The 288358-nt window shown below is 47.5% G+C and overlaps 2 protein-coding genes across 8 annotated transcripts in view; one reads left to right on the forward strand and one right to left on the reverse strand.

Moving 5' to 3' along the window:
- Positions 1 to 16525: 16525 nt before the first annotated feature.
- Crtac1 (cartilage acidic protein 1) lies at positions 16526 to 152736 on the reverse strand. 3 transcript variants are annotated; one of them, XM_042055788.1, is made up of 14 exons: positions 152537 to 152736; positions 79585 to 79781; positions 69969 to 70105; positions 64673 to 64829; positions 54963 to 55097; positions 50287 to 50432; positions 47680 to 47816; positions 44448 to 44530; positions 43557 to 43657; positions 43055 to 43223; positions 34177 to 34322; positions 33437 to 33479; positions 30631 to 30772; positions 16526 to 16661 (listed from the first exon to the last, which is right to left on the reverse strand). In XM_042055788.1, exons 1-14 carry the CDS (start codon positions 152734 to 152736, stop codon positions 16526 to 16528), a joined length of 1929 nt encoding a protein of 642 aa, XP_041911722.1. The 3 variants fall into 3 exon arrangements, with proteins under 3 accessions (XP_041911722.1, XP_038199760.1, XP_038199753.1); XM_038343832.1 differs by lacking the exon at positions 16526 to 16661 and adding an exon at positions 30105 to 30139 and having other exon boundaries at positions 30629 to 30772; XM_038343825.1 differs by lacking the exon at positions 16526 to 16661 and adding an exon at positions 30105 to 30223 and having other exon boundaries at positions 30629 to 30772.
- A 107111-nt stretch (positions 152737 to 259847) lies between these two features.
- R3hcc1l (R3H domain and coiled-coil containing 1 like) overlaps positions 259848 to 288358 on the forward strand; it is a 92529-nt gene continuing 64018 nt past the window's right edge. For 2 of the 5 annotated variants that reach the window (XM_038317764.1, XM_038317769.1), the window contains exon 1: positions 259848 to 259927. The gene's annotated coding sequence lies outside the window, so the exon portion shown is untranslated. Of the gene's footprint in view, positions 260197 to 274035; positions 274249 to 288358 lie in introns of those variants that run through there. The other 3 variants (XM_038317766.1, XM_038317765.1, XM_038317767.1) reach the window with 3 other exon arrangements.

Below are 288358 nucleotides of genomic sequence, written 5' to 3' on the forward strand. Positions count from 1 at the left end.
ACATTCCGTGGGCGTCCGCATAAATCTTTCCCCGTTTTCTTTTCAAAGGCTTGATTCGGAAGTCAGGTAAGATCTAGAGAAAGCTTCCTGTACTTAGTGGCTTCTAGTTGGAAGGGAGAATGATCACATGACTTCACAGTAAATAACAGAGCCAGAGGCTATATCCCATGCCATCTGGCTCCAGAGACACTGATTCCTACCACATACTTCCTCCCCGTCTCTGGTGCGCAATGACACTCCTAAGACTCTCCAGGCCACAGTTTCCCCTCAAGCACTCATGTGGTGGCTTTCTTTCCTCCCAGGCCCCACCTTTCCTCCCCTGCCCCGATGTTTGCCAGCGCCAAGCACTCATGTGGTGGCTTTCTTTCCTCCCAGGCCCTTTCTCCCAGGCCCCATCTTTCCTCCCCTGCCCCGATGTTTGCCAGCGCTTTCCCTGGCTCCTCTGCCATCTCCTCTGCAGGACTTTTCCTCTCATCTCTTTCCAGATCTTTCAGTTGGTTTCTCTTTCTGGCCACGCTCCTCCTTTTGGAGACTTTCCAACGCAGCCGCAGATTGGAAGATGATAACAGTGAATTAGTTAGTAGCTTGTCTTTGATGTTATTTTGTGGGTGAACTCATTAATTTATGACAAAAACATCAAAGACCCAGGCTCCTGCATGGGACTGGGCTGTCTCAAGGCATCTGGATAGTAACGATTAGTCAGATTAAATCTCAAGGCCTCTATGCCTCTAGAGTTACAGCCCAGACAACTCGGGTGTGGGAACATTCCATCCTACAGTGTCTTATCCTAGCATGATGTGATGCTCTCTTCTTGATAGGCCTTCGGTTCTGATGCCTCCAAGCCTTGAGGGCTATCGAGGCTGTTAGACCTACCCTACAGGCAAAGCAAAGAAGTGGGCTGAGGCTGGTAAGGTCTCTTCCTGCTAATAAAGTTAGATGTTGAAAGGGGCCCCCTGTGCTTGCAACCCTCAAGGCCTTGGCATCCTAGTCCTACAACATCGCTGGAAAGGACTCCTAGGAGTGAGGCAGCATCACACGTGGTGCTCGTCCAGCTCTCCATCCACCTGTAGGTCGAATGGACTTGTTGCCATAAATTGGGGCTCATCTAACTTAGTGTTCATCTTTCTTCACAGTAGACCATCTGATCAGCTTGTACCTGTGGTCACTGGCCTGGGTCCTTCGCCACCAGTGGTAGAACGCTGACTGCTCCCTACAGTCCCGCCCTCTGCATCACCCCTTCATTTCAGTCTCTGTTGGTCTGCTACGAGTTTGCTCCAGACAGGTGTAGTGGCTCATCATCATCACGTCTTTAATCTCAGCACCCTGGGGGCAGAAGCAGGATGATCTTTGTGAGTTCAAGCCAGTTTGGTCTAGGTAGAATGAGCCAGCCAGGATATATAGTGAGACCCTGTCAAAAAAAAAAAAAAGGAGAAAAGGTTTGCTGCTGAAATTCCCTGCTCTTCTCTGAGCCCTTGATGTTTGATGCTTCCCTCTCCACCTGACTTCTGGTCAGTGCGCATCAAGTTCTAGTGTCTGCATCTTCAAAAAGACCCTTCCTGGGCTTCTCTCAGACAACCATGCTACTCTCAAGTTTGTTACTTCCTCTCCTCCATTCTTCATTCCCAAATTCACTCTAAATCAAGAGCACATCCTATCCTACGGGTAGCTCTTTGCAAGGTCACCAGAGATTTCTCTGATGACAAGCCAACGGTCAGCCTCACTGCTTGTTGGTGGAAGCAACACTGGGCAGTGTGAGTAAGGCTTCCTCCCCCGCCTTCTCTGCTGGCATCCAGGGTGTCTTTCTCTCACGTCTTGGACTCAGTTGCCTCTTTTTAGTCTTTTCTGTCTTGTAGTCTAGAAGTGGTCAACTCAGGATTAGTTCTTGACAGATTTTCTGGCTATCCTTCTTCCTTAAGTGAACTTAGCTAGTCTATTGTTTTTTGAGGGGTTGTGGAGGAGGTTGAGACAAGTTTTCTCTATTATGTAACTCTGTCTGTCATGAATCTTACTATGCAGACAAGGCTGGCCTTGAACTGACAGAGGTCCTCCTGCCTCTGCCTCCCGAGTGCTGGGATTAAAGGCGTGCACCACCACCGCCCGGTAAATCTAGAAGTTTTATCTCTTAACTCTTACTCTTAAATCTTAACTCCTAAATGTTTTCTCATCCAGTCTATACTATGTACATCAAACTTCAGATCTAATTCAGCAAACACAAACTGCACCCCCTATCTTCGGGGCTTATTCGGCCCCTACTTTCCCCTCTGTTTCTTCAGCAGGTAGAAGCGCTTCTCTTCAGAACGACTCAGGTCTCCACACTGGGATGATTTTGGACTCATTCCGATCATACATTTAAAGCTCTGCACAAACAGCCACCACATGACCTTTGATTGCGTCTGGAAAGACTACTCGCTACTTCCAGTGTCCTGGGCTACCCTAAGCTGTCTCATCTATCTCTGCTCCTTGAATGAACTAATTTAATTGGTCTCAAAACTTTCAAACTTGCCTCTCCTATAACCCCAGCATCCAAAACAAAATATAAAAGACTTCAATAATGTCATGTCTTTACTTTAAACTTTATACAACTTGCTAGCTCACTCCCTTGACCATGCTTCAAAGTTCTTAGCAGGACCTTTAAAACCTAGGTACTTTCCACTTAAAAAAATTCCCATCTTCCTTTTCCTTGCTCTCTGTTCTATGGACACTAGTTTGGAGCTATTTTTAGGCACGTAGACTCACTCCTGTTCAGGGCTCGAACTCTGTCTTTTCTGCCATGTTGCTCTTTTCCTAGGTATGTGTATTCCTAGGTGTGTGTATATATATATTTCTCTCCTTTTTTCCAGACCTCTGCCCAAATTTGACCTTAGTAAGAAAGTTTCCCCTGACTGTTCCTTCAGAAATAACCTCCCTCTGTCACTAGGTCCATATCACAACTCACTTTACATTCTAGCAATGACCACAAGTGTGCACTGAACTTATTTTCTCACATGTTGCAAGTAAGAACAGCCTGTGCATTTAGTCATTGCCGTATCCCAAGTCTATACAGTCTAGTACTCAACAAAGATGCAATGAATAGATTTGTTGAATGGCTTCCTTCTAGCCACTGGGTAAACAGGATGGTTTCCAGATGATTGCCAAGTTAATATGACAGAAGTCAAGCGAGAGAGATCATGAAGACATGGACACCACAGGATGGGCTCGCTTGTTAGCAGGGACCATCATGGGATTTGCAGCTAGTCCTGATTTGTTCATTAATGCCAAAACACTTTCAGATCTATAAGGTAGTTCAGAATATCTGCATTTAGCTGCTTTTGGCATGTCACTTATCCTTAGAGATCCAATGTGCTCTTATGAAAAATTGGCAGTTGGAGATGTTGGTCCTCTGCCAGCTTATGGTCTGCAAAGGAGGCAGGGTACTTAGGGGACAGGCCACACACGGCCTCTAGAGCTTGACTGCCTTTGTCTAAATCCTTCTCCCAGGAGACCTAGGGCATCTGATTCGGTTTCTCCCTTTGCAGAGTGGAAATGGAAGATGACTATAAGGTGGAAATGGGGCTGGGGAGAGGGCTCAGTAGGTAAGGCGTTTGCTCTGCAAGCCTGAAGAACTGAGTTCAGGTCTCCAAGGTCTATGTAAAAAAAGCCAGATGTGGCATTCCCAGTGCTCATATCACTGGTGAGATGGGCTAGCTAGCCTGGTGTTTGCAATGGCAAACAAAAAACCCTCTGGAAAGTGAGGACCCTCAAGTTTGCCCTCTGATCTCCTTACAGGCTCTGTGGCATCAGTAACTTGGTACTCACAACATAAATTTACCACACACACACACACACACACACATACACACAGAGAGACAGAGAGGCAGAGAGAGACAGAGACAGAGAGACAGACAGACAGAGAGACAGAGAGAGACTTAAACATTTTTAAAAGAACATTTAACTCACAGGGGTTACAAAATAAATATGCAGTGTAGAACATATCATCTGGCACACAGTAAGTGAGCCATAAATGTTTGTTATTAAAAATAGAAAGTTCTGGAGGAATTGCTATTAATATCTCTTTTGGGCAACAAACTGTTCTAAAATAGCAGGGTTACTATGGAATTTTAAAAGAGATGATAATGATATTGTGATTAGATAGGAGGATGTTTTGTTTTTTGAGACAAGGTCTCATGTATCCCTGCCTGCCTTAGCCTCCTGAGTGCTGAGATTAAAGACATGCACCATCACACCAACACACCTAGGAAAGTAATCTTCAGCTGAGGGGTTGAATGCTGAAATACTTAAGGATAAAACTGTAGAACCTAGTCAGAATATATATATATATATATATATATATATATATATATATCTCCTTGCTTCTATTTCTATCAGTGAAGCAAACAAATCAAATATAAAAATACTATTCTGGAAGCAGATAGCACAGTTTGTGACACCCTCCCAACCTCTCCTGTATGTTTGGAAATTTTAAAATGAAAATATGAAGGAAAAAGGAAGGTCCCTTACTATAGGCTAGTGAAGGTCAATGAGTACATCCTGCAGAAAGAGGACCATAGACTCAGATGGCAAGACAGTCAGTCACTCAAGGCTGGCGGTCAGGAGAAGCCTGAACTGGAATCAGGTCTTCTGGCTGGTTCCCCCATGTGAGTGGCTGCTTCTGCTGACCTGTGGCAGCCATGTTGTAGAGAATGCTACTCAGGTTCCCTCCGAGACAGACCTGGGGGTATTATGGGTGTGTTCAAGGGCATCTATGTTGGGGCTTCCTTTCTGCTTATTAAGTAGATAAGCCATTTGATTGGAAGGCCTGAGGCCAGATCACCACTTTGGACAACGGGTATACCGGTTTGGCACTCTGCTTGTGTTTTCTGACTAGTGGTGGTAATGGGGGTAATGTTAGAATGTGTTTAAACTCTGGGACGGCAGAGTAGACAGAGATGAGTAAGGTGTGGGGCCTAGGGCCAGGAGGAGCACCAAGAAAGGCTGGCTACCATCTAGAGCTCCTTGAAAGAAGGGACTCCAGGGCAAAGCTGGGGATGAAATATGTGCATGTATTTAAAAAAAAAAAAACACCAAAACGACCCTCTGTGATCTACAGCATCTCCCTCTAGCTAATGAGGTTCTAGGAAGTGGAAAGCAGAAAAGAGAGGGGGAAATGTCCACGTAAGGCCATGTGGTGCGTGGAGAGTGCATAGAGATGAACCAGGCTAGGTAAGAGAGAAAAAAAAGAGGAGGCGGCCTGTGGTAGGGTGGGGGAGGGGTTAGAATCTGATGTTGGGGGAGTTTGGAAAGGTTGAGGCCGGTCGGGACCTCCTGCAGTCTGGAGTGTGTTGCGGCAGAGTCAACCTCTCTCCTCCGCCTCTGGAAGTCCCGGGAGGCGGTGATAGCTCGCACAGAGCTCTAGGCTGTTCTGCAGGGGGAGGGCAGGCAGGAGAGGCGGGGCGCTGGGCGGGGTCCGGACGGGGCTGGGCGGGAGAGGAGCCGGTGACCGCGGGCGGGGCTCCTCTCCGGCGGGTGCCGGAGTCTGGGGGCCGCGGCTTCCCCCTCCCCGCCCGCCGAGGCACTGGCCCCTCCTTCCCCCGCCGCCCCCGTACCCGCCACTGCTGCCGCTGTCAACCGGGCCATTGCTTGCAGGAGCCCTGGCAGCAGGCGATCCGGCGGTGAGGAGCCTAGGGCGCGGCCTCGCCTCCCCGGCCCGGCTCCCGCATCAGCACCGTGGACAGCACAGATACCCTCTCTGGGACCCTGCTGCCCGCAAGAGCACGCCTCGGGCTTCGGAGATCTCATCAGCACCGAGGACAGCACCCAGGCCCTTGCTGGCCTCGGCCAGCCCACCCGCTCTCCGAGTCAGCACCGCGGACAGCCCCTCGGGACCAGATCTCAAGTCACCTAGGAGTGGTCAGCACCCTCTGAAGATGGCCACTGAGGTAGGTTGCCAGCACCCTAGCCCGCAGGCAATGCCGCAGGGAATGATTCCCCACTAGGGGCAAACTGGGCGCAAGGAGAAGGCGGAGGCGGGTGGGGGTAGGGGGTGTTTCCTGGGTTCATGGGGGCCAGGTAGGGAGTAGCAGGGCAGAAGAGCAGGACTTTGAGTAGTGGTCCCTTCACCTCTGGCATGTCAATCTTGCCGATGCCACTCTGAGCCCTGGAGAGTCCACTTGTTACCAATAGCACCAGGTCCCAGCCTAGGCTGGGATTTCCCCTTCTGAACACAGGGTTCTGATTCCCTGGAGGGTTGGAAATCCCTGTATGCCTGTGTAAGGGGAGGGAAGGTGGCCTACTGCTATTGTTGCTATGCGGTGCAGTATTCTGCTTCTAACCCAAAATGCTTGACTAAGGAAGACAGACCTTCCTCTACATCCGCATTTCCTTAGGAGGAGGGCGTGGACAAAGGCATCCTCAGGCTCTTGTGTTTTTGTTTGTTTGTTTGTTTGTTTGTTTGTTTTTTGTTTTTTTCGAGACAGGGTTTCTCTGCAGCTTTAGAGCCTGTCCTGGAACTAGCTCTTGTAGACCAGGCTGGTCTCGAACTCACAGAGATCCGCCTGCCTCTGCCTCCCGAGTGCTGGGATTAAAGGCGTGCGCCACCACCGCCCAGCCCAAGCGGTTGGTTTTAAGAACTTCCTGCACCAGCCCCCACTTTTGAGACTCACCATGCCTTGCTTTACTTCTCTGCTCGAGTTTCTGGTCCCAGAGTGCCTACATTTGCCTGTGTTTGTAGAGGGCTACCTTCTTCACGGCGTGCCTAAGGACCAAGGGACCTGTTAGCTAAGGGCAAACTCTTGTTGCAATGCTTAAGAAATCAGGATTTTTGTCTCTGACCCTAGGGGTTATCCCTCTCCCTCATTTTGTGCTAGAGATGTGAGCTCTTTGCACATGATAAAGCTGACATATGGAAAGAAGGATTATTGGCTTGGTCCTCACACACATAGTAATAGCAGAGCTGAAAGTTTCTTTGAATTTTCGGAGTGTAACACCACACACTGGGTCTCCCTAGTTCTGCTACTGTCTTTTGTGGTGTCTCCCCATTCCCAGCCTAGCTGGAATGCTGCCAAGGAGGAAATCAAAGGCCTATGGATGATCCTGTGCAGTGCCTCTGGGCTTCCTGGTGAGTGGCAAGGCAGCCGTCTCAAGTGCTGTTGCCATTATTCTACTGAAAACCCCGCTGTTGCCTGGCTTTGTTTGCATTCTGATGTTATACAGGCTAGCTAGGAGGGACTCATGCTCTCCCAGACCCCCATGTGCAGGCAAGCCTGCCTTCTAGAGGAATGCAGAGTGCTTCCGAAGTACCATAGAGATGGAGAAGAACGTGAAGGAGCCAAGGGGCTGCTCACCTCCCAGACAGGCCTGCCAGACTGCAGCAGCAGTTGCTAGTGAGATCTGATGGATCCGGACAGGCCTGGCTCTCCTAGTGTCTCTTTCCTACAGGTCTGCCGTGGCCCACTCATTCTGCCCACAGGTTCACACCTCCTGGCTGAGGCCAGGTTTCCAGGAAGCTGTTGGTAGGCTTGATGACTCTCCCCTGGGAGAGGCTCGCTCATAATGCCTCTGTGGATACAGCACTACGGCACACAGAACGCCTTTGAGTGTTTGAGCAGCTCTGTGAAGTGGGCAAGGATGGTGTTATTATGTGCAATTAGCAGATGAGACGATTGAGGTGTGGAAGCTTGCTTCAGCCTGGAGAGGGAGTCAAAGAAGGCTTCAGCATCCCATTTTACAGATGATGTGACTGTACGTCAAGAAAATAATTCATCTTGCCGCCATGACCACTACCTTTTTTGCTTTGCAACCAGGATAGTATATCCAGTTAGCCAGTATGATGCTTGCTAGAGAAGAGGGCTGGGGCCTTGAGAAGGGGCTTTGAGTTAGGAGGGGTATGTCAGGAGGAGCTAGAGCAATGGTTCTCAACGTGTGGGTCGCGACCCCTTTAAGACCATTGGGAATAATCAGATATCTGCATCACGATTCATAACAGAAGCAAAACTACAGTTATGAAGTGACAACAAAAATAATTATATGGCTGGGGGTCACCACAGCATGAGGAACTGTATTAAAGGGTTGCAGCATTAGGAAGGTTGAGAACCACTGAGCCAGAGGCACTTAAGTTCCCTGACTGGCCTGGCTGGTCATCTTGAGGACAGAGGGACAGAAGAATATTTAGGATGAACAGGAAATGTTTTCAGTCTCACAGCTCAGTCTTGGATGGACCCTGCTAGCTGTACTGAGGAAGGAAACTCAGGCTCGGCCAAGGCACAGGTGTATGGTGTCTGGGCTAGGGTGAGTCATTCCCCCTAGGCTGTTTTTCACTATTAGGGTTGGATTGAGATTACCAGGAAAAACCTGTTGGGGAAAGAAAAACCTCACTTCAAGTTCCCGTTGTCATTTCCTCAGCATTCCGAAGAGGGAGCTGAGCTCCAGGGGAAGAGGCACAGGAAGGGGGGGGGGGGGGGGGAAGAGGAGGAGGGGAAATGGTTTTACATGGAAATGGTCTTTTTTTGCTTCCTGATTTCTGTTTAGAAGTTAGAATTAGGGGAGGGATGTGTGTGAGGGGGAGGAAGGTTCTTGAGTGAGGCCCTGACATCATTTGGAGATCTTTCCTGAGTCCATTTCCTGAGCAACAGACCTTTGTGAATGTGGGTCTGCCCAGGAAACTGTCCAAATGGCCAAGAGCAACTGGCAAGTATCTTTTGTTGGAGGGGCTTCTCGAAGTGGGTTTTGGCACATCAGAGATGTTCTAAGTGCACCCAAGTAGCATTACCCAGGCCGGGTATGTGGAGGTCTGATCTCTGAGTCACTGGCTTGAGTTTGAGTGTAGTAGGCTGAGAGGAAGGGTGGCCCTGTGCCCAGTTTCCTACCCTCAGGGCCTACCTGGCTGCCAGTGACTCCCAGCCCAGCCCAGTGTTGGAGCATCATATGGATCCCATGATTTATGAGCTCATCTCATCTGCACCTTAAGGAATGAGATGGTTTTAAGTGAGGATGGATCTGTGGACCAGCTGGGACCTCCTGTTTGTCTTGGGCATACCCAACCCAGGAGCTCATTGCTTTCCAGTGATTGCTCTGTACCAGCCCAGCCTGAAGGACTGCCAGGTGTATAGAGTCACACTACGTCACTTGCTGTCTACCATCTCTAGTACGTTCTTCAATGGCAATGGCCAGCTGGCTCTCTGACACAGGTGAAAAGCTCTCTTATTAGCCACAGGCTGGACCCAGCCCACTGTTCTGCCTTTGGAAATGTTTATGTTCACCACTCCTGATAAGGCTTCTTTGAAGTCAGAGACGGGAAGGGTGATGATTACGGGGTTCCAGTTTAGTGTCTTTGAAGAAGTGGGGGGCCAGAGAAGAGCAGACTTTTCAAGGAGCCTGTAGCCCGAGATCAGGTCTTCTGCCACTCTGCTCAGCAGACTATCTTCCATAGATGGAGAGGACCAGGAGACGCTTTCTTGCCTACAATCTTACTCTACACTGACTGTGCCAGAGCCTGCGGTATGTGCACATGTAGGACTGGCACGCCAAGGCGCTTCCATGTGAACATGTCTCATCTTTTCCTCTAGAGACTCCTTACCGCCCAACATACATTCTCCGGGGGCAGAAGCAGATGCCTGGTCACCTAGAGTCAGGACAGGCTCTCAGGTTTAGGATACTGCTGTGGCTAGGGAGGGTGCTGATCCTTCCCACCCCAAGAACTTGAGAGTGAATAAATCAGTCAAGAGGAAATAAGTCTGTATTATGTGAGACAGCACCAAATGTCTTAATGATTGAGGATTACTCCCTTCTCAGTAAAGTCCGGAATGGGAGGCTCCCAATCAAGAGGCAGATGTCCTTCAAGGGGTCATTCAAGGACCCAGGCCCTTTCCTGTTTCCAGTCTTCAATACCTGGCTCCTCTGGGGTTTTGGGAGAAGGGAGGAGTTTCAGATTTGTATGAATCAAATAGGACATTCTTAAGTTCCACTCACTTTGTGCAGCACGTGCCCACTCTAACTTGCAAGGAAGCCTTGGAAAGAATTTAATTTCGTTGTATTCCTAGGAGAAAGATGTAACAGCCAGTCACTAAGAGACACACTGTCATGGCTCATAGTATCGCCTACATCTGTGTATACACAGGTGTGTGTGTAGGCTCAGACAAAGGATGTTGCCTCTGGCAGGAAGCCAAGTCCAGGTCAGCATGGTTAAAACATTGTTTCTGCCTCCTTTCCATTCTCACCACCACCTTTTGTGGTTTAGCGCTGTTTTATTTTCACCTTGAACTACGACAAACAGAATCCCTTCTAGCCGGTCCCTTGGGCTTACCTCCTGCTACAAAAGTGTCAGAATGATCCTTGCAGGGCTGAACGAATCCATAGCTGGCTCTTGTATTCTGGCTTTGGCAGGGCAGGGAAGGCCACAGTCCTTTTCCTGTCTCATGAAAATGCATTACAGCGAAACCATAACCAGATGGAGCAGAGACATTGATGAGAGAGTTAGTTAGATTACCAAAACATGTTGATTCTTTCAAAATTATCCTAAGATCCTAGTAGATATTAAAAGGGGCACTCCCCCCACCCCCCCAAGACAGGGTTTCTCTGTGTTTAACAGCTCTGGCTGTCGTGGAACTTGCTCTGTAGACAACGCTGGCCTCGAACTCTCTAATTCACAAAGATCCACCTGCCTCTGACTCTTAAATGTTGGGATCAAAGGTGTGCACCACCATGCCCAGCTAAAAGGGAACCTTTTCAAAGAAGATCCTGGCTAGTGGAGTCAAGAAATATTAACACTGGAGGAGCACTTAGTTGCTTTTTAATTCATGCCCAAAACTTTGAGATCAAAGCTCCTGCTTGAAGCAAAGTTTACCTGACTTTAGGAGAGCCTAGGTAATGTTCTCTGGTTGCCTCATTTCTAAGACCTTGGTAGACCAACCATCCAGTCCTTCTGTCTTGTCAACCCCTCTCTACTCATCCCTCAGCTTTTAGTCCTCTCCACCTGCAGTCCTTCCTGTTGGCAGAGACCCGTCCTATTTGTGATCTCACCCTTGACTGCAGTACATCTTCATTTCCCACTGATTGTATCTATTCTGCAAACCAGCTTTGGTCTTGCTAAACACTGCCTCAAACCACTGGAGCAGATCATGATCTGCTGTCTTCATTACTCCCTTTCCCAGGGTCACCCTTTCCTCCCCTTTTGACTTCTGGTCAACCTCCCCCATAGGACACAGTGCAGTCTCCAGGAAGCCTTTGCGAATAAGCATTTCTGGGTGACTGTGACTTTGTTTTGGCCATCCATCATGGTCTAATACATTACACAGTTACTCGTCTTCCTCCCTGGAGCCCATAGACTGACTTTTGCTCAGCATCCGGAGAGCCTGGCACTAGCAGGGACTTAATAAATAAGAGGAGAGTGACTGAACGGATTCAGCTTAATTACACAGGATGAACTGGCTATTTCTTCACTCGGCCTTCAGGGCCTGGTCTCTATGTGGCTCCAGTGCTGGGCATATTTCACCAATGTGTTTATCTCCAGTGCGAGCGACTGAGGCTGGAGAGGTAGAAGAAGAAAGAGACTTTGTTCTTTGGGGGAATAGAGCTCACTCCCCTCAAGTGCTACGTCAGATTGTATGGACAGACAAAAGTCACCCCAGTCCTTCCTATCAAGGAAACCTATTACTTCAGCTTTTGGCCCCAGTTCACTTTATACTGTTATCTCTTGGGAAATAGCCATTTCTGGGCCCTTTTCTGGGGGTAAAAAAAACTAATCCGGGTGTTCCCTGACCTTTCAGAACTTGGCCTGGATCTCAGAATCCCTTGAAGTTCATGAACACATAAAGGTTTTCTCTCTTCCACATGCCCCACTCCCCAGGCTGGAAGGGCCTAAGGTTTCCATATTGCCTGGAGCTGAGTTTTCCAAGGACAGGGCTGGCTGCCATTGCGCCTTGCTAGAACTCATTTCTGTTGTGATTGATGGCTCTGAGCGTCTCATTTTGGCCCAGCTTTGCTCCTACTACTTTTGCAGACTGGTGATGACCTCAGACAGCTTCTCATGTAAACTGCACAGGGCCTGCTTCTCAAGGCCCCTCATGGAGCCTGACGTGTGCTGGGATACATCAACCCCTCCGTATCAGTACAGGGAGACAATGGTCTCCTAAGTGTGTGCATCCCGCCCATCTCCTCAGGTCCACAATCTCCAGGAGCTCCGGCGAAGCGCATCACTGGCCACGAAGGTTTTTATCCAGAGAGACTACAGCGACGGTACCACCTGTCAGTTCCAGACCAAGTTCCCCCCAGAGCTGGATAGCCGGGTAAGGACACCTTTTCTAAACACGGGCTCTACTTTCATGCTGGCACGGGGTGCTCGTCTTAGAAGGTATTTTTTTCTCTAGTCTTATGTGACACATAATACCACAAATGCATGATTTAGCCGCCGCGAATGGAAGAATGATAAATCCACTGCAGTCTTGCATCTCCACACAGAAAATTCTCTGAAAAACAAACCACAAAACCTCAGACTTGTTCCAGTCCAGCAGCTCACATTACCCTTGCATGGGAATGCTCTCGAGAACTTGTTAGACAAATGTAAATTCCCAAGTCCTAGTGGGTTAGACTGGGTGTCAACAGACTTGCTGACTCAGTTGCTGACCTGTGGCTTAGGAATCCCCACTTGTTGACAACTGTCCTTAACCTTGGCTTGCACACTAGAATTTTCTGGGGAACTGGAAAAAATCTCAGTGCACCCCAAAGCACTCAATCAGAGTCTCTGGGAGGAGGCATTGTTTTACATCTTAATTTGCAAATTAACTTTTAAGTTAACTAAAAATTATTTAAATTATAATTATTCAGACTTCAATATTTAATGAGGAATTCTCAGGTGAGCAAGAATTGAGTGGTCCCTAGATCCTGCTTGGGCAGCAGCTTGCTGTCTAGTGTGGTGTCTCTTCCCACTCTTGGCTGGATTGGGGCCACATATGAGCTTTGGGAAGTGGGGGACCAGACAAGACATCTGCTTGGGAGGAGAGGGTGACAGTAGTGCTTGCTGCTCTGACCTACCTTCTCCTTCCCAGACTGTTTCAGTCCTCACCTCTTGGGGCTGAGATTTGGGTGCAGCGTTGGCTTTAAAAACTGTCCACGTGGTATTAGCGTGCAGCCCACACCAAGCACTACCGCTAAGCCCTTGTTTCAAAATTGTGCCCTGTGGCTGACAGGGTCAGCACCATCAGGGAACTCAGACACAATGCAAGGTTCCCAGCCTACCTCAGAGCTCCCAGTACGAACGTGCTTTAACCACATCATTAGGTTGCACCATACACACAGCTTCAGAAGCAGGAGTGTCCTTCAGGGCTAGAAACAGGAAGTGACTCACCCAAGTCTTTAGAAGGTACTGGAAGAGCCAGGTGCCTGCCTTCTCTGCTTTCCCACTGGCCTCTGATGTTCATACTGACGCAAAGCATCCTTAGCAGGTGTGGATGAAAGTAGATACCATGTGGTCAGGCAAGGAAGCTTAGAGACGCAGAGGAAGAGCTGGGGGCTGCTTCCTGTCTTGTTTCCACCTGTCTTATAAAGAGTGAGGAGGGAGCCTGATGTTCCATCTTCATTTGCTGGTGGCATCTAAGGTGGCCAGCCAAAGGTTGTGATCGCCTATCTTCCTGAGGGTGTACAGTCCCTACCAAGGGCTGCCTTAGGGCTGATTTTGGGTTGGAGGAGGGCAGATACCCAGTGCTGCTCTGTGTTGTAGACAAGGCTGACTTGAGGAGGTTTAAAAAGTGGGGCACAGCTAGTCTTTGCTGACTGAATCCCCAGGACCTCTCAGAAAACCATAAGCATCCCATTCTCAAGAAATCACATCTGCCCTTTACAGGGAGTTAACAGTGGGAGGGACTGGGAGGTCGGAGGTGAGGCCTCAGGGTTCTTGTGGTCTCAGGAGCACAGAGCAATCCTCACCTGTCAGAGAGTGGGGGTGGCAAGAATGCTTTTGAGGTCATATGAGAGTTCATGAAAAGGCTGGTGCGTAGAGTTCTTAGTGTTTCCTGTTGTTACAGAGACAGCTTCCTATTTGCACACACACATGGGCACAGACACACACACAGACACACAAATACACACAGACACACACACGAGCATGCACACATACACATACACACACATACACAGACACACACACACAGACACACACACAGACACACAGATATACCCACACATACACACACAGACACAGACAGACAGACAGACACACACAGACACACACACACACACACACACACACACACGCACACACACATGCCTGCTGGTGTCTAGTAACTTCTTAGCTGGGAGGAAAAGTACTCGGGGGAGTGGCTCTCCAGAGCTCCCTCTGTCAGTCACAAGCAGCTGGAACACCTTCCAAATCTGGAGAATCTGCTTACAGGAATTTGTTGTTGAGCTCTGGCACAACAATTACAGTGGGAACTGATATCACCAGAATATGTGTCTGAGCTTCTGCATAAAACATCCATGAAAGTGGGTCTCAACCCACAGGTTTGAAACCCCTTTGTGTGTGTGTGTGGGGGGTCAGCCAATCTTTTCACAGATGTTGAAAATCAGATATCTTGCATATCAGATATTTACATTAAGATTTATAACAGTAGCAATATTGCAGTTATGAAGTAGCAACAAAAATTTTATGGTTGGAGCCGGGCGGTGGTGGCGCACGCCTTTAATCCCAGCACTCGGGAGGCAGAGGCAGGCGGATCTCTGTGAGTTCGAGGCTAGCCTGGTCTACAAGAGCTAGTTCCAGGACAGGCTCTAAAAAAGCTACAGAGAAACCCTGTCTCAAAAAACCAAAAAAAAAAAAAAATTTATGGTTGGGGGTCACCATGGCATGAGGACCGTATTAAAGGGCTGTAGAGTTTGGAAGGTTGAGAAAGAGCTGCTGATCTAAGACATTGTGAGTCTCCTGTTCCCAAGGGAGGCCAACAGTCATGCTTGTTCCCATCCTATGGATGAGGAAACACACAGCACGGGCAAGCCACTGCTGCAGGGCCCCACGTCTAGCTCAGGGATAAGTCTCGACTAGACTCCCAGTGGTCTGTTCCCTGGGCTCTGTGCGCTCTGCCTGCAGCCTCCTGGTCATGTCGGTGTGCCAGTATTTCATGCGGTACCAGTGCTCTTATCCATGGCCAGACTGGGATTGTCCCCACTTTGGGGAGGCTAATAGTCTACCTCTCTCCCTCCAGATCGAGCGGCAGCTCTTTGAAGAGACCGTGAAGACCCTCAATGGTTTTTATGCGGAGGCTGAGAAGATTGGGGGCAGCTCCTACCTGGAGGGCTGCCTGGCCTGTGCCACAGCCTACTTCATCTTCCTCTGCATGGAGACGCACTATGAGAAGGTGGCACTTCCCCATCTCCCCTCCTCCAGCTTCCTTGCCACAGACTCATTCTTACAGACGACCCCTCTTTCTGCAGGTTCTCAAGAAGATCTCCCGTTACATCCAGGAGCAGAATGAGAAGGTCTTTGCGCCTCGAGGGCTTCTGCTCACGGATCCCGTGGAACGTGGGATGAGGGTTGTATCCTTCTGGGATCTTCTGTGTGAGAGCGTGGAGCTGTCTACCCAGTGGGGCCCTTGAGGATGTTACTAGGAAATAGGAGCCTCGCTAGGGTCCTTCCAGGGTTCCACACATTACTGGTCATAGGTGCCCCTCCCCTTTCAGTTAGTGGGGCCACTTGTGAGTTTCAGGCTTTATAGTTATTGAACTGCATGCAATTAGAGCTTAATATAAGACAGCCAACGTGTGAAGGCTTTGAAAACTATAATCTCAGATGATTTTCGTCTCATGCCCAGGAGTTGGGCCCATCTTACCCTCACATCTGTACGAGGACCCTGAAGGGAAACTGGCTATCCCTTCCCCTCAAGCAGCAGAGTGTTAAGTCAGGATTCAAGCCCAGGCTCTCTTAACCTGCAAGGCTGTCTGCTTCGGTAATCTCATTTAATATTCCGTGTTGAGCCCTACCACCCCCTGAACACAGATGAGAAGAATAAATTCCAGGATGGGATGCTCTTCTAGGGTGGCTGTCTTAGTGACAGGCTGTCAGGGGCTGGATGACAGTTCTGATGACCCCATTTGGAACCGTTGTTCAGGGGAGCAGCGCCCCTTTCAGTAGCCTAGAAACACACATTTGCGCATGCTTCTTTTTCGCTGGGCCCTAGTGTTGCACTTAGCACCCAGATACTCCATTAATTTGCACAGGAGTCCCAAGGCTCTGTTCGTGTCCCCAGTTTGCAAATGTGAAGGGGCTGGCCTAACTTGGGTGGGCCAGTAGCTATCAGCAAGTGGAAGTGCTTGTGTATGACACCATTTCCTGGCGCACCTGTGACTTAGGATCCCATAATGCATTTCGAGGAAGGCCAAACTCACATGGAATCCCATTGTGCACTCAGCCCTGTGTCCTCTCAGAAAAGGTTAGTTGAGGCAGGGGTTGGGACTTCAGGTCTTCTGGTCTCTGTTATTGGGCATAGCGGGCTTCAGTTACAGGCCTCATGATGGGTCTGTACCCACCTTTCCAATTAACAGCCGGGTGCTCGCAGCTCCTTAACCATCATCCCAGATTGAGATCTCCATCTATGAGGACCGGTGCAGCAGCGGCAGCTCCAGTAGCGGCAGTAGCAGTGGCAGCGGCAGCAGCAGCGCTGGCGGTGGCGGGGCGGGGGCTCGGTGACTGGCCGAGAGTCCCCGCAGGGAGGTGTATGGCCGGAGCGAGGGGCTGGCAGATCTGCGGAGGCTGCGTTACCAGAGCACCCGCTTCTGAGTCTTTCTCTGGACCCACCCTGCCGTGTGGAGCGGAAGGGAGGATGATTACCCGGTGTCCCGTGTTCCCAGTCCTTTGCCCGTTGGCAGGATCTTCCCCTTTCTGACCCTGGACTTTACTTTCTCCCATGGGGATGGTCCGGGTCATCAGAGCCAAGCCTTCCTTGGGAAGTCTGAGGGCGGGGGAGAGGGGGAAGCCAGCTTGGATGAACCCTCTCTTCCTTGCCTTCTAACTCCACTCTAAGGAGGACCCGGAGAACCCCCCCCCCCCCACCCGCATGATCCTTCACTCTCAAAGCCCCTGTCTACCTGGATTCTGCTCCCGGGGCTCTACAGCCCAATGCCACCATGGGGCTTGTCAATGATCCCACCTCCTCTTTGGAGATCTGGGGAGATGGGTGCCCTGGGAGCTATCCAGCTTCTCCTAAGGCGGTGGCTTTCCTGTCCTTCACTCAGAGCAGAAAGTCCTCCCAGCCTTGCCAAGAAGCACCCAACTCCGAGACTTTGCACCCACCAGGAGCTGGTTATGGGTGTTCTGCCTGGGATTCTGGGGGGGGGGTTCCACTGGGGTGTGGTAGAACCCTGTGGATGAACGCAGCTGGACAGCGCCTGAACTCCCGAACTGGAGTCAATTCCTGTATTACGTGTATACTGTGTGCTCAAATGTATGTATGTGAGTTAATGGGTGGGAAAGCATATGCGCGTGTGAGTATACAAGTGTATGAATGTGAGTGTATGTGTGTGACTGCACAAGTGTGAGTGTGTGTACACGTGTGCATATGAGTGAGAATAAATGCATGTGTGTGAGTATGAATATCTAAGTGTGCGCATGTGTGTGTAAGAGAGAGCATGTGTGTGTGAGAGAGAGCATGTGTGTGTGTGTGTGTGTGTGTGTGTATTGTGTAGAGAGAGACTACTCTGTGTGTTCTCTTTGGCTGCTGGGCTAATGACTACCATGTCCTGTCCTGTCACACAATGGTCTACAGCACCTCCCTGTGGGTCCCTCCTGGTCTTCTACAAGTCGGTGTCCTAAAGCTGGGCTGCTGCTGGACTGTTGCTCCTGGCCTTTCTCCCACCTCTGTCTCTATTGTGCACATTCTGATGGAGAAGAGCTGGGATCCTAGGGGAGCAGAGCCAACGTTTGGGTGGTTTTGGTGCCCTTCTTCCAGCCCCTGTAACATAGTGGGGCCACAGATGCTGCAAATTCAGCCTGCCTAAGTGTCAGGGCCCTGAAGTCCTGCAGGTGAGGCTCCCTGGACATTCAAGACAGTGTGCCTTGCAAGGGAAGAAGGGCTGGCCAGCCATTGGTGCTGTGGCTCTCAGGGGGAGCCAATGGGTGGCATCCTGGGGCCTGAATAGGTTCAGGAAACCGGCTGCCTACCTCAGCGGGCAGGAGGTGCTAGAACTGGACAGGAGACACCAGCCACTATAGGTAGCTTTCTGGAGCAGAGAGGGTCTTGTTCTCTGCTGGCCACAGCAGCAGCGTGTGATGTCAGGAAACTATGCAGAGAGATGGAGAGGGCTGGCCAAGCCCCTGAACCCTCAGGAAGTCTGAGCCTGCGAGCCCTGGTGCAATGAATCCCCTTCTTCCCAAGCTGCAGCTCCTCCCCCCCCCCCCCGACTCCTGGCAAAAGCCTGTGCCCTCCCTCCCTGCTGTATGACCTTGGGACACTGACATTGGGAAGGTTGGGAAGTGCAAAAATGGAGACCTTTTGTTTAATTCTTTTTCCAATAAAAAGCACTTGCCAGCTTGAGGCTCCATGCTGTTTCCACTGGTCCATGGTGATGGGCTTAGTTCTGCATCCCAGCTCATGCAGAGATGCTTGGCTGGGTGTGTACAGGAGAAGAAGTAGATGACACAGGACTGATGAACTCTCTCTCTCTCTCTCTCTCTCTCTCTCTCTCTCTCTCTCTCTCGCTTGTGGGTCAGTGGGGAGGTAGACATCCCACCTTTACCACTTCTTAATCCTTGGTGGATTTGTAGCTTTGTCTGGAGACAGTAGGCTCAGATGAAAGCTAAGCCAAAAGTAATTGATTAATGAGTTAGGTAGGGCCTGTTTCTTGAGCTTTTATTCTAGGTCAGGCACAGTCTGGGTTGAATCACACGGGCCATTCGTTACTGAAGGCTAGAATGGACTGGCAGGGTGGCTTAGCTGGTAAAGTACTTGCCATGCAGGCCTGATGGCCTAGGTTTGATCCCTGGAACCCAAGTAAAGGTGGAAGGAGAGAACCAACTCCACAAAATTGTCCTCTGACCTCTACACATGTGCACCATAAACATGCACAACTTCCCATCATATGCATACAGTAATTTTAGGGAAAGATTAGACAGCAGGTAGATATTAGAAACTAGCATAGCTCTGTCTTGGAAGTCATAAAACTAAGCATTTATTAACCACCTACGGAATACCAGATACTTTACTAAAACCATATTCTAGGGACAAGAGGGATTTAAAGATTAACTGAGTCTTCTCAAAGTAATGTGTCCCTAGTCATAGAGATGGTGGGTGAGTTAAAACAGGGATTTCCTCCCAGATAGGAAGTTGTCTGGGGTTGTGGTGGGGCTGGACCACACAGATCTTCTGGCCAGGATCTGATTCAGAGAGGACCTCATTAGGTCATAGGGACCACAGCTCTGGTCCTGGGGTTGGGGCCAAAGGGGAAGTGGTCTCTGGGTGGTGTGGAATAGAGCTCCAGGTAGCTCAGAAGTGGCTGCTTCGAAGGGACACCTGGCTCTGCACCTGAGCCCTGGGGAGCCTGGACCTTTGCCTCTGCTCAGTCTTGGCATGTGAGTGAGTGGGTTGGCAGGGAGGGTGGTGCTGGAGTTCTGCCTGGGTGGGAAGTTTGCTGTAGCCTGAGGTCAGGCTTGAACCTCAGCCAAGCTATTTAGTGAAGAAGCCCCGAAGAAGACTGGGGATTTACAAATTGGCAAAAATTCACCAACACCCCACTCCCAGGACTTGCCTGGTTAAGAGGCATTCAGCTCTTCCACGTTTAAATGGCAATGGTCACGGTGATAAATGGTAACTGTGCTGGAGAGATGGCTCAGCAGTGAAGAGCACTCCTAGAGGACCTGCATTCAGTTCTCAGCACCCACATGGCTGCTCACAACTGTAACTCTATCTCCAGGGGACCCAACACATTCTGGCCTCCTCTGGCACTAGGCACACACATAGTACAGAGATATGCGTGCAGGTAAACACACACACACATGCTTAAAGAAAATCTTTTTAAAAAGAAAAACGGTAGCTAGCATATGCCTAATGTTTATTGTTTGTCGGGTCCTAACTAGGTTCAGCCACAATGTCATTTGTGCTTAGGCCTTCTAGTGAGCTTTCCATGGTGTGAACATCTATCCCCATCTTACAGATGAGGCACATGCATGGAAGTTCAACTGCCCCAGTTTACACAGGAAGTAGCAGAGCTTGGCTTTAAGAAGAAACCTGCAAACTGCAGAAAGGGTCAGGCGTACATTCAGCTTTAAAGGCCCCTCAGTTACCCAGAGACTGGAGCTGCAGATTCCCAGGGAAGGACCTGCGGCTGTTTGGGTCTGGGTTCTGAAGCAGGCCTGGCACCTCCATACCCCAGTAGCACCAGATTCTGAGTGGGCTGTGCTTACAGGCATGTGGGACCCACAGGGACAGCCCAGTGAATGGCAAGGGAGACCTGACGGTGCAGATCTCATAAAGTGTGGCTTTCTCTGCTGCCTCTTAAAGCCAAGGCTTGTTCCCTCTGGCTGGCTGCAGCCTGTCGCTATTTCCCCCTTGACAACCAGACACAAGACCCCAAAGGACAGGTTACTCCTGGTCCCTTTTGAAAGGGACAACCATCCTGGTACACCCCATGCACGCTTTCAGTACATGGTCTTTCCTTGCTGCATGCGTTGGCTTTCTTCTTTGCTTTAGTTAAAGATAGGGCCCTTGTGACAAGAGGACCACAGAGTTTATAGAAGTTCGAGGTGCCGCCAAGTGGCAGGATCATGTACTGCACCCAAGAGTCAAAAGTCTGCAGAAAAGCCACTCAGGTACGGTTAAAACTTCCTCAGCCACCCTAGCTCAGCCAGCAGCTGTTGCTTGTGGCTTCTATAGGTGTGGGTCAAGGGAGGACCCGAGACAGCCACTCTTTCCCTCCGTGGCCAGTTTCAGCTGCGTCAGGAACTGCTAGTCTGGGAACCCCTCTCACATCCCATGTGGACCCTGTAGGAAGCACCTTCACCTTGCCTTTGCCTTCTATCCCCCTCAAGGACAAGCTGCTGAAAAATGTGGCCCCAAACATGACCAACACTTTGAGCTCTGGCTTACAGGCAGACTCAGTTTCCCCGTCCATCAAATAGGAAAGCGCTTTACACGGCCGTTCAGACCTAAGCCTGACACCTGGGTTAAAAACACTGGCACCACAAAAGTAATCAGACACAGCCTGGAACAGATTAAAAAACAGACACAGTTGTCTATGAAGGAAGAACTGACGTGGCTGTTCCGCTGTTGAGGGGTGGAGGAGAGGGGTCTGGGGACTCTTGGGCTCTCATTCTTCTGCTTCGGGGCCGGAGAGCTGGTAGCATAGGGATCTTGCTTCTTAGAAATTCACTGTACTGTACACATGAGATCTATGCATGTTTCTCTGTTTTATTGAATTAACCAAAGAAGTTTATTGGCTCCAAGATAGGAAGAGAAAGCACAACACCGGGATTCATGTTTTATTGAGGATCTATTAATACGCTTCATGTCAAACCAGACAATTGCAACTCAGCATGACATATGTATACACACGTGTACATGTGTGCACAGCTCCCGTTTGCTGTGTGCTGTGGATCTAAACAAAAATATGTGTTATGCTGAGAGTGAGGCTGTCAAAAGAGAAGGTCCCTGGTGCCTAAGAAAACCTCACTATGGCCTCACTATGTAGCTCTGGCCATCTGTAGACCAGGCTGGCCTCAAACACTCAGAGATCCACCTGCCTTTGCCTCCTAAGTGCTGGGATTAAAGGTGTGCACCATTGCGCCCAGCTACCAGTCCTTAACCTTAACCTCCACCTCCAAATCCTGCACTTATGATATAATCAGTGTCTTTGTCGGGGAGACACAATCCATTGCTCTCAGCAGATTCTCAAAGTACATAGGACCAACCTCAAATGGTTAAGGATAACTGGTTTCAAAGAATCAGAAAATGGCTAGAAATACGCCTTGTGTGAAATAGGTGGTCTGTAATGTCTCTCTTCTGGCTTTCAGAGTGTGGCCTTTGAGGGTTCCCACCCGTTTCTTCTCAGGTGACTCTAGGAGGCTCTATTTTCCCAGGCAGCGCCAAGGGCAGAGTACGTCGTGCTTGCAGCTCTTCTTTCAAGAGTTCCTTCAAAGGACCTGTCATTTCAGTGTCTGCAGGATGCAGGATGCAGGATGCAGGGTATAGCATCCCGGGGTAGCACCAGGGCTTGCTTTTGAATCAGGGATCACAGAGAGGAGATGAACCATTGTGAAGGTATCAGAAGGCGGCCCCATCCAGGTTCCTCCCACCCAGACCCCCAGCCATTCCCTTAGCTTCCCTGAGTCTACGCTTGCTCCTTGGTAAATCAGCAGCAATACGAGTGCATCGTTGTGAACGGTAATTGGTTTCCTCAATGTAAGATGCGAATGTTATTATGGAAGTGTCAGTGATTCCCTAATACATGCAGGAACATTCCTGAGCCTCATTACTCCGCTTGCTTCTCTAACACTCTGGTGGGTGTTGTACTCAGGATCTGATTTTATACACGAGGAAACCGATGTTCCAGATTGTTATGGAGCTTGGCGAGAGCCCACAGCCGAAAGACTCAGAGCGAAGATTCCAATCTAAGTCCCCGACTCCAAACCCTGCTGCATTCTATCTTAGCGTGCCACGGTCAGGCATAAGACGCCATTCTACCTGGGCTGACTCGTAAAGACAGATTCCAGGCCCAGGGTAAAGCACACGGGCAAACGCAGACACAGAAAAAAATTAGTTTTGGAGCGGGATGGAGGTGCTCGTTATTTTGGAGTAATTCAAGTTATTGATTTCTGTAATGGAAAAGTGATTGGGGACCAGCTACCACCTGAGAGCAGGGTTGCTCGATGCCTGGGAAGGAGGAAATATTACACAGATCTTACAAGGCCTCATATATAGTGAAGTTCCTTCCCTGCTACCCCCAATTAGTCAGTAAACCTTTCGAGTGTGGGGATCTTGTCTGACTCATGTCTGCTTCTCCCCTCCCCGCCCCAGGTGCCTGTCACAATGCCTTGCCTCTGGCACTGAATGGGAGACACAGCCCATCACTGGCTGGCAGGAAGAAGGAGAAGATGCAGCTTGTGCAATCTGAAGGCCCCTGGGCACTGGGCTGCTGAGAAGCCGTGCAGATAGATACAATGAACTGCAAATGGCCACCAAATAACTCAATTAAAGGTAGAGGCAAGGGTCTGGCCTCTCCCGTGCTAGCAACAGCTCTCAATAAGGTCACCTGGCTGTAATCTTCTGGGAGAGAGGGAGAGGAAAAATGCATTCTGCCTCAACTCAGCCCTCACCCATACTGCCTGAATGTCAGGACTTCAAGCAGGAAAAATCCTTTTGGACTGTTATTTATTTATTTATTTTTTGGTCTGGAATTCTAGGCCTAGGTCTTAAGAGGGTACAGTACCTTGGGCGGATGGATGGACAGATGGATGGAAGGATGGCCGGAGGAAAGGTGGATTGACAGATATGTGGTTGGATACAGAGAAGGTGGCTTCAGGGAAATGACTGATGGATCAGAATGAGTGAGAGGGCTGCGGGCAGGAGATGGATGTTTGCAGACCCTGGAGAGGCAGGAGAATGGATGAGTACTGATTGGCCCTGTGCTCCCCACAGCTGTTCAAAACACAGGCCTGGACTCTTCAAAGCAAAGATTCTGTGTTTACCCCATTCCCCAATGAAGTCAGCATTTGTAACTGAGTGACGGATGGGTCTTGCTGGGAAGGAGTCTTACAGGTCTAGTGTGGCCTGGTTAATGACTTATGGAGTGTTGTAAAATCAGGGCCCGCGAGAAGTGAAACCAGGAGTTGGAGGGCTTGGGACAGATTTTATAATCAGCTCCACATCCCATCGGTCGGGTGTTGCACCCACCTGGAGGGAGCCTCGCTTCCTCAGGGCTGTTACTCCTGCCTTTGTGGATGGAGAACCGAGGCTTAGAGGGGAAATGCCTTGCTTCACTTCAGAGTGTGGAGGTGGACTGCCCGGCATGCAAACCCGAGGCTTTGATCCCAGAGTCTCTTAGTGAAGGGAGAATTTCAAGGATAGATGGATAGAAGGGTCACTGGGGTCTTATGCTAGGTCTCTAAAGAGAAACATGGCATCTGGCACATGGGAAACCTCCTGCATGGGCTGAGGTATTGTGACTTTCTAATGATTGTTTTCTGGAGACAGTCCCAAAGCCCTCTTCTCTCTCTTTCCTGTATTGCCTGGAACATCAGGGTTGAGTTGCACATATGGTTTGCACATCTGGTTTGCACGCCCGGTTTTGCCTTCTTCCATTTGGTTTGTGCCTGTTCCTTTGCCATGCAGGAGCATCCGGGAGCTAGGGTGTGTTTCTCCTTCCCCAGCAGCTCCACAGATGGAAGTCGGCTCTTAGCTTGGAGAGGCGTCCAGCCACTCTGAGGTAGGTTTCTTTGTGGTTGCTCTGGGGAGGGCCATACAGAGGGGCTATCTTTAGGGGAACAATTGGCTGCAGTTGGGTTTTCTTCTTTCCTGCAGGCTGGGGTGGCAGTATGGCACCTGGGTTCTGAGCAGGGTTTCCTAGGAAGTGATGACATTCTCCTCACTAGCTCCTTATTCTCAGTCTCACGGTGCCTCCTGGAGTGGGTACCTTTTATCTTAGGTGCTTCCAGGATGGAGTGCAAGACTTTTTTTTTTTTTGTCACTTGGTGGGAGGGCCCAGTACTACCCACTTACTACCCAAACTGTGGCCACTGAAACACTGGAGCTTTCTGGGAAAGGAAGTGGGGAGTGGCCTAGCCTGAGCTCTTCAAAAGAGCCATGGGCAGTGTGGCCCAGAGGAGGACTACCAAGCAGCAGAGTCTGTGGGCCTCGGTCTCTCTGTCTGCAAAGAACGGGGCAGGCCTAGATGACTTCTCAGGTGCCTGGGCTCTACATGCTCGAGGAGTCTGTTAGTGTTGACAGAGTATATCTAGAAGAGTCCCATAGCTCTTGGAAACCTCTGTCCTGTGTGGCCCAGCTGACCTCATGCCCGCTCTGCTTTGTTTACCTTGTCATATGACTGTTCTCTTTGGGAACGATGCTGTGTGAGCACTATGCCGAACCTGGCATACCTTAGGGCCAGGGAGGTAGGCTTTGCCCCCTCGATGGCCGTTTGTGGTCCTGCGATCTCTTTCTCACTAACCTGCAAGCATCCTGGGGCAGCCGTATCCATATCTCCTCTTGCACACCCATGGGTGTTCTAGGTGGGGAAGCATGGGAATTTTGACATCAGATAGAACCTGGCTCCATCATCAATTTTAGTATTTATTAATAATCAGATCTCTAACTTATTGGAGGCATGCCAGACACGGTGCCAAGTTTAATACAATAACTGAGGTATTGGTTAGTGCTAAAACTCAAGTTTAATAAATAACTGTCAACTTCATACCCATTTTAGAGACGAGAAACTGAGGTTCAAGAATACTCTACCTACTTTAAATCTTTTTTCAAATGCCTTTACCCCTCCCCCCGGGAGGTTGAACACTCTGGCCCACCTTACTTAAAGTAACAGCCTGCCTCTACCCAGGAACCCACGAATAGCCTTAGTGCCATTCATCTTCCCTGACACACTTGGCATTTTCTAGTGCATAAGAACTCCCTCCCCATTGCCCCCTACCCGTGTTTATGTGAACACGCCTTGCCGTATGTCAACAGGGAAGGGATGTCCCCTGTTGTGGTCACAGATGAATATCTAAGGCCACCAGAATGATGCGCAGCAGTTAGTAGGTGTGCAGCTGAATACAAGTGAACAATTGGTTATACGACTCCCTCAGGCACACATTTCCTGGAGATTGGCAGCACAAGGCTGGAGAACCCAGGCTGCGGAGTAGAGAGTCAGGGGGTCTCCTCAGCCAGCTGTGACTCTGTGTACCTTACTCCTCCTGAGCCTCAGTTTCCTTGGTAATGGAGTAGGCTAGGAGCATTTGCCTTGCGGGATGGTGTGAGGATTGATGGAGACACGCATATAAAGTTCTTGGCATATAGTGAGCATTCCATAAATGCTAGCTTCTCACCCGAGGATGTTCTTGTCTCTTCTTGCTTCTCATCCCTCCTCGGATGGCCTTCCCTCCGATCTCTTCAGTGCTCAACAGCAGTGCTTAAGAGGACAGAGCTGCTAAGGGTGAGGGACAATGGGATTATCTCTCCTGTCAACTAGCCCTAGCTATCCTTCTTCTTCCTCCTTCCAGGATGTGCTGTTGCCAAGGAGACACAGCCTCAGCCCCTGGCAGGTTTCTGACTCCCTGTGGCTTGGTCACTAGCTTCACAAAAGGAATGAGACACTGGTGACCGAGGGCAGGGAGGTAAAGGGAGAGACTTGACTGTCCTCCCGGGCTGGAAGTCTGGTACAGAGTCTGGAATCTCTGGTCCTTTGAGATAATGAAGTGCTCTTTCTCTGTCTCCATGTGGTTCTTGGAGGCTGTGATGGAGTTCTTGCTCAGTCCAGCAGCATTGGCCAGGATGTGATGCCCAAGCCCTGGGAGGGGGCCATAGCAGCCAGAGTGACTCATAATCCAACTCCTGGCCCTCAGAATGGCACCTTCCCAGAGTAGGGCCAGCGATTGTGGCGATGGAGGTGGCCTGGTATGGGATTCTCCATGTTGCACTGGAGGAAGTGGCCAGGCTGGCCTGATGAGGACGCTCTCCACATGGGTGTGGCCTGCTCTTCCTTCAGGCTGTGGTGTGACCTTGGTACGACTTCTTCAGATCTCAGCTCTCTGGGGACCCTGTTTCTCCCTTCCCACCTGGCCCTTGACTCTGGGTAACATGTGGCTTTTGCACAAACTGGTTGGCTACCTGAACCAAGTGGGTAGGCATGGCAGGTAAGCCTGGAGGTGGGAGAGTCAGAATGCCCGGGACGCCATCCCACCTTTGCCTGTCCCAGCTGTGTGAGCCTAAGGAACCACTTAACTTATCCGAGTAACTAGGATAATTATAGCACTTTCCCCTAGGGATTGCTGCAAGGATTAAGCAAGTTGGCTCTTGTAAAGAGTTTATATCCGACCCAGACACATGGAGCTAACTCATTGAAAGCTATTATTGCCATTCTGAGGGAAGACATTCCTGGAGGAGGCTGCATCAGACAGAATAAAAGTGGTATTATTATTGTAGTTATTATTTTGGGGGGTTCTCTTGAAAAGAAAATCGGGCCTGGCTTAGCTGGAGTGGATCATGAGTTATTCACTTGCCCTGAAGGTCTTTTCTATTTTTTAATTTTTAAAAATTCCACCACAAGCTGAAAAAGATATCAGGAACCTAAGTGGGCCTACGGGATGGAAGAAAAATAGATGTGTGTGTGTGTTTGTGTGTGTGTTTGTGTGTGTGTATGTGTGTGTTTGTGTGTGTATATGTGTGTGTGTTTGTGTGTGTGTATGTGTGTGTGTTTGTGTGTATTTGTGTGTGTATGTGTGTGTTTGTGTGTGTGTATGTATGTGTGTGTTTGTGTGTGTATGTGTGTTTGTGTGTTTGTGTGTGTGTTTGTGTGTGTGTATGTGTGTGTGTGTTTGTGTGTATGTGTGTGTGTTTGTGTGTATGTGTGTGTTTGTGTGTGTGTGTTTGTGTGTGTGTGTTTGTGTGTGTGTGTGTTTGCTCTCAGATGCTCAGAAGTGGACAGTGAGAATTCAGATGCCATGAGTCTGGAAGAGGAACCAGAAGGGAAGATGGGGGATGGGAGCACTGGTCTGGCCCACACATCTGTGGCTGACAATGCCCAGGCTGTGAAGGTCTGGAGCTAGAGGTACCTGGTTCAAATACCTGGATTCCTGGCAAGTGGTGGGCCCTGGGCTTGGGGGCAGGTGAAGTTAAGTTGCTTCAGAGTCTGTTTGTCTTCTGTAGAGTTTAGCTTTGTATGCTTTTTTCCTACTGAAATCATCTTGGGTGTAGAAGACTTGACCTTCTCACTGGAGGGAGCTTGTCATCGTTCTCACAAGAATACCCATGCGGGTCTCAATAAACACTTGCTGAATGAACGTGTGGATGAATGAATGGCTGGAGTTTGCGTCTGTGTGCGGTAACCCGTGAATCTAGCTAGGCTTTTAAGAAAGCCCTTATGGTCCCCCTCCCACCCTTATGCTTGGCTTTTCCATCTGGCTGGAGGGAAGGCAGTGTGTGGGGCGTATCAACCATGTTATTTTTAATCACCGCTATAAACCTAGAGCCTTGCCCAGGCCCTATTGCAGATCATGGCTTCCAACAATAGCTGCTGAATGCATGTACCCCATGGGATACCTTCTAACCCTTAACAGCTAGGGAGCCTGGGATGCCGCTTTGTGACTCATCTGACCTGCCCACAAGGTAGAGCGACCTGAAACGCAGTGTGCCAGGCAGTTCAGGCAGCCGCTGAAGTTAGCTGACACTCTGAAGCTCCTGGTGTCCTTGGCAGGCTGTCTTACTAGCTTTTCCGACCCCCACCTCCATTGCTCACGCTGTTGTGTGTGGGCAGTCAATGGAGCTTGTCATCTTGTCATTTCCTACAGTGGCTGCCTTTGCAGCCAGTCTCTGAGGCCGAGGGCCTTCCTCATCTAGATATCTTAGATCTGCTTGCTCATTTCTGAGAAGGGTGAACACGGAAACATCTAAGCAGCGAGTGCTCGCCACTCACCCTCAACAAGATGGTGGGAAAGGGCCGCAGACCTGGCTCGGGGACCAGCTGCCTCTGTGACCCTGGGCAGGGCGACCTCAATCACTTCATCTCTCTGAGGCTTATGTCTGGGCTCTTTCAGATCTTTAATTCTCTGTCGATACACAGGGATGGCACGGGTGGAAGTAGAGCGATTTTTAAGTTGTTATGTGCTTCCCGGGGAAATTGTAGCGGTTTTCATTTTAAAACTTTTCATTTAGGCTCTGGTTCCGAGTGTAAAAACAGCACTAGCTACAAGGAATTCATATTTTGTGATTTATTGGGAGTATTATTATGGTATCAGAAACGGGTAGTTTTTTTGCTAAATATGTTTTTAAAAGGCTTGCTGCATTCTTAAGCATGATTTTATTATATCTTCAAGCGACTTTTTTTCCCCCCATGAAGAATATATCTGTGATTTACAATGTGCCCTCACTACCAGAGCTGGTGGAGAGCGTGTGCTGTGGTATTACATCACCCCAAAGGGTACTCTGGCTACAGGCGCTTCCAGGCTCCTAAGCATACTGCAAAAGCTGGGTGGTTAGGTTCTTTCTGAAAACCAGGACTGTGGGAGATTAGCCACACCTATGTCCGGTGGCACAGGGAGGAGCTGGGGAGGAAAGGAGGTGAATGGATATACTGACCCAACTCTCTTGCCACTTATGAAAAGGGAATGGAGACCCAGAGCGGAGAAGAGAATGCCCCCAAGTGAACGGCCCGGCCCGGGACACTGCTCCTGGGTCTGCCCTTCGCCCACCCACAAGCCTTGCCTGGTCCTCCAAGTGCAACGCTGTTTCACACGCTGGTGCCAGGATCTGGTGCTCCCCTTAGGTCGTGGCTTGTTTTCACGTCCCTCCTGGTGGAAGCGGCCCGGCCCAGCGAATTCAGCTTTCCAACCAGCATGTTCTCGCTCAGGCGCCCCGCCCCCACTAGCTAGGCGCTAATATGCAGCAGAGAGTTTATTGGCATAGTTTCTCCAGAAAAGAGGCTGGAAGACTTGGCACGTTCAAACTTAAGCATTTTTATCAAGAGCCCCAAAGGTCCACCCTTCCCCTTCCCATCACCACCACCAACGCAATAAGGCTTTCATAATCATAGGAAATCAGGTTGTACAAAGCAGCAACAGCACAGGCCAAAGGAGCAGGCACATGATACATCACTGAATCAACTGAGCAAGCAACTGCCCGGGAGCCATCTTTGTTAAGGGCAAAATAAGCCGCTCACAACGATACAGAAATGACTGGACTGTCCTGGTTCTTCGGAAGAAACGAGGGATGGGGTAGAGGAGACACTTTCCTTTTCTGTTTTCTCAGAAAACATGCAAAGAAAGGCTTCACAAACAACTAGGGTCATGCCAGTATTTCCCAAACTTCCCTTCTCAAAGATGGCCACCCCCACTGTCCACTCGAAGGAGCACGTGGCAAAATCTATTGGGTATGGAGAGAGGTAGGCAGCAGGAGAGATATAGTTTTCCACAAAGGTTGTGAGTTTTGTTTTTTTTTTTCCTTTATTGATGGAATTTAAAGTGCATATAACTGAAGGCAAAGTCCAAGGCCTAGCGGAAGATATGAGGCTTGAGAGAGAGGCTCAGAGATTCTAAAGGCAGCCGAAGAATACCCACCTAAAAAGGCCACTTGAGCTGCAAAAAACGAAAGGGTGGGGAGGTAGAAAACGGGAAGAAAAGAGGGTTGGTTGGGAGGAAGGAGGTAAGACAAACACCAGTTCAGAAATTCTGCCAAAGGTCACTTGGAGGAGCTACTTTCCACCCCAGCTATAAGAATACCCACTGACCTCTAGGCCAGAACACTTGCCTCAGGAGATGTGAGGGGAGTGAGAACCACAGGACAGGAAACAGCACCCCGGGGGTCCTTCAGGTGGGGCAGTAGTGAGGGGGCCTCTCCAAGCCTGACATGGTCTCCCCTGGAGAACTGATGTGAGTCTAGGAGCCTCTATCAGTCCAGGGGAAGCAGGGGCTAAGGAGCATGGTCTGGAGCCCACCCAGAGAGCCCTGCTCTCCCTGGAATGTGGCCAGAGTTCCACTTACCCACACAGGCTGTGCCATCTTCATTGGGCTCATAACCCCGATTGCATCTCTTATTGGTCCGGCACCTGTAGCTCCCATAGGTGTTGACACACACGGGCTTGTCTCGAGGGCATACGAACGGGAACTGGATGCATTCGTTGGTGTCTGCAAGGGAAAGAGAAACGCTCACCAGGGAGAGGTGGGCAGTGTGTCCTGGCTTAGGATTTGTCTGCCCGCCTGCCCTGTGATCCCAGGTATGTCCCTTTTCCTTGCTGGGCCTGCCTCTCCACCTCAGCGCCCTTGGATAGCTTCTCCTGTCCTTGAACCTCGCATATTGGGAGCACTCAGGCTTCATCCTGGGTCCTTTCTATAGATCACACTTTTTCTAGATAAACTCTTTAAATGCAGATGACTGTAAACTTCCTGCCTCCAGCCACAACCTTTCCTTTGGGCTCCACGCTCGTGAATCCAATCACCAATGGCCTCCATGGCAGTTCCACCTGGATGTCTAATACACGCCTCAGACTGATCATTTCCAAAATGGAGCTCTGATTTCCCTCAGCCCCAAGCCTCTTCTGTCCCCTCTCCATCCTCCACCGTTCTGTCAATGCCACCACCAACTGCTCAGCCACGCCAGCAGAAATCAGACATTTCCCCAGCCTCCCGTTTCCTCACCCCACGGTGCAATCCACTCTGCCCTGAAGCAGGCCTCTCATCTATTCTCCTTCCTCACTGCCGCCACCCTATGCCCAGCCCCCAAGGTCTCTTGCCTGGATGTCTGCAGCGGCTGCCTTACAGGCCTCCTGGCTTCCAGGCTTCCCTTCAATCCAGCCTGCAATTCAGCAGCCAGAGTGATCTTTTCAAAATGTGAATCCCATCAGGTCACTCTCCTGCTTAGCTCCCAAGGGCCTAAGAACAAAGCCCAGACTCCTTCCGGGATGACCCTCCTTGACCTGTGCTACCCTATACCTCATTTCAACCAGAAGGGCGCCTCTGACATCTCTGTGACGAGCTCGTGCCCTTGGCCTTTGTTCTTCCTCTGCCAGGCAAGTTCTCCCCTCAGCTCCTTCTGGGGCTCCAAATCCTGTGGTCTCCTCACCAGTGGCTCTTTTTGACTTCTCTGCTCAGACAGTGCCCGGGCTGCACCTTGCTGACAGGGTCCCTAAACCACTTTCTCACACCATGGAGTCCTGTGTCTGAGGTCTGACCCCCTCCACCAGGATGCGAACCCCTCAGGTAAGGAACTAGATTACATCCCCAGAGCTGGACACGGTGCTTTAGTAGGGGACCTTCTGGGTGACAGAAAGGAAGGATTGCAGGGCCAGTGATCTCAAAGGGTCCTCTCAGCATGTAGAGAAGACTCCAAAGTTTTATGTGCCTGTGCTGTCCATTTATCATGTGACCAGAGTGGCACACAGACAGTATGGGGGAGTCATGTCTTCCCTTAGGCACCTATACTTCATCCTGCAGTCCTGTGCCCAGACAGTATCCTCCATGGGCACACTGACCCCTTTCTGTGGCTGTCCTACTCATCGTCCCCCAGGTCCCAGACTGACCTCGATTTCTCTGTCCCACCTGGGATCTACCCCAGATGATTAACACCCCCCTTTGCACCTCCCTGCGTATGCCATCCCTGGCCCCACATATATAGTCGTCAGCTGTTCATATGCAGGCCACTCTATTTACTGGCTGTGAGCTCCACAATGATGTAGGAGGGTCTTCTGTTTTGTGTTGATTTCATTGGTTAATAAAGAAACTGCCTTGGCCATTTGATAGGCTAGCCCTTAGGTGGGTGGAGTAGACAGAACAGAATGCTGGGAGGAAGAGGGAAGTGAGGCATTCGCCATGCCTCTCCTCTCTGGGACAGACGCTATGGAGCCAGCTACCAGGTCAGACATGCTGAATCTTTCCCAGTAAGCCACCACCTTGTGGTGCTACACAGATTATTAGAAATGGGTTAAGCAAGGTGTGAGAATTAGCCAGTAAGAGCTAGAGCTAATGGGCCAAGCAGTATTTAAATGAATACAATTTGTGTGTTGTTATTTCGGGTGTAAAGCTAGCCGTGTGGGATCCGGGCGGGATGAAAAACAGGCCTGCTCGTCACATCACTACAAATCACTACACCACAAGAGTGGGCTGTGTCTATTTTCTCTGGGTCTGAGGAAGAAAGAATCCACACCCTATGTCCTTGTTACAAATCAAGATGTAAGGCTTTGGGTTGGACATCTTATGGACCCTGGGCTGCTAGACGCCCCCCCCCCCTCCATAGCATAATTGGGAGACTTGAGAAAGTCATGAGACCCTCACTGCCCTGGCATCTGGAAGCTACCACCCTCCCCTGTACTGTACCCAGCTGCAGTCTCCTGTCTACACGGTGATCACAGTCCACACCCTGTTGTGCCCGAATGCCTCCTACAGTCAGCTCTGCCTCCATGGGTCTGTCAGTCTCCTGGCTGACTGCTCCTCAGTCTGGCCATAGAACGTTTCTGCTCTGCTTCTGGCAGGGTGAAGCTTATCCATCACTGTCCGAGTGTCTGTGTGGCAGTGTGTGCCATCCGCAGGTTTGTTCTCCCGCTATTCATGGCAGGCAGGGATTGCCAATGCCCAGCAGCGAAATGAGTCAGCCTGCAGTTGCTAAAGTCACTCTCACCTTGGCGAGGTATGAGGTGACTGTCTTGGCAAATGGATCGCTAAGGACCGATAGCACCTTCCTCTCCCTGTCTTTCTAGCCCCTGTCTGTGTCTCGGGCCTTGGTAGGTCAGGCTGAGAGTCCCCAGGAAGATCCATCCCAGCCTCTGCCCCGACCTCTGATGCCTATAGGTGACTCACCCATGCAATGGCCATTGTCCTGCTGGGAGAATCCTTGTCCGCACTGCAAGGTGGCAGAAGCAGAGACACTTGTGAGTTGAGAGGCCTCAGCTCAGGTCCCCTCTTTGTCACAGCCACAGAGCAGCTGTCACCCTGATTACAGTATGAGAGATGCTCTTAGCCTGAGACTGAGGGCAGCCCCTCCTTTCCTCCCTCCCTCCCTCTCTTCCTCCCTCCCTCCCTCCCTCTTATTCTGCCTTACACTAAGCATGGAGATGTTGTTGAGGCGGAGGGCAGAGCATGTCATTCAAACTCTCTCTGCATTTGAGATCTATGTACCTGACACAGACCTGAAGCTGGACCAGGACTGTGCCTTCAAGGATCCGAGTTTACAGTCTGAACCTCATCCAAGGACAACAGGAGGTCTCTTCAGGTATTCAGGAAAGACAAGGGCAGCAGGAGACTAGGGATTGGTTCTCAACCCACTGCACAACTGTAACCTTATCTGGCCTTGGCTTCACTCTCTGGGCCTCTGGTTTCCTCTCCTGTGAAATGGGTGCAAACCCCGCTGTCCTGCCAACCCTCCAGAATTCTGTGAGAAGCTGAAGAGATGTGGGTATGGCAGGTTGCAAAACTACAAATGAAGCCATCATTTCTACCATTTCAGAGAGCGAGTCTACAGATTCACCCCAAGGATAATGGGTGGTGGTGGTGCTGCCTATATATATATTTGACTCTGGGGCCCAGAGATCTTGGCCCACCTCTAGTGGGGCTGTGTCCTGAAGTTTGTCCTCATCCCGAGGGTAGAGGATCTCCAACACCGAGTTCATCTCCCCGCTGGCCACACTGCGGCTGACCATCTTGCCGTCTGGCCATGTCACCTCCACGCTGCTGGCTTCATCCCTTCCTGTTGGAGGAAGGAGAGGGGTCAGGAGCAGAGGAGAGAGGGCCTCTTGGAGTACTAGCAGAAGCATGCTAACAGAGATAATAGCTAATGCACTCCTCCCAGGGCCGTGGGGAGGAGTAAGATAGATTTGAAGAAGCTCCTCCTCGGGGCCAGACCATCCGATCGACCACTCTGCAGTGATGGAGAGACCTGGTGTCGGCCGTGTCCAGTTCACTAGCCCCTGGCCACATGCAGGATGAGAGTGACCGAAGAACTGAATTTAACATTTTACTTAATTGAAATTAATTTACAACTCAACAGTCACATGATGCTAGTGGTGGCCATATTGGAGAACTTTTATTTTAGCCAACAGGCCAGGCAGCAGGAGGCTGACTTCGGCGAGCTGTAAGGCTTGATGGTAAGCAGGCTGGCTTTAGAGCCAGGGGTTCAAATCCTGGCTGTCACTTGCTTGACAAGCTGCAAGAACACGATGAGGGCCTGGAGGCTAGGAGTCCTGGGGACAAGTCCTAGCTCTGTAGCCAACTCGCTGTGCCCTTCTGAACATGCCTCTGATATTTCTATTGATGGAGTTCTGCTAGGAGCCAAGCTTTTTTTTGGTCACCGGGAATGTCCCCTCACGGGTTTCCCTCTCCATCTGGGAGGCAAGCAAACAGACGAACAAATAAATCGTGTTAGATAGTGCCCAGCTTTGTGACAAAAAGACCCGGGGACAGGCCAAGGTCCTGTTCAGTGGTCCAGGACAAACTCCTGGGGAGGAGCACTTGAGCTGAGCTGTAAATAAAGACCCAGGAAAGATGGGGGTAGAGAAAGGCCGCTCTGCAGATCTGTGATGCTTATAGAAGATACCCAGGAAGTTCGGACAGTGTCCCTTGTGAGTTCATCACGCACATCCTGAGAGTAGCATGCTGTATCAATGGCAAAAAGTGGGCTGGGAAGATTGGTCAGGTATCCAGGCACTGTCAAGGTGTGCCCAGCTCCTGCCTAAGGAAGCAGGCTAGCCTGTGGCAAGATATGGCTAAGAGCGATGATGTGGGGTTGGGGGCTGATCGCCCTCACCTGTGGGCCGTTCTCAGGTTATCAGGGAAGGCAGGCAGTGCTTGGCAGTCGTAGGTGGAGCTCAGAGGACGGGACTTGTGCCCCCAGCCCCGCTCCTCCCATAGATCCACTGGGTGGGCCAGCCCAAGTTTCTGTCTAGTCAGAGGGGGCTCCTCAGGGGCCTGACTGCTATCCCTACTCCTAGAACAGGGGTGGGAGAGAGACTGAAGAAGGCCAAGTATAGATTTTCTGTTTTGAAGCCGAATCGTGAGGCCCACGAAACTGGTGTTTTTAGAGTGTGCAGTGCCCAAATTAAGTGGCACATGAGAAAAGCAAACATTTTCCATTAAAAAAAGGAGACAAAAGCAAGTGTTTCTCACCTGTGCAGACAGCACAGCTCCATGAATACATTTTACAGCCCGACTGAAGCCACAAATAACTCAAGGACTTGAGGAATATTCATAGACTCAAATCTGCAGCCCCCATGGGGCATGTGGCTCAGGACCAGGTTCTCTCTCCATGAATACCGGGGAGGGGCTGTGAGGTGAGTAAGCCATCCTTTCTGGGACTCAGCTTCTTTGTCTGAAACTTAGGGGTGCAGACTCAAAGCCCCACTGTCCAGAGAAGCCCAGCGTTTCTCCCCTGGAGTCTGAATACTGCCCCACTGATGACTCTTGGCCGCATCAGCTCTTAGTCAGGTCAGTAGTAACTGCGAACACTGACAGACAGCATGACCAGACCAGACCAGACCAGACCAGACCAGTCCAGACCAGACCAGACCAGACCAGTCTAGACCAGATGTTTCGTGAAAGGTGTTGCCTACATAATCTTCATTTGGAGAACACTGAGACCTGGAGAGGCTAGGGAAATCACCCAGTCACTCACCTAAGGCCTGTGTGACCCTAGAGCCCCTGTCTGCTCCGCTTTTTTGAAAGACCTAGATAAATCCGCTGGTTCAGTGACTGTGTTTCAGGAACTAGCTGAAGATAAAGTTAGATTGTAATCTTGAGAATGATCTTGAGAGGCAAGGAGTTGCCCCCTTGTGATCATCACTGGTATTTTCGGAATTTTCTACACCCTCCCTGCCCCTTTCGGATCACTGGGCTGTGGTTTCTTCCCTTAAAAGCCCCTTCTCCCGGTCACTCGGGGTCCAACTCTTCCCCTGCGTGGGTTATGAGTCTCGGCCCCAGTGCACTGGTTCCCATCTCATCTCATCGATTAAACCTCGTGTGATTGCAGCAAGGACGGTCTCTTGTGAGTTACTGCGGGGGAGGGGGGATCGTGTTATCCCGAGACTTGAGTGAGAGTCTCCCCACCTTGGGGGGGGGGTCTTTCACTGTTATACTGCTCTTCCCTTATGCAGTGACTGTCACATTGCAAATGTTGGGCAGGGATCTAGGATTCAGCATTGAATGAAAAGGACCCAAGCAAGCTGGACAGAGCTGGTTGCTATGGGATTAACGAGCAAGGTGAGACCATTAACAAGTGAGGGAGGGGTTGTGATGGGACTGGTCCACTCAGTGGGGACCGTGGGGAATGGTTTTCTGGGGCAGAGAAGAAAAGCACTCAAGGCAGGGGAGCGAGCTTGGTAAGCCCACTGGTGTGAAAGTGCAAGTTATGTTTGAAGATGCAGAAGTTCCAAGTTGGGGAAGCAGACTGGAAGGATGCTATTGGGTGGGGTGTGGGAGGCAGGAACCTAGGGGAGCCCTTTGGAGACTTTGCACCTGCAAGGTGGGCATTTCATGCCCATCCTCTGGATTTAATCACAGAGGCTTGGCAAAGTAGGAGGTGACTTGGGGACATCTGAGCTAGTGCTGAAACCCAGACTTGGGTCCTTGGATAGGTAGCTAGATTCCTTGGCTCCAGGCTGCTGGCCAGGTGTCTCCAGCATTCCCAAGGCTGTACAACTGCAGGGTCTGGCTCCTGGCCTCTGAGGTGAGGCAGCCACACTGCCAGGTTTCTGTACGGGGAGAGTTCTGTCTGGGCGGGGCCGTTACCCAGCAGAGCCCGTAGGTGTGGGTCAGGAACAGCAGGGAGTTGCCTCTGGCAGCTTTGAAAGGACAAAGGCCAGGGAGCCGCGTGGCATTGTGCTTTTCAGAATTACAAGCAAAGCAGATGGTGGGAATCCAGTTGGTGGAATATTTTTGCACTTCAATAAAGCCATTTTTATGTGGGCCACTGAATTTTCCTTCCCTAAATGAGCACCAGCCGGTTTGGAGGCAGCTCTGAGTCACTTGTAAACAATTAACTGAAGGGAAGGAGTGTGGGGGCGGGGGCGGGGTGGTATCCATGCGTAGGGTTGGGAGAGCTTGAGTGGGTGACCCCAGCGGGGGTACTGGGGGCCAAGTGGGTTAGCAGTCCTTGTTTTTACCTGCTGGGTTTGACTGTACAGTTGTTCAGCCCACTGGCACACAGGAGATGCAGCCGCAGCCCTGGGGGGCTGGGTGGGAAGTATTCAGCACCACGAACAGAAAGGGTTATTTAGGAAGCCAGCAGGTGGTCTACACCCAGGATGGGTAGGGACAAGCCAGGGCAGCTGCGCAGGAATGGCAGAATGTGGTTAGGGTTCCCCGGAGTGAGGGCAGGGTCTGCTGAGGAGGAGCAAGACCAATAAAGCCCTGCATAGCTGAGTGGGTCCTCAGAGGACCCCTGGAGAACAAGGCTAGGAAAGTTCCTGAGGTTTTTGCTTCCCGGTACAGCACAGCTCAGGTTTCTAGGGAGGGAGGCGAGGAAACACGTTAGGGTCTGACTCGCCTGCCCTTATTGCTCTTGCACCATCTTAATAAGGCCTGGGGCATTCAGAGAGGCATCTGCAGGCAGGTGTGCCTCAGCCAGTGCAGTCTGGAGGCTGATGCACCCCGTGTCGACGGGAAAGGCTGACGGGGTATGCACACCCGTGTACTCAGTGTACTCACCTCTGCGTTCACACCAGCTCCCCACACCTTGCAGCAACATCAGAGAGAAGCAGCGGGGAGTGATTCATGGAGCGAGAACCACCAGGGAGCAGGGTTGCTGAGCTTGGGCTGGAAGTGTACGCCATGAGGGATTCTTGCAACCCTCTCCCCTCCAGATCTGGGCCCTGGACACAGCCTCACCTCTTACTCTGCTTCTAGGCCTTGCAGAATCCCAGGGCAGACCTTTCTTGAACACGTGACCTAGACAGCCCCCTTCGCACCTCGAACTGCACAGACCTGGAAACAATCTAGCTGTCCATCAACAGGGGACTTGGTAAATAAATGATGAATGCTGCCACACAGCGAAATACTCTGCGGCTCTGGAGGAAAATAAGAGATGTGCACAGGCTTGGAGGGATGGCCCGGCTTTTACTGTGCAGGAGAGGAAAAGAGCAAGCGGAAGAAATGCCATCATTTTTGTTTTGTTTCTTTAAAGAAACAAAGCTAAGTAGTGTGTGCATCTTAAATGCGCCCCTGTGTGTACTGCGTGGGGTAAAGGCTGATTAGGAGCTTGGCCTCCTAGCTGGAAACTGCTGCTTGTCCCCCTTCCTCCCCACTCCTAACTCCCTTCCCCTGCTTGGCATTTTCTTTCTTTGTGGCACCTAATGCAATCTTCACATGGTCTATTTCGCCTGTCTATTCCGCTCATCATGTCTCCTGTGCTCTGTTTCCCACTAGAATACAGAGGTGCTCAAGGCAAGGCCCTTGATCCAGATACTGCCGGGCAGCTAGCAGGTGTTCAGTGAGCGTGGATTGGATGGAGTCAAATGGTGCTGGAGTGAATGAGGAAATGTTTGTTTGTTGTGTTGTTCTTTACTTAACATTCCAAGCACTGTGATGAGTTCGCGGGTGATTTTTACTTCTTTTTATGATTTGTTGTATTGTCTTGCTTTCCGATAATCAATACACATTGTTCTCACAATCAAGAGAAATGTTTGAGAAGTGTTTTAAGAGGACTCTAAGAACGTGAGCCGTGGGGCTGCTGCCCTGCACAAGCATCTTCTCCCCTCAGCTCTGGCTCTGGCTCCCCTGGACCTGCCCGGACGCCCCCTCTGTCCATCAGGCCCTGTCTAGCCTCCCTTGGAGACTTCCCGAGCTCTGACTTTCCAAGCACTGCTCCTATCCCTCCAACTGAGTACTCCCACCACTGGGCCTTGGTTCCTGCTAGCCTGGCCTCTGGAATGCTCTCAGCCCTGCCTCCCCCCTGCGCCTCCCTCCCCCTCCCACCCCTGCCCAGCCCAGTCCACCCCCATCCACCCCTGCTTCTAAGTTCCTACTATTTTGCTAGCTCTCCTCCTAGTCTCCTCCTCACTTGGCAAAGCTGTCCAGGGCAAGGATGATTTCCCTTGCTCCATCTTCTCAAGGCTCCACGTTAGTGCAGGATGCATCGGGACAGACCTGCATGAGACTTCCTGGGTTTATCTGCAGACTAGCAGCAGAATTTCTTCCTGTCTCTTTCCCCATGTCTCTGCCTCTCTTGCCTTCTGCTTCTGCCCTGTTTCTCTTCCTTTGCTCGTTTTCCTCTCAGCCATTCCCGACACCTGGTTTCCCCACTGTCTCCCTCTCTGCCCTCTTCTCTGTGCTCTGTCGTGTTGCTGCCTCCCCATAAGTCAGGAAGGACAACTAAGCTCATCCCATTCCATTAAGAACCTTCTGGGATCCTAAGGGACCCCAAAAAGTCAGGGATGGAGCTGGCCTGGCCCACTGTTTGGGTTTCTGGTCTGGTCCGTGGAGCTGCTCTGATGTCTGAGGGTCACTGCTGATCTCAGGCAACTAGCAAGGGTCTGTTCCTGAGACTAGGCGTCTTTCTAATGTCCCTCTGGAAAGGGAGCCCCAAAAAGAGGAGCCTGATAGGGGTAGGGTGGGGGCCTTTGCAGCAATTTGGTTCAAACCAATAGCAAATCCCATTGGAAGGCCGCTATCAGGGGGGTCCCCTGGCCAGATGCAGTACGTGCTGGGTGTTAGTTTACTCCTGAGCACCCTGGATCTCATCAAATGACCCTGCATACTGCCTAGTTGAGGAAGCAGGCTCTTCTCCTGGTGGTGACAGATTCTGGAGAGGAACGGACCCAGAGATGCCCCCTAATACACAAAATAGCAGAGACAGTCCACAGGATGTGAGGCCAGATGGCCTCAGCCCAGCTCTGCTGCTCTATTCTGGGAGCCTCAATTTCCTTTTCTGTTCAGCGGGGCTGATATCTAGCTTGATAAACATTTCAACTTTGAAACCACAGCGGCCACCTTGGTGCTTGAATGGCCTTTCAGGATACCCATGAGCTGAGGGGATACTCACATCAGGAAGAAAGAGACAGAGAAGCCGTGGGAGGAGTCACCAAGCCCAGCAACTCAGTTTCTAAGGAGGGTTCCAAAGCCAGCTAATCCCCACCTTCTGGAACTGTGAATTGGTCAGTGTATTTAAACACCACCTCAGCGTTCTGGTCTGTAAAGTAGAGACTGTGGTTCATAATTCATCAAGTTCCCAGGAGAACTGATGAAGAATTTGGGCAGAGCCCTGCACTCTGGACGCATGCTGTAGGTGTCAGCTACTGTTAATTTGCAAAAGGGAGAACTCCATGTTTAAAAGTCAGCTTGCACCCTTAGGGCCAGCATAGCAAATGGCTGTCCTAGGAGTGACAGATGCCCCAGGCTCAGGCTCACCCATCCAAGCCAGGGAACAGGCTCATATAACTAGGCTCTGGGTCCCCTAAATATTTATTGCTTCTTTCTCAGACTACATAAATATTATGTGTTCCCTATAAAAACCCGAATGCGCACACATATACTAGAACATATGGTAGAAAATACAAACCACATTTTCAGGCAGGCCTGAGTTTGAATCCCACCTCTGCCATTTGAGAATCATGAGCTCATGGGCAGGCTTCCCTTAACATTTGGATCCACAGTTTCCCATTTGCAAGATGGAGATAGCAATGCCCACCTGAGGGTACTCGTGAGGATGAGTTCATGAGAACTGGGTGCCCAGCACTGTGTCCACCATACGCGGAGTCCCTGTAGTAATCTCGTCACTCAGATGGGATGGTTTACGCTCTTGGCATTTCTTTCCTTAGATTTTTTTTCCTTTGTGCACATACGATGTGTGCTTAATATTAATGCTTCTAAATATTTATTGATTAGAGAACATACTGTCTAATCTTTTTATATTAAAATCATATCACCTCACAAGGCGATAGCACACAGGAAAGCATCTGGTGAAAGCTGGGCAATTTTTGGCTCAAATGCTTTGACTTGTGGCCCACCTCTTCCTCAGTGCTCCACAGTCTTTTTCCCATTAATTGTAATCCCTGCATGCTCCCTGAAGAATTTTCACATCTCCCTATAACCTCCACGTTTTTTAAAAACAGTTTGGACAGGTTGTGAAGACAGCACAGAGGGATCCATGTAGGTGGCCACCCCAGTGCCTATGGCTTGCTTCATGGTCATACCACACGGAAATCAGGGCCTTGCCATGGGAATAGGTGTGTGAACAGTTCTTTGTCATGAATCACACATTAGATTCGTGTAGCCACTGCCACTGAGACACTCACTGCCCATCGCTGTGGAAATGCCCCACCTGCCCTTCACTACCTCCAACCCGAACTGCTCATCTTCAGCTCTATGATGTGGTCATTTGGGGAAGGTGACTTTGACAATGAGACTTCTTATTGCCAAATCACATTCTGCAGCATCAACAAGGCAAGTGTCCTTTGCTTCTGTTTTTGTTTTGTTTTGCTTTGTTTGTTGATAACAGGGTTTCTCTGTGTAGCCCTGGCTATCCCAGAACTCACTCTGTAGACCAGGCTGGCCTTGCACTCAGAGATCTGCCTGCCTCGTCCCCTGAGTGCCAGGATTAAAGGCGTGCACCACCACCACTACCACACAGCACAGCTTTTCTTTTTTAAAAAAATCTACCAAGCAGTCAGGCCAGTGAGATGACTCAGCAGGTAGAGGCACTTGCCATGCAAGCCTTGTGACCTGAGTTCAATCCCTGGGACCCACATAAAGGTGGAAGAGACAACTCCACAACATGTCCTCTGACCACGACATGCATGAACGCCCACACACACACACTAAGAATAAATACACAACTAAAACTATGATTGACCATGCCATTTTCAGAATGGGAGTGTATGTCCCACAACAACGAGAGAGCCAGCTTCTCTCATGTCTGGAGGCTGCCCAGACCCTAGCATCATTCTTTTGGGGTATTCTAAGAGGTGGGTAGTATAGCTCAGGGGTGCCAGGGGCATGCTGTTGGTTTGCTTCTGGGGCGTGTGGAGACTGAAGCTTTTAGACATAAAAGCAGGTTTTTTTTTTTTTTAATCCCGTCCTCCACCAATATCCAGCCTTCACCCTTAGGGCAAATTTGTGCCCATCGAAAACTCAGGGCTCTAAGCCTTCCATCCAAGGAAGTTATTAGCACCCCAAATACTGAGCAAGCTCAATCAGGTCAGGGGGCAGCTGCTCTGGACATATTCGGTGGAGATCAGTGTGTGAACAAGACTATGGCCTGGGTAGAAGGAGAATTATGTTCTGACCCCGAGGTGAGCTAAATCCACAAAGGCCCTGGGGTGGGGACTCCTCCAGGCGAGGGCCAACCTTCCCCCCATTCCTTTCTTCTGGGCACAGACTCGCCACAGAGCACAGGCCAGTATCCACTGTGATGCCGTAGAGAAGTTGAATCTCACTGCACATGGCAAGACTTAATTGCAGAATCTGCTACTGTTCCCATGGGCCCCGACTCACCCAGGCCAAAATGTGCCACAGGCTCCATCTCACACAGGTAACCGGAGCCCCCATCAATGATCCGTAGGTGCGCCCCACTTTTCTTGGTGTAGAGTACAACCTTGGCACCCCTGGCGAAGGCCCCAAACCGGGTGCGGGGCACCACACGTAACCAGTTGTTGCTGAAGCCCTGGGGGAAGGAAGGTGGTGAGCATCAGCAGGGTGAAGAAGAGGGGGAGAGAAGAAGGAGGGGACAAGGAGGAGAGTTGGTGCAGACGAGGAAAGGGAGAGGAATGTGGGGGCAAGGTTTGAGGCCAAGAAGTTCCCGTGGCAGAAGGCAGAGGGCTGAGCAGGGGATTCTCTTGGATATGGTACTTCTGGCTGGGAACGTATGGGTTTCCGGTCCGAGGCTTTCCAGTTCCCACTTCCCATCATGCTGGCTAGAAAGCCCAGGTTCCTTGCCTTCATGGGCCACTGAGAACACGCCAGGCTGGGAGCTAAGGGCCCTGAGATGGGTGCACACCTGATTTCCCCGGAAGACAGATAGTGGCTGAGCCATTGACTCTCCATGTGACAAGATGAGGTCCAGCATCCCATCTCCATCGAAGTCGGTCACCACGCCCCCTACAAACAATGCAGATTTCACCTCTAGCCATTAGCCCAGCCACTAGACTAAGGGGAAGGAGGGGTTCCCTGGTGTGGTGACGATAACCATGAGTGTGAAAGAGAACAAACAGGCTGGGGCAGGAACAGGGCTGCAGGCCCATCTCTCTCCTGTCCGTCATCCAGCTCAAGACAGGAATTCACAGACAAGCTTTCCTTCCTTTCCCTGAATGTTCGTGGATGGGATGGGTGCAAGCTACTACCTGCTTTTCTTGTGGTTTGAATGATATACCCCTTTATTTACACAGTGGGTTTTGTTTCTGTTTTTCAGCTTCTCTAGTGTTTGTATAGGCATGGTCTATTTTTGGTTCTCTCTACAACCCAAAGATGTGAGAAAGGCAGACACTCTCATTTTGTGGAAAACAAAACCCAGAAAACAAAGTAACTACAGACCTGGGTCCTAGGATTCCCAGTCAAATGCTCTTTATCTGGCTGATTGCCAGGAGGGGAGGGGTCAGACCCAGGATGCCTGCCAGGGAACAGAGGGGATTCATCCCTCAACCTTCCCATCTCTACACAGCAAGGCATGGCCAGAGAAACAGCCACCTCCCTGCGAATCCTGCTCCCCCTAGCAGACCTGGGGACGGAAGGAGGGGTGGTCTCCTTCCCTGACTCCTGCCTTTAGGCCCATGGCTCTCCTCCATTCCCATCCCACTCTGGGATCTCCGGGTGGCAGGTACACCCTGGCTGCCTGACTTCTTGCTCCTCTCTGCCCGAGGGTATGGACTGTGCTGAGCTGGGGGGGCCTTACCTGTACCCCGGCCTTCAGGTTCTAGGGCATCACCAGGATTGAGCTCCTCGATGAGGGGATCTCCATGCTCCCTGCGGATAACACTGTAGAAAAGACAGACTTGTTCCAACAAGGCCCTGCGGGCTCCCTAGACCTACTGGCCCAGCCCCTTGGTTCTGTCACTTGAGTAGCCCCAACACTGTGCTCTGATGCCCATGGACTTTCTCACAGCCTCTGACTTCACTACGGCTGTTCCCTTCTTGCGCTTTAATTTATGTGGGTAAACATTGATTTTTCCTTCTCTAATAGATGAATTATAGACAGCCTGGGGAGGGGCAGGTGATGGATGGAGAAGGGCAGAGGTGCAGCTACCTTCAACTGATCTTCACGCTCCTCCAAAGGATGCTGGGCTCCATAGCTCCGGATGTTGCTGAGGGATTAACTCTCTGCAGGTTCTCAGCCCACTTGCCCGCTCACCCTCCACTGACTGGCTGCCCTGCTGAAAGCCATCCCTGTGCCGCTTCTGCTGTCTGTTGCTCTCCTGGCCTTTATCACTTTCTGCCCACGATAACACTGCCCAGGTCTATAAGCTTGCTGTAGGCTGGGACCTTGTATTAGCCATCTTGGCTTCTCCCACAGCACTGAACACAGGGCCTATCTCCCAAGTCAGCTCCAAGCACAAGTCTGTAGGGGAGTTGGAATGAATTCCTGAGGCAAAATGGAAGGGTCCCTTTAGGTTGAGAGCCTTTCTGTGTATTTGAAATACTCAATCTTGTCCCTGAGCACTTCTGAGACTCTCTCCATGTCTTGGAGCCTGTGATGACTGGATGCGGACCGCTGCAGACATTCAGGCACTTGCAGGGCTGTACAGATGCCCGTGATGCATCCTCCATTCACCTAGGGCATCTAGGTTGAGCACGTCCACGTGTGCACGTGGGTGGCACACAGTGCACCTGGGAAGGGTGCTGTGCACACGCACACATTGGCATACACACATGTGCTAGAGGTGAGACTCTTCAGCTTGTAGACTCACACTGTCCTGTTGACTATTTGTGGGCTACAGGCTCTGCTGCAGCTGGGTAGATGCAAAGGGTGGCAAAGGGAAGAGGGAAATGACCAGACTGGCATTTCAGCAGGTTGCTATGATGGACTAGAGACCAGGGGAGGGCTGTGGTGGGCACAGAAAGCCCCACAAGACCAGAAAGTGGTACTGGACTTGAGACCAAACCAGAGGTATTTAGATGCTTATGTGGGAGGCAGCCCATGCCCTACTAGTCTGGGAGAGTCCGTGCTTGAATGGCCATCATGGGCTCCTATCACTGGGGCTTGGATCTGGTTTGGGTGAAACGCTGCTTGGAGCATCATTAAAGGACCATGAGGCTTTGGGTCCCAGTGTCCAGGCATGTTGCAGGAGAGACAGAGCTTCAGGGACTGGCCCCTTCAGTGATGGTAACAAGCTGGCACAGTACGGGGCAAGTGAGGGTTAAACTTTCAAGCTGCCAGCTGAGCAGCCGTCCCAGCTGCAGCCCTTAAGCTGTGTGCTCAGGACCCAGCCATCTGCCTCTGGGACTTGAGGCCCAGCTGTGTACCTAGACAGTGGCTTCTGTTGCCCCTGAGTGGAAGTGAACTCTGCCCCAGGGGGTGACCATGTGGCGACTGTCCACTGACAATCCAGGGCCAGCCTTTCTTGGGCAGCATGGGAAGCTGGGAGGTTGGAACAGGCCAGGAAGGTGGACAGGCAGAAAGGTCCCTGGGTTCTTGGGCTACAGAACCAGAGCCCTAGCCAAGTCGCTGCTCAGGGCCCTGGCAAGTGACACTTTATTAGCCAGAGAAGGAAGGCAGCATCTCTGTTAACGAGCAATTGATCTTCTGCAATTAATCTAGAAGTTGTGAATAAGCTTTTTGCAAGGCACCTAATTAGTAAATCTGGTGCCTTCAGGGGGTGATTACATCCAGTCAGGATTGATGCTTGGTTAATAATTATATTTTAAAACATGCTTAGTCACAGCTTGCGCCTTTTATTAATAGTTGAGCCCCCCCCCTGAGAGAGGGACTAGGGACATGGAGGACCAAGCAGGTGACCTGACCTGTTTCCTGGCTCCAGGACCTTTGCTCCACCTTCTCTCCTCACCCAGCGTGTCTTAGCGACATCCAGGACTATGTGAGGTTTGTTCCCCGCAGTGCTTTTCAAATGTCTGTGTGTTAAGAGTGGCTGTGTGCCTGCTGTTCTTGCTAGGCACACCAAATCCTGGGCCTCCACCCTTGAGATTTGGCCTGGACGTCTGGAGTGGGCCCTAAGACTCTACACAAGCCTTGGGAGATTCCTCCAGTCCCCACAAGATGTGTCACCTTGGAAATTTGTCCCTTTCTCTTTAGAAATGAGGCTCAAGTGCTAGAGGATTCTGAGATTTTCTCTCCGTTCTCTACCTTAACCGTTGAGGAATGATCTTTTTGTACACTGTGAAGATGTGTCGCTCAGATTGGTTTAATAAAAAGCTAAATGACCTATAGCTAGGCAGGATTTTTGGGACCCAGAGGACACTGGGAAGAAGAAAGGTGGGGTTGTCAGGAGATGCAGAGGGAGCAAGACATGCTGGAGGACAGGCAAAGCCATGAGCCATGTGGCAATATGTAGATTAATAAAAATGGGTTAGTTTAAGTTGTAAGAGCTAGTTAGCAACAAACCTAACTTTTATATATTACATAATGGCCGAGCTTTTATAATTAATAAGTTTCTGTGTCATTAGTGGGAGCTAGAAGTCCCAATGAAAAAGTCCAACTACACTTAACCATCTCTTCCAGTGTTCCCCCAAAACGCTCTACAGAGCATCCAGTCTCTGAGAAACATCTCTGAAAGATGTGTCCTGGGACCAAATCTATTTGAACACTCTGACCATCTTTTGGAATGGTAAAATACTCAGCGGTTCTGTTATAGGTGCTCAGAAATCTCCAGTAAACAAGCCAGATCCCCTTTGCTTAGTTCAGATTTACCCAACAGACTTGACCCTGGAAGCCTTTCTGAGGCTGTGGGAGTTGTTCTACCTCGTGGGGATGGAGTTGGGGCCTTCTGGACCATATCCTCTCTACTCACTTTCCAGCCACAGCGAGGACTGATGGCTAACTCAGGGTTCTCTCTCTATCTTGCTTGGTTTCTGTCCTCCCCTCCGCTCTCTTTTTTAATCAAGGACTATCCTCCCCTTGGCACAGCCTCTCTGACCCTTGGACTCCAGCCCCCGTGGCCTGGATACAGTACCGGAAGAGGCGATTGGCTGCTGAGCTGCGGTAGGCGATGTTGTTGAAGAAGACTTCCAGTTCTTGGTCGTTGTCGAAGTCGGCAACAATGACAGTTCGGACTGGGGAGGGCATAGAGAACTTGGGGGAGGCAATGTCCTGGAGGAGAGAGTGCTGAGAGTCAGAAGAAAGGAGGATGGCAACAAGTCCACACCCCTCTACTGTGTGACTATGCACGGAGGAAACCCAGCACCTCTGTTATGTCCCCTCTCTTACGACCTGGAGTGGTGACCCTTGGGATGGCACAAACTTCAGACTGCCTGCAGAACACGGAAGGCGGAGTAACAGCTGCAGCTCACACCAGCTCACGCAGGGAGCTCTGAGATGGTTCCTGGTCCCAACCACACTCAGCCCTCCTGCCAGTCCCCTGAGCAGCCTGACATCAGTGGTCCACTTTACAGATGGGATAACTGAGTCTTGAAGAGGGGGGGTGATTGCTAACAATGGAGCCAGAGCTACATAACCGAAGATTCTGACCTTCCTTCTCGAGTGCTGAACCAGAAGCCGGGAAGGCCCTAGGAACCACCTGCTTTTGACTACAGCCCCAGCAATGGCTTGACCTTTGGGAGGTCACTCAACCCTTGGACTGGATCTCACTGGGGGGATGGCAGCAGCCTACACTGTGAGGCCTGCCATGTCAGGTACACATAACAGAGTGGCCATGAGACAGATCACTGGCAATCTGTGATGCCTCAACCTTGTCACCAGCCCCATGCAAAGCCAGACCTATAAGCTGTGCCCCTCATTGCTCCTACTTCCTCATTCTGATTCTTGGGAGTCTTAGGATTTTATTTGAGACATGATTTGAAGGAGTGTCATTATCATTTCTCCAGGACTTCTGGGGAGACTCTGGACCCAAGACAGCCAAGCTGGGAACCCTCCCCGCAAGCGCTGGCAGTCTTGAGAGGGCCTGGCACAGGGTCCTAGGTGTGGGATTTGCCTCTGAAATGGAAGAAGAGCTGTGCAGATGGCCTTTTGTTTCTGAGCAGAATACTCCCATTGTGTTTGGTTGTCCCTTGAAGACATTCAGTGGCTGTCCAGATTTCACTGTGTAGGTGAAGAGAGCTGGGAAGGGCTGAGCTGGTTCTCTGGGAGCCCCTGCCCTTGGACCAGGCCCTGCCCTCCTCTCCTTCTATAGCCTGCTTTGGAACCACAGAAAGGAGCTTTCTTGGCTCAGCTGCAGAGATGCTTGCTCCTGGAGTCAGGAGAGGGTGACAGTCCTCATCAGCACCGTAATGAGGTTGATTAAGAGCCTGGCTGGCTGGTCAGGGTGGGCTGAGCAGGGTCTTCAGAGCTGGGGAACATGGAGACCTGAGGATCTCTAACTCATTACTGCTCCATCGATCCTGTAAAGATGGAAACTCACACAGCCCCCCCTGGGGTTGCCCCTCTGCATGCCTGGGTTTCGAGATAATCTATGTAAAGCGCTTATCAGGGATCTTGGTACGTGGGTGGCACGTGATAAACGGGACATTTGTTATTATTGTTATTGTGCAGCTCAGGGGCCTCAGAAGGCCAGCATGTTCTCTAACCTCAGCACAGGACATCTGAAGCCTTTGTACTGTAAGCCACAAAGCTGATAATTTTATAATGGGGGCTGTCCTGTGCATTGTGCAATGTCTGCAGCAACCTTGCTGGCTTTTGTCCTTCCCTAGTCGGGACAGTTCAAAATGTTCCCAGACATTGTCAGATATCCTGGGACAGGGAGGGCAAAATCATTTCTTCTGTGAGTCTGGGCTAGAATGCGGGACAGCGAAAGAACCTGCTCAGATTCCAGGATCAGTGTCCTGAGTTCTAGGCAAGAGTCCTCTTCTCCAGATGGTCTAGAGTCTCAGCAGGGAAGGGAGCACTGAGACAACTTTGGGTGGGGCCTCTTCATGGTCATGCAGAGTGTGGGGATCCTGGATAATTCTCTGTGTTCATGGAATACCATAATCTTCCATTTTCTATTATTATTATTATTATTATTATTATTATTATTATCATTATTATTTACCAAGTCCTAGTCTGGCTTCTCGATACTGACTTCATCAAATCCATACTCTGTCATCTGTTGGGAAAACCCCAAACTCAAGCTCATCACTGCCACCCAGCAGCCCTCAGGGAGAATACTTGTTATTATATTCTGCCCGCAGCTCAGGCAGGGGAACAAGGGTGTGTGTGTGTGTGTGTGTGTGTGTGTGTGTGTGTGTGTGGTTATTCTACCCTTTGTTTGACTTTAGGGACAACCTGGAAGCTCCCTGGCCTCAACTTCTTTCCTCTCCCATCATTCTACCGTGGACCTCAGTTAGCAGCTACTGGTGGGGTGTCCCAGGAGACCCAAGGAAGAGTAGTTGCCGAAGAGTGAATTTCCCTGACAGGGTTCCTGCGGGATGCCCTGGAGACTCCTCTTTCTCTGCAGCCATTGTTCTCTGAAAGCCTGCACCTGGCTGAGGCTGGTGTCCTTGACCCTGCATGTCGCCTTTCTTGGGACCCCACCCCCAGTTCTGGAGAGGCCCATGGAGGCACAAAGCAGGTTTCTATCTCTTATGGTCTGCCCAGCCGCCATGCAGCACCTGGCTGTTCTTACCCTGAAGCGGACCTTCCCGTGAGCACTCATCTGCAGATAGAGGCGGTGTGGGCCATTCCAGTTGCCGTAGACGATGTCCACTTTGCCATCACGGTTGAAGTCTGCCAGGGCCACACCTCGCCCATGTTGGTGAGGGTCATCTACACCTGGGGAGGAGAGGCAGGAGTTCCAGGGTGCTATCCCTGGCGTATCCTGTAAATGTTCACCTCCAGCAACAAGAGGTGATCCTCTTACAGTCCCTGTTCTTCCGGGAAGATGGGGAGGCACAGCGGAATTCAGATGTTCTCATGGGAACAGGAAGTAGCACAGCCATCCCCTTGCATGCTACCCGGACTCGGCTCAGAGCATCATGGTCCAGGAGAAGGAGAGTGATGGGCATTCTGGGGACCAAAGCCTTTCCCACCACTGTCACATGGCCACAGGGAGACATTACGTTGATCTGGTCTCTCTTGGCTTAACTCTCGCAAGGGTTCACCAGCACTTTGGGTCAGGTTCAAATGTCTGCCCAGGGATGGCAGGCTCTGACTTACTGTGCCCTTATCTGTCTTTGTTGTGTTGTACTGACTCTTCACTAGCTAAGCTCTGGTTACCATAGTCTTTCTATTCTCTAAGTGAACCAAGTTCTTCCTACGTTTCAGGTCTTTGCTCCAGTGTGTCTTCTCCAGACGCCTCCCTGGCCCCTGGAAACCTAACCTCTTAGGGAGCCTTCCATGGCCTGTGCCCACAATACAAGCCAGGTTCAGGAAAACAAACACTGCATGTTTTTCTTGTTTGTTTGTTTTGAGCAGGGTTTCTGTGTAGCCCTGGCTGTTCTGGAATTCACTTTGTAGATCAGGCTGGCCTCGAACTCACAGAGATTCACCTGCCTCCGCCTCTGCCTCTCTAGTGCTGGGATTATAGGTGTGTGCCATCACCACCACCTGGCTCATGTTTTCTTGAATATGTAAACTCCAGGTTTACACACACACACACACACACACACACAGACCCACATACATATACACGGAACCTGATGTGAAAGTTGAAAGAGGCTTATGAAGGAGGAGGCCTAAAGGTGCAGAGAGAGGGATAGGAAAAGGCAATGGAATATCTGTGACATGAAAGCAGAAAGGGACATTTTGGAAGTGAGGGGACAGCAAGGATGATGATGGGGAGGCAGCGTGGAGGTGACTAAGAACAAAGCATGAATGAAGACATCGCAGTAAAACTCATCGTTTTCTATATTAACTAAAAGGATCAATAAAGAAGACAAAAATGCAGTCCCCACAGCAGCCCCTCCCACCCGCCCTCCTCTTCATCTTTCTAATCTTCCCCTTCCTGGTGCTAGCCTTTTGGGGGGGGGGGGGTTCTCCTTGCTTGGGGTCTGGCCTCTCCACCTGCCCCACTCCCCCGAGATCAGCCACGCCCCGGTGGGTCTACCTCGGTGCCTGTGGTTGCGTGGCAGCGCTCAGTAAGTACTTGCTGAATGAATGAAGAGACATAAATAATTTGACAGCAGGCAACATGGGGATGCGAGTGACAGCAGAGGAAACAGAGCAATCATGACAGAGAACCCACAGAGGACCTGCGAGCACAGGAAGGGAGGTGCCCGGCCGCTCACTCTCACCATCCACAGAGGAACCCATGCTAGGAGAAGGGAGTAGGCACAGCCTGGAGACATGGCCCCTCTTCCTGGGTGTAGAGGCAGATCTGCCCGCTCCTGGCCCAGGCGCAGAGCTAAGTAAAGGTGACACTTCCAAAGGACAGGCAGCTGCAGGTTGCCCTGGGTACAGGGTGGTAGGACAAGAGAACAGAGGCGGTGGGCAGACTGCAAACAGGGTGACCCTGGGAATGGGGGTCAGGAGAAGGCAGGGGTGGGGGCTCTGAGAGCCTTGGAAGCAAGGTGTTATCACGGCGGGTGGGGAGAGCCCCGAGGCTGAGCAGTGAAGGGAGAGGAGGCAGACACTCAGATGGAGAGAGTAGGGTTGAAGGGACTGGGGACAGTCCCCAAAGCCTAGGGCTGATAGTCCATTGCATTCTCTGCAAACTCCCTCACCTAAGCGTCGGGTCGGTGGCCTTCTGAGCTGGCCCATTTCTCTCCTATCTGTGAGGCACCTTGACAAGGAGCTGGTTCCTTTTCACGGGACTAAGCAGTGCCAGGCTGCATTTCACAGCAGCATCTGTTTGGGTGATGAATGCCCCCTTGACATGTCTTGTTAAACCCCTGCAATCACTTTGACTTTCAATTACGGGCCTCGCACCTCGCATCTCCTCCTGCCCGATACCTTCTCCCACTCCAGCTTGTTCGCTCACCTCTGCTTCCGTCTTCTTAACACCTCATCAAACGCTCTCAGTTTTCTGTGCTACCTCCTTCCCTTCATTCCGTGATTTCTCAGCTGCGAGATCGGCTGCTGCCAAGTACAACTCAAGCAGGGGATGGGTGCAGAGGGCAGAGGACCACACCCTATAATGCCAGGGAAGGAGAGACGCTGGGGCTTGGGTGCAGGATGATAGGCAACCAGCTGGAGTAGGTGGTGTTTCAGCTGGCATGGGAGGTCAGGAGTCACCCATGTGGAGACTCCTGAGCAGGGAGACACTCTTGTATCAGAGAGAAGGAATGGGCTCGTGCTTGGGGCTTAGATGCTGCTGTCTGCAGAGCTGGTGGGACATAAGATCTACGGGTTCAGATCCTCGGTCATCTTTCTTGTGCTCCAAAGAAGAGGTGCATAGAAACTGTCATTCTTTCTCAATATGGGAGGAAATGAGGGCCGAGGGAGGGGCTGAAGGGCACCCCACATCCACAACCTTTTCATAAGCTATCCATTCTGTCATCACCTGGGTGCCAAGAGAGGACCGTACAAGTCCCTGTCCCTGTAGATCACACAGACTAATCACGAGGGCAACATAGGAAACTGAGAGGCAGGCACCTGCCAGGGGGAGTGGAAGCCAGGAAAATGCTTCTCAGAGGTGACTGGGCAGGATGCTGAAGGGCACATGGAAGTTCCTCAGAGACGAAGGAGGGTGGTCCACAAAAGAAATGGTACAAGTAAAGGTCCTGAAGTTTATGGGTGACAACCATAGGCAGGAAGGGGAGCAGAGTTGGTTTGTATTTGATCCTGCTCCTTATTAGAGCTGGCCATGTAGATGTTTGTTTCCTTTCTAACTGTGGGGCGGTCTCGGCCTTACTCAGGCCAGCGTTCCTAGCTCTCAGCAGTAGTCAGACACTTAGCAAAGCTTCTTGACATGGTGGTTGGTGGTGTACACCTTTAATCCCAGCATTTGAGAGGCAGAGACAAGTGGATTTCTGAGTTCGAGACCAGCTTGGACTACAGACCAAGTCCCAGGACAGCCAGGGCTACACAGAGAAACACTATCTTGAAAAAAACCAAACCGAACTGAACTAATAACAAACAAAACAGAACAACCAACCACCCACACCAAACAAAACAAAATGAAAACAAACCAATTTTAACAATGACTGGTCTAATTTGTGGCCAATCACGAAAGCAAGCCCATTCCCAGTGCTGCCTGGATGACCATGAACCAGAGGCTGGACAGCCCAGAGATCGAGAGTAGAAAAAAATGGATAAAATGATTCCTAATGATATTCTGTTATACTCATAGATTGGTGCCTAGACCAGCTGTCATCAGAGATGCTTCCTCTAGCAGCTGATGGGAGCAGACGCAGAGACCCATAGTCAAACATTAGGTTCAGAGAGATCCCAAATTGGAGCTCTCCATCGGGTCCCTTCCCTTGGAGCTTGGTGAATCCTGTGGAAGAGGAGGCGGGTGGAAAATTGTAGGAGCCAGAGGGGTAAGGACATCAGGAGAACACAGCCCATACAACCAACTAAGCAGGGCTCAAATGGGGGCTCACAGAGACTGAAGCAGCAATCACTGAGCCTGTATGAATCTACCCTAGGTCCTCTGCAAATATGTTATGAAGGTTAGCTTGGCATTTTTTTGTGGGACTCCTAACAGTGGGAGTAGGGGTGTCTCTGACTCTTTTCCTGCCGCTGGACCCCTTGTCATCTGGGTTGCCGCACACAGCCCTGATATGAGGGTTTGTGCCTAGTCTTATTGTAACCTGTTGTGCTGTGTTTGAGTAATATCCCTGGTGGGCCTGCTCTTTTCTGACGGGGAAGAGAGGGGTAGTAGGTCTGGGGGAGAGGGGTGTGTGTGGGGGAGATGAGAAGAATGGAGGGAGGGGAAACTGCAGTCGGGATGAACTTTAAAAAAAAAAGGAAATTGTTGTTGGATTGAACTGAACGTTTATGATAAAAGATGGAGTGGGCAAAGGTGCCTACAGCCAAGACTGCTGACCCAAGTTCAAGCCCCAAGAACCACGTGGTAAAAGAACGGCTTTTGTAAGTTGTCATTAGACTTCTAATCGAGTGCCTTAGCACACACACATCCATACATGTACACACAGTTACGTAAAACGTTAAAAAAAAAAAAGGAAGATAAATGGGGAGAGGCCAAGTCAGGGAGGAAAAGCTTCAAGAATTGTGTTAGGAAACAAAAGCAGACTCAGAAGTTCACAGGCCAGTGCCATCTGGGCACAAGTAGGGCCTGCGAGGGCAGGAGTCTCCCTGCTCCATCAGCAAACACCCCTGCGGCTTGAGGGTGGCAGAGAAACCCACAGTCCCCTAGGCCCAGGGACCTCTGGGGCGCAGGAGAGGTCCGCACTTACTCACCAGCACCAGCTGCAGCGTCCACAAAGGTGCCGTTGCCTTGATTGTGGAAGAGGAAGTTGGGTCCGTTCTCGTTGTCACAGAAGATATCTGAGGCGCTGTTGCTGAGAATGGGGCCCACGCTGACACCACGGCCCGCTAGGAGAGGAGGTGCGCCCACAGTGAGTGCTGAGCGCCCAGCCCAGCCCAGCCCTGCCCCGCCGCCTGGAGGACTGGACAGCTGAGGACCCAGATAAACTGCTTTAAGGAAACAATCAGAAAAGCTGAGGGATCTGAACTTTGGGATGCTTCCCTGAGCTGGATAGAGCTCGGCTCCCAATCTCCCTAACTCTGATGGCACCGAGGCCAGAGAGGAACTTTGTGCCAAAAGCTTCATCCCATGTCCCAGGAACGCAGGGTGTGGTCACCACACATACCAGCCGAATCACAACACATCCAAACCCAGCTCTGCCCCTGAGATTACTCTCATGTCACGGGACCCTCAGCAGTGCGTCAGTACCAAATAATCCGGTCCAAACCTACGCGTGTGTTCTTGGGTTAGGAATCTGAGGAAGTCAGCCCTGCCTGCAGGCTCCAACAGGCTGTGCGTCTCAGCTGTAAGCCCAAAGATGCTTATTTGGCTTTGGCTGATACACTGAGCAGTTTTGCTCACTGGTAGTGAACTGGCTGAACGGATTATGGTGCATCCATATGGTGGACCATTACACAGCTACTGAAAGGACTGTGTAGATCCATATGCATTGACTTGGAGGAGTGCCTGCGATTGTTAAAAAAAAGTATCTTGGCAAGTAACGGTATTGTGTGATCTTACATTTATTAAAAAAGGTGGGAAATTCTTGGTATTTCAGAATATATGTGTGTCTAAGCTAGTTAGAATTTGGAGAAAAGTGGAGAAGGTCACACACTAACTAGCTGCATCAGGACCGACCAGGGAAAGGAGAGAGATGGTAGTTGGCCTTTTCTTTGACTGTGTCCCCATTGTTTGGCTAGAGGCAAGTCTCGCTTTTGCAATTTGAGAGACTATCCAATGGAATATATATATATATATATATATATATATATATATACATACATATATATATGTATATACACACACACACACATATTTGTTGTTGTTTCTCTTTTGTTTGCTTTTCAAGACAGGGTTTCTCTGTGTAGCCCTGGCTGTCCTGGAACTTGCTCTGTAGACCAGGCTGGCCTTGAACTCACAGAGATCCTCCTGCCTCTACCTCCCAAGTGCTTGGATTGAAGGTGTGTGCCACCACCTCCCTGCTTACATTTTTTAAAAAAGACACAGATCAAGCCAGCTCTACGTTAGGCTTTGAGGACTATATCAATTTTGAGCTCCCGATATGCATCCTGAAACAAAGTAACCCAAACCAGAGGACTTCAACCCGAGCCTTTGTTTGCTGATCCTCACCTGCTCCCAGGGAAAACCCTCCGCACCTGGGAAGCCTTACCAGCCACGGCCCCTGGATGCTGGAAAACTACAGCCCTACAAGGAGCGGCTGCAGGTTCTTCCAAGAGGCCAACTGTAGACAACTTGTTACCCACTGAATGTTAGTTTCCTCTTCTGTTAAGTGGGGATTTTCTGAGTTGCCCTTTTCAGTCTTTTTAAAAATCAAACAAGTGAGAAATAATGATGGATCAAAAGTGTCCAACAGGAGGGAGGGAAAATAAATCCCTATACTCTCTTGGGGGAAATATAAATTAGCATAACCGCAAAGCAGTATGGCATACCCTCAGAAAAATAAAAAAGAAATACCGCTACCATATGACCCAGCAATTTTGTGCCTGGGCGTACACCCTCCACGGGAAATAAAGTCAGTAGGCTCCGGTATTTCCCGTGTCCATTCCAGGACTATTCACGGTTGTCGATGTGAAGCCACCCTAAGTGTCCGTCAGAAGACCAAATAAAGAAGGCATGGTACGACCTCACAAGAAGTGTTACCAGCCTTATGAAAGAAGAAAATCCTCTCATTTGTGGCCACATAGACGAGCCTGGAGGACAACATGCCAAACGGAGCTGAGACACAGAAGCAGCGTTCCCTTAAGCTGTGGAGTCTAGAGAGTCAAGCTACAGAGGCAGGGGCATAGAGTGAGGTTGCAGAGGTCTGGGTGAAGGGGGAAGATGGCGAAGGGCCAACAATGGCAAAAGGGAAGGGTTGAGCAGGGGGCTAAGTCCGAGAAAGAGGCTATTGTACAACATGATGTGTACTGCTAGTACCACATGCTGCTCTTGCTGGTCAAGATGGCGGGTTTTAAGTGACCTCGCCACAAGTAGAAAGTAATGTGTCTTAGTCCAGGCCAGCTATTGCACAGGGGATTTATAGTTCAAAACATCTTGGTGTGTATGATAAATAAGAAGTTTTTGGAAGTTTATTTTAAAAACGTGAGGCAAGAGAGAAGGAGGCTTTGTGACACTTACAGTCTTGCTGTGCAACCAGGCCTGTGAACCGGCAGTTGGGCTTCTCAGAAGTGCAAAATCTCCGGCCCCACGGAGTCCTGCATGCTGACAAGACCACTGTGTGGTTTGTATGACTAAAGGACAAGACATATTGCTGCAAGGAACTGGCTATCATGACAAGAGAAAATCGGGAGCTGGAATTTTTAAGTAAACGCCAACTTTGGCAGAGCCATGTGACAATGGCCATGCCCTTGGCCACCCACCTCTGGATGGATCCAGGGGTTTGTGAAGTGACTGAGCTCATCTGAGAAGAGGAGTCTCAGGCTCCTGTGGTCCTTCATCCTGGGAGATGCTCCTTGACAAAGTACGGGGCTTTGTTCCAGGACAGAGCTGGACAGGGGCTCCGTAGCGTCTCTTTCGTTACTCTGCTAACGCCTGTTGGGCTTTTGTGTCCTGGAATTTTTCTTCCCAGGTAATCAGATTACATTTCAAAGGAAGAGTCCAGTCTTGTGAAAATGAGCAACGAAATCCCCATCACTCCTGGTGATCCTCCTCCCGGGAGGTATCACACAGCATGAAGGCCATGGAGGAGGGTGGTGACTTCCTGGTCACTTTCCACGGCCAGTAGGGTGGATGCTGAGACATGACCTAGCCATCGCCTCTGCCGGCTAAAAAGAGGAGCTGGAAGTGGCTGTCCCTGCCGTGGTCACTGCCGGACTCCAGCTCAGGGAAGGCTTCCAGGAAATTCCAGGTGGGACTCAGGACTTGCCACCATGCAGCTCAGTCCTTCTCTCTCTGTGGCGCCCTCCAGTTTCCTCTCTGCCTCTGGCTCCCAAGCTGTGACACATTCCCTTCATTTTCTACAAAGCAGGTTATTTCCCTTTTGGACAAATTTCTAAATCTTTCTAATTAACTAATTGGGTTGGGTTGAAGCCTTGCACCATTTGTAACCTGTAATTACTAGAAAATTGCCATGGTAACCACACTACTAATTAGCAGCAATTTATTGCCATAGCAACCGGACCATAACAGAGATGTTACCCACAACTCCTTCTTGGCAAGTTGGTCACACAGTTGGGGAGTAGGTGAGTCCACAGTTTAGGGAGCCAGTCTTTTGGGGCTCATCTCTAGAAGCCTTAGGATAGGGTCCAAACTGGGGTCTAAGGCAGGGCAGCCAGGTGCTGCACCCCTCGCTGATGCCACAAGGGAAACTCTTGAAACCAACGGAACCCTCCCCTTCAGACTGCCCTTCCATGCCCCCTCTGTTGTCCATGCCTCCTCTCTGGGGGGTCAGTGGCAAAGGCAGCAGCCAGTCTCCCAGGACCCGTTTCTCCTTTTCTTCCTGCTTTGTGACACCCACCCTCCCTTCCTCTCCCAAGGTTTAGCATAAACCATACCATGCAGGGCTACACAGACAGCGGCTAGGGACATTTTGTTTAGTCTTGGAGAGCAACATCATGATGGAGTCAACCCCACCCTTGTCAATGACTTCTTCGCTGTGTGAAGCCAGCACTCCCTCTCCCAGACACAGGGTCCCCCAGATGAGCCTGTAGTGGTGAAATGCCAGCCCTCAGCACGGGTGTACCGCCAAGTCCAAGGTTGAGCTAGCTATGTGACCTTGGGCATACCACTTAACCTTTCCCGGCTCCTGTGTTTCTCATCTATGAAATAAACTGGTAATAATAATAGCTCCTTCTCTGGGGTGTCATAAATATTAAGTGGGATGAATTTTGGAAGGTATCTTGGAAAATGTCAGGTGCCACATAGTCATTAGCTGGGACTATTTACCACCTGCTGAGTGACTAATATCACTTTATTTTTGCCCAGCACTTCAAGCTTCAAAGGCCCCTTTGTTATGCTGTGGGGCTTTGAATGATTCCGTCTCCCCTTCCTTCCCAAGGACACGTGCCACTCGGAAGAATCTCTCAGCGAGGCTGGGAGTTTCAGGGTTAATGGCCCTCTGAGGTCTCCACTTCCCCTTGCCACATTTCAGGCTTCCCTGTTTGCTTATTGGACCCAATCCGTATGGGGAAGCCTTGGCTATTCTCAATACCTGCTCCTCCAGACCTCTGACCCCTGGCACTTGGACAGGGCAGGCTCCAGTGTGATTCTGTACAGGGGTCCATCTCCCAGCTCTCAGGGGCTGGATGGGGAGGGAAGGGCAGAGGCTGTGGATGGATAGCACACTCCGAACTGCTCCAACTATGGACTGCTGACCCAGGGATGGAGCAGCAGACTGGGATCCAGTTTCTGAGGAAGGGCCTTTGAGTTCTTTCCTGGGCCATTGTCTCTCTCTGGCTCCAGGAACTTTGGAAGGAGACCTCTAGGTACCAGTCCCTGGCATTGCAAAATGCAGGGGTGAGGGCAATGAGAAGACTCTTAAGTTTTTACTTTTCAACAAATGCATCCTCCAAACTGGACCAAAGGATAAACATATTGGAAGCAGTTTTCCATCCCATATCCCACTGCAGTGGAGGCTCAGGGGCTCCTCATTGGAAGGGTATAGATCTGTGACATTCCCCTACTGGAATCTTGCAGTGTTCTCATGGACACCAAGGCCCATAGGCTGCCAAGAACATCCAAGATATCATAAGAGTTGGTATAAGATGCTGGAAAATGTGTGAGGCAGAGGGATGAAAGGTGTGAGCTGGAGAAGAAGGCAACAGGTAGGATGGTAATGGGGTCCCCCTTTGTAAGTGTATTCCAAATGGAGGTGCTGATGCTGTGTCGGTGTGGGGGAGAGCCTGCTGATGCCGGACAAGGCTGGACTGTGAGGCTGTGGGAGCTGGTACTGTCGGACAAGGACACTCACTCAGCTCAGGTCTCTCCAGCCCATGGTTCCTTGAAGGTTTCCAAACGGGCCACCGGAGGCTATAAGAAGAAGGACCTTTCTTCCTGTGTCCACCCAGCATCGAGGGGCCAAGAAGAAGCTGCATGAGGCCAGCATGGGTAAAGGACTGGAAGGAAGAGCCCGTGGCTCTGACCTGTGTGGCTCTGATGTGTGTAGGGGCACACACGTCTCGCGTTAAGTTTCATGACACCTGGAGGTGTGTCTCCTCACCACCACTTTCTCAACTGAGAAATAATGAATCGCATATGTTTATCACATACAACATGTTTTGAAGAATGTATATGCTATGCAGTGACTAGAATGAGCTAATTAACATATGCATCACCTCGCATATTTAGTTTTTAATTCTGTGAACCTTTAGAATCTATTGTCTTGGTGTCATGCAGGAATACAATGTATTGTTATTAACCATGGTCACCATAGTGTACAGTAGAACTCTTGGACTCTTGGACGCACTTGTCCAATGGAATGAAAATGTTGTTTATTTTAGCTAATACCTCTGCAATGTCCCCAATTCCCTCCATTTTCCAGGTGAGGAAACTGAGGCTTACATAGGAGCAACCACAGTTGGCAGGTATTAGGGTCCCAACTCAAACCCTTATGCTATCTCCTCAGCTTGATTCTGATACTTCTCAGCCCCCCCCCCTTTCAACAGAGAGGAGATTGCACTGGCACCTTGGGGGGTGTAGCCAGGTGCAGCTGTCTCTTGAGACAGTTGAGAAAAATGTGTGTAAAAATTAAAGTTTTAGTTTATCACACATCTGTTCACTTCAAAACAAGGACAGACCTCTCTGACCTCCATCAAACGCACCTGACACCCTAGGAATGGCCTTCCTATACCCTGAACGTTGGGAACTCCTCTGGGGACCCCTCCGGAGCTCCTGGACCTGGCCGTCATTCTAGCCTTGCCTGGTCCTAGCTGCTAGATCTGGCTGAGCTACTGCTGGAAGGGCTGCCACCCACCTGGGACCCAGGGAGGCTCCTCAGCCCCCACCCGGAGGCACCAGTCATGCTACTGATGGGAATCTGCCAGAAGGGCTCAGCTGGGCTTTGGGCCTCTCCGTCTCCTCCAATAATGACTTCCTATAAATCAGATCTGCCCTCCGCTTTGTTCCACACTGCTCCCAGCCAACGGCAGAACTCTCCACCCAACATCATAAATCCCCCTTCATTTTCTTTCCAAATTTCCTTTAAGGCTTCTTTAATCACCACCTTGCAGCCTAGGCAGATGCTCCCTCAAAGGGTGAGGTCCTGGAGAAAGGGTAGGGCCTGGGCGAGCCTGTGTTCAGAGGAAAGGGGGTTGGAAAGCTGGATTCGATTCGGGGAGGGGGTGAAGATGCCTACGTGGCTTCCAAACCTGAGGACATAGCCTTCAGGCCTCCATGTCAGGTGGGCTGGCTGTCTCAGCTCCATTCCTGAGTTTAGCTTGAGATGCTCAGGAGATGTCCAGCAGAGGACCCTGGTGCCACTGTCAGAGCCACAGGGCAGGTGTGGGTCTGTGTGACATGTCTGCAGGCATTCCCCACGTTTTTTTTTTTTTTTTTTATTCTCCAAAACACAGTGAAGGTGGAATCTGTGTTGGGAGAGGTCATGGTTTCCTGTGGCTCCCTAGGCAGGCAGGATGGTGCAGGTGGGTGCTGCAAATGGCAACCTGCTCCCTTTAGCCCCTCTGCTAGCTGGCTGGGTCAAGGTGCCTGGAGACATACTACGGGACTTCATGACTTCTCCCTCTCTCCTATGCTAAGCCCTCTGCAGGATGGAAGCCACTTCTCAGGGTCCCCACACACCTCAGCTCCCGGCACTTTCTGGACCCAAGAGGTCTGTGGTGGTTGGAGAGGTTGGGGCTTGGAGTGTTCAGAGAGTCACTAAGGGACTGCAGGCTCTCTACTGCTGTTACTCTGTCCTGGCAGCCCCTGGTTCAGATGCCCTCCAGGGGCCCTCAGTCCCCTGAGAGTAGGCATTTCAGCCGCTAGATGGCACTGTGACCCAGCAGAGTGGCAGTGGGTGCCAGAATGAATGGTGTCTGGAGAGAGCGCCCCTCCCCCTCCTGCACAGCATAACAACCTGTGCATGGTTTGTGTGCCATTGGCCCCCGTCACTACAGCCTGCTGTCCTGAGCACCCCAGGCCAGACAGCTGCTTCAGCCTGACAACCTGGGTACACAGTTCAGGGCCTGTCTGCCAATGCATGCCCAGTGGGTGAGGGGCCTTCCCTTTACCAGCTTGGAGCAGGATGCTCAAGTTGGAGGTCATTAAAAAGGCCAGCTGCTTGTGGCTGGGTTGAGCATCAGGAGACAGGGCTTCAAGTGCTGCTTTTCTATAAATCTCTTAAGTGACCTTGGGTGAGTCCTTTCTGTTCTTTGGACCTAGTTTGATCCCTTGGCAAATGGGAGGACCTCCCAGGCCACATGGTTGCTCCAGAAAATGGGGGTTGTGTGGCTTGGCTGCAGAGGCCCTGGATCCCTGAAGCACATCTGGCCCCTGCTTGCTTCTCTCCAGCCTGCTTAGGCCTTGCTGATTCCTCCTGGCTTCTCAGACCCCTTCCACTGTTCTGGCGAGGAGCACTGGCCACCTGCCCAGAGTCTCAGCCATTGGGCTGGGCTCAGCATAGTAGCCCTTACATTTGGGGTTCATTCTTAAGGCTCCAGGGAGCACTCAGGGGCCATTTTCCAGCCAGATGTCCATGTGTCATTAACCGAGTGACAAGTGGGGGTTGAAGGATAGTGTTGGGGGGCTGAGGAAGGCGGGCAGACAGAACTGTAACTTGGTGGGCCAAATTGGTTCTTGCCAGCCAAATGGCTTTCTGGAAGTCTGTAGAACTGCTCTTATGTGTCCTCTGGGCATGCCAGCTGCCCTGGCCTCCTCCATGCCTCCACAGAAGCTGCTGCCCATGCCTTGGGTTGCCCTATCCTTCCAGCATGGCCGGCACAGTTGGCTGGGGCTCTCGTTGCATCTCTGTTCCTCAGCTGTCTTTGCTTGCCCCCCCCCCCCCTTCCTGGGTTCTGTGCCAGCCCAGCCAGCGTGAACAATGCCCCCTTCATGCTCCAGCCTCCTGAATTCTTCCATTCTGTGTGGAATGCACTCTCCCAGTCCTTGCCATCCTTCCGTCTCATCATTTTCAAGTGTTTCATCCCCCAGCCCACACCCCTCCCTCTCCTGCAAGATCAAGGCACTTAATTGCCAAGCCAGCCCAGTACACAGAACTGGGAGCTTCCTCAGAAAAATTGACTGTACCAATCTAGGCTGAAGCGCCTCATGTTTATTCTCCTTCCCAGGGAAACATGGTTTATTACTGACACTCAGCCTTTCTGAGGCGCATTCATGCCCAGGGCTCTCAGGCACTTTGACGGGGCTTGAGCCACGCAGACTACTTTATTGTCTAGTCATCTGTCCCCACAAACTTTGTCAGATAAATCAGTATTAATCTCTGTCTTTCACGGAGGTGGCAAGTTGGCTGGGTAAGGGCACCATCAACTCCTAGCAGGTCAGGACAACCTTTCCTGGGTGGAGCTTTGAGATCTGCTACCAGCCAAGTGTCTGGAGGAAGGGTGATGCCCACACGATGCCCCATGCCCACTTTCCATCTCCATGCTTCCAGCTCAGCCTGGCTGCAGCTTGGGTAGTGTCTGGAGTATAACTTGGAGCAGATGTATGGGGAAGGCTAGCTAACAGGAGAATTTCTACACCCAACTGCAGGGCGGGTGTGAAGGAGGGTGAGTTGTTATGCACAGCCCTGGCTTCCTGATTTTTTGGCACTGAAAACAGGAACTGGATGGCTCTGCCATCAACAGCCTATTGGCAGATTATCAGAGTTTAGTCAGCAGCCCTGCTGGAATTAGAAAAACAGCCTTCCCTAGAAAGAGCTCCTGTCAGAAGCTCTGACAATAACCCCCATCCAGAAACTGGAGGGGGGAGCACACCTTCCATAAAAAGTGCTGGAGAGGGTTTGGAACAAGAACACAATTCTTTGAACTCAGTTATCCGAGACGGGACCCAGCCGAAGCTTAGGGACTTAGCACTCAATTCCTGGCCGCTTATGTGTAAGTAAATAATTTCATCTGCTGTTGGGCAATAAAGAAAGCTTTAAATCTCGGTTCTTGTGATCTGTCAGTTTTCTCCAACGCAATCTGCTCACTCATAGCCGGGGTTAGAGCAGGGGAGGGGGCAAGAGGTTGCGGGGACAGGATGGCATGGTGTTCTTTTCTTTTCAGGTGTTGGCAAGCCCCTCTGCTTGATGTACGGGGGCCCCCCAGCTCCCCAAGCTCACACTTGTCAGGCATCTCACCTCCCCTTGGAGGAGCAGCATATGTGGTGGGAGGGGATGACGGCTTCACCCCTGCTCAGTGATTATAAACTTTCTTTGTCCTGGTTGCTGATAAATTAGACACAGCTCTGCAGGACCCTGGACCCTCAGCCCCAGCCCCTCCACTCCACAGCATCCATAAAGTCGGCATACCTGTGTACTTGCTGACCCCTGCCTCAGCCGCCACATCCCTGAGTGCCAGGATTCCCTGGGACAGGTCACTGGCCTCAGGGTCCATTTCAATGAGCGCATCGGGTCCCACATCACCATAGGCATAGTTAGCGATATAGATAGAGTATCGTCCGGAGCCCTGAGGAGGAATGGAAGGGAGGAGGGTGAGAAGCCCCATCTTTGCCCTGGCTTCCCCGCCAGCTGTCCCTGCCGTAGGGACCATAGCTTTGTCAGTGGGTTGAAGTCTGTGTGGGCTACAACCCCCAAGAGGTGCTCATGACAAAGGCTGTGTTGTGAATTGGTGCTCACTTCCTGAGCCAGACAACAAAGCAGCCTTGCTTGTTCTATCCTGTTCCAGAAGAACACACCTCTCCCTCTCCCCCACAACCACCTTTTTATAGACAATTTTCTAATGTGCCTCCCTCCAGCTGAGCTCGCTCCAGCTGCCAGCCAGGGTAGCTGCTCAATAAATATTTGCTGATTGATTGATCTACCAGTTCCCATTATTCTCTGTCTCTCTCTCTCCCATTCAAGCCCACTCCAGCCGAGATGACAAGCAAATTCCTGAGCCTGCTCCTCCTCCTCCTTGCAGGAAAGGTGCAGATCCATGAGGTCTTCCATCCTCCTTCCATTCCTGTCTCCCCGTATTTCTAGGAAGAGATAGTTCACTGGTGCGGCCTTTATAATCCTACCCCCTTTCTTTTTCTTTGTATCTCAGAGAAGCCCCAGGCACTGGCGTCTCCTTCAGCGGCCATTCTCTTCAGCGGCCTGCTGATAAAAGATTCCTTTCTGCCCGTTATTAGAATGGCGTTATTTCTCCGGTGGATGTCTCCTCCTTCCCAGGAGATACACACAGTTTCCAAATCCCAGCCTCCATATTATCTTTTCTTCATCACCTCCCTCCGGAAGTTATTCCTCAAGTTCTCACTGTTTACGAAGTGTTCTTTGATAAATTCTGAGCTCCCGGTCCCTGTCCTTAGGTGGCTTAGAGTCTAGTGTGGGCGGCCAGCCAGAGAGAAAAGAGAAGCAGCAGAGCCTGAGGTGACAAGAGGATGCTGTCATTTTATTGACCTCTGCTTGTTTATTCTCCTATCCTGAGGCATAGTGACCAGGACCATTCTGATCACTCACTTCACACCTACTTTTGGACCATTTTCTTTGGTGGTGGGGAAGCTGACCCAGAGACACTCAAGCATGGGTGACTTGGTAGGTGGGGACATGGAAGGAGCTTAGAGTCTCCAGGGGACACAGAGGTGTCAAAAGCACACAGGCGCATGTCAGACGCAGGTATAGGGTTTCCTGGCCGCTCAGAAGAGAAGCTCGCAGTCTGGAAGCGGGAGGTCACTATGCGAACTTTAGAAAAGATTTTCTAAGAGGGGTCCCAGCCAGTGAGGCGGAGGGAAAGACCCTTGTGGGCAGAGACGGGAAAATGGTGCATGCACACAAAGCATGGCTGCTGGTCCGGTGTTGCCAGAGGTAAAACAAAGTAGGAAGTAGTAGGGGATGAAGTTGGAGACTTCACCTTTGGCGTCCCTTCTCTTTGGGTTATCTGCGTCTCTACCTGTTATCTGTCAATCAGTGCTTTATAGGTCCCATCACTCAGAGTGGTCCCTAGGTCAGCACCCCAATACCATTTGGGAGCTAGTGTCAGAACTGTGGAATCTTAGGGTCCACCCACCCCGGACCTGTTTAACAAGAACCCGTAGTTCAGTAAGACCCCCCACAGCACACTTAGGCAAAGCCGAAGTGTGGGGTGCTTTACACCCCACTGGCGTCTCGGTAGCGGAACCTGTGAAGGTTCTCACTCTCATCCATCCCAGGAGCTCCATATGTGTTTTTGTGCAGGGTCTGGACGAAGCGAGAAAGAAAAGGGCCAAACGGAAAAGTGCACCATGGTGAACCATTCCTGACCCCACCAGCTGCTAGCACGCTCATCAATAAATGGGCAATTAAGCCCACATGGGCTCAAATGCACTCTGCCACAAATTAGAAGATTTATAAAATTCAGTTATACCTAGATCCTTACTTCAATTTACCTGGGTGATAAGACAGATAAACATAGACAGGCATGTTATAGGTGTAGATGATTGTGGAAATTTACATGTGAGTCTGATCACAGTAATTCTAAGAGGGGAGATGACACCAGGCATGGGAGGTGTTTCTGGATGCTGGGTCTACACCAGGGCACAGGAGGTGTCTCTAGATGCTGGGTCTATACTAGGGCACAGGAGGTGTTTCTGGATGCTGGATCTAGTGCAGGGCACAGGAGAGGGGGTGTTTCTGGTTGTTGGGTCTACACTAGAACACATGGATGCTGGATCCAGCGCTAACATCAGAATCACCTGGAAAGCTTGTTGCCACAGACTCCGGGCCCCATTCCCGGAGATTCTGACCAAGATGTATGGAATGAACCTGGAGGATGTGCACGTCTAACAGACTTCCGGGTGATGCAGAGGCTGTTGCTCAGTGGTCCAGTGGTTGCCCAGCATGAATAAGGCCCTCGGTTCAAAGCCCAGAACAGCCAGAAAAAAGGCGAGAGAAACAGATTCCCAGGCTATGTTGCTGCTGCTGACTAGTGACTCCCGACTGTAAAACACACCAGTCAGAGGCTATTAGCCAAGTCTGGTCTAGCCTCAGGCCCTGGATGACTCTTCAGTCTTGGGCACACCCATCAAGGGCTGTAGGCTGCCTCTTGCGTGTGCTAAATGGGGATCAGACTCCCCCTGCTTCCTGGCAGGGTGGTTGAGAAGATGAAATGAGACCACGTCTTTGAGAAGATAAAAATGCTATGTAAACATGAGGCATAACCGTTATTGACCAGGGGATGCTTCTTGTAAGAGGTCAGCATTGAGCTCCATCCAGGAAGGTGAATGTCTGCGGTGAGGCAGCTGGGGCTAAAGGGCAGGATGGTGCTCCAGGTTTGGAACTGGCATGAGTAAGGAAGGGGTATGTGGCTGGGCCGGTGACATACTCACCTCAGCACACATCACAACCTCCCGTAGGTCCCCCTGAACTGAACCGTGTCTCTTCTGACTGAGGTGGTCTGGAGGCTAGAACAGGCAGGGTCTGTTTCTGCCAGCGCACGCAGAGTCCAGAGGAGGAAGTCGTGTGTCCTGTTCTATCACTGCCCACCATAGTCTCCTGAGACAGGAGCTAGGCTGGTGGCCGGCAAGTCCCGCAGATCCTCCTGTCTCTAACCCCACAGCGCCAGGATTACAAGTGCTTGCAGAACCATGCCTGGGTTTCTTCATGACTTCTGGGGATTTGAACTCAGGTCCTAATGCTTGGGCAGCAAGCACTCTTACCTGCCAAGTTATCTCTGAACCTTCCTTCCTAACAGTGGGTATGCCAACAATAGTCTGGGGACCACACTTTCAGAACCACTGACCCGCCAGGGCAAACACCCCCCAGGTGCGGACTGTGGGGCCAAGCGGAGCTTCCAAAAGCCCATGGTTACTGTCTATTATCACTGTACCCAGAGCCAGGGTAGCGGAGGGATGAAGAGGTGTGTGCTGTTTCCAGGCAGGCAGAGTTCAATTCCCAGTTGTTCTTGCCATTTATTGTGTGACCAAGGTCAAGTTATTTAATTACTTCAAGCCTTCATTTCCATATCTGGAGAAGGTGATAATGGTAGCTTATTGTAAAGATTCTGGACGAGGAGTCCGGTGCACGGGACTCCAGGCGTGGTTAGTTGCCCGAGCGTTAGCTGCTTTTGTCCTTTGTCCTTTGCCATTGCTCTTGTGTTTTCTCTGCCACGTGCATTCCTGTCTTCTGGTTTCCATTCTGGCCTTGACCTCTCTCAGCTCGCTCCACACAAGGTGGTGGCTGGACTCAGAAAACACCGTTCCCCCGGTGGTGACCCACCGAAAGACGTTTTGTCCAGTTCTCCCAGGCCTGGGAGGATGGAGTGAGGCCGGGTGGGGAGCAGGCAGCTTCTGAACATCACCCACTGTGCTGAGGTGCTGGCCCCTTTCCCTTCGCCTCCCACACAGCACTTGGTCCTGTGGTTAAAGCCATTGTGTGGATGACCTTGCTGGGACATAACAGCTCTGTGATTGACCTCCAGCTCCTCCCTCCAGTTCTGGGGGAACTTCCTACTTAGGCCAGTGTGGGAGGCTTAGTCCTGACCAGGGAGGTGGGAAGCAGGAGGCGGGTAGACAAGATCCCCAGCTGTGACCAGACCTGACACTCAGGGTCCTGTATGCTCTCGGGGCTGTTCAGACTCACCTCATTGTCTCCTCCCACTAGGCAGGAGTCCAGGTGGCAGGGATTCAGGTCAGGGCTAAATGTGGCTTCACAGCCCAGCTTGTTAAGAAATAAATATTTATACCTGGCACCTGCCTTCTCCCCAGGCCTGGAGGCCCCTGCTGCGAACATTCACACTGAATCCCCAAAGCCTCTGTGCCATCTCAATCTGAAGTTGGAACCCACCCCTTCAGCCCCAGAACTGGGGCCAAAGATGCTCTGTGGAACAGAGCAGCAGCTGGGACGCTGGTGATGGTTGTTCTAGAGCCAAGAAGGTAGGTGGCAGGGGAGCAGGTGACAGGAGGGACAAATCCCCTCCTCAGACGCCTCTGTCTCACAGGGACTCATAGCTCTGGCTCAGGTCACAGCCGGCCGCTCCTCTCCCAACTTCTATTCAGCCAAGCCTCCCCATGTTTGGGACTGGACACCTCTGGGTAGGATGTACGAGGAAGGTGTTGGTGGAACCACTGGTTGAACTACAGTTCTAGAACATTCAGTTAACCCTGCCTTGACCACTTCTGCACTCGCCTGTTGTACCTTCAACATCCCATAAATATGTCCAGGAGGTCACGTGACTCAGGGCCTGCCTCACCGAGGCATTGCATGTTAGTTGAATGAATGAGTGAGCACCCCATTTAGTACTGGACCTTGTTCTATGTCCTGGACATGTCACTAATCTATTCTGGGTCCCCAGCTAAGCCGTTGCTCCAAGCTGAGCCTCAGCCTTCCCCTGAGAATCCGATATTCATGCTACTGCTGCCCCGTGTTGTTTACACACAGGTCACTGGGAGGGTTGCACAAGAGAAGGATGTGAAAGGTATTTTTCACTCACCCCACAAGCCTGGGCTCCTAGTAATTTGCTTCCACTGTGTGGGACATTGGGAGCTACTAAGGTGGTACAGCCCTGGGCTCTGTCCTCAAGGTGGCCGTCACTATTCTGGGGCAGGGGCGTCTACCTGATGAGTCCTCTCCTGGCTCTCACATCCAGGGTTCCTCTGCTTCCTCCCAGGCCCTCATGTGCCCCTGCACTCACCGTCCTGTCCACACAGGCCACGGAGCGTCCGGCAAAGAGGCTGGCCACCCCACGGGCCACATTGACGTCGTCACTTAGGACGTCCTCCCACCGGTTATTACGGAACTTGAACAACTTGTCTGTGTATGTGGCCACACCTGGAGAGAGGAAGAGAGAGTGGTGGGTGGACAGTGGGCAGGGACCAGGAGTCTCTGGTTCCGTCTCCTGGCATTACCATAAGGTGGCTGGGGCCAGAGGTCAGGTGGTTAGATGCACGGAGGCCCTCTGCTGGCAAGGTTCCTTTCTGCTTCCAGTTGTGAACTTGACTCTGGCTGGCCCCAGAAGAGAGCCTCAGGCTGGGGGAAGACAGTGTGGAGCGGTGATTATAAGCCTGAGGCTTAGAGTCAGTGAGCAAAAGTTCCAATCTCAGACCTAGATTCTAGACTTTGGGCAGGTTCTCAGCATCTCTAAACCTCACTTTTCTTATCTGTAAAATGGGGATTACAGTAACCACATTCAGGCTCCCTATGAGGAACAACAGAGATGCTGTACATTAAAAGCTTGGCACAGTGTCCCCTAAAGGTAGCTACTGTTAGGCAGAAATTATTTCCGTTTTAGAGATGAGCTACTTGCCGAGATCCACACTTCACAGGCTTGGTGGTCAGTGATTCTGGGAGTGAGGACGTGAAAGCAAGTGTGTTGGCGTGAGCGTGTGAATTCACTGCAAGCATGAGAATGGGCAAGTGTGCAAGACTGGGGTGTACAAGTGAGAGTGAAAGTGGGCGAATGAGTGAAAGCGGGTGTTCAGGGTGAGCGTGAGAGCGTGTGCAGCTGAGTGTGTGAGGATGCACAGGAGCAAGTGTGCCCCGGTGGGAGACTGAGAATGGATGGCGTGAGTCCACAGACTAGTGTATGAGGGGGTGGGGGGGGGAGTGTAGGTGCATGTGTGAACACGTGCAGGTGGAACACTGTGTACACAGCCCAACAGGTGGCTCCCAGAACACCCACGTGAGGGACCAGGGATGTTCACTAATAGATGTGCAGTGTTTTCAGGTGGGGGCTTCTGAAGAGCCACGGACGCAGGCCTGCACAAAGCTGTTGTGTCTTGGGAGGGACGCTGGTGTGTGTTGTGTATGTGTGTTGTGTGTGTATGTATGTGTGTTGTGTTTGTATGTGTGTGTATGTTCTGTGTGTGTTGTGTTGTGTATGTGTGTGTTGTGTATGTGTGTGTTGTGTATGTGTGTGTTGTGTGTGCATGTTGTGTATGTGTGTGTGGTGTGTGTATGCTCTCTGTGTGTATGTGTGTGTTTATTGTGTATGTGTGTGTGCACGTGTGTTATGTGTGTATATTCTGTGTATGTGTGTGCTGTATGTATGTTCTGTGTGTGTTGTGTGTGTATGTTGTGTATGTGTGTATGTGTGTGTTTTGTGCATGTTCTCTGTGTGTGTTGTGTGTATGTTGTGTTTGTGTGTGTTACATATGTGTGTGTATGTATGTACATGTGTGAGCATGCATGCATGCGTGTGAAGTCTAAGGTTCCTTTCCGGGCCTCACTTTCCTCATCTGAGAACGACAGGTGACAGCTGTCGTCACTCACAGCGTCACTGTGGCACTAGTGAGAAGACACACGTGCGGTCAGGTCACAGATCAGACAGGATGAGAGAGCACAGTGACAGCTTCACACCCCTGCAGGGACAGAGCCCTCACTGAACTCCCGGGGGAGCCCAGTGTGTTTAGAAACCTCGATTCTGACTTCATCTTCTAAGAAGGAAACATGGTACGAACACTGTTGATTACATAACACCCCCAGCAGGGACTGGGGGAGGCACCCCATAATTAAACACATTAATATTTCTGCAGTGAAACATGAATATTCACATTAAGGGGGATAAATAAGGCTTATAAATAGCTCACATCAGCTCAGGACAGGTTTTGTTATCTAGTGAATTTTCCACAAACTTAAAAAGAGGTGCTGGAGGCTTCCAGAGTGTTCTGGATTTCAGATCGAGGGAAAATGACTTAGACTGTGGCTGCCATCACTGTGGCTATGTGAGGCAGCAGGAAGCTTGCCATTGTTTCTAGATGCTCAGGGTCTCTAAAGGTGGCCCCTGCAGGTCTCCGGCCTTCCTTAGCAGAGAGCAGCCCTTGTCCATCTCATTCCCACTGGGCCCACTTAACTTCCCTACCCACTTCCTGAAATGATACCACACATGTTCCACCAAAGCTTGGGCAGGGCAAGCCTGGTTTGCAGGGCAGCCTGGAGCAAGAATTCCATGAGCCTCCATGTTTGGGAAAGATTGTATACTTGCCCAACCTTGGAAGCCTATTAGCAGATATCAACTAATTAAAACTTCAAAATGATTGCAAAAAATTGTCTGCTTAATTTTATTGAGCCTAGTGTCTCCCAGATGTCCTTGGCCTTGGAACCCTTCTTTGGAGACTGCCCAGGAGCTAAACTGGCTCTGGCTTCACAGGTCACCATCTAGGGTGCTCAAGTCTGAGCAGGCTTTAGGCTTGTAGTCAGGAGTTTGGATATCTTGTATTGTTGGTCTGTCCCTCTCACTGGTCCCGCGTGGCTTCTGGGCTCACCAGAGAGGCCCAGAAGAATAAACTAATTAAGGTAAAATGTGCAACAGCGATGTGGAGCCTTGTAGATCATAAAGGGGAACGGCAAAATCAATGGCAGCCCCTCTGCAGGCAGAGGCCTGGAGGCCTGGGCGACAGGAGGGTTGGGAGCCCCGTGATTTAGGAAGAGCAAACGCGCTGGCAGCTGCAACCTGGGTAATTAGGTGTGTCAGGAAGACAGATAAACAGCAAGCTGTGTGGGTCGATGGCACAGGCAATAAACACCCAGCACTGGCCCCTGGCCCAGGTCGGTGCTGAAGTGGGCCTTACCTCCTGGCTCCTTGTAGCTGCACTTTGCCCCAGGGCCCCACACCAAAGCGGGCTAGTACTCAGAAAGAGGAGGGCTTGTCAGATGTGTGGGAAGACAAAAGATGTTCTCCTGAGTCCCTAGAGGAGAACAGAAAGGGTGGGGCCCTGGAGAAGGACATCCAGGGGCAGGGAGAGGTCTCTGGAGGTCACCGTCATAGAGGTAAGTCTGGGAACTCTTAGGCAGAAAGGTCACCACCAAACAACTGGTGGCCTTGTGACAGCCAGCAGCATCTTGGCGAGCCGTGCACTTGTCCTTCTCTTAGCTATGAAATGGGAGAATGGGAATGGCTACCTCTCCATCGGGCTCTTCTGAGCATATGTCTGCCAAGTGCTTCCAATAATACCAGATACAGATAAGTTCCATACACAGTAAGATCATCTCTGTCCAGTGCTTCCCTGTCCTCCTGGGAATTATAGCATATGACCAGGTCAGTCCTCAACAAACCACATCCCAGGAGTCAACCGTGACAGTAGATTTCAAATGCCTCTCAAGACTCAGTCAATGGAGAGCCAGCAGAGCAGCGATGGCCCCAGGGGAGAGAGAACTAGTTCAGACATAGGATGCGTTTAAAAAGAATGAACTCAGGCTCACAGGGTCCCTGGTAGAATTCCTGACCTCTTCTTCCTCCCTCTACCCCAGAATGAAGAGGAAAACTCTGCAGGGCTCCTCTGCCAGCATCCTTTGCCTCCTCCAGCATCTCCCCAAGAAGATTCAGGACACACAGACAAATTGGGGCTCGGGAATCAGCTCCTTTGCCTGAAGTTGCACAGCTGCTGCCAGATGGCAATGCCCAGCTCCAAACCGGTACAAAGTGGCACAGCCCTCTCACCCAGTGTTACAAGGCTAGCGGAAGAGGCTCCAGGTCCTTAGCTAAGACCATGGTGTTGAACTCCGGAATCCAAGATCCGTGTGCGTTTGTGTGTGTGTGGTGCACGTGTGGGTCAGAGGACAACCGGGTGTCAGTCCTCAGGGGCTGTTCACCTTGTGTTCCTTTTCCTCTTGAGATAGGGTTTCTTTCTGGCTTGGAGCATGCCTAGTGAGCTAGGCTGTCTGTCCAGCGAGCCAGCCCCAGGGATCTGCTTGTCTCTGCTTTCCTGGTGTTGGGATTAGAAGTGTGCTACGGAGCCTGACGTATTTATGTGGTTTCTGGGGATTGAACTCAGAAGCACTCTACTGATTCATCTCCCCAGTCCCCAATTTTTGTTTTTGAAAACACTGTCTCATAGAGCCCAGGCTATCTTCAAAATTCACTGTGTAGCTAAGGATGGCCCAGAACTCTTGATCTTGCCTCCTCAGTGCTGAGACCACAGGCAGGTGTCACAACACCTGGATTTCCCACTCTCTATGGTGCTGCCCTGGCAGCCTCTCTCCAGGCATGCTGCTCACTGGCCACATGGGATGAGGCACAATACAGGCTGGCCAGGGAGCGGACAGTTTCTGAACTCATCTTTGAAATGGGGCCAAGCTGGGACAGCTGAGAATCAGGACTCTGAATCTAAGGGAAAATAGGCTGGGGATCCAGAGAATCCATTTCAGGGTCTGAGAAAAGGGTGGAGAGTCAGAAATAAATGAGATGACATCCATTAAACTACACCCTGGGCTTTAGAGGGCACAGGGAGCTCCTGGAGATGGCAGTGCGGGTTCTGGGCTAGCAGGTGTGGGGTAAAGCTTGCGAGAACTTGTACTTTTTTTTCTGAGTTTCCAGCTGGTTCCAAAGCTGCCATGCCAGCGTCACACCCTGGGGAGTGAGGTGCAGGGTCTCCGGGTGCAGCTGCAGTCAGCCTGGCTGAAGGAGCTGCTGGGCAGGGCTGCATCTCTGGAGAGCAGATGGTCCATCTGCTGTGTAGGCAGGGGAGGCTGGGAGTGCAGCCGGCCCAGATCTCCTTCCTTCCCTCCAGTGTGGTAACTGACACCTTGTCTCCTCTCCGGGAGGTTACGAGTGTCCCTGTAAAAGGCTCCTCTAGGTATGACACAGCTTACGAACTGCCAAGTCAGAATCCCAATCTGCAAAAGTGAAAGTTTTCTCCATTACAAAACCCACTATGAACAAAGACAAAAGAAAAATGACAAACCGAGGACTCAAATGTAACGTGAGTCTCAGACGAAGGGCTAATTTTCCTAATTTATAAAGAGGTGTTCCAAATCAATAAGAAAAAGACCAATAGTCAATAGGAAAAAAAATGGGCAAAGGCTAGGAGAGGACAAGAGAGTCAAATATATAAAAATATTCTCAGCCTCACTCATTTAAGAAAAATGAAAATTAAAACTACACTTGGAAATCAATTTTTTCCTATCAGATTGGCAAATACGGAAAACAAAATTGATAAAACACAGTGTTGGTAAGCTCGGCAAGTGTGCGCTCACTGGACACGATAGCAGTGTGGCAAGCGCTGCCCCCAGGGAAGGCAATCTCGCACTCTGAGCTCCACGTGTATATTCCTTTGACACAGTCAGTGTGTTTCTGAAACCTTATCCTACAAATATCTGTGAAATGGTGGATCGTATGAACTCATTCATTAAGTGACATTCTCTGTAAAGAGAAAGGAACTGCCAGCAACCTCAGTGTTCCCCCATATGGGAGTAATTTTCTTAACGACAAATCTACACACGGGAGTACTATGCAGCCATCAAAGAGTGTGAGCGCCTTCCGTACGTTGTGAAGTAATATCCGAAGTATGCTGACAACGCAAACAGCAGAACTATGAGCAGGGCATGCTGTGTGCATACAAGAAGGGAAAGTCTATGAAGCAGAGCTGGGGTTCGATAGAGACATTTTAATATAGGTTTAAGCATAAGGGCTGAAATAGAGGTCCTTAAGGGAAGACAAGACACACTCCAAGAACATAGTTGAGAACTTTTCAGAGAGGAGTCAGAACAGGGAGATTCTCCGGGACATGGACTGCAATGGTACCTGCCCTGCACACAAAAGTCCGATGTTCATCACTGAATGGGTGAAAAGAAAATAAGCCCTCAGTTCACAGTTGGTGCTGACCCACCTATCAGCACGCTACCCGTCAGGGCCAGGGGGTGAAGTGGCCAAGGGGAGCCAGGGTGGGAACTCCATGGGGAGGAATCTGCCCAAGAACTGCAGGAGGTCCCGGACTCTGGGGAGGGAGGTTCTGGCTGCCTCTAGTCCCCTCCTTGTCCTGTGCACACACCCTGGCTGACCCTTTTCCAGGTCAGTTCAGCACAAGTGGGTTTCCAGGCCTTGGCCTTCTTGGGAGGGTGGTTAGTTCTCCTCTTCTCCTGTTCCCTCTCCAATTCTCAAGCCTTGAGCCATGCCCAGCTGGGACCCCCCCCTCTGCCGCAGCATCACCCCGTGCTGTCAGGGTTGTTTGGCAAATGCAATGCAAATGAGATTCTCTTCACCCTTTATTCCACTTGTCCACTCAAGAGTCTCTATTTGATGCTAAGTGGCGAGCACCTCTTTGGGTTCTGGAGTACAACAGGGAGTAAGACAAAGCAGGAGAGCTGGACAGAGCTAGCACACAACCCACTTCCAGACAAGAGTAAGAGGCAGGAAGGCAGATAAGCTGGTTAAAGAAAGGAGGGCATGATTTGAGATCAGGTGCTGAGAGAGACCTTATTTGAAGTGTGAGCCCTGGGAAATCAGCAGGAAAAGCAAGTTTGAACTTCAGGCAAAGCTGTAGTGAGTGGGAGAAAGGGGAAAAGGGTGGTCCAGCAATCTGGCTGCACCAGGAAGGGTGGCAGGTAACCCGAAAGGACCTCGAATATGGTCTGTAGAGTCGCTGCAGGCAGGAGGATTTGTCAGGTCCATACGGTTCCTGTTCTATAGATGAGGGAAGACAGAGGGGTCAAGATCTCATCTAAGGTCACCCTGGACTGATTCCCAGAGGGCGTTGCAAGGTCCCAGGCACCTCCACCAACTTCACTGCTAACACCCTAAAATCTGGCTGAGGGAGAGACACTGTCAGCACCCCAAAGGCCATGTGACTTCACTGGCTGGCTAAGGTTCCCAAGGAAGCTCTCATGACCGCCACAGAGGGCAGGGTGGCAATGGCTGAGTGCTGTCTGGGCTGGACCTCAGGAGTGCTGACATGCACAAACGTCCCTGCTTCATGCCACCCCCTGTTGATGAATCAATGGCTCACTCAACTACAAAATTAACTCAAACCCACAGACATCCCTCAAACCCACAGAAGGTCACCAGGAGGTGTGCACTCAGGGCTGAGGCTGCTGGGCACTGTTGTCCTCTCCCCTGCCCCTTCGGGTGGCCTGGGGCCTCTCTCCCGGAGCCAGGTCTTCTGGCTCCCCCGACATCTCTTTTGGCTTTCCTCTTCTTAGGCAGTGGCTTGCTCACCTTTTCTTCCTGAGACTTATTTATTCAATTTTAATTAAGCTCCTGGGATAGTAAAGGCCTGGCTGGGCCACTGGGAGTCACACAGTAACCAATATAGAGGTTTTCTCTCATGGGCCTTGGAAATTAGGGACTGAGAAAGGACGTCAGGGGCTGCGAGAGACTGTGGGCTGTACTGGGAAAAGCACAGACCTCAGGAAGAGGGACTTCTGTGTTCCACACACTGAGGCATCCTCAGTGCCTAGATCAGGGCTGGCACACAGTAGGCGGTCACTAGCAATTTGTCCAGGAAATGAGTACATCAATGGGAGACACTCATTGTTTGGCTGAACGCAGAGTTGGCATGGTTCCCAGGGAGTGGCCATCGTCTTGGGCGGCGGTGCAGATTGAGAGTTGAGTGTCACAGTTTGATAACGGGGTCCTAGCCTGCTTCCAGCCTTCTTGGCTGTGGCAGCACAGCTGGAGGCTGCCACGCCCCCTTCCCTAGGAAGCTGTACAGAGCATCTCTGCTCTGGGATTCACAGCGAGCACTCTAAGAGCATGGGGGTGGGGTGCTGCCTTGGAGACGGCCCTAGGGTCTCCTCCAGGTGCTGTGACTTGGGGGAAGCTGCCCCCTTCTCTGGCATCCCGCCGGCAGAGTCCAATTAGGACGGTCATCCTTGTTCCTGCTTCCTAGCCTTCCAGGGCCTTCCTGGGGACCCGTCCCTTCTGCAGGCATCCTAGACTCTGCTCTTTTCCTGACCTTGCCCCACATTAAAGAGTGGATCAGCCCATCAATTAATCGCGTCCTAATCCAATCTCAGCTTGGTGGAGAGAGGGCAGTAAATCCAGCTGGGTAATCATGCCCTGATATTTGTGTTGGGATAATTACCATCTCTCAGGCCTCACTCGGTGGCACGAGGAGATGAAAACCCATAAAACACCACTCGGGGCTGTGGCTCATTGTTTCTTGGCGGCACAAGACTGGCTACCAGCCAGCCAGCCCGCCCACCCCAGCCCCTGGCACAAGGCCTCAACCTCTTCACCTCTCATTCATGCAACTGGCTGAATTCACACTCCAGGGGCAGCCTGGGCTGGATGCTGGACTGGGACTGGCAGCTGGGCAAAGTCTGTGTGTGTTGGTGAGGGGTGCTGGGGGCGGGCAGGGTCCCATAGCCAGGCACCTTGCAGCCTCCCGGACCTAGGAGAACCTAGGACAGTGCTTGTTTGTGGAAACATGAAGGGCAGATTAGAGCAAGAGTCTGCTGCCATCTGGAAGGGGCCTGTGCATACCCAACCTCACCTCCAGGGGGCACTGTGGTGGAGGATGCTCTAGGAACGTTAACTAACAGCCCTACAGGAGTGGGTTTATTAGTGAGTACAGTTTAGGTCTGAGTAAATGTGGGTCAAGGGTAGGGGTGATCTGTAGCCCCAAGAATATAGCCCCTAACTTATGAGGTGCTGTGTGTCCATTGTAGCCAGGCTCCCTAGGGAAGGAGGGTTGAGAAGAGATATAGCATGTCTTGATGCAAAAGATAGTTTGGGATGGGACCCTGGGTTTGAATCCTGGGACTTGAAGGTTGCCAGGTTTCAGTGAGTGAACTATATCCTTAGCATCCAGTTCCTTCAGTATAAGACTACTAATGCATTCCTAATTGGAGTGCTGTGCTCTGAGGGTGGGATGGGGGGCAGGGCGTTCCTTATGTTAGCTACCACTAGGCTGATGGACATCAGTTTCCCTGCGATCTCTGGGCCATCTGCACCAGGTAGCCCAGGAGCAGTCAGGAACACTAGGCTCATCCTGAGACTTGAGGAGCCGGAATTCATTAACACAGACCCTCAGGGAGCAGGGATGCAGGTGGCAGTGTGAAAGGAGCTGGAGGAGACTCCCAGAACTCAAGGTCAGCCTCCCTCAGAGTTGCATCCCCATCACCGCCCTGACATCCAGAGGCTCTGTCTGGCACACAGAAATCTGTGGGAGAAATCCTTGCAGCGGTCTAAAGGAAGGAGGCAGATTCTAGAAGGACCGCAAAGCATTTGAGAAAGGCCTAGGGTGGCACGGGAATGAACCAGGGACATCTATTGATTTCAGAAGTAACCTAGGGGAGTGGGGATGAGATGGAGGACCAGATAGACGTGGTGGAATGGCAGGAGGGGAAGAGAAAAGGAGGGCAGGAAGGTGGGGAGGAGGGTGTCTTAGGCTGCAGAAGAAAAGGATGTCCAGTCTTTTTCATGCCCTTCTGTCCCTGCCCAGGGTATCGAGGATGACAATCCAGTCTCCATCACAGGAGATGAAGGGGCATCCTGGGGTCTCTGCCCAGCACAGGGAGATTCTGGAGGCAGCAGAGAGTGGTCTGAGCAAGGGCTGTCCGGGCAGAAAGGGGACTGACAACCTGACCCTCACCTGAGAAGGCGTTATTGGTGTTGAGAAAGTAGATCTCCTCACGGCCATCCCCATCGATGTCACAGGCTGTGACCCCAATGGCGTTCCCCTGCCGGTCCCTCAACGCGTAGTAGGGTGAGCTGCGCTCATCCACCGCAATGTTCACTAGCCGCTTCTGGGCTCGATTGTACTTCAAAACCAGATTGGGGCCGTTGTACCTGGAGAAGGAACAGGGAGAGGATTTTGAGGGTGAGTGCTGGGTCCACTCAACTCACTGGAACAGGGCAATGGGCTCACAGTCTATTGCGACGCAGAGTAGCTTGGCCCCAGGCATGCACAGGAAGGAGTCTTGCATCAGGAAGCCCTGGACCAGAAAGAAACTGAGGCTAGAGAGAGTGGATCAGAGTCATGTAGAACACAGTTCAAGGAGCAGACTGGTTGAGGGGAGTGGGCAGCTAAGCGCAATCCCTAAACTAAGGGCCCGGCTGAAGAAAAATCTCCCTGACATTTACCTTGTGCATTTCAACGTAAAAGGAAATTTCCCACTAATGACTCCATTAACTTAAACAACAACCTGACATCTAACGAAAAACAAAACAAAGCAAAACAACAACAAAAAAACCCAACCCAGGTGAGTCTGGCATGGGAAGCCATGCTGCTAGTCACTCACTTCACAGAGGAGAAACAGATGAGGACCGTAAGAGAAACTGCAGCTCCGAGAGCCTGCCCACTGAGGCTGCTCAGAGAGGCTTCCTGAGGGCAAACAGTATCAGGTGAGGGTGCCTGAGCCCAGGCATCGTTCTGCTCTTCCAGGAGCACCCTTGTGAGTGGTCCCCCGAGGAGCCTGTGTCACCAAGAGTTGAGGCAACTGTCTGCTAGCAGGGAACACCATCTCTACAGCACTTGGGGTGAGGCTACCAGTGCATCTGGGGGTTACCAGCAAACCTGCTGGATCTTTTGCCAAGGAACTGGGACAAGAGTTGAAACTGCCTGTCTCTCCTGAACCCAAGCGGCCTCCTTGTCACGCCAAAGGCCGTGTCGTCTGTCTTAGGGACTTTGCCCTTGCTGCACCCTCCATGTGGGATGCTGGTCCAGACAGCCACACCTCTCAAGCCCTCCTCATATCTGTGCCCCTACTGTACCGCCCACTCCTAATATCTGTGCCATTTGCTCTTTCTCCACGGTCCCCATCCAGCCCCACAGCTCTACAAGGGTCTGTCTTCTTGCTCCCCTCCCCTGCTCGCTCCATCACAGTAGAACCTTTCCTTCTTGTTGTGCTCTAGTGCCCAGAACAGCACCTGGTACACGGCAGGTGCTCAGTAAATGTTGGCTGAGTGAAATCTCTGAGCTCGCACCCAAGTCCTGTGTGTGGTTGGACTTGATTCAGCCCATAGCCTTTTGGGCACCAGCCTGTTAGGGCATGGTCTGAAGCACTATATATGGACTGATAAGCACAGATGGGGAGCAGGGAGCGTGCTCGCTCTCTAGGGTGGTGGATGGAGTTCTATTCATGGCTTCCAGCGCCCACAGAGCACAGGACCGTGACTCTTTACTCTTATTGTGGGGTCTTTTCCAAGTATTTGTTATCCTCTATTCTGGGCTCTCATGGACTTCCTTAATTGCGTTTACACCTCTGGGCTCAAGTGTTCCACAGACAATGCCTTCCTAACTGTGGAAATTGAGGATACCCAAGATTTTCCCAGGCAGCACGGCTCCTGCCTCCCTAACAGGGACCTGCCAGTATCTCCAGAGCAACTCACCTGCTCCATTCACCAGGACCCACTGGCTGGCCTGTGTTTGCAGTTGAGTGCGCCTACTCTGAGCGAAGTACAGTGCTGGCTTAAATGACCCAGGGAGGGCGGACAGCTCACCTAGGTCACGGGAGAAATCTTAGTACTGAAACTGAACCAGCCCGATCTTCTCCTTTGTCACCAGAAGACAGTGAAGTCTGGGGGATGCTGGTGGCTGGCCAAGAGACTTCTGGCACCCACAGAGTGAAAGGGGAGATGGAGCTCAGGGGGGCTGAGTCAGCGTCCAGCGATGGGAGGGTGCGCCTTAGACACCTTGATGAAGTGTGTCTGAGAGCCGAGCATCAAGGGCGCAATGTTACCTTCAAAGACAGGTCGGGGTAGGAGAGACAAAAGGCTTGGGCTCTGGCACCGTCAGCAGCTGGCTCCGACCCCCAGGGACGTGACTTTTGAGTGTTAAATACGAGTCCTGAAAGTCCCAGGCCCTCCTCTCTTCTATCACGCTATGCCTGCCTTATCAGACCACGGGGCTCATTGGGTGTTGGCCTCGCTAAGAGCACAGTCGTTCACTGTCTTGCTCGAGCCCCACACAACCCAGAACGAAAAAGGTAGGGTGTGTTTCTGAAAAAGAAACTGAGGGTCAGAGAGGCCAAGTGGGGTTCAAGGTCGCAAGACCTGTAAGTAGCCTCGGGGCTTCTCTCTTCAGGGCAGGAAATCTACGCTCTTTCGCTGCCGCCTGATGCAGGGACAGATGACATGCCACCGCTCAGTCCTGTGCATGTCTGTTTAGCTTCTCAGATAGTGGCTCTGAGGGATGCACATGAACTTCACGTAAGCATTGAAGGTAACAAGCACCGTACGCTGCAACCGCACTTAACAGTTTGCAGAGTGCTTTCCAACCTGTGATCTCTTCTGCCTCATGGAGGTCATAACTCTGCCGTAGTTCGGGTGATGGCTTGGGCTCTAGACTCTGCTGTTCTCTTCTGAAGGATGGAAACTGGACCAAACGAGGAGACCACGAGTGTGACTCTGTGGTCATGCATCTAGTCCCGTCCTTGCACATTAGACCAGAGCATTTCCACGCGGATGCTCTTTATCTTACGCCTCACCTTCCAGGAACGGTGAGCGAGTGATCCCCAAGCAGGAGTGGGGCAGCCTGCCAGATCTGTGGGCCCAGGGGTCTGACTAGCCTTACAAGATGGGCAAAGCCGGTGTCCTCCCAGTGTATGGTGGGGCAATCTCCACATAGCTGGTACCCTCTTTACTCTGCTGCCTCTTGGGTATTCCAGATGTCTGCCATGCCCTGGAGTCACCTGCCGGGAGTGGGAGAGAACATGGCCTCCCCACATGTTGGAAGCTAGCCTTTTTATCCCAAATCTGCGTGGCTGGGGTGGGCCCAAGCTCCTTGATCCTATGAAGTGACCCTTGCACATCTCTTCTTGGAAAATCGTGGGGTGTTAGTCTCAGGGTGCCTCCTATGGGGAATTGTGGGGAGAAGTAGACAGGTTAGATCAGTTTTGACCTACATGGGGCATGGGAAGATGTCTGACAGTCTGGTCACATCTCCCCAGGGATTATGGACATGAAGTCTGTTCTGAAGTGGAGTTCTGAGCAATCGTAGGGCAAGGCTGGGCCAGGGCAGTGCTCCCAGGGGCCAGCCTTTCCCTCCATCAGGCCACCCTGGGCTGGCCCTGGAGCACCAACAGCTGTTGTTCCCTGGCTTCCCCCTCCAGGAAAGGCCCCCACCCCTCTTCTCCAGAGAGCCGCTGTTACAGCGTGCTTCCTCACCAGCCCCTGAAGATGCGCTGCCCTTTCCAGCTGCGCCCATCTTTGTTCAGCTGCAGTCACTTGCTCCGTGGGGAATGCCCTCCCACCCTCCTGGCCCCTTCCTGTGTTGAGTCTTCCCCACCTGCCGGACTGGATGTGACCTTCTCTCTTCCGGATACCTGCAGTGTCTTGCCTTGGTTCGCTCTTGAGAGGGCAGAGGTGTCTGTTCCCCATCCCTCCCCTCATTAAGAGCAAACTGCTGGTGTCCAGGCGGCTGTGCATCTCTGCGTGCATGATGCCTAGAGCATGCTGCAGCAGAAGGTGCTCATAAACAGAACACAGGGATCCAGGGTTAGCAGAGAGGGGATGGAGGGATGGGGAGTGAGGTGGGGAGAGGATACAAGTGTGGAGGTGAGGGGTGGGGATGGGAAGGTGAGGGGCGAGCCATGAAACGTGAAGGAATGAGAGGTGGGGGTGTAAGGATGGAAGTGATGGTGTATGTGGCTATAAGGGTGGTGAGAGGTGAGGGGGTGAGGGGTGGAGATGGAGGGTCAGGGTAAGACGGGAGGAGGTAAGAGAAGGGAAGTGAGGGGACCGGATGTGTGAGTGGAGGTGAGGTAGTAATGGGGATCAAGGTGTGTGTGTGTGTGTGTGTGTAGGCACGAGAGGTGAGGGATGGGGTGTCCCTGAGTGAGTCTGGGCATGCATGGAGGTGAGGATGTGAGGGTGTGTGTATAGAGAGGCGAGGGCATGAAGGTAGATGTGCAGAGGTGAGGGGGTGAGGGGTAGGGTGAGGGACGAAGCAGGAAGGAACACATCAAAGCTACCCTGGGCAGCCTTCTGAGAGCAGTCTTCATTTGCAAAATCTGTGCCAAGCACTTTTAAACCCCACGTCATCTTCATGACAAGCTGGGGCTGCTGGTCCTATCAGCACCCCATTTTACAGATGTGAACGTTAGAGGAAGAGGGGCTTATCCACAGTCCCCACCCTGAGGAGCCCGGGCACATCATGGACTCATGTTTCCTTTCTCTGACACTTGCTGGAGAGAATCGGGTATTTGTAGAAGTCCAAGGGGCTTTGAAGCACAGTTAAACGGAGGCAGGCAAAGGCAGCTACAGTATCTAATATCAAAGGTTGTGCCAGCCGTGGTTAGACCAGCCTAGCCTTGGGGGTGCATCCTGGCTCTGCCCTTGAGCTTGTCACTCAGTTCCTCTAAGTTTTCAGCTTCCTCATCTGTCCTAGTGCTGCTCACACCTCAAAGGACAGCCTTGAGGAGTGTCAGGGTGTGTGTGACAACACTTGGTAAACTGTGAATTGTTACACAATTGTAAGATCACATCATTTAAAAAAATCACAACAAACCTGAGGCGGGACCTTTCGCTCGCTGGAAATCAAGTAGCTGGTTTCTCAACATGTTACGATTTCTCAATCCCCAAACATCCCAACCTTGGCTGTTCTGCCTCTGTGGGTAGATTTCTTCCTTAGTCCCCCGTATTGCTAAAGTTCTCAAAAGAGCTGTCTTTATAGGTGGTCTCTACTTTCCCATCATGCATTTCATCCTCCCATCTAACCTTGGTCCATAAGGCTGCTTTAGTTAGCGTCACTGGTGGCTCTCATGAGGCCAGATGGAGGGAGACCTTTTCTGTTTTTACCACCTTTGTCCTCTTGATGAGTGGCACTGTGGCCACTCCCAACGGCCCTCCACTCTCCCATAGGACAGCCTCCTCACTGGGCTTTATGCCCTGTCTTATTTTCTTCTCTCCCCAGTCCCCTCAACCCCCCACTGTTGGGTACCTTTCCTATTCCTACCCTCTGGTTGCTGGAGTCTCCAGGCCTGGCCTTTGGTTCTGTTGTCTTCTCTCTCTTTTTACGAGCTGATCATATCCATTCCCATGACTGACAACCCCTAGATTCATATCTCCAGCTCAGGCTCAGACTCATATATTCGACTGCCTACCTGACATCTCTCATGCGCCCGAGATGGAACACGTCCAAAATGGAGCTATTGATTACTCCATCTCTCCCTCCCCTAAATGGGGACCCAGGCACTAAAACCAGAAGCCTGGCATCAGCCTCAGAACTCCCCCCTTCATCTTCCCATCCAATCCATCAGCCCATCTTCTCATTTCTACCTCCAAAAATACCTCAGCTTTATTCTTTGTTTTCCTTCCCGACTGGTTGCCACCATCCCTGGGGTGGGGGGTGGGGCTCTGTTTCCTCACTTGCCCCACTGATCTGATCATCTTCTACCATAGTCAAAGGCACCTTATAAACATGTAAGTCAGGTCATGCCATCTGCCTACCCAAAACTTGGCTAGTTGCTGTGGTTTGAGTCTGAAATGTCCCTCACAGGTTCATGTGTTCAAACCTTTGGTTCTCAGCAGGTGGCTCTGTTTTCAGAGGCTGTGGGACCTTTGGGGTGGGAGGTATGGCTGTTGGAGGTAGAAGTAGATCTTTGAGGATTAAGCCAGGATCTCCTTCTGGTCTTATTTTCTGTGTCCCAATCCACCAAAATGTGAATAAGCTGCTGGGTGGTGGTGGCACACCACTAATCCCAGCACTCAGGAGGCAGATCTCTGTGAGTTCGAGGCCAGCTTGGTCTACAAGAGCTAGTTCATGGACAGGCTCCAAAGCTACAGAGAAACCCTGTCTCACCCCCCCACCCCCAATAAAAAGAATTGTGACCAAGCCTTAGCTGTTCTCTCCTGCACCATAAAGTTGCTCCACTGTGTTGTCACTGCCATGACAGACTTTATTCTCTGATACCATTGGCCAAAATGAAATTTTCTTCCCCTAAGTTGCGTCTGTCAGGTATTTTATCAATGGTAAGAAAAGCAACCAGTCCAGCGGCTTTCATTGACTCTCTCTGCCTAAGACACTTTCATTCTGCTTCCTCCTGCTGGACACCACAGCTGGCTCATCTCCTTTAGGCCTCATCTTAAAGGGCAACTCCTCAGAGAGATCACCCCTTCTCTGTCTCCCACCCCTGCACCCTCTTTCCTGTAGTTATACCCATTTTCTTATCTATCGCTTGTTTCTCCCAGTAGACCGTGAGAGTCAAGAGGGCAGGACACATCCATTTTCAGAGTAGACAGAAGGAAGGGGCTAGAGAAGGTACCAGATTATCTCCTTATGACTGACCAAAAAGCACACCGTGCACAGGCTCCTGGTTTGTCTTTGACCCTTCAGTTTTGGTAATTCCCCAAACACACGTACAAACAGAGCAACGACAGAGAAGATGTGGACAGCTGATAGCCTGGGTAGAGGTAAGAAAGAATAACTGAATATTACCGATGGAGACAGAGGATCTATTTTTGGTTGCTGTTTTGTGACCTGTGTGAGGGGGAGAATCACTTAGAAAGTCACACAGAGGGATAAGAAAATGCATGCAACCCTAACTATTTACTGTGTGCCAGGTACTAGGCTAAATAATTTACACGTCTTATCTCTTTTTATATAATTAGAAATATTTTTAGACTTGAAAGGTATGTAACATATCTATTTTGAGAATCAAGAACAGAAAACTTTTTTTTTTAAAAAAAGTAAATAGTGAAAAAAAAATCTACCTGACATTAGTCAAGAGAGAAGCAGGGGCCCTGACATGATAGCACACACCTTTAATCCCAGCCCTTGGGAGGCAGAGGCAGGAAAATCTCCATGAGTTTGAGGCCAGCCTGGTTTACAGAATGAGCTTCAGGACTGTCAGGGGGGTTATACGGAGAGACCGTGTTCCAAAATACAAAACAGACAAACAAACAAGAAAACCGGAGGGAGGGGGAGAAGAAGAGAAGGGTATGTGCATACAGAAAGGTCGAATCCTGGAGACAGACTCCACAAAGATGGACGTGAAAGTCAACGAGCTTATAAACAGAAACACACACGGAAACACAGATGAAGGGGTGGGACTCAGACAAACAGAGATGCATGGAGAAGGGGAACCAGTCAACCTGTAGACAAGAGAGATGCAAAGTGCGATGATTAATTAGGCTTGACTGTCAACTTGATTGGATTTAGAGTCACCATGAAAAGAAGCCTCTGGGCCTGCCTAGGAAGGAGTTTCCAGACTGGGTTAGCTGAGGTAAGAAGCCCCACCCTAACTGTGGGTGGCACCATTCAAGGCGCGGTCCTGAACTGAATAAAAAGATGCAAATGAGCGGAGCGCCAGCATCATTTTTCTTCCTGACTTTGAAGCAGCTGCCGGAAGCGCCTACCGCTATGAGTCCTCCACTGTGGTGGGCTGAGCTCAAACTGGGAGCCAGATAACTCTCCCTTAAGGTTCCGTGTCAGGTACTTTGTCAAAGCAATGATGGTGATTAACATTTTTTATTTATTTAATTTCATGTATCTGTTTTGTTTGCCTGTATGTATGTGCACCACGTGCATGCCTGGTGCTCAAGGAGGCTAGAAGGGGGCATCCGATCCTGTGGAACAGAAGTGACAGATGGTTGAGAGCCACCATGTGGGTGATGGGAACTGAACCTGGTCCTCTGCAAGAATAGCACGTTCTCTTAAGCACTGAGCCATCTCTCCAGTCTCTCGAAACAATGATGGAGCTAAGTAATATAGCATGTCACCAGGAGGCTAAGACATTGCCACAGGGAAGCAGTCCCATCTGGTGGCTACTTTAGACACTTCCTATAAACATATTTTAAATATGTGTTGCATTTTCATGACTATGGGTATAAAAGGAATATTTTATTCTTGGTCCCATTAATACCCCCAGTTATAGGTTAAAAGAAGTGAGTTTCTGATAAAAGTGATTAGCTAACCATTAGAAAAAAAACCCTGAAAGACAAACTATATTTTTGGTCCTGAGCAGTAATTAGCAAACTATGGCCTAAAGAACAATATGTGACCACCTGCCTGCTTTTGTAATAAAGTTTTATTGGAACACAAGCATGTAAATTCATGTATCATGTATAGCTGCTTTGGGCAAAAGATGGGACTGAGTAGTAGCAACAGGGGCTGCATGGCTTAAAAACTGAAAATACTACCTGGCTCTTTGCAGAAAGAAAACCCTGTCAACCGTGGTCAAAAAGGTTAGCTGTATATACTATCACATATATAATTTCCCATATATATGATTATATATATATATTGATTTCTTTCAAAAAACTTAATGGCTTAAAGATGATTTAAAATTCATCTTTATATAATAATTCTATATAACTTGAGTCTGGGATGCTTTATGATTTGCCTGGGTAGTCAAAACATGGTCAAAGTAAAAATGGGCCAGTTCTGGTCTTAATCTCTCAGAGGCCTGTTGGCTTCCATCTGTCTTTGAGGAAAGATGGCTACCATGTAAAAAATCTGATGTTCATAATATACACATAATATGGTATCTATATGATAATACATGATATCATGTATATAATAAGAAATATGATAGCCTTGTATATTACCCTCATCATAAAAACCCCCCAAATTTAAGTAAGGTGTATTAAAAAATTAATTTGGGGTTCGGCATTTGGATTTACATTGACAACAACAGGACAGTCACGATGCTGTATCTCAGGATGGAGACTATAGCATGAGAACTTTGGCAGAACGAGATTGCAAAGAGCAGCTCGGAAGGAGAGTTGATTTTTGTAGATGACCTCTTTGGGACCAATAATGAGCCCTTTAAGAGAGGCACATGATAGAAAGGATGTGGCAGGTGGTCTCCGCAGGCGGCCATGATTATTTCCTAGCTCCTTAGCATGCACACGTCACTCGATCCACCAATGGCTGAAGCCTATTCTTCAACCTCTTAAGTGGGGGATGACTTTGTGATTTACCTGGATGGGCTGTTTGGCTGATTCTTTCAGAGGCCCATCAGCTTCGATTTGTCTCTGGGGAAAGCTGGTTACCATATAAGAAACATCTGATGGTCATGAAACCATGAGGAGCTGCAGAAGTCCGTCCGCCCCATGGACAAGTGGTGAAGCTGCAGGCAGGTAAGGAAAGACTCCTCAGGCCTTCAGCGCAGCCCGTTGATGCTGGAAGCAGCAGAGTGAGGATACGCTGGCATTGTGTAGAACAGAAAAACTACCTCAGCAGGTTCTAGACTGAATTCCTGATGCATGGGATGGAAGGAATTATAAATCATCTTTAAGCCACTAAGTTTTTGGAAAGAAATCAGATAACGATGAGCTATCGTCTCAGACCGAAGGGAAAGAAAAATGTATCCCTGGAAAGTAGGAGAAAGGATTACCCATAAATCAGTGGAGTTCGCTAGGCGAACCATTTGAATTCACAACCAGCATGTCTGTCCAGTGGAAGTCTGGATACAGTTGGCTGGTAGCTGGGTCTCAGGATATCTGATCATCTGTCCAGAACCCGCAGATGGAAGGTAACAAGGAACACAGGAGCTAGGCACAGCAGTGAATGCCTGTAATCCCAGTGTTTGGGAAGCTGAGGCAGGAAGAACACCAGCTGGAGGCCAGCTTGGGTTACTCTGTCTCAATAAAACAAACAAACAAAGCCCCCAAGAACAACCCGTCTCCCACAAGGATTCCAGACACCACCCATGTCTGGGTCCCTGCTTTCTTCCTAGCGGCTTATAGCGTGGGTGTGAAATATTTCTCATATGCTCATAGGTTTAAAGCCTTGGTCTCCAGTTGATGGCACTGGTTTGGGAGGCTGAGATGTGTGACTTAGCTAGAAGAAGAAGTGATCTTCTAGGGACAGGCCTCTCATGCTGGCCCATGCTTTCCTCTGCATGTTCTGCTATTATGTAAACAAGCTGTCTTGCCAGCTCCCACTGCCATGGCCCAAGCTCTTGTGGCGGCCATGCCTGCCCCTCTGTGCTGGACCACACCCTCTGAAACTGTGGGCCAAAGACTTGCTCTCCTCCGAAGCTGCTTCTCTCGTATAGGACCACAGTGATGAGAGAAGTGACTAACACAGCTATAGCTAAATGTTTCCCGTTTTGAAATGCACATTTTTGAGCACAGATTATCTCTTTGGAAATGTACGTAATGCTCTTTTCCGCTTTTCTCCTATTTAATTTGTTGAAAGCCACTGACGTTAAACAGGATCTGAAAACATAAGGGAAGGGCATTCAGACAGCAGATTTCCAGATTGCAATCCAGAATAGGATCTGTGTGGAGACAGAAGATTCACTGTGAAAGGGTGGGGGCTTCAGGGATGGAAAGTTTCTGGGTGTGTCCAGGCTCTTGGGCAGGGAAGCCAGCTCAGCCGGCAGATGGCATCCAGAAAGAAATGGCCAAGCTGATTTGATCTTGATTTAAGAGTGGGTCAGGGTGAAGAAGACCTCGGAAAGACAATGCTCTATTGAAAACAGTAACTAAGATCAAGGAAAAAGCCCTTCTGTCCTGAGGGGTGGCCCATTCTCCAAGAAAGGAATGTGTGGTACTAAAAGGTGAGGCTATTCGGCAGCCACGAGTATCTGTGTTCTGTAAAAACTCCACATGGGATGATTGCTGTATGTCTCATTCCAAAAAAGCTCTGTGCTCAGCATGTGCATGGTGCCCTTGGAATTTCCTGTATTTTGATGTGCACAGAAGCACCTGGAAGGCAGAGACCCTCACTGGTATTTCCGTCTCCCACTGTTCCTCAGACGGAGCAGGTGTGTTCGCTCATATTTGCTGGATACACAGTGATGGTGAAGATGAACAAGACCATGACTCTATTCCCCAACGTATTTCCAGGAAAAGAGGGAGACGGGGAGGCAGGCATTGCAGAAACTATCAAAGGAGGGATTCAGGGGCCAGACGGAAGCCGCTAGTCGGGGTTCTTTGATTGTGTGTGACAAACACTCAAGCTGACTAGCTGAGGAATTTCTTGGCACAGATTCCGAACTGTAGGACCAGCCAGGGTGTAAGCTAGACCTGCAGCTGACTGGAGTGAGCGTTAGCAGCCAGGAACCGCAGGGCTTTATCCTCTCCCCTCTTCCTCCTCTCACTGCTGGCCTCATTCTCTCACCCTATCCTTCTGTTCAAAAGGCTTGAGCAGTGACAGCGTCCTAGCCTCCTACACGAGCTCTGGTCTCATCTTGAATAGAAGACATTTTCTTGTTTCCCCCTTTCTTTTATTTTTCTTTTTTTGAATAGGCTATTTCCTTACTATTTTATTTATTATCCGTGTACGTATGTGATGTGTAAGCAGAGTTTGTACATGCCACGATGGGCGGCATGTGGGGAGCAAAGGATAATTTTTTGGGAAGCCAGTTCTCTCCTTTCACCTTGCTGAGGCAGGGCCTTTCTTGCTTTGGCCTTACTGTGGGTTCCAGGATAACTGGCCCCTGTGCTTCCCAGGTGATTCTCCTGCCTCTGTCTTCCATTTTGCTATAGGCATTCTGGGATTTACAGATGCAAGCCACTGCATCCATTTCTTTAAAAATATCTATTTTTATTTTATGTGTATAAGTATGTTGTCTGCCTGTATATATGTCCACCATGTGTGTGCCTGGAGCCTCTGGAGTCATAAAGAACGTGTAAGATTCACTGAAACTGGATTTGCAGACAATCGTGAGACACCATGTGGGAAATGGGAATCAAACCCAGGTCCTCTGAAAGAACAAGTTCTCTTAACCACTGAGCCATTACTCTTGCCCATCCTTTTTATTTCTGGTACTCAATCTCATGTCATTAGGCTTTGTAAAGCAAGTCTTCACCCACTGAACCATACTGCTGACCCAAGATGCTTCCTTTCTTAAGTTCCAACAGGACAAACTTCAGAGAAGAGCTATGACTGGCTCAGTTGGGTTTGTGTGGCAAAGTCAGAGCCAGGAGATGAGAGCCTGTGATTGACAACTTTCAACTAGAAACTGTATGCCGTTAAGAAGGGAAGTGTCTGGAAGGGTGAAGAATGTGTCTCTAGGTGACAGTGACTCATCTAGTCTGTTTTGGAAACATACTCCTCAAGGCCTCCTGATGGAAGGCAGAGCCTCGCTGGCTCCACTGCATCCCTGTGTCCTCAGAGACATCGTGACACTCTTCCACCCTCCTCCAGATACTGGAGGAGGTCAACCCCGAGCACGGAGCAACCGTCTGTCTCACTTTGTTCTGGAAAGAGGTCTTGTTTTAGATTTCCTTGCAGGATCCTCAGGCATATGTCCAGAGGGCAGGTCTGGGCTATAGACACCGAGTCAGCAGGCATGAGACCAACAGAGAGACTGCTTGCTTGGGATTTAGGGAGACCATTAACCGCTTCGTAATAAAGTATTTTAGATACTTACTCAAGTTTTATGGCACGCTGTAACTACCCAGGGTCTGCCACTTCGAACTGTTGGCCTCTATCAGTTGAGGAGGTATGCCCATTTAGGTCACAGTGGTGGGCACACGGCCTGTAGATGGTTCCTTTTTTTTTTTTTAAGGAGCAGAAATGATGAGTCAACCATTGATTTCATGCCACCCCCTGCATTGGGATCCTATTTCTAGGCTGGGCCCACTGCTAGGTACCATGAAGGATATCTATGGCCTTTGATGTAAACCTCAGTCTGGTTGTCTAAATAAGAGACCCACATCTCAAGTGTTCAGAAGACAGAAAGGCCACTTACACTGGAAATAAAGACATCATCAAAGCACATTTGACCTATAAATTGAAGCCTGCATGGGATTTTAATAAGAGATGTATAAACAAACATTTGTAGAAGAAATGGTGCCGGCTAAGAAACAGATCTGGGAACAGGAAACTTGTTTAGGGAGCTGGTTAGGCTGGCTGTGTGTGTGAGATGGTAGTAGAAATAACAGATAGCAACACGCGTAGTGAACATGCATGGAAGCTAGGTTGGGGGCATCTGCAGCATCCCACCGAGGCTTCAGCTCTTTTTTAGTAGGAAACGGAGGCTTCTAAGAAGAATATACCATTATCCCACAGTGCTATATCAGAAAGCATTGTCTGTTGATGATATACATGCAGAGTTAGCCAAAGGAGAGAATTAAAACAGTGCAAGCCACGTATGTTGGATTAAACCTTTAATACCAATACTTGGGAGGTTGAGGCAGAAGGATGGTCATAAATCTGAGGCCAACCAGGGCCTACATGATGAGTTCCAGGCAAGCCTGAAAATTATAATTCCATGTGATTCTGCAAAATGCTTCCAAAAGGCTCTTCTGGGCTCACTTAGATTTCTGTTTCTTGCAAGCAAATGATTTCTAAGACAGAATAGAGACGCCCCCACTCCCGCCCCCAAGAAATCAAGATTTAAAGCAAGAGGTGCAGTCACCAGTGATAAATACTGTAGGATCAAAAATGCCAATGATTGGGCCGGCAAGTGAGTTTGGGAATTTAGAAGCCACTGGTGACCTTTAAGATGGCTTTTTTCTGAGAGAGGACACAGGGGACTTCTTGGGGCTGCAGTGTAGACAATTCATTGAGGATAAAAGGGCTCAGAAAGGCCCAACACATGGCCAGGAGACACAGAATGATCAAGTGTCTCACTATGCTCCAAGTCCTGGTCATGTGTCTGGCAGTAGATTGCCAGGATGCCTGGGCAAGGTGAGGAGACAGAAGAAACAAGCATCAAGTACGGTTAATTTGCTGGTCCTGAAACTGCAAGGAAGGAAGCCAAGATGGGTAAGGTGTGAGGGAGCGATCAAGAAGTGATACTTGGAGACCTCGGTCTCCTCATTGGCCAATGGGTGAGATTTCTCTTTGAGAAGAGGGAAAGGCAGCTAGCTTGAGGAAGGAAGACCTGGGACAGTGAGTAAGACAGGATCTCAGAGGGTGACATTGGACCACTGGAGTTAACGGTCAGCTACAGTGCATCAGGTATGGACTTCAGCCCCACTAAGATGACTGACTCTATCCTGGAGAGGGGAAACCCACGTATGGAAGCCAGAGAAAGATGGGCTCTGTGAAGGTACCATCAAGTGACAGGGAGAGCACTGGACTTGGTGACAGAAAATACAGGCTGATAGAGCTGAGGAACTCAGAATGGAAGGGAAACAGCCTGAGGCAGTTCCCCAGTTATGTGGGGGCTCTTTCCACCCACCAATGCCCAGCCTCAGCGCTTTGTAAAATGAGAATACCAACGCCTGCTTGCATGCTGAGCAGGTGTGCTTTGGACCTCCAAGACGGTTGTACTGCCTTGTGGCCCAGAGCACATACATGCTCGGTAGACACTGGTTAGCAAGACTGTCTTCTGACCAACATATAATGGTAGCTCAATAAATATTTCAGAAAGACTGAATTATTATTATTACCAGACTAGCCTTGAGCACAAGAGACTGAGCTCCACAGTGTTCTGGACCATATTTTATTTTTCTAGCCCCAACAACAGGCTTGATAAACATCCTGCTTATATGCACGAGGATTCATTTTCCTCATCTACAAAGCGGGGCTAATAATATTTGGTCTACCAGAAGGTCAAATGAAGTAATACATGTAAACAGTGATACAGCCATTGGCTTTACACACACACACACACACACACACACCTTTTGTCTACAGCAGAGGCAGTTGCTTGAGCCCTCCCAGGAGCTCTGGCTCTTCTACCAAGTTCAACAGAAGCTGACAGATAGGATCTGTGGGCTGTAAGGATGCCCTGGTTAAGAGAGCAGATAGGCATTGTTGAGGACCTGGTCAGCAGGGGGCTAAGGTTTTCTCTGCCAGGGTGGAATCTGGGTCTGGGCTTAGACTGGAGATGGACAGGGGGCTGCTGTAAGCCAGCCTGTCCTGATGTCTGCACTGGACACAGGGTCACAGGCTCTCATAAGGGTCAATGAGTGTACAAGTTTTGAAAAAGAGTAGGGCGGACTATGCAAAGACAAGGATTAGGTAAGCTTATGTTGATTATAGCTCAGCAGGGGATGGCAACGGCCATCTTCAGAAAGTTCCCACCCTTAGGGCTTGGGGCTCTGTCTAACCAAGGTCCTGGACCACATGCTAGCTTGATGAAATTCCCCCATGACGACCTATTGGGGATTTGTAATAAAAGTTACCATTCACGTCCCCAGTGTCTGTCAAGACACATGGACCACACTGCGTTGGACTCCATCTTCCTTCACTTGCTGGAATCTCTATAAGCTCTGTCCATACTTGTGCACATCTGTTTGCTCGCTTTCCCTGGCTACCCCATCTCAATAGGGAAATCAAGTTCCTGCTAGTGTTCCCTCTCATGCTGCAGCTAATGGGGTACGCCTGGCTGTGTCTTGAGAAATAATGGCTGGAGGAAGCAGCGAAAGCCTTCTAGTTGCTATGGAGTGTTAACTGATGAATTCAGCTCTTCATTTTGATTGGGAGGAAATAGTTCTAGAAGAGACTCTCACTTTAAAAAAAATATAGAGCTGCCAACAACGAAATGTGTTCATTCCGAGGGGTCTTTGTTGCCAAGCTGGCTTCAATTCCCTTAGCCATGCATTAACACTAATCAGAATCTGGCTGTTGGAGCAAATGTGCATTAAAGTTTAGGGAGAGGAAATGTTGTGTGTTAAGTATTAGTGAGAAAATACCAAATTGGACCCAGAGATTTATTTCTTGAAAGTGCTTGCTATATAAAAATTACCTACCTGACTGGCAGTTAAGATAAACAGCTATGCTAATTACAAATGAAAGGTACAAGACTATAATCTAAGATATTAGGTCAACAGGCATTTTATGATTTGAATCCTCCATTCAGAATAAAAGCCTCGCTAGGCCTGGCTGATCTTTCCTAACTACACGAAGCAGATATGTAGGACCTGAAGTGTAAGTGTGGGGACTGGAGGCATCATTTAGGAGCATGTTAAAAATATAATGGGGAGGATAATCCCATCTCTTTAAATAAGAGTCTATATTTTAACAAGGGCATTCATATACACATCAAAATTGCAGAGGAGCGGCTGAAGAGATAGCTCAGTTGGTAAATAAAGGCTTGCAGTGCAAGCATGAAGACCCGAATTCAATACCTAGAACTCTTGTAAAAAGGCTGGGTATGTGACATGTTTGTAATCATAGCATCAGGGAGATAAGAGACATAAAATTGCTGGGACTTGCTGGACAGCCAGCCCAGCATAATGAGCGAGAGCCAATGAGAGACCCTGTTTCAAAGAAGCAAGGTGGAGATGACACTTGGGGTTGAGCTCCGGTTGCCCCCCACCACATGCATCCATACGAATGTGACCTATACATACATACTCACACATGAAAACACACAAATTAAAAAAGTAGTTGAAAAAAATTTAGGAGGGCTGATATGGATCAGTGTACCTCAGAGAACAGACTACAGACGATTACATTTGAAATTCCCAGGAACTAGGAACGTAAATCCCAGAGCAAGTGCCAGCCAGCAGCTGACTCTGTTTGGAACCCAGGTTCCAAATGTTCTCCAGGCAGCTTTCACAGTCATCAAAAGGTGAGCCCCATCTCCAGTCCTTCACATCTCCTTTAAGAACCAGCTAACATGGGTGTTCCCAGGCCAGCGTAAGAGGACCCGGATGGAGCTTATCTCAGCCGTTTAGGCATTTATAGCAGCAACGCTGCAGTTGAACACGTTGGAAACAAGCTGTGTGTGGCGTGAATAGCCAGAAGGATAGTATTGATTAATTCACTGTGCACAATGGACTCGAGCTTCCCTCCCACACTTGTGAATATACGTCCTCCCTGAGGGTAGAGGACAACAAAAGCATTGTCTCCACTCTTCCCAGTCCTGGAGAGCAGCAAATTCCCACTTGGATCCACCATTTGTTCCTCTGAGTCACTGGATGGAACCCAGGCTGGAAGCAGACACCCTGGTGTCCCCACTTTCGACAGACAGGAGCACTGTAACTTATTTCACGAGCCTTTTCCTCTTTGTACCCACCAACCCTTTCAAGGACCGTGTGGACCTGCGCTTTGAAACTATCCCCACATCCAGATGCCATGGTTCAGTAAGGGTCAGATCAAGCCTGGGCATCTGCAAGTGCTCTGCCCTTTGGGACGGCACAAGCATTCTTCTCCTTGTGATGTGTGCGTTTAGTTCCTTTGGAAAGAAAAGGATTCGGACCACAGCACTCTTTCAGAGATAAGAGAAACCAGCCGGCACCGTTTGAAATTCAGTGTGTGACAAGCAGAGACGGGACAGCATAGAGCGGAATCCTCCTGGACATCTCTGATGATTTGTAGCCTTAACAAATGGCCAGAAGCAGCAGGCCCCCAACAGTGGCCCTTCAGTGGGATGGTGTCTATTGTGGGATGGCTCGTCCTGGCCCTGAGGTTAGACACTCAGAACCAGAGGCACCTGCAATCCTCACCCCCTCAAGGCCCAGGCAGGCCCCTCCATATCACTTAGCTTCCCCACACTGATGGCTTGGTTCTCTCAGCAAGAAAGCTGAACCATCATTTACCTCCCTACCTTAAATGTCAAACTAAGCCTGAGGTTAGTCATGTGCCCAAGACTCACAGCTAGGAAGTGGCAGGCTGGTGCTTGGATTTGGTTCCCCCAGCTCTCAATTCCAGCTTCTTCCCCCCAGCCACCATGTCTTCCTTTCCTCCTGCTCTGAAAACTAACATTTTAACTAGACCAGGGATTCCTTTTGGCAGAGCTTTCTCCAAATTATACCGGTGGGTGCAGAGGGAGCACGTGATACCGGCTCAGCAGGTGCGGTCCACCCCCACCCAAAAATACCCACAAAAGCCGAATTATGACTTTTTTACGGTGTGCCTCGGGCAAATTCTCTGGAGGTGTAGCTGAAAAATCGGAGCCAGATGGCTGTTGTGGAGAAGTCCCCAGTCCCCACAGCTCAGAGGCCAGGCAGGCGCCTTGGGAAGGGATCTCTGCAGCTGAGGAATACCAACCACGCTCTGGACCTCAGTCCTCTGCAGCTCCTGGTTGTAATGTACCAGCACAGATCTAACTTGGCACTGCCCCCACTCCCCCAAAACGCTGCTAGGGCGATTCTCTGGAGAGGACCTGTAGCAGGCACAGTGTCTAGGAGGCCTTGCTGCTCGTCTGGAGAGTCCCCCGCGGCCCGGATGGAGATGGTGATAAAGCGGGAAGTGTGACAGCACAAATAAGGCTCCTGTCCATACGATCATTAGACTCCACAGATAAATGCGGCCCTGTTGTCAGAAATGACAATCTGGGTGTTACAAATAACCGACTTGCCACCGTGATTGCTGGAGCAGAGACTGGGAGGAAGTGGAAGACCTGAGCTTCTAGACATTCCGAGGGTCGCCAGAGAGCAGAGTGGGTCCCTGCCTGACCTCGCTTGCCGTGGGAAGGAGTAAGGTAGGCACCCTTGATGCTAGTATTTCAAGAGCACTGGCACATGCCCTATGCCCTCCTCTTCATGTGGAGAAGTCATACAGAGCCTAGGGCTGGGCCACACGGAAGCAGGGACTGGTACTAATCTGCTGGCCACTGTAACCAAACACCACAATGGCTCAACACAGAAATGCTTCCTCTCACCGCTCTGATGACCAGAATTCTGACAGTAAAGGGCTGACTACCAAGGCTGTGCCTGCTACCAGTCCCCACACCACCCTGTTTTGGTGGCTGTAGGGTTGCTTGGTTTACAGAAACATCTTCCCAAGGTCATGAGTTCTGTCACACTTTTGCTCCATAAGGTAAAGCGAATGGGCTGCATGGACCAGGAAGTGGACGGAGATTTGGGCGGTTACCAACCACCACGCTCTGGACTAACACTGATTTCCTAGAAAATGTATCGGTGAGACTCATAATAGCAGCAGCTGGGTAGGAGATGCTGCAGCACAGGCTTGTTGGGTTTTCCTGACACTTAGTGAGTCACTCCTTTTCCTTTCCACAAACAGGAACAAGCCCCAAGGTCCACACTCCTCCCAACAGCTCCACTTTGTGTTCTGTGCACCCACAAGACTCCCGGATGCTCCTCCAGACCCCAGGGCCTGAGGAAGATGAGCCGGGCTTTTGGTCCTGGACCAGCGTACATCACATCAGCTCCATACACCTGGTTTGTTTGTAAGTTTTTCTTTCTGTTCCAAAGCGTTTTACTGAGAGACTGAGGTCTGCAATGCACAGTTCTCTGCACCCCACTACTCGAGGCTGTTGGGGCAGGAGCCCCATCTCTGCAGGCAGAACACTGAGCTTGGATCTCCTCACTGTCCTTTTCCCCTTCCATGTCCTTGAGCAAGTCACTTGACATCTCTGAGCATCCTGTTCCTCAACAGTGTAATGGGATATCAATAATCACCATCTCGCAGGGCTCTTGGGGGAAGTAGGTGAGACAATGTACCTATAATGCTTAAAACACACTTGGCAAAGAATGGATGTCATTTCTCCCCGCCATCTTCACTGTGCATGCCCCCACTGCTCAGCTCCCCTGATAATCAGTCTGGAACTTCTGGGAAGTGAAGATGTTCATCCAGAACAGGTGTCCAGCTGTTTCCCTCGCTACAGCCTCCAGAAGAGATGGCTGGCAGCCCTGGGCAACGATGTGCAACGCCACTCTCCCTAGCTCACAGATGAGGGTGCTGCCATCCAGACAGTACCCAGAGGGTCTCCCATTATATGCATGGGTGTGTAGTGATGTATCCAAGCTGCAGCCAAGGTCTCCAACAGGATCCCCCAAAGGCTGTGATGGAGACATGCGACTTTCTGAACATCTTTGATAACTGCAGATGTTTATTTGCGCACATCTGTGGGCTGCTAGTGATCTTGTAATAGGTCGCTGCAAGGACAGTGGCCAAGCACCACTCACCAGAAGGGGCCACCCACCCAAGTGGCAAAGAGCAGCGAGCATGCTTCTGCGAAGAGCCCCCAATTACCCTTGCTTCCAGATTAGATTCAACCCATGAGCTCCAGGAGGCAGGCTGACTGACACCGAACCCTCCGCTCTACTCCCAAACAGCTGCTTGGAGCACAGATTTTGATTGAGTTTTAGAATGCATCATAATGACAGCTTAGCATGTATTGACTGCTTACTGCCTGCCAGGCATTGGGCTGAGAACTTCATATGCATGTTCTCACATTCCCCCAAATGAACCTATTATCCTTTTTTACAGATGAGGTATAGGAGCTCAAGCGACTTCCAGAAGGTCATTTAGCTACAAAGTGTCAGTACATGGCTCTGGCTGGGATTTGCATTTCTCTGGAGGCTGTGCGTCTCATCCACGCAGAGTTCCTCTCTAGAGCTCTTGGGAAAGGACTGTGACTGACCGAGCTTTACATCTTTTTTCCTTTTTTTGGGGGGGGGGGTCCAGGGCTTTATCCTCACTGTTAATCATCAATGTTCTAAATAGCAAAAGTAGTTCTTAAAATAAAACCACAAAGCCCACCACCACTACCACCACAACACAAAGGAAACTTTGGGTCCGATTCTATGTTTAGGCTCCTTGAAGGGACAAAGCTAATAGGATCTCTCTATTTTGCTCAGAGACACAGTGGTGTGCCAGGGTGGTAGAAATGAGCTCCAATGGAGGAATTCCACAGGAAGGATTGGGTACTCACTCTAAGGGGAGAGGGGAGAGAAGAGAAGCGTCTATTTGGGAGACACCCACAAAAAGCAATGTTTGTTTGTTCATTCGTTCTTTTCTTTCTGTTTGAGGCACAGTCTATTTAGGTAGTCCTGGCTGTCCTGAAATGTGCTATGTAGATCAGGCTGACCCCAAACTCACAGAGATCTACCTGTCTGCCTCCTTTCCACACACTGGGATTAAATGCTTACATCACCACTCTGGACCCCAAAAGGCAATGTTTCAAAAATGCCTTGGGACAAGAAAGTATGTAGTATCTATGGTTGTGTGTGTGTATGTGTACTGTATGTACTGTATGTGTGTATGTATACTGTGTGTACTATATGTGTGTGTGTGTATACCGTGTGTACTGTATGTGTGTGTGTGTGTGTTAGAATTCTTAGAAACAGGAGAGAGAAAACAGAGGAGCTGCAGAAAGGGGTGATGAGGAAGGAAAACAACATTAAAAGGATTCTTCCACTGTGGCCCTGAGAAAGCCGGCTTCTTGCTGGTGCAGCTGTAGTACCAGCAGTGGTGATAATTCGTGCAGACCTACTATGAGCCACTGGCCGCTACCTGAATTAACTCATCTAATTTTCGCGCGCAGTAGGGTAGGAATCATTCATCATTCGTCTTCGATTTATGGATGAGGAAGCAAGGCTCAGCATGGTCAGATAACCAGATAACGTGCTTGCGGGTGCACAGCTGAAAGGCAGCGAAGCCAGCCCAGTTCAAACCACCACAGCTTTCTTGCCTTTCCTATCACCCGGGTGTTACCTGCCTCGGTCTTCTGCAGGCGATGCATTTTTGATGCAGGGAGGGCTGACGCCCGCACTGTCTGTGTCTACTACGTTAGACTAAAAACAGGCACTCTGCCTCTAGGAGTCTGCATTTGGTGGGTGAGTTATCAAAGGCCCAGTGAGTGTACGTAGGTGTGATGGTGGGCTGAGACACCAGAAGTGATAATGGTTATCATTTCCTATGCCAACTAGAGGTGGATTTGAAGTTGGGGGTCCCAGGGCAGGTCCCCTAAAGTCCCCCCTGTGTCTATAGCACCCCCAAGGTTACAAGGTCCTTCCTCACCTTCTCCACGCCCTGTCGGGACCTTGTTGCCAGCCTAGTAGAAGAGAGTCCTCTGGAAACAGGATGTCTGTCCACTTCAGGGTCATTTTTACCAGAAACCTCTGGCTCTCTTGGCCTCAGTGCATTTTAGGTGAAGGATGCAGTTCCAAATAGAACTGGGTGTTCTGTACCTTCTCAAGCTGGGGAGAAGATGAGCCCATCACTTGCCAGTTGGCAAAGGAAGGGGACAATTTCTTCTTCCACAAAGATATTTCAGTGCATTTAACAGAGAGCGAGGGAAAGAGGAAAGGCATTCAGTAACGTTAGAAATTAGCCACCTTTAGAAAGTGTCCCTTTCTTGATGCCTCAATGTGCAGCCCCGACCACACTTGGGAGGGCTACAGCATGCCTTTATTTAAGAAATACATCTCATTCTTTTGGAACAGTTTAGGTTCACAGCAAAACTGAGCAGGAAGGCCATAGATCCTTATGTGTCACCCCCACCCCCAGCCTCTGCTGTCTCATCCGTGGCACATTTGTTACAATGACGAGACTTACACTGACATGCCATTACCAGTCAGAGCCCAGGGTTTGCTCTTGGTGTTGGGTGTACTGATTCTTCTGACAGTACAAGGAAGGGGTGACTGGCTGGTAGCCACCAGGTGGGGCAAAGCCTAGGCTGGCACTCAGACATCGTCCCTATCAGTTGGCACACTCACATTTTCTTTGCTAGAAATACAATGGCTTGGCTTGGGGCGGTGGATAACAACAGAGAAGGGCAGGAGAGATCTGCTAGGAAACCAACAGAAATATGGCCAATGGACTCCGAAAAGCCGTGACTACCTCCCCCCTACTGCAGTGAGTGTGGTGTCCAGCAATTGATTCTCATTTCTAAAGACACTGAGGTAAGCTGGGGAACCCCAGAAGTCTGAGGACAGCAGAACTCTCTGCTTAGATGCAGGAAGAGAGTGTCAAAGAGCAGCAAGCCTCTGGAGGTGACATGAAGTCTGGGGTGCAAGACGCCCCTAAGAAGAACGTGGCTGTTGCACTCATGAACTCAGTCAGCAGGAGGTATCTGTGCAAGACCTACACAAGACCAAGCTCACCCAAATTCCCACACAGCCGGGGGAGGAGCTACTGGCAGTCGATAGGGCTGGGGAGGGAAATCACTCTTCTTTGAGGGTGTGGCCAGTAGTAGGTTTCCCACCCTTGAGTGGCGAGCTCTATATCCATGTACATATGGGCCATGCTCATAGGGCTTAGAAAGCAATCAAAAAAATAAAGAAGTTGGGAGATACAGAGGTGTAGGGTAAATCTGGAGGGAGCTTAAGGGGGAAATGGGGTGTTTATGATTATATTTCATTGTATATATGTGAAATTCTCCAGGAATAATAAAGATGTGTGAGATGTTGGGAGGAGCCAAATGCCTGTGGCCGGGGATTTCTAAGACCACTCCAGGTCCAGGGATTTGCTTAGAGGCCACTCAAGACTCAGCCTAGAATCCCACTCATTGCTAAGATGTGTTGAAAAGATGCAAAGCAAAATGAGCAAAGAGAAAAGGCACGTGGGTGAGCCTGAGGTTACCAGGCACCCGCTTCCAAGCGTCCTCTCCCCGCAGAGCACACAGACAGCGCTTAATTTCCCCAGCAACGAGTTGTGACATGTGTGAAATGCTGTCCACCAGGAAAGCTCATTAGAGACTCAGTGCCTGGGGTTTTTATGGGGGGCTGGTCCCACAGGCACCCTGAGCCTAGCACATACCAAGAAGCCTGTCTCCCAGAAGGAAAGCGAGCCTTCAACATGAACCACACTGTTTATATCAGCAGCTTAGTTAGGCACAGTGAACCAAGCATATCTATCTGTTCTGGGGATGGTGGGAAACCGCCTCAAATCCAAGTTCCCAGATACCAGCCAAAGGCCAACCTTGCTGGCAGGTCTTTCTAAGAATAGCAGTCTCAGGCCTGCTGTGGTATTTTCCACACAGCCTACTTGGCTGCTTGGCACATAGCAGATGCCCAACCATCTTTGGCTTTTATTGTCACAATGTCATATACTCAGGTCTATGCCCCAACTCAGAAGAGGTACCCACTCAGAAAACGGAGAACAGGTGCCTCGATATACGCTCAGGTGTGCTACTCTAGCACGTTTCCACGATGGCTTCTGTGCACACAAGCGTGTATCTGAGGTAACAGGAGCGCTCACACAAGCTTGCCCCTCCTGATGTTGAACCGCTCTTCTTTCAACTCAGGTTTTAGTTTGCCCTTTTCCATTTTGACGGCCATGCCTTCCAAGTCCAGCTGAGTCACTGGTGGAAATAGGTTCAATGAGGGACGGCTCTAGTTTGAGCGTTCCTTCTAGCTCATAAATCAACCTCTGGGACAGGATTCTAGCTAAGAGAAAGATCATTTGTGCTTATAGGCCAACATATTCAGTGTGATGAAGTATGGAAAGACTGTTAACTGCTTCACTAAAATTAGAGTAAATAAGAGCATCCTGCCAGCCCGCTAGCCATATGCCATCTCATAGGAAACAAAAGGAGTGGAGTGTAGATTAGCCTTAGCTGCCCAGTGCTTGCTGCAATGACACTATATGGAGCCCTAACCCTTTAGAAGCCATTAGTCTGAAGCCACTGACTGTTCTTTAATCTTCCTGTCTGTTCCCCCCTGCCCTGCTTGAAATACTTTGCCTGTTGTCTCTTTGACTGTCTCGTTTTTCTGGGCTCGCCATAGGTTATTAAGAGCACAGTTGCACCTTGTTCTGGAGTTTGTTTTTCTTTTTTCAGATGGCCAGGGGTGCCCCTCCTCTGCCTTCGGCTGTGCTTCCTGGTAGGCCGGATGGAAAGGATGGAGGGCACGAGGAATGGTAAGCTCTGCCTTCACTCTCTCGCTCACTCGCTCACACTGCGCTCCACTGAGCAACCACCTTCCCCACTTTTCGTTCCCTCTGAAAACAAGTAGAATCACAACACTGAGACGCAAGACTTGAACAATTAGGGGAGATTCCATGAAAGGTCTACATTCCTAGGTTATTTCTATGCCGTTGAACCAATGTATACATTTTAGCTATCTAAACTTTTCTGTATATGTATGGAATCAGACAAACAGTGTCTTAAGTATTAAAAAAAATACGAATAAGCAGTCTGGGTCTCAGGTAGGTGAGAACAGAGAGAAGGGACTTTGCATGTAAGGTAAAGCACAGGATCATGTGGAAATTATTAACATCTGTGAGGACTTCTAGGTCCAAAGCCCAACTGCACTAGAAGTACCCAGCTCTTCCTCCTCCCCCTGTGGTGATGGGAATTCTCATGGCTGAGGAGGTAGCTCAGGTGGTAGAATACTCTTCTAGTGGACATGAAGCCCTGGGTTTAGTCCCTAGCACCATATAAAACGGGGCATGTGGGTGTGTCGTAGTCATACGCTGGGCACCATCTGTCGTAGCCACATGTTGGGGTGACATCTGCTAGGGTCCAGCTTCTGTGGATTCGTACATTCCAGGGGAGGGGTGTGTGGATTAGAAATGTTAGGTAGAATAGACAGAGAAACAAATGAGATACAGAGACATAGGATAGTACCAGGAGGGCAACTCAGTAAATTCTAAATGCACCGGTATTTATTTCTTATGATCTTTAAATAGCCCAATTCAAAAATGGGGAAGAAAGCAAAAGACTTTTTTTTTAAAAAAAAAAAAAATCACGATACAAGGAACAAAGTGATTGCCATCTTAATACCCAAAACATCAAGGTCGAGAAATCTTTGTTAGTAGCCACACCTTAAGTTAAATCTTCCATCGATATCCTTGAAGGAGCAAGAATAGGCTTAAACTCTCTGACTACTGGTCAAGGTGGAACGGATCCATGTCTATGGTCCCCACACTGGTACACGCCTGTAATCCCAGCATTTGCTCAAACTACATACAAAGTAAGTTCTAATGCAGTCTGGGCTACATGCTACTCTATTTCAAAGACAAAAACAAAGTAATTGCAGAAATAGAAAAGAAAAGAAATAGAGAAAAGGGAGAGAGAATCCTGTTTCAGTAGAGATACCAATGTTCTAGATATTGAAACTGCCTTCCTTTGAGATAAAGGTCTGCTCCAGGCTGCAATATAATCTTAAAGATGCTGGTTAATTTTCACACTCAGGGCTCATGTGTTCTTTATTTCCGTCATCATGTTGGCTTGTGCCCACCATCTTCGGTAGCATCACTCAAAAGACAGAAGGCACTTTCCAGAAAGTCACGGAACATCACTGAGCTTGGGAGAACGCCCCTTTCCGGATGTGGCATCTTTATGTTTGCTGTTTCCTATGCCAGACAGTACACAGGGTCTGGGTATTGCTGTCCACTTTCTAAGTGAACTCTCTAGGCCAGAGCAAGGGAGGAGAAGGTCGGTGTCTCCAAGGCAGCATGCCCCAGCAAAGTAGAAGTGGCGGATCATAGCCAGCCAACTTCCTAGGAGAACTTTCTGCTGCATAGAAACGAGGACACTGCACCAGTGGGAAAAACCAAGAACCATTTTTCAAAGCTAGCAGCTGTAAAGGAATTAACGTAGATCGCCATTTAGTGCGCGTACACTCATTCCTCCCTCAGAGAGCTTCACGGTCATTATTAAAGGACACATCTCAGAGCATAATATTATTAGGCTATTGATTGGTGTTTGTTTCGATGTTTAATTCAGTAACAACTTGGGTTGTGGGGAGCTCTAAATGAAACGGATGCTCCGAAGACCTGCGTAAATGTTCTAATTTTCCACTGGGTTTCACAAGAGATTTGGCCATGCCATGGGGATGGGGACTCCAGGGCCATGAGTTTCTATTCAGGGGCTAGCTGAAAAGCTGGGTTCTGTGGCCTTGCAATGCAGAAAACAGAAAAGACAGAGAGTCGCACATGAATCCAAACAACATACAACGCTCTCTGTCACCACGCAGTAAATGATCCGGGACCAAAATTCAATACACACTTGGGGCACTCTTGCGGAACGATACCTGCACATCTCGGTGCTATCAGTACCCCCAGGAGAACAGAATAGAAGGGGGAAGGAAAGAGGGGGAAAAAAGAGAAGCTTTCTCTGGACAAGCACGGAGAAGAGACTACCCCAGGAAGCCAGTCCCAGCTGGACCATAGGACCAATACCAAATGTATGGCCAGGCCCACACTATAGCTCCTGCTTTCTCCAGTTGGCAGGTCCACAGGGTCCTAAAGGCATGTGGGATACTCAGGGACAGGCACACTTGGAGCCCAGTCTAAGAGGCAGCTGAGCTCTGGAGTCCCTGCCATCATTCCTTGTCCATTCTACCCTGAAGCCTTGCTTAGCACGGACATCTCCCTTTCCCTGACTGGTGTTGGTTCCTCTCTTGTCTATGGCTGCACCAGGCGTCTGTGGTCTGAAGAAGAGATTCTCAAAGTGGGGTCCCATGATGGGGTGCACCAGCATTGGGATAAGCTTGTTACACATCTATATTTCTCATCTGGGACTTCTAGAACCAGAAAGTTTGAAGACAAAACTGTCTAGTGGAGAAGTCCAGGATGGACCCTGAGAAATGTGAATTTGAAACAAGCCCTTGGAGCACTCCGGATACACAGTCATCTTGGAGAGCCATTGGTCTGACCGATCACGGCAGCTATCAATGGTCTCTCTCTCTCTCTCAGCTCAGCCCCTCCCCTGCCACGGACACTCATCGCACTTTGAGCATGTCACATAGTAGGTGCACAGTAAATACTACAGACCGAGTAAGTGAGAGGTGACCTTTCCTTTTAAAAAAACTAGCAGCTACTGGTGACCTGTGAACATAGAGCAGAGCTGGGCTGGGTGACACAGGCTGCAGCGGCCGCAGCTGAGGTGGGACAATGGGCGTTTGAAGCTGGTGTGGCTGTAGAATGAGCTCAAGGCCAGAGTGAGCAACTTAGTGTGATAACTGCCTCAAAACAGAACATAACGAAAGAACTGGGGATAGAGCTAAATGATGGAGCAAGAGCCTAGTATATGTGAGGCCCGAGGCACTGAAAAAAGAACAGACAGTTCTCAATATAGTAGGATAATATTTGTCTGATTATTATCTATTTATTGTTGGCACCACTTTTTCTAGTACCTGGGACAGTAGTTCTCAAACATCCTAACGTCACGACTTCTCATGCTGTGATGACCCCAACCATAACATTACGTTCGTTGCTACTTCGTAACTGTAATTTTGCTACTGCTATGAATCATAATGTAAACATCTGACATGCAGGCTGTCTAACGTGCACCCTCTGTGAAAGGGCCATGACCCACAGGTTGAGAACCACTGACTTAGCGTCACTAGGGCATTTTTCCTCACTCCAAGCAGTTTGGTAAACATTGTGAAGTCTTTCTTTTCGATCTCTATGAGTAGGTAGCTTCTCTTTGGAGACGAAGACACGGAAGCTCAGGGAGGTTGTGCAAATCTGCCCCGGGACACACAGATGGTGTATGAGTAATGAGCTGGGATTCAAATCCAGGTGTGTGCCTCCAGGGCTCATGCAGCCTTTTATTTTGGTTTTATTTATTACTTGTGTGTATGGGTCTATATGTGTATGTGTGCATATGTGCAGTGTGAGTACGCGTGTGTCGTAGAGTGCACGTACATGTGGAGGCCAGAGGACAACTCTGGAGAGTCAATTCTCACCTCCTCCTGTGGGATCTGGGGCTCAGACTCAAGTGGCCAAGCTGGGTCATCTCACCGTCCCTGTCCTTTCAAGCCCATATCTCAATGCTCTTGCTGTGCCTCTTTCACTCCCTGAGTCTCTCAGGGTTCCACTGTCTGGCCTAAGTTGGTCCCTCTTGTCAGCATACCCTTCCTGTTCTCCTGTCTGGAGAACTGTCATTCAGAGTGTCTCTGTTTCAAACTCACGGCAGAAACAAAAAACAAAACAAACAAACAAAATCCCCTTGCTAGTCAGACCAGGGACCTGGTATTGTACATGTGCTCCAGGCTTAGTGAGTCTCTCGGTCCTCAAGTTACTGTGTCTCTTGCATCAGCCGTAAGGGTACGTGAGAAATGTCGATCCCACACTGTGCTCTCGCAGCCCCAGTTCTAACACAGCAGGCTTGGAGCATAGCTGGTGATGCCTCTTTCCCAAGCACCCCATCCCCACTGATGAGTCTGCGCAGAAAGGTTTTAGGAGCGCTGCTCCAGGGCCTGTGCTGGTCTTGCACTAGTTGCCTGCAGAGGATGGATGCACAGGGCTGCTGCTTGACAGACCATTGGAGAACGGATGAATGAACCCTTTTCTCTGGAAAGGATTGAGGTGGGGTGGGGTGTCCCATAAAATACTCGTAAGAGAAAAGAAACCACAGTACAAACAGCCTTCCCAGATGTGGCACCAGCTGTTGGCACGTAAGCAGCAAGCCTGAGTGTGAATAGAAGACACATGTTCCCCGCCACAAAAACTTGACGTATCGACTTTGGCAAGCCTTGCGGACCATGCCGTGCTGATAATGTTATTAACGCTGAATGTATTTGCCTGACCTTATCAGGCTATATAAAGAGTGCAGGTGTCTAATTAAGTTCGGATGCCAGCACCTCTAACTCCTTTTTCGGTTACGACCGAGCCCATCATTTGCCCTGGCGCTCCTGAAATGATCATCTTTAAAACCAAAGACAGTTGGCCATTAGCATTTGCAAGGCGCTTGCTTGTCGTGATTTGTGGCGGGAGGAATCTGGTGTTCGGAGATGGAGGCTGTTGCATCTCTCTTGGCCTGACCCCAGTCCAGCTGGCAAGAGTCCTGCTCTGTCTCCACATCGCACTTGCCATAGGGCTCCTCCCTTTACCTTTGTCCATAGAGTAGTCATACAGATGACTCGGGAGGGGACCCTAATGTCCCCACCCACCAAACGGGCAGATGACATAGAGTTGAGAGAAGAAGTCAACAATGTGTGTCAGAGCTGAGGCTCAAAAGGACCCATGAGTCAGGAGTGAGCTTTGACGGGCTGGTGGAAGGCCTTCTACTGGGATTCAGGACAAACACTAAAACAACTGGAAATAGTAAATGTTTATATAGAGCCTACTAGGTGACACAGATGTGTGCCAAGTCCTTTGCACATATGAGCTCATTGAATTCCCAAACCTGTGGTCCGCCATTATCCTCATTTTAAAGATGGCGAAACGGAGGCAAGAGCAGGTAAGCACCCACTAGGACAGTAAACACTGGACTGACCTGCTTTTCAATTCTATTCAAGTCAGTTCTGTCTGGTTCCAAGTCCTCCCTTTCGCTGTGGCTGCCAACAGTACTCAAACATTTCCAGTGCTGGAATGCTCACTCTTTCCAGAAAATTCCTTCCTCCCCTTTCTTTCTCCACCCCTCTCTTTCTTTTCTCTCCTCTTTAGTCCTCCTTTCTCCCAGCTACTCTCTCCTTTAATTCCTGCTAACTCAACTCAGAGTAATGTGTTTGATTCTGGCACCTCAGTGACTCTAGGTGGGAAGATTAAGGTTATACAGGTGAGCCAGTCAGTGAGAAACACTAAAGCAGGTCTCAGAGGATCTGGTGAAGTAGCTGGAAAGCCCTGACTTGGAAACTGGATGACAGACGAGGCAAAGGAAAGGGGAATCTGAAGGCTGCCTTTGGGAAGCATCTTGAAGGACACAGGGCTGACCAGTTATTACAGTTCGGATCTTAAGTGTCCTCCAAAGTCCTGTGTTTTGAAGCCACGGTCTCAGGAGAGACAGTTTTGAGAGTTAATGGAATCACTAGGGGTGGAGTCTAGCAGGAGACGTTTAGGTCATTGGGAGTTTGTCCTTGAAGGGGCTTGTGAGACTCAGGCTGCCTTCTTGTCCCTCCCCCCACTCCTGGCTGATGAGGTGAGTGGCTTTGTTTGCTATCTGACCCTGGCATGCACAAAGACCCAAGCGATAGGGCCAGTCAATTATGAATAGAACCAAAGTGTGAGCCACATAAGCCTTACCTCATTGTAAGTTGATTATCTTGATTATTTACTATAGTAATGGAAGCTGAGGAACACAGCTGACCCCAGGGCACTTCTCCATTTTTATAAAGCAGGACCAGACTCAAGCCTGCACGTAGGTAAGGAAGGCTGATTTTCTTTTCCAAATAATTTTTTTTTAGATTATGATAGTCTTAGATTTATTTCTTAAATGTGTACACATTACAGAGGATTCCCATATGTCATATTCAGTTTCCCTTATCACTAATATCTTACATCAGTATGCTACATTTTTTTTATAATTACTGAACCAATAGGGAGCTGCTATTATTGGTTAATAGTTAGACTTTATTCATATTTCCCTAGGATGTACCAGTGTCCTCAGGATCCCACCAGGGCATCGTATCACAGCACACTTAGATGTCAGGTCTTCTTATTGCCACTTCACTGTCACAGAACATCCCTGGTTCTGATGATCTGGCCAGTTTTGACTGGTACTGGTCAGGCCTTTTTTGTGGGGGGTTGCCTCTTGATGTTTACATCACAGGTAGATTGGTATTAATGGGTTGGAAGAGGATGACCACAGAGATAACCTGTCATTTTCATCACTCCATGTCTGAGAGCTTATGACTTAATTTTGTGGATGTTAACCTTGATCACTTGGTGGAGCTGGTGTCTGTTGAGTTTCCTCATGGTGTAGTCAAACTGTCCCCTCAATGTCACACTCTGAGGGAAGTCACTGGGCAGAGCCTACATGCAAGGTTCAGGGGTCAGTGTTTCACTTGCTCAGAGGTGGAGCAGCCACATGAGTTACTTTGAAGCTTCTGTGTGAGAGATTTATCTATCCTTTCCCATGTATTTATCTATGCAATCATTTATTTATATCAGCCGAGATCCGTTGATATTTATTTTACACTTCAGGGTATAATCCAATACTTCATTTAGGTTGCTAAGCAGAGTGCTCCAGCATCAGTTCTTGGGAGTTCTTTGGGTATCTTTGGTTCCTCTGTGATGCTGTGTCTTCTTGACACACTCCTTCTGTGTAGATCTTAAGTACTTCCTTACATTGTTACTTCCATATGCTGCTGGCTCATCTCGTGCGTTTCCTATTATAGTTCTAGACTCAGTCATCTCTACAAGGATCCCTAGTTCTTTTATTGGAGAATAGTATGATAAACCAAGATCTGGTGTTCCTGGTGCTATTGGGGTGTCAGTTGCTTTTAGGGTCTCTGAGATGACACAGTAAGGAACTACACATATGTATACTAACCCACGCTTACGCACATCTAAATATTCCTAAAGGTAGCCATCTGTAGCAGCAGGCTGCTTGTTGGTTCCTGGCCACTTTGCCCCAAAATAATCACATAGAAACTGTATTACTTAAATCACTGCTTGGCCCATTAGCTCTAGCTTCTTATTGGCTAACTCTTACATTTTAATTTAACCCATTTCTATTAATCTGTGTATTGCCACATGGCTGTGGTTCACCAGCAAGATTCTAACTGGTGTCTGTCTCCTGCAGCTCCATGGTTTCTCTCTAGCCTTGCATTTCTTCTCCCAGCATTCAGTTTAGTTTTCCCTGCCTACCTAAGTTCTGCCCTGCTATAGCCCCAAAGCAGTTTCTCTATTCATTAATGGTAATCATGGCATACAGAGGGAAATCCCACATCAGCCATCTGTACTTATACTAGGCCAAATGTGAGCTCATACTGACGTCTCCAACTCCACTATCCCATAATCAGTCTATTCTAGGGGAGGCTGATTTCTAACCAGCATGAAAGGGAATTATGCTAAGTTGGTGCTGGTTGCCTCTAGAAGTAGTGAGTCCTCTGTAACTAAGAACATTCAAGCAGACCAGGGGGAAAGGGAAGAGATGGTGGGCAGAACTGGGGAAGCAAGTTCAGTTTAACTGTGTTCTAGGTCCTACCAGCCCTCTAAAGGTTGCAGTAGATGTACTATATAAGGAAAGGAACATATACACTATCCTTGTCTTGCCAGGAGGATTCACGGTTTTCTAATTTCAAATATCTAAGATCTGTGCAAGGAGAAAGAGCTGGCACTTGGGAGAAATGAAGGAAGCACTGCCAACAGGTAGAAAATTTACAGCATTTGTAATCCAGAGAAGAGAAAACAGGCTTAAAATATAAATGACGCTCAAAAAGGTTTAAATTCACAGATGACAGCCAGAATAGATTATGGAAGGGGAATGCTGCCGGCTGCTGGGAAAGATGCTTGCAAGGGTGCTGGTGTCTGAGGAGTTAACCCTGCTGTCTCGGTAAGAGTCTTGGGTATGCACAGGCAGAGGGACGATTCCATGTGCTCACTGCTGCGGCTTAGAGTCTAGTCAGGAGAGGGGACAGCTGAGACGTCAAGGGAAAGAAACATGGGATAGGCAGTCCTGAGCATGGAGAGGCCAGGTCCCCCAGGGAGGCTACACTACTCCATCTTAGGATGTGTTAGAAACCGGGCCACTCTGCACAAGACAGAAGACCCCTCACCCGGTGGTTCTCCCTGAGAAAGCCTTGCCCACAAGTCACAGCCAGAGGAAAGAACAGAGGAAAGATGGAGGACACAGAACTCACCAGGGTGCACACTAAAAATGCAGGCTGTGGAAGCAGAGAAGACAGCTCAGTCATTAAAGTTCTTGTCTTGTGAGCATGAAGACCTGAGCTTGATCCCCAGGACCCACACAAAACTTCCGGGTGTTGTGATATGTGCTTGTATACCTGGTTCCGGAGAGCGGGAGACAGAAGGACTCCCAGAGCTCACTGGCCTGACAGCCTAGTATAATTGGTGAGCTCTAGGCTAACAAGAGGCTCTGTCTCACAGAAGGTGGATGGTGTTCATGAAGAAGGGACCCAGTGCGCATCCCCATTCACACGAACACGCACACGCATGTACACACACACACACACACACACACACACACACACACACACACACACGAAACATTCACCTGTGGATCGCTGGGAGGTATAGCATCCAGTTTTTGTTTTTAACATCATCTCCCTAGGAGACACTGATACCAGAATTTCTCAACCACATGTGGAATACCAATGGTCGTTTTAATGCTAGAATTTGCCTGGAAAAGTTTCCGTTGAAGTGGATATGGGTTGCTCTGGAAAATTTTAGAAAAGTCCCCTCATGACCCCCCCCCACCCCAATGTCAAAAGAATTCTGGATTGGGTAACAAATTGTGTGGCTGTTCTTAGCATGGGTATGTATCTATGCTACAGGGAGACGTCGTGTCCTGGTGGGCCCTGCTCAGCTACTTAATACTACTAGATCCAATCTGAAAGATAGTATTATTGAAGGTGAATGTTCTCACGGAGGCAGGAGAAGGTTCGAGAATCTCCTGGGCTCAGGGGTCTTGGGGACTAGGGAAAATAAACAGACAAAGCTTCCCAGGTGTTTGATACCCTTTCTTCCTTTAGTCCCTGAACAGTTACGACTTAGGGAAGGAAGCTGGAAGATAGGCACGGGGCTGCCACTGCAGTCCCCACCCTCCCTATGGGCCTCTCCCTCCCTTTCTCTTTCTTTCTCCCAAGACTGCGTTTTCCTCTGCCAGTATCAAAGGGCTGCTGATGTGCTCCGCCCTGTTGGTGATGAGTCTTGAGATTAAAGAGTTGGCTGATCTTTGGTCAAATGTAACCATGGAAATCTGAGACATTAACCATTGCCTGCTGGGGAAGCCCTGATAGGAAGCACTCAGGATTTTTCTGCGCAGAAGAAATGGGATAAATCGGTGAGTCTACGAAGCCACTGATCTGAAACGAAAGGTCTGATCGCATTTTTTCTCCTCACCCATGACACTCCCAGCCTGGTACCCTTTAGTGTTCTCAAACCACTCAGAGTCCAAATCTCTCCTGATATTGGCAGCTGGCTCAGTCACTGGGCAACTATCTCTGCTCTTCTATGCAGTCCCACTCCTTGGTGACCTCACACGGTATCAAGGCTTTAAATACCAGCTATACACTGACAACTCCTAAATTTATATCTCTACCCCAGACCTCTTCCCTGAACTCCAGACTCATATATCCAGCTGCCTACCCGACATGGCTCCTGAATGTTTAATAGACATTTCAAACTTAACTTGTCAAAAACTGAGCTCCTAACCGCCCATCTGGATGCACTCCCGCTGTCGTTCTTTCTTCAACTTCTGACTTCCAGGTGCTCAGGCCAAAACCTTGAAGTTTTTTTCCCAGCACCCCCTCCCCGCCACCGCACTGCAACCCATAAGCATGTACTGTCCGGCCCGCCTTACACTATACACTGGCTATTTCCCACACACTGGGTCTAAGTTACCACTTCCATCGGAATCACCGAGAAAACTCCTTAACAGGTCCCTCAGCTGGCTTTCCTTGCCTTCCTTCAGCCTATTTTCTTTCTTTCTTTTCAATTTAAACATATTTATTTATTTTCTGCATATGAGTGTTTTTGGATTCCCTGGAATTGCCATGTGGCTGCTGGGAATTGAGCCTAGGTCCTCTGCAGGAGCAAGTGCTCTTAACCATTGAGCCATCTCTCCACCACCCCTTCCGTCTATTTCCAACCTGAAAATCAGAATGGTGACTTTAAAGTCACTGTGGGCTCAAGATTCCTCTCTTCCAGCCTTCTTCTCACCAATCCAAGTCTGAGCAACCCGCACGGCTAAGGTTTGTGCCCTCTGAGACTCACGACTTTGTGGTAGGGTGGGGAGGTAGATTAAGTCATTAAATGGATTACTTCCTTTCTCCTAGTCACTAGGAGAGCAGCTGTCTGCACCCTGCCCTGTGTTGGTCTCTTCCTCTTGCATTGTGCCCTCTCGCCTTTCTGATTTCTGTCATGCGCCCTCACCAGATGAATCTGTCTGATATTGGACTCCCCGCCTCCATGTGGTGAACCAAAAGGAGCCTCTTGTCTTTATCAAGTGCCTCGTCTCAAGTATTTTGTGAGGGCAGTGGAAATTGACGATAAGGACCAACATGATCTGAGGTCCTGCCCATTCTCCCTCATCCCCCCATCTCACTGGGTTCAGCTTGAGACAGCCCCCGTGTTCCTGCCTCCAGGCCTCTATTAGGGATGTGACGTTTTCTTCAGACACTCTCTGAGAATAACCATGGATTTCCTTCCTCCCTTTCTTCTTCTTTTTAGGGGGATGTTCTCAGATTCCTCTGGGGATACCCACTCCAACTACTTCCTCTCTATTAACTCCTGAGCACACACTCCATCTAACACATCGCATGGGTTGTTTAACGTCTCTCTTCCTTACTGGGATACGAATCCATGAGGACAAGGCGCTTATCTGACGGTTTGAAGCAGTGACTTCTTTGCCTAGATCGTGCCTGGGACAGACAGGAGGCACCGCAAAAGTATTGGTGATCGTTGCCCTAATCATTCATCTAAAAAGAGGGCATCTAAGGCAATAAGGAAAACACTACATCTTCAATAGAAGAGTGTTCAGAGGACATAAAAAGACAATTTATAAAAAGGACACTCACTGCAGCTAATGGGTATATATATATATATGTGTGTGTGTGTGTGTGTGTGTGTGTGTGTGTGCATATATTCACCTTCATTAGGAATACTCAAAGAAATGCAGATGAAAACAACATCATGCTATATTCTAGTATCAAAATAACAAAAATAACCAAATAATATTGAATGCTGACATGCGCACTTAAGCAATAAAAGTGGTACAGTCATGTAAAAAACTTTGCCAAACATTTTTACAAAGCAAGTTGGAACCTAAACTTTTTCATACCTTTTGACTGATGACTAGCAATCTATTCTAGAGAGTCAAAAGCCAGACAAAAGCTTGTGATAGACAGGTGAATGAACAAAATGTGCTCTACACACCAGCGGAGTCTTAGCCTTAAAGAGGAGGGAAGTGGTAGCACTCACCACAACACGGATGGACTCCGAGGACATTGAATAAAGCAAAAATAAGCCAGTCACAAAAGGGAGAATACGATATAAGTACGCACATAACAGGTACCTGGAAAGAGTAGAATTCATACAGAGGGGAATGGTGGCCGCCAGGGGCTGAGGCGAGGGAAGCGATAAACTGTCAATTCACCACAGTGGTTTCTCTTTGCTAAGATGGAAAGAGCTCAGCAGATGGCGGTGGTGATGGTAGCTCGGGAGAATGTCCTTGATGCCCCGAAACTGAACGCTTACAAGTGGTTACGATGATAAACTTTATGATGTGTATCTTACCACAGTTTATAAAAAAGCCACCAGATTGGGCACAGCCACACTTAAGCCCATCAACAGCTTATGACAAAGCTCAGAGAAAGCATAATATACGGTTCTCAAAGATAAATCTTATTCCATAGTCAATGATTAGCTTGTAGGATACATTTACCTCTGGGTAAAATATGAAAAACAACAAAAAATTTATGTACACCATTATGCACATTGTACACAATGATAGAAAAAAAAAAGCCTTCCGTTGAAAGGAAATGATTGTGCAAACTGCAGTATCCATGTGATGGGGTGTTACACAGCTATTAAAAACCACTTTAGGGTGGGGAAATGGCTCAGAGGGAAAACGCTTGTGGTACAGGTGTTAGGACAGGACTTTTAGACGCTTGATGTCTTTCCCAGTCAACCCCTGGTCTCTATAGGCACACGAGTATGCATGTGGTGTGTACACACACATGTGCCTATACATGTGAACATGCATATACACATAGACATGCAAAAAACCCTATCTTTATACATAGACTTTTATAATCTGGAGAATTCTGGGGTATGATTGCAAATAAAGCAAGACAGGAACTATGAAATATGATGAGAATTCAAGTTTAGAAAACGTACACAGCCTAATTTGATCAATTCTAAGACGCAGATCCCGCCCCCATCACCACATTTCCACCCACCCAAAAGGGGACTGTCTGTCTCATCCTCTCTGGTAGAAAGGCTTGTATCAAGCCCAATTGCACATTCTTAGTGGCACAAAAACTTAGGATCTGCTCCCAAATGAGGGTGTCTTTTGATTTAATGAAAGCATAGAGAAAAAAAGGCTAACGGAAGTAATATGACAAAATATGAACAGTAATTATGTGTTTGTGTTTCCCTATAATTATCTATATTTTAAAGAGAATCCTATAATGAGCTTCTATGACTTTTAAAAACAGAAAAAATCTGGTATGTTAAAAAATTCTTCAAGGCTGTTCGTTGCCTGACAGGGTGAAGCGGCAGCTCCTCAGCCCCGCCGGTTTGTGCCTGACTTTTGGTACCGTCTTTCTCCTGCCCCTTCCCCACATACTCCAAAGGATTATCACTGAGTCTCCTAGGCCGCCATCTCTGTGAGAGAGTGCTTCCCTGTACCCACCACACCTCCCTGTGCCTCCCTTTCTGCCTGGTGAATTCTCCCTTAGCTTTCAACAGCCCTTCTCTAAACCAGCCCTTCCAAGGAGACTCCCTTCTTTTCTCACCTGCTGAGCTAGTCTCTGCATAGGTTTTGGAGGTCTGCTCTCTACTTTGCCCACCGCGTCACCTCCCAGCCTTGAAAACGTTGAAAATGAAGCTTGCTTGGCCCAGACTCTCTCTCCCTGACCAACACCTTGCTGTCTGGTTTAATAGGTATTTCCAGCTCTTGTTCTCGGAACCTTCTAAGGCATCATTTCCTCCACCCTGAGCTCCTTTTGGTCTGCTGCAGCAGTGACTTTTCTAGACGGTTCTGTTCTTTGAGAGCTCTTTCTTCCGAGGACAGATGGCACTAGGAGTGAGCAGAGTGGAGTGGCTGCAGACCCAAGATCTTTCTAATCATTACCACCGAATCTTCCTTTGGGAAGTCACTTCCTTGGTCTCAGGGCTCTTAGTCAAAGGTCAGCAGACCTGTAGATAGGACTTCAGGGTTCATGAATAGGTTCCAGAATGACAAGGTGCTAATTGCCAGAAAGACAGCCATATCGCTGTCCCATAAAGCCATTCCCAGGCTGGCAAGATGGCTGGACAGTGAAGACTGTCTGATAACCCGAGTCTACTCCTTAGAACCATGTGAAGAAGGAAAGAACTAACAAACATTACAAAATGATTCTCTGATCCTACTTCCCCGGCAAAAAATAACGTCTTAACAAAATTGACAATTCTCCTCCCCCCACAAGGTTACAAATGTCTTCCCTGGATCTTTTCTAGTAACCTCATCACTTGACTTTAAGATGCCATCAGGGTATGGTGGCACTCGGCTTTAGTTCCAGCACTTGGGTCACAGAGGGGATCTCTGAGTTCAAGCCAGGGCTATACAGAGAAAACCTTTCTCTGAAAACAAAACAACGTCCTCCCCGCCAAAAATGTAATACAAATTATTGCTTGTGTTTTAAATCTCTCTTTGAGGAGCTTCTAAGCCATGGGGTACTGTGTGCTACATGCAGGAGATATTTCTTTTGCACGGAGGAGGTGTTTCTCTTAAGTCTCAGTCAGTTCTGCCTACACGTGAGGAAGAGAAGGTCTGTAAGACGCCCAGGAAGCTGCGGTACCAGTGTGTGGCAGAAAAGAATGAGCCAGAAGCTGCCACAAAGCAGGACCTGCCAGCAGCTCCCGCCAGGCACCCCCTGCTGGGTAACAGGCGTCTAACTTTGTTGTACATTTCTGGTCACAACACCGGGAGTCTGCTTCCCGTGCTCAGCACCTCTGGTGAATGTTCCTGGCTGCAAGGTCACCTCCCTACAACTCAGAAAAACAGCAGACAACATTGCTTAGAGCACCTGAATAGAATTCTGACTCCAGGGCTGGCACCTCGACCTCTTTCAACACTTTCCAATTTCCTCAAAAATAAAGAAAAAAAATATTCATCTAGAGGAGGAGAGATCGCTCTGGAAGAAATGTTTAAATTGTATTCTTCTTGAGGTCGCCAGAGCAGCTTAACTCCTTGAAGATAAAAAAAAAAAAGTCCATTTCATTCCTAATTCTTTGGAGTCTGGTGGCACTTCTTACCCCACCAGGCTTTATCCCTTCCCTTGGTCTGGGGTCGCTTCTGCTCAGGAGCTGCGGGCAGGACTCAGGAGCCAGGCTGCCCTGGGCTACCTCCCATACGGGATCAGGGAGCAGGAGCTGCGATCCTAAGGCCGGCATTTACACTCCCTGCTCAGAGATAGGAAAAAAAGACCCTTTTCTTCTGCTTGATATATTTAGTAACGACCTTAAAGAGTCTGCGAGGCTGAATGAATTGGTGCATCTCGCTGCATTGGAAGCAGCTGCCACGGCTCAGACAGGAGGAGGGAGAGGCTGGAGGGGAAGAGGGGAAGGCGGTGGGGCGGGAGCCGTTGGGGAGAAAGGGAGCGGGAGGCCGGGAGAGAAGCGAGGGAGAGAAGGTGGAGACGGTGGGGAGGAAGCCAAGATGAGGCCCTGGAAGCGCTGGGTCTGGCTGGGCTGCTGTGTGCTGAGCTGAGCCCCTGGCTGTCTGGGCGGCGGGCTGCCTGGGATCGATTCCCAGTGACTGTGGAGGGTCAGCCGGGGGTGGGGTGGGGGGGGTGGGTGAAGGTGGGGGCGGCGGTGGCCAGAGTCTACCGTTAAATCTGGCTAAATGGCAGCACTTAAGGGCCCTGTGAAGGAATCCAATTTGCTCACAAGGATCGTCTACAAATTTATATGTCGGCATTTAACACAAAATGCTCCTGGACCAATCCCAGAGCAGAGAGGAACCTGGCCAGGCTCACGGATCTGCTTTGCCATCCCGCGCCAGTCACTGAGTGGGGGTGGGGGAGGGGGAGGGGGAGGCCGGGGATCTGCCTTGCCATCCCGCGCCAGTCACTGAGTGGGGGTGGGGGAGGGGGAGGGGGGAGGCCGGTGGAGCCTGCCCCCATATGCCTGTTGACTGAAGGGTTTGAAAGGCTTGGGACCCCTAGGTCTGCTGTGCCCAGATGTTGAGATTTCCATGTAGGAGGTGAAGGGGGCTGGAAGATCCCTCTTTTCTCTTTTTTTCAAGAGGGTGGGAATTGGGGCAAGGGATAGCTGAAAGGTTTGAGTTTGGCACCCAAAAGGAGAAAGCAGATGAACTCCTAGAACTTTGGCCCCGGTGGGGATGAAATCCCAGCTCCACAGACATGACTTCGCTTCACACCACTATTGCGGTCAATACTGTTGGCCATATATCTTTGACACGTGTATAGATAGACCCTTCCTCCAGGCCTGCAAGCCTCCTGAAGCCAGGTCATGACTGGATTTGCAGCCACTACTCACAGAGGCCCTGTCTAAATGTCACACTCTCCTACCTAGACAGAGAAACACTGGGCTGAGCTTGCTTGAAGACTGGCAGGCAACAGACCAGTATGCTGCCTCTTGGGACCGTGTGGTCTCAAGCCCTGAAGCCAGGGAAGAAAAAGGAGCGGGGTCCCTGATGTATGTGGGTCCTCTGTAACACAATTTACAGCAAAGACCCCTAAAAGGGCACTGAGGCAGGAGCCCAAAGACACAGAGGGAGAGACAGGCTCCGTTGGCCTCTGAGAACCCTGAAGACTCTCAGGAGTGGGGAGCTGCAGCCCGAGGAGCCTGGGCGGGCTCTCTCAAGCTCCTAGAGACAGGCTGCTGCAGCTCACTCTCATCCAGGGCTCCACTGATTAGGTGGCTCAAAAGCCCTCGGAGAGGAATAAACAAACATCTTCAGCAGGTCCTCAGTGCTTACTCTGCTTCTAACAAAGCTCAACAGAGCTGATTAGCGACTTAAACATGAGGGAGAGAGAAAAGAAAACCAAATGTCTGTACAGAGAGGCCGGGCACTTTCATAGTTAGCAGCTGTGGCACTGGCTCCAGGACACCTGAGTTCAGATCCCAGCTTCCTACATAGTATCGAAAACACACAGGTGAGAACCTGTCATGATGACAAGCAGCCTGCCAAAGGGCTGAGAGAACTTGTCATGGAAGATGCCTGAGCGGAGGCCATTTATGAATTAGCTTGGGCCCTCTTAGCTATCAAGGGCCCATTCGGTCCCTGGGACAGCTTGCCTGGCTTTACTGGCCTTCTCTAGTCTCATTTGTACCACTTCACACTCAGAAGCACCCACATCATGAAGTGAACAGATTATCAAATGAGCTAACCCTTGCCGAGCACTTAAGACGATGCCCAAGACACAGCAGAGCTTAATCCTCAATGATAACTGTTAGTTTCACTAAACATGCTCATTGCTAGGTTCAAATTCTATCTGTTCTGTGGGCAAACCAGGAGATCACGCCAGACTCTCCAGTTAGAAGCAATTTCCCCTCTCACCCAGCTCCAGCCTCACTCCCATGATATGCATGCAATGGGGAGTTTATCGTATTGTATTCTTTGCGCTAGATATTGGTGGATATGTCTGTGGGCTCAACGATAACAGATTCTCATCCCCTTGAATCAGGACTACACCTTATACATCTTTGTTTCTTCCTGAGTGGCTGGCAAAGTTCCTTCCTACAGCTCAATAAGTGTTTGTTGAGTTGAATACAATGCAGGCGCACAGAGCCTGCCTGGCACAGTCGTTTTTGTTCATTTAGGCCTGGGGATCATCTTACTGAAAAAAGCCCAAGCTGGATGCTCTCTCAGCACCTCAGAATCTTTGCTGGACTTTCAGGATGTTGTAGGAAAAGGAGGAGTGCTTGCCAAGTGGTTGTAAGCACTTGGTATTCACCTGTTGTCTGCTGGCAAATTAGCACTGGGCTCGCCTGAAATACATGGCTATGGTTTGAACAGCTGGACCAGGTGGGCCCTGACAGCTAAGAGGGCTCAAGGTAATTGATAAAGGTCCTCCGCTCGGGCATCTTCCGTGACAGGCTCTCTAAGTCCTTTGGCAGGCTGCTTATCATGACAGGGGCTGAACTGTGTGCTTGGGATACTACGGCTGCAGAGGGGAACCACGGCTCTAGGTTTACTGTCTAGCTATAAGCAAAAGAGGGGGAAAGAGGAGGGCCGTGACTGCAAGTCAGTGGGTGGTTTTTGAAATTGGGGTGGGGGTCCCATGAAACGCCACCCCGAATAAGTGGTATTCGTCTTTTTTCCATATCTAGGTAGGAACGACTAGTGTGATGACGTATCTGCTGTTGAAAAGCAATCTATCATGGCAGTTCTCCTGGGTCCCAATAGGACCCCGCGCCTGCAGGACCAGACTGGAGAGGGGTGGCAGCTCTGAGACCCTGAGAGGAACAAGATATGGATGGTCAGAAACTGGAAGGCAGCTATGTCAGCCCTGGAAACACAACCAAGAAGAGAAACGCTGGTTTCATGGAGTTGGTTTTTGCTATCAAAACTGAAACCTAAAATAACTCAACAAGTTCCCTATTGGAATTGATGAGCCCCTCCTGAGCGTAAATCAGAATGGCAGGGAACCAATACACTGCCATCATCAGTATGTATGGCCTGACCCAGGCTGCGCCTAAGACAAAGGAAGATTTTTACACCAGCCTGGGCTCCAGACTTTGCAGTGTGCCTGAGGGGGAGGGGTAGTTCCTGCTGCCTCCTCCAGGGGCATTTTATCAGTGTCTGAGGGTTGAGAGATGCTAATTCCAAGGACATAGTCTAGCTGGTCAAATATCCAGAATATGAATAATCCCCATCCTCACCCCCCATTCTGACCGAACAGCCAAGGTCAACATCCATGATGACCTAAGATCTTTTACTCAAAGTGTGATCCATGGACCAGCTGGAGCTTGCCAAACATTCAGAATCTCAAGTCCTGCCACAGACCCTAGAGACAGAATCTACCTTTAAATCAAGTGCCTAGTGATCTGTGTACACAGGAAGCTGGATAAACCATGATGTAAGCTCCACCATTATCATTCCCAGCCCTGTCCCTTCAGCCCTCGGCTTGCCCACCCTCCTTCTATACAAAAGCCAGCATCTTCCAAGGGGCCATCAAACTGATGTAAGCAACGGTATCACTGAGGAGCTCTGCCACTTGATAGTAAGTCTGACTGGATACAGGGAGCGCATCCTCAGGCACCGCGAGATGAGGATGGTACCCGCTCTCCTCTTACATCAGGGACTGCGATAATGGATGTGAAGAGCCTTGCAGAGCTTAGGAGCATGTGACTGTGGTGTACACATCAAACCCTGCTTGCTCCCTGCTCTTGTCATGAGCCAAGCTCGCTCTTACCCTGAGAATCACTGCACAAGCTGCTCGCTCTGCCCTGTGACTTTTGGTCATCTTTGATGCCCTCATTATTTTTAAGAACCCAGTTGCAATCGTCTTGTGTGTGGAGGTGGGGGTTCTCTTCTCTCGGTCCTTCAGGGACTACATCATTTTATCATTCAGACCTCAGCTCCAATGCCCTCCACTTGAGAAGGCCTTCCTGCTCCTCAAAACCTAAAGCTGTAATCTCTGTTTCTTACCCCAAGCTCCCCATCTTCACGTCACCATATCCACACCCTTAAATCACTTGTCACTGGGGACTTCTGAGAGCTGCTTGGTGAGAGGATCTGGTCTGGTGGCCTGCCATCTTTCACCAGCCATGAGGACATTACTAGGTACCGGCGGACATCACATGCGCTCTGCCGAGCAGTGTCAGGAAATATCACTGGAGTCTGGGGCATGACTGGGAAGAAGCTCATAGGTGTGGGTGCTTTAGTGGTGTTTCCTGCAACTCTTCCTACCAACCTCACCCTCCTGGTGAGAACACCGGCACAACAAAAGGAGGTCTCCTCTCTGTAGCATCAGCTCCCCACCCTTGTCCTAAGGTGTCAGAGCAGGAAGAAATGGAGTCCTGCCATCTGTTTTAACAAGCTCTCTGCGTGGTTCTGATACACCCTGGTGTGAGAACATTGTGGTGAGAGACGGGAGCATCCCTTCTTCCTCCAGCCATCCTTCCAACACCTTAATTGCCCTCGAGCTTCCCTTAGAATTCAGTCAGGAGCTAGGGCTGTAGGGAAAGCAAGGACCGCTGTCACACCCTGCTGGCTGCTTGGCTTTACTCCCTTCCGGCTCTCCACATCCCCCTCCAATTGCAGGGCTGGAAGTGGGAGACAGCTGGCCAGCACCAACTGATTCTTCTTTTCCCAGTGTTTTTGTAGAGTAAGTCAGGCTGATTTAATTTTAATCAGCCGAAGCAACAGAGCGGTGGCTCTCTACACGAAGCACCTGGAAAGCTCAAAGATACCGAAACCCGGGTCCCCTTCCAGCACGATTAAATCAGAATGTCCCAAGGTGGAGCCGGGCACCGGTAGCTCTTAAATGCTCCCCTGACAATTCTAACTTGCAGCTAGGGCTGAGCGCCACCGACAGCACTAACGCTGCTCTCTCCCACCAGCTTGGCAGAGAAGAACCACCAGGGACTTGGTAAGATCACCAGCGCCAGCCCCACCCAACTGCCTTGGCAGAGAGGCTCCAAAGCTTGGGGGCTGTGGCTTTAGCAAACACCCATTCCTTCCTTCTTTTGATCAAACTTGGGACGCACTGATTCAATGGACTGGGTTCTAACTTTGCAATTTCAAGAGACATAGCAAGTGAAGCCGGTTTCCCTATCTATGAAACGGAGGGACTAAGTACAGCTCTTGGGAGGCTGTTGACGGCGACTACATGAAAAAGTTGATGCAAATTGTTTGGCATGAGGTGGGGTACATAGCACAGGGACTTGGTGGCCACAGGTTGCCACCCCAATCTCACATAAGATAGGTTCAGGAAGCTGTGTTTGTGTCAGTTTGGGATAGAGATTTGGGTCTTGCTTCCCTTTAAACCCGTGACTGTGTGTGCTTCGAGCCCCTAGTGCTATACGCTACACCCTAAGAACTTCACGCCTGCTCACTGAAGAGGGGATTTAATCCTCTCTTACTGCTGTGATAAAGGGTTTCTCACACAGAGTACAGCCATGGGAACCTGGGGAATAATGGTGGGGTAAAGAGAGCGAAGAACAGCTACTGACATTGAAGGAAACCAAACTGGATGTGAAGACAGCTCAGACCACATCACGCCTTCATCACGGCACAGCTGGGAGGTAGAAGTTTTACATTTCCACCCCAGGACATTCACTTAGGAGGTCAGGAACTGAGGCATCGATACACAAAGACAAAGATAAGATGCAAAGAAGAGACCCCCGCCCCCCCCCCAAGACTCTAAGGTGTCTAGTTGTCCCTCAACATTTAAGACACACAGATTTAAGTACCATCTTTAGATGACAGAGTCAGCAGTTCCCTCTTACTTTTGGACAGAGAGCTGTTAAGAAGCAATGAGTGCATAGCTGAGCTCTGGGAAGAGACTTTCGGATACCCCAGTTAGGACCATTACCAAGGAACACGTTTATAAATCTGTCTTGTGACATCAGACAAAGTGGTGCAGCCTCCCTCTGTCTCTCGACAAGGTACAGAAAACTCCCAAAGCAGCTGAGAAAACACAGTGCCTACAACCAACAGAGTTTCTGCTAAAATCCCCCAGATCAGACAAAGAGAAACCTGGTGGTTCTTCCTGGTCTGATCCCCAGCGTCTCAAACTCTGAGGCCAAACAATTGTGGGTAACTCTTTGATCTTTGTGACTATGATAATTATAAGTTTTTCTATACTATAGAAGAATATATGGCGACTTAATCTTGATTGCCAACATCTGGGTGTGTTTTCAAACCTGTTTCTAGAGCTGCTTCAATCATGACGGTGCTAGTGTCATCAACTGTTTAATCCATCGGTAGATCTAAAACTTGGAAAGACCACTGAGAAGTGTTGGGATCATGGAAAATGGGCCTCCGTGGGGGTAGTGTGTGACCGGGTTGTGCCCTTGAAGAGCCCTGGCCTCTTCTTTTTACTCCTCTTCATTTCCTAGCTTTCCTTCATGATGGCCCGTCTTCCCTTAGCCCAAAGCAATGGAACCGTCCAAGTACGGGCTAGGACCTCTGAAACCATCAACTACAATAAAGCTGCCTTCCTATTAAAGAGCTTCTCTGGGGTGTTTGCCACAACAAAGAAAAGTTTGACTGATGCACATGCCTTGCAAATTAAACACACACACACACACACACACACACACACACACACACACAAACCAGAAAAGCATAAATAAAAATTACCTCTAAATCAACCACCTGGAAAACTGTGTAATATTTTGATATATTTCCTTCTAGTCCTTTCTATGCACATTTAAATGTTTTACAATGTTGGGAACCATACTAGTGAAATTTTATATTATACTTTTTCCCTTTAGTTATGATATCATAAATTTTTTTCTCACGCCCTTAAATATTCTCTGAAGAGAATTTTAGCAACTGTATAGTATTTCATCCCACGGGTGTTCTGCAATTTACATAAACATTTTGTTATTAATGGATATTAAAGTTTCTCCTAGCTTTTTTTTTTGCCATTACAAAAAGGTGAATCAAAGAGTCCCCCACATAAATTTTTGACCACGTAGCTCTCTTTCTCTGAGACAGCTGAGAAGAATTACAGAGTCAAAGGATCTGCATACATTTTAGCCTCTCTCATATTTTCTTTTAAAAATTGGTTTCATTATTTTTATGTCGCACTGTTAGGACACTGCATCTTTACCAACACTGAGCAGCCCAGTCTGCCTAAATTTTCAACAGTTTTATGACTGAAAATTAAAGTCCGATTTTATGCCACATTTTAAAGATTCTTAGCTGAAACTGTATGTTTTCTGTGCATCTTAACTTGTGAATTATTTGTTGCAATTATTTTAAGAATTCATATGTAAAAGTCAGTAGCACATGCCATGTTCCAGGAAAGCCCTGCCCGAGAGTGGCCTTCTTTCTCACCCCACTGGGACATTACGTCATCCAGACTCAGGCTCATAAATGGCTACTTTCACCTCTTGCCAGTGGCAGAAAAGCTCAGGAACGATAATCCGGTTCTTTTCTTTTTCCCTTATCTGATTCCATGAAAGTGCCAACTCGCTGGGATGATAGTCACTGTTGGAGAGTCTCATCATTACAAAGCCCACCCCAAAGTGTCAACAGTTAGTTTTCTCTACTGTGCTTTGTGGGCAGAAGTCTTTGATAATGTCTACAGTTTCAGACCTTTCAAGGTCAACACAGAAGTTAAACAAGGTTGGATCCCATCCCAATGCTCCCTGACGTCTCTTTTGCTGGTGGTAAGCTATGTCAGTAACCATCTTCCAGCAAGAAGTTAAATCAGTCGATGGACAGTAAATCTCTGCCGACTCTGGGGGAGAAGTAAAACCCACTCTGATCTAATCAAATCTAATCATCAAGCTCAAAAATGCGGCTGCGGCGGCTTTAATTTCAGTAACAGATCTTCACACAACTGTCAACATCATTACCAAAACACATCAGAAAATTGGATGGAAGTGCAACACGTAGACAATCATAATCCCCGTCATCAATCTCTAAAAGGCCCCAGTTGACAATTCAGATTAGGAGGTGAGCCTCCAGGGGACACACTTTGGAAAACAACTTCACAAGAATAACATTAACCCCAGAAACACCTCGATTCTGTGAACTTGGTCACTGGACAATTGAGGATCAGGAATGAAAAGAAAATCCCAACACTTGAACAAAGTTTCTAATCTAGCCTCTTTGTTGTGAGGTGACAGAGCACAGTCAGCTGTGGGCTGAAGGAAGCAGGAAGTTGTTGCACATGAAAAGCTTCTCAAATACACAGAGTGGATGAAGAAATGACAGAATTCAAAAGCATTGAGCACTGGGCAGGCGATGGCATTTCTATTGGGTACGTGTAGGTGTTTCAATCTAGACTCCAGAGAGGAATCAGCTGTTTTATCACAGCGAAAGAGCATGCTCAGAAAAATGACGAAACCCAGGTGTTTGAGACTAAGTGCCAAACAAATATAAAATGTGCCAAAGAGCAAAGGCGATGGCACCCAGGAGAGAGCCCACCGTTGGTTTGTCTTCTCAGTCAACAGGAAGACTATGGGGAACTGGAGGTGAAAGTCTGTCAGAGGCTCCCGTTTCACACTTGTGAAGCACCGTTTCAGGCCAGGCACTGGCCTTCCATTCAAGAACATAGGTTAAATAATTTGTCCAAGGTCAGACAGACAGATAGTTAAAATCAAGTCATCCACTGAGAAACTAGCATTTCAATTTTTTATGACAAGAGATAGAAAAAGAATGTTGAACAAAAATGAGTTACAGAACAAATAAATAATCCAAGACTGTCTCGGAGCCTGCCAAACGCAGAAAGAGTCTTCTTCCTTTCGTTGGGCTGAGGCTTTGATCATGAGCAGACAGAAATGGCGAGACTTCCAGAGACAGAAGTCAATTCTGAAAGCCCCACTTCTCCTTTGTGTCTTTATCAAAAGACACATCAAGAGTGACCACCTTTCTTCTGCCTGCAGCCAGAAGGTAGAATTCTTCAACTCTTAGAATGGCACAGGACTTTGCACTCAACAATGTCATGGGAGGAGATGACAGAGGATATATCTATTCCTTCGTCTGGTGGTGTGTAGGAGCAGCCAGGGGACCATGTCAAGATGTAGGTTCCACTTGCTGGAATGTTTCAGTGTGCAACATTCAAGCATATATATGTATATATGTATATATATATATATACACACACACACACACACACAACATATATACACACAACACAACATATTTGCAGTCTCTCTCCCTCTCCTTTTCCTTCTCTCTCTTTCCTTCTCCTTCCTCTGTCTCCCTCTTATTTTGGGAAGCTTAATGTCAAGTCTTTCCCCAGTCTAAGAGAAACTTAAAAAGGCAAGAAAGCATGCTGCCAACAATATCAGGAGCTTTTTTGCCGGCGGATGTTCCACGTTCTCCTAATTCAGATTTGCAGCTCATCCTTGGGCAGGGGGGCATACATTCTGCTTAAGAACAACAGATAATGGCCACCGCCTGTTAACCTTTATCTGCTTCCCATGTGAAGAGGAAAATCCTTATGTGGTCATGGGTGAGGGATGGGATGCAGAAGGGTCTCAGGCTGCACATGGGAGATTTTCCAAGGGCTCATTAAAAAACCAAACATCTAATTGTTGGACTTTGGAACATGACTCTACCAGGCTGTGGCTTTTTGATAATGAGATGGGCTATTCAGTAAATATATCAGAATGTGTCCATCCAAATGAATATCTCTCCTCCTAGGCTGTCATCAGAGACACCGGATATTTATCCCAAGACTGTGACCATTGTTTCAGACACTTTGGGGGCTCCCTGGAGAATCTTCTTCAAATCGATGCCACATTATTTGGAATAAGCACAATAGTGGCAGATTTTCATCCTGTGATGCTGGATTTTATTTTTGGAAACAGTCAAGAGGCTTTTTGGCATCTGTAGCCAAGCCCAGTGAATAACCAGCTGATTGAGCTGGTAATGTTGTTCTGGGTCCAAATAGAAGCATGGTTAATATGGTGCCATGTTCTGGTGTGGTGTGGAAACAGGCTCCCAAGGTCATTTTGGATGAAGATGCCCTGTACTGCTGGACCAGGGACATGGCCTTGCTGGAGCCCCTATCAAGAGGACAGCACAAATTTGGGTGGGCAATGCTTGGTGGGTTCTTTGGTTGTTAAGCAACAGAAGACTCTGCCTAACTCAGGTGACAAAGACTTAGCCTTGCAGGCTATGGGGTAGCTTCTGCTTCAAAGTGGAAGTCAAAGGAAAAGGTTCAGGTCAGCTGCAGAAGAATCAAGAATCCCATAACAGAAGAGCTCAGAAGCTGCAGCTAAAACGATGAAATTCCAAACTATCCCTCCATGCGGGAATTGTTCAGCCCAAAAACAAGACTTGGAGGGGGGGCGGACCTTCCAGTGGATGAGCTTAGGATCTGTGTCCACCTCTTGGCTCTGTCCCTCAGCATCTGATGGGAGACCCCCCAGAGATCCTCTTGGCTGCCGTTGAGTGAGGGCAATAGTCCTTGATTGCCACTTATCCCAAACTGCCCACATAAAAAGAGAAGAATGGAAAAGAGGGGGGAACATTTAGGAGAAGAGAGTAAATGGAAATGAGAAAAGGGAAAGAAAGAAAATACGAGCCACAGATAAGTCCTGCTGTTCTTACCAGTTCTGTATAATGTTATGTAAAACGCTACACTTTGCTCTCTTGTCAACATTGTTCTTATGTTGTGAATGACGCTGGCCTCATTAGCCGTCTCCAGTTACATGAGCTGACGGAGTCTTTCCTCTCTATCCTGCAGCTCTTAAAAAATACATTGGTCTGTGGTTTGCTTTTTCTCCAGGAGGAACCAGACCCTGTTCCTTTGCTTTAGAGCACTCATGGAAGCAGGGGCCAGCTCTGTTCTTTTCATCTTCCTAATGAAGAGCGCGGGGCTCTCTGTGTCTCTGTGTACCTCTGCCACAGCCACATTTGGCAGCTGTACTGCGTGTCTGTCATTGAGGAGGAGCCGGGGCGTGAGTGACAACAGCACCTTGTCAGCCAGATGTGTTCTTGTTTTTGCAAAGTGCCAAAGTACTTATGAACACCAAATGTGTGCGTGTGTTCTCAAGGAACCCAGCCACCAGCCTGTTCAGATGGAAACCATTCTCTAACCCCCTGTACACAGAGGGGAATGTCAAGTGCATGGACCAAGCCATTACTAACACGGAAGGCAGTAGCTGGCCCACCTATCCCAGCCTGCCTGGCACTCAAAGGAGATGTATTTTTATTTTTATTTTTTGCTAACTGAGAGAGCTTTGGGGAATTCTTTTGACCTCAGTGTCCCTGGGTAGTAAGGAACAGAAGCCATAGTTCTGTTCATAGTTTCCCAATTTTACTCTCTGGGAAGCTAGAACACTGGAAAAGGGCCATAGGAGCAATCCAACGCTCTCTTACTTGCTGCTTACAGGGCCTCTGAGAGCCACTGTGGGGTTGGACTCCGGGAAGGAGGCAGTGGACTGGGAGGAGTGATCCTCAATGACATCCTCTGGGTGTAAGCAACAGAAACCGATTGCCTTTCAGAATCTGACTGGCAGGCATATGGGGGGGAGCTCTGCTTCAAAGGGAAGGTCCCGCTCAAAGCCTCTTGGAATGGCTGCTTGGAGTGGACCGCGCAGAGGGCGTGGGGGCTTTGGCTTAGAAGTAGTAGGCCAGCACCTTACTTCCAAGGATTCTTTTCTTAATCTATAAATCTGGGGATGACCTTCTGTCAGCAGTGTGACCTATCCGAGGTGATACAAGGTGAGACACTGAGTGCCTTGGCAGCCACTCAGTGAATGCCAGCTTGGAGACACCCATGTTATATAGAGCAGTGCTTTCTGGACGCTGAGATCTTATGGCATAAGGTCTGACGGACTACACACTTCTGAGCACTCACACACGATTGCCTATTGTCCAACTAACTAACGACAATTACAAACAAAAGAACTGCCACACAGTACCGATGACAATATGACTGTTAAAACTCTCTTTAATACTCCCCCAAAGCAAGATGGATACGATTTTAGAACTGAGAAACAGAATTTGAGTAGAGCATTTCTTTCAGCTTCATGAAATATTATCTTTATTTAGGTGATTTTGCTACAAAACAGGAACCTCATTCCAGGTCAGCCTAGATAAGGGATAACACTTGGGAACCAGGGTCCCAAGCAAGCCATGCTCCCCTCACAGATCGGGTTTTTTACTCAGCACACAATCTGCAGCATAAGACTAGTCCTGAGGGTGCTTCACTTTCCTCCTTTATGGACCAGAAGCGGCAGTGCACCCCTCGTCAGTGAGAGCGTGTGTGCAGGACACAGCGTGGAGTCTGGTACACTGCAGGAGCTCACCAAGTGCTAATTACCGGGATCTCCCAAGTTTGAATGAAGACTGGGTCACCTCTAAGTTCTAGCTGGGACTGTCTTATGGACGCTTAGACTTAAAACAGGCTTTCATTTTCATGAACCTATCATGATGTTACTTAAACAACAACAACAAAACCCGAAAGAATGTCAAGGCAGGGTTGCCAACACCATTCACATAATTTCAAAATATTTGTACTGGAAAGAAATTCTTGAAATGTTCTCATACAAGTACAATGGCTATATGTACAGCCTCATAAATTCTACATTTGTGAGAACGGACCCTGGTAGCACCTTTGCCCCAGCGGTAGCCCCTGGTTGACTCTGGTCTAAGCCAGGGTTCTCATGGATGACATACTCAGAGATACCAATTCTGCTTGTCTTTCTTCTCCATTGTTTTTCCCAGTCTGGGTTCATAAGGAGCCTTATCCCCAACCTCAATGCATAATTCTGAGCGTGCGGATTTGGAAAAGCTAGCTGGTGTCTTCTGTGCATCGCTAGCTCTCAATAGGTTTCTAAAGGACTAAAATGGAGGGCTAGAGGGAAGATAAATGGCTGCTGAAGTGGGTGATTTAACTAGAGGATTCCAAGGCAACCGAGGAAGAGCAGGGGACCGCACTGGAGGCCCCTGCAGGTGGTGATGTAGGCATGCCAGTGCAGGATCTTGGAGGGTTTCCTGTAAGGTGTGCATATATCCGTAATGTCTGCATGCAACAGTGTGTGCAGCCTGATTCTCCCAGGCACCTGTTTCCAGTGCTGAATCCAGGACTAGGCCAGCAGCAGATGCTCAGTGAATGCAGAAGTGACTGTACATACCATGACCGGGTGTCTGCTCGTCACTTCCTTTTGATTTAGGGACAGAAATCTTCGCATTTGGGGAGCCACCCTTCCCTTTTCCTAGCCATACAGTTCCTTGAACCCCCTGGGACAGGCACGTGACCAGTCACAGTCTTTTTCTTGTAATTGGAACTTTCTCACTGGTGTTCAGCCTGGAAGATTTATGCCCAGAATTACTGGCAGTTTTGGTGCCAGAATCACAGAGAAAGATACTCTGAAATAATTAAGCTGACAAGCAAGGCATAGATACAGGGACAAGAGGCAGAAACAACAAGAGCTATCCCGGCTGTGGTTGGTATCTGCTTCCTGTCAGTCCTGATGTCCCCCATCATGTCCCTATGACTGCCTTTATAGGCTCAGCTGATAAGTCTGCCTTACATGAGATGCTTCCGTCCATCTCCATAAGATCTGCTTGGCACCTTTGAAAGGGAGAAGGAGATAATGAAAGGTTACTTTCTACTACAACTAGAAGTTCTAACCAATTCCACTTATTCAAGACGAGATGACCAGAAGGCAGCAATCAGATACTGGCTTACAGGCAAGACTGAAAGAGAGCTCAGGATGCATGGTGGGGGAGTAGGCAACAATGGTCACGCTGATGAAGAACATCTGAAGACTTTCCAGATGTCGAGCACAGAGTCTAGTAGTGTGTGTGTGTGTGTGTGTGTGTGTGTGTGTGTGTACATGCGCACATGCATGTGTGCACACACACGCACATGTAAAAGCCAGGGGACAACTCCGAGTGTCATTCCTCAGAAGCTGTCCACCTTGGCTTTTGAGGTAGCATCTCTCACTAGCCTGGAGCTTGCCAAATAGGTTCGGCTGGCTGGTCAGCAAGCCCCAGAGATCTGCATGTCCCTGCCCAGTGCTGGAATTACACCATACCTGGCTTTTTAAGATAGGTTCTAGGGATCAAATTCATGCTTGCACGGTAAGCACTTTTAGCAACCGAGCTATCCTCCAGTCCTTGCGTGCATTCTGCTTGATGGCTGTCGTGGGTGATTTTATGTGTCGCCTTCAGGAGGCCATGGACTATCCAAGTCAACATTGCTTCCTGTTGTATCTGTGAAGTGTTACCAAATAAATTAGTATTTGAAGTGTGTTCTTTCTGCTGTCTTAAGGATTGAACCCCACGGCCTTGTGATGCTAGGTAAAGGTTTCATCACCAAGCTATCTCTGCAGTCTTCCTTTGATTTTACGTTTAGAGAGAGGTCTTATTATACTGGTCAGGCTGGCCTTGAACTTGTGATCCTCTCTCAGCCTCTCAAGTAGCTGGGATTACAGGTATTAGCCACTACACTGGTTGGTTGAAATTAGCTCTTGAATCTGTAGAATGCAGCAGAGAAAGCCCCATCATCGGAACCACTGAGGTCCTGAGCAGAATCTAGCAGGAAAGGAGGAGTTTTCTCCTGTCCTGCCTGTTACTCAGCTGGGACCCCTTATCACAGATGCTCCCATCCAATGATCTACATCTCTGTTTCTCCTGGTTCTCAGGCCCAGCCCCCTCCCCCACTGGCTTTCTTTCTTTCTTTTTTTCTTTTTTTTTTTTTGGTTTTTCGAGACAGGGTTTCCCTGTAGTTTCTAGAGCCTGTCCTGGACCTAGCTCTTGTAGACCAGGCTGGTCTCGAACTCACAGAGATCCGCCTGCCTCTGCCTCCCGAGTGCTGGGATTAAAGGCGTGCGCCACCACCGCCCGGCCCCCACTGGCTTTCTTAGGCCTCCAGCTTGCAGATGGAAGACAGAGGGAGTAGATCCCACAATCTCCCCAACTTCTTGCCCCGCTCCCTGCCTCTCACTTCCTTTCTCCTACTGGTGCCCTCAGTACAGCTGCTACAAAACGCTACGACATAGGTTAGGAATTATTGTCTCTGCAGATGAGGGAACAAAAACTCTGAGAAGTTAGAGAGTATGTTCTAAGGCCTCCCAGCTTGGGGAGAAGCAGCCAGAAGAAGCCCGCGTCTTGTCCGTTTCTCCTTTTCTCACCCTCCCACTCCGAAATTCTCTCATCCTTTCTGTCTTAGCTTAGGTCTCCCACCGCCGCTTCCGTCAGCGACCTTTCCCTGGCTGCTCTCGATCCCATTTTCGTGAGAGCCCCAAAAGCATGTATTTCGAGACTGTGGTTTTCAACTCTTTTCAAGTATGAAGATACCTTTTAATATTAAAACAAAAACTCCATATAATGGTAGCTGTGCGCATAGGTATTGATAAAATGCCCACACACAGATGGATCCTCAGATGCCTTATAATAACTCTGTGACCTCTAGGTTGGCATTCACTACTTTAAAATATATGGGGGGGGGGGGATCCATATAGCCATCGCTCTTCCTGCTATCTGCTTGGCTTGTTACAATATAGAAAAGGCTTATAAGTGCTATTTCAGAGCTCTCTTTTGCTCGCTGTCTGCCTTAAGGCTACTAATTTCTTCTGAAATGTGGTCTTTTTGTCCCTTCTTTAATATGCTTAATTATTTAAGAAGCCATGAACTATGATACTTGCATTTTATATATCACCTCTTGATTATTCGGGGGCTGATTAATTCATGGACTGCCCGAGTCCTGTCCTCCTCCTCCGTACCCCCACTTTGTTTTATCGTTCTATTTCTTATTAGCGTTTTTAAGTCAGAATGGACAGTGGGAGTGAGAAATGATTCTAGATACAAATGATGAATTCTGATGAAGGATTTGGTTGGAGGAAGGTGAAATTATTTCCCAAAGTAAGACTTTCTTTAATTCATCAGGCATATTGATTCTCTCTGAGCTCTGTGAAGGCAGGGGTTGCTCTTGTTCACTACCAACCTCCAGGGCTCAGCAAGGTGCCCGGCACATGGTAGCTTAATGAAAAAAAAAGGTAAAATGAATGAATAAGAGCTGGCTAATATAATAGGGCCAAATAAACTTTCTCCCCTGTGAGACATTGATTTATAGGACACCAAGTAAAATGCAAGATATCTTATTTTAGGGCTGCCTGTCTGCAGACAACACAGAATAACAATGTTTAAAGGATGGCGTTAAAAATTAACAACAGGAATATACAGTTCTATTAGAAAACACAATACATGTTATCCTTCTGCCAGTGGAAGAGGGGACAGAGAGGTGCTGAAGCTGCTAAGGGAGGGGTCAGTGCAACCAAATTTCTCCTCTTACAGTAGCGCTAAATAGATATATTCCCCCAGACACACTAAGACCTGAGCACTCTGTATGTGTCAGGTGCCGTCCTGGGCACCCTGCGTGCCTTATCTCATTTGTCTCCTCCACGATGTAGGAAGCAGTATTATCTGATAACCATCGGAAAGTTTCCAGTATGCCTAGAAATTTTTATAAGCTCTCCAGCTTTTTGAAACAGGAATGAACTTGTCTTCTTTTTTGCTTCCCAGTTTTAAAATTAAAGATTTATTTTTCTCATGAAATGTTAGATGTGTTTGAAAGATTAATTCAGATTTTACATATCGCTCTGGAAGCTCAGACGTACCTGGTCTCTCCCTAGCTCTTGCCTTTTGGTGTTAAGGAATTTTCTCGAAGGGAAACTTTTATAATGAGATTTCCCAAACTTTTCTGTCTCCCGGACTGATGGGAGCAAAGCGGTTTGCCTTGGGGATACATGGTTTCTAGGCATCCTTGGCTCTGGTGCTGTCCAGGACCCTGGTGCTGAAATTTAACTAAAGCCTTCCCAGGTCAGTCACAAGGAACAATGACAGGACTTGGAAGCATGCCCCTGGGTGTGGCAACATCTTCCCAAAACAATAAAGCAACTTGCAAAGGCTTTTGGAGGAACCGGAAACAGCCCACCTTACTTGGAGGAGGGGAAGAAAATGCTAGTGCTCTCCCCCTCCCCGGTCTGCTCCTTCTCTCATACCTGGAGAGAAAGGTAATGATAATAGGTTATTGATAATAGGTTATTGATAATAGGTTATTCCTAAAAAGGAAAAGAATACCAAGACTAGTGATGGAAATGGTATAGAATTTCCTGAGGAAGTTAGAAATACGATCCAGCGATCCCATAACTAAGTTTGTATCCAAAGGAAGAACAGGTGTATGTCAAAGAGGTTTCCTCACCTTGTATCCATTTCAGTACTTTTCACAGGAGCCAAGGTCTGGAGCACACTCATATCTAAGTGTCCACCAATGTGTGGATAGACACAGAAAGTGTAAAATAAGCAACCAATGGAATATTTTGGGTTTTAAGAAAAAAAAGACAATCCTATAATTTGTGACATCATGGATAAGCCTGGAAGACATTATGCTAAGTGACGTGTGGCAGGCACAGAGACAAATGCCAAATGCACCCACTCACATGTTGAACTTAAGGCTACTAATTCTTAGGGCATCGATGCATAAAGTAAAATGGCAGTTACCAAGACCTGGGATCAGGGGCAGGGAGAACTGGGGACACTATGGTGACAGGACACACAATTTAAGTTAGGAGGGGTTAGTTTAAGTGATCTATTATGTGTTATGAGGCTTACATCAAAAACAATACACTATGCTCCTGAAAATTGTCGGAAGAGCACGGGCTACAACTGACCTCACCACAAGAAGGAGGCATGTGAGGTAATGCATGTGTTAACAAGCTCCGCTGAGTCATTTACAAGGAGGCAGGAACTGCTCTCATTCACTGACCTCCAGGGCTCAGCAAGCATGGCAAAGCGAGCATGTGCAGAGCAGACACAGGCCATTTGACGTTTTCAGTTCTGCACACGCACAGCTGGGAAGTGGTTCATTCTAGAGAGTTTTACTACAAAAAGAGGAACTAGAAACAACCAGGACTGAAGGCTCGGGGACACTGCCAGTCCCATGGGGTTACTCAGTCAACAAGTAATTATTGTTGTTTAATGAAAAGGAAATGAATACAGAGACCCTGGCTGCAACTGCAAAAGATCAAACCCAAAACATCAGAGAGGAATTCCACAGAGTGGGGAAAAACCACAATACAACTTCAAGTGAAATTCTGTATTTCTGAGAAACTGGAATATCTACTGGGGACATGAACCCCCTAAGTGTATTGAGCAAGGATGAATATTTTCTCTCAAACACTTGACTTCCCCTGTTATTTCCAGACATGACTTATCTCTCCAATGACCATGACGATTTATGGGACGGGATCATATTCTTGTATTTGCAAAAGAACCAGGCACACAGCTATGCACACGATAGGTAGGCAGAGAATTTGTTTACCGGGTTGATTGATGTTGCTCTCAAGGCGAAGGCCCTTGAATCAATCACTTCTGAGTGTAGCTAATGTTTATTATTTTCATTAGTTCCCTTACTCAAGAGCCTCCATCCATCCACAAGACCCCTGCCTATTTCATTTTACTGAACGCTGACTATGTCCTAGGCGCTGTAGGTGCACAGACAAAAAGCATAAACTTCCTGTCTTTAAGAGCCTGCAATTTTAGAGAGAAGTATTGATTGCATGTATCATAATATATACCGAATGTTTACTGATTAATTCAACAACATCACATTTTGGCTTAGTTTCTTTTAAAATCTGGTCCTAGTAGCAAAAACCCATGATTCAGAAATGTTAGTTAACATTAACCTACTGTATAGCATGGTTTTTATAGTTAAAAACAACATATTATGTTCCTGAAATATATATATACACATGTGCATACATATATATGAAGATTCCTAAGACTCTTCCCTATGACTGAACAGTCACAGTTTCTCCTTCAGGGCTAGAGTTATGCTCTGGTCTGCAACACAGCACCTGATAAGGGGCTTGCTCTGGCTTGCCCTTGTCTGATTTCTATCATGGATTTGGTATTAGATGATAAAAGTAGCTCTAGAATAACAGGAAGGCGAGGAAGATTTACTGAGAATGTGCAAAGGTGTTTCAAATCTGAAGCAGAGTTGTGGGAGACACATAGGTCAGGACACCTAGGGACAGGAACCATGGCCTTGATGGTCAGCACATTCTCTCTGAGTGTTTTCATTCTTTCGGGTTCTTCCACGAGCCAAGGAGCAGGGTTGGTGGTAGTTCTGGCATGAACTTATATGTACGTATTATAACTCATAACCTGTGAACAAAAGGAGAGCTTATTTCTTAGAGTCAAGAGAGGGAAACTGGGTGGAGACATTGATTGAGCAGCCTTAGGTAACAGTGGATTCTGGAACTGGGAGTTTTCTAAAGGATGAGGATTTTTTGTCACAGAAGCTATAAAGTGCTGTGGAGACCATGCGCCAGACCCTGCCACCGTGCTCTGAGCAAGGAGCTCCCAGGTCCCATCCTGCACCCCCCAACCAAAGCAATGCTACTCTCCGACAGTGCTTCCCACAAGTGGGATCTTCGTTAGCCTCTTCATCTTTCCACTTGTGAACAGCATACAGAACGACTACAACATCAGTATATGTCAGAGAGCTGAGTCTGTGACTTCATAGGCTATAAACAGCCCATAAACAGCACGGGAAGATGGCTGCTGGGGGTGGGCCTTTATGTGCACGGCCACATGCTCTGTTCTTGGCTTGCAAAGTCAACAGCAGTAACACAGTCTGGTATCATCTGTCCTAGCAACAGAATCTGATCGTGACTGTTCTGTTTTCTTTCAGAGAAGTCCAATCTAAGGATCTGGTCTGGTTACATGAGTGTACAGGGCTCACTGAACACATCTACACACACACACACACTCACACACATATACACACACACACTCACAATCACATACACTCACACACACACACATACACACACAACACACACTTACATTCACACACACACATTCACACTCACGCACTTCCTTGTCTATGTTACACACCTGAGTCTTCCATGCTGCAGGGCTCTCTCTGTATGAGGAATGACTTTGAGCATCTCTGAGCAGCTAAAGGAGGTGAATCTTAAATATGACTTCCTCAGCTGCACAAGCTACCCCTCATATCTTCTGAGTGTCATAGAAGCTCTGGAAACCCCAAGTCTGTTGGGAGTTCCAGATTCCTGTTTACATTTGTATTGAGAATACTGAAGAGTCCTCCCATGACAAGACAAGAAATTCCAAATGAAACAGATTTTAATAAACACAAAAACATAAGGGAAATCTCTAAACGCAACCATACTCATGGATGGAGACTGGAAAACAAGTCGGAAATAGGACCCCAAAGCACCATGGATTATATTACTAAATTTTGATTTGGCAGCAAGGTGTCCAGGAAGGTAGAACATAAGAATCCTACACTAAGCCAGGGCCTGTCCTCAACGGAGGTGGACAGAAAGCCTCTCCTGGCAAAGGCCCATTTAGTTTAGATCTGTACAGCTTCTATATTCTAAGACCAAGCAAATGTAATTAGAAGGTAAGCTGCCATGAATAGGCAGAATTAAAACCAACCACAAACATATTTAATCCCTAAACATTATAGATAACAGAACTGTCAAATATAGAATATAATTGTGTGAGAAATATTCCAAGGGAAACAGGCAGAAACTCATAAAAGCAGGGAGCAGTAAACACCATCAGGAATTATTAGTGAGATTTGAAAAGGACAGCATGAAACTCTTAGAAACAAACAAACAAAAAAGTTTGAAATTAAAACTCAGTAGTAGCTCAGATGCAACTGAATGAAAAATCAGTGAACTGGAAGGAATACTTGGGAAATCACTCAAAGGTAGCAGCAGAGATAGGCAGGAAATGAAATACTACAAGAAAGGTTATGGATTTGGAAGGCAGACGGGAGGCCTAACATGTCCAAGTGGAGTTCTAGAAAGACAGGGTAGAGAAGAGAACGCGGGAACACTTTCCAAGATGAAGGGAGAGAGCTATTTGGAACTGACTTGAATTTTCAGATGCAAAAGCACAAACTTTTTTTTTTTTTTAATCTTAAATTTTTTCAAAAGAGGCTTTGGCTATGGAGATGGCTCAGTGGCTAAAAACACTTGCTGCGGAAACATGGGGACCCAAGTTTAGATCCGGAGCACCCATGTGAAAGTTAGGCATGGCAGCACATGGCTGTAATCCCAACAAGGGGCTGGTGACATGCAGATCTCAAGCTGAGCGCCTAGCTAGTCGAGTCAAATCTGTGGTCTTTGGGTTCAATGAGAGATGCTGTTTCAAAATAATAATAATAATAATAATGATAATAATAATTTATTATTAATGATAATAATAATGTGGAGAGTGATGAAGGAAGGCATTTTGTCATCCTCTTTCCTCACCCATATATGTCTGGCTACCTGCACACATGAACATTTACATACCACACACTCCCAAAAAGAGATTCATATTTCTACATGTGGTTGTGAAACTATAAAATGCAATAAAGAAAGGAAAGAGCAAGCAGCATATCACCTAGGAGGAAATGCCATTACTAGAAACAGGTATCCAAAGTAACTGATGGCAACTGCGAGACAGCGAGAAAATTACCGTTGGTCTGAAAAACATCTTTCCAGAACGGAGACACAATAAAGAGATTTTTGGAGTCAGCAAAACCTGGGCGTTTACCAGCTTCTGGCAGTCGGGAAAGAATATCCAAAGGGGGTAATACCAGGAAAAGGGGGAGAATAATCTCAGAAGGCCTTTCTGAGATGCAAGCAGGATAATGAACAAATAAAAAGTAAAAATTGCTGTAACTAAAAAACATGACTCTTATGTAATAATAACAGCATTAATAATCACGGTAATGGGCAGGGTTAATAAGGAGCAGACTAAAGCACTCTCCCATGCTAAGAGGGCACATGGACAGTTAGAGTGCACAAAGGCCCTGCATCGTTCCAGAAGGAGGCTGGGATAATTTTAGAGTCTGCACAGTTAAAATGTATCATAAAACTTCAAACTAAACCACAAATAAAACAGAAGTAGAGGGTATTAACCCCAAATCAATAGGCAAAAATGAAAGATTTAAAAAAAACCAACAAGAACCTCTGCTACTGTCAATTTTTAAAAGGCCTTTAATAAATAAAACATTTTCTTTTTTTTTTTTAAAAAAAAGTCTTACTGTATAGCTCAGGGTGGTTTCAAACTCAGGCCAATCCTCTTGCCTCAGCTTTCTGAGTGCTGAGATTACAGGCACGCAAACATCACCTCATCTAGCTACGGTAGTTCAAAAAGAAAAGAAAAGAAAAGAAAAGAAAAGAAAAGAAAAGAAAAGAAAAGAAAAACAGCTCTAAAAATCATGGAAATGAACAAATAACAGAAACAAGTCCCGAAGCCTAAACAGCTTGATGTTCCCATTATATAGAAGCAGACTAAAATCATAAGAGACAATCCGATGTGACCAAACAGTTTAAAAACCCAAGCCAGAGGTGCCTGCCCCGGATAAGAAACACACAAAAACCCAACAAAAAGACTATAAAATGTACAAAGTCAAAGTGTGAAGCACAAGAGTACTTGGTGAGATAGTTTTCTCTCACTACAACCACGGAGGGAAGCAACTGATGGGAGGGTCATTAGGGCTCACGGCTTCAGAGGTTTCGGGGTTGGTCTGTTGCTCCTGAGCCTGCAGGGAGGCAGCACACCATGGGGGAAGCATGGTCAAACCAGACCTGCTGACTTACGGCTGAGACATGAAGAAGAAGAGGGAAGTGGAGGAAGCTGGAGGCCCCACCATCTGCTTTAGGGACATGTCCCCGGTGACAGGATGACCTCCTAAAAGGTTACACGTCTCAAAGTTCCCATTACCTCCAAAAGTGCCAAGCTTAGAACAAGTGTTTAACACAGGGGCTGTAGGCGACATTTGACTTCCACACAAGGGAACCTGGTATACACTAACCAAAAGAAAATTCACCAGCTATACTGTTAGGCCAAATGTGCAGTTTAGGGATGGATGAAGAAGTCACTTCATAATAATGATGAATCCACTCACCAGGAAAACACGAGGATTGCAAACTTGCACTTAATAAATCCACACCAGCATATAGAACACAAAATTAACAGACTCAGAAAACAAAATAGACCACCACAGTAGAACACTGCAAAATAAGCTTTTCCGTTATTAATAAAAGCAGGAAAGGGTTTGATAAAGATTATGATTGGGCAACCCACAAACTGGCGATCTGATGGGCTTGTAGAGAATGGTGCTTGCATTTTTCACCACCCCTATGACCCTGAGATCTTGGGAGCTCAGTTTCCTCATCTGCAAAGTGGAGGCAGTTCTGTGTAGTTTGTTTGTTTGGTTGGTTTTGTTTTTTCGAGACAGGGTTTCTCTGTAGCTTTGAAGCTGTCCTGGAACTAGACCAATCTGGCCTTGAACTCACAGAGATCCACCTGCTTCTGCCTCCCGAGTGCTGGGATTAAAGGCCTGTGTCACCACCGCCCAGCCTGTGTGGTGTTTTAGTCCAGTCTGAGGCTTCATTTGGGGATAAGACTCACAGCTATTTCATGTATCTTTAGAAAAGTAAAAACTGCCAATTCAATGCAAGCTGCCAATTGGAAGTCTCATGCCAGTTTTGGAGATATTACGAAAAATGTAACTTGGAGTCCATGACACACTGTGCCTTGTGTGGGCCGCTGTGGTAGCTAAAACAGGAAGAAATTCCCTGTCGCGTCTGCTTTGCCTCCAAAACTGGTTTACAGGCAGGTACCGGCAAGCCAGGGAGAGCATGCTGGAATTCAAGAGGCGTGCTTGTTTCTGGGGGCTTTGAATCTTCATGTGTTTAGAAAGCAGCAAAACTTCCTGCTTCCCAGGTCAGGGGTTCTTCAGAGAAGGGGTGTGCAAAGGAAGCCCCAGAGAGGAAAGCAGGGTCAGAGGCCTCCAGTGCCCAAGTGAGCCTGGAAGGCCCGTGATGCAGGGCTGCCAACGGCCATTGCGGCTCTCCTTTGCCTTGTGGTGGAGCTAGGGCACTAAGAAGGCCCTCGGCTGCCAGCCTACCATTAGAAATGGAGGAGAAGGCAAGTGATGGGAGGCACTGACTTTCTGAATGGATGAAAAATTCAGGTTACTAAAAGTAGCCTTGCCGTTTGCGGCAGAGGCAATTTTAGTGTCTTAATTATATTACTATTTTTGAATGGCTTTTTATAAAAACTATTTCTTTGCAAAAATCAGTTTTTTTAATTGTTGTTAACATGCCTCTTAAAAATAAATTTTAAAACAAATAAATGACAACAAGTACGTGTGACTATCTTTGACTTGAGAGGCCTATGTTCTCTCATCAGAGACCCTCGGGCTACCCATCCTCTGCCCCTAAGATGCTTCATGAGCCTCTGGAGGACCTCTGACCTCCAGGGGTGCCTGTAGCTCTTGGATGGTGACCCCCAAGGGTGCTTTGTCTCATGAGTGACACTGGCTGCTTGGGACCTTTCCCAGTTAGAGTGTGTTTATCCCATTGAGGACAGCGAGCTCATTACCCCTGAATCCCTTCTCTGCCTCCAGCCAATCAGAGCACCAGGAACCAAACAGCCAGATAGGGTGAGGTAATCCGAGGGCCTTCAAGAAACAAAGTGGTGTTGGGGTTCCACAGGCAGGCCCTGCAAACTTAGTTTAACCCCCAAAATCCACATAAAAGTGGAGGGGGAGAAACGACTCCTGAGTACTCTCCTCTGACCACCATGGTGGCCGGGGTGGTATGCATGCCCCTACCTAGAATAATAAATAGCTTTTAATTAAAAGAATTCTTTCAAAACCATATGTTCCTATGACAGGTTAACTGACACTGATTTTGAGAGACACATTTGTTGGAGAGATACATTTCTATTGTTGTGAAATTATAAACGTATCACTGTTAAAATTCTCTGAGGTAATGGCTGACACCCCTTTGAAAAATGATACCAAGCACTTGACCTTTTGCCCACTGTATTTGGTTCCTGAGGCTGCTGTGACAAATGACCCCAAACCTAATGGCTTAAAGCAGAACAAATTATCTTACCATCATGTGTATTAGACAGTCCATGTTGGTCTCACTGGGCCAAAATGAAGTCTAGACAAGGCTGTTGCCTTCCAGGGATGCTCAGCGATGTTCCTTCACTTCCCGTACCTCAGTAGCACCTATGTCCCCTGGCTCTTGGCCCTTCCCTCTACCTCCAGGGCCGGGAAGGGAGGCTGAACCATTCCTATATGGGATTACTCTCACCTCCTCTCCTACCTCCCATTTACCGGTTTAGAAACATTGTAATTATATGGAAGTAACTTCCCCATCTAAAGGTCATTAATGTAAGAAAACATATTCATAGGTTCTGGGGTTTGGAGTGCAGGTCTCTTCGGATGGCTGTTTGTTCGGCCTCCTGTAACTCTGCAGCCCTTTCTGTGGTTGTGCCTGGGGATAGAGGCCTGGGTCTTCTGAGCTGGTTAGCAGAGTCTATCATCTGTCTTTTGTGGCTGCCCAGGCCTGCAGAGCAGGAGGCATGCATGAAGCAATGAGATATTTCTGGAAAGCCTGCCACACACTGCTGAGAGCTCTTCTTAGGGAAGTTAAGAATGGGGTAGAAAGGCCTGGCTCCTGCTCCAGCAGCAGAGGCCGACCAGGCTATACCACAGCTGAAGACTCAGCACCGTGATCATTCTTCCGTGATATTGATGACAATGAGTCTCAGGGTTAAGGGTGACCCATTTAAAAAATACTTTTCTTTCCCCCTCAGGGGAGGTTTTAGAGGAAGTCCTCTTTGCTGTTTGAATTAGAAAGTATTGAAGTCCCTCTGCCTGGGTTTTAGCAGCAGCAGCTTCTGCTGGTGGAGAATAGCCTCTTTCTTTCTTGTAACTGTTAAATCTAAATTGATAAAGTTCAGATCCTGGGACGTGGGTGGTTGTACATGTAATAGGGGCTCAAAGAGCTGTTGAACTAAATAATCCCCAAGCTTACTTTTTGCTTACAGCCTATGAATAAATAGAGGAAGATCGAAACCAGAGGCAGTTTGGTGATAACCATTAAACCTTAAAACATACATTTCCGTAAGCCAGCATTTTTGCTTCTTCTTGGTATCTACCACAGAGAAAAGTTTGTATATCTCTGTAAGGATGACATGCAGTGCATCAATGCCTGCCATGGTTAGACATGAAAAACAACTTGCAGCCCACTTGAAAAAAAAAACACCCAAAAAACGAAGAAATGTTTGCACTTAACAACTTTTTAAAAGATACAGGCACGTATTTGAACATGTTACACAGTGAAAAACAAGTGTGACAATATGTATTACAGTGACTGCTCCCAAAATGATGTATGTGTTTTCATATATATGGAATTGATATTGTCTATCTATCTATCCATCCATCTATAACATTGATTACTATCTAGAAACAACCTAGAAACCATTGTTCCTCTGAGAGGAACTAGGATGGGCTTGGAGTAGGGGGCAAGGGTTGGAAAAGATGGATTTTATCTTTATCTATATTGTCTGATCTTCTTTGCAATGAAATACATTTAACTATAATTAAAAGAGAAACATACTTTGTATTAGAAAAAGAAACTGGGACAGGTGGTAGCTCAGCTGATCAATACTTGCCACACAAGCACGAGGATCTGAGTTTGGGTTCTCAGAACCCACAGCAGCAGGGTCTGTAACTCCAGCTCCTGAGCAGGGGAGCACATAGATTCCTGAAGCTGACTGGCCAGTCGGCCTGGCCAAACCAGTGAGAGCCAGGTTCAGTGAAGACCCGCTCTCAAAACTAAATAAATAGGATGGGAACAATCAAAGAAGACACCTCATATGATCCCTCACGTCAGACATGTGCGAGTACACGTGAATGTAATGACACATACAAACAGTATATCACACACACATACACAGAGACCAAGTGAAGTGACGTAATGTTTTAAGATACCATCAAAACTGTTGACCAAATCTATGAAATTGTTGGTATGTATACTAATGTTCATGTGTGTGCAGGTCCAGATGTGTGCGCAAGTACATATGCATACGTGTCAGAATGTATGTTGAGGTCAAAACAGTCTCCAGCATTCTCCTCTGGCACCATGCACCCTGCTTTTGAGATTGAGTCTCTCACTGGCCTAGAACTCAAAATGTAGGCTAGGTTGGTCCATCAGTGAGCCCCAAAGATCTGCCTGTCTCTGCCTTCCCAGCTCTGGACTCACGAGCATTTCTACAATGCCAGCACTTTTTGCCTGGGTTTTGGAAATCAGACGCAGAGCCTCATGCTTCAAGACAAGGACTTTACCAGTCAGCTTGTCTCCCCAGCCCTGAAATAGTATTATTTAAAAAGGGGGGAATTGAAAGTTCAAACATTCTTATTCCTGTTTTGTTAAAAAGCATGTGTAGCTGTGTGTGCATCTGTATACATTTAGACATGCGTTTTAACACAGTACATAAATCTAAATGCATTTCTATGCACACGGAACCTATTATTTATGGCAGCTGTCTATTCGTAGCATGCATATGTATGCACAGCAACCACACATATCTGCCTACCATTATAATACCATGGTAAGTGCTGATTTGGTTAAATCATAGATAAATATCCTATTCTTTTTCATTGCTCCTATTATTTTTAATGCTATCTCCTATATGATCATGATTAATCAGGTAATTGAATACAGTTTGCCTTTTAAATAATTCAATTAGCTTTAGTAAATTAAAAAAGTTTCCTGACATAGTTGCAAAATTGAGAGGGAAAAAACAAAACGCTGCTTTACAATCTGCAGCATCCTTTAAACGAAATCCTCCCGAGTGTGAAGAACATGCTAAGGTTTTGCCAAATGAATGCTCTTTGTGTAGAAAAACTGATCTAAATCATGGTTTAAACTTTACAGCCACCACAGTCTCTCCACTGGAGCCAACTCCTGCTGGAAACTGAGAGGGCAGAGGGGTTATCTCAGACCTACAGGGATAGCCCTTACAACGCTGCTGCTGTAAGGGATTGCACCGCACTGATACCAACAGGAATCCCTCTCCAGACCCTGTGAGACTGGAGATTGGGTGTTTAGTTCCACTGAGAAAAGGGGAAGCCACTGGGCTTTCTATTTGCCCAGGGAACAGTCCCGAAGACCCTCAATGGTCCGTGCGTGTGCTGCCTTCTCTGGGGGTGATCAAATCCTCCCCTCACCCGGCAGGGAGGCAGCTATCCGCAGACCTCAATCACGCACCTGCCGGTTAGCAGATAAGCCCTCCATATGCGCAGGCACTCGCCCAGCTGTGGCGGAGGAGCGGTGAGCCGCCCCTTCCCTCCCCCATCCCCGCAGAACAAAGGGCGGTCATTTTCTGCTCCTCCCAGAGTCAGAAGCACGCACACGCCTTCCATCACAATTAACTCGAGAATCCGAAACACAACACAAACCCACCCGCAACATGTGCAAAATCAATGCTGTCAATAGCCAGAACGAGGATACTGAAAAAGCAAAGCAAAACAAACCTATTCAAAGAGTAAATACTCAAAGTAACAGGGCTCTGGTCAGACACACAAGGTCAACAAATCCAAGGCAACTTCAAGTACTAGATGCCTTGCGAACCAAAGAGCTGGTCATTATCCCAGGGGTTGCAAAAGTAAAAGCATCCAGGGATCAGCTCAAAAAAGATCTGTAAGATAATGGGTGGGCCTGCCACTACCAGGACCCAGGTGCCCCAGGTAAAGGCATTCCAATTCAATTTTTAGAAATGCCAACTCTTGCAACAGGCTTCTTAAACAGAAAGCCTACAATCAGACAGAGCAGGAAGCAGAATGTAATATGGGTGCAGGGCAGATGAAAGAGTAAGAGTCTAAATCAGAGACGCTGCCAAGGTGTCAGCAGGATGAGAGGCAGGGCAGGGATCCTGGCTGTCTTTACGTGAAAGAACGGTGGCTTTGTGTCTTCAAGGCGGCCACGAAACAAAAGCAAAAGGAAATGGACTATTAAGCTCTTATGTGAGGGATTCAGATTAGTCAAATCGGTTCTGATTTAAGTAACAGAGCTGGATTGCAGAAGGATCAGATTCCCTTGGATGGCACTCAGGCTCAGAACACGGAGAATCCACACTCAACAGGACTGGCCTTGTTGGGAGGCAAGAGGTGGACCAAATGACCTCTCAAGGTCCTGATTTAAATACGCCTGTGTAGTCAACCCTTGGTTATCCAGCCCAAAGGAGAAGACAATGACAAATCATCCTGAGCTGAAGATAATAAAAGTTGTATTTGCCTTTGGAATGGATGTGGGTACTTAAATTAGAACGTGTCTTTCTGATGCTCCAAGAATTCACAATTCTTTGCAACAGCCACAAAGAAGCCCTGACCTGGAGCTGGGAGGGTGCCCGATTCCTCCATTTTTACTTATCCTGTTCCTCCTGTGAGTCTTTTTCCTTTGAGTGTGCTGCGCACCGCGGTCTGCGCTTTATGCACTAGACCCCAGTTCTCGAGCTTCCGGAAAGGAGCTGGAGGTTGAGAATACACATGTAGAGACAGACCGACACACAGACCTTCCAACACTGATACCAAAAGCCCCTCTTTATTAGCACCATGTAGGCTTAAATACACTGCAGTTAATGGCCAGCAGGTGAAAATCCAATCCTCTGATCCTCTAAGCTAGGCACAGCTTCTAGTAACTTCAATTAGAAGGCTCTAGACAGGGAAGAGCAGCTGAAGGCCAGGACTCAATTGGTCCCAACATGGGTGAGCAACAGATATGTCTTTCAGGATGATGCACAGAAGCTCTGGCTACTCAGTAGATGCCTGGGAGATAGTGAGGGGCCAAGACTCTGTATGATCCAGGCCTTGTTTCCAAAGGGTAATTTTGTCAGCCTACCAGACCCAGGCCTGTGGCAGCTGGACACAGTGTATCACCTACTCTACAATGACTATTAGTGACAGCCTAGTTTCTCAGCTGTAGAGGACACAAAAGCCAAGTGCCTGAGCTCAGTGGAAGAAACAAGGTCTTGGGAAGAGGAAGATGAAATGTACAGCCATTGCTCAGAAGGAAGAAGCCGGATGCTCAGGAAATGCAGGAGCAACTCCCTGCACACGGAAGGATGTGTGGAATGAAGATGCTGAGAAGCCATATTTAAGCTGGGGCTTGGGGATGCAAGCTGGTAAAGACAGAGACACTGATATCTGTACCATCACACTTTTTTCCCCTTTCCAGACCACGTCAGGATGAGCCTGGGGGCAAGAGTCTTCCTGTTACCTGCTGGTTTTGCAGCAGGAAGATGAACCAGGAGCAGGGTGTGCAGGCTGAACTGCTGTGTCAGCATGCCTCGGAGAGTGGGGCCAGAGAAGAGGCAGAGAGGCCCTTGCTCCTGTCCCCGTGGGGGTACCTTGCTCTTCAAGGCATATTTCACCCCCCTGTGGGAACCCCAGGAGGTCAACAAAGGTCTCTCTGAAGTGACCGTGCAGAGCAGGTACAGGGCGGAGGAAATACCAGACAGGAATGGGGAACATGAGATACTGAGGCCAGAGACCACCTCCCTGTGGAGACAGCGAGAGACTTTCCATCTGTGGACACCTATCAGGAGTCCTCAGAGGGGATAGGAGGGTGAGGAGACTTTCTGTTCACAGTCGGGCCTTAATATGTTCTTTCCCATATTAACTTGTGAGACTACGAGTTCACACCAGGGTCTTATTTGAACAGAGAGCATGCCCATGATGCTTAGGGGTGGGGAGGGTCAGGAGGAGGGAAGGGCTGTTCTCCGGCATACTCTGTCCTCTGGCCGTAGGGTCCACCGGGGGAAGGTGGGGGAAGGCTGGGCTCACCTATCAGGAGCCAACCAGAGCATCTAGAAATGGGAGGGCAGCATGGGGCTCTGGGGATTACACTGGGCATGGATCAGCTTCTCCCTGCTTAGGCTTCAGGGGACAATGGGGCACTGCAGGCGGAACTCAGGTGAGCCACAGGGCCCCCCCCCCCCCCCCCCACAGGAGAAGAGAAGCCCTGCGGCCCTCCATATTTGCACTGCACCATCATTTTCTGCTCCTTAAGCAGAACTGAGCTGCCCGCTTGAAATGTAGCTGTTTGATCAGAATTAGAAATTCAGTTCCCTGAACTGGGCATGATGGCTCATGTCTGTAAACCCAGCACTAAGGTATTGCAGGCTTTGGGCCAGCCCGGGGTACACAGCAAAACACTGTGTCTGAAAAAATGTGGGGAAGATGGAATTCAATTCTATGACCAAATCGGCCATACTTCAAGTCTTCATTGTCATTGTGGCCTAATGAACGCCACACTGGGAAACACCACCTAGCATCCAGAAGGTCTAGAGCAGTGAGTGGCTCACATCTTCTCAGGAAAGAAAAAAAAAATGAATGAGAAGAAAAATTCCCTTTAAAACTAACTTTTCTATATATCTTCATCACTGACCCTGAGCTCAGTCCCCGTAGGTGGGTAGGGTAGCGTTCAGTGCCTCTATTTTACAGATGAAGAACAAAGAGCTGGAGCACAAGGGTTAGCAACTGTTGGGTTAAATATGGTGAAACCTAAAACCAGCTCTTCACTGTGAGTTGTGACATACATGCCTGTAATCCTAGCACTGGGGAGGTGGAGGTAAGAGGAGCTAAGGGCTAGCCTCAGCCACATGGCAAGTTCAAGACTAGCCCGGAATACTTGAGACCCTTTCACAAAATGTTTAAACACAATCGTCTGTCTCTAAGACCCACACTTTTTACGGTTGCATACGGCTACAAATACCATCACCCATTAGGTACTTTGTTCTATGTTACCAAAAAAGCTCAGGCCTCCTAGAACTAGGCAGAAGCCCCTGCTATGCTTTTACTACTGACTGATTTTTGAAGTGATGACTAAGCTTTGTGTGGTATAGTTTGTTAACTCTAGGACACCTTAGGATTCAAATCCTGACTCATCCATCCATTTAACTGTTTATTTACGCTACACAAAGAAAGCTAATTATTGTCTTTTGTTTGATTTTCTGAGGCAGAGTCTCTAGCGCCCCTCAAGTGCTGGAATCCCAGGTGTGTACCACCAATATGTGGCAGGGGTGGGGACTGAACCGAACCCCGAGTGCCATGCACAGTGGACAAGTGTCTCCAGCTAAGCTCCGGTCCCTACTTCCCACCTTTTCAATTCTTCGCCTCTGAATGGGGATGATAGTGTTGTCGGGAGAATAAAGGAGATGAATGTGAAATACGATGTATAGAGCCCGGCACACATTGATGCTCCATAAATAACAATTATCCATGGTGATTGGCAGAACTTACAACACACTATCATGTGCAATAGCCGAATGAGGCTACAGGATAAGTCATTACAGCGATCCCTCCCTTCCAGATGATGTATGAGAATCTCAAGGTCACACAACTAGAAAGCTGTACACCTAGGGCACCATCTCAAGCCATCTGAAGTCTCTGCTTCTCTAGCGACAGCACAATGTTCCTTTTTTCTGAGGAGGAGGAGGAGGAGGAGGAGGAGGAGGAGGAGGAGGAGGAGGAGGAGGAAGAGGAGGAGGAGGAGGAGGAAGAACAGCAGCAGGCAGCATGCCTAGCCAGGGGAGGCTTCACTACCCCTCTTGATTTCAGGCTTCACTCTTCTCTGAAATGGGGTAATTAACGTTTCCTTAGGCTTATGTAAAGTGCCGTGGGAGTCAGTGAGCATGCAGCAACCCCTTCTACAGACTAACACTTTTATGTCCTGCCCATGTCGAACCTCGCTGGGGAGGAAGTAATACCCGCATGACCAAGGAGGCTGATGTGTGATAAGAAGCCGGCTGCCTTGAAAAGCCTGCAGATTCTATGGCTTTCTTTGAAGTTGCCATGTGTCTCAAGCCCCTGCTGTAGCAAAGGGCAAAGCCATGGCACCCCAGAACTGCCAGGCTGGTGCTGACCACAAAGGACAGCAGACCCCAGTGAGAACAGGCATTGGTCACTGCACTGTGTTTTGCAGTTACTGTCACGCAACTGTATCACGGCAAAAGCTGACTAATATATCTGTCAAACACAGGGTGGGAGGCGCTTACCCTGCCACGACGATTTCGAAGTCCCCATCGTGGTCCACATCCGTCACTGCCACTCCGTAGTTGAGCTGGGTGGGGTTGCTGTCATAGTCGGGGGGCAGAACGGAGTTGGTGACTGCAGTGAACATGGGCTCAGCCCTCTGGGATCCCCCAGCGAGAGGCAGAAGCCACAGCGGCAGCAGGAGCAAAGACATCCTGAACATCTGAAAGCAAAAGTTAGGAACTTTACTGAAAGGTTGCAGAGCCGAGCAGCCAGGCAGATTCAGCCCCAGGGAGGCCGTGGGGGCATTCTCCCCTATCTCCGTGATTGTAGGGCCTCTGCTTTTTATGAACGCCACCTCTGCTATCCTGTGTAAAACTGCAACCTGTGTCTGTCACAGTGGGGCCCTGGGTTTTCTCCTCTTCTGTAGCACTTACCACTGTACTACATGCAACAGGATTTACTATGCGTCACACTTAGTTACTGCCGGCCGCCCTCTGCTAGAGTACAAGATCCACTTTGGCATGGATATTTGTTTTATTTAGCTGACATGCACCAAGCTAGGGACAAGGTGCAATGAGCAGCCTTGATGTATTTGAGGAAGGAAAGAAGAAAAGAGAGAAGGAAGGATCTCTGGGAGGATGAATAAAAAGAAGAGATCTCAATGCAGAGGTGGGGGGCAAGACCTTCACAGGTTGCTGGACCTAGAGTAACAACAGAGGTGGTGAAGGATGGCTCTCCTGTGGGACATACCCCAGAGATAGTCTGGCAAGTTCCCCAAGCCGAGATTCCTCCCAAGGGCTGGTGGTCACTGCCTCCAGACGAAGAGCAGTGAAGGGATGCATTCCAACAAGGTCTGGCGGGTAGCACATCATTCACTTGGAGAAATTAAACCATTGCATGCGTGTTTTATTATAAATTAATTATGTATAATGCATTGTATAATTCATTATAATATCTCTAACATAACTCAGGGTGTTGCCAAGCTGCCTGGGGCCATGGGAGCCAGTGGCACTCACCCAGAAGACAGTTGAGAATGGCCAGGGCGGTAGAAGAACCCCACCTGCTCTGAGCAGAAGGTATTTCAAATGCTGGAGACAGCACCATTCTAAGACGCTGCCGTAGGCAGAGCACTGGACCTCACAGAATGTCCCGAGACTCTCTTGGAATTCCAGAAAGCCTGCACAGGTCTAACCCACTAGGAAAGCGCTACCCTCCTGCCTTCAGAAGGCAGCAAAGCTCCTCCTGCTAGAACTTGGCTGCCTGCTTGTCAGCGCATCTGGCAGCGTGAACAAGGCTGAGCCCGACTGACATCTTAATGAGGGAAGAGCAAAGGAGATCTGAAGACTGTCTCCCCGTATGGAGACAGATGCTCCTGCCAGCAAATGAGCTTGTGCTCCAGGTCAAGGACCCAGAGGCCAAAACGGGGGGTCCAAGCACTGCCTTTAGATCCAAACAAAATCCATAACCTCCCTGATGTCTTGCTGTAGAGAAATGCAGGGGTAGAGTTCCATCGCAGGGCAGAAACTATGTAGGATCCATCCTGAAAGGAGGTGCTTGTAGTGTGTTCAAAGTGCACGAGTTCAGAGTCATATCAAAGGAGGTCATTCCAAATTAAGAGTACTCTAGCTAAGACAGTGTCTTTCTACCGGGATGTCAACTCACTAAAGACAACACATTATCATAGTTCTTCAATGTTGCAGGAGATTTGGTTGGATAAGGAAACCCACAGCCATCTTTACAAGTAGCCATGGGGTAGATAAAGAGTATTTAATAGGCAGGGTGGACACAGTGAAATGTAGCATGGACCTGAAGGTTACTGGACTTTTGTTTTATTTTATTGAGAGTATGACCTCTATTGAAGAGACAACAGTGAGCTCCAACTTGAAAACTGTACCAGCCTTTTTCTTTTGGGCCACCAAACAGCTCCCACATCATGACACACAGACTTATAAATTTCGAATGCTTGATCTTAGCTTGGCTCTTATTTTAGTCTGTTTCTCTTTATCCATGTTTTGCCTTGGGGCTTTTTACCTTCCTTCCTTTTTTTTTCTTTTTCTTTCTTTATATCTTACTCTCCTGCTGCCTCTATGTCTGACCGGCAGCTGCCTGGCTGCTGGTCTTTGGTGGTCCCTCTCTTTTTCCCTCATTCTCTCCTCCTCTTTCCTTGAGCCTAGATTTCTCCTCCTATTTGTTCTCTCTGCCCACCAGCCCCGCCTATCCCTCTCTCTGCCTCACTATTGGCCATTCGGTTTTTTATTAGACCAATCAGGTACCTTAGGCATGCAAGGTGAAAGAGCAACACATCTTTTCATAATGCAGCATAAACAAATATAGCACACCTTCGCGCTGCTAAAGAAATATCCCACAGCATAAACAAACAAATGTAACACATCTTTACATAGTTAAAACAATTTCCACAACAAAAGATAAATCTAGTTGAATTGGCAGTGGCTGGGTTGAGCTTACAACTCCTGCAACGAGAGTTGCCTTCTAGAAGCCAGTCAGTTCCTCTCAGGTTTTACAGCAGGGGTCAGGCCCTAGGAGGACAATGGGTTGATTAACCTCAGCATTGGAGATCTTGACAAGTTCCAATATCACTGGTTCCAACTCTCTCCTTTGAAATGCAGGTTTGAGAAGAGACCTTTAAGTAGGCTTTTTGGCTCCAAAATTCTATGATGGGCGAAAAGAATTTTTTTAAAGGAGATATTCGGAAGCCTCTGCCTCATGTCCTGCAACTGTTTCTGCAAACCTCGTATCAGCCTGCATGGCTCCTTCCCAAGGACATTAAACCCACTTTAAAGAAAACAGCTTTCCATCCTCTAGTATTTCCCTCCAGGTGGAGAGGAGTAGACTATTAATAACGTAGATCCCAAATTTTCTGACCAGAGTGGACCAGTGGATCACTTCACATAGAGGGGTATGCTGGGGAAGCCAGGCTTAGAGTTTGTGTGTGTCCCTCGGTTTGATTCCTCTGCCACATCAAAGGTACCCCATACAGCCACCACTGGGGTGCTCAGGACCAGCTTTGGGAAGTGAGATGGTTAAGCACTGGGCTATTATCAAACAGTGGCAGCTATTGAGGAACTATAGCCACTTGGGTGGAGCTGCCATGCTCCTCTAGATGCTGGCTCCTCAGAGGAGTCCACAGAGCAGCGGAAGGATCACTTAGGAGTCTATTAGAAATGCAGAATGTTGGGTCCCACCCCAGACTTAATGAATCAGAATATCTATTCTAACAAGATTTAGGGTGATTTGCATGTACGTTAAAATTTAAGGAACCTTGCACAATCTTGGCTACATTGAAATCACTTGGGGAGCTCTAGAAAATCCCTGCGCCTGACAACGATTTCTTAGATAAGACACCAGGAGCACAGAAGACAAAAGGAAAACTAGATAAGATGGGTTATATCAAAATTAGAAACTTCTGTATGTCAAAGAACACCACCCAAAGAATGAAAAGTCAACCCAGAGTAGGTGTAAATATTTGCCAGTCATACTCATCTTATAAGATATTGATAGCCATAGTATATCAATAAAACACTCCTATAACACAGTAACAAAAAAAAAAAAAACCGAAAAAAAACCCTGATTCAAAGTGGGCACAGGACCTGGACAGACACTTCTCAGAGATACGCACATGGCCCAAAAGAGCATGAAACTCCACTAATTATATAGCAAATGTTGATCAAAACCACAACGACATACTTCACTCCCATTGGGACCACTAGAGCAATAATAAAAATCCATAAGATAACAGACGCTGGTGAGGATGTGGAGGGCCTGGGACTCTGTGCATTGCTGGCGTGAGGGGAATGGTACAGTTGTGTCAGAAGACGGTATGGTGGCTCCTCAAAAACCTCACGATAGAATCTAGAAATTCTACGTGATCTAGAAATTCCACTTCTGACTGTGTACCCCAAAACTGAAAGAAGAAACAGATTTTTAAAAACTTGTTTGCATTTATTTTATGTTGCACTATCTTTTTCTTCTGTGCACCCCCTTCTGACCTAGCAACAATTCGTTCCTTTTCCGTGAGAAGAGTCTCCTTGTGGCGGGTGGAGCTCATGTGTGGGCTAACGAGTTCTGGAGGTCTGGTGGCCCGCCTTGGGTGCCCTGTTCATTCAGACATGATGAATGACTACAGAATCCACATCTAACCTCTCAAGTTCAGCATTTTTAAGCCTGTGCAGCAGAACTCAGTGCTCTTTTTCGGGCCATCAGCCTGGTCCATAGTCATCGTGTGGCCGGGCATACCAACTTCACCGTTGAAGCTCTGGATGATTCTCACTGTTTGTGTAGAGTGATCTTTCATCTTTCAGATGCTTGATGACTTTGAGGATATATGCACACTCTGATTCAGGTCTGGGCAGTTTGACTAGTGTTCCTAAACAGAACACAAAGAGGTGGACCTCTTGACGTGAATGACTTTGTGGAGTTTTCTGCACCAAGGGAGTAATGAACTCCTTTCATAGGTCACCTGAGGCTGCTTAGTGGAAGAGTGAGAGCAAGGGATTCTGGGAGAATTCAGGAGACATAGATATCTGAATATCTAGGTACATAGCAGCAGTAGTAATCACAACAGTCGAAAGACAAAAGCCACCCAAGTGTCTGTGAATGTCTAAAGAAGACAGGGCACATACCAACAGTAGGATGTTATTCGGCAAGGCAGTTCCGGCGCATGCTACCATGTGGATAAACCCTGAAGGTATTTTAGCAGGTAAAGTAAGGAAGTCGTAGGAGGACAAACTCTATGAGATTCTATTTGTTTGAGGGACCAGGAGGAGTCGGACACATATGGACAGAAGATAGATGCCGTGGAGAAGAAGCAGGGGGAACTAGTGTTTGATGACGTTAGAGTTCCGGAAGACGGAAGGGTTCTTTCTGCAGAGGGATGGTGTGATGGTGGGGCAACTTTGCACCACCGACCTGGATTTTTGGTTGTGAATAAATGGTGAATTTTATGTCCTGGATATTTTATTGCAGGTTAGAAAGTGAAGACACATGAATCTCATCTCGAGACCTTCTGACTTAATTGGCCTAGGATGGAACCTGGGCGTAAGAGGTTTAGAAGTTATGTGATTTCAAATGCTGGAAAGTTTGAGAAACACTGCTCCACATTAGTGCTTCATCCCTCTGTCTTTAATGTGTCCACGAATCAGCTGGAGGTCTTGTTAACATGCAGACTCTGGCTCAATAACTCTGCCACAGTGCCTGAGATTCTGCATTTCTAACAGGTTCCCCAGCGGCTTTCATGACGCTGGTCTATATAAACCACACACTGAATAGCAAGGTTCTATGCCGCGGCTCTCAGAGTTGTGAAGCTAAGCAATGTACTCCACTGAAGGTCTGGGCTTGATTCAAGAACCTTCTCCTTTGCCTCTAGATCTGAGGAGTAAAATCTACCACAGGGCGATGCAGTCCCCAGGACTCAGTTCATCTGCATGTAGTTGACATCAGCTCTCTTCGCTCACGGTAAAATCACATAACTGGTCGGAAGCAAGAAGGATCTCAGCTCTGATGTCAGCACAGAGGTAAGAAAAGGGCAAGGGTCAGGTCAAGGAGATGAGAGGTAGATGCCATCGAAGGGCAGAACCCAGAGAAAATGGGGGTGGGGAGGGTAGAGACATGTGCCAATGAGCTCCCATCACAGGAGGTGTGTTATTAATATTATTAAATGAAGGAAAGGAGGAAGGAATAGATCCGAGTGGAAATATGAATCAGTAGAAACGGCTTGCAGCTTGTCACAGGTGTCTAAAAGCTGTTCTTCCTCCAAAGCAACGCTTCTCAAACTTCAATGTGCTTGACAATCACCAGAGTCCGTTCTGGGGCAGGCTCTGGTCCAGGCGGTCTGCATGTTTGACGAGGCAATGCCCAGGCCATTGGCCTACAGACCTCACCACCAGCAACAGGGCTCCCTGCCAGTGATGCCCAACCCTGCTGCCCTGTGGAATCCCCCAGCCTCTGCCCCTGGGAACACTGTGCCGAGACGTGTGCTGCTCAGTGTGATTTCACTGATCTAGGGTCATGTCTGGATGCTGTGCCTTTTTAGGACCTGTCCAGCTGATGCCAATGGGCAGTCCGGGATGAGAAGCATTGCCCCAGACTCACGGTCCCCTGGTGAGAGTGCTCACTGTCACCTGATTTGAAGTGAAAAATGTTTCTCTTCCTGAAATTCATCATTGGCTTGTTGAAGTATGTGAAGAAAATCCATTTAGCTGAAGAGTGTCAATGGAGGTCGAAGATATGAAGTTTGGGGAAGAAAGCAGAACAGGCTGATCCTGCCTGAGGTAGAAGGGTGGGGGTGGCCAGAGTGACCTCACGTTGGATACAGCTTGCTTAGGGGTCTCCTGTCACACTACTGGGGACTCTAAATCCTTTGGGGAAATGTAGATAAGTAAAAAAAAAAAGATCAGAAATTGGGTTAAGAAAGGCGTTTTTGTTTTCTTAGGTGCTTGGATATCGACCATCTGCTAGGCCTTGTTCCTGTACGGTGCCTGGTACTCACCAGCAGGAACAGTACTCAGACGGGGTTCCAGGGCACTGCACAGTATTACCGTACACAGTACTAGTACTCTAGTACGCAGCAGACAGTACATCCTGCTAGAGATGTATGAGTTCCGTGAACCAAAGATGAACAAGACCCAGTTCTTTCCCCCAGGGAGCTCAGCAAACAGGCAGTGAATGAAGTATGCCATCCGGTGTCAAGGCCATCTGCGGCTTTCCAGGGGCAGAGCAGATCAGAGGAGGAGCTGAACTCAAAGGCAGAACAAACTTTGGCAGAGGGGTACTGGGCCAGAGTGCATGGTGTCTCAGCAGAGAATGAGTTCTGCATGGCGGTTGTGGGATGAAGACAAGAATGGTTAGTCAGACGGTGGTGGCGCACGCCTTTAATCCCAGCACTCGGGAGGCAGAGGCAGGTGGATCTCTGTGAGTCTGTGAGTTCAAGGTCAGTCTGGTCTACAAGAGCTAGTTCCAGGATAGGCTCAAAGCTACAGCAAAACCCAGTCTCGAAAACCAAAAAAGAAAAGAAAAGAAAGGTCTCCGTGAGGACCCCAAGGGCGCCTGGGTTTGTGTTTGGGGCTTTGGGAAGAGTAGCATCACCAGAATAACTTCCTTAAAATGCTCCATAAGCGAACTTTTCAACAGTCCTCAGCGAGATGGAGAGAGGGAAACAAAGCTCATAGTCAGCGACCTGGATCTGGACCCGGAGCCCAGCACAGACCAGCTACACCTTGGTGTGTTCTTCCAACTTGCTGACCTTGGATGTCCTTGTCTGTAATGTGAGGTCACCTGATCCACGGTGATGAAAGGTTAAGTGAGCTGCAGGGGAGGTCTGGCAGGGGGCCAGGTGGAGAGCAGCTTGGTGGCCCATAGCAAAGGTGGTGAGTCTTCAGACGCTGGCTCTCGGTCACAGGCAGAGAAATCAGTTTTCTCAGTTTTCTGTGGCCTCGGGACTTTCCTGAATTGGGTCTGAAAACTGGTATCTAAGCAACCTGGCTTCTCTGCTGTGGGGTCAGGCAGCTGTGGGAGAGGCTTCCAAGGGCAATTTCCAGGGCTTGCAGTTCTTCTGCAATTATCCAAAGTGCAAGGACACACCCCATGCTCTCACAAAGGCAAGAGGCCCAAATGGTGGAAACAGGCAGAGAAAGCAGACCCTTTCAGACACTTGTCAGACAGCTGAGCTGAGAGGGAGAGGGGACATGGCAGCTGCAGGAACATTCTGCCCCTCACAGACTGGCCCATCTGATCCTCAGAGACCCACAAAAGAGCTTCGGGAATAAAAACACCACTGGAGAAGAGCTGACGGAGCAGCCCTGGCAACACTTCCTGTAGACCCAAAATGAACCTGGCCTTGAGTGGGGCACAGAGGTTCCGAGGAGAAGGTCATTCACCATTTGCTGTATGGGGTGAGGGGTGCTGGGAAGGAGGGGCCACAGAGAGACCCGGGTGATACCAAGGGGGACAGTGCCTGCGCTGAACTTCAGAGGATGTAAAAAGAGAACGGAACAAAGAGAGGCTGAGGAGGAGGGAAGGACAAGCAGTGCGGGAAGCAGGCATCTGCAAAGGTCAGGGGGACCCAGCTGTCACCCTGCCCTGCCCTGAGTTGCCCGGATCACGATGTGGGAGGCAGTGCTCACTCCCCACTCCTGGATCTTGTATGGAGGCTCTGCCATTAGAGGGGTGCTCCTCAATGGGGATGTCAACGTCTAGAAACATCTGAGTAGCAAAACCAGGGAAGCAGTTGCTAATGGCATCCTGTGGGTAGAGGTCAGAGATACTGCTGAATGTCCTTCAGAGCACAGGACAGAAGCATCTAGCCCTAAGTGTCAATTGTGGTGATGGCGAGAAAGCCCACACTATAACAATGTATCATCCTCTTTTGAACGACTCTGCTTGGGGAGTCCTCTGAACCTGGTCCCTGTGAAGGCAACTTGCGCCGCACTGAGCATGCAAGCTAGCCTGTTCTACCCAAGGGGACCTGCACTGGGCAGGGGCAGGGCACCAGTAAGGCAACACCCACGAATTAGCTGCATAGGTGACAACAGTGGCATTTCGTTCCATCTGCTGAAGCTGTCTCCAGCTTCCACTGGTACCCAACTAGGTAGGGAAGTAAAATGTTATTCACTGAATCTCTCCAAAACTAACACCACCATTAAGGTTGCAATTCTGGTATCCTGGTGGTTCTTGCTGCTTCATTCTTCATGACCCCTAGGTCATGGGTCAAGTCTCCTTGCAGATCCCTCAGAGCTCCCAGCATCTGCATCCTGACCAATGGGCGTTTCTCCTCTTCAGCCTCCATTCCTGCTGACTCCTCTCCTCTTACCCTCTCCACTGCTTTCCTCTCTGCCTCAGAGCTGGGATTCTTCCTGTGCCAAAGCAAACCGAGGGGCACAAAGTTGCAATTTCAGGGAGCAAAACTGGACAGTAATACTGATCAGCAGCATGTACCTCTGGCTCTGCTGTGCTCCTGCTGTTCACATGGGGGACTCATTTAATCCTCACCGGAAGCCTGGAAGTTAGTGTCCCCATGTTGCAGATATGGAAGCTTGAGCCCAGAGGAGTTAAGTAACTTTTCCAGGGTTATATATTGCCACACAGTGGACCCATGATTTGCATTTAAGCAGACTAGCTTCAGGATCAATATTCCTAGACACCACACTACACGGTTTCCCTCACTTCATCAAACTTACCTTAAATCAAGTAAGATAGGGACAGAAGGCAAGGAGAGACACAATGGAGAGCTAACTACAGGGATGGGGTGGGGACTGTGTCTCAGGATGGGGAGACGGCATGTGCACGGTGGAGGTTCAGGATTCTGTAGCACAGTGGGGCTCTGCATGGTGGTAGCAGGGCATGTGGAGGAAGGATGCTGGGAAGCAGGCCTGCAGAGACTAGAGGCCTTATGGGGACCAGGTCCAGAGGGTGAAGGGGTCCCAAGATGGACAACATGGGAAAACAGAATAGAGTAGGGCTGGAGGTATGGCTCAGAGGAGAGTACTTGCCTGGGATGCACAACACCCTGGCTCCCATTCCTAACACTGAAGAAAAAAAATAGGGCAAAAAATTTTACATGAAAGTATGCAGGAGACCAAGAGAAGGCTAATTAAGAGGGGAATATCAGGGTTGCTGATACTTGCTCTTGTTCATTCATTCATTCAGGATTTTTCTTAATGAAATTGCTTTATGCTTTGTACTGGTCACCAGGAAAACACTGAGAACAAGAGAAAACACTTGTGTCATGGATTGTACATTCTAATAACAATGTCTCCACTCTGCTCCCTCTGCTGGTCCCCTGCATGGCCAGCAACTCTAGAACTCACACACACACACACACACACACACACACCCCTCACTCAAGAGGCATATATCCTATGTATCTTTCCTCCCTTTGTGGATGGAGCCCAAGGCCTGTGCATGCTTGGCAAAAACTCGTTCCCTGTGGTTCTGTCCTGTGCATTGTCCCCAGCATCAGTAAAATACACTGCTTGCTCCCATGAAGAAAAAGCCCTAAACAGTGTCTGATACAGAACAAGAGACGAAATCTGGGTCTTTTCCAGAAAACTGGCAAAAGAAAGCCTAAGAGACCCAGGCTAGGAAGTATCACAGAGTGTACTCTGCTAAAGAGACAATGTTTGTAAGAGATGCATGGGGTGCTGGAGAGATGGCTCAGTAATTAAGAGCACAGGTTGCTCTTCCAGAGGACCCAAGTTTAAGTCCCAGCACCCATATGGCAGCTCACATCTATAACTTCAGTTCCCTGGGATCTGACACATTCACACCAATGCACATAAAATAAAGTTAAATTTTTTTTTTTAAAAAAAGAGCTGCATGGAGACTACTGGCCTTAAACCCATGGCAGGGTAGGATCTTACTAAATATTACCAGTGGCTCATCTTTCCTGGACTATAAAATGGAAGACAGACTTGTAAACTGTGGTGAGAATGGACTGATGTGAATACATGTTTAACTTCTGAGCACGGCCATTTGGTATAGCAAACGCCCACACAGGGTAGGTAATGCTAACAGTAATCACACTATTACTGCTAGTAATAGATGCTTGCCGCCTGAACAAATGCATCTCCGGAGAAGGGACCAGGCACACAGGTGCCCCTTCCAGGAGCAGCTGTCAAATGTTGAGTGGAATGCTCTGGACTGTAAGACTTTGAGGAATAGGCTTGCCTCTGTTACTAATTTGTCTAGGGACCCCAGAGGAGTTCTTTGGCTCCTTAAACACTGCTTTCCAAACGCAGGAGCCCTCAATACACTTAGATACACACACTCATTCTTCAAACACACAGAAGAAGCCTACCTACCAGGTTAGAAATGACAAGTCAGACACAGTCCCTGGACTCAAGGAGCTGGGTGTGCACGCAGCCTCGTGGGTTAAGTTCAGAGCAGCAACAGGTATAAGGACTAGATGAAGCCGGTAGGAGAGAGGGCCTAACTAGTGAGGTGGGTGGGGAGGTCAGAGAGGAGAGGGTCTCTGCAGCAGGTAAATTGGGATTTCAGGTGGCAGAGACGTGAGATGGATCCGTGCATGCTGCAAATGCAATTGCTACTTCCAGAATGCAGAGTCTAGACACAGGGTGGAGGGAGATGGGAAGGGAGAGGAAGTGGAGAATATGGCATTGTGTGGGCTGCAGCTGGGGTCTGCCAGAGACTGCGATGCCAAGAGAAGGAGCCTGGAGTCACACCGTGGGCAGGTTTTGAAGTAAGGCCAAGACATGATCAGACTTGCATTTTTCAAAAGGGCATTCAGCTTTGGGGCAGTCATGCACAGGACGTTGACTGTGTTTCTGAGCATTGTCCCTGAGGAGATCTGAACAGCCTGGGGTGGGGTGGGCCACTGGATGACCTCCAAAGTTCTTTCCAGACCTAAGTGTCTATGGGTCAGTATTTTTTTTTTTTTGGCCGAAATAATTTAAAATGCATTAGTGGACCTTGCTATTTAAGAGCCTCCTCTCGGGAAGGGTTGTGTGAAACAATGATTCATTCCCTGGTTTGTCTGCAGCAGAAATCCAAATTTTCATCTGTTCCATGGGCCCAAAAGCAGGGTAAGACTGCTTGAAGGGGAGCGTCACTGAAGCTAGTGGGGTGGGGAAGGGGAGATGAGAGAGAAGCAGCTGTGGATGGTAACAAGGAAAGGAAACAGCCTAGCTCCAGGCTCACAACAGCTGACCAACACCCTATTGGGTGGACCTTGCACAGGGTTCACAAAGCCTGCTGATCCACAGGGGTCTGGAGGTATGCATGGCCCTGATACCAAATGCTAGCTTTGAGGAGGAGCTAGCAGGGAAGCAGGCCTCACTAACTGAGGCTAGTTTGGAGATCCACCTTAATGCCAGAACCCACCTCGGCCTTACTCAATATGACCACCTCTATCCCCCCATCTTGACATTTTTTCCCACTCAGCACTTGCTGAGCTCAGCAATCAGGTGCTGTCCTAGGTGCTGAATCTGTACCTAAGCACGAATGATGCTCCATCTGCCCACAGGGCTGCCAGGGCAGTATCTCCATGGGCAAAAGCCTCTTGGGATGAGAGGTAAGGGCCTATGGAGTATAAGAGAAACTTCTCTTAGAGGCCAGGGTGAAAACGGATCTCACTTTAAAGAGAAGGGGCCTAGCAGCAGGGGAAAGAGCTTTGACCCAGCTTAGGTGGCTGACTTCCTGAGATCTAGGGCTCAGGGCCCCCAGTGCATTCAGGCAGGGGTAGCAAAGCCTTATTCTCCAATACAGGCAGCCAGGGGTATAACCTTAGTCCTCTGAGGGAGCCCTAAGTGACTCTCTTCTCCAGTCCTGACGCAGGGACCAAACCACTATCCAGCCTTATGCGGAGAACATGGGCAGAACTGTTACCGCCTAGCCTACAAGAGCTTTGCAGCTGAGCTACAAGGGAAAATCCAGGCACCCAGGCTTGTGCCTCTCCCGAGAGCTCCAGTGAGATTTGCAGGACGAGGTGGCTCATTTAAGACCGATGCGACAGAGGAAGCTAGGAGGCTCAAGCCAGAATCCCCCACTGAAGTAGCGGCTTGAGCCAGAAGGAAACCGGTGTAAGTAAGGAAAAGGGTCCTCATGGTCCCTCCTCTGGTGGCCAGGACAGTCCCCTAGCTCAGCAGTGATTCCATGACCTTGTCAGCATGCACGCACCGTGCAAACAAAGATAAGAGTAACTGGAAACATCAGTAAGGGTCATTTTACACTCTCTGCTCTCTCCATTCTTCTGTGGCTAATTAAAGCAATATGTCAAAACGTCCCTTGGAAGAGATCTTTAAGAATATGTCCGTTAAGTAAACAAGGTTTTACTAATTAATGCCCCGCCTTCCATCCCTCACTGAACTGCCCTGTAGAACTTCCAAGTGCCAGCTGCCCCACCTGCCCTGCCCCAGCAGAAAGGGTGTCAGGGAAGTCACAGTCTCCCCTGCCCCAGGGAATGGGGACAAATCCAGTTGCCTGTCATTTATGGAGCTATCAGTTTTTTCTCCGGATGTTGATCAGATTTCCTGGGCTGGAACCAACTCACAGGGCCAGGAGACTGGAATTTTTCCAAGAAGTAAGCATTTGTTTCACACAAAGTCTACACGATTTCTTTCAAGGAAAAATTTTAGCCCGTGTGTGTGTGTGTGTGTGTGTGTGTGTGTGTTTAGGTGCTAGCATTTTTGAAGGGCAAATCTTTGGACTTTTCACAAGCGATAAGGACTCTGATCTTTGCCCTTGGTCAAGACCACTCCCCACCACAGGCACATACAAAGCGGGCATAGGGCTCTAGGAGCAATTGGCTCGATGCTATACCGTGAGTCAGCATCACAGAAACAGAACTTTCCAAACCCCCAAATTGGTAATAACAGCAGTATTAATAATAGTCTCCTTGTGTTTTCACAACTCATATTTATTCTCCACAACAACTCTGAGGACAGTTCGGGTAAATCAGTCTCAAAGTAGCAGATGTAAGTTCCAGACTAGCTCTACTATCCACTTGCTGTAGGACTCTGCCTGGCTCTCTCTCCACTCTGGATATCAGTGTCCTCAGCTACAACAGAACTGGGTTACAATATTTCCAAATCTCTGCCACCTGTAATGTGCTGTTGTGCTCCAATCTGGGTCCCATTGACATTTGGAGCCACACACAGGGGCTTCCCTCTACACTGAAGAATGTTTAGTAGCATCCTAGTTTCTCTCCCACAAGATGATGCTTGTAGCATCCTTTCCTCCAACTGTGGCAATACAGATTGTCTCTAGACACTGCCAAAAGCGACCTCTGCAGTCACTGCCTAGGGGCTTCAGTGAGGCCAAATATGCGAGTAGCTTGGTGGAGCAAAGGTCTTTCTACCCTTTCCTCTTCTCTAACCTATTCACACCTTTTTGTACATGTTTCAAAGCCAATCTCACAGTCCTCTGCTACTTCTTATTTCTTAAACGCCGTAAGTGGTCCAGAGTGTGTTCCGTGTGATAATGAACCAATTGATTTCATACTTTCTCCTAAGGAGAGTTCACAGGTTTATGTCCCCTAAGCAACCAGCCAGACTCTTCAGAAATCCAGAGCTGAGTCCAGGCTGGCCTGGAAGCCTATCTGCAGCCTGCAGGAGGCTCGGTGAGCATGGGTTTGTCAGCACTCTTAAATCATTGGGCTCTGAGGAAGGCTTCTCCCAGCAGAAAGATCCTTCCCCAGGAATCAATAGCTCAGGGCCTTCCATCACACTCGGAACTATCCGGGGACCTGTAAAATTTCTTTTCCCCAAGCATGGCAGAACCCCAGCTGTGGGTCAGAGAAGAAGGCAAGGGGGAATACCTGCCAGTCAGTGTTCATCACTCTCCATGTCTCCATGACCAGAAGCTGATGTGCAAGCTCGACACTTGGCCTCAGCAGTAGGGGAAAAAGATCCCATGCAGTTCCCAGTGATCCAGCACTAATAGCCCCTTCTGAATGACTAGCTCTCGGCATCACACCTAAGGAGATGAATTCCAAAGACCATTTCTCCCACCTCTGCTCCCCTACCCTCACAGGAAGATCTGACACTCTTCCTATAATGAGTGTAATCATACTCCTCCGAGCTTATCTAGAACCAAGACTGAGAACGTGGAGGACATTTCTCCAGTTAAATCAAGGTGGCCGACGAGGTTCTCAAGTGACAGTTCTTAGAATCCCAACTAAGGAGAGGGGCTATGGCTCTCTGGTGGCCTACACTATCCTCAACCCCCTCTCTTATAGATGAAGACCTATCTTATCTGCAAGCCCAGAGAGGTGAAGGATTGTAAGCATTTTCCTTGACAACAAGCATCCATTGGGTGAATCTTAGGGACAAGGGAGGGTTATGCTTTTCAGAATTCTGGATTGACAGCAGGTTTCTTCGTGAAGATAGGCCACCAAGTCTGCCAACGCTCCACAAAGAACCCCATGAAGTTTATATGGTATGTCAAGAAAGTAGGTAGTAGCAGAAAACAGAGGGTCAGCTATGGGCCCCTCAGATCCACAGAAGGGCACCAGGAAAGAGAGCATCGTCTAGGTGTCCCAGGTACCAAAAGTGGAGGGATTTATTGAGCCCTGAGCCTCTAATACTCTGACCTTGAGCTGGGAGCAGTAAGGATGGAGAGCGTTGGGAAATACTCTTTGGAAATTCTCTAGTTCACCCATGATCTGAGTTTGAGAGGTCCTCTCAGCAGAGGTTTGACTGCAGGACAGAGCGACCCTGCTCCAGCATGTTTTAGAGGATATCTAAACCTTGACTTGCGTTCTAAGTCTATCTGGGGATGGCCTGAGCATTTATAACTCCATTACATGGAGTTGCACAGCTTTTGCCCAAAGACCACTTAGAACAGGAGGACAAGACTGTGGGGGAAGGAGAAAGGATAACTTGGAATTTCTACAACTTGCATGTGTTTATTGTGAGAACTTTTATCTTCTCTTGCTTCCTTGCAAAGAAAATTTCCCTAAATTTACTAAAGCTACTAGTATACCCAAGTCTGGCCTGTCAGTAATTACCAGTGCCTACTACTGTGTAGAGAACATATGTCCATTTTCTTTTCTTTTTTTTTTTTTTGGTTTTTCGAGACAAGGTTTCCCTGTAGTTTCTAGAGCCTGTCCTGGATCTAGCTCTTGTAGACCAGGCTGGTCATATGTCCATTTTCACAGCACAGAAGCAGCAGGTCACTGGAGTGGAGAAAGCTCCAAACAGGGAACTAGCAATTGTGGGGTTTGTCCCCATCTCTTCCACCAAACAGCTATGTGACCTTGGGCAAGACACTTGTTTTACTTCAGCTGTATTATCTGTAAATACAATGTATTTGGGAGTGTTCAGTCGGGAGAGGTGGACTAGATGCCCCCTGCCCAGGCTCCTTTTTCCTAGTCTTGATATTCTTGGGTTCCCACAATTCAAAGAATACATGGATTCCAAACAGAAAACAATGATCTCAGACAGCAAGTGGACCTTGTTCTGTCTCCCTGGGATATAGTACCTTACCCACCCCCACTGCATCTGGGGCTACAGGACTAGCCAAAGTCCACAAAACACATGGTAGAAGGGCCCCACTCACCACAGTCCTTAACCACAATGGGTGATTGTTGGGGGTTGTGGCCTGAGCTTGCTTAAAGCTTGCTTAAAGCTATGGCCAGTGAAGGGTAAGAAGCAAGAAAGTCACTAGTCCTGAGCTAGGTGCTTTTGGCGCCCCCTACTGGATACCAAGGAGCCTGTTGCACCTCTAAGCTTCCTGATTTCGCAGGCAGCAAGGAAGCTTGAGGACCAACTCAGGTGATCTCAAGCTGTTTAACAGAACTACTTCCTGGTTGGTGGTCCATTCTCTCTAAAAGAGTCTATGTTTCACTCCCCCGCATTACACAAGACATTGGTCTACTCATTCACACCGGCTCCACTGTGCAACCACAGGCTACCTTCACCAAACAAACATCCCAATGCCAAAGAATAAACATCGGGGTTAAGAACACCAAGTGCATGCAGCCCAGATGGAGAAAGGAAGAAGGAGCAACAAGCAGGTATCTCACTATTCAAATCCCTAGCAGAAAGAAGGTCTTGGGAAATGCAGCCGAGACATGTTGACTGCAGGCAAAGGAATTGTGCTGGGGAGGTGGGGTGGGCATGGAGGTAACCCTCATATAAGATCATTAGGTATCCAAGGAGTTGAACACCCCCCTCCCCATAGATATAGCTTGGGGTATGGTGAAGGATACAACCTCAACCCATCAGCCTCAATCTTCTCCAGAGTCCATCAGCACCTACTGGAAACTAAAACATCCAATCTTGACCCTCTAGGTCAGCCAGCACCAAGAACTAACCTCCCTTCATTGCCTACTAAATTGCTTAGAACCTGCCCCCAGAACGGGGTTTTTAACCAAGACAGAAAGAGAGAGAAAACTGCTTCCTTGAAGTCTGTATTGGGACAACTGCCATATTTCCATTTTCCACCCTCCACTTCTCTGTCTCTGCAGAGAAGGGGAACTCTTCAAGCCTCTAGATTTGCTTTAATTCAATGGGAATATTTCCTGTCCCAAGTTATCATGGTTTCAAATCTGGCCTGATGGCTTTTCCCCAGGAAGTTCTTCCCGGGCTCAAGACAGCACCAAAGAGCTGTCCCCTACTCTGGGAATCTTGCTTTCATTTCCACCTGGCTTCATTTGCAAAGTCCTGCACCTATCCCAGAAGATATCTCAAGTGCCACTCGTGAATGCTGCCAGGAAGGCTGAAGCTTCCTTCTGGGAGGCACAGAAGCCACGGTGGGTTAACCCACCCAATAGCAGCAGTATACATTAGTCATGCGAGGAGAAAACCCCCACCTACACCCCTAGGGAAGCTCCCATCCCGACTGGGATGACTTTGGATTCTTTAGTTGGTTTCTGCAGAAGCGGGACTAACCCGGGCTCTCAACTACTGTACTGCAAAAGAAGCACGCTGCATTGCTGGGCATGCCCCCAAGCCTGCCTGTCGCCCCACCAAAGCCCCTAAGTGCTTCCATGAAATCAAAGGGGACCCCATGGTTCCCCTAGAATACCGGAAAAAGCTTGCCAGAAACAGCCCTAACCAGAAAACTAGACCACACCTCGGTCCAGCAAAGGAGGCTGGTCGCTACACCGTGCACCGGGCTGGATCCGGGAGCACTCTGCCACTCAGCGTTGTGCAGGGGAGACAGCTCGGCTTCCCCGGAGAAGAGCTATGCCCCCCGGGGATCTTCCCCCAACCTGGAAACATTGGCAGGCAGCCGAGGCCAGTAGCTTCGTCGGCCCCAAGCTGAGCTTGCCTGGCTGGGTGACTCCCCCCTGTATCCCCTGAACAGCCTTCACCTGCTCTACTCCCTCCTAGCCCCCTTCTCAAACCGCTGACCTCCATCCACTGTGCCCCTAACACGTTCTCTGCCAACTGCGGGCTGTCACCCCCACACCTCGGCTCCCATCTCTTCCACCACCTCCAGCCCAGCTCCCGCCTCGCCCCCAGCCCGCGGGGAGGATCTGCGCGCCAATCGAGTCCCGCGCCTCTTGGCAAGTTGGGAGCAGTGCCGCCGCCTCCGCGGTCCTGGTCTTCCCAGGTCCCCAGCCGCATCCCTGCCACCCCTCGGGGCATACAGGGAGGGGCGTTGGACTGGAGAAACTTTGTCCGCCGGAAGGGGTGGGGGCTCCAGGAGCCGATACTCACGCCCGGGTCAGCGCTCGAAGCCATCCTCCGGCTCTCTCAGCCCCACCGCCTGGGGGCGTCGGAGAGCTGGCGCTCGCTGCCGCCTCTGCCGCCGGCGCCGCCGCCTTGCAGCGCCCAGCCCTGGTCCCGGGCTGGCCTCGAGCCTCCCGCCCCGACGCCGCGCGCTCGCTTTATACAACTCCACTCGAGCGCGCCCGGGCTTATGTAAAGGCTGGCGGAGGCCCGCAGCCAATGGCGCGGCAGCTGGAGCCGGGGCCCAAGCTTGGGGGGCGCACGCGCGGCCAATCGCGGCCCGGGGAGCCCGAGGAGCCGGGTGGGGGAAGGGGCGCCTCCCCGCGCTGATTTAGGAGCCGGGATTGCGGTGGCAGCAGCCGGCAGCCAGGCTGGCCCGGCGCGGCGGGCACTGGGGTGGGCGGCGGCGCGGGCGGCGGCGAGGGCGGGTGCCCCCCGTGCTCTGCCGCGCCCCGCCGCCGCGCCGCGTAACCTTCAGGAGGCAGCGGGGCCTGGCGAGTGGGGAGAGGGCGCCTTGGAGGGACACTGGGGACCGGGCGGGCGGGAAGCTGATGCCCCTAGGGAGGGAGCGCGGAGAAGGTAGTCCAAATGGGGGAGGGGAGGCCGGCGAGCCCCAGGACCCCGCAGCCACCCTGCGCGCAGGGCGGGAGTGGCGGCCGCGCTGCCTTCTCTCTGCCTCCCAGATAGCGATCTGTCGTCTCCGGGGCCCGGCCGAAGCGGCCACGCGAGCCACGCAGATGGCGAGATTTCTCGCTGCGGAGCGAGCTCCGAGTCGATCTTTATCAAGCCTGGGGACGTGTCCGAGCGCCTCTCCGGGACTGCTCAGTATGGGGAATAGAGCTTCATTCACCACGGTCCCAGCGGGCGGGGAGCAGAAGAGCACGGCTGGGCGGTCAGCCGCAGCGGCCCAGGCGACTGCGGGCAGCATCTGCTCCCCAACAGCAGCGCCCCACCACCACGGGCAGAATCCCCACCCCACCTAGCTCTCTGTCCAGCAGCACCCATGAGGGTTGAGCCTGGCCCACCTGCTTTCCTCACAGGAACTGCTTGTTCTCTCTCCATTGCCACCAGCTGTCTCAGCTGGGTGCGATGGCTTTGGTCTTTCTGACCCAAGGGTAGTAGTGGGGAGGCGACTAAGATGAAGAAGAGTGACTTGGTCAGCAGCACCCCAAATACTGGTGTCTGGGGCAGGAAGCTGGCTTAGCTCAACAACAATGACAGGTTCCTTCTTTTACACCCACAATAGAACTAGGCACATAGTAGGTATCAGCAAGTACTTATTGAATTTTGAACTATGAATAAGCCCGTGGGTTTCTGAGAGTCAGACACAGGTCTTCAGAGGAGGAGAATCTGGTTATCTACTGACCGAGGGAGAAGGAGCTGGGACTGTTTACTCAGCTCCAAAGGCTTATGAGACCACTACGGACTAACTAGCCTGCTTTCTGTGTTTGACTCTTAAAATGACTTCGATGAGGATTCTAATATAGAGGGCCTTGCCAACCAGATCCTGTCTGGACTCGGTTACCCCCAGATACTGAGCAGAGCTGTCAGCCCTGTTTGAAGGTATTTGTGCTCTCCTCTTAAAAGCTGTAGCTAAGCATAGACAAAGCTGGTCTCTCGGGCTGCCGAGGAGCTCAGGCTCTTAACCCCGAGCAGCGGGGAACCTTTGAGAACCTGGCAAAAGTTACTAAAGTCTTTTTTCTGGAAAAGTTGGCAGACATTTACATGTGAGTGGCTTTTGAGTACAATTTCAGGATCTTTAGGAATTCTGAGCCTTTGGGCGCTCTGTCCATTATCCACCTGTTTCTCCGGGGTTTATAATTATCCTCTAGGGATCAGAGAGCGTTCTGAACCCTGGGAGAATCTGATGAATGTGTGGATGTGCTTCTCAGGAAGATGCTCTCAAATACACAAGGGGGTGTGAGAATTGTTAGAACTTAATCTGAGGCTCCACGTTAATACTCTCACTCCAGCAGCAAGTAGACTCCCTCCCAAGGGCACTTCTGGTCCTGGGCTCCCTCCAAAAGGACAGCGGAAGGCTCTGCACTCTGATGGATGACACCATCAGAGGACATCTGTATCATGTGGCTGTGGTCCTGGCACTCGAGAGACTGTCTCCACACTTGTCCTCTGTGCCTTAGTCCCTGCCACCCTCTTTACGTGGAAACAAGTAGCAGGTTGTCAGATCCTGTCTAATCGGCGAGGGTTCCTTAGCCAGAAACTCCAACTCAGGGAGACAGCAAGCGACTGGTAATTAACCAGTCTCACTCAATCCCAAGCATCTGAGCACACCTTTCTTGATTTCGTTCTCACCTCTCTTTCCCTCTCTGCCTGGGAAGCTGTGAGCCGCAGCCCCAGCTGTGGAGCCTCACCTCACCTAAACCTGACAGGTTTAGTAACCAGTGTGGTAATTATCAGCATTAGCCATCCAGATGTGAATAGGTTGTCGGTGCAAAACAACTCCATAATGATCTCGCATTTCCCTCAGCTAGACAGGTAAGGAGATAAGCGGGGCAGAGGTGCGGGGGAAGGACAGAGAAATGGAAGTGACAGGTGTCCTACTCAGGGAGTCCAAGAAATGAGCTGGGCAGCTCTGGCTCTAGAATTTCTCATTCTTCTAAGGCTGTTCATGTTTGGAAGCCAGGGTGTTTTAGAATTCAGAGAGGTGTCAAGCTGGTTGTGCCATCATGTGAGGTCTGGAGTCACATCTGAAAGTCAGACACATTCCTATTTCCACAGTGACATGCCGGGGCTTCTGGAGTGAGCGTGAGGGTAAAGTGGTTTTGTGTTCGTTTAGGGCAGCATTTGTCTCCAGAGGAGTTGCAGTGCCAAACTAGCAAAGCCCCAAAGAAATCCCAGACATTTTGACACTTGGGGATTTGGACACTTGAAACTGCAGACAGGGACTGTGTTTAAGATTGCTGGTTCCTGGAGAAATGATTTTTTTTTTTTGTGGGAATTGCAGGAGCAGCAACAGTGGATGGGAAACCACATACTGTGACAGGCATTTCAGGGATGTGAGGAAGAAACCCCCTTCTCAAAGCCGGCCACTTTTCCATGTGGTCCTCTTTTCTCAGGGAGTGGAGACATGTATCACATGTCAACAGCAATGCTATGAGTGACAGGAGGGCAGAATGAGCTTTTGTCTGGAGTGGAAATACACAGGAATTATTCCTCGTAGAGTTGCTTGAGCCCCTGGTGGACAGTTTGTTTTAGGGGTGTAACTGTGGCAGACACAGAGAGGAGTCTTCCCAACGGCCAGTGTTAGCTCAGAACACCTGGAGGACAGCTACAGGCAAACTCTTCCAGGCCTGAAACAGACCAGAAAGGTAGGCAAGAAACAGGGAGATGCTATTGAGTCCTGGGGACAGCTGGGTGTCAAGATCAGAGCTGCTCGGGACTGAGGAGAAGCCTGAGACAATTGGAGGAGGCATCTGGTCAGTTTTCATCTGTGCTTAGGTCCTCAGTGCTCACCTTGCTATGTGTGGAATATGCTTTCGGGGTTCCTTCATGTTGCGGCTCTGCAACCCAAGGGGCTGGATGAGAGAGAGTCTGAGGCAGGGAGCAAGATGGAGACAGGACTCTGTTCCAGTTGCTTAGCCACAGAGGCTCCCCCATGTCATGGGGCTCTTTTGGAGCTCAAGGTCAGCAGTAAGTTTCAGATTTAATTTTAAGGTTAGTCTGCTTGTCTTTGACCTAAGCCCCAGCACCTGAGAAGTACCCTTTTCTTCCAGCAGAGTTCTGCTTGGTACCTGCGGTTTTAGTAACTGGACCTCTATGTCATTCTCTCTTCCTGGTCCTCAGGTTAAGGATTCTGAGATCATTTCCTTCCTGTGGCTGACCGGGTCTTTGCCACCGGCTGCCCCACATTTTTGACATCAACTTCCTTCTCACCTTCCGTGAACTTCCTCATGCCAGCTTTCTTTGACATCCTCTAGCATGGCCTCGTCTCCTCTGGCATCAGCTGCCAGGAACTCCTCTCTCCTGTGGTACTTTGGTGGTCAGGTGCTCCAGGCTCCAGCCCCTTCTAGTCTGACATCTCCAACTTCCAACCCAGCCACGTTTCTGACTGATATGAGCTCATGATCCTGGTTTAAAGAAGAAAGGCATCCGTTTGTGGAAGCCCATCCTCATCAGCACCAAACACCAGGAGAGCTTCTGGGCTGGGGGCACCTTTGCCAGTTTCACCCTGCAGGAGAAGAGAAAAGGTGGAAAGTGAACAGGAGAGGAAGGGAAATGAGGAGAGAGAGGAGAAGAATCAGAAGAGAGAAAGGAAAGAGGGACTCCAGCCGAGGGAAGAGAATGTTTGAAGTCTTTTTTCCAATGTCTAAACTGGGCGAGACTTGTGAGCAGCAAAGGGTCAAGCGTTGAAGATGAAAAGGAGACCCAGTGGGTATGTGAGTGAGAGGAGGGGGCATAGGAAAAAGAGAGGGGGAGGACAGAGCTGATTCTGCATGAAGGGCTGAATGCAGGAGAACAAAGACTGATGTCACCTCACAGAGGAACCCATGTTTGATATTCACATCGGTGACTTTCAGGTTACTCTGCCCTGGGCTCACTAACCCGGAGCTGTTGAGTGCCTTTTGCTTCCTCTCTGGTTTGTTCTGAAACCCCATCCTCTACCTGGCACAGATAGGATGAATTTTGGAGAAGTTCTGTCCTGGGCTATGAGGTTGGTGTGTGTATGGGGTGTGTGTGTGTGTGTGTGTGTGTGTGTGTGTGTGTGTGTGTGTATGGAAGCGTGTTATAGCCTGCCAGGTACAAGGTCAAATGGGGTTATAAGAGCTTTGAAAAGGCACATGTCAGGTGATGTGTGCACAGAACTCAGCAGAGCTCCTGGCACATAGTGGGTGTGCCATAAATGACAGCATCCATCTTCTCCCGTTCCCTCCCTCTGCTCTCTGTGCCCACGAGTCACTTCCTCCTGCCCTTTCTTCCTAGAGAAGATGCTCAGTTTCATCCCTTTCTCCTCAGCCTTTAAGTGTACAGTATTCTCATTTTTCCAGGTCAGGGCTGTAGGTCTTTCAGCCTTCATATATTCCTATCCCAAGCTACTATAACCCTTTAATTTAAATGACACTTTACAGAATAAGACAGTCCTCATTAATGTGTACCTGTGACAAGGACACATGAACAAAAGCTCAGAGAGGGGACATGCCTTGCCCAGAAAAGCACAGCTAATGAAAGATAGCTGGAATGAAAATTTGGTCTCTCGAGTCCAGATCAGTACATCCTGCACTGTCCGGAGTTGAGTAAGTAATTGATTATTTCATGGTGCTATTCTTGAGGGTAGAGACCTGGGTTTCTATTTCCCATAAACATCTTCAGGGCCTGGCCCACAGCAGGCTCTCAATCAGTGTCAGTCAATTCACGTCTAGGTACCCAAGGGAGCCCTGGCCACCCTTTCTCGGCCTTTTCTCCATGCCACTTCTGCCTGGATGCTACCCGCTCAGGCCTCAGAGTGGCAGCCCACATCCTGCTAGCCAGCCTGTGCACACGGTAGAGGAGAGCTGCCCAGAGCCCAGCCCCTGGTCCATGTTTGGCAAGGCAGGGGAAAATCAGGAGGCATTAGATTTGTTTATGTATAGCTCAGACAGGTAGAAAATAGAAGCAACTCCGCTCTCCTTGCGACAGAAAGGAGCCAAGACTTCGTGAAAAGCAGGCTTTCTTCTCCCTGAGAGTTGAGATGTTAGAACAAGACTTCCTGCAGAGGTTGTAGAAATGGCTCCCCTGGAGGTCTTTAAGAGCTGGAGAGTGACTGGCTTTCTAGCTGGATGTAGGCATGAAGGCAATCACGAGTGTGGGACCAGGATGCAGGCAGCTGGAGGAAGACTCAGCATGCACCAGTCCTGACCCAGCATCTCCAGGGCTAAGGGCAGAGAAGGCCAGGGAGCAGTAGCAGACCTAGTGAGGGAGGTCAGAGGTTCAGACAGCAAGAGTCCCTTAACAGACTGCCGGGTTCCTGGTGCACACAGCCCAGGCTGGCCATTGGTGTGAGTGGCTGGTGCACTGGGGGAGGCAGCATAAGGACAGAGCACACATTCTGGGCTCTTGGGTTGACTGGATCTTCAGGGACAAAGGCCACACTTTTTTTTGAGCAGAGGAGATGCAGAAGCTAGCCTTTAAAAATGTTAAGCACAGGCCACTGAGCCTATAGAGTGACCTGGGCAGTGGTATGCCTGCAATCCTAGCACCAGAGAAGCTGGGGCAGGATGATAAACTCAAGGCTAGCCTGAGCTACACGGTAAGATCCTGTCTCAAAAACAAACACAGAAGAAATCCCAAATAAGCCTGTGGATTGGTCTTGCGTAGTCTCTTTAAGCACGAACACATTTCAGGAGCACAAACTACCTCAGGTAAGAGTGCCAAAGCCTCCCGAAGGCCTCACTTCCACCAAATTTACTTCTATTATGTGTGTGGGGTGAGGAGGATGTGTGATGGGTAAAAACTAAAATATGTAAGTACACAAAACTAATAAATGTAAGTGCTCCGTGCAGGTGCATATGAAATTGTGTAAGCAGGTGACAGACAAAGCCTGGCCCTCGAACAGAGCTTTAAGGCTCTCTGTGGAGTGACCCCTAGATCAAGGTGGGGGTACACTAGTCTTCCCATTCCAATGCATTTTGCAGGACGTTGCCTCAGAGCTGCTCTCATTGATACAAAGCCACATACATCCCAGTAGCCCGTGTGCTTACTCTTCAAGTACCTGCACACCTGTGTGTCAGGCACGATGCTTTATGACAAACATGAGGATGTTTATATTTTTTGTGTGGCTGAGATGAGGAAATAGGCTCTGAAGGACCGCCAAAATCCTCACATGGCTAGGCTGGGCTCCCTTTTGCCAGGTGTTGTCCCATCCCCCATGCAGGCTTTTTTCTCCGTGATGGCCCGGCCATCCACCCCCACGCTTGTTCCTTCCTTTCAGCAATTACCCAGCACCCGTGCCCCATCCCACCCTCCCCAGAGACTCCCTGGCAGGAGGGACAGGTTGCAGGCAAATGGGAAAGTCAGGATCATCATCAGATGTACCGGTGCCTTTCTGCCTTTTCTGGTGCCCACTTTTACGAGTAAGGACATCAGCACGGAGTCACCAGCATCCCCAGGTCAGGAGGCAGAGCATCCAATTCCAAAGCCGGCCAGTGGAGTTCCGGCTCAGTGCATCGCCCAGGGTCGCCTGGAAAGTAACCAATTCGGTGAATGGCCCAGGATGGATTGCTCACCAGTAAGCATCTATCCAGGGCTTGTTAGGTGCAAGCTCCGTTAGGCCACAGGGGAACAAAGATAAATAAGACTTCTGTGCCTTCAAGGAGCTTACAGCACAGCAGGGAATTGATGCCCAAATCGTGCTGAGAAAGAGATAAAGACTAACAATGGGCTGGAGAGGTGAAACTCAAGACTCTCCTTTTGCATTTTGCAACCTCCTGCCAGCAGGGGCGCTGTGAAACCGGAGGTAATGCTTCTAGTAACCCATTCCCCTTCTCGTGGGCATCCTCACCCCCAGTCAAATGTTCTTTCCCAGCGGCTCCCCGCAGTCACCTCAACCAAAGCCAGCCCAGCCCGGGACACCAGTTGACCCTTCCCTTGCAGAGTGTGGTAGCCCTGAGAGGCTCCTGGGCATGCACTCGTCTGCTTTAATGCTTTAATTTGCCCCATAACCCTGTGATTCTGCTGTTGTATCCATTTCACATAATAATAATAATAATAATAATAATATTGCTGACTAAAGGAAGCCACATGTAAATAGAAAAGCTGGGAAAGTCCGTCCATCCACTGTAGCTGTTGTCTCTACCGTGGGCCTTGTGACCACCCGGGTGTGTTGATCAGGAAGCTGAGATCTAGGAAGTCTGAGGTTCCACACTGCTGGTTTACAGTGCAGCTGAAGCTGAGGCCCAGGTCTGACACGGGGCTCGTCTCCATCCTGGAGCACTCACCTTGGAAACCACGCAGACCTCGACCTCGCTGTATCTTTCCAGTCACCCTGAATCCACCTGTTTTGGAGGAGCCTTGGGTCACACTTCTCTGCTGTGTGAAAACAATGGCAGAACAAGTCTTAACCACACTATCCAGAAAAGCTAAAAAGACCACCACCTGGTGGCTTTCTGGGTGGTGACGAGGGACCTGGACTGGTGCTGTGACCTTCTGTGTAAGAAAGTGACTCTATGGAGCGCCCATGGTGCCAGGTTCTGTGCCAACCACTTGGCCTGGCTCCTCTCATTCATTCTTCACACGCAGTACATGAACCTGGCCCCATTACAGCATCGTTCCCATTTTAAAGGCAAGGACACTGAGGCTCAGGGGCTAAAGGGCCTCCTCAAGGCCATGCGTTCTAGGGTCCCCAAACTAGCATTCCAGTCCGGGTTCTGACAACTGATCCGCCATCTTCTCACCCACTCTTTCCCATCCTGACTCCCCAGGCCTCACAGCCTCAGGCCCTCACACCTCTTTTGTCTCTTCCCTACCTGCAGCCGCTCTGACCTCCTTCCTGTCACACAAGGCCTTTGCGTTTACTAGTCCCTCTATCTGCAATGTTTGTCTGCCCATTCCTGTCACTCGGCACACACCTTGTCTAGGCCACTCCCTTAAAGAGGCTATTCCACGCAGGCATCCAAGTTGCCCTCTGTCCAGTCAGCCAACTGCATTAGCTTCTTAGGGCTTAAAGTTCTCAGAAGTTGTGGATTTTGCCTTTCCTGGGGCAGGTCAGCTGAGATCAGGGAACGCCCATCCTTGGAGACTCCATTCACTGGATGCAGGATTGGAGGGCAGAGGCAGGAGAGAAGCGGTCCCATGACCATTTGTGTCTAAGGCCTTCCCAGACCCCCTGGGGTTTCCCATCACCCTTGATCCCCCACCCCACCCCCACCCCACCATTGATGTCTCCAGGGCCAGTCATGAACTCTGTCAGAGTCAAGGCTTGGTTCAATGTGGAGGGAGATCTACATAAAAAAATCTAAGTGAGGTGGAAAAGGATAGGCTCACGTTTGGTATCCAGGTCTGATGTAGTTTTAGTGCCTGAGTTTTTTTGGTGGAGTTTGTTGTTAATTCTGGTAATTAGCTTGTATCCTACCGACATTGCTCTTGGCCATTTAGAAGGGGGTTTAATTGGTCATTCAGGCCTGGACCCTGTTCTGTTCTCCAACTTTATTACTTCTTCCACCACATTCAGAACCCGGAAAGGTAGATTAGCATCTCGGGATTATAAACTGCCTGTTCTCACTCACCCACACTTGGACAGGCTCCAGGAGCCAGACTCTGGCTCTCGCATTGAAATTTAGAGTCCGGCTCTTATACAGAGAAGGCAGGCCCAGGCTCAGTGTCTGGGACCTGCTGGTAGGAGGGGCAGGCTGCAGGCTTGCACAGTGAGTCTGTGGCCACGACAGGAGGAGGTGATAGGCATCACTGCCAAACTGATGCCATTGCGAGAGTGAACGAAAGCAGGAGAACTGGGCCGCCGGCTGAGCCGTTGTGAGGTGTTGGGGTGAGCCTCCTACCCTCTCATTAGACCTACCATTGTACTGTGTTTCTTACTGATTCTGGGGAAAATCAGCAGAGCCGTGTGATCGCTAACTCCCGGCAGTGATGGTATTCCAGGCCTTTCTCTGGGAGCGGGTATGAGAAAATACTTGAGGAAAAGAGGTTATTGTCCACCAAGCAGGATCCCGCTGGCCTCAGGTGCTGAACTGGGCACATGGCCACGTGTCTTCCCAGCAGCTGCACTGGGAGCCTCTGGTTGTCGGGAGAGGAAATGAGGGTGAGCACACACAGCCAGAGCGCCTGGAGAGGAGCAGGCCAGTGTTCTCTCATTTATCACAGGCAGCTGGCACCTCACCTCTTTCCTATCCTCTGCTCCAGAAAGCCTTGTCCCTTACGATGGCTGTCCCTTCCCGTGGAGCACCAATTCAATCCTCACAGTGACTCAGAAGGGGCAGCTTAGCTGGGGATCAGATTGGTTGGTTTGGTCCAGACTGCCGCCGGCTCCTTGTTAGACAGTTCAGAGGCGAAAGCTGACCTTGGTGTAAGTAATGGGCAGTAGGACCTGTGTCACAGACTGGCCCTATGGGACAGCATAAATCTGTAACTACAGCATCCACTGTCTACCGAGAGCTGCATGTGTGCGGAAGCCAACAGCAACAGCAGCAAAAACAGCAGGAGCAACTGGCTGGGCTCCGGGCACAGTGACAGTCCTGTTTGCGCTGTCTACAGGGGGAGTGAAAAGAATATACTTAACCCTTTTTTGCTGGCTATGGAGGCTGGGTCTCCTGCTCCTGAAAATATGAGCCACATACCCAAGGCTGAGCTACCAGAATGGACAGGCATCTTATGTTGGGAAGATAGTAACTTTTTCTCAGTGAAAAACTAGACAACATGACCTGGCCCATTGGTTCCTGGGCAGAACCTTGCAGGATCAGGAGCAGCTGCCAGTACTGCTCTCCGCACGGTCTTCTACGTCTTGGTGCTCTTCTGTTTCACACTCTCTGGTTATCGTGTTACTGTCTGGCTACCCAAGACCCTCCCACAAAGGTTCATCACTCCGACCCTTCTCCCTCCAGAATATCCCACGCTCCAAAACTGTCGCTTCATATCGACACCCAAACTGACTCTTTTTAGGCTAGATCATCCTTTCCTCATCCGTTTGGGGGAAATTTTAACAGCTGATTGGTACGATTCACACTAAGATGTGAGTGACTGACAGCCACCTGCAGTGACAGATGTCCTCCTTTTTTAAAGATGCTAGCTGATGTCTTACTCACAGGATCTCAGCTGCCTGGCATTCCAGGTTCTGTGGGGCCAGGCCCCGTGGAACTTGGTAGAGAGAGGCCACCCTCCTCAAGGGACTGTTTTCCACAGGGAGGGGTTTTATCTGATCTTGCTGGTCTCTGAACAGAGCCCACGGGATAGAGAGAGCCCTTCCACCACCTTTCCCGTTGGCATCACCTCACCTTTCAGAACCCCCTCTTCAGTGAGAAACCATTTTAATAAGGCTGTAATTTTGTTACAGAAGTTTGTAATTAAATATCCTTAAAAGAAATGAGGTTGCGGGTCCCTATCTCCCAATTTATCATAGACTTAATGCCCCAAGTTACACACTGTTTAATTAAGAATGTATTCCCGTTGTAACTGCATGTAGCTTCCTGGTCTTGGAGATAGGCAAAGCTTGGAATTTATCATGAAGGGTGCTCTCTGTTCTTGTTGTCCTGTTTACCGAGAGATCCAAACTGAGGGTAGCCTTCCTACTCAGAACCGGTAGGCTCTTCCTCACCTCAACCCTGCAGAGCCTCTCTCTTCAGCAAACCCATCCTTCAGTCCTCAGAATTTGAAGCACAGTATTAGCGTCTTCATTTAAGGAACCAACATGCTCCCCCTGCTGGCTGAGGGATGCCAACACACCTGTGTGCTGGAAAACCACAACCTTGTCTTTGGTTTCCCGGGAAACCATGCTTATAGAGCACCTACTGTGTGCTAGGAAACCATAGTAGCATCACCTACTATGTGCTACATGTAATGCTAAAGGATATAAGAAGGACCAGGCGCCCTTTTCCAAAGAACTCAGAGTCTGATAGGAGAGACCGGATGTAGATACACATACCCAATGGGCTAACATCTGCTAACTACAGGATCACAAAGGATGGAGAAATTACTTCTTCCATAGAGGTGAGAGAGACTCTGCGGGGAGGCTAGCATCTGACCTGCATCTTGGAACTGCTAGTTTGTTGTTGTTGTTGTTGTTGTTGTTGTTTTTGTTGTTGTTTAAATTCCCAGGGAGAGGATGGTCAGATAGGAAGATGCTGAAGACGCCTGAGCTTCAGCAATGTGATGGTGGCAAGGGCCGGATCAGAACCTAGAACCCACATTTTCTCTCTCTAGCTCTCACCCACCCAGAATCCCAGGCCGAGAGGGTGGGGGCTGGGGAGGGAAATGCAGATGTCGGGGAAATGGAGGAAGGAGCTCGCGTTGCCGCAAGAAATCTAATCCCACTTACTGAGGAAGTGAAATGGTCTGCTTAATTTAATTTCCTAATTAGATGGAAGTTCGGTAGAAAGCTTGCTTTGTTAGAAATGTGGAATTTTAAAAAACTTCCTAAAATGTTTTATGCCGCTTTCCTGCCTTAGTAAGTGAAGCAAAGGCACCCGTTCAGTCACTGATAACCCTGGGTCTTGCCATGTCTCACAGTGCAGCAGTGGAGAGCAGACACACAGCCCATAACACAGAGCGCACAACCTCAGCAGCCCCCACACACCCTCTCGGCAGTGGAATTACCTACTGCAGGTTTCTTTATCATCATCCACAATATTTATATTTCTTTGTCGGGGTGGATAAGAACATTCTGGTCAAGCCAGGGACCTGGCTCACTGTGCCCCAGGCAGTTGAGGCTTTTTGAGTTGTTTTGGGAGACCCTCCAAAGCCTCAGGAAGTGCTACCCACTCCCAGAACTCTGCTGGGAGGCTGGACTTTGCCAGGAACCCACGGATACTTGGAGGTGGTTTGTGAAGGAACAGGCAGGGCGTTCTGCTTACACTGACTGGCTCATGCACATGCCCCTATTGGGGTGCCCCTCCCCAGGAAATTATGAGACAGTAACAAAACAGGTCTGGATTGGGTGTCAGCTTGGATATGGAGGCTAGTCTGCTGGATGGTTGAGAGTCATGTCCTGTGTAGGCGATCTCCTATACAGAGATGGTCCATGACCACTAGATACACTGGATGTGACAGGGCGCTGTTCCTCGGTTTGGGTTCCTTCTTTGGAAGTGTCTGCCTTACAGATCTCCTGGTCTGGGGAAAGTCTACTATTACTTTGTGAGCCTCACATAGAGAGACCCAAGAGACAAGGACCCAAGCCACCAGCCACTAGCTATGGACGTGAGCCTCAAAGCAGAGCTCTCAGTCTTTTCAAGTGCCAGAGGTCCTGTTGGTATTTTGACTGCCACTTCAAGGGAATCTGAATTGGAACCACCTGGCTCAACTGTTCCCAGAGTCCTGACCCCTGAAAACTGGGGGCAGGGGATGGAAATGGAAAGCGACTATGATGAGCCAAAGTAGACAACCAGTTCTCTTAGTTAGAGTCCTCCTTAGGGCGAGGGACTCTCGGGAACTCTCTCCCTAACTCAATGGCAGCATACTCTTGCATCCTGAGATTTTAATTCCAGATGTAGCCATGACACTTAGCCAGTCTGGTTCCCTCATTTACAAATAGGAAAGGTAGGGTCAAAAGGGCATGGCCTTGTGTGCAGACATATTGAGACACAACTCAGCGCTCTTGATTTGGGGCTCAGCTTTGCATCCCCCATTCCTATTTCCAGACCTTACATTGGTCCTCAACTCACTACCACTTCATTTATTGATTGTAAAGTCCCTACTGTGTGCTAGGAGCTGTGCCAGGTCCAGAGCAATAAAGAAGCCCCAAATACACTTGGGAACTATTGGAAAAATATCTCTCGTTGAAATAACACAGGCAAGAGGTGGAGATTGGATGAAACAATTAATCAGATGTGCATTAGTGCTTGTTCTGACACACAAGTCCCAGATTCCTTCGTCATTCTTTGGGAATGAACCTTCCAGGCCTGTATCCAATATGAATACTAAGATTAAGACACAAGTTTAAGGGCTAATGAGATGGCTCAGTGGGTAAAGCCTGGTGACATGAGTTCAGTCCCTGGAACCCAAGTGAACCAACTCCCGCAAATTGTCATCTGACTTCTTCACGTCTAGTGTGGCAAACCCAGACAAACACACACACACACACACACACAAATATGACAATTTAAAAATTTTATTTATTTTTACATACCAATCTCATTCCCCCTCCCTCCTCTCTTCCTGCTGCCCCCTTCCCTATATCCTATCCCCCATCTGCTCCTCAGAGAAGGTAAGGCCTCCCACGGGAAAGCGACTAAGTCTGTCCCAACATCTTATTGAGGCAGTACCAAGCCCCTCCCCCACCACCGTGCCTAGGTGAGCAAGTGACTCCGTAGAGAGTGGGCTCCACAAAGTCAGTTCATGCATTAGTTAGATCCTGGTCCCACTGCCAGTGGCTTCATATACTGCTCAAGTCACACTACTGTCACCTGCATTCAGGGGGTCTAGTTCAGTCCTATGCAGGTTCCCCAGTTGTCAGTCCAGAGTCAGTGAGCTCCCGCTAGCTCAGGTCAGTTGATTCTATTGGTTTCCTCATCATGGTCTTGACCCCTTTGTTCATATTATCATTCCTTCTCACATTGTTTGTTCTCTGGGAGGTCGGTCCAGTGGTTAGTTTGGATCTCTACATCTTCTCCCATCTGTTTTTGGAAGAAGGTTCTATCTTCTCTGGGGCTGTAGACTATAGACTGGTTATCCTTTGTTTTTATGCCTGGTATCCACTTATGAGTGAGTACCTACCATGTTTGTCTTTCTGTGTCTGGGTTGCCTCACTTTGGATGTTTTTTTCTAGTTCCATCCATATGCCTGCAAATTTCAAGATGTTGTTTTTTACCACTGAGTAGCACTCCATTGTGCAAATGTACCACATTTTTTAAATCCATTCTTTGGTTGAGGGGCATCTAAGTTGTTTCCAGGTTCTGACTATTATGAATAACATTGCTATGAACATAGTTGAACAAATGTCCTTGTGATGTGAGTGTACCTCCTTTGGGTATTTGCCCAAAAGTGGTATTGCTGGGTCTTGAGGTAGATTGATTCCTAATTTTCTGAGAAATGCCCATACTGATGATTTCCACAGCAACTGTACAAATTTGCACTCCCACCAGAAATGGATGAGTGTTCCCCTTACTCCACATCCTCCCCAGCATAAGCTGTCATTAGTGTTTCTGATCTTAGCCATTGTGAGTGGTGTAAGATGGGATCTCAGATACCATCTTGTTTTGATTTGCACTTCCCTGATGACTAAGGATGTTGAACATTTCCTTAAGTGTCTTTTGGCCGTTTGAGATTCTTCTGTTGAGAATTCCCTGTTTAGATCTGAACTCCATTTTTCAAATTGGATTATTGGTAATTTGATGTCTAGTTTCTTAGGATCAGAATTATGGAGATACCTCACTGGGTAATTGCTTGCTAGGCAAACTTGAGGAGCTGGGTTCAGAAGATCCTTGTCACATCTTGCACTGAGAAAGGGGCGTTGGAGCTGAAGCAGTGAGCTCTGGGTTCAGTGAGAAACCTGGCCCCCAAATAAGGTGATAAACAATAGAGGAAGACACTCAGTATTGATCTCTGCCCTCAGCAGGCAGGGGCGTGCACACACATGGGGGCGGGACCACAGTATTGCCGGGAAGGCAAATGTGGAGGCGCTGTAGAGGAAAATTGATCTTTTTGAGTATTAGGCATGCTCTATGCACCCCTTCAACATATACAGAACACTTTATGTCCAATAGTCAGGGCTTCCTGATATGTTAGGAGTTCATCTGTGAGTGGTCCATGACTCAATAGGCCAAGTACTCTTAATGTTATCTAACCTGTTATTTTACATGAGAAATGGGCATAAGGAAGGGCCCATCTCACAGCAAGTTGCAGTAAATGAGACCTGGTCCCTGCAGCAGAGTGAGTGCTGGCTTACAGGAAGTACGCAGAACCTGAGGAAACACGGTGCTTCAGGAAGTCCCATGCTGGTATTTATTTTCTTTTAATATCTCTCAGGGACAGACAGAGTGGCTCGGACAACCAATTCTGTGTTCAGAGCCAGGCTAGCAGGCACCAAAGGATACCCTGCTAGGAAGGGGCAATTAGAGAAACCGACAGATAGCGTCGGAGAGTTAGGCTATGTAGCAGAGCCCCCAAACAGTTGACTTCACAATGATCTCTGGCTGGACCCAGGGGCTCAGGGGGCTCTTCTTCCACGTGGCGACAGTTTATACACAAGTTGGCCTTGGGCTACTGTGTTATCAACCAGTTCATCACGATGTGGAGGAGCTAGGTCTTAGTGCCAGTCACTTGGACTCAGTCACGTCTTGTTACTTAGTAGCGCCATCTTAGGCCACTAGAGAGCCTCTTTTCCTGACCATGAAATGGGGACCCTGATGGGCCTTTCACACCACAGGCTCGTCTTGAGGATCAAACAAGCAAATTTTGCAGAGCGTCCAAACCAGAAGACAACAGTGTACTACGTGCTGTATAAACATACGGCAACTAAGGACAGCAAACCAAAAACTATATTCCTTCAGGTTTTGGCTTCTGTCTATACTTTAAAAATGGTGAGATTTTAGTTAGACATGGCAGCACACACATAGCACTGCAGAGACAGGCAGAAAGATAGCTCCAAGTTCAAGGTTAGCCTGCCCTACAAACTATCAGGTCAATCAGAGCTACATAATAAGACCCTGGTTTTTTTTTTTTTTTTTTTTTTTTTTTTTTTTTTTTTTAAGTTAGCTGATTTACAAATCAACTCCACTGAGATATAAACTTGCCACAGTCATATGTACCACCTGATGTGATAATATGCTTAGCCATGATCATACAGTGGCTAGTTCTATGCATGGTGTGTAAGTGGACGTTAGGGTGGGTGACTCGTGACAGACACGTACTTCCTAATCACTAGCTCAATCAGGGTGCTGAAGGTTTCATCCTGGGTTCCCATCCCAGGCAGCCCCTTCATTTCCAGTCCCCGCTCAGGTGACCCTGGTCTTTGACACCAAAGGTAGGGAGGACACAGTTCTATCAGTAAGCAGCTGTCAGGCAGCCATAGTATGGGTACATATTTCTATATTTATTATATGATCTGACTACTGTCTCCCATACGTCCTGCCAGCGCTTTTGTCAGACACACTAGGAAAGATTATTTTTTAAAGACAAAAACGAATGCAAGAAAATTATTAAGCAAAAGGATGACTCATAAATAATTGGTAAAGGAGATGTGAAAATATTTGTTTAATTCTTGAAGGTTTTTTTTTTTTGTCAGTTTGGCATTATGCCAAAACAAAATTTTACACCAGATAAACATAAATATCAGTGGACAGAGAGGAACCACTGAGCACACTGAACACAAGTCTTTCTCATAATCTTCAGGAGCATCTTCAACCCTGCCACAGCCCAGATCTGGCCACACATTGCATGATTCAGAGCTGTGCCGGTGAGGCCTTGGGTGTCCACTCAGTATGTAGGAAGGCAATCAGAGCTCTCCAAGACCCAGGGCCTTGGCAGGAGAGGGCCCCTCCAGCTGGCTGAGTCCATGCTGGCCTTTGGCATGGAAAGGGCCAAGCTTGAATTTGGCGGGCAAAGAGCTGGCTCAGGTTAGCACGGCAGCTGTGTTTGTGAAATGCTTCGTGTCCATGAAGCACCGTATGCATAGCAGGACTTAGGGCATTCCACATCCTTGGAGGACAAGGCTGCTCCAAAGCAAATTAAATAAGTATACTGTAAAATGTCAGCTAGTTATTAAGCTGCATCTACTGCTATTGCTACTACTGCTAGGGTGGCCAGTCATGCGGCTTGCCTGGGACACACCAATCTTAGCCTTGATAGACCTGCTCCTTTTCCTTCTGGGCAAATTGGGAGCTCTAGTCACCCAGGGCCTGTGATTAATCTTTACGTTCCCAGACTAGCTTTCACATACCATGGTATTAGCCAGAACAGGCTGCCATAGTAAATACCACAGATTGGGCATCTAAATAGCAGATGCACAGCTCTGGGTGCAAAAGTCAAGGTTCTTGTTAGGTCCCTGGTGAGGTCTTTTCTCCTGGGACTTGTCAATATGGTTTCCTTGGTGTGTTCACAGGAGGAAAGTGACTTCTGGTGTCTCCTCCTCTTACAAGGCAGAGTAGGATCTACCTCTATGACTCATTTTAACCTCAATTCTTTCTGAAAATGCTTCATCTCCAAAGTAGTCACGTGTGCATTTTGAGAGGTTACAAACACTCAGTCATACCCACTACCCCCCATTTGTCTATCACCACCATCATCTTAACTGTGGCTTTGGCCTTCACTGCCCCTGCCCTGGGATGGTTCCCACACAGGCAGGTGTGCCCTGCCATCACATCCTGCTGTTGCCTACCGTTTGGTTCTTAGCATTTTGGTGCTCATGAGGAAAGTTCTAAGACCTAGAACACCCCCTTCCCGAAGCTGCACATTTATATGAGCCAGATCTAGAGTCCTGGGCCCCACAGCCCCAGCGTTCCCTTTTCCTGGCTTTGCCCCGACGATGTCCATCGCCCACCGCCCACCAGCCACACAAACATGGGGACTTGCGAAAGCTAATGAGGGTCAGGTTGCCAGCCCTCCTGGAGGTCACTGTCACCCAGAGCCGTGCCCCAGAGCCCCCGTGCTGGCCTTTTCCTGTCGCCGGGACATCATTAGAAATGTTAATTATTAATTATCACTAAAAGCCCTTTTTGCTGCCTTGCTGTTCTCCAGTGTTCTTGCTGGTGCTATCTCTCTTTTCCACCTTTCTTTCTGTAACTGGATCCTGGTTCCTGGGTTTCTCGTTTTCCTTCTAGGCCTCCTTCTCTGCTTACCTCTCAACTACAGCCTGGGAACCAGGGGGAAACATTTGGACACAGCCTTTTGCCAGAACGCCTGCTTATTTCTTTCAAAGTAGGGAGGACCCAAGGGCCCAAGGACACACAAACAGGGAAGAAGCTGGGCAGGAGCTGGGTGCTAATGTTCTCATAACTCCCATTCCTTCTACCTTCTTTATAGTTCAGATGCTAACGCATCTTTAGGGACACACACACACGCACACACACACACACACACACACACAAAATGTCCCTTTGGGGTGTATGTGTGTGTGTGTGTGTGTTTGTTACTTTTGACCCTGACTTTTCCTACAAAAATGTCGCTACATCCATTATGGTACTGAAATGTCTTTGCATCCATTCACGGTCTAAGACCTCTACTGTTCATGGAAAATACAAGAGCCCAGAAGAATTAAGAAACAGCTCAGAATCACAACTGTGAGACTTGATCATCTTGCTTTTTCTTGGGCCACATGGTTTGGTGGAAGGAACATGGCCTTGGAGTTGAGAGCCCTGGGTTTGAATTCTTGTTTTGCTGTCTGCTTGCTGTGTCAACTCAGACAAATTAAATGGGCACTCTGAGCCTCATTATTAAAACATAGCAATAAATTTTCCCTCTTTGGGATGTTGGGAAATTTAATGAGATTATGAGCTTGCCTGCCTCAAAGTAGGTATTTAATATACATTTGAGTCTTAGCCATAAAAAAAGAAACAAAAACTTGTTCTTTCTATGTGACAGAGCTGAAGAGCTGAACGTGTAGACACTTGCCATGTGCCAGACACTACTCTACATGTATTACACATACTAATTCTACCAACCCATTTAATCCTTGTGATAACTTTCAACAGAGACCCTATTATTATTATTTATTATGGCCATTTAGTAATGAGTATTATAACAATTGCTCCTGAAATAGACGAGTCAAATAACAAAATGTTAAAAAACTGGCCTGAGGTCATATGCTCGTAAAGAGAGCTGGGGAGCTCTAGGATGGTTTGGTACCCAGAACTTTCATTCAATAATACAGCTACCTATCAGATGTAGCTGGTGGTACCAAAATGTCCCTTGATGCTAGTTAGAGAAGTCCACATCTGACTGTAACAACAAAGGAGATGTAAAATGACTCACCAATGCTTTATATTGATGACATATTTGATATATTGGATATATATTGAAGTTATAAAATTAATCTCATCCACTTCTTTAGTGCATGTGTGTGAGTATATGTGTCTGTCTCATGTGAGTGTGTGTCTATGTGTCTGTGTGTCTGTGTGTATGTGTGTGTTGTTTTTAATTAAATCCAGGACTTCACACATTGCCAGGCAAACACTCTTTTATACCCTCATCTTTCTTTGTCCCATTTCAATGCTGATTGCTAGAAAGCTTTTGTTTAGTGGTGGATCATGCACTTGGAATACACAAGGTCCTGGTCCAATCTTCAGCACTGAAAAAGAAAGAAAGAAAGAAAATTAACAGCACTCGGGAGGCAGAGGCAGGCGGATCTCTGTGAGTTCGAGGCCAGCCTGGTCTACAAGAGCTAGTTCCAGGACAGGCTCTAAAAAAGCTGCAGAGAAACTCTGTCTCGAAAAACCAAAAAAAAAAAAAAAAAAAAAAAAAAAAAAAAAAAAAAAAAAAAAAAAAAAAAAAAAAGAAAGAAAATTAAGTAATGTTGGGCTTACATTGTATGTTCATTGGACTACACATCCTAAACCCTTTCTTGTGACCCCTGGCATATTGTCACCAGCGGTGAGGATGTGTGGAGGCTGATGTGCTCGGTTGTATTTGATGCAATGGCAAAATCGCAGCTCGGTCTGAAATGCTGCCTCTCGGGAATCTATGATCCTATCACGTCACTATTAGAGGTTCCTTCTTACCATATACATATCCCTGAGTACATAAAGTTTCATCCAGGAAGGCCCTTGGGAAACCAAGGCTTTGACCTTGAGTGCTTGTCCCTCCCCACCACCAAGCCTAGAGGAGGGAGTGAGAGAAAAGAGGGGTTGTCCCTGAGGAGTTTGCTTCCCAGTTCCACTTCAGGAAGGAGGCTAGTTCCATCAGCTTCAGCTGACATCCCAGCCAGCGTCATCAAGGCCTGGCAGAGTGGGAGACAGGCAGAGGGAGAGCCTTGGGCTCGCTCTCAGGGCCACCAAGACCATCTCTGCCTGGGCACCTCAGGTCCTTGTTGTGGGTACTTTTTCCTAATGACAGAGTAATACCTCTGTGTGCCCACTGTAGGACAGTTCAGCTTTTTTATAAGGCTCTTATTTTATATCGGATCTCTTTATAGGGAGCTCAAATACCCAAAATAACTCTGAGTTCTATTTTCTGGAACTGTTTCTCAAAGTTGCAGCAAACATGTAAAGGCGTTCAGTGTTCCGAAGACTTGCTGAATCAAACCCTCAGGGGGATGGTCAGAAATCCCCTGTCTTGATGTCACCAGGACCTGAGTTCAGGTGTGATTAGATGTAGCATATACTGTCAGTAGCTTTTCCTAAAAACAAAGTGGCCAATTTCCCCAATCATTTGCTTCTTAAATTAAGATGTGCCTGTTTGTGGTTACCCCTCCAGCTGTGACTTGCTCTCCCTTCCTTCCGGGACTCTTTCTGAACTGCAATGGAAGGGTGTGGCATTGCTGGCACACAATGACACTGTGCATACCTGCACCTCATCTTGTTCCCGCCCAGGGACATCAGTAATTCCGCAATGCAGGAGAGCAAGGACTGAATCACCCATTAACTAGCACTGTGGCTTGCTGTGTGGTCAGCAGTGAGCTCAGGACCTATGGCTATTCTCTCACTCACCTCCCACTTCTCGTCTCAGGAATCTGTGGACTGTGGACTCATTACTGGCTTGTTTTATTAATGAAGATGCTGAGCAGAGAGGTTGGGTAACCTGCTCAAGGTCACTCAGTTGGCAAACAACACGCCAGAGCGAGGTTGTAAGTAGGTAGCTCCATTCTTGGTGGACATTTCATTTCCATGATGATGAGAGGTGGCTTCAGGGACCTGGATGATCCTGTCCAGGGACCTCAAAAGACAACCAGGCTTCCCTTCTAGAAAAGGACTCCAGATACACAGAACACTGGAAACCAGATAGGGAAAAAACCACCCTCTGACCCTGTCCTCAGAGTTACAGTGAGCTATGATGACCCTTTGGGGAACTCTGCCTCCATCAGGAATAGCCTTGAACTAAAACCAGCTGACAAGCTTGCTTTGCTGACTTCTATACCAACACATCTACCCAGTTCTTGCCTTTGACCATTTCAACTTGGCGGGGGGGGGGGGGAGAACCACACTTTCCGATAAGAAGCAAATGAGAACACGGAAGACCAGGAGCACAGCAGTGAGGTATAGCTGTGTGTTCCCCACGCCAGGCTCCAGCCCCGCTAAGACGCCAGCTGAGCAAATAGGACAAGAAGCTGTGACGCTTCTCCAGCCAGCAAACTTTACAGGAGGCCAAATCATCATGAGCAGCATGACTCGGGTTGTTGTGACAACGACAAACGGTTGTTAGTTCTTTGCTTTCTAGCAGGAACAGGGCAGAGAGAGTCTAACACTGGGATCTCTGGTGGGAATGTAGTGGGCACGTGAACCTTATATGTCACGTGGGTCCAGCAGAGGAACCCGGGTGGATATGGCAGGTGAACGCGTCCATAAGGAGGCCTGCTTTAGTTCCTGTGTGGTGGCTCATTGTGTATTTGCAGGAGGATTCATATTCCCTTTGATTTAGTCCGTCTGGACCACAGCTCTCCACTCTCTCCAGACTGCTTCAGAGGCACGGCTTAGCTCTGCATTGTCTGCCTGCCGTTCCCAGAACATGCTTCTCCCCCTCCTCTTTTTCGTGTGTGTGTGTGTGTGTGTGTGTGTGTGTGTGTGTGTGTGCATTGTGGGGGGGCATATGTGCATGTATGTGAGGTGTATACAGATGTCATAGGACAGCCTTTATTTTCCCAAGACCGGGTCCCTCACTGGCCTGGACCTATTCTGCTCCAGCAAACCCTAGGGGTCTGCCATCTCCTGCTCCCTGCCATTGGTTACCAGTATGCGCCATGTGCTTCTTTTCATGTGGGTGCCGGGGTCAAATTCAAGTCATCCTGCTGCACAGCAAGAGCCTTACCAGCCGGGCTGCCCCTCAGTCCTGTGCTCCCCTCTCTAATCTTCTTCCTCTGTCACATCCAGGGTGAGCACGGCACTTCAGACAGGACTGACCAGTTCTGAGCACACGGGCCATGTGACGGTCTAGACCAGAGACACTCTACTTGCCCCGAGGCAGCCAAGATGGTGTTCACTTTACGGATCATGTGTCAGCCACACAACACGGTTGGACCAGGATGAGCTCGTGAGCGACTTACAGATAACAAACAAATAGGTCATTTTCGCCTGGATTGCTGCCAACCCGGGTCGACCCCATCCGGTACTCAGGCAATTAATTTTTAACCTAAATGCAGAACTTCGCATTTCTCTCTGTTCCTTTCCAGCATGTTGGTTTCGTGCCCCTGTTCCTTCCTGCTGAGGTCATTTCTTATTTCCATCCTGACACCTGTAGTGGTAACTCTGGTTCCCAGCTTTGTGTCTGTTGTGAATGTGCTTAGCCGGCCTCCTGGGCCGTCTTCTGAGTCACAGGTAGCCACGCCCATGAGGTCATTGCCAAGGACGGAGCTCTACAGCATGCCACTAGAGAGCTCCTTTGGGTTGACACAGAAAAACTCATCAACATTCTTTGACTGTAGTTGCTCATCCAGCTATGACTCCGTTTCCTGTCCCCTGACCTTGTTCACATTTCCCCATCATGACCTCAAGGACACCAGGCGATGTACTTGTCAAACACCACGTGCGGTCAAGATACCCTGGGCCCGTGCCATGACTTTGATCTTCTGCTTGAGCGAATTGCTGCTGATGTGTGAGGAGCAAGATATTTACTTGTGTGGGGTGGGGGAGGAGATAAAAAATAATTGTGTGACCGACTAAGGGAGAAGCCCATTTGAAATCAAAGTTTATCTCGCGTTCTAGAAAGTACCATCTCCCTCCCTTGGGCATTCATACTGTTTCCTTAAAATAGTCTGTTGTATATCTTGGTTGTTACATGTGGTTTTTTCTCCCCTATAAACTTCTGAACTGCTTCCCCCCACCCCTTAAGCTACATTGTTATCTTTTATCACTGCGGCCAGGGAAATGGCTCAGCTGCTAACGGTGCCTGCTGCCAAGCTGCCTTAACTGAGTTCAGTCTCTGGGCCTTACATGGTAGAAGGAGAGAACCGAGTCCCATGAGTCTCCTCTGACCTCCACACATGTGACTCTGTGCATGTATATATACACACTTGCATACGTGCATCACACACACACACACACAAACACATACACAAATACATTAAAATTAAAAGAAAAAGGAAATGCCTGCTGTAAGCTAGGTAGAGCACTCGTCCACTGTATACAGCCCCTTGGATTCTTAGCCCTGTAGTATCACAAACAAAAATAATCATCAGGGATTATCTAAATCATTAAATTCAAATGTGTAAAAAATTATGACGCATAAATCTCAAATTGATGCAGGAGCTTAAAAATCACTCACTTTGTGTATCCAAAGCACGTAGCTCAAAACCTTGCACGCTGTTGGTGCTTGATGGATATTTAGATGACGCACACATACATAGATGAAGCTGGTGGGGGTGGCCACCATACTTCCCTTACATTCACACTGGCACAGAAACCAAAATGATTGTGCCAGGAGACCTAGAACTCAGATTATGGTGGAGATGAGCGTAATTGCTGCATATGTAAATCCATGACAACTGTGTATACCTGTGGGGACAGACAAAGTCCTGAGTGAATGTGTATTGTTGGCAAGGGCACAGCCATGCCAAGGCTCCAGTGCCTCAGACCCATGAAAACTGGCAAAGCTGTAGTAGAAGGCCGCTTATTTGTTCCCAGCTGCCCAGACTCCCAAAATACCCACACAGAAATTGTATTAATTAAATCACTGCTTGGCCCATTAGCTCTAGCTTCTTATTGGCTAACTCTTACATCTTAATTTAACCCATTTCTATTAATCTGTGTATTATCACATGGCTGTGGCTTACTGGCAAGGTTCTGGCACATCTGTTCCCAGCAGCGGCTACATGGCGTCTCCCTGGCTCTGCCTTCTTTTTCCCAGCATTCAGTTTAGTCCCCTCCTCCCCCCATCCCCGCCCAACTCTACTCTGTCCTATCACAGACCAAGGCAGATTCTTTATTCATTAACCAATAAAAGCAACACATATACAGAAGGACTTCCCACACCACAAAGCCTTCCCAAGTTCAGGCCCTGAGAACTGGCAAAGCCTTCCTCTGATCCACGTGTGAATGTTGGCAGTGTGTACAGAAAGCATCAACCAAAGTTTCCTTTTCCATGTTGCTTACAGCTTGAGACTGCTTCCCTACAGAAACCTCCTTCTGAGATTGGCTAACCCCTCCTCCTGTGCTGTACACAGTAAACACGCTGAGATCCTGTGTTGTTGCTCAACTGGCTCTTCTACATCAGGGCACTCCTGACTCACCTGATCCCATCTTTTTTTTTTTTTTGAGACAGGGTTTCTTCTGTAGCTTTTTGGAGACTGTCCCAGAACTAGCTCTTGTAGCCCAGGTTGGCCTCGAACTCACAGAGATCCGCCTGCCTCTGCCTCCCGAGTGCTGGGATTAAAGGCGTGCGCCACCACCGCCCAGCCTGATCCTATCTTTTTTGTACATGTGTCTGTCTATTCTCCATTCCCTCATATCCCCAGCCAGGTTCCCAGGACCAAACCTCTGCTTGATGCAGCACATATACTGTGTGTGGGCAACTTCCCTCTCAGTCCCTTCCAAGGAGACATGCCTGCCCAGAGGATGCAGACCAAAGAAGTTTCATGATATGGGTCGAGACAAGGGATTCCAGAGAGCAAGAGCAAGGACAAATGACAAACTTAAAGAGTGGCCATGCTTCCAAAAGAAGTTAAACCCATGGATTATTGGGGCAGAGAGGTGGACACAGGCCTCTAAACCAGGAGTGCAGGTGGCAAGTGAATGTTAGAAAAATCAAGGCGCCAAAGTCATGTGCATTACTACCTTTAAGTGCCAGCTGACCTTAGAACTTTGACTGTTACCAGGGAAAGTGGTATGGTCCCTGAGACTTGTGGCTCTATAGAAGATCCAGATCTGAGCAAACTGTTAAGTGACTTGACTCAGGACATCTGAAACTTTTCCATTTTGACCCTTCTTTATTCAAGGAATTTTTATATGACCCCAAGTATATAAAATAGGTATAAAACATTTGCTAATACCAATTTTGGGTATATACCCAAAGAGAGGCATATATGGATCTAATCTACATAGGAAGTAGAAAAAGACAAGATCTTCTGAGTAAATTGGGAGCATAGGATTCATAAGAGAGGGTAGAAGGGGTGGGAAGAAGGGAGGGAAACAGAGATGCTCAATTATACCACAAGGACATGTGTTCAGCTGTGTTCATAGCAGCATTATTTGTCATAGCCAGAACCTGGGAACAACCTAAATGCCCCTCAACCAAAGAATGGATAAAGAAGATGTGGTACATTTACACAGTGGAGTACTACACAGCAGAAAAAAATGACATCTTGAAATTTGCAGGCAAATAAATGAATCTAGAAAGCATCATATTGAGTGAGGTAACCCAGACTCAGAAAGACAAATATAACATGTACTCATTCATAAGTGGTTTTTAGACATAAACCAAAAAAAATTGCTGACAATAAATTATAAAAAATATTTTGAAATAATTCTCTGGTGTGTATATAATTTTACTGTTATTATTTATTAAAGATTAAAGAAAATCTACATATTCATGAGATTGATGTCTTTGTTTTAACATAAAAAATTGAGTTGGCTGAACATCTGAACAATTGATATCTCAGGAAGGGAAGCACCTTCAGGTTTTTTTTGTTTTGTTTCACAGTTGATATTTTGATTTTGTGATCATCAATATTGAGAACACTGTTTCTCATAAATATGTAACAAGAAATGGCAGCAGTATGTTTAGGGCCATTGCAGAAAGAATTGGAAATTCTGTTCTAATTCCAATTCAAATTCATTTAGTAATTTTCTGTGAAAAAAAACCCAGCAACTCAAACTGCAATTTTCATTATACCTGTTTTTCTTGAGGGAGGCTGCCTGCGCCATGGTGTGACACTCATATGAAGGCCAGAGGACAGCTTTCAGGAGTTGATTCTCTCCTTCTACCATGTGGGTTCCAGGAATGAAACCCTGGTCCCCATGCTAGGCAGCAAAAGCCTTTCATGCGGTCACCCTGCTGACTCAAATGGTTCTTCTCAAAGTCAGCATTTGAACACAGAGCCATGCAACAACACACACCTTAGTGTTTCGTGCTGGGGAATGAGGGTAGAAAAATATTAAAGTCTTTGCTCTTATTAAACCATGCATTTCTGTAAGAGCAGAAAACTGTATTCCAATAAAAAACACTGCAATTTAAACTTAACAATATCTTGAGTACAAATCAAGGCATTTCAGGCGGTCTTTGGTGCGGGCGCACGGTGTGAAGGCATTTGCAGCATAAAGTATGCTTGTTGTGTGTTCAGTACGAAGGGAAGCTACAGAACGTAACACAGGTGAGCATGGCCAGAAGCACCACAACTTATTCATGTTTGATGTTGAATTGATGTTTGGTTCTTATGTGTTTAGAAATAATTTACTGTGGCCAAGTCCTTTGCGACCCCACATTCTGCTGTGTGATCTCTCATGAGGTTGAGAGCCACAGTTTAAGATCTTATGACCCATTCCATGCTCTCCCTGCTTCGAACTGGAGAAATGCCAGTACATTCACCCTAAGTGCTCCTTATAGCATCCTTCACCGAACATCTGCCTGCTGTTTGTTTTAATAGAAGTGCATGCGGGGCAGTGGTGGTGCACACCTTAATCCCAGCACTCGGGAGGCAGAAGCAGGCAGATCTCTGTGAGTTTGAAGCCAGCCTGGCCTACAAGAACTGGTTCCGGGACAGGCTACAAAGCTACTGAGAAACCCTGCCTCAAACCCCACCCCCCTCAAAAAAATACTTCCATGAAAGGGAGATTCTATGCCCTAGGGCAGTCCTGGGCTCTTGGGGGAGTTCCCTAGCTTTTCCAAGATTTGGAGACCTTATCTGCAAAATGGGGATACTAATATTTGTGCTTTGCTTCTCTTGGGAAGTTGGCGTGAACATATGTAAGGATGCACTAAACTATATCTATTACTGTTAACTGTGACTTCAGGGGAAAGTCACCCAGCTTCTCAGTGTCTCATTCTCATCAACGTGATAATCCTAAGACTTGCAAGGCTATGGGATGGGACATGGTTTTTTTATTATTTATTTATTTTTATTGAGCTCTACATTTTTCTCTGCTCCCCTCTCTGCCTCTCCCCTCCCTGCCTCTCCCCTCCCTTTTAGCCCTCTCCCAAAGTCCCCATGCTCCCAATTTACTCAGGAGAGCTTGTCTTTTTCTACTACCAATGTAGATTAGATATATGTATCTCTCTCTTAGGGTCATCATTGTTGTCTAGGTTCTCTGGGATTGTGATTTGTGGGCTGGTTATCTTTGATTTATTTTTAAAACCCACCTATGAGTGAGTACATGTAGTAATTGTCTTTCTGGGTTACCTCACTGAAAATGATGTTTTCTAGCTCCATCCATTTGTCTGCAGATTTCAAGATGTCATTATTTTTTTTCTGCTGTGTAGTACTCCATTGTTTAAATGTGCCACATTTTCCTTATCCATTCTTCAGTCGAGGGGCATTTAGGTTGTTCCCAGGTTCTGGCTATGACAAACAATGCTACTACAAACATAGTTGAGCATAGGAACATGTTTTTTTAAAGCATCGGTAAAGGTTTAAAAAAAAGAATCTTACTGGTTGTTTGGAAAGCTTAGGAAGCCTTACTGTTTTATATACACATTAAACCCAAGTATATACCCCAAGTTAGGGATTCAGGGACAGTATTTTGGGGAGTATGCCAGTGATCTTTTCAAAACTGCCTGCAAGCATGTTCCACACACAACATAGTGTCTTTAACTTTAATCGCATTTTCAAAGGCTCTTACAAGCCCCAGAATATTAATGAATACTATCCTGGGTGAAGAAGTTACACTATAGTTTCCCAATGTTGCTGTTTTTTCTGAGTTGTGGGGTTCCTTCAGGGGTCTAGAAAGATAACAGAGTTAGCACCATGCACATTTGGGGAACTTCTCAGTGGGGGTCCATTCCCTCTGCATCTTTCTTCAGCATCAGGGAATCTATTCAAGGTCAGAGCTGCCAGACCCTGCTTGCTTCTGGGAGCATAGCATGTGAGTCTGAGCTAGTAGTGAGTTATACCCTCTACACAGACCTGCCCATTTGCAAAGGCTTTTCATCTCCTGTTCAGGTTAATCCCAGGTAGGCCTGCAAGCTCATTGAGCACTTTGTCAACCGTGATGCTTAGAGCTCACAACAGTGGTCTCCAGAGTTTCCTTGCACAGTGGAACTAGCACGGTGAGCCTTCGGGAACCGAGGGAGAGAGCTGTGTAATAGTCCAGGTTCTGGCAGTGGGACAGGCAGATTACCTAATTCAAGGACTGTTTGATTACCACAGGGGCCGTGTGGGAGAGGCAGAGGAATCTCGGGGGTCCTTTATCAGATGATGCTGTTAATGCTTTTACTCACTCTTGAGGATAGTGAAGCTGGGCATGGTCCAGCTCCTGCAGTGTGTGTGAGACAATGCCGCGATTCCTCCCTGCTTCCCTGTCTCCCACGGCAGACCCACCCTGCTAGCCCAGGCCCCAGGTGCTCCTCCTTAGAACCTAGCTTTGCTCTAGGCAGTGGAGTAGACACTTCTCTTGCTCTCTTTACCTTTCCTTTGCAGTGGGATGTTCTTGTTTAAGACCCATTTGGATTCTGAGCAGAGTAGATGTTCTCTCTTGGTATAAGAGTGTCCAACAGTTTAATCCCAGCACTCGGGAGGCAGAGGCAGGCGGATCTCTGTGAGTTCGAGACCAGCCTGGTCTACAAGAGCTAGTTCCAGGACAGGCTCCAAAGCCACAGAGAAACCCTGTCTCGAAAAACCAAAAAAAAAAAAAAAGAGTGTCCAACAGAGTTCATTCATGGGGAGAGAGATTTGAAGACCCCAAGTCATGGCAGAATGATTAACAATTGTGGTGTTATGCAGTATGGTTTTGCCAGCATTAAATGCACATATACCCCCCACAAATCAGTCATACGCCCATCCTTTACTAAGAGAGAGGGGAATTGAGACACATAGTGGGGAAGCTTCCCATGGTCACACAGTGAGTCAGCGGTGATGACAGACTCCAGGTCCTGTGAATCTGACTTGGTAAACACAAATGCTTAACTACTGTGACACACTACCTCCCCAGGAGGAGGGCACTGTTTCCTGGCTCTGCTGCCTCCTCTCTGGGTACAGCCACATCAGGCCCTTTCTGGGACAAGGGTTCCTGAGCCAAGGCACTGTTTCTGTATTCCTGTTTTGAATGATGTGTCTGACCCATTTCTTTATTTGTAATGTGGGGACTCTTGTCCTAGCTCCCTGGTGTGGCACTCACATGAAGGTCAGAGAACAGCTCTCAGGAGCTGGTTCTCTGAATTGCCCAACAAAGGATGTTAACCATTGTTACCAGGTTAGCACACCTATCCCTGTGGCCTGAGGGAGTACACCCCCCATGACTCTGCTAGAGTTGGTGATTCAGGACTTTTCGTCCACTTCTCCAAGACAGACATCTTACCTCCAGCTTTCCTTCAGAGGAGCTGACCGGAGACATTTTGTCTCCAGTCTAGAACTCGACCCAAATCCCAGGAGAAGATGTACCAAGACACCAACCTGTTTGCTAACCCCTTTGCCCAGGTGCCCTGGCCAGCTCCCACACTGCAATCAATCATGGCTTCTAGCAGCCACTTGAGGCGTGATATCACCACTGTGCTCTTCTGCCCTTGTGCCCGTTCTGTGCCCAGCACAAGCCCTGTCCCAAAGGTGCTGAGCTGTATTGCTTACAAGACTGGACTCTGGGTCCTGGGCTATGGAATGATGAAAATAAGTAAAGAAAGAAAATGGTAGCCACCTGTGTTGTTTTTAGATTTATTTTCATGCCCACCTGTCACAGTATGGAGAGCGGACGATGGTGGGGCCACACTGTAGGAATCAGGTGGGTTCCGACTGCGGAAGGCCGTGGTAGGACTGCTGGCTTTCCTGTTTACTAGATGGGGATCTAACTTCTAGAGAGATGGGGTACCCAGCAGAAGGGACTGATGGAGGCCTATCTTGATGGAAAGACAGATCTCTCAAAGTAAGACTGTCCCTGGTGAGTTTTCTGTGACCTCCTTGCTTTACAGATGGGGAAACTAAGGCCAGGATTATGAGTGGAACCAAAACTAGAACTGGGTTTCAGCCCAGGGCCAGTGAGATAGTCCGGGTGACATTCCACCTTCCTTCCTGAACATATCCACCTTCCGGGAAGGTGTCTCTGTCATTGGAAAGGTCTTGAAGCTTGAAAGAATAACACTGGTGCTGTTTTGAAGGTAGATTTTGCTCCTTTGTCGAGGAGCAAAGCGGGAGTAGCAGACAGGGCATAGAGAGGGCTGAGAGAGTCTCGAGGGGACATGGACCTTCCCCTCTGTGGTCCTCTGTTAGTCCCGATTCACTGTCTCCTTCTTGCCGTCTTGATGACTTTCCTTCCTGTGTCTGCTCCCCTGACCATTCTTACTCAGCCATAAATAGAAGTACATTCATCATTACTTTCTGTTTTTAATGAATAATACACCATAGCCCCTGATCTGAATTTTAAAATTTCTCTCCTTTCTTTCTCCCCTCCTCTCTGTCAACTTACAGCACTTACTTGTCCACTAAGTACTGATTAGACATCTGCTGAGTGTCCAGCACTGGGCTAGGTACATTTGTGAACAAGGCAGCCTGCCGACATGCAGCTTCTGCTCTAGCGGGACATCGCCTGCCTCTGCCCTCATCACACACTTAATATAGACTCTATCTGTATCTCTGTATCACTTTCTTCCTGGTACTTGTGTGTGTGTGTGTGTGTGTGTGTGAGAGAGAGAGAGAGAGAGAGAGAGAGAGAGAGAGAGAGAGAGAGAGAGATAGAGACAGAGAGACAGAGACAGACAGAGACAGACAGAGAGAGAAGAGATAGAGGAAGAGGGAGAAGAGAGACAGGGAGAGGAAGAGAGAAAGGGGGAGAGAGACAGGAGAGACAGAAGGGAGGGAGAGGGAGAAGAGAGGAGAGAGAGAAGGGAGAGAAGAGAGAGGAGAGAAGAGAAAGAGAAGAGAGATCCTTTTTGTAGAACAACTTCCACCCTGGTGAAAATCCATAGTCTAGCACAGTCAGCCTTATGAACACAGGCAGAAGGCAGAGCAATGATCAAGTCAATGGCTTGTCCCCATGTCCTAGATCCACCCTGCTGCGTCCCAGGACTTGATCATCATAGTTTGAATAAACAGCAGTGGCAGCTGACTGTCACCAGGGGCCTCTCTAAAAGAAGTCTGGGGAAAGGGTACTACATGGTGAGCTTAGTGCTGGCCATGTAACAGGCTCAGAAAGATTTGCTGGATAAACTTGAGTAGGTGGGAGTGTGGTGGAACTGTGTGAGGAAGAAAAAGACCAGGTGACCTAGTGATGTGTGACCAGTCCCAGGTCACATAATCCTGGGCCTTTACAGTCTGGCCCTTTACTTCCTGTACATCCTTAATTCCTAGGAACCTTGTTGCTGCTAAGGTTTGCAAAGTCTTAGGGAATGTCTGTCAGGGAGGGAGGGTCTTCTTTATCCCAGCAATGCTCCTCTCCAGAGCAGACAGACCCGGGGAGATGAAGGTTGACTGGTGCTTGCACAGTAAGTGCCTATAATCTGCTCAGGGAGGCAAACCCGGAGCCTTATCCCTCTGAGCCAGAGATTAAAGGCCTGGACTTATGATTGCAGCTCGGCTGGGGATCCTCTACCACACACCCACAGGGAGCCCCAAGAGCACAGCTGCCGCTGGAGGAAGTCAGCGTGGGGGACTGCCGGTGGCAGGCTGTTGAAAACAAATGGGGCAAAGAAACGATTCCGATGCTATCGATTGGAGCTGATGTTTGCAGAACAGCCGGAAATGACTTAGTTGGCTTCAAAACCAATAGGGAAACTGAAGTCAATGAGCCTAGGACAGATCTCTTGCTGAACTTGTGAAGGGGTTTGGATATCCCTAGCCCATCCTCCAACCCTCCCATACATCACCCACCCACTCCCACACAGCTGAAACCCCGATGGGGGATGAGACTGGCTCTCCCAGCTGGCCCAGCTCCTTCCTCCCTCCCTTTACCTTAGATGGCCTCCAGCCTTAATGCCTTCCTCAGCCTCCCACGAGCTGGCTGGCTGCCTCACCACCACATCTGGCCTCTGGTCCCCCCTGGCTGCTGTCATCAAGGCTCCACAGCGTGCGGAGCTGTGGATGAGCGCTCTCACCCCTCAGGTTCGACAGACAAATGGAGGTTTTGGAGTTGTTTAGTTAAAAGGAACTCCACTAGTAAATTACAAAAACCAACCAGGGCAGAAAATTCAGAGACCTCGGGATGTTGCATTTACAGAGTAGGGGTGCCTGAATCCACAGAGCTTCCTTCGGTCCCCCTCTTTCCCTTGCTTTTCTCCTCCCTGTTTGCCTCTATCTTGTACTAGTTTAAGGGACTCAGGCAGCATGTACCAAGATGGGATTCAAGGAGTATGAATTGTGGTTGGAGAAAAGCTCAGGCTGAATGAATGGGAGAAGCACCACAGGTTGGCTCTCCAAGCGCAAGACAGGAGAAGGAGGGAAGATGAGGGGAGCAGCTTGGCTCCTCTGTCATCTCAAAGCGGTTCTGCAAAGCTCCCTGGAATGCTGGAACCTTCTTCAGTATTTCAGGCCAGGGGCTGCTGAAGAATCTGGTATCATCCAAGAATGGACCTGCACACACACAGACACACACACACACACAGACACACAGACACACACACAGACACACACACACACACACACACACACACACACCCTGCCCCAGCCCCGGCCCTCGGCTCTGCTCCCTCCTGGGTTAAGAGCAGGCCTTGGGGAGCATGGCCTTGCTGTGAACAGTGTTGAGAGTCCAGCACCATGAGCAATATGCAATTCTGCTCCCTGCCTCAGTGGCCTGCCTGGGATGTTCGTAGGGCCACATTGACTCTGTGGGCCTAGGCGAGCCAGAGGCCGGTGCACAGGCTGAATGTGGACTTAGTGGACGGTGATTCTATCTCATTCTTTTCTGCACCCATGTTGTTCGTTTTCATTGCCGCCTTCTCCACAAGGCCTTCATGGTCAGTAGACCTCAGACTGCTTATTTCTCTCCCACACCCCTTCTCAGACATTTCTCACTCGCTCTCACCTTTAGCCTACTCTTTGCCTTTATTATTTATTGAATTTATTCTCTCTCTCTCTCTCCTACTAGGATGTTTATTTTTTAAAAATTTACTTTTATTATTTTTAAGAGTGTGTGTGTGTGTGTGTGCGTGTGCACAGGTGCGTGTGCATGTATGCACATGTATGTATGTGCACGTGAGTGCCAGAGGCATCGGATACCCTTGGAGCTGCTGAAGTTATAGGCAGCTGTGAACCATCAGATATGGGTGCTGGGAACCAAACTCATGTCCTCTGCAAGAGAAGCAAGTGCTCTTGATCACTGACCCATCTTTCCAGCTCCAGAATACTAATTTCCTGGGGGCAGGGACTTTTGCCTGCCTCAGTATTGAATCCCCAATAGAAACAGTGCCTGGGATTTGATAGCAATTTTCAAAAGAAATGAAGAATGGTTATTCTGAACAATCTTTAGGGTCAGTGTTCCTTATAGCCAGCTGAACTTTAGAAAGAGGGCAACTCCTTTAGAGCCTGACCATGTTCATTCTCTTCCAGGGACCTGCAGTAGTAGGTGCTGTGTTGCAAGGACTGAAAGCATGGACAGACTCGTGTCCTGGTTCTGGCTCCATAATTTACCAACCGTGTGACCTTAGCAAGGCATTTAACATCCCTGATCCATAGCTTCTTCATCAGTGATAGAAGGACAAAAATCTGCTATTATCAAAATGGTTATAAGGTTGTGGGGCTATTGATGAACTCAAGCAAGACTTTAAGAAGATTCTTCCTATTTAATATGTGGTACTCACTCATGGCTATTCAGTAGAGGGAGAACTTCAGGTCAACCAGGTTGCCTAGGGTCTGGTGTTGAGAGGACACACAGAGAATGCTGTTAAGTCATTCTAGCCAACTTGGAGGTTGCTATTGTCATCCCTAGTTTACAAACACAGGAACCCAGGTTCACTCACAGGCACAGAGCAAATGGTAGATCCAGGACTTAAGCCCAGACCTTCAGGATGAGAAGGGAGAGTTTCTAGCCTATAGATCTGCCTGAGGATGGTGGGTCTTTTGTATCAGCTCTCCCAAGGGGAGAGTCTGGGATGCAGGCCTAGTCTCAGAACTCCTTTAGCTTGTGGTTATAGGACGTATGGGTTACTTCAGTTCAGTGGAGGGGACAGCATAGCCTCACAAACATCGTGCCCACTGACTTTATTGCAAGCACACTCTTTTCCAGTTTGAGTGAATCATCCTTGGTTGGCAGGTAGACTTCTCGAATTTTTTTTTAGCTGCTCCTGAATTCTTGACAGTGTTGAGTCATTCCTTGGCAGGACATTGCCAACGTTGTGGCAGTTGGGACAATTGATGTAGGCCAAGTGGCTTAGTTAGCTAACCTATCTGTTTTCTTTATACATGGCCGAGTTTACCCCTGTTCTGGGGAGTCATTGAAAGATCAATGTCAGTCCTTTGGTCCCTGCAGAATGCGTTTGCAATTTCAAGGGCGGGTGGAGGTAGGTGGAAGCTGGAAGGGGATATTTGTAAACTGTAAGTGATGAAGCCTTTAACAATGCAGGCTAGGTTATTTGTGCTTAAAAAAGACTCAGGCATGCACACAAATACACAAACGCTCTGTGATGAAAAGCTTTGGTGTTTATTGTACAAACAGCTGTGTTTGCCTGTAAATGGTGCAATTACAGCGGTGTTAGGGATAATAAGTAGATTGCGGCCTTAGCGAGGGTCATCTCTTTGAGCATTCCAGGAAGAGCCACTGAAGGGGAATGGCGTGAGAGAGGCACACCAAAGGCAGTTCTTTCCCTAATTCACCCAAACTCATTCTGTTTTCAGAGTTGTGGCTTTTGGTCACTGGTCACTGGCAGATGGTTGTTTGGGCTGTCTATTAAAGATCAAGAGTACAAACACATTGTGAGTAAGTGGTAGCATATTAGTGCCCTCTGCACAATAGCAGAGCAGGCGTGGTTTGTATCACTCTAGTCACCCAATGTCCTGGAAGAGCTGAGCACATGGGTAGTACCGTATGGCTTGGCAATGGAGTAGATGCTTGTCTCTGCTGACCACCATCCCCCCTCCCCCCCCGAGGATGAGGATTTCAATTTTTCTTGGAGGAAACTATCCTCTGTCTAAACTTTCTTACTCCATGATATTCCATGGGCAGCGATTGGGTGAAAGTGGGTATGTGACCTAGGATTAGCCAATCAGAGCAATCATTGCATTCTTTAAGTCTCTATAATTGGTTCAAGAGTAGGCATGCAACTTGAATCAAGCCAAAGGTGGGGCATTCTTAGTGTGCTGACACTATAGACAAAGAGTTATATTCTTGAAGGTTGCTAAGCTGGTAGAATATAAATCTGGGGCAGCTAGGTTGGGGTGGGAGACAAGAAGGAGAAACAGCCTGCCTGAGAGTCAAGGAAGACAGAGAAACAGAGTGGAGGAAGGAGAGGGACATGTCCCTCAGGACATCATTAGAAGCCCTGGATCATGTCATGCCTGCAGCCAATTTATATGTCAACTTTTAAGTTACATGATATGGCGAACTAATAAATTTTCTCTCACTCCCTCTCCTCCTTCCATCCTCCCTCTCCCCAAACCAAATCCTGACTGATATCCTTTGCTTTTGTGCTCTTCTTTCTATCCACGGGGCCATAGGCCTCTAAAAGTAGAGATTTTTGCCTTATCCATCTCTGCAGCCTCATTGTCTAGCACAGTACAACTTCAGGATGAACAGTAGCAGCCGAAGAAGAAAGGCACCAAGAAAGTTCACACCAAGCCAAATGGCCATAGTCAAGAAGAGAGTCTAGTTTGCTCTCATAGGACAGAAGCAAACTGAAAAGATAGACGTTTTCTAAAGTATTGTATAAAGAGCTTGGGGAAAACGTAAAAAATATGGGCTGTAGAGGGATGGAGGTAGAGCTGGGTGAGATTGCCATGGTGGTCATGAGTAGAGAATGGCGTTGGTATCCGGAGACAAGATGCAGAAACAAATGGGAAAATCACAAGCTCAAGAATGCTCATCCAGATGAAAATGGCTGGATGGATTTTGGAAATTGAAGTCAGTATTTGTGACTTAACATTTTACAGAGAAGTTGGAACCATTCAAAGGGGACAAGATGGGGCTACAGGAATATGCTAACATGATTGCTTAGCATGCATAAGGTCCTGGATCTAATCCTCAGTGCCACAGAGAAAAACATGCAAACAAACAAACAAAACTTAACAAAACTTAAAATGCCTCTACGTAGGGATAAGAATATTGGACGTTTTCCCAGAGGCTTGTGATGATCAATATTGTGTGATTGAACTTGACAGAATAGAGACTCACCTAGGAGACAGGCTTTGGGGATCCATGTGAGATCTTGTCTAGATTATTTTAGTCTCTGGCTATGCATATGTCTTAGTTAGGATTTCTATTCCTGTAAAGAGGCACCATGACCATGGCAACTCTTATAAAGGAAAACATTTAACTGGGGCTAGCTTACTGTTCAGAGGTTCAGTCCATTATCATCATGGTGGGACATGGCATGGTGGTGTGCAGACAGACATGCGGCTGGAGAGGTAGCTGAGAGTGGAGAAGGAGCTACATTTTGATCCCGCAGGCAACAGGAAGTGGTCTGAGATACCAGGCATGGCTTTAGCATATATGAGACCTCAAAGTCCACCTCCATAGTGATATACTTCTTCCAACAAGGCCATACCTGCTCCAATAAAGCTGTACCACCCAAGTGATGCTCCCTATGAGCTAATGGGGGCCAATTATATCCAAACCACCACAGCTTGTGAGGGATTATCTTGAATAGGTTAATTGAGATGGGAAGATCCACCTTAAAAGTGGGTGACACAAACTGGGTAGTAGTAGCTCACGCCTTTAATCCTAGCACTTGGGAGGCAGAGGCAGGTGGATCTCTGTGAGTTCAAGGCCAGCCTGGTCTACAGAGTGAGTTCCAGGACAGCCAGGGGCTACACAGAGAAACCCTGTCTCGAAAAATAAAACAAAAAGTGGGTGGTGGGAGCAAGAGAGATGGCTCAGTGGGTAAGAGCACTGGCTGCTCTTCCAGAGGACCCGGGTTCAATTCCCAGCACCCATATGGCAGCTCTCAGCTGTCTGTAACTGCTATTTCAGGGGATCTGATGCCCTCATACAGACAGACCTGCAGGCAAAACACCAATGTACAAAAAGTGAAAATAAATAAACTATTTTTAAAAAGTGGGTGGCAGAGCTCCCTGGGGTTTGGCATAAAACTCCAGAAAAGAAGACTATCAGCCTCATTGCTCCCTGCCTTTGGACTATGGATGAATGCAATGAGACTACACTTTCCAATGCCGGCCCAGTTCACTGGGCCATTGTGCCATCCCTGTTTCCCAGCCAGAAGAGGCTTTACTGCCTTTCAAACAATTTAGGACCCCGAATCTCCACACACTTCTTAGTAAGAACCACTTCGACCACTGGAGTCCTTCAATTTGTTCACAGCTTTTACCTTTGTATATGGTACTCCTGGACAGGGGCGGGATCTCTATGGCCTGAGCAGGTCAAACAGGTCTGAGCAGTAGATGCTGCAGGGAATGCCAGAGGGGTCAGCAGTTGGGAGTGCATCGACTTTAGAATTCTTAACCACATTCCATTGGAAAACTTGGTCAGTAGCCTTTCTTCTCCACCCTCATGTCCACAGCATTCAAGAGTTGTTTGGAAGATGTGCCAGCATGGCTCTGATTCTCCTGTGCTCTCGTAGAGGTCGTAATTGAAGAGCCAAGAGATTCAGATTCTAATTCCAGCTTTTCAAGACCTTTGTCCATTGACCTTAGGAGTCTTCTCTCCTTGAGTGTCTTGCAGTTGGCTGACTGAAGGTATAATTCTGGGAACTGATGATGGAGAAACATCTCAAGTTCTTCCCACTCCCCATGAACGGGATGAAGTGCAGCCCAGAATGTGGCCTGAGCGTTTGGCCTTCATGTCCACATTGTGCCTTGGGACTAGCTGCAATCTCTTCAGGCTGACCCTGCTTTCGGACACACCTCCCAGAAGGTGCCTGGGGTTTAGTTGGGAAATCTAAAATTGGCAATAGCTAAAAAGGAGACAAAAATGTTGGGCCACCAGAGACCAAAAGGGGTTCCAATAAATGAAACTTCAACGTTTAAATGACTCAAGCTAAATTCCTTCAGAAAGTTCCTGAAAATAAAGATGATTCACTTAAACACCCAAAGATAGCATTTACGAAAAAGGCACTCTGCAGAGAAATCAATCTTAATGTTGCCTTGCACGAGTCCAAACCTTACACTCAATTAAGAAATGACCCTTTAACCTTTCCCTGGGTCTCTATTACAGGACCCTCCCCAGCTGGATCTCATTCTGCCTCAGCTGTGGGAAACAGGGGGGTTGGCAGTTGAATCGGTCACCTTACACTGAGCATCGAACCCAGAAAGGGTCCTGGTCATTTGGTCCCATCTGGGGGTAAAAAACAGAGAGTTATTAGAAAACACAGTGTCCAGAAAGTCTGAGCTTTGGAACCTTTTCTCAGAATCCTTGGGCTGAGAGCGGTCTTTTGGAATCTTCTGCCACCACAAGTGCATATGTTTCTGCTTTTTCAAGAGGAGAAGCAAAACTTTCATCTGTCTTTGGACTCATTTTTTGGTAGCTTAGAAGTTGGGACAGTATCAAGTGATGAAGTGAACAATGACATTCTTTTCTTGTCTCAGATCATAGTCTTCCCATTACAGCAGCACTTATATCTATTTGAAAAATAGCAAGACAGATGTATGAAAAACATATTATTTATTCATTCTATGGATTTTCTTTGTTGTCATGCAGAATTGGAAATCCTTTGTAATAGTCTGGTGTGCTAGTAGGTCTGTCATTCAGATACTGGGAATTGCTTGCATTTTTTCTATTTAACCCCTCCCCCCCCCCCTCTCTCTCTCTCTCTCTCTCTCTGATAGCACATATTGAGTGTTTCCTAGATGTCCATCACTACACTAAATATTTTGTAAGCTCAACTCTACAGGAGTCTCATGACTACCTTATGAAAAGAGATATCTGCTATTCTCTCCAGTTTGGAGATGAGAAAACACAGGTAATGTGAACTAACCCCTTCAAGGCCACAGGAATAGTTAGTGGCAGTTAGAATTTAGATGCACATATTTCTGGTTTCAACACTCATGTTCTTTAATCATGGCTTCAGCATAGACAGTCATATGTCCTCTGACGCCATGTATCTTCAGGTTTGTCACGTAGAATAAGCGCAATAAATGCTTTGTAATTCACTGAATTATGGTGAGGGTTTTTGTTTTGGTAGCCTTCGGGCCTCTGATTTCATTATCTTTTATCCGAATGTGGCGTTTTAACTTGCATATACAGCGTTTAAGATCTTGGATGGCCTTGATTGCCAAGCATTGCTCTAAGTTTGGAATTTCAAATCAGGAATTAATAGATAGATGTCAGAGAAGTAACTGAGCTAGAACTCCTGACTCTCGGTCTAATTAGGGAGCTTGATGATGATGAGCTTGTTTACAAACTGTGAGTCATCCATCCCATTACCCAGGGCATTCGGCTTGGTTTCTCCATTACCATTGCCACCATCACCATCATCATCAATCAGTGTAGGTTTACAGAGCCCTTTATGCTTGCCAGGCACTTTTCTGGATTCGGAGGATAACTATCAAGAAGTATAATATACACTGTACTGTAGAACTTCCAATCCAATGGCAAATCAGAGAGGGCCTCACTGTGGAGGGGATTTAGCCTGACCCTTCAGGAGAGAGTTGCTTGTAAGAGAGGGGAAAATCTTGTCAGCATTATATTATCCTACATAGATGTAAGCAAGGGCAGAGTGGTATGGATGTATATGTTTAAAGAAATGAAAGAAATTGAAAGGTATTTAAAACATGTTACCCATCCATACCATATTTTATGTGGCATGAGGCAGGGATCTGACTTTTTCCTCCACGTAGAATTGCTAAAGACCATGATATGATTGAGTTAACCATCCTTCCTTTCTTCCATAATTAAAAACAATCCTTTCCACAATCAAATGTCCTCAAAGGCTTACGGGCTCCTGAATTCTGGGCTGTGTCATTGTCCTCTTTGTCTGCAGCAGGGCCAGCACCACATTATTTAGATTCATAGCGCTTGGTAATGTGTCTTGACATGTAGTAGAGGAAGAACCTTTTGCTTTGTTCTATTTCAAGATAGTTATGGCTATTCTCGTTCATTGCCTTCTCCATACACATTTTAGAAGTTGCTAATCAAATTTCCTGAAAAACTCACGAGAAGCAGGAAAGTAAAGCCATGAGGCGTGGAGGGAGTGTAATGGACCATGAGGCTGATAAAATGGTTTGAAGGTCAAATATTGGAGGCTTCAGTTGTCCAGGTAAGACAGGCAGAGCCCATAGCACTCCTGGGAACTTAGGAAGACATTGTCCAGACCCTTTCTCCCTTGAACAGCTTGATCTGTCTACAGTGCTTTGCGCATAGATAGCTACAGACCAGCCCAAACACCCATGTCCCCAGAGACCGCAGGGTGGGTTGACAAGGAACCCAGCCTGTATGGGAAGAGCAAAGAAAGGCTTGTCCGCCTCACGCATTCAGAACTCAGAAATGACCTGGTTCTGAAGCCCCGAGGCAGATCCTTTCTCTCTGCCTTGGTCCTTTCATTGCTTCTGCCCCTCGTCACATGCAGCCCTCCCTGGCTACCATCTGTCACAGTTACAGATGATTGGACAAGGATAAGGAGAGAGAGTTGGCTGTCCATTGTGTCTTCCTCTGAGAACGGATGTCAGACCTGGATCAGAAATCACGGGAAGCAACCCTGGCCTTTGGGCAAGGAGTGGGAGCACATGAGCTCCCCCCAGGACAAGCCTCTGAGGACCCCCTGTCCTCTCATCCATCCTATTCCATTAGCTACAAGACAAAGACATGCAGCAGAGACACGGCTCCCCTCTACTCGCCTCTCTGCCTTCTCTTTTCTGTTTTTATTTCTGTCTCCACTCCAAAAGGACTCGCTGAACACTTGTTATGAACCAAGTGCTTATCAGGCAATGTGAACAAAATGGACTTGGGTTCTGTCCTCAAGGAGCTGAGAGTCTGGTGAAGGAGACATCTCTAAACAAGCTGACTACCAAACATACAGACTTTTCTTCCTCTCCAAGCACAGCTCTCCCTCAGAAAGCCTCTTCCAGAATAGAAGAAAAAGATGGGGTAGGGAGGTGTAACTCTAGGACTGAAGCATCTTTGACAAATCTCACCTGGGTTCCCATTTGCTTGGAACCAGCAGGTGATTCCTATCTGTCACTTTTAGAGTCAGCTTCCTTCACTAAACGGCATTAGCCATTGCAGACAGTTAACACAAAAGAGGAGGACAGAACACTCTGGGATACCCTGAATTCCAAGAGGTCATCTGTGAACCATCCTTCCCAAAGGTTTTCCTGAGGCCTGTAACACTGATGAGATGTGTATGGTATGACTAAACCTCTGGACCAGCTCTTTGACTGGGCCAATCTGAGAGACCAGGAGAGCAAGGGATGCTTAAAAAAGAAACAAGATGGTGGCATAGCCTTGACACAAGGCCCAGGTGCCTTCATGCCTTGAGAAAGGAACGGAGCATCAACTGGTTTCTGCCTTTCTAGTGAAGCAAGTTATGGTGGGATAAAAGGGATGGGGTACTAAGAACGGTATTTAAAATCTCTGACAGTTTTCTGCCTTCCATATTGTGTGATTCTGTCAGCATTTCCATAGTAATAAAACAGGCGTGGTAGCATCTGTGGTGGTAAGTTTTCGTTTAATTTTATGGTTTTTTTTTTTTTTTTTTTGGAGCCTGTAAGCTCTTAGATGTTCTCTTAGCATAAAGCCACACACCATTTTGTTGGTACATAACTGAAGAAATGAGGAATACTAACAATATAAAAACAGTATAGTTTACTTCCAAGTTGAAGAGACCAGCTAATACACTCAAAACAGTTGAAGATGTCAGCCAGGCCATCCATATTAGCTTCTAAACTCCGGCTCCAGTTCCAGGGAGAGCTGCGGACAGTTCCTTGGTGCTGAATGCAGAGCTATAATGAGGCTGGTGCTCTTTCCAATTCTCTGTTCACCAATTCATTCATCCCGCAAACATTTGCTGAGAGCTTTTTATATGCAGGCAGCATCCAGATACGGGGAGGGGGTAGAAATCATTGGGTATTTTAAAGTTGGATATCACCTGGAAGGAAATGGCTAGAATCTATTACAACACAGGTTTCAGGGAAGAAACAAACAGGAATGCAGAGACAATTTCAGTTTAGAAAATCAAGTTAAGAAAGATGAGGACCAACAGACAGAGAGAGAGAGGTTCCAGTGACAGATAAGATCATAGTACACAGTGAATATGAAGATATAACGGAACCTGTTATTTTGCAGAATTAATACATGGTAATGAAATATAAAAATAGTAAACTAATAAAAGGAAAGATTGGGGAAGTTTCCCTAACTGCTGTTATTAACTGAATGTCTACTAATAGCCAGGATCCATAGATGCATTATTTCTGACAGTTCACAAGAGCGAGGACGGACATGGGTCTGAGGTCACATGACATAAATAGCGGAGCAGCATGGAGGGGTACGTGCTCTTTTCCTCCAAAGCCTGGGCTCTTGCTCCACCTTCAAGAGCCTACGTGAGAGTTCTTTTCACCTTGGGGATTCTGAAGGGGAAGGTCGATTCCTTTGTCCCTCTCTTCCCCTAGGGGCCTCCTTGCCATCTTGGCCCTGGAACGTGATAGAGGAGTAGAGACGCTAGGACCATTTGAGATGTATGTTGAAAGCTCATCGGACATCTTTCAGTGAGTTAACCATTTCCCTGTCTCAAATAATGTCAGTAGCTTGCGGGACCTAGGAGTCTGCTGAAGACAGACACCAGACAGGCTGAAACTAGTGGAGGAGGGTATCGTGTTCTATCAGCAGGCCTCTGTCCTTTTTTCAGACATTCTTCTCTGATCATGGAAATAAGATGGCTTCAGGAGTCCCATCACCCACTCTCCTTTCTCTGTGACTCCAGCATGAAAATAGCTTCTCTCTTCCGTCCCCACACATCAGTCACAGTCGAGATGTTGAATGCGCCTGCAGAGGCCGATGCTGCGTATGCTCTGATGGGCCAGCCTGGATCGCACAGCTTCACCTGTGGGGACGGTCAAGCCCATAGGGCACAGCTGTACTCAGAGTCTGCCGAAGCAAGGAAGGCGCTCCCTTAATACGAGAAGAAAGACAATGAGGAATCAAGCTAGACAAAACTGAATGGCAAACACACAGAGAAACGCAGTCCCATACAGTCAGGTCGGGGGCTCTGTGTGGTTTTCATCTTCTGAGGAGAAGCAGGGAGTATGGGAAGCTAGGTAAAGGAAAGCAAGAGGCCCCGCTCTGTAGATCTTTGAGGACAGAGGGGCAGCCCTGGGCTGCAGAGCTCGTTGTTCTAATGCAGATGATCAAGCACATCCATTTCCCAGCCACTGACCAACGGCTATTTGACCACACCCCCTTCAGATCTTCACTTTGTTACTTTGCAGGTAACAAGGGCAGGTGTTTCCCACTTCACAGATGAGCAAACTGAGGTAGTGGGGTGCTAAGGAGACCTTCCTAAGGTCACTCTGTTGGTTAAGTTCCAAGGCTGTAACTTAACCAGCTCTCCAGCCTAAGACTTAATTAAAAGGCTAAGAGAAAAATTCCAACAGGAAACAAGATTGGTTAAGTGATAAAGGACAAATCTCATTGGCCAGACAAAAAGCTGCAGAGGGAACAGCTCTGCCAGTTGGAAAGACGAAATCAGGAAGCTTGGCCCGATTGCCCAAGAAGAGAACAAAGAAATCGCTAGAATTTATAGGCATAAGAAGAGAAAAATCAAAGGAAGAAATGAGATGCGACCTGCACAACACATAAAAGGAAATAGAAAAAACATTCTTTAAAATACACTGGGAACAAGAGGAAGATAAGGGGAATGTTCCTTCCTAATAGATGATGAGGGGAAGCTGATAATAGATGACACCAGAAACGCATAGGGTTTTAATGCTCCGCTCCTTGAGTAGCTGGAACTAACTGCATACAGACTAGATGGCAAGGACAAGGGCCAGAGAGCGGAGGGCCAAGGACAGCACCCACAAGGAACAAAAAGCCTCAGATTACTTAGGGCTGGGGGGGCTAGCTGTCATCCTCCCCAGCTCTCACTTCACTGACAATGAGAGGGGGATAGTGCTGCCCAAGGTCACTCAGTTAGAGTTGGCAGAGCAGCCCCAGACCCTGGGCTTCTGGCTCTCGGTGCAGCCTGTTCCTCTCCCTCATGGGAGATAGGGAGGGGGAGAGACAGTGATGGATAAGCCAAGGCATATCCAATCTAGTGCCAGAGTCAGGCAGGTGCACAAAGAACTGACCGGAGCAGGGGTGAAGGACAGAGCTGAGGAACAGTTGAAGACGCAAGGCAAGGCAGAAGATGCCCTGCTGATGGGTTGAACGCTGTAATTCGTCAGGATCTTAGCCTCTGGCTCCCTCGGGTTCCGGAGCTTGAGTCACTGACTCTGGCCAGTGATTGTCTTGTTTTGTATCTCATACCAGTTTCCTGTTGCCACAGAGAGGTGATGCCAACTAGCAAACCGCCACAATACCCCAAAGCTTAACACTGTGAGCATTTGTTTACCTTATTGTGGGCCAGTGATTGAGGCTGGACTCAGCTGGAAGGGGCACCTCAGTTTTTTCACTTTGTGGGGAGGTTAGCCTGCTGTTGGTTGATCTAAGATAGCCTCAACTTGATGACCTGGCTGACTGGGCCAAATGAGATGAAAGAGTTCATGAATGCTCGGGAGGCTAGCTCAGGCGCATTCTTGTGGCATGGCAGAGGCATATGACTAACCAACCTGGTATACAAGACATTGGAACATATAGACACTTTTCAGTGTTCTATTAACAAATATGCTTATTTCATCTCATTGGCCAAAGCAAATTACACAGCTCTTGTATCTGCTGAGCCCCCTTGCTAACCCTAGATGTCTATTTCTGAGCCACCATCTACAGAACCATATTATGGCAGCCCCAGTAGCCTTATTAAAAGTGTGTTGGCCTTGGTTGTTCCACCAAAGAAAACAGGAGGTTTTGAGACAGTCCTTCTTTGGTAGCACAACTCAGCCAGACAGGAAAACACTCGGCAGAGACACCATCTGCGTGAAACACCTGCTGGTCTACATTCTGACAGTTGAGCATGGCCAGCCTTTCTTTCTCAGGCGCTCTTAATCTGAACATACTTTCTATGGGACAGATCCTAACTTTTATCTCTGCCTCCTGGACTAGGTGAAGGCTCCCCAGTTCTAGCTCCTCTACCTCCCACTCTCTGTGCTCCTTCCAAATCTGTTCGCCCCCTTGCCATTGGCCAATTGAATCTATTCATTTACTAGACTAGGATCCCATTGCCGCGAGGATGTCTGGATTTTCATGAAGGTAGAATGTCTAATCCTATTCTCTCCTTTCTATCACCCTCAACGAGATAGACTTTTCTGGTTTTGTTTTGTTTTTCCTGGAAAAACTGGATGTCCATATAGTCTTAGAAGAAGTGGTATGCTCCTCTTCCAGATAGAGTAGTTTCCCATATTAAGTTCTGCGGCAGGAGGATAGCCTGCCAAGGGATGCACAGCCTGGATGTTGAGCACAGTTTAGCTAAGTGGGGGCTGGAGGTGAGTCAGGCAACCTAAACACTGGCAGGTATAAAGAACCCTGGGCCAGAAGTCAGAGGACCCTGTTTGGAACCTTGTTCTGTCCACTTTGCCTTTTCATGCTAAGTTCCATCCCTTGACAGGTGCTACAAACAGAGGTGCACATGGCAGACATGAACCCTGAGGTCTTGAGGTATTCAATTTGTCACAGTAACACTGAGCAATAAGTCCACTTCTGAACCTCAGTTTCCCCACCTCTAAAGTAAGACGTTTGGATCGTGATGTGTCTCGTGTTCTTTCCTGTGCCAGAATTCCTTAAGAGATGTCTCTGAACCAGGATGGAATGAGGACCTAGAAGATGACCATGACAACTCCGAACACGAAGGGGGAAGTGTGGTTCTGAAACATCCCCAGGAATCAACCAACCGACGGGCATGGAGAACGGGGATAGAAAGGACAAAGGTGCTGAGATTTGTAATCTGAAAATGTCACTGACAAGGAAAGATAGAAGTGGGCATAGGAAAAAAAAAATGAGCACTAGCCCACATGAGATGACTTCCTGGTAATTACATATGAAAGCAAGGCAAATTCACTTTGTATTTTTCTCTAATAGGGAGAAATAAGTGCTGTGGATTAATATGTGTGCGTTTGCGTGGACATGAGCAGGATTTGAGAGCACTCAGTGGCCACGAAGTCATGGGGATGGAAAAGATGAAAAGGTCCTATTAGACAGCACACTAATTCCAAGCCACAGGTGAGTGTTCCATAGGAAAACAGCCATTAAGTGGAGGCACACTGACAGACAGGCACTGCGTGTACAGCGGATACGGCCCTTGTGCGTCGGAGGCCCACGGGGCTGGAGAAGAAAATAGCCGGGTCATTGTTCTATCCCTGGGATTAGGAGCCTGAAACATCATCTTTCTTAACAATACGACTTTTCATCTTCTAAGGGAGCTGAGTGCCTGGCAACCTGATGTAAGCAATGTGTTTGGTGCCAAGGAAGCAGGGATGAGTAAGAAAGGGTCCCTGTTCTAAAATTAGTGTCGGGTGGGGTAGGCAGACAGACACATGCCTGACTCATGCAGGAAGCCTGAGACTCTTTGAAGTGTTATAAGCAAAGGGAGTTATTTTGAAAGCTGAGTTCTGGGAGGGCCTCATGGAGGAGGTGGCACTTGAGCCTTTCCTTTCATGCTATCCTAATACAAGAGACGAGGAAATACAGGAACTATAGAGCATTATCTATAAGCTTTGGCAGGAGGAGAAGGACACAGGGTGACATGAGAAGTAGAGAATGTTCTGGTTCAAGGATGTGACAAAATTTGGAGGTGGCTTGTGGGGGAGTCTTCCTACCCTGTGTGTCTTAGCGTCCACAGAGAACAGCAGCCCGTACTCTGATTTTATTCAAAGCTACGTGGAGCCACCACCCAAGGGATGGGAGAAGTTCCTTGCAGTGGTGGTGGGACAGCAGGGGTGTGGGGCAGGGGAAGAGCCAGCTATAAGCAGGCAGGTGGATATGGAAGGTTTCAACAATGCTGTTTCAGAGGGCGAAACAGGCCAAGCCGCAAAGGCATGGAAGGCTCCAAAGCCTGAGGGACAGCGCAGCAATGAGCTGCTTGGGCAGTGAAGCAAGGAGAGAAGCCGAGATGGCAGCTGAAAAGATCCACTGGGTCAGAGGAGGAGGGAGGCAGGAAGCATCTGGGGCGGGGGGGGGGGCTCGGCTTCTACCTACATTGCCACCTGAGGCCTGGGGCTGCAGGGAAGGGGGCTCCCAGGTGTTGCTGGGATCTGCACAGCTGAGCTGTGGACCAGCTGTGGGAATCCGAGTGGGGTGAGAAGCGTTTAGATGAGAACACACACAGCTAAGCGTCGGATGATGCGGAGTGCCCACTGGCAGGCATCCCAGGCGGGGTGGAGGTGTAGGACCAGACCCCCCAGCTGCTCCTATTGGCCTCTTCCGTAGCACCCCCTTCCTCTTTTCCTCGATTCCTCTCAGCTTCCTCTAGCAATCCTCTTATCGCCTTTCCTTCCAAGCACAAAAAAATGTATTAAGCATTTCTTACATGCATACTAGGCCTCTGCACTGAGGGTCAGAGGGCCTTTGGGAGAGGAAAAACCCAAGCCTAGTTTCTTTTTTCTCTTCTGGATTCCCAGATGGAGTCTTTGGAAGACCCCCATGAGTACTCAACCTGGGCTGGGCAAGAGAAACCGTGGGGCTGCTCCATTCTAATGCCCCCTGACCCCGTTGACGGCATGCCAAGGGGGATCTGAAGGAGGACACTCGCACAAAGTCTCACAGAAAGTCTCCTTCCATGGGCTTATTTTCTTCTCAGCCGTAATCACCTTGCTAATGTCAATCATATTCCCTTTCTGTTTGCTTTGCTCTAATTCCTGTCCTTCCCATGTGGTTTCAAGAGAAAGCAGGAAACTTTAGCTGGGAGGATTATTATTATTAATAACAATAGCAGCTACCACTTACAAAGCAGTCATAAAATCGCCAGGCACTGTGTTAAACAAATAACTTTATTTAGTCCTTACAAGGAACTCTGTAAGATATACGTCATTTCCCTAGAGTTTCAGATGAGCACACTGACGCCCAAAGAGATTAACTTACTTTGTCCAAGGTCACACAGCTACCAAGCAGCAGAGTCCATGTTCGATGCTGGAGCTACCATAGACTTTCTCTGTCCTAATCAGTACACTAGATTGAGCCTTTGAGTCTTCAAAGATTCACAGATATCTGTCCTTTGGTATGAGAGTCCAGATGGGCCCCTTCCTTTCTAACCCATGCCCTATAATTCAGGCATCATCAATTCCAGTCCCCTCCCCTATAATTCAAAGACATCTTCAGACCCGGCACCATGCAGACCTTTAATACTCACTAAGGAACAGCTACATTACCTACACGGGAGGAGGGCATCGGGGTGGGCATTCCACCACCTAGGAGTGAGGGGCAGCCAAGGTAACTTGGCAGCGTAAAGGACAGAGCTCAGACACATAGAACACCCGAGGACAAGGACAAGGGAGGGAGCTGGTTCCATTTTTCAATCCTGGTGACTTTATTGGCAGGACAAGGTAACCAAGCGTTGCCAAAGCTAGTTCATCAACCTGCACTTTTCCTCTCTAGCGGGAGCTGACGATTCCATTCCCATCAAAGCAGGTTGGTGTCCCAGGGCAGCTGTTGGCTCCTGTTCTGTGCTGGTATTTGCTACCTTTTCTGCCTTTCAAGTCCCCAGCTCCCTTCCTGGATGGTCCAGAGATGACCAAAGATGGGCTGCAATCTGTCAGTCCGTAGGATGCCTCTTCACGAGTGTCCTCATCCCTGGAGTGTTTAATCCGCTCTGCATTGGCATCAAGACTTTGTTGCAGTGCAGGCTGGGTGGCTTCTGTAAGGACTGGTCGCATTCTGAAATGCTGCTACCCAACTCTTTGCCTGGATTCAACTCCATCTGTCCCTTTAAATGAGGTTAAGATAAAGAGATACTGTCCATAGTATGGGTGCATAACCCTGGGTTATATAGCGAGATCCTGCCTCAACAAAATAGACCTAGGGTTGCTTAGGGCTCCATGAGTGTTTAAGTGACATCAGATAATTATTAAATAGAGAAGCCAAGAGCAAGGCCCAGGTCTCTCTCTCCATGTACACTGTGTGGTCCCCTTCCCCACAAGAACGTGAAGGTCATGCCTAAGCTGGGCCATGAAGTACAAGGGGTTGATGCCGAGGGAACAGTAAGGAAAGGCATGAAGATGGGACAATCCATAGAGAGCGGCTCTGCTGGAAGGGAGACAGGAGTTTCTTTTCAAAGGGCCTTTGACATGTTGATGACTTTGAACCTCACTCACCATAGGAATGGCGCATGAGGAGGTGTTGCAGACAGCACACACATCTACTCAGCCCAGGTAGGGATCCCACAATAAACCAAAGTACAGATACCACAAAGGCCAATTTGGTGAACCAATGAGTTTCATAAATTTTATGAGTTTTATGAGCTTACAGGAGTATGGATGAGGGGTTTGCTGATAGGAGCAGAAATGACTCAAAGACAGCTGCATCATCAAGGTCCATCCCAGCACAGGTGACAGCTAACAAAAGCTGGGAACCTGGAGCTCACTGCACAGCCTGCAGGCAGCTCAACAGGTTGGACAGTCAGTGTCCTTCCCAAGTGACTCTGGTCGAAAGCTCTTCTCAGCTGTCCTGGCCTCAGAGTCGTCTTCAGAGTTCAGATTTCTTCTGTCTAAGGGCGACTTTCAGTTTTTACTGCTTACTCTTGCCCGGGTGGGGTCTAGTGAATCTGGTCAATTTCAGGGACTTCCTAAAGCAATTTTGAATTGTTTACCTTTCTGCTTAAAGAGATTCCTGCAAAATGGAATGTTTGGATCTTGGAACAAACTGCTGCACAGCAGGAGGGAAGTGGTATTACCTAATTGTGTTTAAGACAATGGGGATTCGGAAGGAAAGATCTGACATTCCAGTATTTGGAAATTCAAATGAAAGAATTAAAGTTGAATCTAGCGGTTTGGTCCAGTGAGAATATCCTCAGAGCAGAGACAAGTCTGAAGCTTACTGGTCAACCTAAGAAAAATACCAAAGAACTGTCAGTCTGAGCAGGTTGGAACAGGCCATGTACCCATCATCCCAGCACTGAGAAGGCTGAGGCAGATGTGTTTCAAGCTCTAGGCCAGCCTGAGCTAGAGTGAGTTTAAAATCAGCCTGAGTTACCTACTGAGACCTTGCCTCAAAAAAACAAGTGCTTAGATAGAGCACTTGCCTAGCACGCCCAAGGCCCTAGCTTCAATCCCCCAGAACACTGGAAGAAAAAAAGACTCATGTCTTCCCAGAAGCTCTTGCACTTGACTCTTTCCTGGGCTCTGTCAGGAAGCCTGGGGACTATCCCAAAGGAATAGGGGCAAGAAGGGTTTCCATCATCTGAAAGCTCAGAAGTCTGGACTCCAGGTAACCATCTGGGGGTGCTGAGAACAACTACTTACATGCTTTAGGAAAATCTGTAGGGGCTGGGCTCCATGGAAGTAGGGAAGAGTCCAGGGCTCTGGGGACAGTGCCGAATGGACTTTATGGAATGAAGAGAGCCTGAGATCTGATCTCTGTGATCATCCGGGGGGAGCAGGGGCTGCCAAGAGAGGGCAAGGGCACTTAGTCCTTTAACATTCATTCCCTTGGAGGAGGCTCGACATATATACCTCCATCTAGAGCCTGCCCCGACCACCCCCAGATCTCCTCACTTTCTGTACTTGCTCACTACAGTTTCTCTCAGCATCTGCAATTTAGAGACGGGTGTGTCTATTTCGTGTCTGTCCCCTCCGCTAGACCACACGCTCTGTCTGATTAGTGGTCTATCTGGGCCTGGTGCAGAGTGGGCACGCAGTAAAGGGCAACCTCTGTGTGGTCAGACCTCCCTGCCTGGCACTGAGCCACACAGGAGCGTGCCCTGTGCTGTGGTCATAGCTTCAGATCCTTGCGATTCTAGGGCCAGGACCCAGGTATCAGTGGCCCAGCAGGACTGCCACAGTCCTTGGGAAGTGTGAAGAATTCCCAGAGGGTTTTGGGGCCATTCCAAGGCCTCCTAAGAGCGTTTGCTGGATCATTTAAGAGACTAATTCTTCTTAAGTGGATTCTTGTTGTGGTTGTCCTCCAAAAGCCTGAAGTATTCCCTCCCTCCCTCCCTCCCTCCCTCCCTCCCTCCCTTCCTCTCTCCCTCCCTCCTTCCCTTCCTCTCTCTCGCCGTCCCTCTCTCTTTCTCTCTCCCTCCCTATCTCTATTCCCTGCTTTTCTCTCCCTTCCTCCTTCCTTCCCTCCTTCCCTCCCTCCATCCTTCTCTCTTGCCCTCTCCCTCCCTCCCCATCTCTATTCCCTGCTCTTCTCTCCCTTCCTCCTTCCTTCCCTCCTTCCCTCCCTCCCTCCCTCTCTCTTGCCCTCTCCCTCCCTCCTCATCTCTATTCCCTGCTCTTCTCTCCCTTCCTCCTTCCTTCCCTCCTTCCCTCCCTCCCTCCCTCTCTTTTGCCCTCTCCCTCCCTCCCCATCTCTATTCCCTGCTCTTCTCTCCCTTCCTCCTTCCTTCCCTCCTTCCCTCCCTCCATCCCTCTCTCTTGCCCTCTCCCTCCCTCCCCATCTCTATTCCTTGCTCTTCTCTCCCTTCCTCCTTCCTTCCCTCCTTCCCTCCCTCCATCCCTCTCTCTTGCCCTCTCCCTCCCTCCCCATCTCTATTCCCTGCTCTTCTCTCCCTCCCTCCTTCCCTCCCTCCATCCCTCTCTCTTGCCCTCTCCCTCCCTCCCCATCTCTATTCCCTACTCCTCCTCTCTCCCTTCCTGCAGTTTTTCCTATAGCATACTGCAGAAAGAATTGTGCGATGTCACAATCGTTAAGACTGTCCTCCTTTCACTTGATCCAGCAACCTGTGAGGTGAGCAAGAAGACATTGCCATCCCTATTTAATGGGGGTGGGGAGGGTGGATGGCAGAAGGGGAGCAAGAGTGAGCTGTCCTATGGGTTCTTAGGATGCAAGCCAACACCCCCATTTTTTCCCCCGCTTGTGAGGAAAAGGGCCTCTTTTCCTTTACTCCCTGGAAATGCCGTTCCTGGGACACACTTCTACCTTTCCTTTGAAAAATGGGGAAAGATTTGTGTTTTAGGGAATGATTGTAAGACTCCAATTAAGTGGTAAAATAAATGTGTTGCGACCCTGTAGTGTATGGGTCCTGAGTAGTCACCTGATTGTCCTCTCTCAAGGCTGTGAGGACATGGCCATCAGGCCCCACTGACATTTCTCTGGAATAAAATAGGTCCTAAAACAAAGAGTTAGGTTGGCCCCTGGTGTCCGGCTCTTCTCAAAGTTCCTTCTCCTGGTGCAAAGCAGAGACGTCCCAAAGCCCTCCAGCAGCAGGTCTGGTGGAGCAGAGGACTTCAGCCTGTTCATCAGAGGGGCTATGAGAGTGAGAGAAGAGGCGGTGGCTCTCCTACAGAGGCCACTCATGCAATATTCTCTCTCTAATCCAGGGCAACCATGCTATTCTATAGAGACAGGGAGAGCCATGTTTCTGCCCCAGTCTGGCATCTACTTATGTGAAACCAAGAGCCTGGGCACTCCCTGCGTGTCTGGTACAGAGCTAAGGCTGATACTCTTGTTTCAGTTTTGATTCTTCAACAGTGCAGCGAGGTTGGGCTCATGCTGGAGACCAATTCTGTGGTAGAGAAATGGAGGCCAATAGCGTATTAGTGACTTGTCCTGTTCTGTGGTGGAGAAATGGAGGTCTGTAGAGTATCAGTGACTTTTCCAGGGTCGCACTGGTAGCACAGCGAGGATCAACTTTTACCTACTGACGCCAAAGCCCACAAGCTGTTCACATCATCTCATTGCTTCAGATCCGGCTCTCTGAGAAGAATCCCAGAGTAAGGGCTAGGCAACAGGGGGATGCTGGGTAATAATTGCCTTCAGCTGTTCTGAGAAACGTGATCCAGTCCTTCATTCTCTAAAAGTTTGTGAATGAACTAAACCACTGGAGTCCCTCCTCAGTCCGTCATCCCACTGTCCCCTTCACAGGAACAACTGGGAAGTTTATGTAGAAGCTTCAAGTGTGTCTGACTCCAAAGAGATATGAGCACACAGTGGGGACATTTGTCAAATGAGAAAAACAGGACAGAAGAACAAAAAGAAGTTAGGGGAACTAGGGAGAGGAACCAGGAGTCAAGGGAACAGTGGCAGAGAAAGACAGAATGACTCTGGAAGAGGGATGGGTGCCCTGGGGGGGAGGGGTTGGGAACAGAACTGGATTGTCGAGCTGCAATTTGTGAAGTTTACAGATAAATCTTGGTCCTTTCAGCAAAGCTTATCTGTAATGGGCTCGGCTCGCTGAGGCCCCGTCTCCTGTAGACATAAATCATTTTCTAATTTATAACATGAATAATTGATTTTGCCTCTGTAGCCTCAACAATAAATCTCCCGATCACACATGCATAAGAAAATAATAATAATGAAAGCGATCAGGATATGCCGCCATCGATTAACTGTGAGAGGGGCCACTTGACTCGCAATTCATGTTTTAAGTATTCCAGGTGGCACTGTGCCCACCGGCCACTTCTGCCCCTGGGCCCTGGGCCTTGCCTGTCACCGGTGGGGTGCAAGGAAGAGGTGGGGGGTGTACCGAGATGGGAGGGAAATCGATGTGGATACAACTGGGCTTAGATCAAATGTTTTCTTGATGGTTCCCACTTGTTCGCTCAGCGTCTGTGCATGTAGCAATTTGTACCTGGAAGGGCTTGTCCAGAGCCTCACAGCCCTGGGCTTTGGCTTTGAGGTATATCTGATCCAGGTAACAGAATGGCAAAGCTGAGAACATACGATTGGGGTTCAGGAAAGACTGAAGGAGTGTGTGTGTGGGGGGGGGGCTTCACTTTCCTTTCATAGCCACCACCAAGCCAGGGACCCCCCACTGGGTCCTACAGAGTCTGTCTCCATGAGGGCCCTGTACCCCACATGCTCTCTATACCACGCTGCTGCCTGGCGCTGCTCTCATCAGCTTCCCCATGACATGGTAATGACCTTCTACATGACTGCCCTGCTTCCTTTTTTATCCCATTTCCCATCCACTCTTTTAGAGAACAATCTTTAAAGCTGTAGGCGGGGTTTCCCACAGCTCCTGCCAGACTAGACAAGACTTCCCTGATAAGCATGGCTGTCAGATTGCAGGTTGCTCCTTCCTGTCAGTCATCTCATTAGCAATTTCCTGAGGACGGCAAAGTTTAGGGTGTCTAGGACCCAGCACAGTGCCTGGCACGCCCCAAGTGACTGACAAACGCTTTGCTGGGTACACTTGCTGATTCCGGGCCTCTTCTCTTGCCTGTCCTGTATGGAGTAATTTTAAATCATTCTATATTTCTTTCCTTACTTGCTAGTATGCGTGTGCAAGTGTGGGCACCTGTGCCATGGTTCACGCGGAGATTAAAGGATAACGTTCAAGAGTCGCTTCTCTCCTTCCACCGTGGCTTTCAAACTCAGCTCATCAAGGTTAGTTTGTACAGCAAGTTCGTTGACCCACTGAACCATCTTGCCTGCCCAGGAGCAATTTTCTAAAAATTCATAGCCACGTTTTTTTTTTGTTTGTTTGTTAGTTTGTTAGAAGTGTATCATTCTATGCTGTGGCCTGCAGATGAAACCAAATATCCCAGCTCGGCCCTGGCAGGAGAAATTTGTGCCTCTTAGTTATCTGGGTTCCCGTTTTAGGTGCTCAAGGCGGGCTCATTGCTTTCATCCTCCTCACCCTCCTCGCGGGGACTAAAGGCCAGCTCTATCAGAGCGCTGCTTCTTTCGTGTGTACCAGCCTTTATTGCCAGGTGGAAAGAGAGGCACTGCCAAGTTTGAAGTGTATGAGTGATGCGACCGGCTCTGGCTTGGGCTGAGTACATCTCAAGCTTCCTGCAGGTAGAGCGGGGTTAGAGGTGGGGGATAGAGACGGCACCTGTGTATCTATGGAAGTGGGGCTCCCTCTGGCCACAGTGATCCCAGCTGATGGTGAGGCTGCTTTCATTTTATCCGCTCAGTTAATGCTCTGATCTGGCCCCCGGGACTGTGGTTTCCTAGCTCCCAAGATCCCTGGCCTGAATCCCAGGGTCTCTCTTACAATGGAACCTAAAAATAGAAGCTGTGTTTCAAGAGGAAGGAAAAGGCAAAGGGCCCAGGCAATGTTAAATATACAGATTTGGTCCCTGGAGGGTTCCCTGGAGAGCCTGAAGAGTGTCCCATGAGACCCTGAGCACAAGGGACGGGAGACAGGGAGGCTCAGAGTGCTTTGGAAACGCTTCCCTTCCCTTCTCTCACCAAGTCTCTCAGTGCAGTCCTTGTTAGGAGCTCAAGCCTGGGCCAGCGTTCTGTGATCACCCCTAGGAAGAACCTCTGTAGCCACTAAACCGTCACATGAGCACTGAGGAGAGGGAAGGAGATGTTACAGGAAGCCCAAGGTGCAGGGCTGAGGATGAAGGTATGGAGGGGCTGTCAGAGAAAGGCTGGTGAAAACACCACTCTGGGTATCTGAAGTCACCCCGGGCCACCTGGAGCAACACAGATCTTCCTGGCTGACAGTTTCTGCACAGTGCCGCTGCCACCCCGAGTCATTGAAGATACCACTGTCACTGGGCTAAGGCACCAGGAGGATCATGTCACACAGTCCTTGGGTGATTGCAATCCTGATAGAATGATCTTAGACTGGATAATTTGCTGGTACAATGTCCTCGCATTTAATTTTAAGCGACAGTTGTGATTAGCCGGGCTTGATAGCTCATGCCTCTAATTCTAGCCCTGGAAAGGCCGAGAAGCAGGAGGATTGCTGCAAGTTTGAGGCCAGCCTGGGCTACATAATGAGTTCCAGGAGAGGTTGTTCTCCAGCAAGCATCTATACCTGCTGAACCATCCCACCAGTCCTCCAAACACAATTTCTAGTTGAAAAAAGAAAGCAACAGTAGAATTTGAATTTAAGCAAGCAAATATAATAAATCACACAAGAATTAAAGGTATAGACTGGTGACATTTTACATACTTGTGCCCCTGTGCAGTCAACTGGACCCATACAAGACATTGCCAGCCCAGGCTTCTTCCCTGGTGGAAAGAGCACCATGCACCCTAGCATTAAGGGTAACATTGTTTCTGGCTCTGTGGTGGTTTGAAAATAAATGGTTCCCAAAGGGAGTGGCACTATTAGGAGACGTGTCCTTGATGGAGCAAGTGTGTCACTGTGGGGGCAGGCTTTGAGGTCTCTTTTTATCTAACTTCCCCCAGGGTGATAGCCAGTTGACTTCCTGTTGCGTGGAAGACATGGCCCTCTCAGTTCTAGCACGTCGGCCTGCACACCGTTATGCTCCCCACCATGATGATAATGGACTGGACCTCTGAAACTGTAAGCAAGCCACCCCAATTAAATGTTTTCTTTATAAGAGTTGCCATGGTCACGGCGTCTTTTCACAGCGATAAAACCCTAACTAAGATAGAGTCCTATCTCCACATACTCACAATAGGTTCATAGATACTGAAATTCATATAGGTTCATATGGTATGCGTTTTGGTGAATGGATTCTTCCCTTCCCAGAGTTTTTGTCCCACAGTCCTTAGCTTTGCAGCTGGCACAGCACCCTCCACACCGTCAGCACCCCTCAAACCTCCAAGGAAGTGAGGTCATCCGATACCAGTTCTTTGTATTGCCAGTCATATGCCATTCTCATCTTATTCTTTGCATCCATGTAAAAAAATGATAATTGTTATCTCATGGGTAGTTGCAAGAGGTAAGGAAGCAATGAACGTGTAGGAAATGGCATTATATGTTCATTCAGTATCCATTCTGTGTCCCTTACCGCTATGGAGCTGAAGCCCCAGAGTGTTGGCAGCGCTGAATGTCAGCTTACTATGTCCTAGTGGTTTTCAGTGTATGCTTGCCAGAGCCTAGACCCTTCAGCTATATGTCAGAGGCTGGGGGCAGGGGAGAAAGAAAAAGGGAGGAAGATGTTCAAGGCAGGGCTTGGACTTCCTACCCCAGGTCGGCCTGTGCAGCTCTGCTTTTATCTGATTGGCAGGTGGCAAAGAGGATGACCTTTGAAATGAGTTCTGCTTCCAAACTTGGCTTGTAACTCCCTACACAAACCACAGTCTTGCCCAACATACTTGTCAGATATTGTGTAAACGAGAAAGCAGAGAAGAAAGCGCCCGTGCTGATTGGTCAGAATTTTCCCCAAACCTCTCCAGACAAACTACACTTCGGGGCAGAATGCAAACCACAGTGAAAAACCAGTTTCTCTCTTTTCTCAGTTGGGTATGGTAGCATACACTGAACTCTCAGAATTCAGGAGATGGAGGCAAAAAGAATTAAGAGTTTTAGGCCAGCCAGAGCTCCACAGTAAGACACTGTCCCGGAAGACTAAGAGCTGGGGATGTGTCCTGGTGACGGAATGATTTTAACATGAATAAGGCCAGGGGTTCAATCCTCAGGACTCTGGCAGAGCTGTTTCTCAGCCTATAAATCGCTTTTAGGGATATTTATAGCTCTACTTATTTTTATGAAGAATTAAAGAAAGGGTTAGAGAGATGGCTCAGTGGTTAAGAGCACTTATTATTCTTCCAGAGGACCCAGATCAGTTCCTAGCACCTACGTGGAAGCTCACAGACATCTGTGATTTCAGTTCCAGGAATCTAATGCTCTCCTCTGACTCTGAGGGCACCACGGATGTGCTGCATACATACACATACATGCAGGCAAGCATAGATACAAAAAATAATGAATGCTTCAAAAAAAGAATTAAAGTAAGCCAAGTGTGGTAGCCCATGTCTGTAATTCCACCTCAAAGAGGGCTGGAGCACAAAAGATTGTGAGTTCAAAGCCAGGCTGAGCTATATAGCAAGACATCATCTCACAAAAAGTGGAAGGGAAGAAGAAAGTCTTTTATGATTCTATCACTTTACATTCATGTAGGCCAGTCTAGTTCCAAAAATACAAATATGAGCCAAGAAATTTCATGTCCTTGGCCATGATCACATGTAAGGGAGTCATCACAGTAGATCAACCACTGACTCTTAGACCTGAGGCTTTTGCTAGAGTTTGTGAGAAAGTGACTCTCTACCTCATTGGATTTTAAGATTGAGCTGCTGGTGGCCACCATGTTTAGGTCTACCTGATGGAAAGAAAAACAAGAAGCAGAGGAAAGGATCAGGAAGATGGGGAACAGGGAGATGGCTTGGTTTGTAAAGCACTTGCCTTGCAAAGCACAGAGTCTTGAGCTCAGTCTCCAGGACCCAACAGAAGAAAAGCCAAAGCCTGGGCCTTGTGACGCCAGCACTTGGAAGGTGAGACAGGTGGGTTCCTGGGGATCACTGACCAGCCGAGCCTACCTGGAGGCCAGTAAGAGGTGATAGCTCAGGAAACAATGTGAATGGCTCCCAAAGAACATCACTGAAGGCTGGCCTACTGTCTCTGCAAATACCTCTCTCTCTCTCTCTCTCTCTCTCTCTCTCTCTCTCTCTCTCTCTCTCTCTCTCACCCACACAAACACACACACACACACACACACACACACACACGAACGCACGCATGCAATCTGAGAGGACCAGACTGCCCGATCATGGCATCTGTGCCCCTAGATCCAGCTGTGTCTGAAATAAAATCTGACCGAAAGTGTTTCTGTCCTTGAGCTGATAAATTATTTTTCTGCTTGAGCCCTTTTGAGTGAGTCTCTTTCACCTGTCACCAATAAAGCCCTGGTTAACACCTAATCAGATCAAAGCCTATTCCTGCAAGGGCATTTACCTCTAAAGCCACCGTCTTGCAAAGCGATACTTACTGAAAAGTAGTTTTGGAGACTTGGTGAGAGAACCCGTGGTACCAATCTAACAACAAAGTCATCTCCTTACTCGACCAGGACCGGGAGTGGGGAGAATATTCTGTTTGATCCTGATTGTTCACTGGATTTGATTGTGAATGGCTGTTCCTAAACTTGGGTCAACCCTGTCTCAAATGGCAAGGATGAGCTGACGAGGATGCCAGGGAGGACGGGAGGCGCACACTCTTTGAATTTGTGCTTTGCTTTTCAAGGTGAATAGGAGAGACTTGATTTGCATAAATGAGTTGTAGTATAAAATATCAACCTCATTATCTTTGGTCATACTTTAAAGATAACAGCAGGTCCCCTGGCCTCTTTTGCTTAGAGAGCCATATGGACTCCATTTCCTCCCCGTCTTAATGGGAGAATTCATATTCCCATTTCACAAAGAAGAAGAGCGAGGCTTCCTGAAATTCTGAACAGCTCTCCGTCAAACTGCATATATGTTAGGATCCAAGATAACGTATGGGATTACTGAGTAAAAAGAGCCCAGAGATAAATTGGGCCAGCCAAGAGCAGTTTATACAACACACGAGGGGCGGATGAAACATAATAGTTTCTTAGCCAGGATCACAGAGCCCAGGTGAGCTAAATAATAGAGGGGCAAAGCCCCAGCACAGAGGACTTTCTTGTGCAGCTGTCAGTGGGCTAGCAACTCACCCCAGTGTAGAGCCAGTCTCTAGCTCTGTGGGATGCTATCATTGTGTATATGACCTGAGCTGCGAGTGAGGGGGGAAGGGATGCTATGGCTCCTGGATCCAGATTCTTCCCAAAAAGAGGTTCCTCACCTCCTAGAGAGGTTTACTGCATCCAGGAAATTTAATCCTCCCAAGTAGTTGGGCAGGCCCTGGAGATAATAAAGGAAGAAGGTAACAGAGTGGATCTACAAAGCCTTTAATACACAGCATTAAAGGGTAATGGGAAAATCGATGGGACTATACAACAGGGTCACCCCAACTGCCAGTAGCTGTCATTAATGGGACACTATGAGATGGCTGGGCAAGGTCCTAGCACCAGGGCCCCGGGTGACCTATTCAGAGCTCAAATGGTTTTGTGTGCTTTCCAGCTTCTCACTTGAGCTAGAACACAGGGAGATGGCTCTCTCTCTCTCTCTCTCTCTCTCTCTCTCTCTCTGGCCTACTCCACCCTCCCAACTTTGGCCAAGTGACTTAATAATCACTGTCATGTATTGATTAGTTTCTATGGGCCATGCTGTAGGCCAAGAGCTTTCTGAATTGTTACATTTAATCCTTACAAAAACTTTATTAATCATCTCCTGTCACCATAGTTTATATGTAACATGTATGTAAAGTGAGGCCCAGAGAGGTGGGTTGCCCTTGTGTTGGCCAGGAGATGAGATAGGTAGCTTGGCACAGGACAGGAGATATGGAAAAGCTGGGAAGGGCCTCATAGAACACACAGCCTGACCCCTCAGGACGGAAATGGGGTGGCTTTTCACGGCTTGGACTTCCACGCTGGGTCAGTGGATGATAGGAAATTATAAAGCAGATGTCTACCGTCTAGTTCTGCGCTCGACGTCCCCACTACATCATCTGATCAACCCCATCCGCAGAGCACACACTCCACTGGCTTTGGGACTTCAGAGTCATTTGTTGTAATTAAAGGGATAGCCATTTAGGAATTGTTACGATTCAATGCAAAGTCACTGAAGTCACTCTGTGTTCTGGGTGTGTAGGTGCTAAAGAACTATTTAGGCTATTTGTCCCTAAATATTTTAGGCTATTGTTCCTAAAAACCTACATCATCTGGCCGAGGAGAAAAACGCACACGGACCAAAAACAACTTTTGAATAATTCTTGGATGACAAATAAATGCATGGGAGAGTATGTGATGCCAGCCGTGGACACGGAACAGCGAGGAGCTAGAAATCAAGGGAGGGTCAGCCTCCGGAGGCCTGTGAAGGTGAAGGTTGTGAAGTCAGCTGTTAAAGGATGGAAGGGCTTGGATTAGAGGGAATGAGCAAGGGGAACCTAACGGGGGCACTGCATGGGCCAAGCCCTGGCGGCTGGAAATAACAGACTACATATAACATGGTGGTTTTGCCAAATGAAGAATCCATACTGTGGAAGCAGGGGTTGGTTTATGTGGCAAGGGTTTGACACTGTGTGGGGTCAATGCTGCACAGTGTTGAAGGGCACACTCAAGATGACAGCAGTGGGTTTAGAACAGTAGTTCTCAACCTGTGGGTTGCAAGTCAGATGACCTGCTTATCAGTCATTTAGATTACGAGTCATAACAAGTAGAAAAATTACAGTTATGAAGTATCAAGGAAAATAATTTGTTGTGGGAACTCCTTCAGCCAATAGCCTTTTAGATACCGGCCCGTTTTGGGCGTGGTGTCAGCTACTATAAGTGCAGACAAAGAGCATGTGTAGCCCCCTTTCTGCCGGATTCAGTTCCCAGTTCCCAAAGCACACAGAGGACTGCAGATCACTACCCTTACTGTGAGTTTATTCCCAAATAAACAAACCTTTGTTTTACTCAATCCCGGGCTATTGTGGAACTCTTTGATATGCCTACAATAATTTTGTGCCTAGGGGTCACCACAACATGAGGACCTGTATTGAAGGGTCGCAGCATCAGGAAGACTGAGAACCACTGGTTTGGAAAGATACAGAGGATGGTAGATATCTTATAAGTGTGAGGACCAGGTGACTGGATTCTTGTCTAGGTAGAGGGAAGTTTTGAAATCATGAAATGGAGCTGGTGGCAGGGGCTGGTATGAGTGCCAGGAAGCAGCTAAAGGATGAACCTGGCTGCAATGGCTGGGTGGGGCTCCTGGTTTTGGTGTAAGGGCTGAGGGAGAAAGACATTTGAGGGAATCTCTCTGGACTCTCTGTAGGGCAACATGTGAGGGGGTGGGAAAAGGCAGGTCACTCAGGAAAAAAGGACAGAAGGCCAAATATAGGAAGGACCATAGATATTGGCAATTGTTAAAATAGCTGTTTTCTCTTGAAGACTATTCCATTTGGGGAAAAGAAACCACCACAGTGGCTCCTCCCAGGTGTCTTCTCCCCTTTGAACCAACTCCAGTGTACTGTGCTATGGGCAGTGTGAAGGGTTAGGGCTCTGTCTAGCAGACTCCAAGCTTGGATATCAGTCCTGGCTGACTTTGCCAGCCTAGAGTCCTGGATGCCTCATGTAAGGGCAATAAAGAGAAGGTAAAGCTATCCTCAGCAACACTGAGATGACACGTGGGCTTGTATAGTGTTTGCTTGGGTTCCTAACACATACACGCTAAGTTCATATTAGCTACCCTTTTCACTTTCAGCATATAGGTCAAGTTCCCAGCGTACCAGCAAGAGTTAGGACTCAACTGTGTGGGAACTGGGAAAAGACTGTTTGATGGGATCAGAGAGGAGGGGTGGGAGGGAGGGAGGGAGAGAGAGACAGAGAGATAGAGACAGAGAGACAGGGAGAGATTATGTTTGAGCCTGCAGCTTGTCCCTCCTCATCTCTTTGGCTTTCAGATGGGTGGATAGCCTCCTGTCTGCATTCCAACGGGCGAGTGGGGATTGCCATTCTCTGGGCTCTCTGCAGACCTAGACAGCAGAAGCTCAAGGAAGCATCTAGAAGTCTGCTGTTAGCAGTGCTAGAGGTGACTCAAATGCAAGCTGTGGTCCACTGACAGAAAGTTCTGGGTGAGGGTCCCTGCTTATGTCGTCACAGCAGCATGATGACAGGGAGCTTACCTTCTCCCGCTTCCTGTTGATAAGTCTGCCCCAGGCTTGCAGGCCTCTCAGAAAAAGAGGAGCAAGGGGAGGAAAGGAAGGAAGGAAAGCAGACAGCAGACGAGGGATCTGGTGGCAGGGGCCAGAAGGATACTGAGGGAGGAAGGAAGAAAAGATGTTAGCTGGAGGGGGTGTGGTGGTACACTGGGCTGAGACAGCCCGAGCCAGCTCCCTCTGCAGTACAGTTGCACTGGGTTATTAACAGGAAGAAGAATGGGCCTCTGTATCTCAGCGGAGCAGGGCAAGAGTCATCAGCAGACGTTATTAAAATCCTTTCCTCCCCAGTGAAAGACAGTTATCACTCTTCATCAGCACGGCTCGCTCTTTCTGAAAGGGAAAATCAGCCTAACAGGTGGGGACTGTCCGTTCACTCCGGGAAGAGACTAAGGATGCCTCCTGCCAGCCTGAGAACCTGCCTGGGACTCACAGTGCTCAACAGATTGGCAGGGAGGACCTTGAGACCACCAGGGTCCTGGGCTGTATGCAAGAGAGACTGTCCGAATGGCTGTGGTGGGGACTGCAGCCGGATGCAGCTGTGCCAGTGATGGCTAACTACTGCAGAGAAACATTGGGGCTGGTACTGCAGTGAGTCTGCAGGGGCAGGGCCTGGTCTGAGCCGCAGCCTCCTTCCTGATGTCCCTGTACCCGCTGTCTTCCTTCCTTCTTCACTGTGGCTTCTGTCTCACCAGAGCCGTGTGGTTCCCTCCAGTCCAGTGATCCTGCCTAACACATAGACAGGCACTGAAAGCCCCAAGCCACCTTCCAGGCTGCTTGCTGCCTCTCTGTCAGGCTGCAGGCTGGCAGCAGGGTAGGTGACTCTTCCTCAAACCATAGCTGCCCTGCCTGGGCAGCCTTCCTCCCCGTTTCCACCAGGTGATCCACTTAATGGGCCAGCTCAAGCGTCCCCTCCTGGGAAAGCCCTTCCTGCCCTCTCCAGGCAGAACTAATTACTCCGTCTCATGGTTCCAGTACAAAGGCTCCTGCTCTAACAATGGCCATGCTCTCTGCTCTGTTATCCTTGTTGGTGTCTGCATCTCCTCGTTACACACAAGCAGAGGAGGAGGACCGTAGGACTTGGCATAGTTTTTGTTTGTTAGAAACAGGGTCTCCCTAGGTAGTAGTAAGGGGCTTGTGCATAAACTGGAGTACTGGATTCCTAGCACCCACTTAAAAAGCCAGTTACCTGTAATTCCAGTGCCAGAAGGCAGAGATAAGAGGACCCTGGGACCTGGGGGCTGGACTGATTGGTGGGCACCAGACTAACGAGAGACTTTGTCTCAAAAACAAGGCAGAGGAGTGACTGGGCAAGGCATGTGACCTTGACCTCTGGCTTCCACAGTTATCCACAGGTGTACACCAATGCATGCATGTGTGTGTGCATGTGCTCTCTTCCTCCCCTCTCCTACCCTCATGCATGCACTCCCCTCAAAACAAAACAAACAACAGCCAGAACTCTGGGGCCTTAACGTATATTATTTCACATGCTCCTCGGCTCATTCTGCAGCCGAGAAAAGTAAGGCTTGGAGAAGTCACAGGACCTGTCCAAGAACATGTGGTAAGTAAGGGGCACTGGACTGTCTGAGTGTGGTAAAGATTTGTTGGCCGACTAATCCAGCCTGTTGCCAGTTCCCCAACCCTGGTGTCAGCTGCCCATCAGAGGAGCTAGAGGAGGGTCTGGCTCCTGAGCCAGCTGTCATCAACTCATGCCTTTCTGGTCTCTGTGAGCTCAGGTTTCTTTGCTCTGGGGTGTCACATGGGTGCTGGGAGTCTATTGTCACTTTCTCAAGGAGAAGAGGTAAGGCCTAAGGAAAAAGTCTATGTCACTGTCCCAGAGCTCAACCCTGTCACTAAACACTCTTGCTTCCTCCATTCCACCAATCCCAACTGGTCACAACCTTCCTGCCCCCTCTCTCAGCCTCTGCTGTGTAATCAGTCTGATTTCTCTCCAGCAATGTGGTCCCCAGTGTTCCACAGGCCTCCAGCCAAGCCTTGGAAAACCTGCGCACAACAGCATTCGTGTTTCTGCCTCCAGGTCCCAGGTAACCTGAAGAGGACAGAGCCCTGGGCAGTTGTCAGCATCTTTTTCCGCTGGGGGACTGAGAAACGGCTTCTCTCTAACTCCCAGTTTTGAAGACCAATCCCAATTTTACAACCTTGTAAACCATGTAACCACAGCAGTGATCTCTCCCCGTTCTGGGGACCCTGCAATACCTAGTGGGAAGGCGAGTACCTAGGCAGATGTCCAGGGAGTGGACACTAAAAATATCCCATGAGGACTGAAAGAGAGAGATGGCGTTTGGTGTGCAAGACTGACAGCTGGGTTCAGTCCCCGGAACTTGCAGCGGAAGGAGAGAACAGACTTCTGAAAGTTGCCCTCCTGTGTATACATCATACACACATAAGCAACAATAATAAATAAAAATGCAATTCCAAAAAGCATATTTTCATGCACCTTCAAAATGAACTTTCTACAAGACTAATTTATCAGAGCTTCAACGATTATGAAGGGTTTGGAGCCTAATTATTTGGGGCTATTTTTTGACCTCTTGAGAGCGATGGTCCCACTCGGTGCCACCTATGAGCTTTGTGTTCACCAGGCAAATCACTTAGAACGTGCAGAGCACCAGGTTCCTTTGGAAAGTACTGACTTATCATGTAACTAGTTTCCACTGATCCACAAGCTAAGAGTGTCACAGGCAGAATCCACAACCCATGGCAGAGATCCCTGCTTGGCTGTAACCTGCCTCTCCGATGTTTCCACTCACCAATGTATTTGTAAAGTGTCTTGATTTATGACTGTCTTTGCTCATTTTCTACAAAACCGTGACAAAACTTCTTCCATGTTGGGACATGAATTTGGGTTAACCTAAATCTGTGTTCCCAGGCTGTGGTCACTCCATATTTGATTCCAGATTAAACTGTCTCGTATCACCTTAATTTCTCTTTTTACGAATGCCTTCTCAAATCTAGCATTTAATCATAGTGTATTACATCCTACATCCTCTACCAATGCTTCTGTGCTCCCCCTGGTTCTTCTCCATCTGGACAGAACCTCTCCAACTGCCTTCACGCCTCAGTCCCTGGCACGAGCTCCGATGACCCCACTTGTCATGCCCCCAAGCCCTTGCATGCCGATTGTCCGTTTTGGACGACCAAGAATTCATCTCGCTTCTACACCCACTCAACAACAGGTGACTGAATCTCAGCTGTGTGCTAGGGATGAACAAGAGAGCTGGTTCAGGATCATCTGTGGGGCACAGTCCATGGTGGGCCAAGGCACACCATTTCATTCACTACTGTTTCTCCGGTGCCCAGAATGTGCTGAATAGAAAAGAGGATCCACACGCTCTTGCTGGGTGAAGAAACACATGGGTGGCTGTTGTGTGCCCTGTGCTTTGCTGCTGTTTATATCTCTAGCAATTGGCTTCTTTTCCTCCAGGAATCTCAATGCAGCTTTCCCATCAGGGGCCGTTTGTCCTCGCCATCCACAAGACCTCCAGTATGTTCAACTTCTCTCTGGGGCCCAGGGTTCCTGATCATTCGCTGCTCTTGGCACATCTGTCTCTCCCCTTCTCTTGTTTTCCAGGGTTTCCCTATCTTCTGACCTGCTCCACTCTCTACAAAGCCCTATGCATCACAAGCTACTTCAGCAAAGGACTTGATTATCTCTTGGTGACCTCTGCCCTCATGACCCACCCACCACAGTGATTAGCTATCTATCAGTTCACCCATTCTCATTTGTTTTTCTACCAAGGGAGATGGCCCAAGCATCCTGTGGATCACCATCACTGGGCATGCATGCTGGCTGGCGTCAACCGCTTGGCAATTCCTTTAAAAAATGTATATTTAAGCAATTTTCTAAAGGGGAAAAACTTCTTTACCTTCTCACCCCGACTATTTACATAACTCAGTGACCTTTCGTGAACTATACCATTGTATACACATTACGTTCCTAGGCGGAAATCAACTTATCCGTCTTATTTCATACTCCACTGTGTTCACCTAACATTTTTTCTGAATATACTTTCTCAGGTATTGACACAGTACTCAAATTTGTCCCTTGCAATGGTTCTCTAGCATTCTAACACATTAATGTTCTCTGTAGTTTAACCATTCCCCAGTTGTAGGGCATTTGGGTGTTTTCCAGAATTTTATTATTATGAATAGGGCAGCCACAAACATCATTTTGCAAATAGTTTGCATTTACTTTTCGGGTACTTCCATGGTATAGATATTCCCAGAAGAGGGATTATTGGGTCAAAGGCCAGGAATGCTTTTATGGCTTTGGTTGTGAGATGCCAGACTGTTCTCTAGAAAGACCGGGTTGATTTGCGAGTCTCCAGTCTCTGTGTTTGTGTTCTGGAGTCTCCTAATGATCCGCCAGGGGCTGTTTCAAATTTTCATGGCCTGCCTGGGACACCCAGCTCTCCTGACCCCCAGAGGTGATCTCACTGAGACCATTACAGGCACGCCCTGGAGGCTCCCTGACTTCCTCTGGTGTCAACGTTTCTGTTTCCAACATTTCTCTTCCCGTCCTGGCTCCCCTCCTGGTCTCTGAGGAACAGGTGTCCAATTTCCTTCCCCAAACCTCCCTGCCTGCACAGCCGACCTCACTGCTTGCTCTGCTCTCCCTCAAACCCCCACATCTCCCCTACTCCACCTCTCAGCATCTGTCTCACCCTCTCCTGCAGCTCTCTCAGCCTGCAAACATTCTCGTCTCCCATTGTCTAAAAGCGGTGATGCCCCATTTCTCCCTGAGTTTCTTCCAACATCATGCATCTTTCTGAAAGAATAGTCCACCTGGGTCCTTTTCTAGTTCATACCCAGTCTTTGCTCTCTCGTTCATAACCAGCAAGCAGCTAACGCTGCTGTCTTAAGGCCACCAATCCTTTTCTTAATCGCCCAAACAAGTGACCCTTTATCTGTCATCATCCCTACCACCTTGTTGGAGGTGTGTCCTCACTAACACATTCTCCTGCCCAGGTTTCCATAGTAGCACAATCTCCTTGGAGCCCTGTCTATCTCACCCATATTGTATCGCTAAAGGAATCTGTTCTTGGACCTTTGCATTTTAAATGATCTCAGCTTCTCATTGTGTAGCAGCCAGGAGAATTGGGTAGGACAGATTTTATCCCCAGCTGCATGGTAAAGTATGACTAGTCTCAGCCCTGTCTTATAAATGTATTCCTCCTGCCACAGTGATGGGGAAAACCAGACCACAGCAACCAACACATGACATTTACGTGCGACATCTGGTAAAGCTCACACTTTGATAGTTGTGAGAAATCAGTTCTTCCTCTCTTTTTGGATATAAGTAATAAAGACCATGGACATAATTGCTATTGATATCATTTATAGCCTTTAAGGACTCTAGATTGAAAAACCACACAAAACACAGAATAGAGTGGACTTAAGGGAACTGAGCCAGGCCCAGGCTGAAAGCCCACTTTACTGGGTTTTCTGTTGTATGAGTGTTTCTTGTATTATTTAAACCATAGTGTGTTTGGTTTCTGTTACTTGCAATTGAAACACACAATCCTCATGGTTTTACCTTCATATTCTGCATTCTTTTGCTGTCAAGCATTCTGTAATCATATCTCACATGATTACATTTGTATAGATGACTCTTTTATACCTCTGTCTAACAACTGTCTCCTCATTCTTAAGTTTGGCACTTCTAGCTTGTGGCCAAATAACTATGCTTGGACAATTATGAGACTTTATTCTTAACATGGTTAATGCAAAAATTTTCAACATCACCCAAGTAAAATGAGCTTCACTCCATCACTATATATCTGATTATTCAGTTGCCCAAATTTGATATTCTCCTCATATCCTTCTCTCTTTCATTGCCCACAGGTATGAACTATCATGACTTCAGTCAGCTGTTGTGGGAAACAGGGATGGTTTCCCTTCCTGTAATATCAACCAATGTTTTGTTGTTCCCCTTTTGAGATGAAGTCTCATGTAGCTTAGCCTAGTCTTGAACTTGGTATGCTTGAAGCTGGCTTTAAACTTCTGATCCTTCTGCCTCCACCTCCAAAGTGCTGGAATTACCATGGCTTTATATTATCATTATTTAGGGGGAACTCTGAGTTATATAGCTATTTTTTTGGACTGTGTGTGTGTGTGTGTGTGTGTGTGTGTTAATATCAAATGTCTTTCTCTATCACTCTCTATTTGATTGATTGATTGATTGATTGATTGTCTCTCACCGACCCTGGGGCTCAATGGTTGGACTGACTGGCCAATAAATTCCAATGATCTACTTGTCCCTCCCTTACCTAGCACCAGTTACAGACATGTGTCACCAAACCTTGCTTTTCGCATGGATGTTGGGGATTGAATTCAGATCCTCATGCTTATTCAGTGGGCATGTTACTGAGCCCTGTTCCTGGTCAAGTCTGTGGTTTATTGAGGGTAATGGGAAGAAAGCATAGAACTGAGAAGCCCATGGGCCTGGGTTCTGGGCTGGGTCTGTCTTTAACTGGCTTTGTGACCTTGAACAAGTCTTTTAACTCCCCTGGAATCTAGTACTTACTTACCAGGGAAACAAGTGAGTTAGGTTGTAGTGTTAATTGAGGTGTGGCCCTCAAAACATTTGTGTTGGATTCACCCTGAGTGGCTTTAAAGATACGAAGTCCCTGGCATTACTAAAACAGGATCTTCGGAGCCTGAGGGTCTGCAGCTGAACAAGCTCCCCAGGTGACTCTTACTCCCAGATTGAAAACTTCCAGAATGTTCCCTTGCCTCTTTCTTTTCTAGGGTATGGGGGCTAGTGGGTTAAATAATAGTTTGAGTTAGCTGGAAGAGGCAAGTAGAGTGGATGAGAGGGTAGAGAGCACGCTTTACCTCAGCAGAATGTCTCTGGAGAACAGAGGCCTTCTCACCATGAACAAGTTGCTGGGTCACAGTCCTGGGCCAGGTGCAGCCCATGCCCGACTGCTTGCTGCCTCCTCCTATTCCTCCCATACCCCATGGCCTCTCTCTCAGTCTGCTATTTGCTTTTAATCCCATCTAACCTACCCAAATCTTTTTTTCCCTCCCTCCTCCTCTCCCTCCCTTTCATTTTCCCGAATCCCATCACTATTTGGGCAAATACATCATTATAAACACATCCATTTGCACTTACCTAATATACTTCTCTTCCATGAAGTCTTTCCGGCTCCCTCAATCAGATGTAAACATTTCCTGCTCAGAACTCTCACAGCTCTTTGAATTTCTCTTATGCCATTAATCATATTTTGCCATGCAGTATTTCTAGGGCTACTCTATTGTATGCCCCTGAGGAAAAAGACTATTGTCTTCATCTCTGTGCTGCATTCTATAGGGCCTAGCACGGTGCCCTGCACTTGATGATAATACTTTGCATTCATTTAATGTATATTAATCTGAGGAGTATTTGCATAAACATCAGAACAATGGCACTGACGAAGTGGTTTCTAAACGGACTGATGAACAAATTCTTCCTTTTTCTGTCCTATGTCCAGGAGGCTGGATTGTACAGAGGCGAGGACACTGACCTTGGAGTTAACAGGACTGAATTGGAAACCTTGTTCTACTGTGTAAAAGCTGGAGGTATTGGCAAATTGTTTAACTTTTCAGAACCATGATTTATGTACAAGGTTGTCACGGAATACCTTCTTTTCAGGGTTGGTGCTATTTAACTGCAATTACTTGTGGAAACACCTGGCACATAGAAGATAATTTTAAAGTACTTGTTAAATAGAATTATTCCCTTCTCCTAAACCCTCGCCTCCATTATGATGTACCTTACAGACAAACACTGGTCTTACTAATTCTTTCTCTCCAGAATTTTCACACTGTGTCTTGGTACATTGGATGAAAAGTGTGTAGAATACATTTTGTGGACTCAAAAATAGCCAATGTCACAAGGTGAAACAAATATGAAAAGCATTTGAACTGAAATGAACAAACTGTATTTGTCAGGGTTCTTTGTTGCAAGGTCCGTACATCCAATTTAAACAAGCTTCCAAGAAAAAAAGGAAAAAATTATTTACCCCCATAATTGGAAAGTACTGGGAAGATCTGGTTTAAACATTCAGGGTTAAAATATCGAAGTAAAGATGCTTTCTGTTTCTAGCTCTGGACGGTGCCTCTGTGGCTTTATTCTCAGTGGGAAGGATGTATGTTGGCTTATGAGCCCAAAGGGAAAAGTTCTTTCTGTCTTTGTATCTATGTGCAAATACCATTGACCCTGCTTGGGCACTGTGGCTACATTTAAGCTAGTCACTGTGTACAAAGGATACATACAGTACTTTGGTTGGTTCTGCTAGGGCCCTACGCCTATGCCTACTCTATACAGGCCATTGGGAAAGACATAGTGGTAGATAGCCCTTTAGACTTTAAGCTCCTTAGAACAAGGGAGAAGTGGTTCCTCCCACAGGAAAGGTACTGGCAGACAAATGCTAACACTCCATTTCCCATAAGATTCTTGTATTAGTTGCTTGAGGTGCTATTAAAAAATTCCTGTAGGACCTGCAAGATGGCTCAGTGGGAAAGGCTACTTGCTGCCAAGCCTGATGACCTGAGTTCGGTCCTTAGAACCAACATGGTGGATGGAGAATGCTGACTCAATTATCAGTGCTGCACACTTTTAATCCCAGCACACAATTATCTTTGTGGTTCTTTAGGTTCTAATCCAAGGTCAGGTGATCTCATGGTTTTGGTTGTTTCTGGAAAGGGATATCAAATGGCAAACATGGGGTGTATTTTACATTTTGAAGTGATTGTGGTGTCACTATCCCCTTAGAGGTCATACCTCTACTGACCTAAGAACCTCTCATTAAGCCCCATCTCCTAGAGGTTCCAGCACTCCTTAATAGCACCAATCCTGGTGACCACAGCCTTCAACACTGGAGGCTTCAGAGATATTCAACATATAAACTACAGCAAGGCCGGGTGTGTTAAATTGCCCCTTAGTGTGTTTAAAGGGCCCATCTCATTTACTGATTAATACGTTCGTTAACAGTTATTAGAGGAAACAGTTTGGAAAGTTTCCTACTTTTGGATGTCCTGATGCCAAGGGTTATGGTAACGGAATAGTCTCAGTTCCAGGGTATCGTGTATTTGGCACGATTAATCTGCTGTCTGCACTGGCCTCTTCTTGATGAGACCTCGGGACGAGGCTTCCAGATGAAAGATCACGCAAAGCTAGCTCCTGCAGGAGCTCGGGCATGCTTCTCACTCAAGGCACAAGGGAGAAGTCGGGCTTTATTGTTATATTAGTCAGGGTTCTCAAAAGAGACAGAGCTGATATTAAAAGGGGATTTATTAGACTGACTTTCAGACATAGTGGTCCAACAGTGCCTGTCTCACCACGGAAAGGCTGAGAATCCAGTGGCTGTCCAGTCTACAAGGCTGGGTGTCTCTGCAGTCCCAATCTGGTGCTGGGGTATGGGAGGATTCCTGGAGAACTGCTCTTCTTCACATTGGATCCCAAAGAAGTGGGATTTAATACCAACCTCAGCAAACAGCGTAAATGAATTCCTGCGAGAACAAGGACAAGTAGGCAAAAAACAAAAGCTTCCTTCTTCCATGTCCCTTTATATAGGCTGCCACTAGAAGGTGTAGCCCAGACTTAGGGTGGGTCTTCCTACTTCAAATAATCTTATTAAGAAAATCACCTGCCGGCATCTACAACAGTTTGAATACAGTTGGTTCCAGATGCTTGTGTTTGTAACGCATACACACACACATACACAAACACACACATGCATGCACACACACACACACCAAAAAGAAACAGCAGCAAAAAAAACCCCTCCTATCAATTATGGTAAAATATATGCAATATAACATTTATCATCATAATCATTTTTAAGTATATAGGTTCAGTTCATCTATTTCAATATGCAGCCGATCCCCAGAATATTTTCACCTTGTAAAACTGAAACCCTACACCCATGAAACAACAATTCCTCCTTCCTTCCTCCCCCAGCCCCTGGCACCCACCATGCTCCATGAATGTGACTGTTCTGGTTACCGCCTATGAGTGGAACCATGCGGGATACGTCCTTTTCACTTAGCATAATATCCTCGAGGCTCATCTGTGTTGCAGTATATGTCAGAATTTTCTTTCTTCTTAAGGTGAACGACACCCTATTGTTTATGTACACTGCACTGCTCATCCATCCATCCATCCATGGGTAGAACCTGGAGAGCTCTAACACATTTTCTAGGTGTTGTGAATGTACCGTGAACATGGTGCAGAGGATCGGTTTTGATGGCAGCAGCCTGGGTATTCTGGGACCCTTGGCCGGATTCAGATGAGATGGTCCCAGCAGGGCTGTGAACAGCTTAGCTCTGCGTTAGAAGAGGCAGCACAGGGATCAGGATGCTTTCCTGTAGATTAAGCCAGACTTAGAGGATGGGATGGCTTCCTGAGGCGGAGAAAATATCACACGTGAGGGAGAGAATCCAAAGGAAGGAGAATGCCAGGCTTCATCTGGTTCAAAGACTGGGCAGCTGCTAGCCACAATTTCACACTTTGTTGACTCATTTTCAGAACTCTTGTCAGGTTGTTAGCGGTTACTTCCAAACTATCGCATGGGACTAATTACTTCAGGAGAGATCGGTACTGTTCCTTGAGACCCCTGCCCCTCCGCTTCCATTCTCTGCTGAGCATTCTGCCAAAGCTCTCCCTGAAACCAGTGCTTGCCCCATCCTACCCTCCAGGAGAACTTGGCTCCCCACCACCACACCACTTCCCAGCCCCACTCCCACTTCTTTTTGTCGGCAGTGCCTGCAGCAGACTTCCTGCTTCAACTGTTTATCTTTCGTCTAAGCTAAAGTGAGGTGAGGAGCCAGGTTTATCTAAGTGGCCAACTGTGTCCCGCACTGAAGAACGTGATGTTCAGTACGGTGGCTTAGAAGGCAGGGAAGGACAGTGACACAGACTGAACTGAGGAATGCTTAGTGGTACCCAGCATAAGCAGCCTGTTGGCTGGAGGCTGAGCCAAATAGAAGTGGAGTATCTGGGGGCCTTTGAAATGGCTACTGAAGACAAGGGAATTGTTTGTTGGAACTAGGCGACCCAGGAGCAGGCTTCACGGTGTTGGAGATCAATACTGTTTCTTCTAAGGAAACAAACAGAATCAATGCCAGCTGCCCCAGGTCTCAAACTATATCTGAAAGCCACAAGCCCATGGATGGAGGCTTCATGCTGACTTTGTAGAATACAACAGTGTGTATTTGTTTGGGGAACTGCGAGAAACATTGTTGAATTTCATTCCAACAACCATACCTGGGCCACCAGAGGCCTAACACACAAGCATATGGCAACAGAGGTACATGTAACCAAACAGCTGAAAAAGGTCTTAGATGTTGTAATGGGCATGTTCTACTCCTCTATCCGCCATGACATGCTCAATGACAATATACACCTATTGGACATAGAACTCCAAATGTTCTTACTGTTACCAGGAGCCACCACCAAACAGTCCTGTTCTCTCTTTACATAAAGGTGTGTTGCCATTCTTTATTTAATGCAATCTAATGTCATTCCAAAAGAACTCCTTCTATGGCTTTCCCCTGAGCAGCTCTGGAGGTTTTGTGAGCGTGTTTCATTGCTTGAATAGCTCAAGATCTTAAAGCTCCAATTTAGTTAAAAACCCACTGTGTTCTCACTGTAGAGCCAATCCTAGGCTGTGTATATAGAGGGTGTTTCCTTAAGCAGGGCCTCTGTCCTTGTAATTGCTTCCATTTGCCCTGTATTTACCGTCAACGCAGCCCAGAAAGTGGTCTCCGTGCACATGGCAGTGCTTCAAGGCAGCTATTGTGTCCTTCAGTCCCCAAGGCTGTTTGTTGTGTCTCTTTCCTGCAGGACGTCTTTGAAGTCATCCTAGTTGTTTCTTATATTTGCTTTTGAGACTCTTTGCTTTCTGGTTGACCTTTATTGGTTACGCCCTGAACCATCCACTTTTCCATTACACTAAACTCGAGTACCCACAATGGATTCCATACTTCATCTGTGTCTGGAGTGCTGGAGAACACAAGCCAGCACACAGGGACATTTAGGTGGGCCTTGAAAAAGTAAAGAGTTCACCAAGTGGATAAGGGATACCAAAGCATTTCTCAGATAAGCATGGCTGTGACTTATCTGGGGTGGATTATATCCGCTGTTTATGAGCTAAGTCATTTCTTTAAAAATTGTTCTTAGAATTGTAAAATCTTAGCATTAGAAACATCTCCTGGTGTACCAGACCCTATCAACTCTGTCATGCCTGGTCCCACAGCTGTTCAGTCCCAAAGAAACACACAGAGGTCTACATTAATTATAAACTGGTTGGCCTATTAGCTTACACTTCTCATTAACTCTAATAACTCATATTAGCCTATAATTCTTGTCCATGATACCTTTTATTAGCAAGGCAGTCTCATCTTGCTTTCTCTGTGTCTGGATGACAACTGCCAACTGACTCCTTCCTCTTTCCAGAATTCTCCTGTTCTGGTCACCCTGCCTCTACTTCCTGTCTGGTCACACGCCTATACTTCCTTCCTGGCTACTGGCCAATTAGCATTTTATTAAACAATACAACAGTTGTCTTTACAGGGTAAAAGATCTTTGTCCTACAGCATCAGATGACTAACGGGCCAGGCTACAAGTCCTCTGTGCCCTCCCCACAAAGAGTGGGATTTGAATATCTTCTGCGATGGGGAACTTTGCTCTTTGGAAACAGACTGTTCAATATTTTTACTCTGCTCTTTGAAAGTTCCTGTGTTTTAGTTGAAACCTGCCTCACTGCCACGCTAGTCATTTTTCAGAGTTATTGAGCATTTCATTTGCTCAGCACTATTCTAGGCGTTGTGTGTGTGGGGAGCTCTACGGGGGTGCACATAGGGGATCCTGAATGCTCCATAGAGGTAATCACGGAGGAGGAACAGGACAAATAAGTGCTAAGTTTTGTCTGCGGAGAACTTGTACTGTAGTGGGGGCAACCCATGGCAAAGAGAGCAAAACAAATATTTTTATGGAGACATGAATTAAATACTGAGGGTATACAAAGGAAAAATAGTTAGCTTCTATGAGGAGAGTAGAGACAACCTGGTCTCTGGTGGATGCAGCAATCAGAGTTACCTCTTTACAAATCAAGTCAGATGACATTACATTCTGGACCTTTCCAGGCTTTCCACTGCATTTGGAAATGAAAGCCGGGCCCTTCAGGACTCCACACAATATGGTGTTTCGTGACCTCGCGTTGCTCATGTGACCCCTCACATTTTCTTTTCTGATGACATTGCTCTTGATGTCCTGTGAACCTGCCAGTCCCCAATTTTGGATTTTCACACTGGTGTTTCTTCTTTAGACCACTCTTTGGACTCTCCATGACTTGTTCCTTTACATCCTTCAACTGTACAAAAGTCATTTCGTACGCCACGACTCATTCCCTTGCAATCCCTCTACTCTGCTATATGGACCCCATAGTGTTCATTACTATCTAAAACTTGCTTATTATTCTCAGTTTCCTAGAGAATGTGCGCTCAGTGAATGCTTGGAGAGTGTCAGTTTTGTTTATGTCTGCATCCTCAGCTGCAAGAACACAGCCTAACACTTAACAAAGGCAAACATAAATATTGGTGAAATAAATGTACGAGCTAATTTTGGTATCCTATTATAAAAAATAATTTTAAAAGCTAACAGCAGGAGACATTAACACCTGACATACTTTGTAGTTTCTAGACATGAGTCCAATCCTTTTGAAAATGAACCCAAACAGTTTCTCATTTGAAATCCTGTGCTATTTCCTACTTTCTATGATTTCTCAAAGGATTTTGACCATGGCTCTGAGATTTGCAAGTCTTTCCAGTGTCTAGGAGATTTTCTAGCTAGGCTGAGGTAGCAACAAATTGCACGCGTGAAGGATTCTCATCTAGAATGAGGTTACATTTTTGAGTCAGCATGCAAAGGTAAAATTGACATATCACCAGAATTTCCCTGAATGTCCTAGCATCAAAACAGATAACGGATTCTGTAGTTGTGCACCCAGGGAATTGGTTTGTTCGCATTAGGTGCCCTGTGGTGTGAAAAACAGGGCTCTCGGAACACCAGATTCAGTCTCAGCCTGGCTAGGCGCTTTTCTTATTGGAGGTGCTTGGGAACTAGGGCTGAAGGGACAGCAGTTTACAGTCTCTGCTATAGCTGCAGCTAGACTGACTGATTTAGAGTCCTGCCTCTAACCCTTACTTCCCATGAGAGTACAGACTGTCACTCAACCTCTCTATGCATCAGTTTCTTCATCTGTGAAGTGGGATAATAATAGTACCTGCCTCAAAGGGTTACATTAAATCTACACTCATTGATATATGAGTTCCTTAGACCAACACCTATGTGTGCTGAGCATGCCCAACCGTGTTTGCAATCATTTTGTATCTCTCATCTCCCGCTCATGCTGAGACAGAGGCTGGGTGGGTGGGAAGGCGGGCAGAATGTCCTCGACTGTTTCAGTTGTAATCACTTGTTCTCTTAGCTTCTTTTTCGGTTTCTTTCCCCAGATGCCAATAGCAGCATTTGTCTGATGTGACCTTGCTCAAGCCTCCATCTCTGCTGGAACTCTGGGTTCCCCTCTACTGATTATCATGTGGGTCCTACTTTGTGCACTTTTCTGAAGCTACGTGGAGGACACACACACACACACACACACACACACACACACACACACAACGCACACACACACCAGATTTGGAACAGTTCCACCTCGTCGTTGTCACTCACACTCCCGTGCTGCCCACTAACCGTGAGCTTGGCCTTCTCCTCTTGACCCTCTCCAAACAAAGCCATCGAGTCTCTTCAGTTGCTTTCAGCTTTTTCTAGAATCCTGACTTTATTCTCTGGCTTCAGCTTTTCTGATACCTTTTTTTTCTTTTTTTCAGATTCATGCTCTTCCCTTTTAGCACTGAGAAAGTTAAAAAGTCAGAAAGAAAGGCAACACAGCAGAAAATGCATGAAAAATGGCCAGCCAGGATTTTTTTTTTTAAACGTGAAGAGCAGAAGAGAGCGAGGCCTGAAGAGCTGGCATGAAGAGAAAGGAACATTCGCTGTTATATATGGCAAAAGCTGCTGTCCTAACAGAGGTGATGAATTCCCACAGGCCAGAGCTGCTGGAGGACAGGGCTCTCAGGAGGAGCCAGCCTGGCAGGCAGGCTAACTGCCAGAGAGTAGAAGCCAAGCTTCGGGCACATCTGGAAAGTTCCGTTGTTACAGGTATTCACTTCTTCTTAGCCCTAGTATGGAATCTCTTGTTCCTGGATTTTTAAGACTAGAGAAGAAAATGTTATATAAAGACCCAGTATATGCCAGATGTTATTATTATCATTCTTTGGGCCTACAGTTGACTAATTCATTTATCCATTCAACATATATTTTTTCTGGGCATTTATAGCCTAGGCATAATGCAAAACACAGCATGAAATGTGAAGTGGTAAAGTCTCTTTCATTGAATAGTCAAGTCTTAGGAGAAAGAGAGGCACAGGGATAGCGTATACAGTAGGCTGTGTGCATTGTCTTAGACTGTGTATACAGCAGTTGCAGAGATCTTATAAATCACAAGAAAAGGAGAAGATGGACAGGGAAGAAAGTGCAGACCAATACAGAGTGTGCTAATGAGCAGGCCACCACTGTGCGCAGTGTGCTCAGTCCCATTGACGATCTCCCAGGGACAATGTAGAAGCTGTCTCCCGTTGTCCCATTAGAATGTGTAATCTGTGGCATTTTCCCAGTAACTCCCACTTCTGGCCTGCCCTGGCCTCTGGACTAGCATATTCTTGGCTGCACACAGTAGAAGAGTCTTGTGTGGATAGAAGCAATGATGCTAAGGAGACATGGCAGAACACAGAAGTGTCTGTTATGTTCACTTAGAGAAAGAAGCATGGAGCCTTATGGATGCTGGAAGGGAAGCTCCCAGCTTAAACCAGCTGTGTATCTTCTTTGAAGAACTGACAGTTGATCACTATCCTACTACGGGGTACTTTCTTCTAGAGCTGCTCAGTGATGCAAATTCTGGCTGGTGTAACAAGCCATCTCCTGATTGTCCTACCCACAGGGCAAGGAGGTCGAGAGCAGGACAAGAACTCTGACGGCCGGCAGAGCCTAACAGCACTGTCGTCTCTGAGACCGAGGGGTGGGGAATAGATGGAATGAGCTTACATTTGCTTTTCATAAAGAAACCCAAGGACTTTCAGGTTGGCTGTTTGTGAACTGTTTATGCTTCCTCAGAGCCCTCCTTCTGGAACTCTCACCTCTCAGCAGCCCCTTCCTACCCCCATGCCTGCTGCCCTCCCTCCCCCTTCACAGTACCACCTCCCAGTCAGAATAAGGATGTGGCAATCAGGCTGCCCAGAATTGTTCTCCCTGCCTTCAGTTCGCCCTGAGCAGAGTTCAGATTGCACATTTCCCGACACTCGGAGAGACCCATTAATATTTAGCATGTAACATTTCCAAAGCACTTTGCTAACATGAATTGATCTTTTCGGCACCCCCTTGCGAAGCAGCTCAGTACTGCTAGCTCTATTGGGGACCTAAGACTTCAGGAAGATAAGCTACTTAGGCTGGGGCCGGGGCTGGTGAGTGATGGACCCAGATTAGCACCAAAGGTCGATGACACCAGTTGTCTGTGTCTCCAGACAGAACTCCACAGTGGCCATGACACACCCTCCCTCACCAGGCTGTCCTGGAACAAATCCAGCCCTCAGAAGGTTTAAATAGAAAGGATTTGTCATCTTTAAGATTGAACTGCTTACAAACCAGCTATCATTTATGGACTCCGGCACTTTACATAGATTGTGTCATTTAATTCTCTTAGCCCTTGTCCATCTTCTGCAAGATCACTATCAGTTTGTATATCAGAGAACCAAAGCACAGAAAGATTAAGTAACTAACATAAAGTTTCCCAACCAGTAATTAACAGAGTTGGGTTTAAACCTAGGCTAGATAGCTTCTGGGTCTTAACCACTTTGAGCCAGATTTGTAACATGATTAATAAAAACCCAAAGACAGAAACTGGAGTTCAACCTGAAGGTCAGAAAAGCAAAACAGCCAGCAGCCACTGGCTCTTACCTCTACCTCAGTCCAAAATGACGATCCTGCCTCCAGAAATCTCAGAATGAGACTATCTGAGAGCTGTCTCCTCCCATCTTACATTCCTCTCTAGTGCTGGGATTAAAGGCGCGCACTACTACCGCCTGCTTCTATAGCAAACTAGTGTAACTACTGGGATTAAAGGTGTGTGCCACCACTGCCTGGTCTGTAAGCTTGATCAGTGTGACTATTTCACTCTCTGAACTTCAGGCAAGTTTTATTTATTAAAATACAAATGAAATATCACTATGCAGATTAGATGTAGGTAGATGAACAAGGTCAAGTGGAATTGCTCTTTGTGAAGTTCTGCTCACTCCTGGGCAATTCATCATATGCTTTGCACAATTATCTCTGCAGATAAAGGAATGAGAGTGTGTTTGGTGAAGAATGAATGTGTAAACTAGAGCTGTTGGGTGCTTGCTTCCCTGTGGTTTCCTTTGCTTCCCATCCCAAAGGTTTGCTAAAAGTACTTATGAAATATTGAATAGATAAGAGGGGGCCCATGTACCACACATTGTGTTTAATGATGTCACTCACTCTGGTTGGCAGAGCACATGGGTTCTGAGAGCTTTTTGACAGGGACCAAGGAGGGAGGCAGGAGTGACCTATTAGCCCAGAGAGGTTGCAGAAGTTTTGTGAAGGTGACCCGAGTTGTATTTTAATAAATAAAGACTGCCTGAAGATCGTAGGTAAAACAGTCCCAATTGTCAGCCTTACAGACCAGGTTATGGTAACAGACACCTTTAATCCCAGTAGCCAAAATAACAGACACCTTTAACCCCAATAGCCACAATGACACAAACCTTTAATCCCAGTAGTCACACTAGCTGCCATAGAAATCAGGTGGTGCATGCCTTTAATCCCAGCCCTAGAGAGGAATATAAGACGGTGGGGAGATAGCTCTCAGACAGTCTCATTCTAAGATTCCTAGAGACAGGATCGCCATTTTGGTCTGAGGTCAAGATAAGAGCCAGTGGCTGGTTGTTTTGCTTCTGGGATCTTCAGGTTGAACCCCAATTTCTGACCTTGAGCTTTTCTTAATAGTGCTTCAAGGAAAAGTCAGTGTGCAAAGAGAGTGGAGGTATGAGGTGACAGGCAGGTTCAGAGGCCAGGAAGTTCGAGCCTCTTGCTTTCTTGCAGTTAGTGAGTCAATCTGTGGCCCCAAAGTCCCGGATGAGAGAGTGGGTCAAAAATTCTAGGATGTTTTTGAAAATGTAATTGTTTGTGACAAGAATAGTCAAATTTTCTCCTTGGCATTTTGTTGACTAAAATGGATAATTATCTAACAGATAATTATCTCGACCACATCCAAGGTATTGACTCCAGGAACCCTTGATGGGAGCATACCTTTCAGAGGGCTGAGGCCACTGCGCCGGCCTGGAGCTGAAGCGTTGTATTCTGGGAAGAAGTTGTGAAGAAGAGTCTCTCTGTCTCTCTTTCTCTCCTAGGGGGACAATTACCAGTGTTGTAATCTAATTCTTTTACATTTTTAATGTTTTTAATTGAAATAGAATTATATCACTTCCCCTTTCTCTTTCCTCTCTCTAGTCCTTCCCAGGTACCCATCCTCAGTCCTCTCCCATGCCCACCCAACTTAAGAGCTTATTTTTCTTTGTTTATATTTGTTACATACACATGCACATCTATGTATGCGTACACACACATACACACAAAACCTTCTGAGTCTTTTTTTGGTTGTTTGTAGTTTCAAGGCTGACCACTCTGCATTGGACAGCCAATAAGAGAGCTCATTCCTGGGAAAGGCTAATTCTTCCTCTCTCAGTTGCCCCTAGTTCTTTGCTGAGGGGTGGGGCCCCAGGAAAATTTCCCATTCAGAGTTAGCATGTCCATTGCTACTGCTGTTGTTTCAGCTTGCTTATGCAGACATTTCTAGGAGAGACTGTTTTACAGCAGCCTTTCTGGTATTCTGGCTCCCACAATCTTCCCACCTCCTCTTCTGCAATGTCCCCTGAGCCATAGATGCAGGAGCTGTGATATAAATTCATCTGTTGGAGCTGGGATTCTCATTGATCTCTCTTTTCTCTCTGGTTGAGTGGGCTTTAAGCTCATTTAGATGTCTGTTGGCTGCCACCAACACGTGAGTGCCGGTTCTTGCACTTTTATGCATATCTTGCCATGCAGGTAACTGTGGTTCATAGGCGTTGCAGCCGGGTAAGACTGCATTATGTCCCGTTGTGCTCTTCTGTGGTGTTATCTGCTTGTTGTAAAGAGAAGCTTCTTTGATGCGGGGTGGTGGCTACACTTATTTCTAGGTATAGGATTTATAATGTGGTAATGAATTATGCTGGTCTAATAAATGACAGTAGTAGTTTCTTTTCTTTTTTCTTTTTTTAAGGATTTATTTATTAATTATGTATACAGTACTTTTTCTGCATGTATGTTGCAGGCCAGAAGAGGGCACCAGATCTCATTACAGATGTTGTGAGCCCACCATGTGGTTACTGGGGATTGAACCCAGAACCTCTGTAAGAGCAATCAGTGCTCTTAACCTCTGAGCCATCTCTCCAGCCCCAGTAGTTTCTTTTCTAAGCTCTTTAGCCTCACTAGCCCCTGGAAAGCTGATTAGGTTTCCAACACCAGGCATGGTTCCCCACCTATTAAGTGGACCTTAAATCCAATTAGACAGCTGTTGGCTACCACCACCATGTGAATGTCAGTTCTTGCACCTTTACCCAGTGCTTGCCATGCTGGTAATTGTCATGGTTCATAGGTGTTGCCGTGCTGTAGCTGGATAAGACTGTTTCATTGTTCCCCCATCCTACCCCATCCCCCTGACGGCTTGCATCACATCTTCTGGAACCAGGGAAGCTGGCCTTGAGGGAAGAGGCTTTCAGATCAGATCTGGCTCAAGTCATCCAAGTCCTGTGTCCTAAGTGTATGGTGTCTTCAGCGTATACTTGCTATATGGCACCTGTGTGATGATCAGAGGATGACTTTGTGGGAATTGACTCTTTCCTTCTATCTATCATGTGGGGTTCAGGGATCAAACTCAAGATGTCATGCTTGAAAGCAAGCACTCCCCTCCCCCACCTGACAATGAGCCATCTCATTGGCTCTGGTATTATAAGTTAAAACCCCATTTGTTCCCTATTTGACTCTGTCCCTTCTGAGCAAAACTTTAAGTAATGTGTATCTCCCCTTCCCTCTTCAGTTCATCATAGTTTAACAGTTTACCGGCCATTGTATAACTCGTCCACTGTGTAACATTGTTCATGCTTAGCCAGTGTGGCACGTGATCTGGTGGGTGTCCATCTTCCAGTTGCAGTTTAGTGACTCAGCTAAGGTACCCTTCAGGACCCTGGTCTTGAACTTGTTCCCTATATATAGTATTTTGCCTTCCAGCTCCAGTGGGCATTCCCACAGATATAGCTAAGTGCCAGAGAGCCCTGACTGCACAGCGGAGTGAGGAGTATGGCTTGAGGCACATGGTGAGTTAGGTCTCGATGGTGTCAAATAGAGGGCAGTGACGAAGCAGAAGTCCAGATGGGTTATCAGTTACAGCTCTCGGGGACTGAGTCCTTCTCAGATGATGCAGAGTGAATCTGGATACAAAGTCACCGAGCTCATCCCTCTATGTGGGGTTCGTGGCATAGCATTTAGGTTAACCACACACACCTCAAGAAGTGGATATGGGTGTATATACAACAAGTCAAAAGTACATCAGCTGCTGGGACCCCACAGTCCTGAGGTTGAACAAGGCAGTAGTTGCTTCCGTGCCTTCTTTCTGGAGGCTTCAGTCAGAGTCCTTTGGGCTCCGGTTAAATTTTAGGATCTGGAGCCATGATCGTTATCAAAGAGAATGGAGTGAGAGCTATCTGTGGCTGACCTGCCCTCCTCGTGTCCCCAAGCTCTCCAGTTGATGGCTTATACCACGTTGCTTTAATAGCAGTCCTTACAAACACTAGTCAGGAAGGAAGGGGTCAACAACCAAAAGCCCAGTGAAATTTGGATCCTTTGTGTGTGTAAGCGGAAATCCACAAAAGGAAAGATTTCTGACGTTAGGAGGCACCGATCAGAGCCCACGCTTCCAGGCGGAAGGCTTATTTAGTCCCTCTATCCTGGTAACATTTTCTCTTTCATCTTCCATACCATATGGGTAACTATGGCATTGTATTCCGAGAATGCTGTGACATGTCCCCAGCAGGATTAGAACTTGTCTCCTTCACAACCTATGTCTGCCTATGTCTGTCCCAGGCGTCTCTTCAGGACTGTTTTGAAACTAGGTTGATGATAGGCATCTCCTCACGAAGTCCCCCACCCCCTGCTAGTTATCTCAGGACTCCAAAAGGTCACACAGTTGAAACAGGGGACCTGGCACCAGGAACCATAGAATAATGAAGTCGAGGTGCTAGTGTAGCAGTTGAGAGCTCAGACTCTGGAGCCAGATGATTTTAGCTCAAACCTCATGCTTATTAGCCCCATGGCCTCAGGCGTATTACGAAATCTCTCTGTGCCTCAGTTTCCTCTAATGGGAAATAATAGTATATATAATAAGACTGCATGAGGACTGACTTGGATCAGGATGTGAAGGGTTTGGCATAGACCCAGCACACACTAAACACTTGCTAACTGTTAAATGTTATTATTTATTAAAGGAGGGATTTTCTGCATTCAGGATGATTCTTTTTCTTCCGTATGTCCTTGGAACCTCCACTACATGACCTTCTCCCTAATTTACATTTATGGAGCCAGCTGTTCCAATAGCCTCTCTTTCTTCTGGTTGGGGATGGGAAGGAAAAGCACCTTGCATATGAGCTCTTATTATTTTTTGGTATTGCTTACAGTGTCATCTTAAACCAATATGCCAAAGCTCATTTTCATTCAGCGCTAAGGGCCCTTTAAGCCAGCCATTCCCCATTTACTCTGTTTTATAAAGGAAGGCCTTCGGGTTTCATGTTCCTTTATTGTATTTTGTAGGGTACAGAACACATATTGGATACTATGTAAATGCAGAACACTCTAACAATAGTAACAGACAGATGAGAAACTCAAGGAAGTGGAGTCACCATTTTGAATTTAGCTTTTTATCGATGGGCTGAGTGATTTGGAAGAGACAATGTGGCTCCAAGGCTAAAGAGCCCACAGGGATTTCAATGGCGAAGGTCTGAATCTCAGTCACAGCAGCAGCTCCGGTGACCCAAGGCAAGCAGCTTCCTTCCCCTGGACCTCAAACTCTCCCCATGAACACTGGGCTTGATGCCACAAAACTGCCTCCCAGGCATGCTAAGTTAGGCCCGGCCATATGCAGCTGGGCAGATCGTGCACTGCCGAAGGGTGCCAACTGAGTGGGCAAGTGAGGCATAGGATGTGGTCCACACTTGGTCCATACTCTGCTATCAGTCTGTACCCTAGTAGCGGGTTGGTCCATCCACTCTGCACAATAGTATTCATATCAGTTAGTAGAGACGCTGAATTGAGTAACTTGACAGGAGTGGGGCACAGAGCACAGCAAACAGAATGTGCAAATTCAACTCAGCCACTGAATGCTTGCTATGTGCCAGGCCCAATTCTCGGGCTGAAGAGATGGAGATAGATGCAGGCAATTAATACCTGTGGTTCTGCCCTTCCTCCTCCAGCCCTTCCTCCACCACATCCCGTCGATTAACAAGCCATGTCAAACTCACCCAGTTTGCTCCATTCCACTGCCAGCGCTTGGCTTCATTATTCCCACCTCTACCCTGTCCTTCAAACAAAAGCAAGAGTGTTTGTATTAAAATGTGAATCAGATAATATTGCTCCATTTCAACCCTTCGGTGGCTATAATTTAATTCAGGGTTCTCACGATGGCTCACATTCTGTCCCCTGAAGCAAAGCAAACCGTCTCGTCCTTTAAATAGCCTAGCTCTTCAGTTAGTGTAAGCCTTCTGGCTGGAACACTGCTTGGTTCTCCCCTTTAGCATCTCTTTCTCATCCTTCAGCACTAAGTGGACAGCCAGCTCTTCAAAGAAGCCTCCTTGGGCCACCTTGTTAAAGTTACCAAGATGTTCAATTGTACAGCAGCCCAGCTTACTTTGAAAGGAGAGAATTCCACATCTCCTGACTTATCTGCTGGATTGTTAAGTGCCAAATCAGTGAGGACCTTGCTTTTTAATTCTTCACTGAGTACCTTGCTAAATCCCCGATATACAGTACTTAATATCAATAATACTTGTTAGAGCAAGCTGATAAATGGAATTCATCCAGCAGAGAAGATAACTGCATGGAGAGATGTAGGGATGGGTACCATGACAAAGGCTGTGATGCACTAGGTGAGGTGGGGTGGCAGATGGGGACACTGTTTCTATTACTTGTTTGTTGATTCTTGTGCTGCAAATGCTACCTCTTGCTAGTGGTGTTCATAACTCGCCATGGGGCAGCACATACTCAACAAAGGCTGAGTGGAAGAAGCAATAATTGATTTGTGTTTTGCAGAATCTGTGGTTTGCTGGCTCAGGTCCAATTCTGCTAAACTAGTTAACACAGCTCTGCTTCCCACTAGCCCACATTTAACTGGTTTCCATACCCAGCCTACCTCTGCTCACCTGGGCATTATCACATGACTCAATCCAAGCCTCAGTCTGGCTTTTCCCGGGTCTGACTTTCTGCTTAGACCGAGGAACATTGACCCCCAGCTGTCTTAGTAAGGGTTTCTATTGCTGTGATGAAAAACCACGACCAAAGTGGAGAGGAAAGGGTTTATTTAGTGTCCATTTCCAGGTCAGAGTCCATCAGTGAAGGAAGTCAGAACAGGAATTTAAACAGGGCTGGAACCTGGAGGGAGGGGCTGAAGCAGAGACCCTGGAGGGGAGCTGTTTACAGGCTTGCTTCCCTTGGCTTGATCAGTCTTCTTTCTTTTAGAACCCAGGGCACCACCCACCATAGGCTGGGGCCTCTCCCATTGTCACTAACTGAGAAATGCCTTACAACTGGATCTCATGGAGGCATTTCCTTAACTGAGGCTCCATCCCCTCTGATAAGTCTAGCTTGCGTCGAGCTGACACACAAACCCAGCCAGTACACGAGCTGAGGCTGTGGCAGTAGTATAGACTTTCTCCAACAGTTCCTACTGCAGCTGATGATTGTGCTTTGTTGCTGTTGCTGTTTTTGCTTTTCAATATGGAACTATTTGATTAGTGTCTGTCTCTTCTTAAGGGGCTATAAACTCCATAGGGGTAGGGACTGCTTTGTTGATTATTTTTAGCCCCCAGCACTGTACATTGTGAACAATAAAATACAATAATTTTGTTGATCAGATCACCGGAGCGGGGGCGGGGGGACTTTTAAGGAAGGCTCACACCTACGTACCCTATAATGAGGTTTGGTATGTCTTTTCTCTTCGGATCTCTTAAAGGATAGGAAGGAGAGTAGTGGACTGGAGACTCCTATTTTGTAAACGCTACCCAAGGTGTTCACCTCCATCCAGTCTCTCAAACTCAATCAAACGGTGTCTTTACAGGATTTTAACACAAACATAACTTGATTAGATTTGTTATTTACATAAATCGGCCTTTGGCAGTAGGGCGGACCCCACAGTGGTACTGAGATCAGCAAGGACAGTAATCAGCTAAGAAACAAAGCAGCGGAAATGAAATAGGTGGCAGTGAAAATCAAAGAGAACAGATTCAAGTGCTAAAGTTAGAGAATCTACAGGGTTTGGTAGCCATTCAGAAACGGATGGAAGAGGCAATGGAGACAGATGGGGAATCCAGGTCAAAGGGAGGAGTGGACGTCAGTGAACAGAGAGGAGAGACATACTTTTCAAATATTTTTTTTCTTTTATGGTTGAAGATCGAACCCAGAGCGCCCCACTTGTTAGGCAATCACTGGGCTTATACCCTTAGCCCACCAAAGGGTTCAAGCCAGTTTTTGACAAGCCTGCAAGACAGGAATGAGACAAGGCTGTCTAGAAGTTGGGAGTACAATAAGCTAAGGCGAAAAAAGGCTGAGCTGAATTCCCCTCCCCCCATTCTAAGAATCGCAGAGAACAATATTTAAAAGGAGAGTTCAGAAAAAAAAGAATAGGAATATTCGACTTGAGTCGAACGGTTTGGAATGAGGAAGGCAAACCTGGATAGTGTCATAGAAAATAAATGATAATGTCCAACATCATCAAATGAGTAATGCTCAAGTTAGACAGCCTGAAAATACCTCTAGTGGGTTTGGCGACAAGGACACTGGCTGCAACAAGGACATTTTCCGCGGGGGCAGAAGCTGCAGTGTAGAACACAACACACACGGGAAGGAAGTGGAGACACTAAGCGTAGATTACGCTTGAAGAAACTCGTCTGTGGACGAGGAAAGAGACACGGTATGATTGAGTAGGACGTGAGGAGATTTGAGCGCAGTCACAGCTGAGGGTAGAGATGGAGGAGGGTAGACAGTACAGGCGATAGAGGGGCGTCAACGCCCTCCCGCCCTCTCCATTTGCCAGCTCCGCCCCTACGTGACGCGACCGGACCTCGCAAAGACTACAACTCCCAGGAGGCCCCGCGGCGCGGGCGGAGCCAAGGCTTGGCGCGCACCCCAGCGGCGAGCGGAAGAGCAGGCGCTTCATGGTGGCGACGGAAGCGGAGAGCGACAGCGTCCCGGTAACCACAAACCTCTGTCCCCGATTCTTTCCCACCATGAGCTGGGGCTGGTTGTCCTCATTTCTCCCCTCCGTCCCCCGTCAGGACCTCTGTTTGTTTTCTTTTCTCATGTGATTCGCGGGGCAGGCCCCCGCCTGGGGCGGGGGTTATTGGGAGCTCCCGCCCTTCGACCCCTAAGGGCCCCCGGACCCGACGGTCTCTTTCAGGTGCCTTCTGTCTTCTCAGGGATCGCGTCCCTGTCTGTCTTGAGTCTCTGCCTAATGCTTCTCGTAGGTATCATCTCCCTCCGGTGTGTCTACAGGTAGCGGGGGCTTTGGGGACCCGCTTTGGGCTGCGGGGCTCTGGGTCACCGAGGTTGCTCCGGGATGACCTCTGGGTCGCGGGCTCCCGGGCAGTGCTGGGTGGTGGCACTTGTGCCTCACGTCCGCTCCGCAGCCCGGAGCCCCGGGCTATGGACTGGCAGTGAGCAGTTAAGTGGAGTGTGTACTTCCTGCTCTTCTTGGGCGGTCCTCGGAAAACTTCCAAAACCTTTATCGAAAGTTTCCGCCGAACTTTTGTCTCCTTGTCTGAGTTGTGAGGGAAGGAGCACAGGGTTTAGTGTTTGGCTCCTGAGAGGATGATGGGTCGGCTCCTTGCTGGACAGTGATCTTTTGTAGTCCTTTTACCACCACCTCGGTTTCCCTGTCTTAAAAAGGGGGGTGGGGAGGGTCAGTCATCTCGGTACTCTGCCATTCAGTGTTCTGGGTTTCAGCAGAAACGAACGTGTGAAACGTTTGGACTGTAAAGGATCTCTGTGAGTTCGAGGCCAGCCTGGTCTACAAGAGCTAGTTCCAGGACAGGCTCTAAAAAAAAGCTGCAGAGAAACCCTGTCTCGAAAAACCAAAAAAAAAAAAAAAAAAAAAAAAATCAAGCTTTAGAGAGCCCGGTTTGGTCCCCTGTTCCATCAGTTCCATTCCAACTGGACTTGGTGGTTTCCCGTTAGATCTGTCACACCGTCTCAATGGGTAAACGCACTCCTCACGGTCCTGACTTCCAAACCGGGCTCTCTGAATGTGGCTGACGGTGGAGGAGGACTGAGAAACCAAGGACAACGGCAATGAATGTGAACTCTACAGCATGGACGGGCTCACTGTGAGCCTTAACCTTCACCTGGCGATGGATGGAAATAGAGACAGAGCCCCACATTGGAGCACCGGACTGAGCTCCCAAAGTTCTGATGAGGAGCGGAAGGAGAGAGATCATGAGAAAGAAAGTCAGAACCATGAGGGATGCGTTCACCCACTGAGACGGCAGGACAGAACTAACGGGAGACCACCAAGTCCACTTGGAATGGGACTGATGGAACATGCGACCAAATCGGACTCTCTGAGCGTGGCTGATGGTGGAGGCTGACCGAGAAGCCAAGGACAATGGCGATGGGCTTGGTCTCTACGACATGGACGGGCTCTGTGTGAGCCTTGTCAGTTTGGTTGCTCACCTTCCTGGACCTGGGGGGAGTTGGGAGGACCTTGGACTCAACATAGTGTAGAGAACCCTGATGGCTGTTTGGCCTCAAGAGGGAGGGAGTGGAGGTGTGGGTGGAGGGGAGGGGAGGGAAGGGGGAGGAGGAGGGGAAGAGATGGCAATTTTTAATAAAAAATAAGTAAACTGGAAAAAAAAACCAAAAAAAAAAAAATCAAGCTTTAGTATTCTCCCTCTGCGGTCCAGGCCAGTTGCACTTTACAATCACGTTCATATCTTTATGAAGTCTGGAGTTAATAAATGCTCTCTTTAGGAACTGATATGAAACATACAGATGTTATGCTAGGTTTCTCCCGGAGAGGTGATGCGTGGGCCTGACCACCTGTGGAGTCAGGGCCTGTCAGAATGTGGACTGTCCTCCACAGCTACCCAGCTGCCCTGCTCGCTCTGCGAGCACTGCACCTAAGGAGCGCCTAAGACTCTGAGCTCCCCAAGCTTGGTGCTGAACTTATTCCCGGAGTCTAGCTATTGTGGCCCCCCTGCTTTTCAGGTCCTACTCAATGTAGCATCTGCTTTAGCTGTTTGGTGTGTGCTGGCTAGGAGTCTTTGCTCACAGGGTTCAGTATATAAATAGCTAATACTGCAGTCTGTTTTCTGACTGTCAGGATGGGAGATTCTGAATGGCTGCTTATGGTTGTGTCTGCGAAATCCCCCCCCCCCCACTTGTAGAGGAGTTCAGGAGTTTGCAAACAAATTTTAAAATGATGTGGGATTTGATAATTTTTCCATTTGTTCATTTGGAATTGTTGATTGGAAAAATTTTAAGTATGGTTTAGAATAAACAAGGACAGAAGGAAAGTGTATTAGGTCAGTATATAAACTTGAACAAATTTGAATTCAAATCCTGGTGTTGGGGCTTACGTTGGGCAGCCCGTGTATTAAGATGGAATTAACAACATTTACCTCATAAGATGTTTGTTAAGATCATGTAAACTGCGACTTTGAAGGCATTAGTGATGGTAAGGGCAGGTAAAGTAATTTTGTCGCTGTTACTGAGGAGTGATGACAAGAGGTCTTGTTAATTTTAGGTGTTTTCCTGAGATACCATTTGTTTGTAAAACAAGGATGTTTTTTCTGTACTCTACAGTCTTTAAAAACTCGGGTAGAACTGGCCATGGTGTTAAAACACCTTTCTCATCATTTTTAATATCAAGACAGGAGAGTTGCAAATTAGATGCCAGTCTGGCCATTTTAGAATTCTTTCTCAAACACCACTCCCACCAAACCAAAAAACTGTAAATAGAAGTTCTTAGCCAGGCCGGGTGGTGGTGGCGCACACCTTTAATCCCAGCACTCGGGAGGCAGAGGCAGGCGGATCTCTGTGAGTTTGTGACCAGCCTGGTCTACAGAGCTAAGCTAGTTCCAGGACAGGCTCCAAAGCCACAGAGAAACCCTGTCTCGAAAAAACAAAAAAAAAAAAAAAAAAAAAAAAAAAAAAAGAAGTTCTTAGCCAGGCGGTGTGGCACATGCCTTTAATCCCAGGCGGTGGTGGCACATGCCTTTAATAAACTCAGGAGGCAGAGTCAGGTGGATCTCTGGGTTCAGGCCTGCCTGGTCTACAAAGTGAGTTCCAGGACAGCCAGAGCTGTTATACAGAGAAACCTTATCTTGAGAAACCAAACCAAACAAACCAAAAAGGTTACCAAAATTGCAGATATGTTTTTCTCATAACAATTTCATTTTTATTAAAAATTACAAGGGTTGAGGTGTATAATTGATTGATAAGAGTGTGTAAGGCTCTGGGTTCTCTCCCTAGTGCCAGGAATAGCAACAGCTACCAACAGCAAAAGCCTTTAATCCCAGCAGGCAGATTGATCTCTGAGATTTTTGCTAGCCCAGTCTATGTAGTGAGTTCTAGGCCAGTAATGGTGGTACAGTGAGAGCCTGTCTTTATATGTATGTATGTATGTATCTAGAGGCAGGTGGATCTCTGAGTTTGAGGCCAGCCTGGTCTACAAGAGCTAGTTCCAGGACAGGCTCTAGAAACTACAGGGAAACCCTGTCTCGAAAAAACCAAAAAAAAAAAAAAAAAAAAAAAAAAAAAAGATTGTTCTTTTTTACTATTTGGGTTTCCTACAGTGCTGTTGTGAAATGGTTATTGGGTCTGTGCTTTAGTTAATATTTTTCTAGAGATTTCAAATTTTTGTACCTTGTTAGTTGAAATTGAACTGGTGCTTTATTTACAGTCTGTACTAAGTGTATTTCACTATGCAGTGCAGCTTGTAACAGAACAATTACCTATAACTCAGATTATTGACAATAATAGGCTTTTATAGAGCAATTTTTGTGTCTGTGTTTACATGATTACTTCCCCCCCCCCCCCGCACGTATACGTACACATACAGTTTTTAAGCTAGGCTGTTGTAAAATTTTAGCCTGAGTTGGACATGTTGGTGTATGCCTTTAATTCTAGTACTTGGGAGTCAGAGGCAGGATGATCTCTGTGAATTCAAGGTCAGTATGGTCTACATAACAGTTCCAGGTCAGTCAGAGCTACCTGGTGAGACTCTGTTTGAAATAAACAAATTTAGCCAAAAGTAGTCTAGGAAACTTGATGTCCCTCATTTTTTTTTTTTTAAATGATGTCCAACACCCTCTTCTGATATCCTGGCTGTGTATGTATCTTTAAGGAGTAAGTTTAGCAAAGCCAAGGAGGACAGCCTTTCAGACAAATGATCTGTTGATTAGGGCAAAATCTTAGAGTTTCTTTGTGTGACAGCCTTAGCTGTCCTAGAACTCACTTTGTAGATCAGACTGGCCTTGAACTCACAGAGATTCCCTTGTCTCTGTCTCTGCCCCACCTCCTGCCCCAATGCTGGGGTAAAAGATGTGCATCACTATGCCTGGCTATATCAGGGCAAAATCTTATGGGTTAAGAAATGAAATATGCAGGGTGGTGGTGGTGCATGTTTTAATCCCAGCACTCAAGGGCTACACAGAGAAACCCTGGCTTGAAAAGACAAAACAATAACAAAACAAACAAAGAATTGAAATACTATTTTTACTTTCTTCAGGTGACTCATTGACTGCCAGATTGAAGGTGCGTGGTTGATCGGCAGTTATGATTCACCAGACAAGCTTTAATATATATAATTCAGTTTTAATAAAGGAAAGGAAAGGGAACTTACAAATCCAAGGTTCCAGCGAGGAGGGCAGGAAAACAAAGAGCAGGCAGGCCGCAGGCCCGCAAGATTTTATAAGTCAATATTAGCCTAAGGGGGACACGCCTAAGAGGGACACGCCTAAGAGGGACACGCCTTTAGACCAAGGGGGACACGCCTTTAAACCAAGGGGGACACGCCTTACAAAACAAGGTTTTGGGCTAGGCTTCCCCTTCATCTCCCCCTTTTGTCTAAATAAGACAGAACCAAACCAAATACAACTATATTCAATAGGAACAAATAATAAATATAAAATTACAAACAATATTAAGAAGAAACATATAACAAAAGTTTTACTAAGCATTCTATTTCAAGGAGTCTAAATAATGTAGAGGGTAACTACAATTATCTAATCTTCAACCCCATCAAAGATCTGAGAAGGGAAGTAATATTACTTAAGCAACCAGGAAGTACAAACAAGAAACTTCCAAAATGTGCAACAAATGACAGAGACAACTAACTACCTGGGCAGTCACCCAAAGTTTCGTTTTGCAATGTTGAGGCAACCAACTTTGGCTAAGGCCTAACACAACTGACATAACATTTTTCAAAGGCAAGGAACTTTTTGTAGAACTGTCCAACCCTGTCTTGGCAAGATAAGACAATCCTGTTTTTATCCATTTACGGATACTCTGAAGCTCTGTCAGTGGTCGAGGTATGGGCTTTTTCTTTGCCTAAAGGCCACTTCTGCCAAGAAGAAGACAAGCTCCCAGTGGAGTGTCTTTGGTGCTCAACATTCTTTCGGGAGTAGAGTGGTGTTGCCAGGAGTGATTGTGTCTCATAAGTACCAAACTCTAGGTTAGATTAAAGGCCATGTTCTACAGCTCTTCAAAGAGGTCGAAGATTATACTATCTATACTAAATATAATTTCTATGTATCTAAAAAACCTGAAAAACAACTGTGCAATAAATGAGGACAATATCCCCAAACGTAAACAATGTCATTATACAAATAATATCAGAGGTAGAAAGGTACATTGCAATATGATAAATATCTCAATATAACAATTGTTTTAAACAGAGGTAGAAGCATACTCTCATACAATAGAGGTAGAAGCATACTCATATACAATGTTCAATATACAAGAATCAACACCAATGCAATTTTCTAATAACAATAATTCACAAATACCAATCATCCCATCAAACCAGGTAATTCTCCCCCCCCCTTTTTTTTTTATAAACACCCCTGAGTCCATATAATACCTCCCCCATCCCCTCAACCCTATACCATCTACTAAATGATGTCCCTAAACCAGAGGGCAAACTCTGTTGGGAGAGGGGGCGTCGTCCTTTAAGATTGCTTCTAGCTGACATGGGGGCGACGTTCTTCTCAGGGGGTTCCATGAAAGCAAATGATGGTAAAATTCCCAGAATAACATTTTGTCGAGGAAATTGTAACTAGCCTCTGAGTGTTTTGAGGAGGTCCGGCCAGAGTGTTGTCAAAATTGTACACCATTTGAAACTGTCTTGTGTAGTTGGTACCAAAAAAAAAAAAAAAAAAAAACCAAAAAAAGGTCTAATTTTAGCGCTATTAAAAACATGACGTCATAGTAACCAGGTGAAATTGATGTTGTGGGGCCCCATCTTCATCCTGGAAACTTCAAAGATTACTGAAGGAAAATTTGTTGTTTGTTACAGGAAAGGTAAACATTATCTACAAAGACATATACAGACATATATATTCGATGGAAGGTATAATAAAGACAGACAGATATGAGGAAAGGCAAAGAAAGTTTATCAAGTATCATCATCATCATCATCATCATTATTATTATTATTATTATTACTATTATTATTCTGTCCCATTTCATGGCTCCTGACCTGAGACAGAAACTCTGAGATATCTCTTATAAACAGGCTTGGAATTGAAGAAGGACTGAGCCATAGTCCAACTCCAAAACCAGCTCTATATACATATAAATAAAGGCACAGTATATATGTAAAAAAATGTTTTATACTTACTAAACATATTCGGGTTCTGTGTTGATCCATATTAGGTTGTAACTAGTGTCCATGCATCAGTATTTAAATATCCAGGGTCCCTTAAGTTCTTTGAAGATGAGTGGTTTCCTGTGGAGATAAGAAAAGAACCCTGCCCCCAACCTATATGCTTTTCTTACCATCAGTATGATCATCATCCTTGTGAATGAATTATTTTTCTTTTCCAAGGGGCTTCTTCTCTTCAAACCGAACCTTTATTAATTTTGACGGTATCCACAATTTTTCCTCTCCTGTGGAGACAAGAGCAAAACCCCTTCCCCAACGCAGCACATCTCCTGGTTTCCATTGCGAGGTCAGCACATCCTTGAAATAAACTGGTTGATTTAATTCAGCAGACTTTTCCATTATCCAGTGTCTTTCTGCAGCCGTTGTCCCCTTCTCATTAGCGTTGAGAAAATTCAAGGTTAATAAAGCACTATGTAACCTATTTCTAGGGGTATTTTCCACCCCTTTCTGTTTGTTTAACATATCCTTTATAGTTCTATTTGATCTTTCTATGACTGCTTGACCTGTAGGATTGTATGGTATACCTGTAACATGCTTAATATTGTAATAAGCAAAAAACTGTTTCATTTTCCTAGAGACATAAGCTGGACCATTATCTGTCTTTATTTGTGTAGGTATACCCATGATGGCCATAACTTCTAATAAATGAGTGATTACTGAATCAGCTTTTTCTGAGCTTAAAGCAGTTGCCCATTGAAAACCTGAATAAGTGTCAATGGTGTGGTGTACATATTTTAATTTGCCAAATTCTGCAAAGTGAAACACATCCATCTGCCAGATTTCATTCCTTTGAGTGCCCTTTGGATTAGCCCCTGCAGGCAGTGGTGTTTGGTTATAAAAAGAGCAAGTAGGGCATTTCTTTACAATTTCCTTAGCTTGTTGCCATGTAATAGAAAATTCTTTCTTCAAGCCTTTGCTATTGACATGATGTTTTTTATGAAATTCAGAGGCCTGCAGCACACTACCAATCAACAATTGATCAATTTCTGCATTACCTTTTGCTAGAGGACCTGGCAGACCCGTATGAGATCGGATGTGTGTTATATACATAGGGCAAAGCCTGTTCCTGATCATGTCTTGTACCTGGATAAACAATGAGGTTAGTTCTGTATCATCAGGTATAAATTCAGCAGTTTCAATATGTAAGATTACTCTTTCTGCATATTGTGAATCAGTAACTATATTAAGCGGTTCTTTAAAATCCCTTACCACCATAAGAATGGCATATAATTCTGCCTTCTGGACAGAATCATAAGGGCTTTGTTCCACCTTACTCAAATCTTCTGATTTGTAACCTGCTTTCCCTGATTTATTAGCATCAGTATAAAATGTACGTGCTCCAGTTATCGGAGCATCACGGATGATTCGAGGGAGAATCCAAGAAGTTCTCTTTATAAAGTTAAGCCTCTTGCTTTTCGGATAGTTGTTATTGATTTCTCCCAAAAAATTAGCGCAAGCTCTTTGCCATGGTTCGTTATCTTCCCACAACTTTTTTAGTTCATCAGCAGTGAAAGGCACTATAATTTCTGCTGGGTCTATGCCTGCTAGTTGACGAAGTCTCAATTTGCCTTTTATAATTAATTCAGAGACTTTTTCCACATAAGTTTTTATTTTCTTACTTGGTTTATGTGGTAAAAAGATCCACTCTAAGATAATATCATCTCTCTGCATTAAAATTCCTGTAGGAGAAATTTTGGAAGGCAATATGACTAGAATACAACTAAGCTCTGGATTCACCCTGTCCACATGTGTCTCTTGTAATTTCTCTTCAATCATTCTCAGCTCCTTTTCTGCTTCAGCTGTTAATTCTCTGGGACTGTTTAAGTCTTTTTCACCATCCAAGGTTTTATTTAAATGAATTATCATATCAGGTGTTATGCCAACAGCTGGTCGTAAGCTGGAAATGTCTCCTAACAACCTTTGAAAGTCATTGAGAGTCTGTAACCGATCTCTCCTAATTTGTGCTTTTTGTGTCTTAATTTTTTGCAAACCTATTTTATAACCTAGATAATTAACAGAATCTCCTCTCTGAATTTTTTCAGGAGCAATCTGCAATCCCCATTTAGGTAAAAGTATTTTTACTTCTTCAAACAGTCTTTCTAAAGTAGCCATGTTTGAATCAGATAACAGAATATCATCCATGTAATGATAAATTATCGACTTGGGAAATTGCTTGCGTATTATTTGCAATGGTTGATTTACAAAATATTGGCACAGGGTGGGAGAGTTCAACATGCCCTGTGGGAGGACGGTCCACTGGTATCTCCTTGTAGGTTGAGAGTTATTATAAGTAGGCACTGTGAAGGCAAACTTTTCTCTGTCTTTTTCTTGTAAAGGTATAGTGAAGAAACAATCCTTTAAATCAATTACTATGAGAGGCCATCCTTTTGGTAATAAAGATGGCAGAGGAATTCCAGATTGCAGAGAGCCCATAGGTTGAATAACCTTATTGATAGCCCTGAGATCTGTCACCATTCTCCACTTACCAGATTTTTTCTTAACAACAAATACAGGAGAATTCCAAGGGCTGGTAGATTCTTCTATATGTCGAGCATCTAATTGCTCTTGTACCAGCTGTTCTAAAGCCTGCAACTTTTCCTCAGCTAAAGGCCATTGCTTTGTCCATATTGGTTTCTCAGTCAACCATTTTAGAGGCAGTGCTGTTCGTATCTCTGAAGGGCCATCAATTGCTTTGCATTCTTGTACAGCCCGAACAGCCGGTTTCCGCCTTCTGTAATATCTTTTAATATTTCCCTCGGTGATATAGGCTCTAGAAGCAGCAGGAATGTTAATTTGGGTATTCCATTGCTGCAACAGGTCACGGCCCCATAAATTCACTGCAATATTGGCTACATATGGCCTTAATTTTCCTATTTGTCCTTCTGGCCCTATGCATTCAACCCATCTCGTGCTCTGCCTTACTTGAGATAGGGTTCCAATTCCCAGGAACTGAACATTTACATCCTGAAGAGGCCAATACGGATGCCAAGATTCTGGAGTAATGATACTTACATCCGCACCTGTGTCCAGTAGGCCAGTAATAAAAATGCCATTTACACATACTCTTAACTTTGGTCTTTGTTCATTTATAAAAGTCTGCCAAAATACACGTAACTCATCTTTCAGGCCATTTTTGCTTTTAACAGCAGGCATGGGGCTTTCTAATTTTCTTGACGAGGCATGTTCTCGGCAGTAACTGGAAATGACTGGACCACATTCGCCATGGGGGCCTGCGAGAGGCCCCCCATTGAGTTTCCCAGTGGCAACAGGTTGCCTTGTCTATCTCTTGTTGACCTGCACTCATTTGTCCAGTGTCTGCCTTTTCCACATCTCCTACATATACCTGAAGGTTGAGTCCTCCTACGTCTGTTATTTCTAGAAGAGGCATTATTATTATTATTATTATTATTGTTATTATTGTTATTATTATTATTATTATTTCTGAAAATCCGTTGTCTGCAATTCCTTTTAATATGTCCCATCTTGCCACAGTTAAAACATTTGGTAACTTGATGTCTCCTTTTTGCATTAGAAATTGCTTCTTCGACCCATGCTTCAGTGCCATAGTCAAATGATTCAACATTCATTGTATGTAAGACCCATTCGTCCAAGGGCGCTGATCTCATCTTTAAAGGCCCCAGGATCCTTTTACACTCCACATTGGCATTCTCATAAGCCAAAGATTCAATTATTATACGTCTTGCTTCTGGGTCAGATATCCCTATCTGTACAGCTTTAGTTAGCCTTTGTAAAAAATCACTAAAGGGTTCTCTCTGACCCTGTTTAACTCTGATATATGATTCCAGTCTCTGTCCTGGGTCTTGAACCCTGTCCCAAGCCTTTAAGGCTGCTGTAGTACATATGGATAAGGTGTGTTCATCATAATTCACTTGTTCCAGAGGATCGGAGAAAAGTCCTTCACCTAGAATTTGATCTAGGGAGATCTCAATTCCCTTTGCTCTTTCCTGCTGTTCTAAAAGTTTAGCCTCTTGTCTGAACATGCATTTCCAATTTAATTGTGACCCACTCTCTAGAACAGCTGATACTAATTGTACCCAATCATGGGGCGTTGCCTTATTGCTTATAGACCAAGTTTTGAGCATCTCTCTAACAAAGGACGAATGTAGCCCAAAGTTCATAATGGCTTGTTTAATTTCTTTGAGATCATTCATACGGACGGGTTCCCATGTATATTCCTTGATGACTTTAGGGTTTTTGGAACCAGTCACCTTTTCTGACGTTACTATTGGAAAGGCAGGTAGAACTTTATGGAAATTATCCCGGAGAGTTTTACTCATTGACGGAGTTAAATTTCGCCTTTGTACCGTTTGCTCCTGTTCATCATAGTCTATAATTTCCTCAATCTTTTCTAATCTGCTTACTATTGCCTTCTGTAAGGCCTGGATCTCCTGTCCAGAATTATGCTCCAAGGCCTTCATGGAGGATTCCAAAACATGAAGTTTGTCCAGTAGAGTTAGTATCTCATCCTTGGATAGAATTTTCATGGCATGAATTGTGCCTTCTTGTATTGACAATCTGTCAGCCAATCTGTCATATCCTTTAGTCAAAGTCCGATTTTCACATTCAGCAGTTTTAATTCTCTCTGATAATGTTTCAGACAGGGACTGAAGTTTACGATCCAAATCAGCTGTTCTCTCCTCCGCAGCAATGAGTCTCTCCTTAATATCAGACTGTAGTTTTTCTAAATTTTGCTCATTTGACCGAGTCATATCAGACAAAGCCCTATTCCCTTCCTTGAGACCTTCAAACTCTTTCTTGGTGTCAGTCTGAATTGTTTTTGCAAATACCTCGACCGACTTAAAGTTGTCACTCAAAACAGTTGTGCCCTTTCTTAAGCATTCAACCTCTGTCCTAAGAATCCTGGTTTCATTCTGTAAGGACTTTATCATTTTTCTATTTTCAAACCATGTAAGGGAGAAACCAAATACGAGAAAAATTGCAAGCCCTATAAACATCCAAGTTATGGGAATATCATATGTATCCTGTAATATTTCTACCATAGTACAATTAAATAGACTGCAGAAGCTTTCAACGGTGATATGGTCAGACATTTTTTTTTTTTTTTTTTTAATCAAAAGAAATTTTACCTGAAATGACCGTTCCCTGCCAGTAGGTCGCTAGGGCAATAACCGCTCGGCCAAACCGAGTCTGCAGTACTGGCGGAGCTCGGAATGTTGGGACTCCGGCAGTAACCGCTAGTCTCCGGCAGGTCAGGGCCCAGGCCGAACTCAGCCGGGACTGGTGCTGCCTGAGGGGTTAGCGAGCTCGGACTGAGTCACCCGCGCGCACACACACGTCCTTTGCTCCTTACAAGCGGGGCTGGGACAGGCTAGTCTGGGAAACTGCTCTGAAGCAATCAAGAGCCCAAGGCCGAATCCCTGCCACGCAGTGTGGGAACTGGAGCTGAAGGCTCCCAAATGCCCGAGTTGGACGCCAAATGAAGGTGCGTGGTTGATCGGCAGTTATGATTCACCAGACAAGCTTTAATATATATAATTCAGTTTTAATAAAGGAAAGGAAAGGGAACTTACAAATCCAAGGTTCCAGCGAGGAGGGCAGGAAAACAAAGAGCAGGCAGGCCGCAGGCCCGCAAGATTTTATAAGTCAATATTAGCCTAAGGGGGACACGCCTAAGAGGGACACACCTAAGAGGGACACGCCTTTAGACCAAGGGGGACACGCCTTTAAACCAAGGGGGACACGCCTTACAAAACAAGGTTTTGGGCTAGGCTTCCCCTTCACCAGATAGTCACACATTTAGATGTTTAAAAAATATTTCCTTTATTCCTTTTTTATACTTAATCTTCACCAAAGACCAAGAAGCAATTATTCTCTTTCATGTTTTGCCCTCTGCTTTTTAGATTCGTTCTTACCTTTAGTTATGCTTCAGCATGATCTTTTGAACAATAGTGTGTATACTATATATATATATATATATATACACACACATATACACGTATATATGTATGTATACTCATACACACATATGTGTATATACATATAGCTATAACAGAAGAAAGTTATGCGTATTAAAATCTACTTTGTGCATATTGTGTTGTCTCCTTTGTTTCAAACGCTTGGCTTTTGACTCATTTTACTTAAAAGAACTTCGGAAGGTAGATTTCGTGCTTAACTGTGTTCATAGTGGATGCTCAGTTAGTGGTGATTGTTGAATAGGAACATTGTACTGATTGTCTTATGCACTATGGCACAATTAGGCGAGGCTGTACTGTATTGTGGAAATCCCTAAGCTTTGGAGTCAAAGTTCTGAATCCAGTCTCTGCTGGGTGTAGCCTTAGTTCCTACTTTTGAATTCACTTCACACCATCAGTAAAGCAGGGTTATTAGCCTGCGTGGCTGAAAGAGACATTTGAGCTAGGCGTATACTAGTCAAGTTTTGTAGAAAAAGGAGGTGCTCATATTAATATTTTTAATTTTTATTATTTTTTTTTTTTTTTTTTTTTTTTTTTTTTGGTTTTTCGAGACAGGGTTTCTCTGTGGCTTTGGAGCCTGTCCTGGAACTAGCTCTTTTAGACCAGGCTGGCCTCGAATAATTTTTATTATTTTATGATAGTTAAATAGGTTTCAACTATATTAATCATTTTTTTTTAATGTTTCACACGATGAGTATGTTTCTTTTTTACCCCAGGTTAAGGTGGTTGACTGTGACCATGGAGCCTGAAACATTGCAAAGCTAATTGGCCCTCATGGAGTTTGAATCTGTGACCTGTTCTCATTAAATTCATGCACTAAGTATTCACAGATATCTAACATATTTTTAAATTTGGTATTCATGTAACTCATTAGATATAAGTAAATGAAATAGTGCCAAGAGTAAAAGTATAGATTTTTAATTAAAAATTTATGAAGCTAGCCCTCATATAATATATAAAACTGGCAACCTATAGGATTAGCCACTTACCTGAGCCATAATTTAAACATTTCATTTTTGAGTTATATTTATGGTAGGTTTCCTGCCCATAGAAGTAAAGAGTAGACTATGCATGTATTGAAAGAGGACCCAGCTTCTGCTCTGCTCACCAGAGAAGGTGCTCTCAGCGTGCAGGGAAAATGTGAATGAGCCCAGCAGGATGGATGAGGCTTGGGTAACTCCTAAGAGCTTATTAAATTACAGAGAAATTTAGTTGTCAGAGCATTAGATAGGAGAAAAGTTATAGGGTGTTGTTCAGTGGCAACAAGCCTGCATTTGGAGTGTGTTTTCTGCTCTGAATAAGCCATACACCATTTTTTTCCTAGTCTATGGTGTGCTTTTTTCACTATATCATGTTAGCTTTCTGTGTAGTTGACCATTTTTCAAATTCACTACACTTTATTAATATTTGTTGCTTTTCTCTTGCATCTCTCTCTTTTTATGCCAAACATGGCCAATTTAGGACTGGGGATAAAAACATACATAAAGAAGCAGTATTCAGGAGAGAAAAGAAAAGAAGTAATATTGGAGTCAGCAAGTTCTGGTGTACAGTGTTGTGAAGTTTTCAAGCAAGTAGATTAGCTGTATGTGATGATAGGAATTTCTGGAATGATCAAGTGCTGACCACTCATGACCTGACATTAAACTTGAAGCAGAATTGAAAATATGGGCGAAAGGTATGTAGTATTCATTAATTACAAATTTGTTCTTTCTCTTCCTCTTCCTCTTCTTTTTTCAAGACAGGGTTTCTCTGTAGCTTTTGGAACTTTTCCTGAAACTCACTCTGTAGACCAGGCTGGCCTTGTACTCACAGAGATCCGCCTGCCTCTGCCTTCCGAGTGATGGGATTAAAGGCGTGCGCCACCACTGCTTGGCTACAAATTTGCTTCTTAAGAAGTAATCTGAATATGTGTTAATATTAGTTTACTGTTAGGCTGTTTAGAATTCTTTGCTGTGGAATCTCACAAGAGAATTAAAGAAAGAAAGGAAGTAGTTTGATTTAAATCCAGTCAGCTTTATACCAGTAGTCTATTTCTGTTTTCATAACTGTAAAATGGACATAAACTATTAATTCTGCTTAGAAATGAAAGGAAAAAGTAAAAAAAAAAAGCGTATTTTGGGATAGAGTTAATAACTACAGGGAAGAGGATAGACTCTGACAAAGATATGGTCTTATAACACAGTAGCAGGTGAGGGGCCATCAGAAGAGTCAGCACATCAGGCAAGACACTTGGCACAGCCTCTTAAGAAGTGGGTAATCAGAAATGCCGAGAGAAGGGCAGCTCTAGACAGTCACGCGAGGGCCGGAGTGATAGGTGAGAGAAGAGCTGTCGGGTGTGAGCTTACTGCATCTGTTCGTGTCTTATACTTGAGGAGCTCCCATTTGTATTTCCCCAGGAAAGTCAAGTCACATGCTCCTGCAGTTACTATATCACCGTTTCCCTTAAATAGTAAATAGACTTTGTGTACTCAGTGCAGAACCACCAAATGTTTGTATTATAGTCATCTTAAGTACTTACTTGGCCTTTTACAGTATTGTTTAAATACATTTTAGAAAATTGAATAATTTATTTTTAAAATATTTTTACCAAAATATACTAATGCATGTTTATTGTTAAAATTAGTACAGAAAACTTTAGAAGATAAAGAAAAAGCATTCATTATCCCAAGATCTAAACTACATATAACAGGCACATATTGTTCATGTGGGTTTTCCCACATGAAAACAAAAGATTTCTCACTTAAGTTCTGTGTTTGTAAGTCCAAAGTTATACTATAAATTAGCTATTGGTGGTAGTTATCTTTATGTACCTATTTTAACACTTCCATAAACTGTTTATATGCCTACTTTATTGCTAGATACAGACCATATATTATTATCCATCTCTGTCTCAGGCATCTAGCATAGTGTTTCGTGTACAGTAGGCCTTAGAGAACGTTTGAGTTGATTTGTTAGACCATCTGAATAGAGATTGCCTTGTTTAAACAGGTCTCCCCAGTTGTACATTTGGTGTTTTGGACATCCTTAAAATTGGGAAAAGCTTGATTTGGGGGGAGTGTATTTATTTATTTATTTATTTATTTATTTATTTATTTATTTATTTATTTTCAAGACAGGGTTTCTCTGCAGCTTTAGAGCCTGTCCTGGAGCTAGCTCTTGTAGACCAGGCTGGTCTCGAACTCACAGAGATCCGCCTGCCTCTGCCTCCCGAGTGCTGGGATTAAAGGCATGCGCCACCACCGCCCGGCCCGGGAGTGTATTTAATATGAAGCCACTGAACAGGTAAAGTCCCCCCCCCACCCCGTTAGCTTTTGTTTTGTGGCATGACACTTCAAAACTTACTAATAAATACCAACTATTTTTTTCATGGTAAGGAAATACTCTACTACTGAGTTAAATATCTGGCCTGTTTTCTGCTTTTATTTATTCTCTCTCTCTCTCTCTCTCTCTCTCTCTCTCTCTCTCTCTCTCTCTCTCTCTCTCTTTCCCTCTCCCTTTTATCTTTCCTTTCACAAGTGCATGAGTGTGTGCATGCATGTATGTGTGCTCACATCCATGTGTGTGCACTTGGAAGTCCAGAGGAGTAGGTCATGTGTCTTGCTTCATTGCATTTCACCTTTTTCCTTGGAGACAGGGCTTCTGACTAAACCTAAAACTTGTCATTTTTCATCTAGCTAGCTGGTCAGCAGCAAGCTGGGCCACACCCAGCCTTTTTACATGACTGTTGGGGATCTGAACTCAGGTCATGCTTATGTAGCAAGTAGTTTTACCTACTGAGCCATCTCCGCAGCCCAACCCCCTTTTAAGGAGGCAGAACTCAGTCACATAGGACCCCACAATTGCACCAGATAGCCTGAAACCTACCAGGCTCCCTCCAGATTCAGTTTCCATCCTGCTTCAGCCTTCCAAATTGCTAAGATTAGCATGAACTACTACCCTGGCCAGTATTTCTCTTTTCAACTTAAGTTGATCAGTTTCTGTTCTTGGCCTTTGAGCCCCATCATATTAAAACAGTCTTATTTTGTAACTGTTTACTATAGATAATTTGGCCAGTCAGGATATAAAACCAATCCCATAATCTAACTTTCCAGTGCAGCCAGCTTTTAAGTCCATGATTTTCTATTCATAGTTCCTAAATTTCGTTTTGTTTTGTTTTATTTTTTACAGAGCTCCCTCTGTAAACCAGTCTGGCTTCCATCTGCTTCTGCCTCCCAAGTGCTGACATGAAAGGCATGTGTTACCACTGCCTGGCTTCATAGTTCCTAAATTTGAACCTTTCTGAAAAGGAAAAGTTTTGTTGTTTTGGGTATTGTATGTTGTGGTCATTCAGTAGCAGCAGAGTTTAGACTAGTGTGATGCAGTTATTTGTTATTAATAGTTCTTAATTTTTTTTAATTTTTGTGATGCTGGGCCTTGTGCAAGTATTCTAGCACTTAAACTATATCTTCAGCCCCTAATGTGTTTAATTATGAATTATCCAAACCATAATTGAATGTGATCCCATAGATGACAGAATTTATGTTGAGAGTCAGTAGTGTTTGAGAAAAGCTGTTTTGGAGGTTTTCTATGTAAGATAACCCTATGGATTGACTGGAGAGTGTTTCAATAGCAGTGCTGGTAATGTAGACATAGAAAGGAGGTGTTGGGGATGAGCACTAAGATAATGGAGCTAGAGGAGCTGGAAGAGTCAGAGTACAAATTTGAGTGTGATATATCCAGTATACTATGTCATTGATAATGGTCTGGGAGAAAGATAATGATTTCAGTTTCTAATTTATGTGGTAGTTTTAAATATTCATTAATCTTAATGGGTACTTCCTCATAATCTGTTTTTGAGGCCATGAAGTTATTCTAGCAAGTAAATATTCTTGGCGATGGTGTTTTGGAACTGACTTTAGGGTAATAGAGCCATACAAGAAAACCAATCTTATCACGTGATGTTGCTTGTATCCTTTGACTCTAAAGGAGTGTTAGTTTTGCCTGACCACCCACCTTACTTACCTCCTTTTTTTTTTTTTTTTTTTTTTTTAAAAAGTGAAGTTTGGTAGTTTCTAAAAATTAGTCTGCAGTCATGAGGTGTACTACTGGAGAAGGTTTTTGAGTAATTACTGTGACTGTTGAAAAGATTCAAAGAGGTTCTAGGGCTGGGTAAGCACCTTGGATCCAGGAACTCCGAGTGTGCCTTGATTAAGAGAGTGGATTCAGGAAGCATAGGTTTGAATGATCTTTTGTGATTAGTATGTATCCTAAATGAGTTTGTTGGGTTGCAGCTTCCTCCATTTTTAAAAGAGAGCTGCTACTAAAGCTCCCAACTTTGTTGAGATTGTGTTAGGGATTATCTCTTAGATTTAGAGCATTACCTGGCAAATATTAAAAGCTCAGTAAATATTAGCTCTGGATTACCACCTCTCAGATAACTGCTACTGCCATCACTTTATCATTTTATTTTAAAAATCAGTTACGTTCTTGTTTAACTGTGTACTAGTGGAATGGTAAGCTGCTGGAGTTAAATTTGGAGCTCAAACGATCAGACAGATTTTTAAAGGAAAGTTGTAGAGCTTCGTGAGAGGAGCAGAAAAGACTGAAGTAATATTGGGTCGGACAGGAAAAGAAATAGCAAAGACACTGATGGAAGGTGCTGAGCGGAAGAAAACTTCTATATGACTGATTGTCCATGTACAAGTTATCTTAGTTAGGATTGGATTTGGTTGCAGTCAAGTAAGAGAGACATAAACATGGTAGTGGTTTCTTTCTCTTGATATGAAGAATCCCAGAAAGCTTCATGCTGTGATGTTGTGTTGTTCCACTGTGTATAGATTCTATTCTTCCACAGTGTCACTTTAGTGGTCAAGATTAGTTCCCAGCACAGAGGTGGGAGGGTCACCATAAAAATCAAAGTCACTCTAGCTATAGAGCTCTGCAGCTCTAGCTATTTCGTCCACATTCCACCCAGCCAAAGGAGAAAGGAAGGGAGTCCATCTGTCCCCCTGAAAGATACTTCCGGAGTTATGTATACCACTTTTGCTCGTATGCCATTGATAAAACTGGGTCATATACCATAACTTGATGTGATAAGGTTGGGAACTGTAGACTTTGCTTTGAATCTTCAGTGTCTGTGAATGAATACACAGTGAGAATATCTAAAACTTGCTCTAATCAAGTTGCATAAATAGTCCAAGCTGAGCATCTTTAGAATGAAAATCCTTAGTGGCCTGCAGTGTTCTGGTTCCCAGAGTAAGGGGTGCTTAACCAGGATGTTGCTTTTAGAGTTTGATCCTTTTTTGGATCTGGATATATGTGTGTACCTATATGTTTTCAGCTAACATTAATGTTCACTACAGTTACTTTATTTGGCAGTTGGCAGAAAAGTGATGGCAAATAAGCCTCTCCTACCATCTTTTGTTGTGTTAAGCCTGTAGTTTTATATAGTCTTCCACCACCCTCCAATTTAGTTGGTTTTTGGCCAATGGTTTTAATCCATCTCTGTCTTCTTATATTACTTCTCTCTCACTGCTGTTAATCGTACTTCCCAAAATAGATAAATGAGCAAATTTAATTAAATGTGTTATTTGCACTGCCTCCTGATCATTAATGAATTTGTAAGTAAGGTCAGACCTACAGCCCTCCTGGTGTTACAATTACTAAATCTTGTCTGTCTACTCTAATGGTAATTATTTGCTTTAAGTTATTTAACTTTTAAAAGACTTTCATATTTTATATATTTATGCTTTGTCAATATTAGAAATATAAAGACATAACAAAAGAGTCTATTTTCAAAGACTTTTTGTTTTCTTCAATTGAAATTTTATTTATACATTGGTGAATGATGGATAATTTATTTAAAATCAAAGTATATATCAATGTTTGTGTTTTGTTTCTTTGAATTAATTTTCCAAAGTTTACTTTATATTTAATCAATAGGAATACAGTTTGTAGACATAATTTATAGAATTACATAGGGGAGCTGAGAGATGACTTAGTGGTTAAGAGCGCTTGCTTTTCTTCCAGGGTACAGAGTTAGGTTCTTAGCTCCCACATCAGGTGGCTTACAGATTCCCATAGCTCCAGTTTTGCTCTTCTTAAATAGTCATCTCCACTGGTGTTCTCTTCTTAGCCTCCCAGTGTAGTTACATTTTGGTTGTAGTGGCATTTCAATTGTATTTTAATCAATAAAGACTGCCTAAAGATCTGAGAGTAAAACAGTCCCACTGGTCAGCCTTACAGACCAGGTTAATCCCAGTAACCACAATGGCACACACCTTTAATCCTGGTAGCCACGGTAACACACACCTTTAATCCTGGTAGCCACAGTGACACACCTTTATTCTCGGTATCTACAATGATACACACCTTTAATCCCAGTGATACATGCCTTTAATCCCAGCACTAGAGGGGAATATAAAATGGGGGGAGACAGCTCTCAGACACACAAGTCTCATTCTGAGCTTCTGGGAGGCAGGATCACTATTTCAGACTGAGGTCGAGGTAAGAGCCAGTGGCTGTTTTGCTTTTTGGATCTTCAGGTTGAACCCCAATTTCTAAACCTGAGTTTTTTATTAATCATTCTTCATTTGGCTACATTAAATAGTTTTGCATTTGCATTACTTTACCTGTACAAATTTGATAGTGTCTTAAATGGCCTCAGTGTGGTCGTCCCCAATGTCATAGTACTCTTTCAGTTCCAATTACCCTTCTTCTCTGTCCTCCCTCACCCATCTTGCTTCCTTTCTGAAGCTCCTTTTCCATTATCCTATTTGAGTGATGATCTCTGGGCCTACTTCACAGTTCTTTTCCCAGGATTATTTCCCTTTGTTGTAATATGTAGACTTCTCTCCTGGGTTTGAATTTCAGTCTTGTCAGAACTTATATCTTCCTCATTCTTCATTTACCCACTTGCTTAGGTGGAACATATCTTCTAGTAGTAGTGTCTGAATAAAAAGATGGCACTGTAGCCAAGAGTGGGAGAATGGTAGTCTTTATTTAACATACCTCTTGTTATGTAGCTTTTGGTCTGGATTGGGTGCTTTTGACTTTTGATGCACAATTCTGAAAGTCCGATTTACCGGCATTCTCTTATTTCTCTTTCATGCTGGGGATCCTGTTATCTATATTCATGTTTTCTTCTTTTGGCTTCTTGTACTTTTCAAAAGGATGGGACCATCACTGAAGGGGAAGCCTAGCCAAAAACCTTGTTTTGTAAGGCGTGTCCCCCTTAGGCTAATATTGACTTATAAAATCTTGTGGGACTGCGGCCCGCCTGCTCTTTGTTTTCCTGCACTCCTCGCTGGAACCTTGGATTTGTAAGTTCCCTTTCCTTTCCTTTATTAAAACTGAATTATATATATATCAAAGCTAGTCTGGTGAATCATAACTGCCGATCACACACCTTCACATCACATATTATGTAGAATATCAGGCACAAAATTTTTGTGAACAAAACAGATCGCTAATTTTGTATAGACCTTTCTATGCTCTAGCTTCTAAAATTTTATTGCTATTTGTTTTTCTTCTTTGCTCTTCTCTTTGTGGATTTGGGTCTTATGCCTGCTATTATCTTAGTAGGGTTTGGAGGGAAGAAGCAAAATTACTTGTTTGTATGTACATTCTGCCCACTTTTCCCTGAATTTTTTTTCTTTTCCCTGAATTTACTTGATTAGATTACATATTCTGGGACCTGGAGGGGATAAAGTAAAGTGAGGATCTGATTTTGATCCCGAGTACCTATACAAAAAGCCAGCATGGTAGCATATACCTTTAATTCCATCACTGTAGAGGTGGTGATGTCTTGGTCCCTGGAGCTTTCCAACCAGCTAGTCTAGCCATATTGGTGAGATCCAGGATCAGTGTGGACCCTGTTTCAAAAGGAGAGTGATTGAGAATGACACCCAACATTGACCTCTGGCTCGTGTGGGAAATCCTTCTGTCTATGTGTTGCTTCTATTGGTTAATGAATAAAGAAACTGGCTTGACCTAATATGGTAGAACAGAGCTAGGCAGGGAAAACTAAACTGAATGCTGGAAGAAAGGAGGCAGAGTCAAAGAGAAGCCATGTAGCCCTGCTGGAGCCAGATGCTGGAACTTTACCCAGTAAGCCACAGCCTTGTGACGATACACAGATTAATGGAGATGGGTTAATTTAAGATATGAGTTGTCCAGAAATACGCTTAAGCTATTGGCCAAACAGTATTGCAAATAATATGGTTTCTGTGACATTATTTTGGGGCCTGAGCAGCTGGAAACAAACAAGCAGCCTCCTACAACATCTGGCCTCTACATTCAGGCTTGTACTCATGTATGTTCACCTGCACACATGAATATGTACATACCACACACATATATGCATAGAGACATAAGACTAAGGTACTCTTATGTGACATAATACTAAACTGTTATAATTTTAATAAGTGAAAGGTAAAGTATTAATAGCAATATGGTGGTTAAATATGTAACCAAATGGGTTTGCAGAAAGAGTACTATTGTAGAAGAGGAAAACGTGTCTGCCTTGATTTTTGAGCTAACTGGATCATTGAAAAAAGTCCACAGAAGCCTTTCGTCTTTATTGTAAAACAAGTAGAAAATAATAAGAGTAAAGAGGAGAAAAAAATTATTTTGATTCCACTGTCCAGGGGCTGGGACCAAAATCCATATAGTTTTCTTAAATATTGTTAATTTCCTATCTGAAGGCATTGTACAGATTTCAGTTTTCACTAGAGATCCGTGAGAGTGTTAGTTTCACCTCAAGCTCTCCCTTATTAAGACTTTGTCTAACTGGATAGGTAAGAGGATGGGATCGCAACACAGTTGTTGGGTTTTGGTTGGTTTCTTTTTTATTGGTGTGTGTGGCAACAAGGTCTCACTCTAGCCTAGGCAATCTTGAACTCAGAGCGACCAGTAACCACCATGCTCTACTTCTGTATGGTTTTAAACAAGTATTTTCTTCCAGTTTGTCAGTTGTTATTTATAGTGTTAGTTCTGAGTGTTCAGGCTTTTATATAGTCCAGTTTCTTTAATCTTTTTGTTTCATTTGTATATTGTTTCAAAATTGAAAAACTTTTTTGTGGAAAATAATTCACCTATGTTTTGTTTTGAGTACTTGTATGATTTTAGTTGTTAATTTGGATCCATGTTCCATTTGATATTTTGTTGTTACAAATATGTGAACCTAATAATTTTTTTTTGCAGACTAGACTGGACATATTTTCTTTTTTTTCTTTTTTTTGGTTTTTCGAGACAGGGTTTCTCTGCAGCTTTAGAGCCTGTCCTGGAGCTAGCTCTTGTACACCAGGCTGGTCTCGAACTCACAGAGATCCGCCTGCCTCTGCCTCCTGAGTGCTGGGATTAAAGGCGTGCGCCACCACTGCCCGGCCATATTTTCTTTTAAAAGACCATTTTTACCCTTACAGTTTTTGAGATGTCACCTTATCACATTTGAAATTTTTATCATTTATTTCTGGATGTCTACTTATGGAGTTTTCAGAGGACAGCATTGTATAGTCGGTTTTTTTCCTACCCTTATGTGAACTCAGATCACCAGGCTTTCTAGGTAAGGCCCTGTTTCTGGAGTTTTTATGCCTGCATCGTTATTCCATTGTTTTTGTTATAAAATATTTGCAGTCTATTGGACTGGTTTAAAAAATTGTGTGTGTTAAGCATGTGTGCATAGGTTTGTTTATATGCATGTATGCACATGCATGCAGAGGGCAGGAGTTAGTAAAGTCTTCCTCATTTGCTTTTCAACTGACCTTTTGAGACACTGTCTTGTAGAACTCACTGATTTGGTGAAGTTGGCTGTTCAGTGAGCTGTAGGATCCTCCTCTTTCTGTCCTCCCAGGCATACTGCTGCATCCAGCTTCTTAGCTGTGTGCTAAGGATCTGAACTCAGGCCTTTGTGCTTGTGTGGTAATTACTTTATTGACTGAGCCATTTCCCCAGACCCTGATATGAAATTTTAAAAAAATCCTATTATATGATTTCATACTTCATTTATTTAAACTTATTATTAGCCTGTCTATCTACATTAAAACGACTGCTGAGGGGCTGGAGAGATGGCTCAGCAGTTAAGAACACTGGCTGCTCTTCCAGAGGTCCTGAGTTCAATTCCCAGGAACCACACCATGACTCACAACCATCTATAGTGGGATCTGATGCCCTCTTCTGGCATAAAGGTGTACATGCAGATAGCTCACTCAAACATAAAATAAATAATTCTTTAAAATTATTTTGTTGATATTTTCATTTAATTTACATTAAATTGATAATTTGATGATTAGGTTTTCTGAGAACAAGGACTGCTTTTTTATTTGCCCATATATACTTTTGTGACTCTGAAGCAGCCCATGTTGGCCTCAGACTTGAGGCAATCCTCCTACCTCAGCCTCCCAAGTGCTGGAATTACAGTGGCGCTCTTGTCACGCCCAGTTTCAAGAATGTCTTCAGAGTGTCATCATTTATATTTATATATTCATATATATATCATATTTATAATTCCTTTGAAAACTAGTTTTCGTGTGTGTGTGTGGTGCCGGGGATCAAACCATGGGTCTTGCACTTGCACATGCTAGGCTAACACTCAACACTCCTTCCTGACCTCTTTTTTTTTAATTCAATAATACCTTACAGATATTTATATCAATTACAAAGCTATATCATTCTTTGTTGTTGTTGTTTTAAAATAGGGTTTTACTGTGTAACCCTGGCTGTCCCAAAATTTGCTCTGTAGACCAGACAGGCTGGAACTCACAGAGATCCACCTAACTCTGCCTCCCGAGTGCTGGGATTAAAGATGTGCGCCACCACCATCTGGCTATACATCATTCTTTTTAAAGCACATGGTTTTGTATAGTATGAGTATACTGTATCAGTGAATATTAGATTTGCTTATAATTTTCAAAAATATGAACAGTTCTGGAAGAGTATATATAGAAGTCCAGATATTTTCTTATGTCAGTCCTCTAAGCAGAATTGCCTTGGCAGAGGACCTTTGATTTATAAGGTTTTTTTTTTTTGTTTTGTTTTTTTTTTTTTTTAATTTTTCGAGACAGGGTTTCCCTGTAGTTTCTAGAGCCTGTCCTGGAACTAGCTCTTGAGACCAGGCTGGCCTTGAACTCAGAGATCCGCCTGCCTCTGCCTCCCGAGTGCTGGGATTAAAGGCGTGCGCCACCACCGCCCGGCTGATTTATAAGTTTATTAGGCATATTATTTAGATGCCTTCTCTACTAATAAAAATGTGTGTTTACTAGGTAATGTTCTTGAGCCTTCTACTGACTTCACTGAAACGAGACTGACTTAGAAAAATTTAAAGTTAAAAAAACCTTTGGAAATTCTTTTGCAAGGAGCTGCTTGTTTGTCCAGGCCACCCAGAACTGAAATAATCACAAAGAAACTGTACTAATTAAATCATTGCTTGGCCCATTAACTCTAGCTTCTTATTGGCTCTTACATCTTAGTTTAACCCATCTCCATTAATCTGTATATCACCACAAGGTCGTGGCCTACCAGGAAAGTTTCGGCGTGTCTATCTGGCAGTTCCATGGCGTCTCCCTCTCTGACTTCCTTCTCTCCCAGCATTTAAGTCCAGTTCCCCCTACCCCTGCCTATCTAAGTTCTGCCCTATCAACAGGCCAAGGCAGTTTCTTTATTCATTAACCAGTAAAAGCATCACATAGACAGAAGGACCTCCCACACCAAAATTCCTTTTAAAAAAGAGCATCTTTAGTTTGCATTTCTTTGCTAACTTATGTAGGTTTTTCTTTATTAACTGCTGAGGTTTCTTTTTATGGCCAGCCTGGTATTCAGCACCTACCATTAACACAACATATTGAGCTATAGTAATGCCTGGAAGTTGAACATTTTTTTGTAATTTGTTCTATTTTATTTCTTACCTTTGTTTGATGGCAGTTAGAAGGTGTTTCTGTCCGATTACACCTGTCCTCAGAGACCTAAAGTGAGATGTCATTTCTTTACTTATGTTTATTGGTGGGTGTCTAAAAAGTGCGTGCATGCGTGTGTGCTTGTGTGCGTGTGTTTTCACTATACAGTCCACGCTAAATCACTGTTAAGTCTTTACTAAGCACTTGGATGGGTGTCAAAAATATTGTGTAGTTTTAGAAATGACTTTTGTTATATTTTTAGGCAAGTCTGTCTGAAGGGAAGTTTTGTATAATTTGCCTTCAGACACAGCTTGTCTGTATGTAGTTTTACTTGTTTAAAAAATAAAAATGGTAAGTTGCTTAATATATAAACTTATTTTATATACCTTTTTTATTCTAAATATGTTTGCTTATTTGTGGTACTTGAATATAATTTTATAACTCTCAGGAGGTGAAACAAGGTTCTTGAAAGAATTGGGTCCTTTGCTTCTGCTTACGGTTTTTGTTAGACTTAGTGTTTATGGAGTATGTACACTTAGTTTTCAGGGCTGGATTCCTAGCTTTCCATAGTGTGGTCTTTTTCTGTGGTAATAACTGAGAGTTAGTACCCTTATCAAGCTCTAGCTTTGCTATAATTTATATAGAGAACAGCAGAGATGCAGTGTTATTATAGGGGTTTAATTAACTCAACTCAAGAAGAATAGATGGCTATTTAAATCCTCAGTAAAGTATAATGAATACCGTTATTAAAGAACTTGGAGATGAAAATAATTAGGTAACTGATTTTAATTTTTAATATAACTTTTTAGGTATTTATTTTCAATTAGCTTTTCTTTCAAAGAAGACAGTATATTACTCTAAACTGCTATTTTGGAGAGCTTTTCCTACTCACATCCTGATGGTCCTGTCACTGTTCGCAGCTTACATGTGTTGTCTGGAGCAGTTTGGGAAACTGACGTGCAGAGTAGAGGCTTTAGTGGTGATCAGAGGGTTGTCCGCAGCAGCTGTCAGAAGATAACTTACTTATGTTGCTGAAGCACTTGGCAAAACTTGGGTTTTTTTTTTTTCTTTCTTTCTTTTTTTCTTCAGTGTCTCTCTATGTAGCTCAAGCAGGCCTTGAACTGTCTTTGTAGCCCGGACTGGCCTTTTGATCTTCCAGCCTCAACCTCTTAACTGCTGCGATTACAGGTATGCTCTACAATACCCAGCTCAGAAGTTTCTTTTAAATGGTTTTGCACAGTGAGACATAGTCAGAAATAAATGCTGATGTCAAGACCCAAGTTTAAACAAAGTGGTTTCAAATAGAATCCAAGGATGAGAAGCCTTAGATACAGGAAAAAGGGATAAAGTAGCCCCCCACACCCCCTACCACCTTTGATAGAAGTTTTGCTTTTGTTAGCATCAGAAATCTGCTTTCCAAGTATTCTAGATGTGTGTGGTTTAGTGAGTAGATGCATGCACATGACAGAGACTGCTTACATCTCAGAGAAAGCCAAAGGGGGTTTGAGTCTTGGTTATTTAAAATCTCCTTGTACCCGTCTTATTAGGAGTATTATTTTTTTTTTTTTTCAAAGAAGAAACTAATTTGCTACTGGCTATAAAGAGTGACATTGTGTCCGGGAAAATGCTGTACTAACACTTTGTACTGTCCCACAAGAGTACTTCTTAAGTCCCCAAATGCAGAACTGACAATCTGTGACATGCTATGAATGGTTGAGCAGCAGTTGGGAAGGTGGACAGCAGAATAAATGGTTATATGGAATCTAAAGAGGAAATGGGAGGGGAGGAAATGAGAGCAGAGTGGAGCAACTAAGGTTTTGTGGGCAGTTTAAATGCAAGCTGTTCTAGTAGTTAAACTCTGTTATAAGCTGGGAGACAAAAAAAAAAAAAAAGGGTGTGGAGGGGGGATTGATGGGATGGGAACACCCTCTGAAAAGTGTCTTTGTTCTAGTTTGTCATGTCACCAAAAGTGTAAGGTTCAGGAAGCTGGAAAGTTAAGAGCACTGGAGCTCAGCAGTTAAGAGCCCTGGCTGCTCTTTCAGAGGACCCAAGTTCAATTCCCAGCAACTACATGGTGGTTCATTGTCTATAATTGTAGTCCTAGGGATTCAGCACCCTCTTCTGGCCTCTGTAGGCACCAGGCACACACGTGGTTCACAGATACACATGCAGGCAAAAACACCCATACACATAAAATAAATAATAAGGAAAAAGATCTGTAAGGTTGGGTCAGATGGAATTTAAATTGTTAAAGAGACCAGATAATCACTTTGTATCAGGATCAGAAAATGAAACTAAATATCAGTATAATTGAGAATGGGAGCTTAGGAATTCCTCTTTAGGGATTGTTGCAGTAGTGGTAAGGCCATTTAACATTACTAGATCCCTAATAGCTTGGCTTTTAGCACAAGCCAGTGTATCTGGTTGATTGGCTCAGTTAATTTCATTAATAAACTTAAATACATACCACCAGCTGATAATTGTTTCAGGAATACACAGCTTACCATAATTGGATTAGATATCAAAGAATGAGTTTCTAGACTACAAGGAGTACTTCGTAGGGACAGGTTACAGTTTTCTTTTACTGACTCGTTCTAAGTATGAAATTAGACTTGGGAGCTCTTACTTTGGAGTCTGGTCCTCCTGCTGATTGATTCTGTTCTGATTTTAGGTTGTTATTTTACTGCTTCATCATTGGCACGAGAGAAGTATGAGTGAGTCTTAAGGTTGTTTATCTTGTCTTTACACCAATGATGCATATTTTAAAAGATAAAAATGATAATGGAAGGGCAAATATGGTAATCAAGGGATGAGTAGAGACCCAGAGGCACTAGCAGTAGCACTGTTCAAATTATTCTTAGGGCCCAGACTGGATTCCCCACTGCTCTACTTGAATTCCTGATCCCTGGTGTTGAA

The sequence above is a fragment of the Arvicola amphibius genome, chromosome 1 (genome assembly GCF_903992535.2).
Source record: "Arvicola amphibius chromosome 1, mArvAmp1.2, whole genome shotgun sequence".
Lineage (NCBI taxonomy): Eukaryota > Metazoa > Chordata > Mammalia > Rodentia > Cricetidae > Arvicola > Arvicola amphibius.

What these genes read in the sequence shown, in the direction of transcription:
- Crtac1 (XM_042055788.1), bottom strand. Translation starts at nt 152,736, where the DNA reads ATGTTCAGGATGTCTTTGCTCCTGCTGCCGCTGTGGCTTCTGCCTCTC. An exon ending in TGGCCTGTGTGGACAGGACG is followed by an intron (nt 64,830 to 69,968) that starts GTGAGTGCAGGG and finishes ATTCCTCCTCAG; the next exon opens with GGCTCCGGACGATACTCTAT. An exon ending in GAAGATGGCACAGCCTGTGT is followed by an intron (nt 16,662 to 30,630) that starts GGGTAAGTGGAA and finishes ACACCTCCCTGC; the next exon opens with GGGGACTCTCGGCCAGTCAC.